The sequence below is a fragment of the Athene noctua genome, chromosome 3, assembly GCF_965140245.1.
Source record: "Athene noctua chromosome 3, bAthNoc1.hap1.1, whole genome shotgun sequence".
Lineage (NCBI taxonomy): Eukaryota > Metazoa > Chordata > Aves > Strigiformes > Strigidae > Athene > Athene noctua.
The window spans coordinates 22,917,288-23,205,645 of NC_134039.1; the positions used below are offsets into that span (position 1 = coordinate 22,917,288).

Sequence of the window (288,358 nt, forward strand, 5' to 3'; positions counted from 1 at the left end):
AGCCCTTCTCTTCCTCTTGAGGGTGCTGAACAGTTTAATAGCACTCAGTAGGAGTGGGCTAGGCCCCAGCATGTTGCAGTGAGCTGTGCCTCTCTGGAATTACCCAGATGACAATATACTTCATCCAAATATTTTACTAGTACTTCAGGATTCTGCACCAGTGCAGGAGCAAAGTCCCAATACACTGAAGGTGCCCAGTGTTCTAGGTACTTGACCACACTACTCTGTATTAATTTTTATTAATTTGTATTATGTTGTAATAAGTTATAGCAGCCAAAATAATTCACACATCACATTGTTCTTTCTTTCTGCAGGGCAGGGGCTGTTTATTTTCTTTAAATTCTCTTTTTCTCCTTAATACATACTCATACAATAATACATACTTATACTCCTATTCAAGCTCTTATGTCATAATAAGCAAATCAGCAACTAGACAATCATCAACACTCTCTCCCACAAACAGTTCCATCAACCTTAGCACAGTCTGGCAGCTTCTTAAAACATTTCTCCTTCTCCAGGACTATGCAGAGCTAACTTATATTTCTTCCAAGGTCTGTTTCTCATCAAGGCCTTGCTGCTTCTCTAGGCCTGTGCAGAGCAGAGCTGATGCTGCATTCTGAGCCAGCACAGGACTGACCAGCACTTCTCTGAGCGTGCACAAAACAGAACTCCCAAGCAGAGCTCCTGAGCAGAGCAGACCTGCTGATGCCAATTTGGCTCTTAAGTATTGAATCTCCCACAGCTGCACAGGGCTGACAAGCCAATGCTAGCTTGCCTCTTAATCATCAATCAGTAATACATTGAATCTCCAACAGCTGCGCAGAGCTGACACTCCCACACTACTCCACACCCCCAGCCACTCATAATACTCCAACCTTGGGGTACATTTCTAAGTGATACTCTTAAATAGTTGCTTAACCCTGAACAAAACCTGAATCACATTAAGGAACACACTAGCTCCTAGCACCATGGCAACCATGTTAATGTGAACAATTCAAACATATTTGCACTCTCTGAATTTCTCAAACACAATTGTAAATAGCCCCAGGGCCAATGACCGCATACTATCATAGATAAGCATCACAGAGTACAACAAAAACAAAAACTTAACCCATCTCTCAGGGAAGATGAGCAACAGCAGGGGAAACACATGTTGTAAATGAGGTGTGTGATGGTTTGACTTTGGCTAAATGCCAGGTATCCACCAAGGCGCTCTGTCACTTCCCCCCTTTTCCCCTTGTTTTCTCAACAGGGCAGAGAGGGGAAAGAAAATAAGATAGACCAAACCTTATGGGTAAAACAAAAGTAGTTTTAATATAAGCAAAGCAAAGGTCCGCGCATGGAAGCAAAAAAAAAGGAAACAGATTTATTCTCTACTTCCCATGGACAGGTGATGTCAGGCCTTCTCAGGAAGCAGGGCTCCAACACATGTAGTGGTTGCCTCGGGGGACCAAGGGTGACCCAACCCCCTTCCTCCTTTCTCTCAGCTTTATACTGAGCAAACGTCATATGGTCAGGAATATCCCTTTGGCCAGTTTGGGTCAGCTGTTCTGGCTGTGTCCCCTCCCAAGATCTTGCCCCCTCTGTCCCACTGGGGGAAAAAATGTTGTAAAGAGCCTTGGTGTTGTGTAAGCACTGCTCAGCAGTAGCCACAACAGCAGTGTGATATCAAGACCCTGCCAGCTCCCAACATAAAACACAGCATCGTGAGGGCTGCTATAGGGGAAAAACAATTCCAGCTCAGCCAGACCCAGTACAATCTCCACACCTTATTCCATACCATTTACGTCATGCCCAGGTCCCACATAATAATATTCATTTATCCATTCCATAAGCTTTCTTCACTCCTTCAGATGTTCAGTGACTTGGCCCACATCTGTCAAGATGAATGTTCAGGACAGGAGCAGTATGTTTGACTGTTGGACACCAGCACCAGCTAGGTTTGGGTCATCATTGCACGTATCTGGTTCTTTGTGAAATTCACTCTTTGTAGTTCTTACTTCCTCCATCACTTCCTGCAACATACAACTCACACCACAGATTACTTTCCCCCCAAGGTTAAATGTCCTTGAGGCACACGCTGAGTAGCCCCATCCTCCCACATTACCCACCAAGTACACCCAGGCCCCTGAGCAAAAACAATCCCATGTGTGGGCTTGCCTTTTCCCAAGGGAGGAGCAATCCACACTGCCTTCCCCAGCCATTTCCCTGTGTGTACTACAGGGACCTTATCTCCTCCCATAGTATGACGGGATTTTGTTTGGGCAGGACCAGGACGGTTAACAGATCCTCTGGTGTTAAATAGCCAAGTGGCTTCTGCTAAATTTATATCCCAGTGCTTCCATCCCCCATTGTCCAATGCTCTCAACATAGTCTTCAACAGTCCATTGTATTGTTCAATCTTTCCAGACGCTTGTGGGTAATCAGGGATGTGATACACCCACTCAATGCCGTGTTTCTTTGCCCAGGAGTTTATAAGATTATTTCAAAAATGGGTCCCATTGTCTCATTCAATTCTTTCAGGAGTACTGTGTCACCATAAAATTTGCCTTTCAAGACCTGAGATGGTATTTTGGGCAGTGGCATGATTTACAGGGTACGTTTCAAGCCAACCAGTAGTTGCTTCCACCATGGTGAGTATGTAGCGCTTGCCTTGGTGTGTTCGTGGCAGTGGTCCAATATAGTCAATTTGCCAAGCCTCACCGTATGGAAAACTCAGACATCGTCCTCTGTTCCAGGGAGACTTTACTTGTGTGGCTCACTTGATTGCAGCACATGTTTTACATTCGTTGAGTGACCTGTGTGATGGCCCCCATGGCCAGGTCCACCCTTCGATCATGAGCCCATCTGTACGTTGCATCTCTCCCGAGATGCCCTGAAGTTTCATGGGCCCATCGAGCTACAAACAGCTCACCCTTGTGCTCCCAGTCCAGATCCAGCCGAGCTACCTCAGTTTTGACAGCCTTGTCTACTCGCTCATTGTTTTGATGTTATTTGGTGGCACAGCTTTTGGGCACATGAGCATCTACATGACGTACCTTTAGAGCCACGTTTTCCACTCAGGCAGTCATGTCCTGCCACAATGCAGCAGCCCAGATGGGTTTACCTCTGCGCTGCCCATTGGTCTTCTTCCACTCCTGTAGCCACCCCCACAGGGTGTTAGCCACCATCCAGGAGTCAGTGTAGAGATACAGTACTGGCCACTTTTCCCGTTCAGCAATCTTTAACGCAAGTTGGATCACTTTTACTTCTGCAAACTGACTTGACTCACCTTCTCCTTCAATGGCCTCAACGACTTGTCTTGTGGGACTCCACACAGCAGCTTTCCACTTCCGATGGTTTCCTACCACACAACAGGATCCATCAGTAAACAGAGCATAACGCCTTTCATCTTCTGGTAACCTGTTATATGGCAGTGCTTCTTGGGCATCAGCCACCTCATCAGGCAACACTTCAAAGTCTCTACCTTCTGACCAGTCAATGATCTCTTCCAGGATCCCTGGATGGTTGGGTTTCCCCAGTCGAGCCCATTGTGTGATTACCGCTACCCATTTACTCCAGGTAGCACTGGTTGCATGGTGTGTGGAAGTGATGTTTCCTCTGAACATCCAATGTAATACAGGCAATTGTGGTGCCAAGAGGAGCTCTGCTTCTGTACCAACAACTTCTGAAGCAGCTCAAATCCCCTCATATGCTGCTAGTATCTCCTTTTCAGTCAGTGTGTAGTGGGCTTCTGATCCTCGATATCCCCGGCTTCAAAATCCTAATGGTCAACCTCGAGTTTCACCTGGTATCTTCTGCCAGAGGCTCCATGTGAGGCCATGCTCCCCAGTTGCTGTGTAAAGTGCATTTTGCACAGCTGGGCCTGTCCAAACAGGCCCAAGAGCTACTGCCCAAGCTATGTCCTGTTTGATGTGCTCAAAGGCTTGTTGTTGCTCAGGACCCCACTGAAAATTGTTCTTCTTTCAGGTCACTTGATAGAGAGGGCTCACAAGCTGACTGTAACCTGGAATATGCATCCTCCAAAATCCCACAAGTCCTAGGAAAGCTTGTGTTTCCTTCTTGATGGTTGGTGTAGACATAGTTGCTATCTTGTTGACAACATCCATAGGCACATGACAGCATCCATCTTGCCATTTTATTTCCAAGAACTGAATCTCTTGTGCTGGTCCCTTGACCTTGCTTTTCTTTATGGCAAACCCAGCTCTCAGAAGAATCTCTTTTTCCTTTCTTGAACATTTCTTCTGCCTCATTGCCCCACACAATGATGTCATCAATGTATTGTAGATGTTCAGGGGCATCACCCTTTTCCAGTGCAGTTTGAATTAGTCCATGACAAATAGTGGGGCTGTGCTTCCACCCCTGGGGCAGTCAATTCCAGGTATACCGAACACCCCTCCACGTGAAAGCAAACTGTGGCCTGCACTCTTCTGCCAAAGGAATTGAAAAGAATGCATTGGCAATATCGATTGTGGTGTACCACTTGGCTGCCTTTGACTCCAGTTCATACTGGAGCTCTAACACATCTGGTACAGCAGCACTCAGTGGTGGCGTCACTTTGTTCAGGCCATGATAGTCTACTGTTAACCTCCACCCTCCGTCAGACTTTCGCACCAGCCATACTGGGCTATTAAAAGGCGAGTGTGTCTTACTGATGACACCTTGGCTCTCCAGTTCACAAATCAGTTCTTGGCTGGGAGCCAGAGAGTCTCGGTTTGTACGATGCTGCCGTTGGTGCACGGTTCTCATAGCACTTCGCACCACTTGTTCTTCAACTTGCAACAGTCCCACAACAAAAGGATCTTCTGAGAGGCCAGGCAGATTAGACAACTGTTTGACCTTCTCTGTGTTCACACTGGCCACACCAAAAGCCCATCAGTATCCTTTTGAGTCTCTGAAGTATCCCCTCTTGAGATAGTCAACGCCCAAGATACAAGGGGCTTCTGGGACAGTTACTATGGGATGTTTTTCCCACTTGTCCCCAGTCAAGCTAACCTCAGCCTCCAGTACTGACAGTTCTTGACATCCTTCTGTCAATCCTGAGATCCAGATAGGTTCTGCCCCTCTATAACTTGATGGCATTAATGTACACTGTGCCCCAGTGTCGATTAAAGCCTGGTACTTCTGTGGATTTTATGTGCCAGGCCATCGAATCCACACTGTCCAATACACTCAATCATCCCTTTCCTCCTCCTGGCTGGAGGCAGGGGCCCTCTATTCCCATTCTTGGTCAGAGTATTCACCGTCTGACCCTTGTCGTGCCAGGAAGGAGGTTCCTTCATTGGGGTCAAGGGAGGAGATCTCAGTCTTCCTGTACCTGGGAGATCGCTGGTTACTTTCTTGTGGTTTTACACCAGCTACATTAACAACCTTCTTGGCTGTCTTCTTCTTGGCAGGGGTCTTTCCTTGCAATTCATGTACACGAGCTTCCAACTTAAAGGTGGGTTGACCATGCCACTTCCTCATGTCCCCACCCTGGTCACGCAGAAAGAAACAAAGTTTGCCACGTCACGTGCCTGGGGTTCCCTTTCCCTCTGACTGGGGTGGAAGAGAAGTGATTTCTTGGGGTGCTCCTGACACCCAGGGCACTTGCCCATAGAAATGAGGAGGTACCAAGACTCTCTTCAAAGTTCTGAAGCCAGGAAGAGACTGCCTCCACAGTTGGTGTACATCTTAGTCCTTCTCCCACATCCATTTCTGGGTAGTACATGGCAGCCAAGCTGGCAGAATATGAGGATGGTGCACCTTTAATCACCTTCCTCCACATGGCCCATGTGCACAGGACATCCTCTGGATTTTCAGGGGCTTCATCATTATCTGGATCACCACAGTTGACTTCCAACACTGCTAATTCTCTCAGGTACTGGACACCTTCCTCTGCAGTAGCCCACTTCCCTGGGCAGTTGTCCATAAGATCTTCCTTGAAAGGATATCTTGCTCTAACACTTGAAAGGAGACGTCTCCACAGACTGCAAATTGCTGTCCCTTTTCCAATTCCCCTTTCAATTCCTCAATTTCTAGCAAGGGAACCCAGCTGTTGGGCTTCCTTACCTTCCATCTGTTGATCATCTGCCCCATTATCCCAGTATCGCAGCAGCCAGGCAGCAATCCACTCACCCAGCTGGCGGCAATAGTCTTTCCGCAGATGTCACAGTTCTGATGACGTCAGGGATCGGGTAGTTTCCGCCTCCTGTTTGAGTTCTGTTATTTCCTCTTCCAATCCCTTTGCTGCAGGACCAGCTTCTTCCTGTTGATTCTCCTCCTTTATTAATAGAGAATATGGGCCTGTTGTTCTCCTTGTCCACTGTTTGTTTTTGACTACTGGGGCAATCTCTGCTGTTGCTGTTGTTTGAGTCCCCATGTCAACCACAGTCCTTTGAGAGTACTGAACTGTAGCTCGGTAAGCATAGGCCAGGCCCCAGTACAGGGCTAGAAGTTGCTGATTTTCACTGGGATAGGCAAGGCACCCTTCTATCAGGTGGTGTGTCAATTTTGTGGGGTTGCTTGCCTGTTCAGGGGTAAGGCTACAGGAGGTGATAACCGTCCTAAGAATATGCCCAATTCCTTCCACTCTCCCTGTCACCCAGGGACAGGCTGCCTCAGGGCACATTTTGGTACTGACTCACTCAAAATTTGCCTTCTCTTACACCAAAAACATACTGAGCTCCACACAACCCACAACAGGTGAACAGCATTAATAAAGAGTATCAATGAGCTAACATAAGGATGAATAAGTACCTCGGGAGCCAGCAAAATAAAACCACTCATGATGTTCCCAATTCTTTGCAGCAAGTTCCCAAGCTTATACAAAATAAAGATAAGCAGCACAATAAAGAAACCTGTGACCAGCACAAGAGCTTGTTGCTTAATAACTACTATAGCTACAGCACACTTAATATAAAACTGCCGTTGTCGTGCCCCACGTTGGGTGCCAAAATAGACTGTGGTGGTTTGACTTTGGCTAAATGCCAGGTATCCACCAAGTCGCTGTCACTTCCCCCCTTTTCCCCTTGTTTTCTCAACAGAGCAAAGAGGGGAAAGAAAATAAGATAGACCAACCCTTGTGGGTAAAACAAAATTAGTTTTAATATAAGTAAAGCGAAGCAAAGGTCCAAGCGTGGAAGCAAAAAAAGCAATCAGATTTATTCTCTACTTCCCATGGACAGGTGATGTCAGGGCTTCTCAGGAAGCAGGGCTCCAATACGTGTAGTAGTTGCCTCGGAGGACCAAGGGTGACCCCACCCCCTTCCTCCTTTCTCCCAGCTTTATACTGAGCAGATGTCATATGGTCTGGTATATCCCTTTGGTCAGTTTGGGTCAGCTGTCCTGGCTGTGTCCCCTCCCAAGATCTTGTGTCCCCCGTCCCACTGGGGGAAAAAATGTTGTAAAGAGCCTTGGTGTTGTGTAAGCACTGCTCAGCAGCAGCCACAGCACCAGTGTGATATCAAGACCCTGCCAGCTCCCAACATAAAACACAGCACCATGAGGGCTGCTATAGGGGAAAACCAATTCCAGCTCAGCCAGATCCAGTACAGGTGATAAGATCTTAAGGAGCCAAGCTATTCTGTTGTTATCTCAAAAAAAAACCCTCAGTGCCCTGCGCTGGCTGCCAAAAACTGTTGAGGTTTGAACTCAGCTGGCAGCCAGTCACCATGTGGCCAGCTGTTCACCTTCCCCTTCCCCGGTGAAATAGGGGAGGGACAAAAAGAAGAAAATTCATAGGTTGAATAAAAAGAATTTACTATATATAACAAGAGAACAACAGTAACAATAGTGAGTCTAAAAAAAATGGGTGAAATGCAGCAGTGGCTTACAGAGCACGGCAACCGCCCCCCACAGCAGCGACCTGACCGCACTGGAAAACTGAAAACAGTGTGCCAGAGAGAACCCAGGCTCACCTATATACACTGGGCATGACATCAGATGGTATGAAATACTCCATGTAGATCTTCATGAAATACTCCATGGAGATCCAGTGATTTGTGTTGCCATTGCACCAAGGAGGAGCACAAAGCAAGGTGTAGGCCATGCAGTCTTGTCCTTCCACTTTTCTCAGGGAATATTTGACATGATTATGCAGATTTATCTCCTGCTCTTCCTCTTCTCTCAAGGACTGTTTTGCACAACTCTGTGGACCTTATCTCTCATTCTTCCTCTTTTCCCACAAAAACAATGCACAACTTGCACCAACAAATGTTCTGTGCCGTTACTCAAGAAATAATGCCTTGACCACAGTTCCACCCACTCACACATACAGACTTAGATAAATCCTTACCTGAGTTTGCATCTAACTCAGAGGGATGATAATCCGATACCAAATCAGAGGGACAGATCGATGATTTTGTGCTCCTTGTCTCCCCCCTTCCCCAGAATGAACACCTTTTGGTAAGATTTGGGCCCTTGGCTATGCTGAGTGAGTACCTGGAGTTAAGTGTGTGTGATTGCAATCATTTTTTGTGTTTAGTGCTATATAGCCAACCTGCAGTTTGTGCATTTATTGCAGGCACTCTCAGAGAATCTGTAGGTGTTGCATAAGAATAAACTGAACTATTCATGAACCTGACTGCTTCTCCTGAATGCAACCAGACCTACAGCATATTGGCTGTTCGTGCATCTGGTGTAAGACCTATAATACAGACATATTTTTACACTCCTTTTTATATATGGGTTTTGTTGTTTTTTTTTTTTCTCTCTCCATATTTATATGTAGTGCCCTGATCAGAGGTTCGTTTGATGCTATATCATCTCAGCCTCCCCAGCATCAGACAGAACATAAGATTTTATAACTTGCTATTATCTTTTCTAGGTTATTAATTCTTCCTGAGAGTGTTACCTCCTTTCTTGCTGGGATCCAAAAAGAATCAGCATTCTCCTGGGGCAAAACACCCTGAATAATTTTAAAAAAATAGAAAAACTAGTTTGTATAGGGAGATGATTAAAAAGCCACTTTTGAACAGGCTAAACATGCTGTCTCCCATGTTGTTGTGCTAGGTCCGTCAACCCCACAGACCTTTGTAAGTCTAAGTAAAAGGTGGTGATATAGCACCTTGGAAATTGTGCAGAGAGGGAAGGGGGAGCAATACAAGTGCAGAGTGATTGGCAGTGTATGAGCCACAGGGGTTAGTAAATGACAACTGGGCAGTAGATGGGAAACCATTGTGGAGTCAGGACTTACGGAAGTAGAAGGCAAAAAAAATACAAGAATTCACACCTGTGGGTTGGACAAGTTGATGCTCACATCACCCACGATGTTGGGGAAGAGAGGGAGCACAATGCTGCAGCAGATCTGTCTGCTCAAATTAGGAGTGTTACTTTATCTCCTGATGCTCTGTCTCCCGGTATGCATTTCCTGATGAGGAAACCCTTGCTTAGCAGGGACATGAGAAGTCCAGACACCTTGATGTTGATGCACATATAAATGTGGCAGTGTGCAGTTTGTGCAATACTGAAAGCTAAAAAGTTACATTAGTAGCTGTTGCATTCAAGGTGATGAATTAATGTGGTAAGATATGAACCCCCTGACATTCTATCCAGTCCTCAAAGATTAGAGGGGCTAGGGACAGCTGGACTTATCTCTTAATAGGTAGGGCAGTTATTGCCAGAGAGGGCTGTGTTGGACAACCCACCCTGATATCTGATGTTTGAGATACCCTTGAGCTAAATTAAGGCGATGTGACACCAAATGATTGATTGAAAAATTTATTAACAGCAGAAGCTATTTTAAGATAAGCCAAATAAACCCTGTTAAAGCTCTGTAGACAGTTGATATTAAACTCTCTTATTTTAAAAAGGGCTGAATGGCCCATAACATATAAGAGAGGGAGAGAGAAAAAGAGAGGAAAAATAGAAGTAGAGGAGAGATTCGGATCACCACCCTGAGTTCCAGTGACATCTCCGGTCCAGCTCCTGATCTTGTCAGCAATGGTGGTGAGTGCACGCCAAGATACAGCTCACTACTCCTTAAATACTGCGGCTTATTTGCATGCGAGGTAAGGAAAAGTCGGGCTTTACTGGGCTCATTTGCATGTGAAGCAGGGGGGGTGGTGTTCAGATCTCACTTTGCACACTAATTACTTGGTATGCGCAGTCACAAGCCTTGAGAACTTTTATGGCTCCTGAACAGCTGTTCAGCTTACGTAACTCTCAATTGTCTGCGCAGGTGTCACTGTGGGGATGGTTCACGAAGCCCCTTCCTCAAATAAACGCTGAGTCGTCCTGCCTGGCAGCACAGAACTACACACCCCTTGGCGTGCCCCCCACACGCAGCATGAGCTGCCCATCTGCTGCCTGTGTCCCCCCCCAACTTGCAGCTCACTGTGCTATGCAGCCACAATGCTTGAGGCAATAGCTCTTTCAGTCTCTCACAATTGTCTTATGAGCAGATTCAGCGAGGCTCTGTTATTGGTCATACTAGACAAACAGATTATGCAGGACCTCTACCAAAAGTGCAGGGACTTCAGAACATACCAGTGATGGTAGACACATGTACCAGCTACGTTGCTGTATCCTCAGCTGCATCCTCAGCTGCATCTGTCAACCAGTGGAACACTGAAAGGCCTGTGGTTAGCTAGTGGATAGGCCCACCTGCCTGCATCCATTTGGACAACAGGTCTCAGTTTAGAGACCAAATGGTCTGACAGTGGGCAGCTGAGCATGAAGGACACAGGGTATATCACATACCTATCACCCCAGAGGAGCTGATCTAATGGAACAGACCAATGCCTTATTAAAGGAACAGATGCGTGCACAGCTCCCCTTTCACACTCTCCATAACCGCTCAACAGTGCTATTATAGGTTGTAAAAAATTTGAATAGTAAAGTATGCCTCCTATCCTAGCCTCTTCTGCTGGGACATCAGCACTATGAGGTACAGTTCAGGATGCTGACAGAGCCCAGCAACCCCTCAAGAGTCAGAGGCAAGTGCAAACAGCAGACTCTTCAAGGGAAACTCATCCCTGCAGATGGACACATGGACCAGGAGCCACATAGTTAATCCTAAAGGAACAAGCAGACATTCCTCATTACACATCTGAACTTACACTGTATGTAAAAAAAAGTCTTTGTTTTATCTCACACAGAACCGTTATGTGGATTCTCAGAGTATTGCTTTTGATCTCTGCATGCTGTACATCAATCAACATGAAGTACTGGGCATCTCCACCCTTCAGCAGCACCAAAGCTCCTCTTCATCTACTACATCACATAACTGGACTGTTTGGTGAAATGCGCACCACCGTGTCTTAGGGTACGTGGGACCTGATGGCAGGACATCTCTGATGGTCCTAGCTCCAACGTTACTGCTATCCTACACCTATTCTTACAATCAATATTTGCTTTATTACTCTTGTATTATTAATTTTAGGTTGGGGGGTTTTTTGTTGGTTTTTTTTTTTTTTTTAAATAACTCTTCTGGTAGCCAAAAAAACTTACTTGTATAATCTGCAATTTACATTATCTGTAGGAAAGGTCAACTGACTGTGGATCAAGGGGTGGAAGTTAGTCATCCTGACCGGAAGAGCATTGTATATCGAGGAGTTAGTGATCCACAGAACAGCTGACCTGGGTTGGCTGAAGCCTGTGCTGTGCTGTACAGTGCTGCACGTACAGCCTGGCCTTCAGGCTGTCCTGTGCTGCACACATCCCTTGGCCACAGAATTAACTTAGACAACTAACTGTAATGAGGATTCTGTCATCAAGCTCCCACTCACTATTGGTGATTACACCACCTGCGTGGCCTTGCCTTTATCTAAAAGTGCAGCAACAAGTTCTCATGTGAACATCACTTTTGTTTGACAGTACAAATGATGAATAGAAATATTTTCTTGTAAGAAAATCCTCTAAGAACTCAAAAGAACACAGTGCTGACTAACCTCTCTACTGACGGGATCTGTATGGTGTGCCTCGTTGGAGACCCACCCAATGCTACTCAACTCAGGACTCCCAGCGTCTGAGTGGATGTCAGATTATCTATACCGTCCTCTTTTTTGTTATCATGTTAGCTCCAATAAATGTCATTTTTATATATATACTTTACAGAGTCAGAGTGCTTTTCTTACTGGAATCATAATGAACCAGAACCTCCTGCTGCCAAAACATTCAGGTGTTTTTTCAGAAGCAAGTTGTAGATTTAAAAATCATTCAGATTAACCACAATGATAATACTGTATCTTCTGCCTTTATGTGAACCAAGTACTAACTGACAAAAAATCCTGGAATCTTTAATTCCACTCAGACTGTAAAATGTTTTGTGCTCTTTTAAGGCTTTATCGCTTCTCTGATCCCTTTTCAAAGGCCATCAAATAGTATGTAATTTTCAGTTCATCTTTATCATTCAATCAGTGGATTGGGCACCTCTTGCCTCCCTCTGCTCTCATTGTCTAAACAATCTTTCCATCTGCTTAAAGAATGGAAGACAGTGAAAGAAAAAGAATTCCTTATATATTCTATAAAGATGTTATTGTCATATTCTGTACATTAATTCATTATTCATGAGTGATATATTACTTATATTCCCAGACAAAATTTACCATTTCAGCCCAAATCAACAAAGGCCTACAGACACCTGAGGAGCCCATACACACTTGCAGGAAAGGAAGGGTGATGGAAATACCAAGTGCATCACTGCTGGCAGGCAATGTGGTTGGCTTTTCACAACAGTCATGATCTACCAGGTCTTGCTCTGCGCCAAAGCACAGTGGCCATTTAGCAGAGGATGCAGGGTAGCAGAGACCCAGTCAACCTGTATTGTGGATGTCATTCTTTCTTCCTTCATAGTAAAATGATTGTGCTTTACAGACAAGTGGATTTCTTCCAGAAGTTCTGTGAGGATTTCCCCAGGTCAATACCCGCTCCACCTGCAGCAAAGATCTGCATACTGGAGTTTGGGGTGGTTATGACAGTCACATTTATATTTAGATTTAGATTGTGACTGTCAGATAAGCAAAGTCATGCATTAAAGGTTTTGCACACAGTGATACAAGTGACATAGGCACCCTGATGGGGGCACAGTGATTTTCAGAGTTCCTCGGAGAACAATAGGAGTTCTTGTTTAATAAAGAATAAAACCTACTTAAAAACCGCCATCAACTTTCCTGGTCTCACGTCTTCTGCTACTCCTTTCCAATGCATATGCACTCAGCTTGGTAAGAAGCGTCAGGAGTGAATTTGCAATGGGTTACTGATATTAAAGAAAAGTTCACTACATCCCTTACACAAATTAAATTTTATTACTATGGAAAAGTTTTTACAGATTTGAACTTATCATCTCCTTGCTGTCAATTAAGAACTAAAAAGGTATACTGTAAAGCAACTATTTTCACAGTCTTAATTTGCCCCATTGTGTCCAAAATGGCTTTTTACATTTTTTGTGAATGAAGCCAGTAGCAAGTTTTCTTAGTTTGCACAAGCAAACACTCTAAATAAGATGAGAATTTCTCCTGTCATTTATCATATATTGCAGAATAAAATCCTTGGAATGCATTCTTACACCCAATGACGCAAGTCTATCCAATTTCTTGCACCGTTTCGGTCAGGTCATTTACTCTGGTAATTTACAATGGTATGGATGTGTTCAGAGAACAGAATTTGGTTTGTGACCAAGATAGCCAGCAATTGTCCAGACTGTGAAATTACCTTCAGTGCTAGGAAAAAAAAGTTACTTGTTAAAAAAAAAGACAAAATGAAAGTATTTATAACTAAGTACCATCAGGAAGTGACTGTTTTGAAGACTGATTGATGTCCTGATAGCTACAGGAATGCCAGAACAGGCATCGGCCATAAAACAGCATCATTTTCTGTGGCGCATGCAATTAGTAGTTTTATCTTTTATAGCTTATCCCTTCCTCCAAGAAGAAAAAAAGCATTCAGGGTCAGTGTTAGAATGAAAATCATATTAGTATTCTGAAAACTCTAAGGTAAACCAGACTGCAAAACTTGAACTCATCTCAAGCAGCTCATCTCAAACTATAGGCATTGCTGGGCAGTTTATCACATTTCCTTACTTTGACACGCTTCTCATGTTACAGTACCACACTTCTTATCTAAGTCTCAAAAAGAAATAAACCAACAAGGCCATTTGCTCCGATATCTGAAGAGAAAACAGGATTCACTACCACCCACCCAACTCTTGCAGGGCTCTGCCGGCGGTGGCCTCTGAACAGCAGGTGACACCCCGTAGGGAAGCGCCAGGTGCCTCTGTAAGGTGACACCTTCTGAAGGGAGGGTTACAGGTAGGGAGACGAGTGTCTCACAAACATCAGCTCCACGTTCATCGTCACACCATAGTCTAAACTATACTTTTAGAATTGTGTCCAAACCTGGTGGGAGGGGGGAAGCCTGGGGGAAATGCTGTTTCTCACATTTCTATCTTTATTCTTCCTGATTTCCAGTTAGGGAATGAAGAAAGGCCTGTAAGTAATCGTTTTTTCTTGAAATTTTATCATAACTATTTGCTATCTGTTCTCTTTGGTCCCTTGACAAAGTCCGTCGAAATCCTCCAGCGTTCAACCCGCGAAGTCCTCGCCCCGGCACGGAGAGAAAGTAAACTCCAAATTAAACAAAAATAAATTGGGGGAGGGGGGGGAGGGGGAAGAAAAAAAAAGAAGTCAACAGAAAAACCTGTTTGGGGGCGGGTGAGCCAAGGGTGACTCACTTGCCCCGCCCCGGCCGTGCCCTGGCCCCGCGGGAGGGGCGCGCCGCCAGCGGAGGCAGTTTGGGCGCTACCGCGCGCCGTAGACGGAGCGCCGCCATCCGCGCCCGCGGCACATCCTCCCTGTAGGGAGCAGCAATTTTTTTTTTTCCCCCTTCGGCGGCGGCGCTGCTCGGACGCGGGCGGGGCGATGGCGGCTGCCCCCGGCGTTGCGCAGAGTCGGTTCGTGGTGGTGGGCGGAGGGATCGCGGGAGTCACCTGCAGCGAGAAGGTGAGGGCTCGCGCATGCGCAGGCCCCCAGCCGGCGGAGACCCCCGCGCGGCGGCGTGAGGCGCTGTCGGCCTCCGGAGCGGGGGAGAGGAGTGGCCGCCGCTGCCGCCATGTTGCCCCCGAACGCCAGCCTAGGGCCACCTCGCTCAGCTTCGGCAGGGGCGGGGGGTTCTCTCCGCCTCTAAGGCCCCGACTTGACCCTTGGGCTGCCGGAGGAGGCTCTCCGGCCCCACGATGTTAACTGTCGTTTCAGCGGGTCAGGGCCTGTATGCAGGTGATAAGGCGTAGGGGCCCTGCCTAAGTACATGAGCGGTTTGAGCTCGGCCGGCGGTGCGCGGGGTTAAACCGGCCTCCACGGCTGTGGGGACTACTCGGGTCTTTGTGTGTGCTCAGAAACATTAATGCTTTTAGGGTCAACTTCGGAACTTCAGTAGAAACAGTTCGTTAGACTTGCATCCTTATTGCATAAGTATTCTCATTTATACGTTAATTACACAAATAGCCTGATATGAGCCTATGACAAGAGGTTTAAACGTTTGTAACTTGAGAAAGCTGGCATGTTGTATGCTAGTCAGGATGTCGGAAACTTCAAGGAGCACTGCGTGTGTTACTCCTCGTAGCCATAAAGGATTTTACCGCAACTAAGGTGAAGGCTGCTTTTTATAAAAATACTGCTCTGTTTTTATTGGATCCATATTTAGGGCTGTACACCTGTCGAGATTGTCCAATCTTTTCAGCTTTTAATGAGCTCCAACTCTAAATTCGTTTGTTTATTGGTTTCAAGGTTTTTGGTGTTTTAAAAGTAACAGGAGATAATTTTGTTCCTATAATGTGGAATAAAATGGTGTTGTAGTTCAGTGAAGAACATTTTATCTGTCAAAACTGCAAAGCAGTATAAAGACTGTTTCAGATGCATCTATTCTCTGGTGATGACGTGATAATTTCTGGCATATTGTATAAACCATATGCAAACTAAATTATGAAAAATATTGATACTGTTTTCTATCTTTATCAATTGGTTTGTTTCTACTATTTATTTGTTTGAGGGTTTTTTCCTTTTATTCTTGGTTAATGTAATATGTGGGCTCTGGTACTACAGGCACTTAAATGCTATATTAATATGAGTAATCCCTTAAAAGTTGATTAAGCTTTGCATAATTAAGGCTCTTGTGTATCCTTATATGCTTGCAAGAACAAGATTTGGATCAATATATAATATTCCCAGAGAATTTTTATTTTCCTAGAAGTGGTTTAGAATGGTATCTAATTGCTATGATCCTGTTTCACAATACAGTTATTTTCAACATATATTAGATGTCTACAGCCTTTAAATTTGTTATAAAAGGGACTAAAATATATAGTTTTCTTTAAAATGCTTTCTGCTTTTTTCAGAGTTCAGTCTTTGTTTTCTTCCAGAGCTCATAAAGAGTGCCACTTATTGCTGTAATTCACACCTCTTTTCTTAGGCTTTTTCTTTTCCCTCATTTTTTTTTTTTTTTTTTCCTGGAAAACACAGATCAGATTGATATGTGATGACGCATACTCGCATACTTGCTTCTTTTTCTCAGCTTTTACTACTGCAGGAAGCACAGTTAGCCATGAAGAGTAGTGGTCTTCTAGGATACGTTTTGATTCACAAAGTCCATTAAAAGTGGCACTGTGTGTTCTAGAAGTATCTTGTAGTTTGAACTCAGATGGTAGCCAATCACCATCTGGTAGCCAGTTGTTTACTCCCCCCCCCCCCCCCCTGGTGAAATAGGGGAGGGATTAAAAAATATATATATTCATAGGTTGGATTAAAAAAAAAATAGTAATAGTAACAAAACAACAATAAGTCCAAACGGGTAATACACAATGCAGTTGCTCACTGCCTGGTGACCGGTATGCAGCCCGCCCCCAGCAGCGATCCCGACCACACCAAAGATTCTGCTGCACCCATTGGAAAATGGAACTGAGAGGGCACATGTCTCCTTTATACACTGAGCATGACATCACATGATACGGAATACTCCAATGACTGATCCCAGCCCAGCCCTCCAGCTGTGCTCCCTCTCAGCCCAAGGAAAGCTAACTCTATCCTGGCTGGAACCAAGACAGTCTGAGCCCTTATTCCATACCACTGACATCATGCTCAGGTTTCAAATACATTCTAAGGAATCACCACCCCTCTCCTGGGTCTCACAGATACCATTCCCTTAGTCTATGGACTATCCTTCCAAAATGTTTACTGAGTTCGCTTAGTCCATAACTTTGGGTTCCATCTGTCATGACAGTCTCTAAGGCTGGAGGAATGAGGTGGAGTTGGCACAGTCTGTGGAGAAGGAGGCTTTGGATGTGTCAGGAAGATGTTGTGAGACACCAGTTGCAATAACAGGGCTATTTGACAGATCAATTCATTGTCTATTTCCACCTAAAATCAAACAACCTTGAGGCACACATCGGAGATTGTTAAAATCTCCATCCTTCTGCATTACCCATCAAGTGCACCCAGGTCCTTGGGTAAAAGTAATCCCACACATGGGTTGACCTTTTCCCAAGGCAGGAGACTGTCTTCCCCAGCATATTTTTAATAAGTGCTGCGGCGGCTTTATGTAGGAGGTTTGACTGAGCAGGGCCAGCCTGCTTGGCAGATCCCCTGGTATTGAGTAATGCACGTCCCAGTGTCTGAAAGTTCCACCACCCATTGCTCTCAGTACAGTTTTTAGCAACCCGTTGTATTGCTCAATTTTCCCAGAGGCTGGTACATGGTAGGGAATTGTCCCGATCCAGTTTTGGGAAGGGTTTTTAAATGATCCCAAGAGCGAGATTACGATGCTAACAGGGTCAGATGCTGTACAACCTTGTAAGCTTTATTTTGCAAAACAAACCGATAACAGCAACAGGACAGAAGGAAGAAAGGAAAAGTCAGAATACCTAAGCAAGTAAATAAAAAGGAGAAGCAGCAATACTAATTATCACCACTACAAGTCTAGCGGCGTCCTGTTGATCGGTTGGGGTGCAGGCGATGGGGGTGGTTCCTGCAGGCGATGGGGGATGCTGCCACCACGTATCTAGCAGCAGTCCAGTCCCAGTTCAGGGCAGGGGGGGCATCCGCAGGTGATGGAGAATCCGCTACAGGCGATGGGGGGAAATCTCCTGCTAGGCGGTGGGGAGGGATGCTGCTGGTCCAGTCCCAGTGCAGGCGATGGGGAGAAAGCCAGCAGGTGAAGGCGTTGGCAGGCAAGGGAGTTCGGCAGTGTCCTGGTTCAACTAGGACAGGGTTAGGTTTCCCCAGCAGAGAGAGAGGGGGAAGGGATCTCCAGCCGGGTTATTCATACCATGCTGGCGTCAGGTCCAGGGGCGGAACCTTTTTACTTTCTCTTTGGCTTTTTGGTGGCGGGATCCACGCGTCGGCTTTGTTCCCTGACCATTTGCAGTATTTCTCTGTATATCGTTTGTCCTGTTCACTGTTATTGCTGTTTATTGTTGTTATCATTGCTACTGTTGTTGTTCAGATTGTTTATCACACTCTTGTATTAAATTTCTTCTTATTTTACCCCGGGGTTTGTGCCTCACTGCCAGCCCGACCGGCCACGGGTGGGGGAGGGGCAACAGCAACGTGCTCTCAGGTCCCGGCAGGGCCTAAGCCACCACAGGCAGATGAAAGCTTCGGCAGGTGAAAGCAAGAAGGCGCGGCAGGCGAGAGAGCTCAGCGGGCGGCAGTGGGAAAGCTTGACAGATGAAAACTTCGGCAGGGGAAAGCGAGAAGTTTTGGCAGGCGAGAGCTTCAGAGAGTGATACAGCAAAGGCAAGCGAAAAACTACCGCAAGTGAGAAGCTTCACCAAAAAGGAGCACACAAACCCTTCTATACAGTCTCCACCACTAGTTTGCTCGTTGCCACAAAGCTCATTTGCATATTTTCCACCCCATATTCCCCCATGTGCGCATGCCCAGATGTCCACAGTCGTCCCTGCGGGGTGGGGGGGTAGCCACTGACACCTTCAGCTTCCACACATCCCCCTTGTCCCCCGACCCTGCACACACACGCAGCTTTTCTGGCTCCAGGCAGATTTTGTCCTCCTGGCAAAGGGACGTGGAGGCCTTGCCTATGAAATGGCATGGTGCTGAAACAGACAGCTGCCATCTTACACTACCCTGCAGCTGTGGAAGGGGTGTAATGGTGTGACAGCAATGCCGAGACAAAAAGGCTGACACAGTCCCTTACAGGAAAGTGATATATCCACTCAATACCGTGTTCTTTGACCTAAGTGTTTATCAGGTTGTTTTCGAAATGTGTCCCATTATCTCACTCAGTCCTTTCAGGCATGCCATGCCACCATAAGACTTTCTTCTCCAGGCCTAAAATGGTGTTCTGGGCAGTGGCAAGGGACATGGCATAAGTTTCCAGCCATCCGGTAGCTGCTTCCACCATTGTAAGTGCATAGTGTTTACCATGCCAAGTTTGTGGGGGCGTTACAATCAATCTGCCAGGCCTCCCCATATTTATATTTTAACCATTGTCCTCCATACCAAATAGGATTTAACCGTTTGGCTTACTTGATCGTAGCACGTCTCACATTCATGGATTACCTGTGTAATAACATCCATGGTTAAGTCCACATCTCGGTCACCAGCCCATCTATATGTTGCATCTCTTCCCTGATGGCCTGAGGAGTCATGGGCCCAGCGAGCCATAAATTGTTCACCCTTATGTTGCCAGTCCAGATCTACTTGAGCCACCTTGACCTTAGCAGCCTGATCTGCCTGTTGGTTGTTCACAACCAGATTCTCTACTTGAGCAGCAATATCTTGCCATAATTCAGCAGCCCAGATGTGTTTGCCTCTCACTGCCGGTTGCTCCGTTCCCACTGCTGTAACCACCCCCACAGCGCATTTGCCAACATCCATGAGTCAGTATAGAGACAGAGCACTGGCCACTTTTCTCCCTCAGTGATATCCAAGGCCAACTTTCAAGATGACTTTCACCTCTGCAAGCTGACTCAATCCACCTTCTCCTTCAGCAGCTTCAGCGACCTGTTGTGTGGGTCTCCACACAGCTGCCTTCCACCTTCGATGTTTCCCCACAACGCAACAGGACCCATCAGTAAACAGGCCACATCATTTCTCATTATCCAGTAGTTTATTATATGGTGGGGCCTCTTCTGTACATGTCACCTCTTCCTCTGGCGCCATTCCATAATCTTTGCCTTCTGGTCAATTTGTAATCACTTCCAATATTCCCAGATGGCTGGGGCTCCCTGTTCAAGCCCGTTGTGTGATTAATGCAACCCATTTACTCCACGTGGCATCAGTTGCATGGTGTGCGGAGGGGACACTCCCTTTGAACACCCAGCTCAGCACCGGAGGAGCTGTGCTTCAGTCCCCATCACGTCTGAAGCAGCTCAGACTCCTTCATATGCTGCCAATATCTCCTTTTCAGTTGATGTATAGCAGGCCTCAGATCCTCTGTATCCCTGAGTCCAAAACCCCAGGGGTCGACCCAAAGTCTCCACTGGAGCTCTCTGCCAGAGACTCCAGGTAGGGCCATTCTTCCCAGCTGCAATGTAGAGCACATTTTTGACATCTTGTCCTGTCTGAACTGGCCTGAGGGCTACTGCATGAACTGTTTCCTGTTTAATTTGTTTGAAATCTTGTCATTGCTCCGGACCCCATATAAAGTCATTCTTTTTCTGGGTCACTTGATAGAGAGGGCTTACAATCTGACAAATTTGGAATGTGCAGTCTCCAGAAACCCACATCACCCAAGAAAGCTTGCACTTCCTTTTTGTTAGCTGGTGGGGACATAGCTGTTATTTTATTAATCACCTCCATTGGAATCTGACAATATCCATCTTGCCCGTTTACTCCTAAAAACTGAACCTCTTGTGCAGGTCCCTTGACCTTACTGCACAGCTAGCTCCCTCAGGTATTGAATGCATCTTTCCATAGTGGTCCACTTACTTGGATGACATACAAAATCTTCCTTGAAGGGATACTTCTCCCTCACACTTGACAGGAGTCGCCTTCAGAGACTGAGACTTTGTGTCTTCTTTCCAATGGCTTTGTTGATGCCCCCTTCCCTAGACAGGGATCCCAGCTGCCTGGCCTCCCTACCCTCTAATTCCACGCTACCGGCCCCGCTATCCCAGCACCTCAGCAGCCAGGTAATGAGTTGCTCACCTGGATGGCAGCTGAAATCTTTTCTTGTGTCTCACAACTCACTCAGGGATAAGGATCAGGTGACTATCACTGGCTCTGCCTCCTCCTGTTCTTGTGATGGGCCTGGTTCATCGTCACCCTGCGAGGGGATTTTCTTGTGTATTCTTCTTACATATGGGAGCAACTGACACCATCAGTCATACCTAATCTAAATCTACCTCTTTCAGTTTAAAACTCTTACCCCTTGTCCTGTCACTACAGACACTGGTAAAAAGTCTCTCTCTGTCTTGTAAGCCCACTTTGAAAGGCCACAATAAGGTCTCCCTGGAGCCTTCTCCAGGCTGAACAACCCCAACTCTCTCAGCCTGTCCTCATAGGAAAGGTGCTTCAGCCCCCTCATCATCTTCATGGCCTCCTCTGGACCTGCCTGAGCAGGTCCATGTCTGTCTTGTGCTGGTGGCCTCAGAGCTGGATGCAGTACTCCAGGTGGTGTCCATCAACCTGCTGGACACACTTCTTTTTATGTAGCCCAGGACATAATTTGATATCTGGACTGCAAGTGCACATTGACAGCCCTTATCTGATTTTTCATCAACCAGTATCCCCAAGTCCTCCTCTGCAGGGCTGCTTGCAATCCGTTGATCCCCCAGTCTGTACTGAGATTATTGATTGCCCCAACCCAGCTGCAGGACCTTGCACTTTGTGTGAGGTTCACCATGAGCCCAGTCCTCAAGCCTGTGAGGGTCCCTCTGGATGGCATCCCTTCCCTCTAACTGACTGCATCACTCAGTTTGGTATTATCTGTAAACTTGCTGAGAGTGCACTCAATCCCACTATCTGTCATTAGTAAAGATACTGAACATAATCATGTGCTTTCCATAGGGTTCTGTAGTTTTTCTGAGGCTTATTAGATAGAGCAGTGTGTTACATGTCAACCTTTTTTGCTGTTGTCTGTCAATACAAAGCACACAGCTATACAATATGTGTGAAACACGTTAGGGATTCATGCTATAAAGTGTGAATTACATGAAGTTTTACATCGCCTTGTTAAATTCATTTATATTTGCCAATGGTATGACCATGTGAATCTCCTTTAAATCAGCAACAAAGTTTCACCCCTCTCACCTTCAGATTACTATGTTAGATTGCTCCTATCTGAGGTACAGGAATACATGTTAGTCTCTTTATAGCTCAGATGGTCATGTACAACATGAAATACGCTTCTTGGTGGCTTATACAACCATTCTTTTCATCTGTAGAATGCTGGTGATGTGGAACACTGTGCTTCAGAGATGAGTGGTTTGTACTTGACAGAACTTGACAGACAGAAATTTTCTGTGACAGAGCAATGTGTATTTGAAATGGGAACTCTTCACTTTGGCATGGGGACTATAAAAGTCTTGTATTGCTTAGTAGCACTCTGAAGATGACAATCCACTTATCAGTTTATTAAATAACATTTAAAATAGCCAATAGGAATCAGCATGTCTTCTGTCAAAACAAAATCTGTGAACAATTAGTCACTGCTATGCAATAAAAAAAAAGTACATCCAGTAACTGGGTGTGTCCAGAAATTACATAGTCTGTTCCTACAGCTGGCCTTCAGAATACTGTGAGAATAGTCTTTTGAGGAAGCGTTTATACCATGGCTGTAGTTCTTGAAGATATATTTATGTGTGAATGAGTGAAAATCTTGGGTCTTCAAATTCTGTTAATTTCAGTCATTATGCTTCCGTAATCTTAAATAGTGTTTGTCCAATAGAATTCTACAAGACTAAAGTAATGCAGTAACACATACTCCTTTTCAGCAATAATTTTATTGTCTTTTATTGGCTGTATTCACTCATCATGATTTCTGCTTCTTTACAAGCTGGCCATGGAATTCCCATCAGAAGACATTTTTTTAGTGACAGCTTCTCCAGTTATAAAAGCTATAACCAATTTCAAACAGGTAAGAGAGACAATTTTTCTTGTGGTAAGACCTCTTCAAAAGTTTGTACATGTACAGATTAGAACCTCATCCTGAAAATGCTTATGCCTTTGAATTTTTTTTCATGTTATTGTGTCTGTAGTGGTGTTAGTAGGACTGATGAGATAGTTTGTAGTGATTCATAATCTTTAGTAATTGTTGAATATATTCACAACATTCAAGAAGAAGTAAAACTGGGTACTTATATGGTTGAAGTGTTTCCTAAGTTACTGAAGCTTTATTTCACTGCTCTGTTAATGGGTGATCCATTTTAAGCACTGAAGTGGTATCTTTGGAAAAATTGCTCAAGAAATTTAGTCTTGCTAGTGGTTCTCATATACAGTAATGTGTTTGAGAAACTGGCAAGTAACAAAAAAAGGGATAGCTTTCTGTGAAATTGCTTTCAGCTTTTATCTGCATCTCCAGCAGCTGGTGATTCCGTGCTGGATTCATTGATTCTTTCCTGCTCATTTGAAAAAGAAAATAAAATCCATACATGAGTTCAGATTTCTGGCTCGTAGGCTCATTAAGCTAGTTTCACAGAGGTACTTGGATCTTAGAAAGTGCTGCTCTTCTTCCCACTCTGAGGGAACTTTAAACTCTACCATAGAGCATGGAAAGAGTTGAAGACTGGATTGCACAGAACTCAGGCTGCAAAGCTGCCAGCCAGTAAGAAGTTAGTTTTACGTCTCAGGGAAAGTTAAGACACTGAAAGCTGGGCTTCCACCTGGCATTTATATTCATGACTCTCTGAAACATGGTATCTAACAAGTGAGGCATATTTCATGACATATAAAAAACACTCTGTAGTTTATCAGCCCAGTTATAATTCCTCCAGGTGTATGAATGCCTAATTTAAATCACTACAGGGCGAAAACAAAGCACAGATAGATTTGAACAGTTCTTTGCATTTAGTGGCTGTAATTCGCTATCAGCATCTCTTCCTTTTTGCACTGTGGTTTTTGTCCAAGGCTAATGGGATGCTCAGAACATAGCTTGGAGTCTAAGAGCTCTGTGTGAGACTGATAGAGTAACACCCAACTAAAGAATATCTTCTGAGCTTGAGAGTGCTGACATTTACATGTTGCAGAGATGTAAAGTCTGTAATTCACATCAGCAGAATTTTCAGTATCTGAAGAATAAGGGAATCACTAAACACCATTTGAAGGTAGCAGCATCTAAATTTTGGTCATGAGCATCTTAATTTCTCTATGAATGGGAAGCATGGTGTGGCTTCTGGTTCTTAACTGTGTTCCAGACTCTTTGAATGTTCTATAAAGTAGAAGGCCTGGAGATTGCTGTGCAGCTGTTCCCTTCTGGAAGAAACCCAAAATCAACATAACACCCTTGAGTGTTTTCCAAGTTCTGAGTTGCCTTTTTCCTGCCCTCCCCTGCCTCAGTCTCTGAAATACCATATAGTGACTGTGGATGAGATGCTGAGTAAATGCTTAGAGGTGATCTTGAATCTGTTTTGCCTAGACACTTGTCTTATATGTCCTGTGTACAAGCTGAACAACAGTAAACCCTTTTCCTGACATAAGGACCAACTATCTGCAACAAGATGTCTTTGAATCATTGTTTTTGAAGAAAATGTTACCAGATTATTTTTTTAAAACAGAATAAAAATATTTATTCCATTCAAAAGTGTTTCTATAATTCTTTAAGCTATTTTGACCAAATGTTTTTTTTCCCAAAAATGCCAAGGAGAGGGCAAGAGAGAACATCAGTCAGGTATTTTATCAAAGTTAAAAGAAACAGAAAAACAGGGTCTTTATGCTGCATCAGGTAAGTTAAAAAGCAGTGTTAACTCTAATGATGTAGTCTATAGAATAAAACATTAGAGCAGCCATTGGGGTTCTCCATTTTTGCTTAACCTCTAGCTTTAGAATTAAAATTCTGTGTATTACTTTGACTCTTTACATGGAATAGACATGAAAAGATTCTGTTTTTAAAAAGGAACTTTTAGCAGTAACATGATAACATGTTGTCAGACAATATGGGCTTTATGTTGTGACTTCTTTATTGAAAATGAACTTAACACATTCTGTTAAAAGCTTTAGAAAAAGCGATGGATAAATGATTTGTATTTCTAAATACCTCTCATTGTCCTACAGGTCTCCAAAACACTTGAGGACTTTGATGTAGAAGAGCAACCAAGTTCTCTATTAGAAAAAAGATATCCCAATATTAAAGTTATACAGTCTGGAGTAAAACAACTGAAAAGTGATGAACATGTAAGTTAATGTTTTCTCTTTATGTGTTTTTTTCAAATTATTTATTAAAAAAATAAATCTAAGAGACAGGTGAATGTTTTGGGTGTGAAATTCTGTTCAAGAGCATTCTGGTTACTAAAGTGTTAAGTTAACAAAATTACAAGAAAATACTTCCTAACTTTAATTTTACTTATCACACTGTTGTTCAAGTAGGAATATATACAGGGGACAAAATTGTTGGTAAAAAATTACTTGGTAATTAAGAAACCGTATCTTTTAGATATCAATTTTTGACACCTTAGAGATACTGCATTGAATATCTGATTGGAATTGCAGGGAAAACAGTCAGTGAAACTAATACTGTATATTGAAATAAGTGTCTGAAAATTTCTGTAGCCCTTGATTGGAGATCTCTGATTCCTGAATTACTGCTTGTTGCTACAGAGATCAGAATATTTACAACTTTATGATACAAAAAACCCCCAAACCTCCTGAAAGAACCAGCATTTCCACCTTTTCTTTTTAGCAGGAAATATGTTGCAAGTATGAACAGTGTACAGCATGTACAGATTTTTGTTAGTGTCTGTGTCAGCTCAACATGTTATTTTTCACTTCAGCATTTATCAGAAAGTCACATTCAGATCCCAAACTGGTTTTGTTCATTTTAAGTCAGAGATATTCCAGGCTAGATTCTGCTAATACTCTGAATCTAATGATATTTTTGTATCATTACTATAATGGTGGTTTAGTTTAGGTATGTCTCTCTGGACACAAATATTTCATGTATATGGATTTGGAGAAACTTTTTCCAAAAACCTTTAAAAACTCTCTTTGTGCAAAACCACTGTAAACTATTTAGCTTCTAGTTTGGAAAACAAGAAACAAGGTCATAAAATTATAAAATTTAAGTATTGCTTGTTGCAGAATTTGTAGCTTGTTTAGTGCCTACCCTTCTTATTTAGCAAAGAACAGAATTTATGGTCTTTCTAAACTGTATTCTAGCCTGTGCCTAGTTAAGTTAACACAGGTCTACCGTTGCTGAAATTTTTAAATGAGATTCTTAATCGTTAATACATAGTAGTGCATAGGTCTACATCTATTACTAGGTTAGAAGGGACATTGGTCACATAGACAACCTGTTCTTTAGCACAGACAGTGAGCACAGAGTGCCACCAAGTGGTAATCTTTCTATTTTATCTTTCTTTGAGTGCACAGTGTACACTTTCCATTTCCTCAGTCATATGTGATATGCTTATGCTTGTAAGTCTATGGTGAATGAATGGAAATGAATGACACACAATCAATGAGAGTATGAAGACTTGCTCTTTAATAACATGGTTATGGTTTTTAATATCTGCAAAATACTATGACAGTATGGAGAAAATATTGATGTTCTCTTTCATGTCTACAATTGTTTTTTTTCCTAAATTTTTAACAGAAAATTTTCACTGAAGATGGAAAAGAATATATGTATGAAAAAATTTGCCTGTGTGCTGGGGCAAAACCAAAATTAATTTTTGAAGGAAACCCGTATGTTTTAGGAATACGGGATACTGACAGTGCACAGGTAAATGTTTTGGACTTATTGGTGTATAATATGTTCCTGCTTCTGATGCAAAATACTAAAAAAGATTGCAGAGTAAAACGGAGAAACATAAGATGATGTTTGTTACTATATATCCTTAAATAGGAACATTTTCAATAGGCAGAGAAATAGTCTTAAAATACCATTAAATAAATTTATTAGTCACTAAATTTATTAAGTTTATAGATAGATCATAGACAGTATTTCTAACATGATAATCTAGAATAAATGGTATTCTTTTACCCTACAGACAGAAGCCAATCTGAAAATATAAACAGGAAGTAGTCACCAGTACCAGCTTCCATGAGAAGGTGTATCTGGTACATGGTATGAAGGGCTACTTCTTACAGTGAAGTTCTACTGTAGCTTCTCCTCATTGTACAGAAAACAGTTATAGTTATAGTCAAAGATGTAGAAAAGTTTACACATGAGGACTGACTTAGTCTGCATCTTGGAAGTAGAAAGTGAGGTTTCACTGTTCTAGGTCTTTAGAATTAGAGGAGGCAGGATGAAAGTGAACACTACTTCTCCATAACATAAGAACTGTAATTCATCAAATGGAGTTTGACACTGAGAATAAAGGAGGAGTTATTTTTTTCCAGCTGACTGCAGTGAAATACAAAATTGTTGTTTGTTTTGGATATTAAAATTTACCTGAGTTTTAAAAAAAAAAAAAAAGAAAAAAGAATATAGAAGAGGTAAGGAAAACCACACAAAGACAGCCCTTGATAAATGTATCTTGTCTAAAACGAAAAGAAGGATGCCAGCTGAGTGGCACTAGTGGTGCCTGGAACCTGTGAGGGTGTTCCAGGATAGTATTGGCATGTGCTTTGTCATCTTATGATGGTCTTCGCTATACATCCACTGTTGGCCACTGTGGGAAACAGTAGACTGGGCTATCATTTGTCAAGACTGATGTTGAACTTTGAATGAGGCTGAAAATACTTGTTTCTGGTTTTTTGTTTGTTTTTTTCTAATGGTGATTGGTTGCATTCACTAATCCCCTCTGATACAACTTCAGTATCCTTTTTTGAAGGGATTGAATGACTGCAGTTTTCCTGGTCTTTTACAGTGTAGGTTCTCTGACACAAATACTCAGGTAAACTGGAAGCATGGACGGACAGATTTTCATGTAATTGCAATAGTTAGTTGGTCTGACAGTCATGATTCTTGATTGGTTTGAAAGAAGTATACTGTGATCTAAAAAATACTATCTGGGCTGTAAGATGTGATTTGGAGACTTGTTTCTTTCTGAAAGTTTTTTTCACAAATAAAATTGATTCCCAGATTTGCTACAAATTATATTTTAAATTCCTGATTTCTGATCAGGAGTTTTTAAATTTGTAAATTTCTGTAGCTTTGCCTTTTTAACGGTATGCAAATAACTGTGAAAGTTATGCAAGTTGTGATAAAACTGGATGAATAGCCATCACAATGCTAATGATCTCTAGGATAGAGAAAAATCTCCTGGATTCTATTAAGGCCTCTGTCAAATTGGCTTAAATATAATTACTTAACTGCTTCTGTCTCAATTTGAGACTTGCAAAGCTGTATCAGTAACGTCATCCCTTAATGTGATCAAACTTTACAGGTTTCATTAGCTTCTATAACAGATCTTAGCATAAGAAATGTTTATCATTAGTCTGAGAAAATCAAGATAAGAAAACTAAGCAAGAAAGTATTGACAAGGATATTGATCAGTGTGAAGGAATATACAATCTAAGTTGTAATTGATTTGTTTCCTTAATGCAGGCTTTTCAGAAGAATTTGGCTCAAGCTGAGAGAATAGTAGTGGTAGGAAATGGTGGGATTGCACTTGAATTAGTGTAAGTAAATGACTACATTTTAAAGATATATATGCAAATAAAATCTTTAACAATGCAATGGTAAATCTACTGTGCATGACTTTGGGAGAAGGTTGTCTTATAAAATTGTAGCTCTTAAAGCATTTAGAGTAAAATCAATTAAAATAATTCTTTTGCAGTATAGTGGTGCTTACTGTTATAAAATTCAGTAAGCTTCAGAAGAAGCTTAATATATAGCATTTTTCTGATTTGGCACCAACAGATTTCTGTTAAGACCATTAAGGGCAATATTTAAGTTCTAAAATTTGACATCTGGAGACAGAAGATGTAACAGGAATAAAGAGGCACCTTATCTTGCACCCAGCCTAATTTAAGTTGATGGAGCTTTTCAAGTGTCTGGCATGGCCTTTGTCACAGGTGGGATATGGAACCATGTGATCCTGCAGTCTGCTAGATTACAGAACTACCTGTATTACGTAATTATATGGTCTTGTTTTGTGTTGCAGGGAATCACTTTTTCACTTTCACTAAAATTGTCCTCTGCATGTCTCTACCTGTTCGTGTTCCAGATAGTACAAACAAGGTCCAAATCCTGCTCTTAGCAGGGAGCAGTCTGGCAAAACCACACTTTTTTTCATTGTGGGGAGCAGGAAATAACTGTTACTGTTACAATAAATTTGAACTGCCTTCCGTCACCCTGTGATCCAATTCAGTCAGGGCTGTGGTGGTATGACCTGTTAGCTTGGAAGAGAGTTGTTGGGGTTTTTTAAAATAGGTTACTTATGTAAATATTTAGAAGCATAGTGGATTTGATAGGTTTAAAAGTCTTGGATCCCTTATTTCTAGCTTCTGGAATGAAAATTGGCGTGCTTCTAGTTGTGTTGCTAAGAGTCACATCTTTTTCAGGTAGTTTGTCACTTTATCCCTTGTTTAAATGTCTACAGGTATGAAATTGAAGGCTGTGAAGTAATCTGGGCTATCAAAGACAAAGCCATTGGGAACACTTTTTTTGATGCAGGAGCAGCTGAATTTCTCATTCCAAAGCTAACTACTGAAAAACGAGAAACTCCAATTGAGTGTAAAAGAACCAAGTATACAATGGAAGGTATGGTGTTTTACTCTCCTAACACTGCAGCAGCAATATTGAATATTAAAGACCGTCCTAAGATCATTTAATTTAAGAGGCCATAAATAAGGTTTACTGTTATCATCAATGGTAATTCCTTCTTTAAAAAAGTGATGTAAAAACCCATCCAGAATTTATGTAGACACATGATAGCATGTAATAGTTACCTACAAACTATAAAAAAAGGGGCTTTATGCCAAGTTTACATTTCATCCTGTATTGCATCTGCTGAAGAGCTTCTTCTATTTTCTGTAATATTTTAATGTTTTTCCGAATTATGTCAGCATTATGTAGGAAGGAACTTTCTTGTAATAAGCCATTGGAGAATGAGATGAAACCTCACAGAACATTACTACATATGCAGTGAAACTTCAGCCTTAACAACAACAATTAACTAGAAATGCATGAACAAACATGATACAAACATGTATATGACCAGAATAATAACAAAAAGAAAAGTATGGTTGTAGACTTCAGGTTGGAAGAATAAATTGTAAAAGAGTCAGGCTAAAATTCATGAAAGGGCACCCAACATTCTTCATATGTATCATGGTATGTTAGAATTTGCACTTTTGTGCAATGTAGGGGACAGTGCACATTTGATAGCACGTGGACATTGGTTTAAATATTAGCAGTGATATTAAGCAACTAAGTCTGCAGTGGGTCTCCAGAACCCTGGTGCAGATGGGGTCTGTCTGGCTGTTAAGGGTCCATGCAGGCATCTAACAGTGGCATGGTTGTTTTGGAGATGAGTGAAGTAACGAAAGCTGTGAAGTTGAGAGTGGATCCAGAATACTGGCTTGGAGTCTGATTTGTCTGCAAATTAATGGGTTTTGGGTTTTTTCTTCCCTTTTTGCAACCAGGTCCTATTTCTCTTGATTGAGAATCCTTGTTCTGAATTCTGTGGGCAATGAAGTATGCATGCTAAATCTGATATTCTTCATCTCTTTCCTTCAGGGAGTGAGGAAAAAGAAGGCCTTATAGCAGCATCTGACATGTTGGGCAGTGCCTTAGGCCCCGACTGGCATGAAGGCTTACATCTTAAAGGAACTAAAGAGGTATGGTCATAATCTTGCTTACTCATTTGTTTATATATTGCTGTAAGTGGGTAAGGAAGAGCATGAAATGTCACATTTGGGATTATTAGAAAAATAAAATGTGCTTGAACTGATTCTCCTGTTCTGTCAGAATTAAACAGGAAAATATGTTAACACAAATAAATTAATTTTCTGCTTCAGGAAAAAGGTGGCTAATCAGATCCACTGGCACAGTTTTAGCAATTTGCCCTTCAGATTGAAACATAAATGTTGATTTGCATGTTTCTGTAGGAGCAGTGTCGATCCTAGCTTTAACCAGAAGCAGTGGTACCTCTGTTGTCCTGATTTTAGCTGCCATACATACATTTTCTTATGTGAAAAACAGGACAGGAGGATTTGTACAGAGGTACAGGAAACATCGGTCTCCTGTCACAGCAGATAATGAAATGCAAAATCAGTAGTGGACATGACCATTGTGAAGAGTTTCATGTTTGAAATAAAGTAAAAATCCTCCTATTTCATAGTTTTTTTATCAGGTTTTTATTGATTAATTTCTTAGCTGTTAGGTGTTTGCATCTGTTACATGCATTTAAAAAAAAGATCTTTCAAAGGTGATCGATCATAGATTCTAAAGAAATGGCTTTACAATACCAACTAAAGGATGTTTAGGATGTTCAGCAGATGAATGAGTGGTATTCTGGCCGTTGAATGCTGTGGAAATAAGTTTGTGCAGTGGAGAATAAAACTGTTCAAGGCCTGAATCCACAAAATTCTTTAGAGAAACAGCTAATTTTCCAACTTCTGTCTAGAGCTCAGAATAGGAGTAAGTGGTTGAAACACGGGTAGATGGAACAGGCTGTATTTTCTAATTTTTTTACAGCATTTAGAACATAAATTTATTATTGTTATCAGAATTTAATCCATGGTAGAAAAATGAAGGTTTTAAAATCCTGAAAGATAGAAAAGATGAGTTTACTTTTTTTTATGTTCTGGTAAGTCTTGAATTCTCTTACTGTAAACTCAAGGGAACTTCATGTTTTCTGGCATGCTAGAAAAATCTAATTTGTGATGAAATTTCAAGGAACATCAGATACCTGCTGAAAAAGCAGGTAAATTGCCATTTGCTATGGTTAGATCTGTGCCAAAAAAGGAAAAAGTGTGGGAACTCAGCCAACACGTCATGCTTTAGGAGGGAATATATGTTTTTTTTTTTCCAGTTTAGTAATGTCGATTTAGGTGAAGGTATACTTGCTATTAAAAATATTATTATTGCTAATTACATTTATAATTTTGTCAATCTAGTTTTCTCATAAAGTACATATTGAAATACTATGTGAAGTAAAGAAAATACACTTACAGCAAGAATTTATACAACTGAAACGGACTTCTTTGACTTTTCCTAAGAAAGAGAAACATGCAGAACCAGACAAGGGTAAGTGCCAGTGCTGATTAGAAATAACCTGTTGAAGATAAAGCAGTGCTGGAGCATGTTTGATCTTTTTTTCTGTTTTAGAGCAACTACAGATTTCAAAAATAAATCCTTTATTTCTATAAATTCAGCTCTAGCAATTTATAATAGTTGACAATATGATTTGTGGGCTACGATTAAATTACAAAATGTTATGGGTTAGACCCTTTGTCCAAAAAATCACCTAAATCCTGTATGCAGAATATTCCCTCTGTGTGACAATCCAATAAAACCATACATTAATAGTGGAGTTAAAACAGAAGCAAAAAACCCCAAAACATTTAGTGTCAAAACTGAAGTAATCCTTCAAAGAAAGTAGAAGAAAATATCACTTGTTTCATGAATAATTCTATCTATAAATTACACTCAATTTAATATTTAACATACTATTTTAATAGCCAGTTACTTTCAGCGTAACATTGTAGCAAGTTGTATCTCTGACATTCTTTTTGCTTTTGAGGCATTTCCTGTGCATTTGTAAATTTATATATAAAGAATATTTGGCAATTACATACTTCAGAGAACATCCCACAGGTCTGAAGCAGTGGCAGGACACAGTATTTTCCCCCTACACATGAGGGCTTTGATTTAGGAAAATTCTAGAGAAAGTTAATAGTAGACTTGTAGCTAAACTTCAGAATCTTTTTTTTCTAGTCCTGAGTAAAGGTAAGAAATGTTATAGGTAACCTCTGATTATTTTTTTTTCTTTTTTAATTTTTTTTTTCCTACCTAGTCGGTTAGATATCTCAAAAAGATTTTTTTTTTCTTTTTATTTTGTATCTTATTATAAGATATAATTAATAAAATAACTGTTGGTTACATTCTCAGGGCAAAATTTTCCCCTTTTTCAGTGCTATGGCCTGTATATGTGGAATTAACTAATGGAAAAATATATGGATGTGATTTCATTGTCAGTGCAACTGGAGTTGTGCCAAATGTTAAACCATTTCTAGATGGCAATAATGTAAGTATACTGATTTCTTTGGAAGTTGAAGATTATTTTTTTTAAATATGGTGAAAAGCTTTTTCATCTGGTTTATGCTTCTATTCTGACATGAAACACTGATTGCTAAAGGTTTTGTATGCTGTATAGCATTTCAAAATAACACAGGTATGTTGGTATTGGTAATACCCTACATGATAAAAATTAATTTAATTTGTGGTCTTGGCTTACTGTGTTTTTCATCACAAATCCAAAACATACAAGCCCATACAAGTTACCATGAAGAAAATTAACTCTATCCCAAGCAAAACCAGTACATTAGGGTATTTGCTGTTTTGTGGCTTCTTTTGATTAGGAAGTAAAATGCTATCCTCTGCATATAGCAAAAGAAAATTATGAAAACTTATATCTGATGTTGAGCCATGAAATATTTCAAGGCTTCTGTTATAAAGTTAGGTTAGGAATTAGATATTTGCAATCATATTTTCTGGCCTTTGTAAAAATACAAAATTAAGTCCTAAGACTTAGGTGTTCCTGTAACATATGTAGTGTGATTTGAAATCTGGCAAGTTCTGTTACTTCCCTGCATAGGTGTCAGTAATAATATTTTTAAAACTTACACTGTGTTCTAGAAATAATGCTTAATGCTTTGTATCTTACCATGGAGGTCTTGCCACTCTTCATAGTCTCACATTAAATAATTTTATTCAGTATAAGCATTTTAGCTTTTTTTTTTTTTTAAATACACAGGGTTTGAAATATGTTAAAAGATATTTGAAGGTCACTTGTAAAGTGCAACACTGATCTGTTCTTAAAGTTGGTGAGAAAAGAATGCAGAGATTGCTAGGAAATTCTGATTTTGTAGGCTAATTTTGTCTTTACTTATTTGAGGGCTTCTAGGTTTGATGATTTAGGAAAAATTCTGCAGGGGGCAGGGTTGCATTGCAATATGAAGAAATAATACTTGATATATAGACAGTTGTGAAAAATCCTTCATTATGGCACTCTTCAGGGGATCTATTTTCTTTCCTTTAAGATGGAGTCTTGAGAATGTGAGGTTTGAACAACATGTTTCTCTTGTGGTTATCAGTCTTTTCCTAATGGAGTCAGATTAGATGGCAGAATGAATAGCCATAAATTGTTTACTCCTTTTTCTCTGTTGCTACATGGCATCCAGAAGAGGATCTTGCTGGGTTCCCATACTATTTATTCATACAATTTTATATCTTCAAATGTTTTCATTAAGCAGAATAGTGAATTTATTGACCTTTTTTTAAGAGTCTGCCATTAAAAAGTAACAAATGAGATGGCTGCTTAACATGGATGAAGTTTAATTACTTAGTTTAAATTACTATTTTTCTTATTGCTGATCTGTGCAAATACTTTAGTTTGCTGTAGGTGAAGATGGAGGTCTTAAAGTAGATAAACACATGCATACATCCCTGCCAGATATATATGCAGCTGGCGATATCTGCACGGCATCGTGGGAACCTAGTCCATTGTGGCATCAGGTAAATCAAGTCACACGATTGTGTGCTCAGCAGCTGTCTAATCTACAAAGTAAATCATGGACTATTACACAGATGGGAGAAATTAAAGTTTAATTGAAGCAGAAAACAGTGAACAAGTAGATAATCCTGGGTGTGTTGATGACAGATAATTTTATCTACGTGGCTGAAAGCTAAGCTATTAAGCCTTTCCGAGTATAATGAAAATACATAGTATGCATTGATGAGAGCAGAACAGTGGGTGTTGGTCATTGCACAGTGACATGTATCTGTGTTTTTAAGTGTGTTTGGGTTTTGGTTTTTTAGATGAGACTGTGGACTCAAGCTAGGCAGATGGGATGGTATGCAGCAAAATGCATGGCAGCAGATACTTTAGGAGAATCCATTGACATGGATTTCAGCTTTGAACTATTTGCTCACATTACAAAATTTTTCAATTACAAGGTAAATACAGTCTAATAGTCTTAAACCGCTAACACATATTGCTTGCCTCTAATCACTTGCCAACAATGAGCAGATGCTTTAATATTGACAAAACAGTTTTCTCTCTATAATAATTAATCTTCATTTAGATTTTCTCCATTCATACTATGAACGCTGAAACTGAAGAGGGTAAAGATCTTTACAGATGTATTGCAAATTTCAGTTGGTGAATGACAGCTGATCTACTTCTCATTTCTGTATATATTCCATTTCATTAAGTTTCTGTTCATGGATAATTGCAACACAGTTCAGTGTAATAACTAGTTCATTATTGGGTTTTGTGTATATTTCAAGGTGAAGATTTTTAATTTTGTTGTGGGTTTCCAAGCCAATGAAGGGGGAAGGTTCCCTAGAGACAAATAATTCCCTGTTTGTATCAGTCTTTTGAAGCATAGAACTGTTTTCAGTAGAAATACTAAAAGCCACTGCATGTTCGTATGAGTGATTTTAATTTTTCCTTCTGTTAGGTGGTGGTTTTGGGAAAGTATAATGCTCAAGGCTTGGGTTTAGACCATGAACTGATGCTGAGATGTACCAAGGGACAAGAGTATGTTAAAGTAGTGATGCAGAGTGGCCGAATGATGGGAGCTGTGCTCATCGGTGAAACGGACTTGGAAGAAACCTTTGAAAACCTAATTTTAAATCAAATGGATCTTTCAGCCTATGGTGAAGATCTTCTGAATCCAGATATTGATATAGAAGATTATTTTGATTGAACAAAACCTAATTTCCATTTTATATGAAGTTTTGACAGCAAGTAATATGTCTTATAAAACTGCTTCCTCAGGATTACCAGAAATGAGGGATAAATGCAATTCTTTGTGAAGATTTTGTGCTGATCTTGTCAAAATACTGACCCGCAAGTTAAATCAATCTGCATAGAAATACAGCAACAAAAGCAAGTGGATTAGTGTTGGTAGAGTTATCATCTAGATTAGATAAGCATAAGAGAACAGGACTAGAACAGTCTTAAAACGTGGGCTTCACTGTGCTATTAGGACAGCACTGATTCACTTGAAAGCAAGGTAGCCTTCAGTTTTTAAAAGTAAATAAAACATGTTAAATCCTGGGCTTGCCTCGTAGCTCCCTTGTTCCCCAACCCATGCATAATTTGCTTGCCAGGGTTACCAGAGCCTGGTTTCCCTGTGACTCGCTGCTCGGCCTGTTTCTTCTCTCAACCAGGGTGCCTTGATATGCTGGTGCTCCTTACCCTCACCTAGGCAGCACGAGTACTGCCAGGGTGGGAAGACCCCTGCTCCTAAAGCCACTTGTGCAGGTGAATGTTTACAAGGCAGTCATGTAGCGTGTTACTGCCCCACTAGCATCCCTCCACTGCTTAGGCCTGTGAGTACTTACAACAGGTTTCAAGACTCCTGTTCCAGCTAACGGTCCCATCTCTGCTGAGCTGGCTCAGATTAACTGAGGACATCTTTAGAGCACAGCAAGAGCTCTCACTACCTGGAATGCAGTCTGAAATATATGGCAAGATGGATGCCTTCCCTCCACCCACCTCCCCCATAACTTTATTTTTGAAATTAATGTATTTTCTACTCAGGTAAGTACAGAACACACAAACTTTTCCAGGATGAGGTGTCAGTTGAGAGCAGCTTTTTTACTGCTCGTGAGTTCAGCTGTTCAGGTGCTGTGGTGGCGCTGCCCTGGTGCATCCTGTCTGGTCTCCAGCAACCTACAGTCCGCTCCAGGAAAAGATTAATGCAGCGCTGCTGGTGGATGGCACCTGCAGTGGCCTTCCCTGGCAGGAGCCTGTGCAGCAGGTTGCTATATCCAGCCCATGTGGTGGATGGTACAGGATGCCATTCTGAATGTTAGTCCCATATGCCTGTGTGAATCTTAATAGGCAGCTGTTAAAGTCACTTAATTAAAACATTCATAGGGACTGTGTGTCTTAGCCGCTTCCTGCCCTCTCCTCATTCCCACTGTCTTACTTATTGGTTCCAGGAAGGAATTTTTGCAGGTACTAAAGTCCAGTTTGATTTGTGGTAACTAGTGACAAACTACCTTACTAGTAAGTTTTAAGTGGGGGGTTACATTTGTTTTCAGTTGTAACAAACTTCAAGTGTTTTGTTACACAAGATGCAGTTTAATAATAGTGATGTGTATGTACAGGCTTGCTTCAATCAAGTTCCTTCTTTTTTAGTTGCTAGGCATAATTTAGTGCCTAGGTGATAAAGCCCAACAATTTAAGCTATTCCTTAATGTCCTCTCTATTCCACAGTATTGTAATATATCCAGAGACAGAGGTTGTTTCAGATTGGCTTTTGATTTTGTTCTATAACTGCTACTCAGGAGGTGCTGTTTATTTAGGGTCAAACTGGGAACATTTTGTTGTACTCCACTAAATGCAAAGTTGGTGGTACATATCAAGACTTCTCCCAGAAAAATTACTCTTAAAAAAATAATTAAGAGAATGACAGTTTAATTAAATCAATTAATTCCACACACTTCTGGCAAAGGTGTCAGCTGAACAATGGGTGATACACTAAGTGTTAATCACTGACAAGATTCTACCAGAAAAATAAAGATGAAGAGCATGTTCTTAATCATGTCTGGTTTATATTTAAGTTGGTATACAGCTAAATGTCTGTGGGGGAATCCAAAATGAAACCTACCAGAACCATTTATAATGAGTTTGAACTTGCCTTACTGATCAGTGGCTGCTAAGATTAAAAAAATATATATATCAAATGTAGCATTCAACCTCATGTATGCCTAAGCAATGCTTAAAGTCAGCAGTAGCTGTTGGATCTTTACCACTGTCTTCTTCTGGAAACACTGATGTTCAAAGGAAGTCAACAGGTATATATTTCTATTCATATAAATATTCTCCCTGCTGAAATGGGAGACAAAATATTATGTAGCTGAAGGTTTTCCACAGTCCATAGAGATTGCTGAGGAGAGACCATGACCTTTAGTGTAGAATGGCTGCAGTTCAGCTCGCAGGGTGTGCTGTCCTAGGTTACAGCTTCTGTTTGGCATGGAGAGAAAAAGACTTCATGCCACTTAATTACACAATGCAGAAGGTAGGACTAACCAAATAAACAATGTTAATGCACTTTAAGTAGCCAATTTCAGAGGATATTGATTATATAACCATAAGTAGTCCTCAACTGGAAAAAGTAGGAATGGAAAAAAGCTTACATAAAGCCCTCCACTGCAAAAGAACCAAAAGTTCTTAACATACCCTGACACTTCCCTGTACTGAAAAACATCAGCTGTTCTGAACTCTTCAAGCACTCCTTCAGGTTTATTTCAAAGTTTTTACAGTGAAAACAATCAATCTGATAATCTTTCTAGGCTCCCTTTCCCACAAGAGACTGGACCAGATCTTTCAAGGTCCCTTCATACCTGGGCTGTTCTGTGAGTCTGAATGTGTAACAGTGCTAGGCTGTTTGGAATAGAGTATCACCTCCCTCAAGCCTACTTACTATATGAAAGTGAGCCTTCTGTTATTAGGAAGCTCTTCCTTTTATATGATTGGTCAAATCTAAATATTAAGATGGCAGTAGTGTTCTAGCAACTTCTTGAACTACATGTGAAAGAAGGGAGGTCACATGGTTCTAGGTTGAGAGGAGTTAATAAGGGTAATTTCCTGGTTACTGAATCCACTCCAGCAGCATTTTACGGCAAGAGGAGTTCAATATACATCATCTTCTAGTTCAGAAGAAATTAGAGGGGAAATCCAGAACCCTAAAGGGCAAGGAAAGGACCGCTTGCTCTTATTTGTAACTTCCATGTGGTTCAAAGATTCTTTTTAATAACTAGCATAACCACAATATCTGCATTTATGGGATTAAGCACTGCTTAAAGGTTAAGTGTAAACAAAACCAAAGCCCAGCAGTTGTTGCTGCTCAGGAACTGAAAGCGTGGGCAGAACTGCTCTTCAGGCCTTTCCCCTCAACCCAGCTATTCTTGCTCCCAACTCTGACAAATAGAAGGGGAACTGAAAGCACCAAGTTATCAGTAGCAGCTAAAGGACTTATTGGTTACCAAACATGACAACTTCAGTAGCAGCTCATGTTTTTCTAAACTCATCAAGGCTCAAACATTCTTTTTATCATCTATCACTTTGTACCTGCTACACTGAGGTCTTCTCATGTTCAGCCTCAGGTCCTGACAGTGTTCAACTTCAAAATTAATTTTCCTGCCTTTCTAGGAAATAAAAATAGTATCAGTTTCAATCTAATTCCAAACCTCAGAATTAAAATTATACCATAATTTCTGAATGATCCAGTTCCCACTACTTGTGAAACATCTTATTAACTTCTGTCTTCTGTTCTACTCTTACTTTGTAATCCTGAGTGATTTTTATCATCTTTCTTCTCTTGACTATTATAGTTGTGACTAAGATTGCATAGAACCTGTGATATTATGGAGAAACACACTCAGTGTTCACCCAGCCAGGTATTGAATTAGTCAGCCACTCAGCTTTGTGGGATGAGTGAACATAAGAACATTTGCAGCAGTAAGCACTGGCTCTCTCTTTCCTTGACAGAACCAAGATGTTATGGGAAAGGAATCATAGGTGATTCCTCCCTAGAGACAGGTTGCTCTTTAAAATAATGGAGACACACTACTTTAAGCCACAGGCAAGCAGGAATACACTCCTACAGTTGCTTTCTCTTTTCCATTTCCACAAACAATAGGAACATAAGCAAATGGATAGGCAGAGTAGCAAAGTTTACAACACTAGAATTGAGAAACATCCCAAAGATTAAGTTTAATGTAGCTCACATTTAGGGCTTAAAGTACACAACCTTCAGTGCAGTTACGTTCTAGAGCTTATAGAGCAGAAGAGTATTTCTTGGGTCAACCAGATTCACTTCTAATTAGAATAGAGATCTGTAGTTGGAATGCAAGCCAAATCAACAGGGGAAGGGGGGGGAAAAGAAGTATTTCTTGAGTGGTGTTTTTTCTGTATTTACTAAATAAAGTATAACTTTTACAAAGGAAAGAGCTCAGATCAAGAAAAGTTGTCTTGTTTTTAAACATAAATTTAGCTACTTCTGAAAAGCACAGAAGTGGTAATTTTTTATTTGAATAACAAGCTAAACCTAGTTCTAAGAAAAACAGATGTATTTTAAAGGGATAAATACATATATTTCATAAGCCTCTACAGGTCAGAAGTAGTGCAGTGTTGTAACAATGCCCTTTTAAAATTCTTCTCTAAAGTACACTCAAGTACTCAAATACGCTGTAGCAGGTGTTAGTATTACAGAAGTGGGCCGTATCTCTGCTCAGAGCTGCAGTAACGGTGATGTCCACGTGGGCTGGAAAAGCTGCCCTGGCACAGCAGCAGCTTTGACCCATATGTGGCTCCAGAGGAAGGGTGCTGCAGCAGCCTGGGGCTCCGTGGGTCTGACAGCTCTCCCTGGGGATGGCCACAACAGTCACACCACTAGGAGCTGTGCTCTGGTTGCAGGGCCAAGCTGCTGCATGAGGAAGCTGTATTAGGAGGAACAGGAAGTGAGAGGGTCTTCACAGAGATGCTGGAGAGCTAAGGACCACCTGAGTTCTGTGATGCAAAGGAGGGGAAACCTTAAGACTACCCTCAGAGGAGCAGTGGATAGATAATCTGAAACCTCTTGCTCCTTGCAACATAAAAAACCCCTCCTTTTCTACCTGCAGCTCTGCCATTGCAGAGTAGGTACAGTGCCCTGAGAAATACGAGGATGATGAGCTCCATGAAGGGATGCATCACTGCAGCTGAACCTGAGCCAAGCATTCACACAATGAAGAAAAGGAAGATTACCAGAGAATCCCTCCTGTGAGGTCAGAGGCTTCCATTACCAGCCTGACTTGGAGACTTCGACAGGTTTGTTGCTTACTAGGTGCCCATATCCCAGACGTTGCTCAGTGACTCTGTGATTCAGAATTTTAAACTCGACAGAGAAGCAAGGAAGACATAGTAGAACCACTACTCTGGACCTCAGGAGAGTGGATTTCAGCTTGTTCTGGGATTTGCTTGTCAGGATCCCAGGGAAGCTGCTCTGGAAGGCAAAGGGACTCAAGAAGAGCTGCTTGATTTCCAAACCGAAAACCTCCTCAAAACACAAATGGTCTACTCCTACGTGCAAAAGGTTCAGCAAGCATAACAGCCAGCACAGGTGAAAAAAGAACTCCTCAGCTAGCTCAAACACAAAAAGGAGGCAGAAGGTACAAGATACTCAGAACAAGTAGACATTGCCTGAGCATGCAGGGAGGAAGTTAGAAATGTAAGAACTCAGATGGAGGTGGAGCTAGCAAAGGATGTGAAAGGCAGTATGAGGAGCTTCTGTAAGTACCTTCGCAGCAAAAGGAAGAGTAAGGAAAAATATGGTCCTGCTTGTCAAAGGGGTAGAGGAGCTAGTGACACAGTACATGGAAAAGACTGAGGTACTCACATTTTTTGCCTCATTTTCACAGGCAAGGTTTTCCCCTCAGACCTCCCAGGTCCCTGAGCCTACTGACAGTCCATGGGAGCGGAGCATGAAACATTTTTCCCTTGACTACTAGACTTTTTCTAGATTTGAGGGTTTTGAAGATGCTTGTTTGCCTGTTTATTTAAAAAAAATCTACTAAAGATATCATTACTAAAACACACACTGAACTTACACATGGCATTGTCCATGGAGAAGCAAACAATTAGATCCTAAAAGTAGCCTGTGAGACTCAGTCAAGAACAACTGGTTGGTCATCTCCACCTGCCTGAAGCTTAAGCTTCTTTGCGTTTAAGTTAGAACCACAGGTAGGCCGTCTGTGTTCCTGTGACTTCTTCACCACTGAATCTTGGACAGTCTTTGAAATAGTCTGAGCATTTTCTCTGCTTCCTTTTGGATTTGAAGATTGAGATGGTTTGTCCTGTAAGTTATAAAAAAGTCTATGAAAATTCTAACATTATTTTAATTCTTTTTCTGTGTTCCCACACAAGAGAGAAGATACTTATAAGGTCTATTTTAAATCCTGTTGATTGCATCACTATGAAAAATACACTGAGCAGATACCAAACTATTAAACTATAATGGAAAAGATATCTGTACAGCAAGTCAGTATAGATATAAATACCTTGTAAACACTTTTCTTGTTTGTTATCCCTTCTATAGTTATGACGTGTGCCTCATTTTTCAGCAGGCCTGCTTTTGGTCCTATCTTCAGGTAGGATATTGTAGCAAATGCCGTGAAGCTGAAGTCTTCCCTGCATAAATTAAATCAGTGTTATAAGGGAAAGTGGGAGACAAAGACAGGCTAGACCATGCAGAGGGGGAATGGGACACATTAACTATTCTGACTGCAACAGCAGCTTGATTCTGCTTTATCTATTCAAGTGATACTCAGTTAATTTAGAGCAAGTCTGGTCAACAACATAATTTGGTTTATGGACCTTTACACACAGACACATTTCAATCAGTTGGAATACATGGAGGAAAATGAGGAAAAACCGATGTAATAAGTCACCCTCTTAAGAGTATAAATAATCAGCTGCACAAACAGTGCAAACAAAAAAAAAATTTGAGACCAAAGCAAAGGGATTAAATATTTGATCTGTACATATTCTTGAAGTTTCTAAACCAGTATAAAAAGACAAAAAGCATACGACACAGATAGTCAGGTTACAAGAGAAGCAATGTTGTTATTTTCAGTATGCTTTCTTAAAGTTTCTGAGTACCACTTTCCACATTAGCCAGCCTGTCCTGACTTAGACTCCATCCAGGCAACCCCATTTGCTTTGTTTATCCATGGAATGTAAATGAGACTCCACATAAACAGCAGACTTCTCCAGAATGACGTCTGCTACAGATTTAAAGGTTCAATCTGAATAGAGAAGACCCCAGCTTTTTAAAATGGCAAGACACGCAGCATTTCAAATGTTCCTCTGACTTCTGTTTTAACATATTAAAGTAGAAATGTAGTAATCTTTCAAGGTTTTTTTAAATACATTAAATGCATCTGAAATAAAGGCTAAAAATGAGACTACAGAATTTATCCATTAATACTATACAGAAGTAGCACAAGAGTAAAGACAAATGACTACTAGATGTTAAAAAAAAAAGTTATCATTTTACGTACTTCAGATACTGCTGCAGTAGTAAATGGGCAATAATTCTCTCCAGTTCCTCTCGAGGATGCTTTGGTGAAGTAACTTCAGCCACCCTGAATTTTGATACACCTTTCCCAGACCATGCATCAATTAATTTCAGTGGGGTGAGTTTCTCACTCATGTTTTCAGCTTGCTCAAGTATCTTGATTAGGTCCCTGCAGTATCCTGTTATATCCACTTTCTCACATGCTACAAATAGAAGGGAAGTAATATTTAAACAGCAAGTTATTTACAGTTATTTAGATAGTATCCATATATACAATCAGGTGTATAAATATATATGCATTTTTATCTATTTACAGATATGTATATCTATCAATGTGCCATAATAGCATTTTTTGTTTGTTTTGATTTTAAACTATAACAAATAAGGCTGTAGCTTTCCCTTTGTCAAATTAGGATGTATTTGTACTCAAACTTACATTTATCTTTCTACTTCATTATTAAAACTCCAAACCTCCAAACATTTTTACATGTATTTAATGTTACAAATCACACAAATTACTTCAAAGAAGCATTTACAAAGCATAAAATTTGTAAGGTACCTAGTATGTTACTCTGCAGCTAGATTCCTTTTCCTCACCCGTAATATTTATTATTGAAAGATTAGAGAGCAAAGAGGAATCGAAGAATATAGGCAAGACATTTCTTGTCTGAATACACTTATGGACTAAATGAGACAGAAAAAAGTATTCATTTAATGATATAAATTAGTTCATCATGAATAATTATTGCAAGCACTAACACATCCATGCAGTACATAATGATCATGCTTCTGCTGCATGATCAGATCATGGCATAGCATTACCCCAAGTGCCTCCTCCAAAACCAAGAAGTACTGAAAAACTAGTACTACTGCTATGTTTCCTCAGACCTTGCCTATCAAAAGGCCCTGAGGGTAAACCAGCAGTAAACAGGATATATTTCAACTATATTTCACCACATGGCTCCATAAGTCTTGGGTACAAGCCAGCTCCATGCTCTTTCTCAACCTCTGATCCCAGTATAAATTTCAACCAAGCCCTATTTCCAACTAGAAGATAACACATTGTTACTTGCAGATTTTACAAAACAGTTTTATTATATAGATAAAATTAACTGTATAAATTAAAATAAGTTAAATATCTTTTCTTTTTCTACTTTATCCCCCCAAAATGTACAGGGAAGTAAAGTCTAGTTATGAGAACAGCTTTGAATACAGAATGGTTCCTAAGTTTTTCAAATGTTAATCACTTATATTATCCAGATACTTTGCAACATATATGTGGTACAAGATGATGATATTTTCCACTTAATACAAGAATTCACCTGGTCCTCAAAGAAATTTAAGGTGGATTTGTGTGTCCACTTAGAGATGCCCAAGACCAACTTTTTCTCAGCACTCTTTTCAGAGCTTTCTGGTTTTATATGGGGTTTCCTATGTCTAAACCACAGCTTTCACTTAGCAAGTGTAGCAACAGAAACTTTGTTCATTTTCAAAGACTTACAGCTTTCTGGATGGGCACCAAAAATTACAGTTAAAGCAGGCAATGATTGTTAAATCTAGCTACCCAACACTGCCCAGGATGTTTGTGAGCAAAGCAGCAAAAGAACTTATGCCCCAGAACCACATTCTACTGAAACCACCCTCCTTCAGCATGCAGCAGGTCTTGTTTTAGCTTACCACCCAGGTTCCCTCTGTATCTGGCCCATATGCCTTTCCTCTTACGATCCCAACTTTCTTCCAAAGGAAGAGCACACACTAGAGACATTGTGCTGTTAGAGCTAACACACAGCAAAACCCTGAATTAGTGTGCTCAGTGGTTCTGCACAACTGTCATGCACAGTCCTGACACAGGTATGTCTCATGAGCATGCATCGCTGAAATCCTTTGAGATTTTACCAAGCAAGTTGTAAGAGGACATGTGCAAACTGTGCCTTCTTAGAGCCTGAGCATTAAGTTTGGCATGCAGAGAGAAAGAGACTTCTCAAAACAAGGCTTTTGTACCCAAACAAGTCCTGAAACAAAACACGACACATACCAGAATCTTTTTAAATGAAGTAAGCCAATCTCCCCCTTGCCCCAGCTTCACTTTTGGGAATGGGTGAAGGGCTGAGCATGAAAGATACCAAAGTGTTTGGCCTCAGGCAAAAAGCCAAACTAGGAAGTATCCTGCAAAACACTCTGAACTTGGCAACACTAAGCCACTGAAAACTGATGTTTGTAACAAAATTTGCACCTTGGAAACAGGCAGTATTACCATCAAACTTTACAGAAGTTGCTCACAGTTTGTCTTTATGTTCTCTGCCCTTGGTTATAAAACCCAATTTACTTACAGTTCTCTCTACAGCAGTTATCACACATTCTGTTGCAGTTTGCAGAATCCCATACTTCATCAAAATGATGGGCTATGAGGACCCGGCGACATCTGAAATAACAGAGAGAAAAGAGGGACCATAGAACATAAGTGCATAAACCTGTGTTATAAGTCATGAGAGGGGCAAAAAGAAGGTCCCTTGGCTCAGCCCATATCTTAAAACAAGCATGAATTATCTCAGGAAAAATCAGAAAATAAATACTGCAACACAGTATTCCCTGTCAATTATGCTAAAAGGAATAACTAGTAGCTTTTAGTAACAGTAAACACTGATGTAGGAACAGTTTGGTTAAAGACGAAAAGTAAGTATCATCTACAGTTTCAATAGAATGAAAAATCATCAAAATATAAACTAATTCTTAGACTGAAGCCAACAAAGGCTATACTGAATGCATGAGTTGTCCACACACAGATAGAGGTGTTTTCCATTAAGTATTCCAAATAGTGCAGCAGATGAAGCATTAAACACATGTGGATTCCTGTATGGCCATTGAACACTGGTACCTTACAGTGAAAGACAAAGCATTCCATTTTTTGCTCTGAACAGGATTTGAAATCCAGACAGTGTTTGTTGACAGATACTTCACGTCAATGTAACTGCTTCCAGAACTTCATCCTGAAGCTGGCAAGTAACACATCAACATTCAGTTATGTGCAAGAGTACATGTCCTAAGCAGTCAAACCATGAACTCCAAACTCAAGACTGTTACAATGTTTCTATAGTGTTGTAGGTGTTTTGTTTTATTGCTGGTTTTGTGGGTAGTTTTCTTGGTTTTGTTTCAAATGCCCTCTAAAAAACCCAACAAAATTAGCTTATTTAAAAACTAAGCAACTGAGCCACTCCAGTAACTCACTTGTTCATATTTTGGCAGTAAGACACCATATCATACAGTTTCTCTTGCCCTACATTTTCCATCACTACCATAGAGCTGATTCTGAATATATCTCCAAAACCGTAATACAAAATGCAGTCAGCTTTTTGGTCATCTCTGCCTGCAATGCATAAAAACAAGCAAAAAACTGAGATGAGATTTAAGCATAGCATTTTCTGGCACAAATTCCACTCTTAACCTACATGGGCTTCTGCAGCCCCTATATAGAGAGTACATAACTGTTACAGAGTATCAAACATAACATGTTAACCAATAGAGCATGGCATGATACAGACTATAAAAGAGATTTAGAAGTCTTCTACAAGTACAGAATCAAGTAAACTTAATGTCTAACAACTAGTCAAACAGCTAAAATATTAGTGTCATACAGAAAGTCAGTTCAATTACTATTTTCTCACCCTAACACCTCTTGGAAAATCCCAGCCAAATACATCTTGAAGCCTAATTCTTATTTAAAGACACTGTGAGCTTCAAATACCTTATTAGGTATTCATGGTAATAAATTAAAAGAGAATTAGTATGATTTAACAAAATATTCCATTTAAAATCAACTGTGCCTTCTATAGCTGATCTTCCTTCATCTCTTACTTCCTGTTGCCCCCCACTCCCAGTGATGTGCTGATGGGTGCCTTCCTGCTGTTTACAAGATCCAGAGAGCAGACAAGGCCTAAAAAACCCTAAACTTTTAGAAAAGTTTAACGTATAACAGAAAGGAACTACTTCACTGATGTAAATCAGTATTTACACTTCCTGTTACCTCCAGCACTAGACATAACCAGGTTCTAGGGTAAGCAGATACAAACTCCCACAAACTTTGACGACTGTTGTATTTCTTAGGCCAGCATCAAGGCTAATTTCTATCACACAGGCGTAGTTAAAATTTCAACCAGTTGCCCCTCAAGGTCCTTAAAAGGCCTTCCTCCACATAGATTCAAATCTGTCTTTGAAAAAGTAATAATGCACAAGGTCAAAATCACCAAGCCAAACCAACACATCACAAAACCCTTTTTTAGCTATAACAGCTATTTAGTGTTGCTATATACTGATGAATCCTTGAAATTCCCCACTCCCAACTCTTAACCCTACTTGTATTTCTGTGGCCACTGAAATTCATACAGCAATTAGTTATCATCTAGAGACAATCTGAGCAAATCACACATCCCAGTTGCTATGCCAAGGGGGGGGGGGGGAAATCTTTTCTGTAACATATACGCAGTCAATGTCATGTTATTAAATTATTCTGGTAAGCTACAGATGCCACAAAAATCAAGTAATTAAAAAAAGGCTGAGTAAAGGGCTAGATATCCAGTTATTCTTTGATACACTGCAGTACAGAAGTCTGAGATTATGAACATTATTTATAATTTGCTTTAGAGCCTCTTTGAAAGGCAGAGTGCCATTATACACTTTGGAACCTATCTCAAAGACAAGACACTTTGCACAAATGGCCGAAATCAAAGTACAATTTTATTGTTTTAACGGATGGAAATGGTGACTTTGTAAAAGCCATTGCCTACAATACCTGCACGTCCACTCTCTTGGTAGTAGTTCTCCATGGATTTGCTCATAGAATGATGAATTACAAACCTCACATCAGGTTTATCAATTCCCATGCCAAAAGCAACAGTTGCCACGACAACCTGAGAAAAAGATTAAGAAACCATCAAGGTACCAAAACACAATTTGTTTAAATGAGACATGTCTATGAAAAGTATCTACATCACCTGGATTTGATTTGCTGCCCATCCTTTATGAATCTTGGTCTTATATTTAGGATCCATGTTTGCATGGTAAGTCCCTGCCTTGATTCCCAGTTTCTGCAAACTCACAGTAACTTGCTCAGAATCCTTCTGAGAAAAACAGTAAACAATCCCTGCACAAAAGTGAAAGATGCCTTATTGTAATGTCTTCACAAAAACAAACAAGCGCCAATACTTAAAAACAACTTTGAAAGTTTTATTAAATAAATAAACAGTAAATAATTTCTGTGCCTCTTCAGTCTGCAGTATTGGTAGCCATGAAAGGAACTTCAATTATCAGCTTTGACTTGTAGGCTAAAGAAAATATGGGTGCCAATCCACATAATCATGGAAGTAGTCTATTAATGTTGAAGGAGGACAATGGCTATTAATGCTGACGTAAAAGAATGCTGTTGCTTATGACATCTATGACATCTCACCCAAGGTTTCAAATAAATCTGCTTTTTGTCATTAGTCAGTCTGGGCTAAGCCAAGGATTACACACAAAGCCATGAGATCTGTGATCATCTCAGCACAGTTTGTACTCAGGTAGCTGCTTATCAGAGCCACAGAGTTCCACTGCAGAGACAGAATGCTGCTCTGGAAAATTGGGTTCTGTTGCCTTTGTAATATGGCTCTCCTCTTTATTCGCACTACATAATTTATTGATTACACAAAGCGCAACTTTTGCAGTTCTGCTTTCATCACAAAAGTGCAATTCATCCCACCACACGCTCATTCTGGGCACTGAATAACACATGAATTTTACGATCAAATATGAAAAAGAAATGTTAAAGATAGTAAGTATCCTGACAGATACTAAATGACATATATGTGATCTATGAAAATATAGAAAACCTTTTTTGAGCCTTGTTTTTACAACCTTAAAAATTGCTATTATTCTTATGTAAACATTGTTCTATATACATCAACACTGATTTCATACTTCAGAAGATATAAGTAAACTGTAAAGACATTTAAACACTAATGAATGAAAAGAGTAATTATTCAAAGTACAAATCTTGTTAAATTTTATTTCTTCTAATGCTGGATATTTAGTCTATGGTGAAGGTAGAATTTCTCTACGCATTTCAGAATCACTTGAAGCCATCCCTGTAACACTGAATATTATAAGAAATAACATGGTCTTTTTTTTTTTCTCCACACTTTTCACCTGAGAGTCCTTTGTATCTTCCATTAATGATCTTAACTATGTCCTCAATGAAATCTTCATTATTTGAAGGTTTATGTCGAACCTCAAAAACATAATAAACACATGCTAGAGAGTTTTTCAAATGGACACACAATCTGTCAAACAATCCTATTATTCTACTTCTTCCAGTACAATAAACACAACTATTCTGCCATTTGTGTAGTCAGATTACATGTCAAATATTCACAGAAAAAAAAAGACACAAGTTTTTCCATGAAGAACATTAAAAGAAACTGTGGTCAAACTGAAAATAAAATACAACACAGAATTCACAACTTTTAGCAATCATATGACTTATTTTGCAACAGTTTGGAAGCAGTCTGAGCTTGCTACCCATCTCTGCCCAGTACACAGCCCTATCTGCTAATCCTTGCTCACAGAGACAGAGCAGACCAAGTTACTCTGCAGATGACAGCAAGTTCAGTAAGATGAAGTCATGAAAGAGCACCATTCAGTTGAAAAGTTGTTTATTATTAAAATATATAATTGGAAATCTACTCTAAAATTCATCAACTGTAACCTGCTGTTTTGCCAATTATTAGGTTTAGCATAAAGGACACAGCCAGCATAAAGATGAACCAATAACCAAATTGTATTTGATACAAAAGGGTCAGTACATGGGTGAGTGCTGGGGATACAAACAAGTCAGATCATACATAATCGACATCAATCCCACTGACCCCAACAATGACACCCCACGACCAACAATGGGTGGAATAAACAGTGAAATGCAGTTTCCCATAGAAGGGACAGGAGACAACTGAGTCAACAAGCCAAATACATAAGACCAAGGAAGCCACATACTGAATCTCTACACAGCCCACGTTTACAAAAGCCAGACCTGACTGCAGCCCAGCTCCAGGGAGGCAGGAGATCCTTCCCCAACAGGGAACTCTGCAAAGTGCACCCACCTCACAGACAGACACTGCCCCTTCCTGCAAGGGGTCCCAGCTTTTATCCCCAAGTGGGACACCTGGGGCTCATTTACCCAATGGCTCTCCCTGCAAGGCCGGCAGCACCCTGGAGGGAAGCTTAAAGGTAACTCACCCCCCCTTTGTGAAGGGCTGTGGGAATCACCCACATGTCAACCTTAATTTGGGGCTTGGGGTTGAAACCCCAGCATTTCACCTGCAGAAGATAATATGACTGTGATGCAGCCAAACAAACTGGTAGTAAAACATACCTCATAGTACAGACTGGGCCGGTTGAAAGATGCAGTAAAGGTAATGCACTTCTGAACATGCAAAATTTTCTGAGCATCCTTTAAAACATGATTTGTAGCAGTTGCTGTCAATCCAATCAAGGGAGCATTGGGAAACTGTCTTTTCAAGATACCAAGAGACTTATAGTCTAAGCAAGAAAACAAAAAGGGGAAAGAGAAATATTTCTCATACTATAGATCCAAAGTTAAAAAAGATACTAATGTAGATAGCATTCAATGGGGTAATAGTGCAATAAATGTTCTTAATGACCAGTTTACTACAGAACTAATTTATACATCCAAATGAAGGAATGAAAAGGTTGTACTTATCAAAATAGATGCTTTGTCTTCTAATTACATTTTCTAAAAGCAGACATAATTCAGAAAGCAAAATATTTTGAAACAAAAGTTCCTAAAAAGTTGGAAAAATATAAGTGGCATTGTAGTAACCAACATTCAAGTTATTTTGCAGGTCTGTTTTTACAAACAGCTTGTCAGTAAACATGGCTTTGCTAATAAACAAGCAATGTAGAATTTGGATACACAGACCAGACTGTACTAAGGAAAGATTTTAAGGGCTCAGTGCTGACAATCACTTGCTGCCTTAGAACAGAAATGCAGCCAGAGGTTCATACCCAAACTCCACATTGTCAGTTTAACTGGCATGGCTCTTTGCTCAGACACTATATTTTAGCAAAACCATTGACTTCACAGTTACTACTACTTCAAATCAGGTTTTCTTTCACAGGCAAAGAAACAGTAAACAGAAAATAACAGTCTTCTACAACACTTTCCCCGGAAGTCAAGGTCATTTGTTTCAACTTGTTTTAGAAGTGATTAAAATGTATCGCATGAATTACAATATGCTCTATGTCTGTCACCCAGAGTGTTAGGGAGCAGTGTACAGAAACACCTTTTCCTGTAGTAGTAGATTAAAGATTACTTTACTGTTTATATTAAAGATAACAGCCAAAAATACTTGCTTTATTAAACTCAAATTAAACTGATTTAAGAGTCTTTCAGAATACTGATAGCAAAATCAACATTGAAATCACCCTCATTTGCATGAACTTAGCTCCTGGACAAGGATGTAGTTATGTGTGAATTAAATTTCAAGTCCTTGAGCTAACACAGGTACCCGCCATACACTAAGTATTTACCTAACACATGAAGAAAGCTCCTGGCTTTATTTCAGGGCTAACACATTATTTATTGGTGCCTGCATAACACTGCAAACTAGATTTCTAATGAGCATACCAGGCCTGAAGTCATGGCCCCATTGACTACAGCAGTGGACCTCATCTACAGCAATGCGAGCAAGACACCCTGCTTGATAAGCTTTCTCTAGCTTTGACATGAATATTTTGCTTTTTGCAATCTTCTCCGGGGTCACATAAATGAGCTTCAGTTGTGAATTTCTGTCTAGCATTTCGTTATGGACCCACTTCACATGTTCCTGTTGAAAACAAAAGGAGAAATCAGGGACTAACAAAGTAGGGCAACACACTGAAGTTGCTTAGTGCTAAGATTCTTAATAGTAAATTCATAGAGGGTAATTAACAGAGACTGGCAAACTGTTACACAGTATTTACCACTGTTGTAAGTCGTTGTGGATGATCATTCTATATAAGATGTTAATTCTAATACTTGGAAAAAAGCTCTCACTTTGAAAAAGCAAACTACTGAACTTTTGCTTCATCATGTGGTATCAGTATTTTCCCAATAAACTATAATGTGCCAAACACGCCTGTGGTACAACAAGTGTAAAAGAATTTTTCACACAGAACTTAGTCTTTATTACTGAGTTTGCAAAGTGCTCTACCTCAAAGGAGACTCCAAGTTTGGCACACTGCATCAAGCCACTAATGTATTAAATTCAGTGTCACACAGCCTCCTGGTATTCAGAAAAATATATTTTACTGTAAAAAGTAACTGACTAATAACAGACTGGGAAATAAGTTGCTTTTTAGCCTCTAGATCAAACAGCTTAGCATCCTAAAGTAAGATAATAATTAAATGTAAAAGCCTGCACTGCTCAACACGTTACTAATGGACAAAAATCACATACTCCAACCCTTTAAGTCTAGAAACTCAGTAAAAGTCTACAACACACTCCAGCCAGACATAGTTCACATCTTCTAAACAGCCCCGTGAAATCTATTTATTCCATGAAATGTGTTGCTTTACGTGTGTTCTTGTCATTAAAACAAGAATGCAAGATACTTATGCACATTATCCATATCACAGCATATAGCTGTCAAGATACTGCTGATAGAATGGCATTAGCTGATAAAACTATGTCATCCATTCCATATTCATAAACAACATACACAGGCAAGACACTGGCACATACACCACAAAACCCATGAAGAATTGGCAGTTAAACATACCTTACTGCTTGAGGCATTTAATAAAGTTGCAGAAATACCAAGCTGTTCCAAAACCATGAGCTGATCTTCCATAAGTGATATCAAAGGACATATCACAAGTGTGAAACCTGTAACAATCAACCATTGTGCAAACTGGTTTGGATGTCACAAATATCTCTTCTAATACTTTTTACTAATGTATCAGCCTTGTTCTGAAGGAACTGCCAAACAGGAGCTTAAGCTTTATACACAGTAGCAGATTCCCCCCCTAGATAGCTGGTGAGTGAGTGCTAGGTCACAAAGAGATACTTTTTATCAACTGTGACATGCACCTTCTCTTAGAATCCAGACCAAAACCGACTGAGCTGCAACAGAGTATAAGAACTAATATACAAACCAAACAAAGTTGGATTCACATCTGTGTTATGAGGTGATAATTTACCACACAACTAAGCAATCCTAGGCATTGATAAATCTGATCTTGGTAAATAAGTAAACTTCCATGCAATTGGATGGCTTAGTTCTTTAAAAAAATGCTTAAAAACTAAAACTGGATACTTACTTCTAAAAATTAACACACAAAGTCTCTCCAAAAAAATCTGAAGCTAAAACTTTGGAGTAGAACAGACAAATAACAGATATCCATACTTAAATAATTTACAGTCTGTATATCGAATTAAAAGGGAAAGAAAAAAATAGTGCCAAACTTTAAAAAATTCTTTCAGCATTTAATATATTGAAAAGAACATATTGACATATTGAAAAGAACCTAGATAAATTATTTAAATCTAAATCACATCTAACAGGCACATCTATTTTAAAGCTGCTATTGATCTTCAGAGAAAATAAAGAGAGCAAAGCAAATATTTCTAGTAAATCTTTCTCTCATATCTTTGCTCTTTTTTCCCCCCTACTGGTGAATTCTCCAAATAACTATAAAAAGGGAGAAAATAAATCCAATTGTTTATATATGACCTTTTCTTCGCTTACATACCATCAGAACAGACAGCTGGTAACTGATAGCAAAGGCTCTTTCCACCACCTGTAGGCATGACAAGAAATATGTCCTTTCCTGCCATTGCAGCATTTACTGTTTCAAGTTGCAAGGACCTAAATTTCTGGAGTTTAAACTTGTCCTGCAGTGCAATTTTTATCTTCTCATACCATGGAAAATCTGTTAAGGGAAAAAAACAAACATGTTTCATAACCAAGTTAAAATATAGGAAGGAAAGGCAATTTACATATACAGTAACTAAATCTAGAAGTAACATAATTTTAGATCTGGGAAAGTGTTCAAAGATTCAAGAATGGCACACAAAAAAGCTACACATAACCTAAGTCTTTATAAATTAAATTCCAAGGTGGACCTCTGAAAACCCTAGGAAATGTAACCATAATCCACCTCTAGACTAAAGGCTCTCATTGCACATAAATGTGAACTAATGCTAAAAACTCACAAGCAGATAAAGATCTTCAAAGTGACAATGATTAGGTTAACTGGATAGTTCAAAAATAAATGGAAATAAGAAGCACAGCCAGTCACTAAGACCTAAGATAGTCTCACTACTAAGTTGCCCAAATGCTTCCTTCACACAAATGCAGTAATTACATATAGTGTAATGAAGGCAAGACTACCATTTTTTCCATATATTTGAGAAATAATAAGCATTTTTCTAAAAAGAAAAAAGGGGCAGGGGAAGTTTAACCTTCCTCAGAATAATCACCCCAATGTACTTAGCTTTTTTTAAATAGCTTTTTCTTTTCTTCAATAAAGAGCTAAAGACTACATCATTTAAAGAGATAATACTGTAAAAATCTTAAATTTCAGATGCATCAGGAAGCATATCAACCAGTTTCCTATTATTAAAATTAGAATGCAGAAGAACTGTGGGAACTCCAGGGTACACCACACACAATGCAAGAATTAACTTTGGGACTTGAGGTGACATTGCTTCCTAATTTACAAAGATCACAGCCAGATCCAAGGCTCTCTGAAACCAAGAAAAGCCACCCACTAACTTCAGTGAGCTTTATACTGAGACCAAATTTAGCTACTGCTCTTATTCAACATGTACACAGCATCCGATTGCAAAGATGTTAGTTTTTAAAGCATAGGAAGAGAGAATTAGGCACAAAATCACCCAAAACAAATCGATGTGTTCAATAGCATCAATTTGCAATTATAAAGTATCAGTGTCCTTACATATGCATAATACTTTTCTCAAACACAAACATGGATTAGGCTACAAAACTCACAAAACTAATTTCACTTTTAAAAAAGCCAAAAAAAGAGAATACATGCAATACATATAGGCAGAAACTAACAATATATCTCCAAATTGCAAGTGAAGTAAAAGAGGAGGAGGAAAGGAAAAAAACCAAACAAACAAAAAGATGGCTAGGCATAATATGGTCAAGACCCACCAACCATCCAGGACTTCCATTAGTGTTTAACTGGAAAGACAGGGCTTCCAAAAGAACAGTAGCCCTCAAACCACCATGGGGCACTTGCCACTTGGGCTAACTCTACCATACTAATGTATTCTACGTTAACTTTGGCAGTCAGCATCCATCTAATCTGCATAATTTGGTGAGATGGTGGGGCTACATAATCCATGGCGGACACAACCAACATCCTTCCCACTCAAGCAAAAAGAAACACAAAGACAGTGAGAAGCAACTTTGAGAGTGCAAGACTGTTATTGTCAAATCCTGAAAATATACACAGCAGTTATTGTTAGAACATAAACAGGGAATATGAATATTGCAATATATCCAGATTTACTCTGGGGTTCTTACAGCAAATCAAATCAACTTGTGACTGCAACAAGAAGAGAATAAAAGTAGCTGTAACAAGCCATTGTTGTGATAATTCTGCCCTGAACAACTCAGATTAGAATTTAGGAATGTCCAGTGAGTTAAGTACAAATATTACCCTGTGTAACTAAGAGGGCAAGTCACTCAGCTGAACAAAATGAAATAAGAAAATATCGTTATCCAAATAAAACTCTATACAAACACATTTTTCCTTTACTGGATTAGTTTACGTCTATGTTAGAATATTCAAATTTTACTCTGCAAACCTTTTTTGTTCCATGCCTCGGCTGAGGTTTCAGTGTCTTTACTTCCACCTGCCTCTGAGTCTCCTGAGGACTGCTTTATCAGACTTTTTACCCTCATCTTCTTTTGAAGGAGTTCCTGCTGTTTATCCACAAGCTCCTGAATCTGCAACTCCACTGCCTGCAGCTCATTTTCAATGGAAACCAGTACATCCTCTAGCACTGAAGGAAAAAGGTGAAGACAGAATAGAGACTACAGTAAATTGCTAATCCCACTTTTAAAGAATACTTTATTTCATTTGTTGATTGAGAGCAATCAAAATTAAACACAAACCAAAAGCATCTAGACAAACAGCCTAAGATTTTAGCATCTAATATTATATATGCCATCTAAAAATGCTTAGCAATTTCTTAAATACATATACATGTGTCATATATACACAGGTATACTGTAAATTGTAATCTCCAATATGGTGTATGAGAAATATGCAATATTATAATTGTCTGAGTTGATTAATAGAGAAAAAAATGTATCACAATCCAGTTTCTCAAAAGGAGTGCCTCTCCAGAGAAACACTTGAAACTATTTTCTTTTCTGCAGATGCATGTTAAACAATGAGAAGCATACTGCATCAGCCCTGATATTAAAGCTGGAAGTGTTTCAGTGAAGACAAGTACTGCAGCCAGTTCCAAAGTGAGCACAACATTAGAACATTTTTAATGGGAAGCATTTACATGTGACAAGCAACATTAACCTCAGTAAGTAAAGCTCTTCTAAAGATGGAAATAAGGACATTAGCAAAAAACTGCATTTCATGCACACAGATCTCCCTCCTATGCAGAACCAGAGCTTCAAGGTCTGAACACAAAGAACAAAAGCTTTTGCAAGCACAAGCCATTCTTCAGACTTGAAAAAAAAATGAAGCAAATATTCCCCAGAAGCTTGGGTTACATAAGCGAATCTTTGGCAGGAATTTGCCTCTTTACATCCTAATATCCATCTGTGTGAATTTCAGATTGTGTTCTAGAACCCAATCTCCAAGGTTTAAAGGAATAATTAACACATACCGCAGCATGCCAAGTGTGTACTACTATTTCAGAGCCAGGTCATAAAGGCATAACAAGAAATGTCTTCCTCCCCCTAGCCCCAGAAAATAACAGATTTTTGTCCAAGAACACCAGATACAATAATATGCTTATGGAACACAAGTGTACAATATGGAAAAATATAATCCTCATTACAAATGGTACGAAACGGGTATATTTGTTTTCCTAAATGCCCACTGTTACTCAGCATCAAAGAGTTGAAATGTGAAGCGTATTTTCAAAATATTGAAAACCAAGTAATTTCCTTGACTAATCTGCTTTTGGTTTAGTTTTTATCTAAGAAACAAAACCTTATTGCATAAAAGAATTTTTTCTTCAAATCTGAAGTCTAATAACATAGACCCCACAAACTTATCTAAATACATTAAATTCATATAAATAATAATCAATAGCACCAGATGAGTGTGTCTGTTAGCAAAATTAACATATCAAATACTAACTTCGGATTACCTGCAACAGCTGACATCTTTGGAGATCAGAGAATGCTATCCTTAGGAGATCTTACTTAAGCAAGCAACTGTCCCTAAGAATAAAATCAAATAAATAAAAAAGAAAAATTATTTAATGAGTAATCCTTCTAAACAGAATAAATTTTCTGCAAGAAATTCTTCATTAATCTGAGGTTTTAATATAAAGTTTAAGTACTTGTTCATTTAATCTACCTATATAAATAGGCCCAACTTGATGACAACGCACTTTTTCCCCTCTGCAAAAATGACAGATACCAACTCACAACCAGTTCCTAAGGCTATAGCGTGCCAGCCTTCTTGATGAAGACAAGTGAATTTTGACCAACTCATAAATTTTCTGAGAGGTATAGTCTAATATAGACCAGTCATTCACCTACCTTTGACTTATTTTTTTTTCTTTCATCTCTTCAAAAACTATTTTATGAAAAACTCTGAGCAAATTATATTGCGCCTCTTAGAAAAGCAGCCACTATAACACCTATAGGATCTTCTAGGGGGAAGTAGAAAGGTAGTTTGGTTCAGAGAAGGGGGATTGGGTCTGATTAGATCATCAGGAAGATGAACTTAGAATTCTATTTATTGATTAATTTTCTGAACAACATTTTTTGTCATATTATATGCTAATAATACAAAACTTGGTATTCTCTCACTCTTGTTGAATTCTGAACTATTTATTGTATACATGGGAGCGTGAAAGGGAAGAAATTCAGCAGACCCTCAATATAAGCAGATCCTAACATAACAAATGTTTTACTGTGTTCCTAGAAATGGGGGAGAATATATATATATACATATATATATATATAAAGAATGTGTGAATCAAACACTGACTTTGCCAGAAGAGGTTATAATTACAAGTAAGATAAAGGTCCACACTTCAGAAAGAAGTTGATAAAGGTATGAAATAACTCAGCAGTGTCCGGGCCACCCACATAACTTGAGTTACATGGTTCTGTCTTTATACCACCTGTCGCTTGCATAGAAGTATTTGGAAATATTAGTCTCTTCAAAGTACAGAGCAACTAGAGACAGACAGAAGAATCAGTAAATGTGGAACAGACACAGTGTAAATACAATACACTTCTTCTATTCCCCACAGTAAACACAAGCCTCATATAATTAGCTTATCATTATCCAAGGAGTGAGGAGAAAATTAAAATTACCTATGAAAGTTTCCCTATATGCTGCTAAAGCTCTACAGATCTTTAGTTTAGCTCCTGTTTCTAAAACTAGTAGCTCAGCATACCTCATAACTGATTCTATACCACCACGGACAACAAATATCCCAATTTGATTCCTCAGAAACGCAGCTCCTAAGAAACTGAATAATGATGAACTCATAAGTCACAGTGGACAAAAGGCAAGTGGAAGCAGCTTGCCCATTACGCAGTTTTACCCCACTGTAAAAACAGCTGAATTCCTATGAATTCATCCCATTACAGCCTTTTCTAAATAGCCGTCTAGCGAGGGAAGAAGAGGACTCTAACCTAGCCATGCCTAAACCAGACAGATTATTAACCAGCACCACTTTCCACTCTGCACAATTTAAATCAGTGTGCCAACAGTGTAATTTTTTTTTTTACCCTACCTTCTATCCAAGCCTCCGGATTATAGCTTTTCACTAACTCTAAAACGTGGCTGATGCTACTAAAGCATTATCAAAGAACTGTTAAAATTAAGGAATAAAACTAACAATAATTGCATAAGCATGGTATGTCATCTTCGCGGTTAGTTCAACCTGGTAAAAAAACCAAAACAAAACAAAACAAAAAAAAGTTCACCCATACAACCCTGAAAAGCCACCTTAAAAAAAAATAATTAAAAAATCATTGGGAGTGGTGGGGAACCAGCCAAACCGGCAGCAGGGCCTTTACAGCGGCTGTCTCAGCATCCATCCCCGCAGGCACACCGCGAGCCGCGGGCACGAAAGGCGCGGAGTGCCCGCCTCACCGCGGGGGCCCCCACCTCCAGCGGCCCTGTCCCGACCAGGCAGGGAAGGCACCTGCTGGGCGGGCTGGGGGGGGGGCGCAGGAGGAGAGGGACGGCGGCTGCCGGGGCCGTACCGCCGGCGGCCGGCAGAGCCGTGCTGCCAGCGGCCTCAGCCCGTCCCACGCGAGAACGGCAGCCCCGGCGCCCACCGCCGCCACCCCCCTCCCCGGCGGCTCACGCCGGGGCGCGCACTCCCACCTGGCCAACCGGCCCCGCTCCCGGCCCCGGCCCCGGCCCCGGCCCCGGCCCCGGCCCCGCTCCCGGCCCCGGCCCCGCTCCCGGCCCCGCCGCTTCCGCCGCCGGCCGCGCTCAGCCAGTCTCCGAGACGGGGAACGAGCGCGACGGCGGCCACGTGCGCTCGCCCTCCCCCAATCAGCAGCAGCCCCGCGAGGCTCCCGGCCGCTGCAGCGACAGCAGAGAGGCGGGCACCGAGGCGGGAGGGGTGCGGCCGCGCGAACAACGTAGCCGCCGATTGGCTCGGTCCCGCCAATCGGCGGCCTCCTTTCACCCCGCGGCGAGGCGAAGGGGGCTGCGTGTTTCCGGAAGACGTGGCTGTCGCAGCTGCGGCTTCTCTGCCCCGCGCTCTGCCGCCACCATGATCTCCCTCTCGGACACCCAGAGTAAGCGCCGCTCCCTCGCCACTGGCGGCCCGTGGGGAGCGGGTCGCCCTCTGTGGGGCTGGGGGTGGCCGAGCTGCGGGGCGGAGGCTGGGGAGGGACCCCGGTGGCGGCCGAGCAGTGCGGGGCGGGCCTGGCCCGCCGGTCCCGGGCCCTCGCCCTTTGTTCACGTTCCCGCGGCGTGTCGGTGGTAGCCGCGGGAGTGGCTGGGGCTTAGGGCCCCGGCGTGGGCTGCTGTGGCGAAGCGCCCCTGCAAAGGGCTCTGCTCCCTCCTCGGCTCAGGCCCTCTCGAGGCTCTGGCGGAGTGCGGCGCGGAGGGGAGGCTCCCAGCGCTGGGGTGGGAGTCGCCGGAGAGTAGTTCGGCTTTTGTGGTTCAGGGGGAGCCGTCGGTGCGTCCGTCTGCCGCCCGCAGCAGGCACCGGCTGGAACCCAGCCGCGGGGTGGGAACGGGAGGGCGCAGGCGGAGCTCACTTGGCCGCGCCCGTCGGCGTGGCCACTCCGTGAGGGCTGTTAGAACTGGTCCTGGCCTCGTGTCTGGTGGTGGTACCGTGAGCTGCCAGGTGGAAGGGAAACCGAGCTGGTGTGCGAGGCTACGGAGGAGCGCTCGGCAGCGCCGAAGCCCGCTTCCGTGTAATGGTACATTCACCCGCGCCGCTGTGGCTACCTGCGTTTGTCTCGCGCTGCGAGCTCCTCCGTGCTGGCAGGTCTGCTGTGGCGTGGCGATGACGAGAATGAATGAAAGTTGAACGGTAAACAAAAGTAACAATTAGCTAAAGTCTTCTAGTATGCCTCCACGTAGACGCTAGTGGTTTGGAATCACTTAATTACATGGCTTTGCTGTGTTTCTTTTAACTTACTGCTACTGTACTACATGTTTGCAGGTGACACTGAGGGGGTTTTAAGGTGAGGACCAGACACTCAATCTGGAGAGGAAAAAGAAGTACTTGTATGTAACTGTAGTTTTCTTTTCACTGAATGGAAATATTTGGAAATACAGATGCTGAAAGGGGAATTACAAAGAAATCAAATTAAAGGAGTTCATAAGAGTTTAAACTGTGAGGTAAAGGAGAATGTTAGGTCTTTGATTTGAATTAACACCTCGCATATGATACGGTTCTGGCATGGTTGCCATGAAAGAAAATGAGCCTGCTTGATGGGTACCGAGAATAAGTGTGAAAGAACTAAGTTTAACTTGATAGCAGGATTCTGGAGAAGGAGATATTGGAGAGCCAGTCAAGGCCGAGGATGAAGACAGGCAGAAAAGCAGGCTCAAGTTAAGGTCAGTGATGCCTTGATAAGTTTTTCTGAAATTCTGAAGATATTTAGTCAGGTATTTTTAAACTCACTGCTCTCTGGAGCTCATCATAGAGTCACTAGTAGAGTAGCATGATAAATACCTGGAGAGGACCACTACATTAGTTGATGTTTGGAAATTTAAATTTGCAGCTGTAGTCTAGAACATTTTTTGGAATGCTTCACTGAACAGTGTTATAAATCACCAGTAATTGCAAAAGACTGCACTTAGTTTTTTCAAAGCAAATTATTTTTTCAATACTAAAAAATACTGCTAGCAAAATAATTAAAAAATTCAAACTTAATAAACTATAAACTGCATTAATTTTTGTGTTCTGCAAGCCTATAGTGCATGATTCCATTCTTACTTTCTATACAAAAGATAGAGAATGTGCATTGTCCTCTCTGAACTTTCACAAGCAATGTATCTTAATTTTGTCTTAATATTTACTAAACTGTTTTGATACAATACTGCGGTACTCTTGCATAGCTTACAGGATTTCTGCAGAACATTGAGAAAGCATTGCTCCTTTCTCTCAGTACATCATAACTTTTTAAAAATCCAGAGTAAATGTCACATGGCTGGTATGTGTTTCTGCATTTCTAGGTGTTGAAAATGTTGTGTTTGAGTAATATGGGAAGGGTCTTCTGGTGCAGAAGAAAGCATTTTAAAAATAGTTCACACCATCTATAAAAAATTCCTAGTCATTGTTGCAAAGATTAATTACCAAATGTCAGTGTGCTGGGTTTTTTTATTCTAACAATGCTAGTCAAATACATGTCCAAATTCTGATATGAATCACGTCAGTAATACCTTCTTCTGAGATTCTGCAACAGAGAATAGTAGCCCTGGACTACTTATCTTCTTTTAGCAGTAATTTTGGGACAATGAGAATGGTGGTTTGGTTTTTTTTCTTTTCCCTCCACTAACAGAGAACGTCTTTGCCTTCTGAAGTGAATCTGAACTTGCTGTAGGAGTAGGTGCTTACAAACATGTTTGAAGTGAGTACAGCAGTGTCAGAGTAGTAATTGCGTAGCTGTTGGGAGCTGGCCTCTGCCTTCTTGCTAGATCCCTACTTTGTGCTGTGTTTGCAGGGAGGAGTGAATACTCGCTTCCCATGACTGCATATTTATCTTATTGGCAGTTGGTAATTTCTTTGGAGTCCTGTCTCCAAGTGTTTTCCTGCCAGAATACAAATTGTTTCTGCTCTTCTAAAGAAAAGATTATTAGAGAAAAGGGCAGATTGCAATTGTTATATTGCCTTCAGTCAGCAGATTTATTGAAAATACTATTTTTTCAATTTTTCCTTGTAAACAAGTATTGAGAATGTCTGGAGTAAATAAGTTGTAGGAGGTTACTTACTAGTTTTAATTCTGGGTGGTTCAAACCCTCATAGCAAAAGCTTAAAGGGGCAGGCAATACAGGGTAGAACTACAGATTTAACACCATGTGATCTTCAGCCTTGCTGAAAGATGAGCCCTTACAAGAAGTTTGGGAAGTTGAATATTGCTCTAACAAATCTCTTTCAGCTGTTTTTAAAATTTTATGCAGTAACTAAATGGAGGTTCTGAAATAGGAATATCACTCTTGTCTTTGCTCCTGAACTCTTCAAGCAACAATGATCAACTAGCTCTACATTGCAGTCAAAAGTGCAACTAAAATACATTTAGGTAGATCTGGCTAACAGTAGCAATTACCACTGTGTTAGTGGGTGGGTTTTTTTGTTTGTGTGTTTCAGGCTTTACAAAACTGTTGGGAACTTCAAAATATATTTATATATACCCAGAGACACAAACTGGGCTGCCAGCCTGCCTATGGTATTAGGGCTGGTTTTGCTAGCTGATTTTATGTATCCTGTAGCTTTCTAAGTTCTCTGGTCACAGGGATAGCAATAAATGTTAAGGGTGAGCGCGCAGATAAATGCAAAGATTTTTGCAGCCATGTTGCTGCTCTTCCTGTGATTTCTCTCCCAATCAGTCTGTGTGAGAGTCGAAGGAAGGCCTTAGAGGTTTAATTTTGAAAGTGGGATGTATTTTTAACCACGGTCTTCAGGATAGCTTGGAGGCTATTGTCAGATGGTAGCTTTAATCATAGTTTGACATTTCTAGCCTGGTTTCTTAGACGAACCTTCCATTCTGCTCTCACCTTCCCAGTATTTCTTGAGCAACCTTTACAGACAGGCAGAACTCAAAGATATTTAGTATCTACTAGTTTTGAGAATACTGGCAACTAGCTGGAGACCCAAGCTAGTGTTTAATAGCTATCAGCACATGTGTAGCTTGGAAGGAGCCTATAGCATTAGTCTGAGTTGTGTTCAGTCCAGAAATTATGGGAAGTGGGGCTGCTATGCAAGATTATGGGAGGTGGAATGTAAGGCCTCAGGAGGATGGAAAGGCCTAGGGTGCTTGTGTTACTACGGTAAATGTTATGGGATAAGAGTTGCAAATAGTAAACAAAGTTTCATTACCTGTTCACAAAAAAGTCCTTTTCTCCATACTAGCAATAAATCAAAAGAGGTCTTTATATATATGCATGATTCTTTTTTTTTGTTGTTGTTGCATTTAGTTTCACTATATAGTTCCAAATACATACTTTTTTTGATAAGCAGCTTTCAAAGATCTTTGTCTATTTAAATAATTGGTGTCTACAAGACATACTATATTTGTACACTCAGGAGAGATTTTAAGTGGTCATAAAATAGGCTGACCTTTTTTTATAAATTTAAAATGGCTGTAGATTGGCCGTTCTGAGTTTTTTGGTCTTTATGTGTGAGTTTTTCCTGGTACTATGTTTTGTTACATACCTAAATTTGTTTCTTTTTCAGAGATTGGAATGGGACTAACAGGCTTTGGAGTGTTTTTCCTTTTCTTTGGAATGATACTCTTCTTTGACAAAGCTCTTTTGGCTATTGGAAATGTAAGTGCCTTCTGTTTAGTCCTAGATTCTGCACTGCTTAGAATTCAGTATATGATATATTAAAAATAAACTAAAAATAGGATAAATTATCAATTTGAAACTGGATCACAAGGAATACTGTGGCAATTTGGTATAAAGCAAGAGTTATACTCAGTGACAGGAGTGAATAATTTTTCCTGATTAAAGTTAGAACAGCTCACATGAATCTAAATATCATACCTCTAGGTCAAGCCTGTGATGTGTTGGTCAGACAAGAAGCAGCTTGTTATGCTGCTGCAAATACAATCTTCAGATTGGCTGCCATCACTAATGTTTTCTTTTGTCATCTTTTAAGATAACTGTCAAATTTAAGTATGCATTTGGATAAGAATAGTGAAGTGTTCTGTACACATTAGCAAATGTAGCTTTGCAGTGTTTTATTAGGAAAGAAAGAAGTATGAATTGCTGATAGTCTGGGTTTAGAAGAGCCAATCACCCTTCATAGTGGAGAGATTTAATATCTTCAGTTTTTACAAGATCAAAGCGTCATAGAAAAATAAATCCTAGTTCTGGTACACAAAATTCCCAATCCAAAGCAAATATAAAATGACAGGGTGTTTTCTGAATGTGATAATCTCTGCGCCTCTGCTGTTCTTGCCTTCACCCGCTAACCCAAGAGCACAGCCTGGTAGAGGTTTGCATTCTCTTTTGCTGATGCCTAAAAGTCTGTGGTCAAAACGATCAGTTTAATTCTGTGGCAGCAGAGTCAAATACTGAGTTTCACTGAAGGAAAATATGCACCCAAATTAAAATACACATTTTTATTAGTTGAAGCATTGTTCTGAACCATCAATAAAGCATATAGTGAAAGAGTTTAAAAAATAAAACAATGCTTATTTTTTCTTTTCCTAATGCAAGGTGGAAATAAGAGATCTGGTTTAGGGAAAATGATAGAAACGTAGGTAGGAAGAGGCAATGGCAGCCTATGTGGTAACCAAAGATTATGCAAGAAAAGGTACTGTGTCCTTACAGAAAGTTTTAAAAGAAATTATATCAGAAGGGGGAAGAGGTGTTAAAGTGGCTTATTTAAATAATATAAAAAGCTTAAATTTAATCTATAATCTTGAGTAAAATCTGAGATACTGTCCCTTTCTCAGCAAAAATGTTGTCTGGATTTATGCTTGCAAGCTGAAATAGTTATAAGTTCTGTTGCTAAAGGACACTAAAAGTAGTTCTGACTAGTTGGGGCTTGTGTGATAGTGTTCAGTCTATACTGAACTATACTATACTATGGTAGAAAGACTGTACAAGTGTAAAAAAACCCAAACCAACAAGTAAAATAACATAATACTCTTCAGCTATTTTCCTTTTTCGGCTTTGTGCTGTTCAGTAGATCAATACAAGCTATTGAAGATGCCCACAGTACAGAACAGAGTTGCTTTTGTAACATGTGTGTTCTCAGTTTTTAGGAACCTTTGCTGTAAGTAGTACTAAGCTTCAGCACTGCTTGTGGATAATGATTGTCCTTGTGTTACAGGACAGATGTGTCAAAAGACCTGGTGACAATAGTTATAATTGTGTTTGTTAGAGACCGCAAAGGTAGACTTCTTCCTTTTAAGCAGCTGAGAGAAGAGTTTTGAATGTTAGCTACAAATGCTTTAAGATGGACTTTACAAAAGAAAATCACTAGTAAATTTCTTCTTTTAATACCAAAACATAGATGGTAAGAAGTTGTGCAAGAAATGCAACCTGATTTTGTAGAAGATATATATATACATGTTTATACTTTAAACTTAGGAATACAATTAGCTGGGGTTTTTCTTTGTTTTTTTGTCTTTTCTAGGTTTTATTTGTGGCTGGCTTGTCTTTTGTTATTGGTTTAGAAAGAACATTTCGATTCTTCTTTCAAAAACACAAAATGAAAGCAACGGGCTTTTTCCTTGGTGGTGTGCTCATAGTTCTCATTGGTTGGCCTTTAATAGGAATGATCCTTGAAATTTATGGGTTCTTCCTATTATTCAGGTAAGACTTGTTTCAAAATACCTTTCTGTACTGGTGTATCTAGGAATAAATATATTTGTTTAATGTTGCTACATTGCAGCTGGCAAAGTGGCAACCTTTAAATGTTCGCTTTTGATAGATTTTATATAAAATTGTTGATTTACATTTGCAAGAGGTGGAAAGTTAGCTAAGTATTTTTCCAAGATTCAAATCTGCTAATGTTTGTGAGGCATATACAAAACTGGCTTTGGTACTGTTTATGTCTAACCAAAGAATTGTAAAGCTTCAAAATATCTGGGACCCCAAATTATTAGCAGTGCAAAGTTCAAGTATTTAATCATTAGGGATATTAGATACTTTTTTTTTTTTGTGGGGTTTGTTCATTTCTTTAGCAAATGGAGCAAAGTACTTGGTTACAAACATCCTAGGTTTATAACCTTACAATTTCATTACTGTGGTCGTCCAGTGAAAAGATGTTTTATGTCATGTTTCATTACCCTTTTGCCCTAGTATAGTCAGAACTACTGGCTTTGGTTACCATTATCTTGTCTGAGTTAAGGAAAGACGAAAAATTATTATTTTTTTAAACAGCAATCCTAATACATGTTATAGCTTTCACAATGTGTCATTTAACTTCTTCATAAATGTAGTGTAATGGTGAAATCATTTGATGTGTTATAACCTGTATATATCTACATTTTATATTTATTTTCATGGTTGAAGTTCCATACTTCATAGGGAACATATAGAACAAAGTACAAAATATGCTAATAAGAAGGGAGACTTTTAATTGTTCTTGGACTTCTGTTCCTATGAAGACTGTTTCATTATTGCTTATTAATCTAGCAACAGACACCTAAAATATTTTTGAAGTGTTCAGCTACTGGCTAAATAGTACAGTTCCTGTTAATTGGAATCAAACTGCTGTTCTCATGGCATTCTTTTTTCCACTCAATAAAATTCTACGTTAATCTTGTATTTAGTTCAAATAAAATGTTTAAATATGTCACTGAAAAAAAATCTTAACTTGGGTTCTACTGAAGACAGTGAGATTTCTGAAAATTAATTCTGCAGGTTTAATATATGCTTCTCATTGTTCTACTGCAAGTCTTTTGAAAATCACAGTATTTCACTGAATGTAGCACTTGGGTTTAATCAGCCAGTACAAAACAAGCAGAGTTGTGTCCAGCCAAACACTTCTCCTTTTGAAAGATCTTAAAAGCATTATAAATTAGTATGTTTAAGCAGGTGTGTTTATGAATTATTTATTGGTGCTAGCCAGGGCCTAGCAGAATAAAATAAAGTTAAAGGAATTATAGAAGGTCAGTAGTTATCCCTGGGTCACTGGGACTACCCCTTAGCCAGAAGAGTATCAACAAGGGATAGATAATTCCAGATGTGAACGTTTATCTGACCTGTTTTAATTTAAAACGTCTCTAGACGGTCTTTTCTAGTGCTTAATAGTTCTTAGTATCTGAATCCCTTGCTACAATGTTAGCTAGCTACTATTTCAAGCAAAGACTTTTTTCCTTCAGTCTTGTTCATTTCAACCAATATTGTGTTCCCAGTAACCTGATCCTTTCTGAAGAAGTTAAAATGATGCTTGAGGAAAGGCTCCACTTTTATATGATTCCTCAGGATCCCACTGTTTGGTTGCACAACAGAAAACTTCCCTGGTTATCATCAGTCTCTGAAGTACATAATTTTCTTAAGCCCAAGGAATACCAGATCAATTTATGCACCTTTGGATTTGTTAGGGCAGTATGTTGTAAGGATGGCTATTTCTGTGTATCCTAATGGTTCTATTTATGTGGGTTACCGGGACTTTTATACAGAAAACCTTTATATTTATCAAGAGCAATTTTAAACTTCTGGTAACTTCACTTCAACTCAGACTAAGAGTTGAATACAACCAAATCACTGAATACAGTGTTTACAAATGTAAACCACTGTATTGTACTTTTTTCAGTCTTTTTTTTTTTTTTTTTTTTTTTAGACCACTAAACCAGTTCCACTAGGTCTTCAGGTCCCTCTAGAATCTTTACTTGTAGGTTGTTTATTTGCATATCTAGCCTACTTCTACACAGTCACCTTTCATATGCCCTGTAGCAGTAATTGCAGAGCCCCTGCTGTCCACAAAGCAATGATTAGATACTAGTGAACAGGAACACTTAAATGACAGGATTGCAAAGATTGTTTTGTCTTGAGATGCATCTGACTGAAGTGAGACATACACACAATTATTAGTTTACTCTGCTTTAAATCTAAAACATCTTTCCTTTCTTGCCTTTATTTAACATGCTGCCGTAAGTTTCCTGTCAGAGGTTTAGTCTTTTGCCATACTTCCTCGTGCTCAGACTCCATTCACTGGAGAAGGCTATTATAGGACAATACCTCTAGTACTCTAAGCAGCTTTTGGAGCCTTGTTCAGGTTACAGGCATCCGGAGTTATAGATAACAATGTTATCCTAACTGTACTGACTATTTCTTATTCTTGGCTACACCAGTTGTTTTAATTCATCACAAGTGGTTTGTGTGCCCCGCATCAAAATTTACTGGACTGTTGAAATAATCTGGTCTTTAAAAGAAAATTTCCAAGAAAAACTTGCTGGTATTGATGTTGCCCAGCAAGTAGTTCTTACTGATGTAGTGAAGAGGATGATGAGACTTGTGTAACTTCACTGTTTTGCTGTGGCTGAGGTCTCATTACATGTTAATCCTTATTCTACACAGGGAATGTATAGCTCAGCAAGAGATACCTCAGGATGCCACCACCAGCTGAACTGCTGCAATTGACTGCAAACAACTGAGATAGTGCCATAGAAAAATTATTTTCCTGCTGCAGAGACAAAGTGGGCAATGCAGGGGTCTGCAACATAGCAGCTGTGCTAGGCAGCATGATTCAAATCTCTGACTTTACATAAATTTGTGAAATAAGCAAATATGCAACTCTGGCATGTTTCATTTTCTTTGGTTAATGTAAAGAGCACCATATATGGTTTCAAATGGGTTTACTCAGAATTAATTTCATTTGTTTTTACATTGGGTATTGCAAGAATGTATTTCCTATAACGTAAAAATAAATCATCTCAAAATATGTATGGTAATTTTGAGAAATGAGTTGGGAGTGTGAGTTCTGTTGACTAAGTTGAATATTCTTTCATTATTTTTTTAAGAGCTGACTGAGGTTGCCAGCTATGAAGAATATTAAGTCCCTTTAAAAATTTGTTTCTTTCCCAGTTTTCTTCTATCTCTGCTGAACGTATGTTGATACATTTGGTAAAATTAATGTGCTGCTAACAAGCTACAAGGCTTTATGTAATCTTGGTTTAAAAAATGCCTCCTATTTCTTCATTTTATAGCAATATGAGAATAGTGTGATTATAAAAAAACTAATACAATCTTCTGATACCTTACCTGAAGGGGTTTCTTTCCTGTGGTGGTTGGCTTCATTAGAAGAGTTCCAGTTCTTGGATATCTCTTGAATTTACCTGGTATAAGCTCGGTAAGTGTTTGGTACATCGTGCAAATTTTGAAGCTTGTACTGGTTTTTATTCCATTCTTACAGCAATAGTAGAAATGCATCAGAAATGAAGCAAATAGAACTGTAGAGCAGTTACTCTGCGTGTATTCCTGTATAATTCTTGCACCATACAGATCGCCTTCATTCCCAGTGAAAGAGTTCTAGATGCAAAAAGAACAAAAAGGACACCTTTGCAGAAGCTGCCCCTGCTTATGTGTTGTGAAGTGGAAAGAGCCCTGGAGTGTGACTCAGGACACTGGGTTCTGCTTCCTGCTTCACTGTTAGCCCTAGGTGACCAGATAAGCGAATCATGCCACTGTTCTGTGCCTCTTCTCCTGTCTGTACAATGTGGAGGACACTGTTCTTCTTGTGTAGTACTTGGATAAATTTATGAAAAGAGGCCTGTAAAAGCAAACAGTTTAGTTCAATGTTAAATTGCAGCTTGTATGGTGAATCCAGAAAATCTCATGATGCATAATCGTTCATCATATATATTTATTAAGGTCCAATGCACCAGACTACATCTTGCTATTTACTAAGATTTGTATTTTTTCAAATTCAGTTTTCCATTTTATTAACCAATAGCCAGAGATTTGAAGACAGTTAATAGGAGCCAGAAAGATGGTAGTCTAGGGTGTTTCAGTCAACTACTTTTACTGTGCTAATTTTGGTATGTATTCTAACACAAACATTTTTAATCCTAGTTTTGAAAGTAACCGTTTTAATAGTTATTACTAAAAAATTAATAGGGGGTATAACTTAAATGTATACAGGCTGGTTTTTAAAAAATTAAGTGTTCAAGATCATCTGTTCCAATCTTAGTTAGGCCAAGTTCTGGCTTAGAATTCATGATCAATTGGATATTTAATTTGTCAATTGATCTTACTTAGTCATATTTAGTTTGATCATAATGGGGTTAAATCTTGTTTTAGAAAGGTAATTGTTAATGTTTTATTCAAAGCCTACGTAGGCTCAGAAGAGAATCCACAGTAATGGTCAGTTGAAATATCTTACTTGGTCTACTAATGCATGTGTGGCTGATACTGTATTGTTTTGTTTTAATCATTAAGCTAGCAGTGTTATCTGCATTCTTCTGTTTCCTTTTCATTCTGTTACATCTTCATGTTGCACTGTTAATGTCTATATGAGAAAAACATGTCATGCAGAAACACAATTGTAAGATTTTTAATTTTCACAAACTTAAATCATGAGATCTCGGTGAGTACCACTTGACTCTCATTTTCAGTCGCATACTAACTGTGCAAGTAGCAAGTAATATTTGAGAGTAATTTCAATGTACGTAAATGTCATGCAGCTTAAAACCTTTTTGTCTCCTTTTCTACAGCTTGTAGATAAAGTTGGAGAAAGCAACAACATGGTATAACGACAAGAGGGCAGAAGACCAATTCTAAACTTACTGTATTATTTATGAAATCCTTTTGAAGAATACTCAGCACAAAGTTGTGTACAAAGGAAAAGCTTGTTACATTCTTTACATAACAGTTTAATTTAAAATGTATAGTCAACAATATACATTAGAAAAGAAGCTCAGCAAGCGTGCTTCTAGGAAAGTAACTCCAGAGTTCAGGAAGTAATTTGAAGAGGTGAAAGTCATGGAATAACCCATGTGACGACTGTTCAAGACTATTTTTGTTGTTTTTGGAACAAAAAGATAGAGGCAATGAATCCTTGTGGAATTAACAGTGCCTGTACTTTACCTCCTTATTTTGAAGGTGCAGTAGGGCAAACAGGCCTATGTTTTTAAGGGTGACCCAAACTTATCCCACCCTCTGCTTGTTATCAGAGTGTAACAAAAAAAAGAAAAAAAAAAAAAATCAACAGAAAACTTCTTGTGTAACAAGAGGTGCATCTTTGCATGAAGGTTAAGATGACTATTCATCTTTAAGTGTATTATGAAAAAAAGGAAACCCTACACGATTCTGTTGTAAACATTTTTGTAAATATGTGGCTGAAATAAAACATTGTTATCTTAATGTTTCAAAGCCAAATGTAAGTTGATTGTATTTGCCTTCCGTTTCGGAATATGCAAAAGGTCAATCTTTAATAACTGCGGTCTTAAATGTTGATTCTGAACATGTAGAACTCAACAGGGAACTCTGGAAACTGGCTCACACTCCCCTTCCAGTTTGTTCTCCTTGTGTCATGTTACACTTGCATCCAGTTGAGAATGTAGCCCCTTGTCACTAACACGAAACTTTGTGAAATATGCTTAGTTCACAAAAAATGCATTTGGTTAAGGTGCTGACATGAACCCTGTGAAATGTATCTTACCAAAATTTGAACCTTTGTTTTTAAATAGTTTGAAGCTAAGGTTTCTTTGTTTACTCTGGAACTACAAATTGACTTATTTTTTACAGTAATAAAATGAAAAATTAAAAGTTCTGTGTATGTGAGTCTATGGGGAGAAAAATCGAGCTAATGAGGCTAACTAAAGATCAAGTGCCAATCTCTGTATGTTTTGTAACTTGTTGCTTGAGCTATCTTCAGATAGCTTAAAACTTCTATCAGTCACAGCAACAACTTTGCTGTTACATAGATTCTTAGTTAATTTGGAATAAATGTCCCCTACTAATGCAAGGGTTAAATTTCTGCTTCTATTGGAATGTTAAACATTGTCCACTTTCAATAGATTTAGTTATGTAGTATCCTCACCTAACAAAATGTCATCATTAAGTAAACTGTATTTGTGCAGGCTTTGGGGGCTGCTGTTGTGTTTAATTTTCTTTTCCCTTAAATGTAATCCTAAAAAAATTACCAAAATGCAATGATAGTATTTCAAGTAGCTATGTATTCTTAAAGGTCTAACGACTGGGTTTTGGATTGTTTTCTTTTCCTTCATTATGCAGTTAAAATTAGTATTTTCCAAAATAAACTTTTTAACAAGAATCCTCATATACCAGCCCTTTTGGAAGTTGCTAAGTTTATTTGCATAAGACATGTTTTATTTTCATTATAACTGTATAAATAGCCACAATCTACTATTCCCAACGTTTAATTTACTTCTTTCTCAAACAGGCACAGAATGATTTAGCGGAAAAAAATGCCATTATATTTGCAATGAATAGTGTCTGAAAAATCAGTGTTTTATTTTACAAATGACAAAAAATGGCTGTGTTTGCCTGATGGCATGTATGTTGCAGTTTACAAACAGGACTGAATATGACTTGTGGCTTCTACCTCAAGAGATAAACCAATTTTAAGTGCTCCTGTAGATCTGTTGTGTGTTAAAATGACTAGAGAATAACACTACAGCAGTTTAGCAAACTCATCTTATTTGCTTTGGCAGAGCACTTGTTTGTACTGTGGGAATCAAGTACTTAAAGCAGGCAGTATTCATAATCTACATTGGAAGTCAGCTACCTGAAGACTTTTGTTCCTGTCTTTTGAAAGTAATGTGATGGGAAAGGTGGATTGTACCACATGGCTATGGAGCTCTGAAAGCAAAGTGCTTGGTAAGCTGAAGTACTTTCATCAAAAAGGAAGCTGATGATATCTTTCAGAGGTGATGAATGTGTTGCTGTATATGATTTTTTTAGCCCTCTGAAATGCCAGGATATAGGCAGTTCATCCCACTTCTATTTAATTCATTGTTTAAACTCAGAAGTCAGTTTTTGTCAGATGTGAACTATTGTGAAAAGCATCTGAGGGAACAAAATTGTATGTTGAATTTAGCATAGTCATTTTCCCTCAAGGTAATGTCTTTGAGACAGTTTTGCCAAGATAAATGTGGGTGGCAGCTAAGGTCAAAATGACTTAGCCTTAAAGTGTTTCTGTCATTGTAAAAATATCTTTAACAGAAACATGCTTAGAACATTTCCCCATTTAAATGTAATTTATAATTGCTGCTTTAAAAATCATAAGGATGGATCTTATTCTGAGAAAATGAATACTGTAAATATCCTTGTCATACCTTGAATAAATGGGTATGTTTTTCTATAATTTGTCTTTGTGTCTCTTTACATGCACACTTTAAGAAAGTATTTTGACAAGTTTTCCTTTTCAAAGGTTAGGGAGTGCATGCTGTTACTGCTTGGCTATCTTATGCTGTTGTGACTTTCATAGTAAATAGTTTCTTTTGAATAATCTTAAATGGAAAGGTTTCTTCCTTTTTTTTTTCTTTTTTTTTTTTTTATTTTTTACAATAAGTCTTTTACATAAACATCCCCCTAGTTTTTCAGGTTCAGTTTCAAACACATCACAACAAAATGTGGAAATTTTTTGTTAAAATTCTTTGTTAAACTACCTCCTTTTCATTCTCAGGAAGTAACTAAAACTTTAGGAGAAAGAGGGCACATGCCTAGAACTCAGAGCAGGTTCTAGCTCCTGTGTTTTCAGTTTAGTTCAAGGATACGAGCATGAGCTCTCTATATCCTAGAGGGTGGCCTGATAAGCAGTTTTACTAGTCTGTGGTGCTCTGTAAGCTTGCAGCCCTCTGTTGAGGTTTTTCAGGGGGAATAGAACAGCAAAGCAGGGATTTTAATTGGTTGTTGAGGTGTGTTGGTGCTCTGTGCTAGTTGATGCCCTAAAAATTTATTTTTGCAAAAGTTCTAGCCTCTCAACTAAACTTTGTAGCCAAAGTTGGTTCTGTTTTAAGAAGTCCAGAGAATTGGCGCTCCCTAATTTAAAGGGAAAAAATCCCAGCTACATCTAGTTACATTTGTTAAACTGTGAGAAGTACAATGTTAATATGTATGTAGCTCATGTCCAGTTACTGTCAGTAAACAGTTGCCATTTATTAACCAGGAATACTTCGACTCTGATACTGCTCACAGTATGGTACCACTGTAGTTGAGTCTGTATCAGAAACATTGTAAAGAAGGGTATCTTGCCCATGTGGGAATGAGGTTTTCTTGGATTACTTTAAAATTGTTTTCTTGCCAGATTTCAAGGTATAGATTCATCCAGTTGTTACATTTCTGGCTTGCTTATCGGGCTGGAAAGCAAGAGCTCATGTCCCTAAACCAAATGTAGTATGTATGTCTCCCAGCTCTCTCTTCACTTGTTGCTCCCAACCCTTGGACTCCTGTCTCTCTTTCTCTGGCTGCCGTGTCCTGACTTGCTTTGGGTGTTACTGCTGCCCTTCAGATTGCCATTACCAGCTATGATAGTGCTAGTGTGCTAGTGTACGAGACTAACTTACCTGGCAGAATTTGGCCTTTGTGGCTCATTTGTTCTAAGCTTTAGCCCTCCAGTATTGGTCCTGGCTTATTAAAGCATCTTTCAGAAGCCTTGGATTTTATGCTCAGTCCAACAAAGAGATGCTGCAGCTGCTATAATCTGTTGCCAAGTCTAATTTCATCAGAATTATTGTAAACCTTCTCACAAATATGTAGCCATTTACAGAAAAATGACAGGACTGATGTGGGGTAATTTGATATGGAATTAATTATCTTAGACTAAGTGCTATGACTTGATAATTTGGGCTATTGCTCGAGGTCTATTTATAGAAATGCATTTATGTGTTTTTTACCAGTCCTTAATGTGTCTAGTTCACCTGCTGAAGTAGCAAGCACACCTCCAGACATGTGCTAAAGAGCATGTGTGTTCCTGTATACTTTCTGGCAAATATCACTTTTCATTGAAGTAGTAGCACTGCTATGCTGGGGTATGTAATGGATCTCCTACAAAAACATACAGGTTTGAAGTATTTGCTTGCATGTGATGCCAAAAGCTCATAAAAGCATTGGGTTCCTAGCTGACATACCACATACAGGAATGTCTCCGCTGAGAGGGCAACAGCATTAAACCTGCAGTTTGGTACGGGGGTGCAGACCTCGTTGAGATCAGGAGCCGGGGTGTGTGTAACCGAGGACTGGCCTCCTGCGCCACCGAAAGGGCGGTGCGCCTGACCACGGGCAAAACGGAGGTGACCCGCAACCTCCCCATTTTCCTTTTTTTCCGGTGCCTCGCCTGAACCGGCCAGCAGGGGGAGCCGCGAGGAAGTGAAGCTCCTGGGGGCGCCCAGGGCGGCGGGAATGTCCCGGGAGGGGCGGCGGCTCCCCGTGAGCACCGCACGGCGCCCGCGGCCCCTGCGGCAGCCAGCGGGGTGACAACTGCGAAGCCGGGGCTGCGGATCGAGTGGTGATACCCCATGTGGTCGGGGCAAAATGACACTTTATTGTCGTCATCTTCTCAAATCAGACGCACAACGAGTCAACAGTTTGGAGTCCACCGGTAAGTGGGACCCGGAAAACGTCTGGGAAAATTCTGGCTGCCTTGTTGTGTACTTCTGTAGTCTTTTTAAGCTTGGTTTGATTTAGTCTGGTGAACCACAACGTGGCTTTAAAACACAAAGTGGATGCTGACCTTTTGTAGAAAGCTGTTCATACCAAAACACTGCTGCATGTCAGCCCCTCTCTTGGCTGGATGAATTTGAAACAGTCAGGTTGTCATTTGGAGATTGGGAAAGCAGGCTTGCCACTTGCTACTCTCCAGCTGCCTCACTGCCTGCTTTTCTCGAGGTACTCAAAAGCTCTTCCAGTAACATCAGAGAAATCAAGATATAAAATTGATTTCCACAATTTAATTCTACTGCTTTCAAAGAAAAGGCATTGGCCCAAGATGTTTTACATCACCCAAAAAGATCACATTAGGTCAGTCTTTAAATATCGATTTAGTTTTCATATTGAAGCCAGTTCAGCAGTGAGTCTTCCAGGTGGCCTGGCTGCTCTCATTGGCTTTTATCATTAACCATCTAATTTTGCGTGTCCAGTGAAGGGTAACAAAGCTGCTGAAGGGTCTAGAGCACAAGTCTTACGAGGAGCAACTGAGGGAACTGGGGTTGTTTTGCCTGGAGACTCAGGGGAGACCTTATCGCTCTCTACAACTACTTGAAAGGAGGTTGTATCAAGGTGGATGTCAGTCTCTTCTCCCAAGTAACAAGTGACAGGATGAGAGGAAAGAGCCTGAAGTTGTGCCAGGGGAGATTTAGATTGTATATTAAGAAAAATTTCTTCACTGAAAGGGTTGTCAAACATGGGAACAAGCTGCCTGGGGAAGTGGTAGAGTCACCATCCCTGGAGGTATTTAAAAGGTATGCAGATGTGGCACTTAGGGATGTGGTTCAGTACTTGGCAGTGTTAGGTTAATGGTTGAACTCAATGATCTTAAAGGTCTTTTCCAACCTAAATGATTCTATGATTCTATGAACTTATGTGGAGAATTATCCTCAACTTGATTACACCTCCAGAAAAAAAAATGACAGCACAAAACATCCAGTATTTCTCCTCTCTTACTTCTCTGCCAGTTTTTCAGCAGGCCTGAGTGGGGGAGAATAAAGCAACCCACCAGTTATTAAACCTTCAGAGCTATCTTAGATGGGGAAAACAGGCTGAAAAAGAATCATGGTGCTTCCTTTAATAGATGAAGGATTGGGTTGATATTAATGAGACTTCAGGATTTGTGTGGCCTGGGTGATAAAGCTTCAGATGGAGCCAGCTGAGACGGACTCTGCTGCAGACTCAGCCCCTAAGGTGCTGCTGCCACCTTCAGCATCTCCTCGAGGAGGAGAGGAGAGGAGCCGAGCCGGAAAACAGAAGTCTGGAAGAAATGTTGGAAACAAACTGTTCTTGGTTAATTCCCAAAGTGTAATGTTTTTCTTACCTCTCAGGGAATAAATAAGCAACACATTAAGAAAAGTGCTTACTTAGGAAGAATCCATAAGATGTATTGTGTTTATTTGGCTCCTATTACCCTCACACATGCAGGCCTTTTCCTTTCAGCCTTTTTCTTGGTGTTTTCCTGGTGGTCAGATGTTTTGTGGCTGCTTTCCCCTTTATTTTCTCTCATGACTTGTTTTTTAATGTTTCTTTCTGAGAGTGTGATTACGCAGTCTACTTTGTAAGGATGCCAGCTTAGATGCTTCCCACCCTTTAGCATCTACAATTACTTTCTACTCCCATGCTTTTTATCTGGGGTTTTTAAATCCAGATCACTCTGTTAATGCATTTTACTGCAGAGCCCACACACAATGGAGATGGTGTGTCCAAGGAGATGGAAAAATGTCATGAGGATGGAAATGAGGAAACAAGCACCAGGAGGAGGTGCTGCCACAAAAAGGTTTTGCTTCTCTGCAAATAGCATCCACTGAAACCTTGCATCTCACTTGAGCCCATCTGTGAGGTGACATGTGCCTGTAACTACAAAAGAGGCCACCATGCCTTTATCTTTCTGTTTCTACAAAGAATCCTAAGTTTTTCTTCTCCTTTTCCAAAATGAAGACTAGTAATTGCAACCATTCACTTTATGTTTATAAAGTTTATTATTTCAGCTTTTCCTGTCATTCTGTTGTAGCCCAAAAGGACAAGACTCCAAATGACCTGTCCTCCTCTGAAAGAAAAATAATTTTTAAAATTATCTTAACCTAATATTTTGTGCATGTATGAATACATATATATGTATAATATTTACATAATACTTTTTTTTTTTTTGTTTAGGAAATTTCTACAACACCAACCTGATTCTCATCCAAAGGTTTCTTTTTTTCCCTCGCTTGCTTCAAGACTTTAAAAACTTTCCACAACTCTATTCCCAGTTCTGCAAGGCAACTATATGGAAAACATGTCCTGCAATTACCTTCTTAATTTTTCTGAAGAGTTTTAGTTTTGGGACTAAAATCAGTCACAAGTTTTCCCTGAAGAAGATTTTAGATGAAAGTTGATATTTTTTATTTTAAATATTTGTGCCAGTGCACTTTCAAGCAGTTGCAGAACCTAAGTGTGATAGAGTTTTAGTACAAAAGCTAAGTAGAAGCAAATTATTTCAGAAAGATCAAAACATACCATTCTGATATTCTTTAGAAAGAAATTGTGTTTTTTGTTTGTGTTGTTTTTGTTGGGGTTTTTTTGAATAGCTTTGGAACATGTTTCAAAAGCACTTATATTACAAAAAGCTTTGAAAATTTAAGATCAAAATTAAACTGAAACACAAATTTTGTCGAAACAATACCTTTTGATTGAATCAAAATTGCTTTCCCCACATTTTACTACAGGAAGTTTTCATTCCATTTCAGAAGAAAAAACATCTCAGAATCCCAGCTTTCTCTTAAATGAAAAACCTGGTTTCTACCCACCTTCACCCTATCCTCTTTATATAGATCAGCATTATAAGAGGAAACCTTTGAAAGTATATTAAGCTATGGGCTTCTGCCGTCCATTCCTTGTAGAACTATGGAGTTATACAAGCTGCCTCTTTCAAAATTCCCCATTTGGCTTTATATCATAGAGCCTTTTGATTTTCCCAATGGTAGTTCCTCGTATTTATGTGGATAAAATGTGAGTTTATTCAGTTCTGGTTTGGATAATGTGCATGACTGAAACCCCTTTGGTTTTCTGCAAAAATTCCACTCACGAGCCCACAGCAAGCAGAAGGAATGCTGTGCACATCTGCATGATTTCTGTGCAGACCAGCAAAAGGAATGGAGCATACTCGTCACAGTTTTGTGGCTACTCTACAAACTTAATCTGCCCCTAGGGCCCTGGGTATCACAGCTCCTATTTGCCCTATGAATCTCTAGAATTTGTGGAAACACTTTGGACTTGAAGCATATAAATTACCTAGTTCTCTCATATCTGTGAAAAATTTATGCATTAAAAGCTCTAAAGTTTAACAGTGCTGTCAAGCATTCATGGAATACTTTGCATTAATGGAAAATCTAGCATAGAAATGAACAATGGCCTCTTTTATGAAAACAAAATATTCAGAATATAGAAAATTTATGTTCTTATTGATAGATCAATACAACTGACTGAATCAGTAAAAGTAGAGTCAGTGTCCCTTGCATTATAACTGCTGGAGTGTTACATAAGGAAGTGTAACCAGATTGAGGTAATGTAAGCCAACACTGCAAAAATAGGTCTATAGGGCACATATACTAATGGCAATTTCAGTTTTTGGGATGTTGCAGTAAGTTTTGAGGTAACTTCTGTAGCTTCTCTCAGTTTTGGTCTCCTTTTTCTGTTTTTTATTTACAAGTTCAGGTCCAGCTTGACTATCAATAAAAAAATCTCTTTTCAATATGTATCCTAGATAACCTGGTGTCCTGGCTTTGCAGAAATCTGTAGTTCAGACAACATTTCTCCTTTCCCTTTCCTTTCCTTCTCCTATTTCTTAGTTATGCCCAGGCCATGGGTTCTGCTCTGTACCTCAACAGTTGGCAGTAGTTTGAGGATAACTTGAAATGTATCTATGGTGGAGCATGATGCAGAGAAGTTAGAAGGGAAAAGGGCTCACAGCACAATGCCATTCAGACTGGCAAATTAAGGTTTGGAAACGGTAAAACTGCATTCAAACAGCTTCTGTTCTAGTGGGATTCAGGATACTGAAGTAAGTCTGTAGAAACTGTAGAATCTGTAATAAAAAATGCAAAAGGATATATGGATAAATATCACACGAGGGGCAGATTCAGCATGACTTTCCTGAAGGGAAATCCTGATCTACCTATCTAGAAACTTCTCTGAAGTATTCATTGAACATGTAGAGAGTAGAGATCCAACAGGTACGATCTACTTGGATTTCCAAAGGAATTGACAAGATCCCTTATCAGAGGCTAATAGAAAATAAGCTCCTATAAGAAAGGTGCTTTTCTGGTTGCTCTCATTAATTAGTTAAAAGAAACAGAAGAAAAGAAACATTAATTAGTTAAAAGAAACAGAAGAGGGAGAGAATCTGTGCAATTGAGAAAATGATAGGGAAATGGAGGCAAATAGAGAAAGGACAAAGTTTGCTGCTGAGATTAAAACCTTCAGGGTAATGATGTTAAACAATTCAGCCAAACCAGAGCTATCTGCAAAGAGTTGCAGAAGAACCTTATGAAATAATATATAATAATGTCTGCAAGTAGAAAATTATGCACATTGCAAAAAAATGGCTTAATTCCTGTAAACAGTGATGGGTTATGAATGACCTTTCAGAAGAGAAGTCTTGGAATTAGATATTTTTTAAGAATACCAGTTTGGTTTAGTGCTCAGAAACAGTCAAGTTAGGAAACAGAACACCAGACAATATTAGGAAAAGAAACAGAGAGAGGGAAAAAAAAAAAAAAAAAACAACACAAATGAAAAGTAATTATGGTGACCTGCATTTTGAGAGTTTTGTTCAGTTCATGTTCCCATCCTAAATCAAGGAAGATCAGGGGTATGGGACTGTTTTTATATTAAGACTAAAAAGATTAGCACTGTTCATCTGGAAATAGGAGATGGCTACCAAGGGGATTCAACAATAGTCTGTAAGACCTCAAATTACATAGAGGGAAAGAATATTTTGGTCTTTGTGTTTACAGCCTCACAATATCAGAATGGAGCATGATGTGAAATTTTCAAGTGGCAAGTTTGAAATAAAACAAAATTATGTATTTTTCCACAGAACAGATAATTGTGAAATTCATTAGCACAAGATCTTATAGATGCCAAATTTTACATGGGTTCAATGAACAAAAAAAAATAATTAATGGAACAAAAATCTGTGAAGAGCTGTTAAACCTAAAGAATCCGTCTTTCAGGAAACTGCTGTGGTACAAACGGCTTGAGGCTAAAAGAGCATATCAGGAAAGTGCCCCTACCTGCTGATTCTGTTCTTGTACCTCTTCTGTAGGCGTTGTTGTTGACTGTCAGAGACAGGATACTGAATTGAATGGACCCCTGGCCTGACTCGGTATGGTTATTCCGATGCTGCTGTTGTAATCTGAAGATAATTCATCGTGAATCAATTGCTCTCATGAAGACAGAGTAGTAGTTCACTGATGATGAATTGTATCTGTCTGATGCTTTTTTGCTGGCTTCTCTGCCTACTTTTTTTTTTTTTTTTTCTCCATCATTCTTCTCTCCTAAGTAGCCACTAGAACATCACTGCTCACATGAACTTTCATTTTGGGTAGTGTTGTTTAACTGTGTTTCTTGGAATTGAAATTTTTGTAGTTCCATTAAATAGCATTTTCTTATCCGGCTGAAGAGTGGCAGGAACAGAGAAACTTATGTTTATGTAACCAGTCTCTGGCACTATACAAGAGAGAATTTATGTACATCATGCAAAGCGGAACCTGACACTTTTGACAGTAGCATTGAGATTAAACTGCTTTCTACAACTACTCTCAAGCAGATCAGAAGGGGAAAATATTTATGAAAACAGTAGTAAAGGAAGAAATGGCTTAACTGTAAAATCAGTAAAGATGAAAGTAAGCACATTGTGAACATTACATTGTGGTTACACTGGGATTTTCTCTTAAAAAATCGTGGGGGTTTGTACTACTACTACACACTCACTGGCAGCAGCACTGGTAAAAGTAAGGGAGTAGATCTACTCAGAAATAGGAGATCCAGCTGGCTGTAGGGTGGCCAGCCAAGGTATGAAGGACTGTGGAGGTGTACGCACTGGCTAGCAGGGCAAGGACCCAGAGCCCCACTAGGAAACATCTGGCAAACCCAGCTAGCTCCAAATGAGATAGATGGGTTGTGTGTGCCCCTCCTGTGCTGGAGGACTCAGCACCTGTCGTGTGTGTAGTGGTGGAAGGTGGGAGGCCTGGAGAAAGCCTGCCGTGCAGTGAGAGAGCTGAAGGCCTTGCTAGCGATGGGAGGGATGAACTGCAAAGTGTTTGGTGTGTCAGACAACTTGGACTCAAGAAGGAGGAAATGACTCAGACGGAAAATGATGAGTTTCTTAACACTTGTTAAGGGAGAAGCCTAAGAAGAACGTGTTATATAACCACAGTATGAGTTACAGTAAAAGCCTTTGATTGCCTCTGCTTGGTAGGTGCAGTGCAGGATGCGGGGCCATTTTAGGGACGAGCCGTTGCTGCCCCTGCGGATAGGTGCGGGCCTGGGGCGGGGAGGGGGTAGCTCCCACCGGCCTCGTCCTCGGCTGAGGCGCTGCCGGTGCTTCCCCGGGGCGGTGGCGGCGGGGCGGCCGCCGGGCGGGAGGTGTGCGGGCCCGCCGGGAGGGGCGAGGCGGGGCGGCCCGCAGCCCCTCACCGCTTTCCGCGGCGGCCTGCGCGCCGCCCTCCCGCTGATGCAATCGGAGCCCGCAAGCGGCGGCGGCCACGGCGGCAGCAGCAGCAGCAGCAGCGGCGGCGGCAGCAGCCCCAGCCCCAGCCCCAGCGGCGCTCGCCCGCGGACCGGCCGGTCCTGAGCCCGCGCAGCGCGGCGCCGCCCCCGGGGGCTCGGGGACCCGCGGGACTCAGCAAGAGCGGTACCCGAGACGAGCGGCGGCCCGCCGAGAGCCCGCCCCGCTGCCGGGAGATACCCACCGATCGCCAGCATGATCGAGGTAAGCGGAGCGGGCTTCCTGCCCCAATCCCCTCGTCCATCCCTCGGGAGATGCGGGCGGCAGGGACACTTTTCCGTGGGCAACAAGGAAAGCGGTGGTTTACTGATTAGTCTTTACAGATTTTAATGCTCTTATTCGTTATTAACGCTTTGCGAAAGAGATTGCTGTCCCCAAGAGATCTCTTCTTCGAGATTCAGAAGCAGGATGTGTGTGATTCTACATCTTGCCATGTCCTTTCATTGCAGACTGCATGTGTGGAAAAGAAATGAGTCGGGGGAAGAAGGGGAGGGGGTCGGATTTCTTACTGGTTTTTATCATTTCCTCGGGGAGGGGATTTCTTACTGTTTATTTGTAATCCGAGACTCAATGATTAAAAAGAAGAAGAAGAAAAAAAAAAAAAAAAAAAAAGACCTGCAAAGGTTATGGTCTTCTGGTAGGCTTCATGTCTTTCTATGCCTGTGAGTTTATTATAGGTCTTATGTCTGCCACTGTGCAAAAATAGCCTATGGATAAGACCCAGTAACATGTATTTAGATGCTTTAAGTAATTTCAGATGTAACTTTAAATAATGGAAGAGGAGTTGTCAGTAGTGAACACTAACGTGAGAAATGAGCATCAGTGAGAACTATCCTTTTCTAAATGTAATGTTTATTCTCTTCTGCTTAGTGAGGCTGATCTGGGGATTAAAAAGAAGTCTTCCTTGTCAAGACAAAGGGCATGGAGATAGCACGGGTGCTTTTCAATTAGACTGAGAGAACATCACAGCAACTTTATACCCCGTGGAACAGCTGCACTAAGAATAATTCTTGAGTTTTGAAAATGGTCCATGCTGGGCTGTGAACTTCATAGCTGAAGCCTGATGTCAAAGTTAATAGCTGAGGTTAAACAAGATTAAGTTATTTGCTCTCTTTGGGTAACTATAACAGATGGAATATAGGCACAACAGGTATGTGACTAGCAAGTGCCCCAGCTCCTCTCTGCTGCTGATTACAAGGTTACTCTCATCCCATCCTAGGTCTCACCAGCATTGCTGTGAAACAGTGGTGCAGGTGCTACTGGTTATGTCAGGGCTAGAACGGGTGAGTGCTCCTCTCGCTAGTTCTGCAGCTGAAGGGTGGCAGACCAACCATGGCTGAAAACTCATGTGAAACTGCTCAGGAAAAATACCCAAGCAGCTGCCCTAGCCAGAATGCTTAGGGACAGAATGCAAACATGTCGAAGAGAGAGACAGAATGTCATGTTTTATATCATTTTTGATGTACCTGTTTTGTGTCTAGGAAAGAGAGAATGACCCTGATCTCCAGGGTGTTATCCAGCACCTGGCAGTAATGTTCTGGCATGCCCATGCCAAAAACAAATAGTAGGTAAGCCATAGACCTACCCGCCTGTTTGCTCAAAGCCACACTGACATCTCGATGGTTCTTTTCACCTGCACAAAACTTAACTTTGCTTTGTATTTTTACTGTAGAAAAGACAGCATGAAGCAATAGCTACAGCAGTAAAAATACACTCCTGTCACTTGCAGGTGGTGTAGTCAGTTCTGTCTGAGCCCTTTACCCGTTATTTGCCTCATGTGTTCAGACTGTGAAAGCTCTTCAGGGTGATGACTGTTGCTGTGTATTTGTAGAGCATGTACCAAAGGTGCAGAAAATTACCATTTGATTGTTGTGATACTTATGCAAAACCCAATAAATTTATGAAGGTATCAGTAAACAACCGCATTATTGCAGCTCCTTATCCCTTCATCTTGCCCTTCATCCTTTCCTGCTTTTAGTCACAACCCTCCTTTTCTCCTTGAAACATTAATAGCTCAACGTCAACCCTCTCTTTCTGGCCTGTTCAAAGGAATGTTATGCATAAGAAATGAATTATGCCTCTGGTTTCTGCAGTCCTGCTTGTCCACCTATTGCACAGATTGTTACTGACAGGCCCAACACTCCTAACACTGCGCGATCCAATGGATATTCTGATTTTTCCCACGGAAATTGAGTATTGAAATCTGCAGCAAAGACACAGGTAAAAAAGAAGATTACAAAATCAGTAGGTAGCTTTACAACTGTTGATATCTTGCTGAACCAGTTCATAGGCCATGTCCTCGGTTTAATTTGACAGATGAGAATAATTTAAATGGAATTCTTTTTTAATTTATCCCTGGGAGGGCAATACTAGGAAATGAGGTAAATAAGCTCATTAATTGTGTAAGCACTCAGTTATTCTGAATTTGTTCAGCCATTTAAAAAAAAAAAAATTATTTGGTGTGGGCATGCTAAAGAATCAGAACAAACATTCTTTTTATTACTTCCATATGTTATGCCTTTTCCTTAAATGAATAATCATAGCTGAATGTATAGCCAACTGCAGCTTATTGGTAGGTTTGAAGGCAGGACCTTCAGTGTTAGAATGGAGGAGCTAAGGGGTTAATTCTGTTTGGAAAATGTGCACAATTAGCCTTCTTAGGCCATGCACATGAGGACTGTCATCTTCGTGTCACTACACTGACATATTATGTACTCCACAGTGCAAGATAAGCTCATCAGAGACTTCAATGAGCTCAAGCCACTAAAAACTGATTGTGGCTTTTGATAATAAATTGTGGCTATCCAGCTGCCACAATGGTTGTAATGTAGAGATTAAATACATGACCTTAATTTTGAATGTCTGAATTTTGGTGATACTCAGGCATAAATCAAAGCAGTATGTGACCCTAATTTTTTATTCATAGTCACTTACTTGCTCACAACTCAATACTTCTAATTCTCACATAGGATGAAGTGAATGAGTGGTCCCATTTACCTTGGAAACAATTTCATTATTTTATGACTTTATACATTAAAGGGACAGGTAATGTTACCTCATAAAATAGAGCACCTGTTGTAGAAGGACAATTTAGCAAATATTACCATATGGTATTGCAGATGAAAATCCAGTATTGTGCTCATGGAAAGGCCTAATGTTGTCCCTTGCTGTGTATATCAAATAATCCAAAAGAGTTAACATGAACTAAATAATTAAAACTATCTTTAAAATGTTTTACCCATCTGTCTTTTCTGCATCTTGACCAATAGTCTATTACTGTTGGTAAAAACTAATGTCATAATCCTCTTCCAACAGTTACTCATTTACTTTCTTCCCTTGAGGTCTGCAGTTTTTTCCAGGTTTTATTTTAGAGCATACCTGATGCATTAATGAAGTGCAGCATAAGACTTCTCAGTAGGTACACAGCTATTGCTAATTCAGTTTGCCTATTAGCGCATTTCACATAATATTTGATAAAAACACTCTTAGCAAGCACAGAACATATATTGCTTTTCTTGTTATATGAATAGGGTTTGATTCCACAAGGATAGTATTAATTTCCACTAGCATTCAGAGAGATCAGTGCCACACAAGTCATGTCCACTTGTTTAATTTTATTTAGACTCTTGTCTTAGGGGTTATCACTTCTGTAATAAGTGCTTGCATTCGCATTACTCTTACTGAGAGTGAACTTTTTTTAAACTTTGACACTGAGAAGCTGAGGGAGCTGTGTTTGTTCAGTCTGGAGAAGAGGAGGCTTTGGAGTGATATAATAGCAGCCTTCCAAAATCCAGAGGAAAATCAAGGTGATGGGACCAGGTTCAGTGATAAACAAAACAGTATGAAGTACTCAGAAAAAAAGGAGACCTCTACTGATTTTCTGGAGTGTGAATTTTAAATTAATATATCTTAAATATAAGATATAAATATAGATACAAAATTGCATATTCTACTCTTACAACAAAATTATTGATTCACAAGTTTTTATACAACTGCATATCATCATGCAATTAATTTAAAAACCCCACATAAAGTCCACTTAAAATCAGCAGTAATAATATAATTTCTGTTGATGCATGGAGTTTCTCACCCTCCAGTAAAATAAAGAAAATTCTTAATCAAAACAATATGGAGAAGAAAACTTTATAGCAAATTTTAATACTTTCAGTATTGTCAACATATTTAGCAAGCTAGTTGTTAAGTAAGTTTCTTACCAGATGGATGATGCAGATTTTATTTTCCTGATTTTAAAGTTTGAGGAATCCGGTAGAGAGGTTGAGTTTTTGATACTGGATGAATTAAAGCACGTCATTTTAAAAATAGGATCTATAGTTTTAAAGCATTCGAAAGTAGCATAATAATTTTTGAGAACAGAACATCAAGATTTAAGATCATTGAATTGTCAAGGTCACAGTCAGTGATAGTGTTGAGAGTGAAAACTCTAAGTCCTTCTGAATCCTGCCCTATACTGTGGCAATGCCTCCTTACAAACTTGGAAAACCCCTTCCTCATTATTAAAGTATTGCCTGAAGTATAGGGGGTGAAAGCTATAAAAAATTAATAGCTGTGAACTAGTATAAAAGTGTAATGTGAGCCAAGTTTACTCCTTACATGACATGAAGTAGTTGTTTTAGCATACAATAGCTACGCAGCCACAATTTTTGTCACAGCTGTACAGCTGCATATATACATGCATGCACACAGAAAAAAAGAAACCATATTGTATTCACATGCTTGTATATTTGAGGCATTTATCCATCATGCTTATATCATTTGGTTTTTAAGCAAGAATGGTCAGATATGCTGTAGCCGATTTATATGTTCAACTAAATTGCAGACTTTACCTTAAACTGGATTAACTGTCTTCAGAAACAGAAGTGCAGTTTGGAAGACAAATGAAACAAAGTTTCACATGCCAGGAAGGGTTTTCTTTCTGTAACCATAAAGGAAGCCCATTGGGTTGTTTGACTGTGATTCAGTTCAATTTTTCTTCTTTCTATATCCTTCTAACACAGCTGTGCTTTTTTCTAGAACTGATCCTGTGCTGTGGCCCAGTCTATGGCCCAGGCTTCATCCTCAGTATTATAAGTTCTGTAGTCTATGCTTTTTTCATATTGACAAGTGTCTGTACCATTCAAATAACTTCATTTTTTTAAATATTATCCTTTGCCTTGCAACACCTTTTCAGAGATTATTTTTGACATTTACAGGTTGATTCTCTTCTTGCCACCTGGAGATAGAAGTTCAGGAATGTTGGCATTCCTTTCTGGTTTTCCATTGGGCTGAAAATGCTGCATTTACAACTGTTTCCTTTTGGATCTTCTTTTAAGTGGTTTTGCTGTGGCCAGCAATGTTTTCATCATGTCAGTTGGGCAAAATATTTATTGTGACATACATATAAAATTAATGTTCTGTCCTACCATTTCCAGGTGAACTGGACTTCAACAGTGGAAAAACTGGATCCAGTTCTAAACTGTTTTAAGATGCTTAAGGTTAACTTCACAAATTCAGAAATGACAGAGACATTTTAGTCAAGAGCACTGATATTCATGTGGGTTGAAGCTGGGCAAAACCCTTGGTTCATAGGGGTATTATAAAGAAGTAATTTGTCGATTTAGATTTATTGAGCTGAGCAGGACTGGTTGATCGTTGATACAAATGTTGAAGTGCAAGTAGACAAGCCTATGTTACTTGTCATGTGCCTGTTTAATACCTTTATTTCTAATGCTATTTCTTAGTATTTCAAAGTTATCATTTTTCTAATAGAGACTGTATTACTCTTGATTTGTGATGACCTTGTACCATGCTATAATTTTGGCAAAAGGTCTCTTTGCTTTGCATGCTTAACATGTGCTTAATGCTGACACCTCTACAAATACCTCATCTGTGACCATACGTTTTCAAGGCCACTTTTAATGTGCTGAGTGCTATTTTGCTCTCAGATTCCCTGGGCAGAATCCAGTTTGCTGTGGGCACTGTCAACAAATTATAGGGAATTTCAGATAAAGGGCTTGCTCACAGGGTACTTAGAAAGCATGCATAGGGAACTTTAATGCAACTCCAAAATTTTAGTGTTATAATGCGTGATTTTTCTGTGTCTTAAGAGTTGTTACTCAGTTGAATATATACTAAGTGGGTGGAGTATCTGGCTTTGCACTAGTTTAAAATATTTAACCTCTTCTGAGCAGACATCATCAAGAAAAGCAGCTTCTTGTGGGTGTTATATTGGTGTTTTTCCACATCGAAAGGAGTAATGTGTGACACTGCACAGTGACACTGTAGTTGTACTCTGCTTTTCTTAGCTTGTTAGTAATCTTCCATGGGATTATTTACATTTGCTTGGTGTGGTGACTTATGCTTGCTACCTTTCATTACACTCACTGAAACTCAAAGACTGTAAAGCAAGAGAAGTTCCTAGTATATTCTGAGCTGGATGTCTATCATGCAAATATGTTCCCTTTCTGTAGTTTGTTGTAGATCTGAACAAGAACACAAACATCATTGTAGGTGCTGTATTCAAACAGATTCCAAGGATTTTCCCTGTGGGTTAGCTCTGTTCCTAGTGCCCTTTACATCAAGACGAAAGCTTCAACTTCCTTTCTGCTTTGTTGAAGTGTGTCCAGTTAAATTAAGGCAGTGTTTGAACACACAGCAAAAGACACATCACAAAGATATAACCCAGGCTTTGGTAAAAGCCAGGGAGAGATCTCCCATTACCTCAAACCAATTATGCCAGGCTTAAAACCCACTTGAGCTAGTATAGGCAGGCCTTCTGCAGCCATCACCTGTGTGCTGTTATGCAAGAAACTTGCATATGGCATAGCTGTGAGTGCACAGCCAAAACCACATCAAACACCTACACTTGTTCTTCTTCCTTGAAGAGAACTGTAATGAGTCTGATGGGTATGTCTCTATAAGGAAGAGGAGCTATAGATCTAGTTCCTGGGGAGCTGTGCATGCCCTATTCTGGCACCTGTCTGCCTACCGGTGAATTCTCTGAAGCATCTGCCAACCACTGTGAGGTATGCTGATGGAACAATCTATGCCTAAATTTCCTGTCTGTAGAAAAGACAGATACAGACTACCTTCTTTCACCTAGGTGTTGTGACTGTAGAGCCAATATTACTTTTTAAGGCTTTCAGGTGTTACAATGAAAAAAGCTTAAAATAAAGCTTTAAAGCTTATAAATAATGAAGGTCTCAGTTCTTTATCTGTAACAAGCAGTAAAATAGCTGCAAGCATCATACAGACCAGCCTACCATCAGAATTCAGGAGAAAATACAGTATTTGCAACACCTCTAGACAAAGAGTGCTGATTTTCTGGTTTTCATTTGTTGTGGTTTTTTTTTCCTACCCTAGCTTGTGTCACTCATTTAAAAAGACCTACTAGATCATTCAATCCACTGTAAGCTCAAGTCTGGGTCCTTCTGTAGCATTGTGGCCAAATGACCAGGCAGAACACATGTCTAGGTATATACAGTTCTGCCTGCAAGCAAAAACCAGGGACTATGCTCAACAATTTGAGAAGATCAACATGGTAAAGGCACATTTATAAGGAGTATCCCTCTAAGTCAGGTCAAGTGTACCTGCAGTACTGAGCCCTTTCAGATCCCCAGGTTAGATAGCTGCAGCCATGCTTTATCAGCTTCATCTGTTGGACACTTAACAGCTAAACAAATGTCTTTGGGAAGCAGGAAACAGGCAATAACTGCACTAACTCAATACAGAAAGTCATGCTTCTTATGCTTTTGCACCAGTGGCATTTGATACTCGGTGATGAATTAAATAGGCCATGCAAAGTTATCAGGACTAGATGTGATATCAAGCCAGCACACGTCTGTCCTTTACAGACCAGCAACCATGCACACAGTTGCACAATGTTTTATTGCACTTAATGTTATTTGAGAGCCAGCTGTGTAAGTTACTGTTTTATTATTTCTAGTGGGACTGTGAACAGGACATGCAGTGGAAAAAGTAACTCCTTTCTCCTCCAAAAGCTTGCCCACGCCCCCCCCAGCTTTTGTTTTCAATGTGTGATTCATTATTGCTCAGTGTCTTATGTAAACCTTTATTCTAGTGCAAAATGGACTTAAATGGGACACGGTCTAAGCACTCTGAGAATAGCTACAAATGACCCCTTATACAGGCCAGTGATTCAGGCCTGACTCTGTGTTTCTTCTGGTTCCACTGTAGTTATGAGGGAGCTTGCAAAAAGGAGTATGTCCTTAAATACAGGCTTTCGTCTGCTAGCTCTTTTCTTTAAGGCTGTCAGTTCCCATTTTGGAATCTATCACTGTCTGCTGTGGTTTGGTTGGTTTTTTGTTTTTTTTTTCTTCCCCCTAGGAGTCTACAATGATTTATTTGCAAACTGCAGAAGCTTTGGTCTCCCACACTAAATTGTCTGTTTCCAGTTCTAAACCCTCAGTAACTCTTCAGACAATGAATTTATTTGTTTCTGCTGTATATGTATTCATGTTATTCACATTATCATTTGGTAATTGCATCAAGCCACTTGCCTTGATCATCAGCTGCAGGATCTGTGTGTAGTTTCCACCATCAGGGAATTTCACAAATAAATTATAAGCTATATTTTATGCATCTTTAAATTAGATCTGTACTTTACCTGTACAGCTGACTTGGGATAAAAAATATAGCCAGTATAACTAAATCCCTGAGGAAAATAAGCAGAATAATTTTTATTGTTAGGCTTATCTTTGCCGGTATAGCAGTTAAAATGCATCCCATAACTCTGGTTAACTTTACTATGAAATTTTAAAATGCTGATTTAGTACCTGGCATTATAGAATACCTGAGCAAAGAGAAATGTTAGAGAAAGTGTAATGAACATGAGCTTCCTTGTAGTTAACAGCAAAGCCCTTTTACAGTGATAGGGAAAAGTATGTAATAGCATTTATACCCCTTCTTGTTGCCAGTTTGATGTAAAAGCTCTTGTATCAAAGAGAACTGGGCGTAAACACAATAAAACCATGGCAACTTTCAGAATTTTCATTTATATTATTTGAAAATTAACCGTATCACATAGCCATGTGACACTATCAAGTTAGAAAACAGATGAGTTTATAGGTCAACTAGATCCAAATGGTTGCTTTAACATGTTTTTGTTTATGACATTCTAGCAAACAATGCACTTGTTAAAAACCTAATTAATGCTAGAGCAGACAAACAAACCAACAAAAGAGACACTTAGAGGCACTGTTCATAGGAGTTAGAGATGGAAGAGCTCCGTTAGGTCATCTGCCTATTCCCCTAATAGTACCAGTCTGTTTTCTTCAATCAGAAGGAGAGTTGGTTAACTGAGTAAGAGGGTAAAGACAGAAGAAATGGCACTGGGGAGTGACAGAGCAACAAGATGGTGATAGGAAGGAATACAAAAAAGAACCGTGTGAGCAGTGGGCTTAGAAATCAAGGTTAAAGCACGTTGCATTTGGAGGTCATTCACAAAGAGGATTTCTTTAGGGTACTTGCCTATTTCTGTAAATAAAATAGGAAGGATTGTGGGGTTGTGCAGGAAATGTATTAAGACAGAACTAACTATTGAATAAAGAGACACCATACAGAGATGTACAGCTGCTTTACATGCTGTATTGGAAGTGGCTGATGATAGGCTTTAAGTATTTTTCAGCTGGGAAGAATCACACTTTAGACTCCATGTTGTATAAGTGTAATTCACATTTCATGTTGTAAATTTTCTGCAATATCTGGCAAATTAATTTTAGCCTGAAGTTGAATAGATCCCTAGTTAGGTTCTCCTTAGAGTCAGTTACAACAAATGAATCTATTTTCTATTTCTGGTGAACTCTTTTCTTCCCTTTAGCCTTCTTGATAATCCAGTTTGTCAAGCACATGTTCTTTTTGTGTTTCAGAAGTAGTTATCCTTCACCTTGCCTAGCCTTGCCACCTTTCAGGTGAACTGATACAAGTTTTCTTGTACAACAGGTTAAGCATTACTGAACTCAAATAATAATTTAAGCACTGGGTCAAAAAATTGACATTATTTCCTAGAGACATTTCTCACCTGAGTGCTGACTGCAGTGACTTGACTTTGGCAACATTGTCCTGCATTTATTTAATCTCATGAAACCAACACTGTCTGCTTTTAGAGTTGTGTTATAGCTATAGATGTTACTAAATATGAATGTTGATGGACTAGCTGAATATTTCCATTTCTTTATGTTCTCTGTTTTAAGGTTTTTAGGTTTTTCTAATCAATTAATTGTGCTCATATGATCTGGATTGTTTTTTACTTATACATAATAAAAACAATGATACTTGTTTTAATAGGAGCATTTTTCAGTTTTATTCAAAGTATTGAAACGAGTTTAAATTAAACCAAATAAATTGCTCAAGCCAGAACATAAGTGCCTGAACAGTCTTTTGGTCTAATTTAATGATAGTGTATTTAAATTTGACCTTACTTTAGACAATGCAGCTTTCTTACATGAAGAAACTCTTGTATGTTCTAAGTCCTGATGCATTCACTCTCATGTAAAATTATCATTAAATAACATGGAAGAATTCTTTTTCTGCTATGCTAGTTGCTTTGTATTTTTCTTCATTGTATACTGTTATTACACTGCCTCACTGTTTAACCAATGTTAGCGTCAGCTCAAGGTTGAACAAGAAGCCACAGTAAGGTGATAATGCTCACCTGACAAGACATGAGGGCAGATACATGTTAGGTAAAAGTAGTCTTAAAGAAAGGCATTGAAAGCACAGAAATCAACACAAGTGAGAATTCTTGGGGAACTAAGTAAAATGCTAAGCATTGAAACGGCATATGCCAAATTGTCCTTTTTTTTATTCCCAGTGCTGATCTGTGGATACATTGAGGTATATTGATCAAGCTGTTCTGGGATTTGTGCTGTACATATTCTTCAAATTAATTATTGAAGGCTGACAAGCCAAAACATGGAGAGTGCACCAAACTAACAAACAAAGATACCTCAAAGATCTGTTTAGCTTGATTATTGGTTAGAAATACAATTTAAGAATTAGTCTTCTTGCTCCTCCTGTGTTGATTTTGAAAAGGATAGATTTAAAAGAAGTCATGTGGATAAGATGTGCCATGCTACCATATAAATGACCCAGCCCAGTGAATGTATTTGGTGACACTTGCATGGTAACACATTCATACCTGTATGTTCACGTTCACATACATACAATACAAAGACAGTATTCAAACAACTTTATAGCACGCAGCTACTCCTGTGACAGCTGTGGTAAACATGCCTGGCTGTTAGATTCCATAAATGAGCTTCCTGAGCTCTGGAAGTCTTTCATAAGTGTCACTAAATATCTTTTTAGTTGATATTAAAAATAGTATTATATGACTCAGCCCTACAGCAACATTCAGTTTCTCAGTCTGACAGTGGTTGGTTGTTTGGGGTTTTTTTAAAGCTATGAATACCATTACTGGGTTTTTTCCTGCAAATTCATGTTTTATGTGGCATGGCTGCCAAATTCTGTTAACATTTCCTAGGGGCAGATGAAAACTCTTTTGAAGTCATGGAAGTGTTTTATATGACTGTAGCAATACACAGAGTATGTGACATTTGTGCACATTGGACTCTCATTTGTTCCTGAAACAGAAAGGCAACTCTGATTTGTATGGCTTTGAATGCTGAAGTACCTGTCATCACACACCTGATTTGGCCCACCTGTAGGCAGTACCATAGTATAAGTCACATATTGAATTTATTGATCTGCTAGATTCCTGGAATCTGACAAGTATTCTAATTTCATTATCCTTACAGTGTAAATTAGAGCATGAAATATTCATTAGCCAGTAGCCAGAAGAAAGCATGTGAAAAAGCAGTAAGGCACTGTTTTAGCTTGAAGAAATGCCTCAAAGAATTTTCTTCACTGACCAACTGTTTCTCATATGACTTCTGACTGAGAGGAAACTCCCATTCCATCTTTGCTGGGGTCTGATGACTGCTACAATATAGTCTTGGGTTTAATTTTCTCTGCATAGCAGGAGATGGGCTTGCCTTGGTAAAGGGAATTACATGCAGTCGTAGCTGTGGCTTATTTGCTTCTTTAGGTTCTTGTCTCTATGAATAGCCAGTGCCTGCCAACAAAGCACTGTCTACAGTCCTTTTGTGGGCATAAGACTGAATTTTCAGATGTTCTGTATCACTGGTAGTACTCTAACCAGGGCACTGGTGCTGTTGAGGAAATTCTCACTTGGAGGGGAGACAGAGCTGTCTGTGGGCTGACTTGCATAAGCTCACAAGCACTGGCAAAAACAAAAAGATGACTAAGGATTTTGTGAAACTGCAGATCTTGAGTTGTTCCGAGAAGCGACAGATATGATTTCCTCACTGAAAGTGTGAGTTCTGTAGAAATTATTTGCAATTTCTTTACTCCTGCCTTCCACTAGGGAAATTTTTCTGTTCCTCAGTGGTGAGGAGAGTTATCAAACAGGGGAAATTATGTGAGCACAGAACAGATTAAACAATCAGATTTCTTTGAAAAAGGGTGACAAAGTACATGGCATATAGAGGTAACTGCAAATTTTTTGAGAACAGGTGCCGTTTTGTTATTATTTCATGTCATAAAATGTAGGATAAAGAAATGCAGTTTGCAGCTTACATTTACAGTGATGAGGCTTCTAATAATCTTCAGTTCCTATTTCATAACTGAGGATCAGCCTAGGGGATAATGGGGAAGCTAAAATCTAAGAACAGCATTTTGACAAAGGACCTGGTAGAATCACAGAACAGATAATCCCAAGCAAGAACAAAGACATTGATGTTACCACTGAGTCTCAAAAGTCACCAAGTGTGAGGGCACAGGAAAAACTAAGGCAGATTCATGTAGTGTAGGCAGCCTAGGGAGGAGGTGGACCTATTTTTGTAACAGAAGGTCATTTCAGCTGAAGGACAAGTGATCTGACTGCATAAAAGAGGTAGACTCTGTTTTGAAGAAGCTGTGAGATGCAGGAGGATACCCTAAAAGATGACCATAACTAGAGGGATGTCAAAATGGTAACAGTGGGTGAGTGCTCTTGCAAGTCAATACTTTGGCTACAAGATCTCATGCCTGTAACAGAATAACAGTCAGAGAAGGTGTGCCAAAGGCAGCAGAGAAAGCCAAGAACATCCTGTTGCTAAAAGATGTTGAAAATACATATGCCTAATGCAGTTTGAGGACCAAACCTATGAGTTGAATATTCAGGTTTGAGAAAGCTCTAGTAGAAGTGCAGGTGAAAGCTATTAAGTATAAAATTTTCAAAAGTGCTGGTAAGTGTATGTTCTGCTGACTGAGGATGCCAATTAAATTCAGACACTAGAGTGAAAATAGTAGGCTTATTTTACTGTGATAATTAAAGGGTATAACTAAGTACTACAAAAAATTAAGCAGTAAGAAAAATATAGAATAGTACACCTAATTATTACTACATACAGTTAAGTAAGGCAATACACCTGATTATTGCTACACAACGGGGAAGAACGGTGATTAAGAAAGACACCTCACCACTTCCACACGTTACCATCATCCAGATCTGCTGGGGAGCCCCGGTTACAGCAAGGATTTGCAGAGCCTTTCCCTGCAAGTGGGAAGACCTATGCACCCCTAGGTAAGGCTTCCAAAGTCATAGCAAGTGGGTCCAGCCTTATATACCAAAAATCATCAAGCCAGAATAACTTACACCTTTGTTTTGAGCAGAAACATCTGTTTTCATCATCCTGCTGGATTCCACAGAAAGCCTGGCTGGGGCTCGGGGCGCGGGGGGGGGGGGGGGGGGGGCGGGGAAGGGAACAAAGGGAACTTCTAACAAGACAAACACTAAGCAAGGGCAGTTGGATACACATTCTCACAGCTTTTCATCCCCACTACTAGCTACATTATTCAGGCCCTAGCATTACAGTGTTATACACACAATGGTCCTTCACATGTTGGGAGGAGACTAACCTCCCTAAGGCTTACCTTTTCTTTGTATGAGTTAGATTGGAAGTAAGTACTAGTGTGAGGGAGCACTATTATCCAACTAAGTATATTGTGATAAAACATGCTAAAAGATTTGCAATGATATTATATCGTTGAGATCTTTTATAAAATTAAAGACAGAATTACTCAACACCAGGCCTTTAGTTTAGTAGTGTTTCTCAGTGATGCAATGACATATGAATCCTATCTTTTAACAAAATTTAATCTAGCATAATTTTTACACTTTTTCTCTCATACAGGCTTTACTGTAATGACAAAATCAATGTGTAATTTCAGTATTTTTCAAGGAAAAATGTGAGATACTAACCTATTTCCAATTTAGTAAAAGCAGTTACATATACCATAAAGAAAATGTTAGCTCTGCACCACAATGTAGGAAATACTGTCATGCTTGTGTAATTGCATAGCAACTTGATACAGACTTGAGTCACTTTTGAGGAGACATTGATCCAGTGGCTCAAATGTATTTTTAGAATAACATCAATGTTTTAATGGATGTAGTTTTAAACCTACCATGCTACTAAACACAAAGGGCAAATTTATGCTTGGCTATCTCCCTTGGCAATGTTGGCACTAAACTAGGGAGTAATTTTCCCTATTACATTTAACAACATGTTTCAGATTTAAAAGCCATGGAGTCATTAAAATATGACTCCATCAATTAGAAAGTAATTGTGGTATGCCTTTCTAGTGCTGAGGGATTAACTCAATCTCAGTGCGGTTAACAAAAGCAGTTAGCTACTTGCCTTAAATATGAGTTAAATCTGTAAAACATAATGACTTCATGGAGAACAGGATTGGCCCCGTGGCACATGCCCAGAAAATAGGCTGTTGACTTCACTGAGTTCAATGGGAACCTTGAACAGAAGGGCAACAGGATCAAGCCCCTAGAGACTGTTCCTGTAGGTGTTCCACACTTCAAATTCACACACAAGTTTTGTATCATTTTAAAGATCATGAAAAAGAATATCAAACTGTATCCAGCTTCAGTCCTCTCTGTTTTGATACCAACACTTGCTTTAGGGCAACTTCACAAAGAAAAGATGGGAAGAAGCTGAAGCATAATGGTTTAATTTTGTCAGTATTTACTGTCACCAGTAATGATTATCAGAAAAATCCAACTTTGCATACTAGATATTAGACAAAAATCAGCAATGGAGCTGATTGAGAAATTCTTGCTCCACAGTTGGCAGTTACTATCCTGTTAGCTGGTAACCATCATGGTCTCCAACCTAATTCACTGCAGTCAAGAGAAACATCAGTTGTCTTAATTCACTGCAGAATACTTAACCATTATAAACTGATGGTGTCGTGAAGGCCTTCTGGGATTTTACCACTGAATTCAGAAGTATTTGAAGAATTACAGGGAAAGCAAGCACCTATATTATACAGTGCTTAGTTCAGACTGTCCCTCAGTTTGGGTAACATATTAGCCCTGCTAGAGTATGAGACTGAGTGCCACTGAACTCTACCAAAAAGGCTTGTCTTTCTGGAGTAAAAAGCCCCTAAGCTTTAACATATTTTTAATAAGGTTTTAAGGTAAAGCATATTAGCTCATTGTAAAGAGATCTGTGATTTGTCGTGGCAAATCCTCCTTTAGTTGCCAGGAAGGAGCCTGTAGCAGTGATTGCATGTCTCGCTGTAGTTAGAAAATGAGAGGAACGAAAGGGTTAAAGCTGATGGTGAGAAAAGGCTGGAGGGATGTTAAGGCCTCCTTGGGGCGTTGGAGGGGAGGGGAAGTGAGAACTGCTGTGTCTGGGAGTTTGCTTTTTCTTTTGTTGGTAGCAAGCTTACTATCTGTTAAAGGTCTACTGAAGATACCACTTCCCCCTCCTCCTCTACCATATCCTCGAGATCTGCATAAAGTAAAAAAATCAAGTAATTTGCCTTGTGTGTGTGTCATGTTTCACAGCCTGTGAGCCATGCAGCCCCAGTCCTGGCCCCACAGATTGGTGGTTGCTGCAGGACTGTGGTGGCTGGTGTCTCCCTGGCACTGCCATCCACCCTATACACAGCCCTCCTTGGAGGGTGACAGCTGCTCCCTGGTTAAGAGCTTGGGGCAGGGATCTCACAGGTCTGACCATGAAGGGTTTCCTGTGCACCCCTTTCCTTCAGGGATGTTTGATACCTTTGATCTGGGGCCTTCCCACCCAAGATGCAGCAAGTCTGAAGTGTGGCAGGGTGAGAAGCCACCGAGTGGTGGAGCAGGCAGTGCAGGCTCCTGCTAGCGCTTTTCCCTTTTAGGGTTGAAAGGCCCTTTCCTCTCAGCCCTGGCAACAACATCCCTTAGTGCCTCTGTCTTTCCTTCACCCCCTTAGACAGGTCTTCTGACCAGGCTGACTGTTCCCCCATACTCAACCATCCCTGGCCTCATCTCAGCAGCTAACCATTCCCCCTGCCATACCCTCCATCTTGCCAGTTGTACTTCCCTGAAGCCATCCTCCTAGCCATCCCCTCCATGGCCCATCCCCCAGAGAGTCTTGCTCCTGGCACCTTCTTCCTTCTCCCAAACCTCTACTCTCACTTCATCTTTCCAGCTCTCTCTTAAAGGCTGCTTGGAAACAAGAAATGCTGTCAGGGCTGTACTTGTCTCCTTCACTCTATTCCATTGGGTTTGATATACATTTACTGGCTACTGGCAAGGAAGGTCTAGCTAGTGCAGGAGGATCCACAAAGATGCTAGCCTGATGCTGTGGAAACTGGAGATCTAACTTTTAGGTGGATGGCTTACACCTCTCTGTGTTATCCCTCTGTTGCTGAACAGAAGGATGCCTAGAATTATCACTCCTTTTGGTTCCTTTTTAGCATGCTCAGTGGCAGAACCCTTAAGTTCAACATAGTAGACATTTCAAAATACTCTGATTATATATTTATATAGGTGGGCATTCCTTATTAGTGTCTTCATTTAATGAAGGATTTAACAAAAATAATTCTTTCCCTTTTACTTCCATTCTGCCTAGTCAGGTTTCTCCGAGAAAAGGCAAAAGCAAATCTGTTAGGTGGATGCTTTAGTAGAGAAACTGGGATCTGATGGAACTGAGTAGAAAACACAGTTTATTTATTCAGCCTAGAATGAAAGACTTGTGATGCTGTCCATACCATTCCACATTTCAGAGCAATGATCTAAGTCAGGATGCTGTGTCTCCTATAAAGCCCTGAAATATAGTTGTGCAGAATAATGCAACTGAAGTAAAACAGAAACCCTAGAAGGTGAAAATTTGTGTTAAGAAACTACCAAAAAGTTCTTGCTAATACATTTAGTGATGATGATCATCTACCCCTTAAAAGATTTAACTGAATGTGTATGAACTTTTCTGCAATGTGCATAGAATTTGATTTCTTCTGGTTTTACTTCTTCTAGGGCTGTCAGAATGAGTGCACAGCTGAAGGATGTTCAGGCGAAACAACAAAGCACATGACTGAATCTTTCAAGGTATGTTTGTTAAAAGATAAGTCTCTGAAGCATTTCAGTAGATGGTGCCAGACAGCATCTGTAACATGGTAGTGATTGTTGTGCAGGGGTTCATAGCTACTGACACTCTTGAACATAGTAATTCCATAAATAATTCTGTAAATTGTGTTTGCTGAAAATGTTTTCAATGTAGAAATCAAGAATGTTACAATAAGAACTTTATTATTGTTCCAGGTACTAGCTAAAACATTAGTAGCAAAAATTAAAGTGGTATAGGTGATTTTATTTTTAACTCTTACCTGTTCCAAAAGCAATAGAAATAAAGATTGGCTTCCCCCATTAAGTTTTTTTCCAAACAAAGTCTATGTAACTATTATTTGTTAAACTTCGGCGCTATGAATGGTGTTCAAAAACAGATTTTTCCATCTGGTCTCAAACTTGTAGAGCTAAGGATCTCGGGAGGTCTCCAAAGCACACCACAGCTCTGGCACATTATCAGCACTCAACAAGCAAACAGACCTATGATAATAAGGAATACCAAGCAGCTGCCAGGAACTGACATGAGATTGAATTCCTCTCTTTTTCATTTTAATCTTATGCTTAGAACTGAGCTCAGTTAAGATATCACTCTTCCTCTGCCTCCTTCCTGAATGCAGTGCTAGTAACTAAGAGCTCATTTTAAACACTGTATGGACACAGATGTCAACTTTTAATTTTCTGTTGGAATTGTAAAGCCCATCAGCATGTGCTCCTTTTGAATTTTACCTTCTATTGTCATTCCCTTTTTTTTTCTGCCTGTCTTTAGACTTCTTTTGCCTTTATTCCTTATGTCACACATCTGTAATTCTTTTTCCCCCTCTATTTCCCTGTTCTGCAATCTTTAAAAAGCCTCATCTATATTTTGCAGATGTTTAAAAATAGTACCCAGAAAAAGATGACCTCACATGTGCTTTTTCAGCAGTTCCCTTCCCGTTATTGTGGACTATTGTCAGCAGTACATGAGATGAAATTATAGTTATATACTTTGTAACTGTCACGTTCTTCCTGATGTATTTTGGGCAGTGTCATTGCTGTGCAGTCTTTTGAATTATGCTTAAGTAGTTATTTCCCTTTTAGTTGCCATGCTTTAGCCAGATAGAGGAAATAAATGGTGCTTGCCATGTAGCAACATGCCATTCTCAGCCCTTCCCAGTTCTCTTCCTCCTTTCTTTGCATTGTATCTCTGGCAATTCTGCCCAAGAAGGAATATTTAGGATGACATTTTAGCCAGAAGGTCTGATATGGAAAGTGCTGAAAAATACAGTTTTGAAACCTCAAGAATTCACAAGTATGGAGTGCAGAGTTTTTTCACTTTTAATAAATAGTCATGATAGATTTCAGTAGATTCATTCAGTAAAGTGTGCTAGTGTATATGAAAACAGAGAGAAGACTCCTGTGTAACTGCACTGTACTGTTTCATTCCACTCACTGACACAGTCCAGAAGAAAGAGAGACAGAGTGGCAACAAACTCTGTTAGTGTTTGGGTCGTAGGTGAACTGGACATAAACTAAAGCAGACTTAAGGCAGATTTAAATATACCAGCAGTCAAGCAGGTGCCTTACAAAAGCTCCAAATATTGGGTGTCACAAAATTGGATTTAATAGTTTTCTTTCTATTGATACTTGTATGTCAGCCAGAATGGCAAATTATTGTAGTGGAGAGCCTGTGTGAGGGTAAAAATATATTAGCAGGTGGGACAGATGGTCATAAAGGGAATAATACTAGAAAAAACAGCTGGCTCAGGCTGACATCTACTTCGTAAGTCCATTCCTGCCTTATGGCTCTGTTTCTGAAGATTAGCTGCAGTCACCAGTAAGGGTTACATTTCTTTTTTAGAAAATATTGTACTGTGGGGGTTGTGTGTGTGATAGTTATGATAGGAATACAGGTATTGATTGCAGTGTCATGCATTATAATAATTATTTGCGGTATCTTTAACTTCATTGTCAAAATAAAAATAAAAACTTAATAAATTAAGGAAAAAATGACACCAGACAATGACGAATAAAATAACCTGGATTCATTCTAGGGAACTTCACAAACATTTCTGTGCAATGCAGTGTTGGGTACAACTTCAGAAATTATAGCTAATAATATTTCAAAGGAATCAATTCACCCATGGGACTGACTGTGCTGAAGAAAGCTGCAATTTTGTGCCAGTAACCTAAGTAATCCAAGATTGTGGGAATGTAGAAAACGGTATGGTTTTGTTTTATGCTTACAGAAAACATGTTGTTTAAACTCTATGATGACCAATATTTAAATGCCAGATTAGCCCTCTAAAGACATTTCTTTTTAGAATGCAGTGCTATGTTTTTTATGTGGTGTGAGCTGCTTTGAATTTTACTGCAATTTCTGCCTGACTTGGAAAGATGGACTCAAAGAGTCCCTATACACCAGGACGGAAGGAAGGAGTGAATGCTACATACAGCTTTTCTAGAAAGCAGTAAGCCCCTCTGTTAGCTGCTCTCTGGTTTTGATTCTCACAGGCTGCTTTTAAGTCAGTAGGTCAGAACTGGCACTTTGTTCATTTTAACTGCTGCTGAACTACTTAATTTGACTCACATTTGCATTTAAAAATCTTATCCTGACTGGTCTCTGATTTATAAGATACTTAATGTATCCCATTTAGAGTTAATACATAACCAGAGATCTTGGAACAGATAAGAAACATGTAAGGAAATAGTGATTATGCTAGAATTTCCTGTATTGTAGAAAATGTCAAATCTCCAGGTTTTATCTACCCAGCTCCTTCCACTAGAGTGAAATCTTCCTCTCTCCCCCAACTGTTGTATACACACATATTTATTTATTTAACTAACTCGCTGTAGTTTGTGACCATAACCTAAGAAGTTATACTTGTAGTTTTTGACTGTTGCCAGCATTGGATCTCTAGGAGGGGAGTATGAAATCAGTAGTGGAAAGTGCAGTCATCCTCTGTACCACTGAACATATTTCAGAATGTTGAGTCAAGAAATGCACAGATCTGGTTTTGCTCTTACACATGGGTTTTTTTGCATTCAGTAATACCATGAAATAGCAGGCAGTTATGTCTAAGGTACTTAATGCTTCAGATTAAAAATCTGGTAATTTCTTTATTGCATTCATTCTGCTTATTGTACTGTCACAAGACAGAATGAATGTTGTCGGGATAATGTAGCAGTCTGTTTCCATATGTAACTTTAATTTGGTTTCTTTTAATGTGTGTATTAGCTCTCACTTTGGATTCATAATACTTGGCTTTAATAAACTAAAGGCATCTATGTTTGCCTTTATTTTTCCTCATGTTATCAATCCATATCCAGAAAGATGATTTTAGTTTTCATGTAACCTTTTGTCATGGAATACATTTTCTCTTTGAGACTGATACATGAACCATTTTAAGAAGGTATTGCCTATTCCTGTTGTGTTTATCTATATTTTAATGATCTGAAGCTATGTAGAATTAGTTGAGCATCTTATTGGTCCAAAATTCAGTTCTTTTGTTTTAATTTTTAATGGCTTATTTAGTGTACCAAATGGCACAAAAACTTCTAGGGAATACTGACTAGTCTCCTATGCCAAATAAAGCAGCTGGGATTTACAAGAGAATCTGGATTGACTTTCTAATATGAAGACTTGTGGTAGTGGAATGAAAAATGTTTAAGTGGAGTTTCTGTATCTGAATGGCTCCTTATGTTACTCTAAATAATTGTGAGTGTTCCTGAAGTCTTCTGCAGCAGACCTAACCTTCCCAGCCTCAGAGCCAGTGGCGTGTGAGCCCACAGCAGACTGGAAGCTATATAGGCAGGTTAGCGCAGTGCTGTGCTCAAACTAATAATCCCTGTTGAAATCTTGGACTTGCTAGACTGAATACAGTGCTATGATAATATGTTTGCATGGCTTCCAGTTTGAAGCTAGCTCACATCTAGCTGTGTGAGATTCTGGATACAGTGAATTTTCTGTAAGGCATTGTGGTTCAAACTGAGAGATTGCCAATGAAAGTTTTACAGACATTAATCTTGTTCTTGAAGGTCTCTTCATACAAATGTAATTGTTCCTTGTAACAGGACCTTTATTGCCTGTTTTAAAACATGTAGCCTTTGCATGAAATGACTGAACATGCTTGACTCTATGCAAAACATACTGTGTTGATTTCAATTCTCTGCCTTGTTTCACATTCTTAACAAATAATATAATAGCATTAAAAATAAAGAACATGTCTATATCTTACCCTGGAAACATTAAAATTATATATAAGGTAGTATTACAGGAGTAATCTATGAAGTTAAGATGTAGGTTAGATGTTACTGCAGTATGCAGTATTTCTTGTTACATAGTGTACATTAGAGTTGGAAAAATTCCTTTTTTCTGTGGAGAAAGATATACCTATTTTCAAATCAGTTTTTCAAAGGAAAACCTGACTAATTATTGCATTTTCCATGTTTACATTAATGAAATCACTGTAATTACATTACTGTAATTCATTACCATGTATATACTAATGAAACTCAAGTGCATCTATAATTTGTATCAAATATAGTAGGACATAGGATTCCTTACTCTGAGAATTGGGAGAGGGAACAATCCATTTTGAGATATTAGGCAGTTTTAAGCTTTATTTTAGAAAACTATTTTATATGTGAAAAGGTTGTTGACAGATAAAGAATAAACAAGTCTCCAATCCCATTTTTTTAAAGAAGAAAATTGTGTCTTCACCAAGTTTTCTTTATTACCCTCCAATGCAAAGATTGAAAACATATAAAATACAAAATAGTCTAATTTTTTGAAACATCTTTTTAAAGTCTGAACTAATTGACTGTATCACATTGGCACATTAGAGTGATATGGTGGAAGTTCCACTCCTTGAAGAGTTTAGGGACTACATAGCACTTCTCTTGTGTTTTCATTTTATATGAGCAGTTGGTAAAGTTTCTGACATACTCAGAGCATCTGGATCAAGGGAATACTGAAATATTTTTGGAATGAGGACATATATGAATTATAGTTACCACATTATGTACAAGGCTAAAAAATATAAAGCGCTTTACATGGTTTATATGTTTTCACATCTCTCCCTTTTCAGCTTGTTCTCAATTCATCATTTTATATTGACATCAATAAATTATTTGTCTGCCAAAGCATATGGGCACTCAGTGAGGCTTTTTGTCATGTGGCAGCTGTTGATTCTTTTGTGGTTTTGGGGTTAGGAGAGGTGTTAGAAGAATGTCCTGCATTTCCATTTTAAATTCTGTATTAGACCGCATTTTAAATTTCATTTGATCAAATAGAACATTTTCCTTTATGTTCATGTGAAGTTGTATGGGAAAAAAGTTTATTACAGAAATTTACCAATATCTTGATGTCATGATGAGCAGTAGCTCCCTAAAATGTGTATATAAGGAATCTGCTTTTATATAAACTGTCTTGAAGCAGTAAAAGAAAAACAACCAATTGGATATCTGTATGTATGTGTGTGTATAATGTTACACGATAAGGCATCTCCAAATATTTTGTGTCTCAGAACCATAAGCCATCTGGTCAATCCTCCCACTGGAAGTGGGAGTCTAATCAGCACAAGACCAGGTCACCGGTGACTTTGTCTGTTGAATGCAATGCTGAGCTACTCTCTTTCAGAAAATATTTTTTTTTCTGGTGTCCAGTCTGAACATCCTAAACTAAAACTGTGTCAGTTACCATTTGGTAGGTCATCTCCATATCATTTCCGTGGAAGTACATAGCTGTAGCCACTGTTTAATCAGGATGCTGAGGTAGAGGCTAATTCTGTTGTTGTCATAACTGTACTTAGCATTTGTGGACTGGGTATTGCTTTAAAAAAGGTCATTCTGATTTTATCTTGAATACAGCTGAATCTATTCACTCTAGATTTTCACCAATGGCAATAAAATGATATGCTTTTTGTCATATGTTGAGTCAAAAAAGTATTGGTGAGTAATAATATTATTAGATGGCAGAGCCTTCAGATCACTTTGTTATGTCCCCTAGCAGGGTATGTATAAGCTGCAGAATTACTTCAGGTGATTTGCAGTCACATCCATTCCCTCATCTTCACCTGCCAAGAGGGAAACCAGCTACAGCACAGCAAAGATTGAGTGGTTTCTGTAGTATCCTGCTTCCACACAGGCATTGCACAAACTCTTTTGAATATCACTAATAATAGCTGGACAAAACTGACTTACGTATCTGCTGCTTTCATTCCAGTTATTAGGAAAGTATGTGTCTGGGTCACAGTAATAATCAACACACAGTGAGCTGTCGTGGTTTAACCCCAGCAGCAACTAAGTGCCACACAGCCATTTGCTCACTCCCCCCACCCAGTAGGATGGGGGAGAGAATTAAAAGAAATTAAAAAGTCGAACTTGTGGGTTGAGGTAAAGGCAGTTTAATAGGACAGGAAAGGAAGAAAATAATTATTATTATTATAATTTTAAAATGACTAATAATAGAAGAATTAGAATATACAAAACAAGTGATGCACAGTGCAATTGCAAACCACTTATTGACTGATGTCCAGTCAGTTTCTGAGCTCTGTCCCTCACAGACAACTCCCCGCAGTTTATATACTGGGCATGACATCATATGGTATGGATTTGGCCACATTGTGTCAGCTGTCCTGGCCGTATCCCCTCCCAACTTCTTGTGCTTTTCCAGCCTCCCTGCTGACAGGGCATGAGAAGATGAAAAATCCTTGACTTAGTATAAACACTACTTAGTAGCATATCCTAAAACGGTCAGTGTGTTATCAACATTATTTTCATATCATAGAATGGTTTGGGTTGAAAGGGACTTTAAAGATCATCCAGTTCCAACCCCCCCTGCCATGGGCAGGGACACCTTCCACTAGCCCAGGTTGCTCAAAGTCCCATCCAACCCGGCCTTGAACACTGCCAGGGAGGGGGCAGCCACAGCTTCTCTGGGCAACCTGTTCCTGTTTCTTCCTGCCCTCACAGTAAAAAATTTCTTTCTTATATCTAATCTAAATCTACCCTCTTTCACTTTAAAACCATTACCCCTCATCCTATCCCTACACTCCCTGATCAGGAGTCCCTCCCCATCTTTTCTGTAGCCCCCTTTAAGTACTGGAAGGCCACTATAAGGTCTCCCTGGGGCCTTCTCTTCTCCAGGCTGAACAACCCCAACTCTCTCAGCCTGTCCTCACAAGGAAGGTGCTCCAGCCCCCTGATCATCTTCATGGCCTCCTCTGGACCTGCTTGAGCGGGTCCATGTCTTTTTTATGTTGGGGGCCCCAGAGCTGGACACAGTGCTCCAGGTGGAGGTTCCATGAGAGCAGAGTAGAAGGGGAGAATCATCTCCTTCGACCTGCTGGCCACACTTCTCTTGATGCAGCCCAGGATACAGTTGGCTTTCTGGGCTGTGAGCGCACATTGCTGCCTCATAGTTTTTTATCCACTTATACTCCCAAGTCCTTCTCTGTAGAGCTGCTCTCTATTCACTCATCACCCAGCCTGTATTTGTGCTTGGGATTGCCCTGACCTACGTGCAAGACCTTGCATTTGACCTTGTTGAACTTCATGAGGTTCATACTAAATCCAAAACTCAACACTATACCAGCTACTAGGAAGAAAATTAACTCTCTCCCAGCTGAAACCAGGACAGTGTTTACACCTGAGCGTCCTATTTTGATGAAAGAGAGAAAAAACAAAGCCCAGTATGTGTTAATGAGTGTTTCAGTAGTTGTTGGTTGCTAGGAGAAAGTGGCTTTCCTTAAGGAAACCATGCAAGTTGCATGCACAGGTGGAGGGTACACTAATGCAGCTTAGTATTGCTGATGGCTCTACTTAGCATATCAATGTTTCTAAATCAAACTTGTTATCACAAGGTAGCAGCAGTAGTGTCATTGCAGTAGTAGAAATGCTACTGAGCAGTGACAAGTTCTTAGTGCTCTGAAAATAATTCACCATGATTCTTCCATGGTACACTAAGGGATGATATCCCAACAGTCTGCAAGTAGGTTTCTCATGCCATCAGGAACCCATCTATAATGTAGCATTTGAGATCCATTGCAGCTCTCTTCAGTTTTACCTTGGTGGCAAGTAGTTCTGTGTTTCTCTTTAGGTAGGTAATGTTCTTCCAAATAGTTGCAGGCTTTTAGCAAATAAGTTTTCTAAGTTGTAGTTAGATAAGCTGATTGTCCCATTATCAGAAGCAGTAGGATTTGCAATTAAAGCTAATTGTCTTTGGTGAATAACAGGAGCTTTCAGCCAAGATTAAAGGAAGATGCTAGAAAACCAGGCAGGGGATAGTTTGGCTGCGTTGATTTATAGCACAAAGAAAGTGATGCTTTATCTTCTTTTTAACTAGGAGATTAAGATATAGTTGGAGTCTGTAAAAGCACAGAAATCCTACCAGAATTTTAGAAATTCCATTTGGCTTGTATAATTTTCTGGATTTATTTGTCCCAAGGTGAGGAATTACTTTTAAAATACAGGGCTTTGCCACCAGCAAATGATTCCCAAAGGAAATTATTTTATTCAAAAACTTGTAAAATCCATGGTGTCCATACCTTTTTCCAAGAATTCTTAAATTGTTATGTAATTGTGATATCAAGTCCCCAGGTTTGCTATTAAATGTTTTCTTTGGTGAACACACATGAATAGGAACTACAATTTAGGAAGATAATTTAGTCTTTTTTTTCATAGGATTCTGCTGTCTTTTCTGCTTACTTTTGAAATGAACTCTACATCCTAACTCTCACAAACTAATAGCCTAGAGAGCTGGAAGAGGTTTTATCTTAGTCCCGTATTTAGTACCCATTTCTAAGAAAGTACTGAATGGAATGTATTGACAAAATATGGCAGTGTCATTGGCAGATCAAACACTGAAGTTCATGGCAAATTGTAAGTATACCTTATGTCTACCAGTGTGAGAGGGGTGTGGGATGAGAGGAAAAGGCAGGTGTGGTTAACTGAATGTTTGAAATTATTCCTGTAACCTCTATGTAAGAGACTGTACCATGAAAGCTTTTTATATTGCTAAAAGTTTTTGAAATTCCATATGAAATTATAAATTCTGAATGCTTTCATTCCATGAATCCACTTTCCTGCATGTCTGCAAGCTTATTAAAATCACGGTAAGAAGATTTAACTGCAGCTTCTCAGGACTTGGACATGTGAGATTATGATTCTATTCTCAGCTATTCCACATAACACGTTTGTGACTAGCCAGGCTACTTAGGTGAAATATTTCCAACTTCTTTGTTTGAAATTTAGCTTTTCAATTTATTTCTTCCTTCAATATGGCTACTTTTTAAAGAAAAGCTTAGATGTAAATATCTAAATTTTTGTTTCACTTTCTATACGTGAAATAGAAATGATGTTTCCCCAACCAGGAGACAGTAGTGTCTTAAATCTTTGTGGTCCAAATTTATAAGTTTTGTTTTAATACAGCATTATTTGAACATCTAAAACACTGTGCCACTGTACAGAAGTGTGGTATCAGTGAAATGTCGCAGATCTCTCTATTCCAGTTTTGTATCACAGGCCAGTGTGATCCCTCAGCTTGTGTTAGGCTCAAACCTTCTCTCAGGCAAACTCTTTCTAAAAACGGAACATTCTGTTTATGCTACAATGCAGAAACATAGTGGTTGTGAGGCAAAGAGCAGCATCAGGAATTGCATTAACCAAGCTGTCAAATCTTCTAAGAAGCAGCACTATATACTAATAGTGAATAGTATGAATAGGGTAATTAATTAATGTTCCATTAGTGAAGAATGGTCCTAGTTTTGTATCTGTAGAAATGTTTGAGCATGACAGGACTTTCTGACAAGGAATTATGCTATTACAGAATTACAGTCTTTGAATCCCTATATGGACTTCTTTCTAATCAGAAGCCCAGGTGTATCTCCATTGCAGACATGAAGTGCAGTTGCATGGCCAAAGAGGATTTTTATATAGCTAACCTGGCCAGCAGTAACGGTGAGCTACGGCAGTGTGTTTTTCAGTCCAGTGCAATGACTGTATTAAAGCCTGCTCATGCTTCCTCCCTATTCACACTTTCTGATCATCCCACTTAGTTGACTGAATAGCTGTTAGCAAACAGAAAGTGTTTATAGGACCAGAATGCAATAATGTGTCCAGTTTCTGTTCCTATGTTTAATAGTCTTATCAGCACCTTGGTGTTTTATATAAGATGTAGCCATTTTTGAAATGTTTTATATAATTCATTGATAGATGAGATACTAGATGACTGGTTTTCACAGATCTGAAAATACCATTAGCTGGAGTAGAGGAGATAGACCCCATTAAAATCAAACAAATGCTTTCCTTCAAATTTCCTTAATATCATGTAGAAGTTTTCCTTAAGATCTGTAGGAGCCCCATTCCTCCATCTATCTTAACTTTAAAAATATATAACTTGTGTCAGTGGAGGACAGACCAATGAGTAAGGGACAAACACACACACACCAACTATTACTAGTCTATTTAATTTTCCTGAAGCAGTAGAAATGGGTGAGACATAAGGATTCAGGTAGTTTTGCATACCTTATAATCCATATTCCTACAAATCTGGAGGAAGGGTTTTTGATTAACTTAAATGGGCTTTGGATCAAATCAGTGGGAGTTGGTACAGAGCAATATTTCAACAACATATAGAAAAACTCTTGAAATTTAGTTAGTGCCATTGAAATCAATGATATGCATTACCCATGTGCTTGGGTGTTTTGTAGGGCAAGATGTTTCTTCAATGCTTTTTCTACAGTCTAGCCAGACTGTAGCTTTCCAACATCTTTATTTCCATTCTGATACGTTTTGGGAGGTTCAGAATGTATTTTCAGCTGTGATTCTGCCCTAATTGACCTTTTCATTTTCTAAGGCAAGAAGTTTATGTCAATTCCAACCACTAATCTGTTGTCTTGTCAGAGCAGGTTTACTTCCCTGCCTGCTGCTCCAAATCAAACATTCCTGCATCAGAGTTGGAGTATCCATTAGGTCAGGGGAAAGGTTAAAGAAGCCAACAGTATGTTGTGCTCTTCTTCCCATTGCTTGCAGAACATAGCAGAAGCTCATTCTTTGGTTTGACAAATATTTGATAAGTACCTGTTATGAATAGTTTAGGTTAGGTGCCTTGCAGAAGATGGACTAGACAAAGTCCTTCCAGCTGTATTTTCTGCTTTTTCCATGACTGACTCACAAATGATTCAGAACTTCAACTCCCTTTTGCTTTGTCATTTGTTCTGTGGTTTATTACACAGTGTACAGTCAACCTGATGCAAAGATTCCAGGCCCGAGTCCAATTACTTGTGCTAACAGGTTCTCAGATGAAGTCTCAGAGAAGCTCTGTGTTGAAAGATATCTGGGTATTCTCCCTGGGGTTGCAGAAGATATTTTATTATATTTTGTTTCTTTTTATTTTTTATATAGTAGGAAAATTAGGGCTTTCTTCCTGCTCAAATCTTATTATATCTTGACACACTTTCCATTCTCAAGCCTCAGGCTCTGCTGTAAATTTAAAATACTAATGATGGTAAAGGGATTGTAGGTTACCTTACATTAACATTACTTTTTATACTTACAAGCTAGTAATAGATTTCTAAGAATTTATTTAACTCTGTCTTAATCTGGTTTGAGTTGATAGAACTTTATTGTTTCTACTATAGACTTTATTATTGTGATCAGAGCCATACAGGGTTTAACCCTATACAGAAAGTAATGGTCTTTGCCCCAGAAAACTAGCAGTATTTTCTAAAGGAGGTGAGGATGGGAAAAGCAACAAAGCCACAGACTTTGGTTTACCCTAGGCCTGTAGGACATAAATCCCTTTTTGACTCAAGTAGATGCTGCTGTGATGTCAGCTAGTGATTAGCAGATAGAGCTGAGAGGTAGTAGGTCAGACAAACTAGACAAAAATAACACCTTCTAGAGGGAGGTTGCAGTTCGTCTCATCTATTGGAACAGTATTCAGCATTTCTATTTCTAAAATAGGGTTTAGGAACAGGCAGAACAGGTGATAGCTTATTTTGTCCCAATGGAGGAGAAAAGTACCAGTTGCCCTAACACCACACACAGCCTGTGTAACCTTTTTCTACTTTCTAGTTGCATAGTCTAGCACTGTTGTGGTCTGCTCTGATGTAGCTGATGGAGGAGTTGGCATGTCATCCCTGATTCCACTCAGAGTTTGGCAATAGTTTGGCACAAGCCTCTCTTTTGTGGGCATCAGTAACTGCTAAGCATGATACATGATGTCTGCCTACAGAAAGCAGATCCATGTGGTGAAGGCTCTTCCTGGATCAGGTTGCAATTCACTGTGGGCTGCTCATAGTAGCTGCCCTACAGAAGCAATTATGTGTAATATATTGTAGCCTGAACCCTGCTGTATGGGGCTGATGTGCTGGAATATTGAATGAATGAGTTTCTTCAGCCAGCTAGATCACTGCTCAGGTGACAGTGGGGACAATCCTCTGCTACCTGCAGCTCTAGGTCTGGAAAGTGATGGAGCTGAATGAGTTACAGGAGAAAGGTGATAGCTTGCTCATTGGCTGCAAGGCCAAAAAACCACTTTTTTAAGAGAAGAAAAAGTTTCAGCTTCCAAAGGTGAATTAACAAGCCACTTCTTTCAGCCTTGTTAGTATCCTCAACCTAGTTCACAGCCACTGCTTCTCTTTGGCAGTGCAAACCTCTTCTCCCCAGTCTGTCATATAGGAGGAGTCTCAGATTCAGGAGGCCAGGCAGAAGGTGTTGTGGGGTGAAAGTCTGCTCCAGCAGAAAGAATGGCTTCCTGAGACAGAGATGTGGGTGCTTGGGGAGGGCCCAAAATCAATGATGGGAGTGCCGCATCCATAAGGACTGAACAGCAGGAAAATTACATCCTCATCCCTGAAGCCCTCTTCAAAACCATTCTGTCTAGTCCCAGCCTCATTGTCTCCAACTCTCCCTGGCTATATTTTGTTACCTTTCCTCTTAATAGTAATTCCTGACGCTCTTTGTAATCTGTTTCCTTAAAATTTGCTATGCTACTGCAACCACATTTTGATGTGCAAGGGCAAAGCAAATTACTCAATTTTGCCTATGCTTCCGTGTCTGTTATTGCATCAGAAGGACCTGATCTTTCCTAGGATACGTTTACAAACTCTGCATAAGTAATAAACCCCAATAATTGCAGTTGCTTTGTGATCTTGAGTGAATTGCCTTGACTAAAAGTCAGGGAGGTTACTTACTTCATCAGAATATATTACAGTCAATCTCACTGAGCGGATGTTAATATTTTGAGGATCTCTGCTGAAACTTGCTGTTATAGTTAGGTATCTTGTAAGTTATTTTACAGCTGAGACTGCCAACTCTGTTTTTACTCAAGTAAGTGATAGAAAGACTTGGCCCAGCACAGTGCTTAGAAAAGTTTGGGTATGTCAAATGGATTAGACCTGTTACAGCTGCTCAACCTACTGCTTATGGTCTAGTAATTTCAGTGCAGCGAAAATAACCACAGCCAAGGATCATTTGGGAAGGCATTGGCAAAACTTGATGGAAAGAGTAGGACAAAATATGGAATTGCCATCTGCACCTACCTGAGACAGACCTCTAGGGTAAGAAAGGTAGGAATGTAAAAATGAGAGTAACAACTCTGCCCAGAGGCTGCTGTCAGCTCCAAATCCACTTAGGGCTATTGCAAAGGCTGGGTAGAATAAGCATTAAACTGACATCTTGGCTAGGGGCACCAGGATGTCTTGCTACAGCTTTGTTAAAATCGGCACTGACCAGCACATCACATTTAATTTGACCTAGCTCGTAACTGACAAGATCTGTTAGGATCAAATGATGAATTTTAGTTTCAGGAGGTCACGCTATACCTTCTTTTCTTGGGTTGGGTAAATCTTCTCTCTGAAGAAGTTATGTTGGAATCAGCAGGCATTTTTCAGATGAGGGGCTATTCAAAAATGTGCGTCTGGTGGAGACAGTGGCTGTTTGCAGGTATAGTGTTGCTATATTAGCCCTGAAAATCAACGGTATCCAGCTGGCTTCTCCACCACTCCATTTTGCCTACCACAGGCAGGGCCATCTGCTTCTTCCTATTTCTTACCAGAGTGCTTTGGGCTGGGACCTAGGCACATACATCTTGTATGTACTGTACTGCTGCAACATGAAGAGTTTGTGGGACTGGAACTACATCTTTTTCTTTTTACTTTAGGCAACAGGGGCCAAATAGCTGCACTCAATAGACTGTGTACTACATCATTTTCTGTCTTTATCTCCCTTATACTTTTTGTTCCTGCATTTACCAGTTTAATGGTTTTATTAGGCAGGAGCATCAGAAGGTGCTTGAGAGCACATTGATAAACAAGCAAAATACAAACCTAGTTAAAAATTGCCCTTTGTCTGACAGTACAAACAGCAGAGATCTGGATGAGTGTTAAGGGCAGTCCCTAATACATCATTCATATGCTGCTTTCAGGGCTGGGGGAATGTTGACAAAGGAAAAAATTAAATTGCAGTTTATAAAGGTCATAGGTGATACTATGGTAGCACTGTGATAATTTTAAATTATATTAATGATATTAAAGTAATAGGCATTGATACCTAATCAGTACTCCTGGTATTAGTCACCTGGCCCTGCTCTGCTCTCTTTGTGTGGGTTCTTCTGAATGGTTTCTCTCCTGCTGGTGCTGCTTGAACAGCACCACAAAATGCTGGGACAGGACTTTGAGGCAAGTTAAGATGAAAGGATCTGTGGGCCAGGTGAGATGTTGTGTAGAGGCTCTCATTACTCAGGGACCTAGAAGATGTCGAGGGTGCTGGCAATACTTCATGCTGCAGACCACACTGTGGGAGAGAGTACTCCAAGGAAGGGTTCTCCAATGCCCCACCTGCATCCCCCTTCATGGAAAAAAAAAAAAAAAAAAAGATTGAATATATTACAGCACTTGATGGTGTCTTGCATAAAAAGTATTGGGTTTCTGAAGGATTCAGGTGATTTTGCACACTGTTAACTTGCACTACTTGCTGCTTGTTAAAAAGAGGGAGACAAATACAATAGAATGAATAAGGGGGAAGACCTTTAAGAAAGGATCTTAAGAAAGTAATGGCCAAAAAAAATCTTAAATGCATCTCTTGAGAGCTTAACAGGGTTACAGGGATCTGGAAAATTGCCTTTTTTGCCTGTTTAATGATTGTTGGCCTACTGGTCTGTGCAGCTTAGCCTATATTTGAGATCTTCTGCAGGGCGTTCCTACTGTGTTTGAAGGAAGTGTTATGGGTCAGATGTTGTACCTGATATTGTTAAGTGTTTGCAGAATGCCTGAGTGAAAGCTGGTTTCCCTAAATGCTGAAAGAGGTGAGAAACAGCAGGTGGGCTACTTGTTCAGACTACACAGCTCCAGGAAGCTCTGTGGTCCATAAGCTAGTTGCTTCTTTTCTGGATAAGCATCATAGCTATCTACCCCTAGGCTTTCTGCCTTCAAGTGACTCAACCTGAAATCCAGTCCAGCGATTCCTGCTTGTGATTGCAGAAAGTCCTCAATCCTTGGGCCTGAGAGCTAAGCAGTGCGGGCTACTGCTCTGAGCTATAGTCACTGCTGTGTGACCACCATCCACATGGGAGTACCCATTTTATTGAATTTGCAGGACTGAGTGCTTGGCCCACCTCATATCTCTAACAAACCAGCACAGGAGTGACTCTATCTGGGACCCTCTTTGTATTAACCATTAAGGCATAACAGTATGCTTGTATTTGATCAGCATAGTTATATTAAATTATCACTCACATGACAGAGACTCTGTCCAAGGCTCTCCTGAACACCAGGTCTCCAAATCTAGAGAAATATCTTTGGTGGCAAAACTGGGTTAAAGAAAGCCCAAATACTTCCAAGTGGGCATGTTTCTTCACTTGTGGCTGCAGGTCACTGCTCCCTGTGCATGTGTTTGTAGGCCTGTGAGAAGAGGCATGTTAAAATCCTTCCCCATCCTTAAAGAAAAAGCTATTTGTTAATCCTGATGAGTTTGGCAAACTGTTTTATAGTGCTGCCTTTCAATTAGTTGTGCTACCACAGCTGTGGAAGTGACAAACTGAGGCATAAAAGCAGAAATCAGCACAATGATGGGAGTTCTAGGGGATGACTTCATAGGATAATTCCTCAGGCCAGTTTACTGTAAAGATCATTACCTTAATGAAATGACCTGAGACAAGACAGAAACCTTGACTTCAGGGAGAGCTGCTAATGTCACTGGCAGTAGGAATTCTTCAGAAGCTGTGATTCTGTCCAGAGGTAAAGCCAAGGATGTAACTGTGTTCTACATCCTCACTTAAGCCCCACTGACATCCTGTTCCTGCATAAGTGTTCTACTGAGCTGAGTCTTGCATTGTTGATAATTTCAAGCACTCCTTTGTGGCTTTTATTTCCATCCACGCTCTTCTGTAATAGCTTTTTTCCCGAGGCACGTGATAAGAGGTTGTCAGGTAAAATTAATTTTTATTTTCAGGACATCATTAAGTAGTGCTTTTCTCATTGGAGCATTCACTATCAGCAGGATAAAGGGTACCATAAAGAGTTAAGAAGAGTAATTGTTGGTTCATCAGATTATGTATTAGTTCAACCAGGCTAATGCACTGTAATATCTAGACAAGCCCTGTAACTGGAGATAGTATGAAACAAGCTTTTAGCTATTCATATGCTCCAGCTCTTAATTTCACATCTAAGCCATTAAGAAAAACAAAACAAAACAAAATAACCAATCAATAAAAAATAGGCCATTGTTCATTAAAGACATCTTGAAAATGAGGTTATTTATAGAGACAGGGGTGCATGTGTTCTTTTTCAAAAGCTTGGGACTAATTTTTTCTCATTTTGCAGACGGCATGCTGAGTTTGAGAAGTCGAAGTCAGTGATATCTCTTGCACTACCACCTTTTTAGGGCACGTGAAAATCATTTGAACAATAGTCTGAACTACCTGCATTGCAGTCTGTTCTGTATGTAGCCAACATAGAGAAGGATTTAATTTGAGGGTTTGTAATACGGGCCAATGCTTTCTGAGTTATGTTATGAAGGAAAATAGGGCTTTGAAAACAATTCTTTGTTGAATTCTTCCTTGCCTCTGACCAGCGCAGTTGGAATGCTCAGATGGCATAGAAAGAGAATGGAGAGGGTGGATCAAGACTCTGCCAACTTCATAGTTCTCTCTCGTTGTTTAGCCCCTATCTGTGTATAAAAGGGGAGTGAAGTGGCAAAGATCCTGCTTTCCTCCTTCTCCTGCTGTTATTTAGGATGATTCATACCGTATGAGCTACTAAAACCAGAGAAAGATTCTACAGTTAATCATGCAGAGAAACACTTAGCCTTCTTTGCTAATGGGATCTTTCTAGGAAAATATGAACATGAATGAACAAGCTAGCATAACACAAGTAATGTGCTGGCTCTGATCTCTCACACTGGTTTTATGCATTAAAGGAAAATGAGTGTAACATGTCTACTTAGTTGTGAGAGGGATTAATTTCTGAATTTCATTTTATGTTCTGAGGTACAGCAATTGGGTGTTTCTGAAACTTGTATGGATTTGTTAATCTAAATGTCCAATAAATTTTCATCTGCTAATTTTCTGGTTTTACACCTTGTACTGCTTCCTCCACTTGACAGTGCTTCAAAATATGCTAACTACTTCTGGTATAAGCAGCACAGTGTGTATATGTGCATACACAGTATGACTACTTTGCCAGCTATTCAGAGGTTAGCCGCCTTTAATCATTTTGTCATTAAATGTCTCTACAGATAAAATATTGCATTTGTCCATGTTCACTGATGCAGAACCATTTTTAAATCAGTCTAATTTAATTGTTTATACACTCTTAATTTTTGTCTTCATGTTCCTTCAGGCTTCAGACTTGATTATCACTCCAGCTACGACTTTCAAGGAAAAACCAGACCCCAGTGGTTTGGTATTTGGAACTGTGTTCACTGATAATATGCTGACAATTGAGTGGTCCTTGGCTTCAGGATGGGAGAAACCTTATATTAAGCCACTTGAGAACCTTTCATTGCATCCAGCATCCTCGTCTCTGCATTATGCTGTAGAAGTGAGTACTGAATCAATTTGGAAACTGCTATTTTGTTTCATTAGGTCTTGAAGCCATAACTTTGTAATACAAGGACTATTACTGTCTTAAATTTATTGGTATTGAGTTACATTTTATTCTGTTAAATTATCTTCTTCCAGAATAATTCCATTATTTACAACAGGGTTATGTTTATGTTAGTATAACTCAGAATCAACCTCTGGCCTGTGGATTCCAGCTCCTTAACTTTCTAGCCTAGTGAGGTGAGTCCTTTCTTGTGTGGTCACAAATTCATTTGAGAAAGCATTCTAGTTCACTGATGATGGATTGGCCCAATTACTGTCTCTGATGTAGCTTAATGAAGCACTGGAGAAGACTGTGTGAGATTGCAAGAGCAAATGTTAATTTGGGGACTGAACATGCACTTTGTGAATGTTATTTTAACCTGTTTCAGGGGTTCATAGCTTGGATTGCAGAACAGACTAGACAGATGCTTGTGTGCAACTCTGAACAAGCTGGATAGCTCCAAACTAGATCTGATGCATTCAGCATTTACAAGTGTATTTGAGCAGAGAATACACAGCAAGGGACTTCGGAAAGTGAAATGTTAAGTCGGAAACCAGCGTGGTTAACAGTTTCCGTGCTTAGCTGCTTGCTGCCTAAAGCTGCCTTTTGTCTCTCCAGAGCAGCTTTGGCTATACTCGCATCTGTGAGGGCACATATGCTGAAACAGAAGCCTGCTTCTCCTCCTACTTAAGGGTAGGTGGGAGTGTCTCCACTGAAGTTAGTGGAGTTGCTTGTGCTGCTTTTGTTATTTCTTTTTTTTTTTTTTTTTTTTTTTTTTCTAACAAGTGGTATAAGGGAAGGATCAAGCTTTTCCCTGCTTGTTGTCCCTGAGCTTCTGCCTTCACAATTTTTTGTTTTTGCTGTTTTGACCCCATCTAGTCACCAAGCCTCCAAAAGTCCTGTGTAAATTGCAACAGGCCCCTGTGACAGAGGCTCTAGCTCTTGATCTGCCCAAGAAGCAAGAAACCACGCTGGAGTCCCATATCTGTATTTCACTCTTAATAGCATATTGCTTTAATACTTGGCCTCTGGCCCAGTCTGAAATCATTGCTAATATGAATATGCTCTTTTTTTTTTTTTTTCCATTTTTTTTATTCTTTTACCCTTATTGCATTACGTTTCCTCTAGCCAAGAGGACAGACAGAGGAGAATCTGGTGCCAATGCTGTGGCTCAATGAATACACAGTGGGTATAATAAAAATGATGGATTTGGCATTCCTTCCCCTTTCTCCTTGCCCTCCATGATGCAGTTTCATAGTCTGGATCTGCTCAACTCCAGATCCAGCTCCTGTGATGTACAGATGTCAGATAATATTGTTTGCACACCACTGTAGCAACCAACCATCAAGCAACAACAGAAGTTGCTTTTATTCAAGTTGAGCATTTCTGGAACACATCACTGTCTCCCTTTTTAATGAGTGAAAGGTTTTATACTGAGCTCTGGAAGGTTAAAAATATTTCTTTTTGGAGAAAAATATCTATTCGTTTGAGAGGGCTGTGTGTTTCAGTAATGATGTGATTCTTACTTCTCTCAAACCATTAATCAAACCTTAGTAGTAACATTCCTTCCTTTTCCCTCTCATTAAAAGTTCTGTAAATGTGTTTGGGAGATGGGTGGGGGGAAACAATTGTTCTGTGATAAGAATCACCAGCTATGCCATCCTTCATTAAAGACAGAATTTTTAGGTACATTACAAAGACAGAATTAGGTACAATGTCTATCCTAGGAACAGTTCCTTTTTCAAAACCCTGTGCAAAGGTTTTAACAAGGTTGGCATTGCCGTAGGAATAAGATAAATTTTGAAGGCAAAAATTTCTGGATTCTAATTCTAGTTCTGCTACATAATTGGCATGTAGCCTAAGAAAAATTTCTGGGATTCCTGCAACCTAGTTGCAACCCAATTAAAATTTGTCATGTGGAAGGACCTAGCTCTGTCACGGGACTGCACAAAAGCTTTCTAGCATTGCATTGAACTGATCCTTATGGGAAAACGTTTTAGAATTTAATAATAATGAAACCTTAGTATTCTACTAAAATTACTTCTACACAAATACAGGATTATTTTTGTCCAAATAAAAGACCTGCATATGTAGTCTTCCAACTGCATAGAATGTGTTTCCAGCCATTTTTTGTGGAACAGTAAGGAGAAGTCTGAGGAGACTGACAGCAGTGATGCAGTTAAATTCATAGAACTTATACTGAAATTTAATATACAAAGAAATGTTTTAGAAAATCAATTCTAAAAATCTGAAGTCTTGTCTATAAGCATAAGTGATCCTTTAATACTTAATCTAAATAATACCTGTATATATGTATATATTAATATGACCTTACATAATACATGTGTTTTCTGTCTATAACTGGAAATCACCAACCTGTAACTGAAAATATTTATGGATATTTTGTGGGCATATATTTTTTGCATTGGTTAGGAGATGTTGTAGAGCATTCTGCTGGGAGGGCACTGGTGGGATAAGGGTTTCTGGTAAATCAGTTGTCAACACAGTCATACGGATTCTGCAGTATGATGGTATAGTTATGACTATTTTAAGTTTTCTGTATAGTTAAAACATTTTTATGCATTCCTCCTCTAGTGTAGGGATGATGCATCTGTCTCTCATGCCAGCTAAACCCCCTTCCACAGCTTAGGGTTATATGGGGCAAATCAATGACCAAGATTTTACTACAACTACAGGAAGAACTGCAACAGAGTTCTCTTAATTATCTTAATCTATGCTTCTTACCAAAATGCATTTTGGACAGAGCCCTAAAAATTATTAACATATATAATTAAATTCTATAGATCTTTTCTGTAAGGAAAGGTTTTGGCTCAGACTTAGGTACCAGTCAGGATGTGAGGGAATAGTTGAGTCAAACACATGCTACAAATTTTAATTACTGTAACTAAATTATGAGAAAAATATCTAACATTAAGTCCCCTGACAGAGAAAGATAGATCTGAAGCATAAGCAGGTTGTCTTTGTGATATAAACTTCATAGTACTACCTCACACAGGAGTGTGTTGCAAGGATTAGCTAGTTAGCATTTATGCTTTGAGTACTGTGAGCAGGAAAGTGCAGTTCTTTTATTTCCAAAGGGTATGTTCTGCTTTTGTAGAGATCATCATGGGATAACTTGTCTCAATTATTATTTGATTTCTTTTCCCTCCTTTTTGACTTGGTAGTTGTTTGAAGGAATGAAGGCTTATCGAGGAGTGGATGGCAAAATCCGCCTTTTCCGACCAACCCTCAACATGGACAGGATGGTGCGATCAGCAAGACGAGCAGCCCTGCCAGTATGTAGCCAAGGCATCTTATTATCCTTAAGTCAGAACATATTTTTATTTCAGAGTGCAAATTTCTGAACCTTTACAGTAATGTAACATTTTTCAAGCACTCTAACTCTTGAGCAGTTCAGTTAAACTTTGTTAAGAGATCTTATTCAGTGAAGGGAACAGCTTCAAATTCATTTTTCTTTTAAATCACAACAATGTTTTACTTTCTTTGTTGTCTCCCTACTGCCTCAGATGTATACAGTCTATTTCTAAGGGGATGATCACTATTCTGCAGTATTTGCATGCAGACAGCTGATGAAATTGTTCTGGCACTTAAGTTCTTCCTTCTTTCCACTTCAGTTAAGTTCTTCAGCCTCTGAATGACTTAATATTTTGGTCATGCTAGCAATGTAACACTGCTTTTAGTGGTTGTATATTGACCAGTGAATTTCCTCCCGTGCTTATTAGCTTTATTACTGTAAGAACTTTGCAACTTCGTAAAACTGGGAGACTTAGTGGGCCTCTTGGAGTTATAATCCAAAGTGCTCTTCTGCAGAAAAGGTGGTGCCATAGCTTGCAGCATGCCAAAGTGAAGGTGTTGGCTGCACAGGAATTCTCTCTCCATGTGCTTTGAAGACAGGAAGGGTCAACGGCTCCTTTTTGCTATTTCAGGAGGATACTTTGTAGCAGGAGCGCATTCAGGGTACTGTGTAAAAAGGCACAGTGTCAAAGACCATGGGATCTTAAAATTCTGTAAAAAACGAACTCAGAGAAGATGATGTAGTCCTATAAACCTCCATGGACTGTCATCGTTACATATTCTGATGAAGTGTGCCTCTTAGCATACGGATCTATAAAGACCTCTCATTTTTTTTCTTTCTTTTTTTTTTTTTTTTTCCTCCATTTGCTTTTCCTTCCAAGTGTTTTGACCAGAATGAGCTGTTAGAGTGCATCCGGAAGCTTGTGGAAGTGGAAAAGGAGTGGGTCCCATACTCAGCTGCTGCCAGCCTGTATATCCGTCCTACCTTAATTGGAACTGAGGTGTGAAACGCTTTTTTTCCCTGTTAACTTTAAGCATAAGGCAAAAGCCTCCATCCATAAAAGGAAATACGCAGCAGTCGCTAGACACAACAGTATTACAGTTCAGGGGCAAAATGGTTTTATGTTTTGCTTTTTAATTAGTCACATGAAGCGCTACTTCACAAATTTATGTTGACCACACCACCACCTAGTGGACACATTGATTCAGAGCACAGAAAGCGATTAATTTAAGGATTGTAATGGCAAAATTGAGATTAACTTTGGTTTTGTACTAAAAGGATAGTTATTTGTGACATGTTAATGTATGACTTTAAAATACTAATAATCCGGAGAGAACGTGAGTGAACAGAAATTTACAGTGTGGATTTTGTGATTTCATCTCATACCTCCATCTGACCTTAGTGAGATTTTGGAAGATTCTACCCAGTATATTAAGATGGTCGTTCCAAGAGACTTTTAATAGAACTAAGAACAAGTTCTTTTGTCATTTATTCTTGAAGCCAGACAAACCTGACCTTATAAGAGGCTCTGTAGCAACTAGGTGTTAGTGTGTACTGAGTTTCATGTGAGTGTGAGTCGAGCCTATAGTATTTATAAAGGGGATTAGAAAGAAGGAGTTTATGAGTTTATTTTAATTAAAACTTTAAGGGGTTGTTTTGGTTTTTTTTTTTTTGGGGGGGGGGGGTTCTCAGTGGCCAGAGAGAAACCTATAATTGTAGAGCATAGGACAAGGAAGCTAAAGAATGTATGGTTCCCAACTAGGCAAGTTACTCTTCTGCAATATCCACATCTGTAAATAGTTACCATACATGAGCATTATATGTCACATGTGTTCTAGGACTTCATTAATTTAATGCCTGTAAACTAGTTGCAGATTTTCAGATGGAAGGATCTCCACTCTGGCTGTAAAGTATTAATATTAATAATTGGAAAATTTATTCCTGTTTTCATTTTTGGAAATTCTTTTGCTGTTGAGCTTTGTTTCAGGTTTGCCATCACATCTTGCCTTACCACCATACCATATGTTATTTCTGGGTTTCATGTCCTGCTAATCATTTATGAAAAAATAGCACAATTAGGAAACCCAGTCATCCCAGTCTTTTGTATGATCATGTAAGAATCAGGAAAAATATCAAGATCTCAGTTAGTTAATCTTGTTAGAAGTTTTGCTGAAAGAGTAAGGTTGACAGAAATCAAAAGAACCCTCTAAGCACCTGAGGAAGGCTTATTTAAATTTTCCAGTAGTTCCGTTATTACACTATTATTTTCCCTCCCACCTCACAGTTTAGCTTCCCGTGTTTTGCACACAGTGTTCTCGCTTAGACCTTTGGTCCTAATGATTTAAGTTCAATAACAATTTTTCAATGGAGACATCATCTGAGACATCAAGGATGAGCTTGTTCCTTTTATGAGAGTGGTTTCTCCGAGTGGAGAGAAAGTAGTAACACATCCAGTTGTGTAGGAGATACCAAGAACCATGGGCAACCAGCTGTACATAACTCTGCTTGAGCAGGGGGGTCGGACAAGGTGATCTCCAGAGGTGCCTTCCAACTTCAATCATTCTGTGATTCTGTGCTCAGTCCTGAGCTTTGCAAAGAACCATATAGTTAAGCAGAGTCTCCTACCACAGGATTCAGACTTTGATCAGTGCCAAACTTTTCACCTCCACCTTCAAGTATTGATGGTGATGACTCGAAGTGTGAGAAGCCACCCCTGAAAGAGAAGGGGAAAAGAAAGAAAGTGATACATTCCAGGTTATTTCCTGGAATGGTGCTGTTGTGTGAACAACTTCCAGCAGGCAAATCATTTTAGCTTGTCACACAGCCATTCACAGAGCCAACACTAGACACTACTAATGCCAGTTCTAAGTGGCATTGGCTAATTCTTATCACTAATGCAGCTGACAGTGGTTCCTTAGCTGTTTTTATTGCTAGCAGTGGTCCTTGCCACTCCTTGCCCCAGAAGGCTTTGCAGGCTTCTGCTGAGGTTAATTCATATAATTATATAGTATCTTGTTAACCTAATTTCTGAATTCTCAAAAGCTTTAAACTGTTTGAGAAGATTAGGATAATATATAGACAAATTAAACACCTGTAAGTGAATAGTGACAGTATATAAAATTAGGGTTGTTATGTTGCTTGGATGGGGGGGAAGTTGTATAAATATTTTCTCTTCCTTGCAGCACTTTACATTGTCCTGGTAAAAGCACTCTTGTGCTGTAGTTCTGAAAGCAGTATTTCAAAAGCTAATTTTGCAGGATCTTATGTTTGGAGTGAAGTATACTTTTGATTTGTTTACATTCCATATTTTCAGCCTTCCCTTGGAGTGAAGAAGCCAACTAAAGCCCTACTGTATGTCATTCTGAGCCCTGTGGGCCCTTACTTTGCAAGTGGAAGCTTTAATCCAATATCCTTATGGGCAGATCCAAAATATGTAAGAGCCTGGAAAGGAGGAACAGGGGACTGCAAACTGGGAGGGTAAGAAAACATAATTTTACATCTTCTACACAGCTCAAAAGAAGATTTGTTTTTTAGTGAAGTATCTAATCCAGAAGAGGTATTAAATGTAGTGGTTAAACAACATACTATAAAAAAAAATTCAAAATTGTACTTTGCAAATACTGTTTATACAATTCAATTGCACAATTTGTTTGGATATTACAGTCAAGTGGATTATTTGCAGACTCAATTTTGCAGCATCTCAAGCTGAGGAACTGGAGCTGGATGGTGTCCATGTAATACTTTGGTCATTCCCCTTGCAGAAGTTGACACTAAAGATATCACTTCTGCGATGCAGCATTCAGTATAGCAGCCTGTTGCCAGCTGGGCAGTGAGCTGCCCTGAATGCTGACCTCCTGCCTTGGCAGACTGTCCTGACAAGCCATCTACAGTTAGCTAGGGGAGCATGGGTGTTTAAGGGGAAGCATGAGACAATTATCTTTGTTGAGTTGACCATATTCTGGCAGTTTTGTGCTGAACTAGACCAAAGCACTAGTTAGGTAGAAACATAATTTTTAATGTCCAAGTACTTCACTTGTAGAGTGAAGCTGTTTAGGACTTGACTGGAGCAAGCAACATGGATGTGGTTAAATAAATGACTTGATGATACATTCTTGGTCTTTGGTTTAAATGAAGCTGATTTACTCTACCTGGGAGTTTCTTTTCTAATCAGGAAGTTAGTAGTAGTCAAGTGCTGCTCAACTGAGCTAGCAGAATAATCAAAGGGCAAGGAAACAGCTTTCCTTTGTTCAGTGTGATATTCTGAGCCATTTACTCTGTGAGTTTTTGCTTAGTTTTAGTTATAAATAATTTAATATTAATTTCTTCCTGTGTATCCTTCATACCTCAACTGTGAAGAAAGGAATAATCTGGAGTCACTACTTATTTGATTTGTGCCCAGACATGTGAATTTAACTCCAGCATGGTCAGCACTTTTTAGCTGCTCACTTCGGGTCTTGATGGTTGTTGAATATCAGAAGTGAAAGGGTTTTTGCCCCCCTGCAAAGCAGCTACAGAGTAAACACATTCAGTCAGTTCACTCTGGAAGGCAGTATTTTAGGAAACAGTTACTCCTCAAGGATATGAAATTCATCAAGGCCCATCTGCAGATCCTGTAGCTACTAGTTCTATGAATCTTTTATTTTAAAAAAAAGAAATCACTCACCTCTGGTAATTTTTGTGTTCCAAGAGGTTCCTCTGACATACAGGAGATGAGGTAGATGGCTTTGTTGTTTTGGTTTTTTTTTTAAATCATGAGCTGGGTGAGAATTGTTGCTCTCTCTCCAGAATGCCAACTGCTAAATAAAGACAAATGCTTTCCTAAGGTATCTAATCGCAATGATTAGAATGTCCAGAGAAGGGAACAAGATGTATTTTTAAGGCAATTTGGATGGATATGTTTTAGCTGTTGATGCTGTTCAGCTCTTCAAAGTTTTTGGGTTGTAGATACAAATGATCTAGTAGAGTACTTGCAAGGGAAATATTCCAGGAACAAGTAGTGACTGTGAAGAGCACTTGCTCATAAGGTAGATGTGCACAAACCTTGCACAGAAATGAGAAAATACACAACCAGATCCTCAGAACTGTTTGCTCTTTCTTTTGTTTCTGGAAGGAATTATGGTTCTTCTATTTATGCCCAGCAAGAAGCCCTGGATTTAGGCTGCCAGCAGGTTTTGTGGCTTTACGGAGAAGATCACCAAATAACTGAAGTTGGAACAATGAATCTCTTTCTCTACTGGATAAATGAAGATGGAGGTATAGTAACATAAAACATGAAAACTCTAACAGAGTAGACATTTGGGACCATAATCCACAAAATTGTTATTAAAGTGCAGATCATAATCTTCTTAGTGAAGATGATTTAACAAAGGAAGTGTTTATGCACTTCTGAATACCCATAGGTGACTTAGTTACACCATTGTGAAAGAGAAGATTCTGGAGCAGCTGTGAGTACTGCCTACTGATAACATACTAAGTCTAGTCATACACAAAGTCACACTGCAGGTTTGGTGTCAACTCTAGCAGCATGATTGATCTTGAAGGAGGTGTTGGATCTGAAAAAGCGCAGACATACTAAAGACACCTTACAGCTGTGTAACACTTCAAGCTCTGTGGCTTTGGGCATAAGTGGCTCCCTTCATCACTCTGTGGCAAGTCAAGTTCCTGAAGCATAACCAAAAGTATTTCAGCATCCGACTGATGAAGAACTTGGTTCGTTCTTTGGAGAGTTTGAAGTGTTGTTGAGTGGAGGGAGAGAGAGATAAACATTTCAGCCGTACACATCACTAATGTTCAAATGATGCTTTCAAGATAAACCATCGTTCTTGAAGCCATTTTTGTACCCACAGTTATCTCTGAGCAATGTACATGCTGTTTAGAAAACTATCTAGTTAATGAGCATCTATTTAGGAATCTCAAAAACACCCATTGAGCATGCAAGTATTCAGTGCTTAAGAAGTGATAGCTGCGCCTCAGAACTGGTTCAGAAAACTACATGACTCTGAGTCCTTAAAGGACTGAGCCAATGTGTAGGCAAGTGAATAAAAGGACACCTCCTGACTTGCATGAGTGATGGCGCTCCATGAAAATTAAGTTACTGATCTTTTACATGGCAGCAGATGCAGGGTTCAGACTCTGATTTTGTCATAGTGCCATGGATACCCTTGAAAACTGACATTTTTCTGACACTGCTCAGGTGCAGTACAGAAGCAACATTCTGTGGGGACAACAGTGTGCTTTGAATATTGTAGGGTAATGGAAATCCAGCTACCAGTCTCCCATGTCCAGTGTCATTACTTGTTTTTTTGCAAAGTCTTCACCATTTTTGTAAGAACAAGGATGATACTCCCTCGGTGTTGAATGAGTCTGTGAAGTCTTTTGAATGAAACTATAAATTACAAGAAATCTTGTTGTTGTTATAGCAGCAGTAGACTTGTCAGTGTAGATAGATGGCCAAATTCATGCCATGTGTAACTTTGCTGGAGAGACATGAAAATAGATTTTGGCTCATTCTGCCCAGGGAATGGACACAGAAGGGAGGACATAATTAGAAATCAATGTTCTCATTGTACTTAAACCAGGGATATGCTGGAATTATCCAGCTGCAGCACCGTACTGTTCCAAAGATCTGCCAATCACTGTGTTACCAGTGCACTACTGAATAGCACTATTGTGAGGTGGCTGTAGCAAACAACTTGTAATTCATGCCACCCAAGCTAAGCGTGTACTGGCAAACCTGCCATTTCACATGATGTGGTTACTAGCATCCTTGGAGTATTTCAGTGTTTTCCAGTGTGTTGATTAATGCTTAATTTAAGATATCTTTGGTTGAGAATCACTCTTGTTGCCAGTGTATGTCATCACATATCTGCCTATGGCCTTACATTGTGATTTAAAAAGTGTTTGCCATTACGTTCTGTCACTTCACAAAGGATACTTACTTAGGCTGTGGTTTTGTTTTGTTATGCAAATTATGCAGCTGAGAGAGGGATCTAACATAAAAAGAGTGAGGCAGAAATTGCAGATCATCATCAAAAGGAAAATGCCCTTCTTTGTATGTTCAGAAGTAGTCTGAACTGTTCTCCTTGATTTATAACAAATCAAAGACCCAGCCCAGTAAAGACTAGACTAAAGGACATATATGCTTCCAATGAGAGCATGTTTTTCTTGCAAGACTTTGCTATGTATTTTCAGTTACAGCATTGTGACTAAACATGAAATGTTGTCTTGGGTGGCAGGAGGAGCCTGGAAAAATGTTTCACTTTTAACATCGAGGAGGGAGTAGGGGAGGAAACTTCTCAATTTCTGGTAAAATAGCATGACATGCTCTGTGCCAATCTTGTATGCCCACTGATGCTCTAGCTGAGGTTTATAATATGACCAAATCTGGATCTCTGCTGTTGCATAAATACAGGAGTGTGATATCTCATTCATAAATACTATTTACAGTTTATGTTCACAAAGTAAAAATTTTGGTCACCCTACAGACCCTTCCACCTCCCTCTTCAGTGCACATAACAATCCCAAGAAGCTGTTAACATTGAAAGTAATTTCCTTTAATAATGCCTGTTCTTCTGCCTAAAATATAAGCTTGGCTTTATGGAAAACCTTAAAATTTAAGCATATGTCTAACCTGAAGGTTGATAACTATGAAATCTGTGTGCACTTTCTAAAAATGCAGTTTCTTCAAAATGATTTGGAACCATCTGGGCTCTACTTCTAACTTTAAAATTAAGGCATTGTGAATAGCATTCAGGCATTACTCAGTATTCTTGTGGTGTTATTAAAATGGAGATTAATAGTGCCCACTTCAATACAGCTTACATAAATTAAAAAACAAATATGTTAAAAGATTCTCTGGAACACTCAGGTAAAATATCAGGCAAGCTTGCTTAGTGTTCTGTAGGTGGAGGGTTATTTGTGCTGCAGAAGTGTCTTGTACAAGTAGACTATTTAACAGAATAAGGATCGTACTTTCTGCTCTAGTAGAAAGCCATAGCAATAGCATGGAGCGGAGAGCAGTGGATGAATGAGATGGCAGAAAAAGAGAAGGAGGGGAAAGTGTCTGAGGAAAGTAAATTGTCAGAGATGCAAAGAGAGTGCTTGCATAAGGGGAGAGTGGAATAAAAGCCTGAGGGAAAAAAGGAGAAAGAGATAGAAAGGTCCAGAACATACTGGGAGAGGAAGTCAGCAGTTAATAATACCAAGATCAGGGCTTTCTGGGTTCTCTGTGACTCTGAAGTTCATTTGGTATCTGTTAAATATATTTTGGTGAATTTCTCGGCATTGTTATAGCATGACTAGTACTGAAGGCATCCCATGTTTGGAATCTTATCTGCTTTATGTTCATAAATACAAGTGTGTAAAAATTGAAACTGTGTAATAAGCAAGACCTCATTTTAAAAATCCCCTGTTGGAGTTTCATTGTTACAGAATGCTTATGCCATGCCTGGAGTAATAGAGCACTGGACTGATAGTGCTATTACTGTAACAGTAACAGTAGTTAACTGAAGAAAAACCCTGACATTTTCCTTCAAATGTCTTTCCCCCACTTTTTCTGCTATACATTTTAAGGCTTCTAGCCCATGAAAATAATTCTGAAGGCAAATGGAGTCTGAGCTCACAGTTTGTTTTTTTGGAGATGGACAAACTGATGTCATATGGAGCCTGGTTTGGCATAAATTCACAGAGAGGATGAGTTTTTTGGAATGCCATGTTGTATAGCATTATCATTTCTGCCGGATACCAGGGGAGCAGATGTTCCTTGGGTGGCCCCAGGCTGGTAGTCATCATATGTATGCTTGACAAAATCCTGCATAGCAGGCTGTTTGAAACATTTTGAGACTCCCATGTCCTGTCTGCTCGGTGCTGTTTGGCAGCTGGTTTGTCCTGGCACTTTTTCAAACTAGTTCACATCAATTAATATATGTTGTTGAACTTAAACAGATCCTGGCCAAGATCTGTGGCAACATAGAGAACATTATCTGGTGTGTAGTCACAATGTTTGGTATCAAGGTCCACATCATTTGAAGTTTTCTGTTAGAGAAAGGGGACCATTTGTATATGACTGGATCACAAATGCAGAATATCAGGTTTCCAGTTGTTCAGAACGAGGTGAGCCCTGTGGCTCATGCGAAGATTTTAAGTCCTCTTATTTTGATAGTTGTGCCAGAATTAGGACCAGACATGGATCAAGATAAGGAGTGTTGCTAGACAGACTCCAAAAAAGAAAATCTATTGTTCCTGACTGTATGAGAAAGAAGAGACCACTGCTGTACTTAGGAGTCTGGGATAGGTTAGGGAATGGCACTATTAGTTAGTAAAACCAGATCAGAATATATAGCCTGTTCTAGGTCAGCTTTTTTATACATTTTGTGAGGCAGTTTACATCTATTACTTATGTGTGTATGGATCCTCATAAAAGGAACATGGAAGTACAGGTAGGAAAAACTTATATTCCAAATGAGTAAATCCAGAGGTGGCTACATTAAAAAGTAACAGACATTTCCTGAGAGAATGGACAGGGAGTAGCAGATGCACTTAACAATTCCATTTATTTATCCTTCATTTTCCCCATGCCACCCCAGCTCCCAAAGCCCCCTTTTGCAGAGCAAGAGAGAGCCCATGCTGTAGTCAGTACAGAGCTGTGTATGCAGTGGCTGGCACGCAGTGTTTGTGCACAAAATTATCTAGCTGACTGTTGAAAATGGAGTATTATACAGCTGAACTCAACCTGTTCTCTCAGTCCAAGGATGAATACCCTCTTTCTCTCTTCCCAGTTGCAAGTTTTTCACAGGACTTACGGAAACATTTTTAAGACAGCTTCTCCTTTGAGACTGGTTTAAACAGGCCTGAATTCAGTGATGTTTTGTGGGTAGGGATAAGGGAGCATTATAAAACCATGAAGATACATATCTTGTTCGTTTATGTGACTAGGTAAAAATGAATCAAAAGACTTAATGGTTTATGGGTTTAATGAGCAGGATAGTATTCTTATAAGATCATGAAAAATAATGGAATCTCATTGGGAAGAGAAAACGGTTAGAAAAAAAAGAGAAGAGTGTTACTGGAAGACTGTGGATGTCTTCTCAGTGCAAATTTGAGACTGTCTTAAAAGAGCCTGGCTGTCTGAAGGAGACAGTATTCTCTGATAATACAAACCCCTGACTAAACTGTGTGATGGTTTAATGAAAGTGATGGTTTAAAATGAGAAAGACTAATTTGATGCAAAGGTCAGATGGAAGAACAAAGACTACAAACTTCAGTGTTGTAATTTAAGTATTTATCAAGTATGGATTACCATTTATCTACTGTTTCATTAGTTATGTTATGTGATTTATCTAATGTTCTTTTTCAAAAACAAACCAGAAATAGAAGCAAACAAACCAAAGTAGTTGAACAATTTGAAGTGTTGGTGCATTTGGAATTTTATTAGGGCTGCTCTTTTTGTGTAAAAAGAAAACTAGGGGAAAAAAAGGATGTCTAGACTAAGGCAAAAGGTGATCAAGGAAGTCTCCTCTCAAGATGGATTTGGCAAGGTTTCCACTGCTTTGCTTGTTCGCAAATGGGCCTCAAAATTTCTCATCAATGTTTCATATTAATGCTACGATGTAGGTATACTGAACCCTATGTTCCTGAATTAAGTAAAACAGTTCAGGGAAAGTCATGATATGCCCTGGGGTTATTAGGCATGGCTTTCCCTTGTGACTCTATTCTGATTTTGAAGACTGAGCCATTCAGTGGTTCCCAGTAGTGAATCCATAATACACTGAGGAATAAAACCTACTACTAGGCTTTAAGCCATGTATTTATCGATGTATTAAATATGTTTCTTCCCACTGAAGTGTACTCAAAAGGTTACAAACACTCAACAACAACTTATTGGAATTGAATTTGGGTAACCTGTGTTCTTATAGAACTCTGACAAATGTTGCATCTTACTGGGTAGAGAACATTTCTGACATAATTCGACTTCTTTTTAATTTTCTCGTTTGGTGTAGTATCAGTTTCTTTGTTTTTCAACCAGTGTTTCCATTTCTCTTGTTTGACAGAAAATGAATTGGCAACCCCACCTTTAGATGGCATCATCCTTCCAGGAGTGACAAGACAAAGCATTTTGGATCTGGCATGCGACTGGGTAAGTGTTTAGACCTTGGCTGTAATGGTTTCAACTACCGTGTTATAACATTGACAAAAACAAGCATTCCTGGTGCTCAGTATCTTGAAGTTCAACTTATTTGGTCAAATCCCTTAATTTAAATCTGAACTAAGAGTATGCTAATTCATAGATTCCCAACAACATCATCAAAATACCCACACCTGTTACACAGAACAATACCAAGCTTGTTAAAGTAGCTCCATGTAGTATAACATGAAAATTCTCATTAAAACCACTTGTACCAGCAACTTAAAGCAAGGAAGCAAACAATTACTGTGCATGACCACAGCTATACTTCAGTGATCAGCACACTATTTCTCCACTTAGTTCTCCTGGTTCCACCCTTATTTCTTATAACTAGCATGCAGTCTAAAATCCAGCCACAGTCTTGAAGTCATATGTCTTCTTCCAGGTTCCAGTTCTGTAGTGTAGCCATCAAAGTACTTATTTAGACACTTGGGACTACCTTATATCTTGAAATGTAGCAAAATGTTCACTCTGCCTGTACTGTATTCAAAGGTTTTATTGCATTTTGGATAAGACTACAATACAGCTAAAGGCTCATCAAGTCCAGTATCCTGTCTCCTGGTTTGGTCAGGCTTATGTTTAGGGAGGAGTAACAGGAATAACAGAGGTGCATGTTATTCTTTCCCCCTGGTATTAACTCAGCTTTCAACCACCTGTAGTTGGAAGAGTTCCTGAAATACAGTTCACATTTTTATCACTTAAATCTAACCTTCAGTGAAGAGAGCTAGGCATGTATTTCGTGGCGCACATGTGCCACTTTCTGACCCACACTGAACTCTTATGCGTCTTTATTCATATTGGAACTCCCCTAGAGTAGATATACATGCTCACTTCTCAGCACAGACAGATATTCCCAGTTTATAGGGCTTGTCTGTGAGATACCAGACTTTCACCTCAGTCCTCTTGAATAATCAGGTGTCTTCTACTCTCACAAAGGTTGTTCTCTTCTTTCTGACCTCCATTCCCTAACCTAACTGAAATTCTGCTTACATGGTATCCCTGCCTCTTTCTCCAAATACTATCCTCTCCAGACCTAATCATGTTTTCTGCTGTCGTTAAGCATCTCTGTTCCATGTTACAAAGCTTGCATATAAAACAAGGGCTAATCTTTAGTTTGGTCTGATAGGACAATAAAGTCCACATAAATCCATGAAATGAAAATTTCAAAGTTTGATGTTTATTTTTGTTCTTTAAACGCATCCCCTCAATCAGTCACTACGCATTCTTCAACACTTGCAGAACATAAAACACTTCCTATGTTAAGACTATCAAATATGAATTGCTTTACTCGTACCTGCAGTACAGTTAATTTTTGTATGTGACAGCTGTGTGCAGGCTACAGTTGAAATTTCATCAGTGATTAAAGAAATATATCACATCTTATTGTCATTGCAGGTGGAATTAACAGAATGTATTTTGTTTAGCAATTGTCTGAGGGCGGGATGCAAAGCTCTCTTAACATAAATGAGTAATTTTTGTACAAACTCTAGCATGCTAGATACCATGAGTCGTCACATCCTGTGTCTCGTAACTCATGACAAATTCTATTGTATTATTCCCTAATGCGATATTGATATTCTGTACCAAATCAGAGGGAAGTGCCACTTTACCACCAGCACTGTATCTCACAAGCCACTGGCTTCCTTGAAGGTCATTCTTTGGATTAGAATTTATCTTGTGTGATACTGGGAGGTTTGAAAAGATCACAGCCAAAACTTGACTGATAGACTAGGCTAGTAGTTGTAGTAGAAATGTTTCTACACAGAAATAAAAAAAAAAAGAAAACTATTTTTAAACTTCTTACAATTTTTGTGGATGATTCCTCTTGTGCAGGGAGAATTTAAAGTGTCTGAGCGATACATCACCATGAGTGACCTGACAGCTGCCTTGGAAAAAAACAGAGTAAAGGAGATGTTTGGTGCTGGAACTGCTTGTATTGTATGTCCTATCTCTAAAATTTTATATAAGGGCAAGGTAAGAAAATGTCTCTGTTTTTATTTCCCCCCTGCCCCTTTCCTTCTTTCTTCAGAATTTTATCATAATTAATTACGGCTGAAGCAAAACACAAGATAGAAAAGGAGTGCTGCCAGAGGCTCCTGGAAAGATGCACAGTATCAGTATGTTGTTTACCAAGTGAATTATTGCTGTGTTGTCAGAACAGAACTTTGCCTCTCATCTTCTGAGGGTTTTTTAATAGTTAAAATAATAAAATCTCCATTCTTGGGAAAAGGAAAAAGAATTCAAATACAGTTCTGAGCTCCCAGCCTGTTTGAAAATATAGAAAAATACATTCTCGCACATTTCTTTTATTTGAACATATTTTCTAAAGTTTAAGGCACCTGGGAAAGGTGAGGAAAGACTTGCAAGGAACCAAATTTCTGAGCCACTGCATTCTTTTCTTCTCAAGTTCATCTCTTCTTCACCCCTCTTTGCAGGGAATTCAGTTCTAATAGAAGAGCTGTTTCAGGAGTGTACACAGCTGCTTCCACCTACTATACACCCTATGGGAGATTTCTCCTGCACAGGTGGAACTCCACAGGCATTCAGACAGTTAAGCTAATGATGTTATTTAGCCAGCACAAACTTAGTTCAGAAAGCTGGGTTATTGCAGCTGCATTATATGGATGTGCTTTTTTCCATTAAATATAACAATTACAGTAAATGTCTGTTAGGTGATACTTCTTGAATTAATAAAATGGAATAAATGTATTGATATTGTCAGGTGCTAAAATAATAAGACATCAAGGTGCTGAGCGATAAGTACTATAAATGTATCTGTTATGTTTCTACATTATATACTTTGAAATTAAATACTGTATATAGTGTTATTACTCTTGCCTGTACAACATACCTTCCATTTTGGAAAGATCTTTTGGAAGTCTTAGACTAACCTTTGTTTAAAAACAGCATAACAGTTCAACTAATCTTAAGTTTTTGTTGCCTCAGCATGCCTTCCTATAAAAAACTTTACAACAATCCTTGCCTACTTGTAAAGAGGGCTAGAAAGCTTGATAAGTATTTATTTAAATTCTTGGTGACCCTAAGGTATTCATGTGTACAAGAAGCTATTATTTCATGTTGTTCTCTCCATTCCCCCCCCTCCCCCCTTTCAATGTCAGCATTTGCACATTCCAACTATGGAGAATGGACCTCAGTTAGCAACCCGTTTCCTCAATAAGCTGAGTGATATACAGGTAAGGTGCTTCCTCTTCTTTAAGCAGATAAAATAATAAAACGTGAACATTTGAAAACATCAGAAAAAATATTTTTAATAGTGGTGCTTTGGCACCATTATATATTCATACAGATACTTTTGTTTGGTTTGGTTGTTCTATCAATTTATTTTTTTTTCTCTTGAGAAAGCGTGATATGGATGGAGAGTGATGTATTTTTTCCTTGTTCATCTTGGAAGCTGGATGAGAGTTGTAAGATATTACTGTTATCAGTGAAATCCAGTACTGATGTTATAGGTTCCTTTTGAAGGGAAAAAATAACATTATGCAGCATCTTAATAACCACAGTCACAAATGAATATAGGCTAATCACTAAAGAGATGGGTGTAGAAGTAAGCACTCGCTGGGCACAGCCAACTGATCATTTCTGTTTCTCAGCATCTTTCCAATCACATGGTCACTTCTTGTTCTTAAAACAGTTATTTACTCTGTGATTTGCTAAATATCAAAGTCTATTTGGAATCTGTGCTGGACCTCCATGCCTGGGCATAGTAGTCAATACCATTACAGGTAAAGACAATGAGCAGCACGTGATGGCCTTTCTTATTTCAGTTGCCAGTTTTCTTTTCCTTTTTTAGTGTAGTTTACGGTGTGGGGGAATTGGGGATAGGAGTAGGTCTTGACAAATTACAAGACCGTTTATTTAAAATCTGATAGCAGCTGCTTTGCAGTATTGACATGATTTTTTTCAAATCAAGTCTGATGTTTACTGTTCTACATTTGTAGCTTTTGGCTCAAGATGTTCTCAGGTTTGGTACTAAAATTTTTATCTTCCTGCCAGTAAGCCCTGAACTAAGAATCTTCTTGAAAGATTGTGAGATGTACTGTACCACATAACAACTCTATGAATCCCATAAAATTATCAGAACTTTGTAAGGAAGAGTCCTAAAATTGATTTTTCTTCCCATTTTACAGGCCCTTTACTAGTGTGTAGAAATAATCTCACAGAGATTTCTTCTGATGAGACTCCAAACAAAAACTACTCATGAATTGCAGTCTGCTGTCATATGTTGATCCACCTAAAATCCCATGACAAGCAGGTTCACTTATGTAATGTTATTTATTTAGCATTTTGTGCTATATTGCAGTCCAAGTGTAAATCCATTTCTATTCACTGCAAGTTTTTTTCATTGCTTAATTCAGGTAGGGTGAAGCAGTCAGGCAAGGAGTAGTCAGGCTATCTCATATCATTTTGGTAGCTCTTCTGTACTCTTGTTTCTCCACATGTTTTTACCTTTCAAAGCTGCTGGTCTCCAGCACAACGGCTTCCCTGCCGTCCTAAGACTTGTAACTCAAATGGTGCAGCAAGAGCACTTAACTGCTCTCTAGGAGGATAACATGGGATCAGCATCTCTTGTTCTTTAGAATAGTATTGGACATTCTGACTGCAACTCAGGGAGGAAATCAAAATTCCTGATATTCTGGTACCTTTGTGTTGGAGACTGAGCTAACTTTCATGGGGGCAAAAAGAGACACTCACCCATCATGTTTCTGTTTTTTCAGCTGTACCAACTGTAACGGCTTGGGATCTAGGTCTTTCTCTTCAAACAGTAGGACTGATAGCTGAGAAGAAGCATAGGCATCTTTGGTTCTAGATTTTATTATTTACTGAGGGCATTTATTGCTTACTATTCCATGTTCTCAGCTCAGTTACATCTAACATTTTTATCATCTTACTATATGAGGATACACAGTTGCCTTTTTCCAGAATCCCGCTACATACCACAGTTTTATTTCATCTTCCTCATGCCAAGTGCCTGATGCACCTCTCTAAAATAACACTTGGTGTCCATCACTTTGTTTTTGTTTTCATCTGTCCAGATTTATTTATTATACACTTTTCATTGTGATACACACTGATCATTGTTTCCATAGCTCTCTGTTCTGTATTAAAGTATGTCACGTATCTATTTTTAATGTCTAAAAACAGTTGTGTAACTCCTGTGTTATCTTCTGATATCTAGGTGATGATTTTGCAGTATATGTTAGGGCCTTCAACAATTTATAATCAGTTTGAGTCTCCATCGATTCCTTCTAATTGCAGTCATGGAACAGCTCACAGAAAACTTTGAGGCCAGTTCTAGCACCTTGTTGAGTGTTATGTGTAGGAATAGATACTGCCTTAGCAATTTGTGTCATAAGACAAGCAAGTGCCTTCTCCAGAAGAATGGCTTGTGAAATCCAGAATTCTCTTTCAGAAGACAACACTGGAAGATATTTCTTTCTCCCTTGGCCAATAGACAGTGAGTGGATTATTAAGACAAATTTATCCAGCCTGCTCCCTGAGGCTTTTTCCCATGGTCTTCCTGCTCACCCTGCTTTTCCACCCCCAACCAAGGCTCAGGAGGAGGCTGAAAAGGTGTGGATTGCTTCTAACCCTTATCTTTGTTGGACTTTTTTACTTTACAACTACACATACGGACTTTTTTGTCTTTCAGCAATCATATGTTTACATGCCAAGAGTAAATCCATCACTCCTGGAAAGTGCTGGACTACTATGTATATGTTTACTTCTGTGTTTTCTTTCTTCTTTAAAAAACACAGGAGAGTTAGAATACTTCATTAATAGAAACATGATTTTAAAGAAAATGATGACTGCTTCCTCTTTAAGAATCTATCTGTGGTTGAAGGCTGTGTTTCTGTACTTTTTTATCTGTGGAGAGATGAGCTCATATCCAAATAGAGCCCAGGTTGTCACACAGAAAACAATGCTGCAACACACAAAATGGAACATGTAATATTCTTAAAATATCAGGGGAGTCTTCAGGATCTTTCACAAAGATGTTTTATGTATTCTACAGGAAGGGAAAAAAAAAAAGATCTCTTTGCAGTATCATTGGACTACTGTCATATCATTTGGACAGGATGAGGTGGTTATTCCAAAGAACATTCAATTCCTGAAGAATAAAATGCAATGGAAATACAGCCAATCACAACTTTGGTCTCTGTACCGTGCTGTTGCCTGAACTAGGGCAATGTATCCATCTTATGTGGGACAATGGACATTTGTAAAAAAGTAAAAATTCTCAGTACCAACATTGTCCTGCATTTGAAACTGTGACCAAGAGGTGCAAGGCTCCATATCCAATATCATTATACTGATTCCCTTGTGTCTTTTTTAACATTTTCGGATTATCTTCATTACTGTGTTTCCAAGTCTGTTTTCATGCTGCTCATTGTTCTTTTGCAAGTCTTCTGTGTTCAACAGGATTTCTTTTGATTTGAACAGCTGTTCAGTGGAACTAGAGCTAGAGTGTCAAATTAGAAACTCATGGGCAGAACTGATTCCATTTCTCATGCCAGTTGAGAGAGGCAGTAGCAGCAGTGAGATATACATTTCCCTTCCTATCACTGAGTGGAAACCACGATTACTAAAAACTAATAAAGATTTTAGATTAAACAATTTACATTGTATACAGTAATGGTGTGCTTATGAATGAATTAGTCATAGTACACTGTCTTCTATAACCACTTGAGTTAGAAGATTTAGAGATGAGATTTTCTCTGGGAATATGCTCACTGAAATACCACTCAGATATTTTTGTGGGTTTGCATTTCATGCTTTGAGAATAAACAAGCTTTTGCTATGCTCTTTAAAGTGTAGATCAGATGCAACTTGGAAAGGATGGATAGAAGGCAAGATATATTGTTTATACTACATTATATCAAATACATTTAAACACTGCAATCAAGACAGCAGTGAACAGACATTTAGACAAAAACCCTGTCTTTCTCATAGTTGCATAATGTAAATGAGTAGGCCAGTGGAAAACAACCAGGGAAGGAGAGTGTATGTGTTAATTTTGATAAAGCAGGACCTCTGGTGGGGGAAAAGAGGGATGGGATTGACTAGCCTGAGGTCACAAATTCTTTGACAGAATCAGTAAAGGAAGGTAAATCTGGCTTTATTTCTGGAATGAAAACATCTTGATTGTGGTACAGCATCTTCATTCCCCTTTTAATACTGGAAGCAAGTTGAAACCATAGTCAAATGGCAACTCAGACCAACTCTTGCAATTTCTGAAGTCCGTTTCAGAGCATTAGATGATACTACTACCTAAAGCCAGCAAAACTTACAAATAATTCCCTGGCCTTTGTCTGCTTTTGGATTTGGGGGAGGTAGGAGTGCCACCTTTTCTCTGAGAAGCAGTGATATGAAGGTCAAAGACATCTCTTTTTTTCCTCTCTTTGCTTCCATCCTCAGCAAAATTTCCTCACATATGAGGGCAATCCAGTGCTTTGTGGTTAAACTAATGATACATCTGCTTTTCCTTGGATAGAGTTCCCAAGGCAACCATGCTGACATCTGGGAATGTAAGCTGGAAATCCTTTGAATAAGTAAATCATTCAAGGTCAGGTGTAGCACCATACCAGTGCTTAGTCCACCACATTGCAGACTGCAGAACGGTAGCAGCAGAATTAGTAATGAAAAAAAAAAAAAAAAGTAGATGTGATACATATGGAGGTCATTTAGAGACTTTACCTGCTGAAGTAAAGAGTAAAACACAGGCACACTGAGCATCATTCCTTTGTGGATCTAGAAGTGTGTTTTTCTGGTACATCCTCATTTGGAGCTGTTGTCTTTTCCCTGTTTTAATGTCCCTTTATCTCTTTTTCTGCTGATGCAGAACCTAGATTGGAGGAACTTTCCTTTTGTCCTCTCTGGAGAAATTATCAAGTGATCTTTTCAGCCTACATAAAGACACTAAAACCAGTCTTTATTCCTTTGTGAAAAGTGTTTTCGAACTCCCTGAACATGGTACTATAAGGGAAAAGGCTACCAGCTTACATCTGCCACTAGTCTGTCCACCTCTGCTTTACTTACAGACTTGAGCCATATGTGTGGTTTTGGGGCTCACTGGAGCATTGTTTACAGCACTGGTGACAAAGAACTTTAGAACATGGAGCCAGTTTAACAATCAAAAGTACTTCCTTGGGACTGTATCCTCCCCTGGAAAGGATACAGCTCCATGTGGTAGGTTACCTTAATTTCTGCCTGGTGATCCTGTTGGTTTGCATATGGAAAGAGGGTTATGTGGGTTACAATTCTCTCTAATTGTACTCTGTGGTATTTGTGATGGTTTTTGTTTCACATTCAATCAGAATCCTGCAATAAAAAGCCACCTTGAAAATAAAAATAAATACAACCAAATGTGTTTGTTTTTTTGGAGCTTGAGCATACTTACGAATGAATTAGTGAACTGATCTCAGGGAATAATTATATTAAATTGATGGAAGTATCTAGTGAATCAGGACTATTCTGGATCATCTCTAGTGAGTATCAGTATCATCCCTTCCTAGTCTACTTATTGGAAGATGAATAAAGCTTTAAGCTGCCTCTAGGCTTTACTCAAATCAAAGACAGAAATAAAGGCATAAGAAATAATGTAAACTACTATCAGTGTTGTGTATATGAATCTTTATGAGGATAGACCTAAAAAGTTATCATAATTGTACAATGTTACTTTTAACTTTTATTCTTAAACTTCATTTTTGCTTCATTTCAGTATGGAAGAGAAGACAGTGATTGGGCAGTGCTGGTGTCGTGAAGGTGGAAGAGTTCAGACCCTCCAGACACAACAGACATGAATAAAGACAGCTTCTGTGGCCGACTGTATAGCGTAGTTTCTGTGTCAGTTTGATCCCCAGGATGATTGTTTCCACAATCCAGCAAATGTGAACACAATCATTTTGATTTCTACTATAATCTTGTTGGTAGAAGCCTGTCTTCTTGGTAGAGGTGCTAAATGTTCACAATAGAACCTTCCTAATGGTTTTCTTAGTGTCTCCTTGTGTCTTGTGTACAGTCTGAAAACCTGTAAAATGCTCTTCAACTGTTCTTCAGTCTGGTTTGTTTTAACTGCCATCACCAGCAGAGCACATTGTCACATAACACAAAGACCTTGCCTGTTAGCTGGCCATAGGGTTCTATTGCCATTTTTCTGCCTTTTGCTCTGTGTTTGGGAAACAATTAGGTTTAGTCATACGCTCTTTCCTTTCATACTCTCCTTGTATGGGATATTGCTGAGTTTGCATAGCTCTCTAGATCCCCTCATGCACGCTCTGTCAAATAACAGTTCTGTCCTTTAGGCCAAAATTATCTGAGGTGATCTAGCCTGCAAGATGCTCCCTGTTGGCCTATTGCCTTTCCTTCCATGGGGATATGCAGTGGCTGCTTGGGCAATGCATACCTCTAGTAGTTGAATACATCCTTCCGTGTATGATTTATAGGGCTTGGTCATGCCCTGATAATGCAAGAATTACCCTTTGTCTGACCTAGCACAGAGCTGGGCACTGTGGACATAGTGTTGCCTTCCAGGCGAGTGTCTAGAAAATAAGATTAGACAACTGGCTGTGAAAGTTGGACCACTCTTCACAGGAACCAAATCTTTAGACTGAGGAATTTTTTTCGTCATCCAGTCACCTAATTCAGATCAGCAAAATGTTCTTCTTCTCCCCTTCACCACTTGTTGTGAAATGTATCCAGCTTCTGTTGACACATGTACTTTAATAGGGCCTTCCTATTAAGCAACAAGCTATGTTGTCCACAGAAAATATCTAGCACAAGAAGGAAAGAATTTCATTCAAGCCTTGCTTTCCTTTTGATTAAGCACATACTTCTTCATATACTTCTACTCTCTCACATGCAGTCTTGGTACTATTTGGAAGCAATACAGAGCATGTAGCCCATAGTTAGGGAAATAACTTCTGTAAATGTTCACTAACAATCATACTGTAATATTTATTAGCTTTCTTTTTTTGCACACAGCTTTGTCAAACAGCTTTAAGATATCACTTGCCAAAAAGGATGACTATATTATGTATCAATTTTCCAAAGTGCTACTTCACTGTAAAACTGGTGGAACTTTATTGACACTAATGGAGTACTATAAGAAGTAAAAGTGGAATATTTATTGCCATAGTTTTCAATAGAGGTGCACCAGTATTAAGGGAAATATTTAGTGCTTTATTTTTTTTTAAGACTCAACAGTATCTCTCCCATGCTTTGTAAGTCCTTTATAGTTACTGGCACTTGTTAACATAGTTTAAAAAGGCAAAATATAACTTCTAATAGACCATCCATGCCTTACACAACTGCTAAAAGGTAGCTTTATGGCTTTCCTCTTCAATTTTGGTCAGATTTTAAATACAACCCTACTTAGCCATCACTTTCTTTTGCTCCCTCAAATCACAATTTTACTATCTTTCACTGCAATCTAATCTGATCTTTTAATGAAGAACAGTTGAAGGATCTCTCTGATAATGTAACCATTGTTAAAATATGTTGAATTGTTTTCTCTTTAGAATACAACTACAAGCACAAAATGTTGTAGCAATAGTATAGCGTGTCTGCTTTTTTTGGCCATTTGAATCTGTATTGTGTGCTGGTCTTTGTTCAGTATCTTGCTATGTATTATAAGCTGCTGGTAGTCTTTCTTTTTATTTAATTAGATGTGTGAAAAAATTAACATGGGAAAGATGCCAAGATGCAATGTGGGGTAGAGAGTTTTATTCAATGAGACAAGACTAAAGAGTGCCTTTAACTAGAGTGTGGCATGGAGCTCTAAAGACTATGTAATGAGCAACCACATGTGACTTCCTGTTACTGAACTATCTAATCTGCCCCATTATGTTTGTCTTAGCTTTAGCAGCAAAAGGGAAAGCGGAAATATCTAACTTCAGATACATGGCAAAGTGGTTGTATGATAAAATCTCAGGATGTTCATAGCATTGACAGGTACCATGTATCAAAAATCCCCATGAAGGTATCATAAGGACCAGTTAGAAGAATTATTTTACTACAGTGTAAACCTAAAAGTTGTGTAAAACTGTTCTTAAATTGGATGCAAGTAATTTAATGTGAAGAAACCAGGCAATTTCATTTACTGTGGTTTGCATTCTTTCCCGCACTCACCAGAGAGACACCTTTCCTTTTACTGCATGTTTTGAGTTTATGGAGACAAAGATGAAACTGGAATGACCCACAGAAATGCTTTTAGACTTTTCTAGCAGAGAAGAATGAAAACACATAGTGTGTATGTGTTAACCGTTGTCTTTAACATCTTGGTTAATTGCTTTATTCTGTCTATGTCAACTCAAAATTGTGCTTGTTTTTAAATGGTATCCAGGTGAAGAGGTTCTAGATTTTAAAATTTAAAACCTAAATAAGGGAGCTGAGGGGTCAGTATAGTACAGGAAATTCTGCTGACATTGCATGCTGTCCTACCCTGCATTCTGCCACTGCTTTTTTATCCTGTTAACCAAAGGAAAGTAATAATATGTGTAAATAAGAGTGAGTATTTGGTATTGCATTCTCCCTATTTTCGCCTCTAAAATTTAGGAGAGAACTGTGGCATTCCCTGAGCTAATAATAGATTGTAAAAGAACATCTGCACATCTTTTCTCCATGTGCCCTATTTGTTTAATTGCCACAGATTGACATAGAAAGAGTATGTTACATCATAGCTAGGCAATTATCCATTCTTCATCACTTAGTTATGGTTCCGCTAATTGATCATTTAAGACATAATATAGTCTAAAATTAGGAACATTTGAGACTGTTCAAAAAAGATCAACAAATTAATATTGTTGTGTGATATTTGCATAATTGGCTGCTATTATTTAATGTTTAATTGGGTTGATCAAATGAGATTCAGCCTTTCACATGCTTATGTTTTACAAACACTGATACTTTAAAATTATAATAATGAACTCTAATTTTTGTATGTTCTCTCTTCTCTCCTACATTCTTTTGATTATTATTTTCAGTATTGAGCATGTCCTTAATTTTCTGTTTGGTGAGCATGATTCATACATAGGAAAGAAGTCCTTCAAATAAGAAAACTTTTCATGAAACTGGCATTTCATACAAGCTGTTCTGATGCCAAGCATTATGGCTTCAGCAACTGGCATTACTTAACTAGATTCTTAACTGCAATGAGTGCAAATTCGCTCAGAATTTACAGTGACAGACTCTGATGAGAATACTAATAAAGGTTCCTGCTTGGGGTAGATAATTTGTTCAGTCTGTAGCAGTACAAAGCAAACACGATTTTTCTGGGATATAGAAGGGAAGTCTGATAAGACCAAAAGCAAGATAGCGAGAGATATCTCTACCCAGTGAGAGATATCTCTACCCAGCCATTGTTTACCTGTTCAACTATCTAAAGCCAAAAAGCAGTTGTCCTCCACTCCTCCTCTTTCTATGTAAACTGTTGTTCAGGGTTTGCCTAATTCAACAGAGATATCGTTGAGTCTCTCCTGTATACTTAATTTTATACTTATTTTTCCTCAAGCATGAAGAATGGTAATTTGGAAAAACATGATAGTTTAAAGAGTAATTTGGAATGCATGTTATTTGAAATGTTTGCCTAATACATGGTCTTCCAAGGAGGTAGACAGAAAAACAGCTGGGACTGATCTCATAGCTGCCTAATTAGAGGAGGAACCCTCTTGAATTCAGTGGCTTCTCCAGAACAATCTGCATAATCTCAACAGATTGCTTAGTGTGAACTGTCTGTTGATAGTGCCTTGCTGTCAGAATACAGAGATGGTAGCACAGCCTGCCAGACTATGGCACATTGGCTCTCTCTGCATGGGATTCACCCTACTCATGGTGAGTTTTCATGTTCTAGTGACAGGCTCATATACTGCAAAGTGTGCAGGTATAAATGATGGCTGAGCATGCCCTGAGGTGGGCTGTTCCTTGCTGTCTTTGTCTCCCTTCCACACAGATTTGCAGACCCTTTCCCCAGCCTCCTATCATGATGACACTTAGTGTCATATCTAAAAGTGACCATTTAAGCAAATTTTGCATTCTTTGTGCTTTCACAACAGCAATAGTGACAGGGTTTTTTTTTTTAAAAAAAAAAAAAGAAGTGTTTTGTTCATCTTGCAGGTGTTCAGGGATTGGAATTGCACTTTACCACCTGCCAATATAATGCCTGAACAGACTGCCACTGGCTTTGTGACCCTGGAAAAGTTATCTAACCTCTTTGTAAGTGCATAGTAGTAGTACTACCATTTATACCACTTTTCACTCTAATCCAAACTTTTGCATAACAAGTTATTTTACTACAGATCAAATAAGATTTCCAGAAAGCTTTTTAAGCAGCAGGGGAAGATGCTGTGTAAAGTCCATTATTTCAAGGATTGCTTTAGAATAGAAGTATCTTGATTACACAGGAGAAATATGTTATTTGCATGAAAAATACATTTAAGGTTTGCTGTATGAACCCATAAACAAGTAAAATATGTAGTTCAGAATATAAAGTAGCATACAGAAAGATCTTGATAATTCACTTCTACCTCTCAAACAGTACTATCTTATTTAGAAGTGATTCTTGAAGGAAGCATTGTACCCCTCAATGTAGACTCATTAGATTACAACTGTTCTAGTGGTACACGTTGTCACGTAGCACTGAGACAGACTTCCTTATCAGTCGACTACAAATTTTCTAAACTGCAATATTGAGCGATGAGAAGTGTCAGAGAGCTGTGCTTTACTCTATTTTGTCACTATCCTCAACATCTGGAAAAATAATTCATAGGTCCTAAATCATTTAAGCTAATTAACTTCTTAATAAGTATTGGTATTTGCGGTCATAACAGCAAAAGGGAGTATTGCATCAGTGAAAAATACTGTTGTAGCAATCCTGTCCATGTCTTGCTTTAAGTATGATGGTTATTAACGGGAATTCCAGGATATTTTCCCTGACCTTGCAAAATCTGCATACCATCTATATAGTACAGTTGGCAAATATATCCCAACTCCATAAAAAAACCCTAATTTTGCCATTACCTTGAGCTAGAACAGCCAAGTACATTAGGACTTAGTGGGTGTGGTACAATACTGAATTAGAATAGTCAAGCCTTATATGTGGAACAAAATTTTGGAATTATTAGCTCAGATAGAAATAAATCTTGATAAGCACATCCAAATTTACTAAAAATAATGGTGTTTAAATTTGCTACTAATAACAGTATGGCTAGATCCTCGTTCCTCTCTCAATATGAATTTACACTGTTAGTTTATCTTAAAGCTTAATTTATTGAGTCTGATTTTTAACACAATTCTGAATTCTCATGCCCTGCTTTAAAAAAAAGGCTTCTTCATAGGAAGATCTTCAGGAGTATTTAAGATTTTGATATAGAATGTTAAAGTCTTTAAAATATCTGCTGGATAAAGTTAAGGTAGAAAAAGAGAAGACAGCTTTGTGGAAGTAGTTAACTACAGCATTCTAAATGGTTTTCCAACACTGGTCATTTTTTCTTTTTACCAAAGAGGTATGCAGGGAATAGTAGATAAAATAAGAGTAGTGCTTTTATTTTCTAAGCAAGAACTGGGAAAGTTTCTAAGAGCTGGTTCTCTTAATAATGTTAGCTCTTCATAGTACTTGATTCTGGCAGGCTTAGAGCAGTCATTGAAGTGTGAGATGGTGGAGCTCAGAAGTTATCTTAGGTGGTACTATATTGTAAGAACAGATTTTCTTTCATTTTCTGATCAAAGTAATCAAGATGTGAACATGGAATCTTTTAAATTTTGAAGCTTTTATAAAAATTTTGCTTTTCATTCTAGAATTCTGATACAGTATCACTGAACTATTATCTTAAACTATCATGTCTCTGTAGCTTATGAGGAGAAATCAAACGTCTTATTCTTTGTGTAATCATCTTCCTGTATGCCAAAACTCCTCTTCATTGTGATTTGGTCACCACTAGAATTGTGACTTCTTCAGGTGAAATAACAGGGTTTTTTTCTCTACTGTACCCTGCTAGTACACTCTCGAGTTTTTAATAAGTGCATGCAGCAAATGCCAGAGCAAACAGTAAAGTGAAAAGTCTTCTGTTTCCAGAACAGTTACACTAAGGAATGAGAGTAAAATTACCCAAGTCAGTCAAGACAGGTCAGAAGAACATCTTTACCATTCTCATTCAGTCCAAAACAGTCTACCTGGGTATACCAAGTATCTACCAGGATAGTAGATTTCTATTACTATTTAAGAATGCTCGTATTCAGTTGCTTAAACACCTACATCTGTGCCTACATTTTCGTAACTTGGGCCCTAGTATCTTAAGTGAAAACTGAAACACACTGTTATATGTCATGAAACGTAAAATATTAGATTAAAATAAACAGGTAATGCTCCAGATCATCTAAAAGTGAGAAAAGGTTTCCTACAGGTCAGTGGCTTATTCTGTTCCCATAATTTATATTCATTTTCTAATGGCTCAGTAGTTAACTAGAACTGCAAGTAGGAGACAAATATATCGTTAACTCTAGTCCACAGTCAAGATTGTTGACAAAGATTGAATCTGTTCCCTCCATCTTCTGCAGAGATGGCATGGACTCTAGCTTGGCTACTGTAGTAGAGAGTGACTGAATGTAAGAGGTTCTTTGCCATGATGGAGATAAGTTTTATCTGAAGTTTTTTGCAGATAATTTCTGTTGAAGCAGTAAATTGGAAAGACAGATGTCCCAATCCACCTGACCTTCAAGGCATTTAGAAGGGTGCAGTAGTATTTATTGGAATTGTAGCATATAAACAGTGGGAAATTAACAACTTTAAGAGGGAGAAGTAAACACCTCTGAAGGGTCTCTGTTTTCTCAAATGTTAAAGTTAACTGGGTATTTTACAATGATGTGAGCATATAAAAGCACTAAAGGACAGATGTGTGGAAAAATACTGGGTAAACTAAAGGAAACCCTACCTCATTCTTCTCTAAAGGTTTTGTAGAAGCACAATTAAGCGCTCCTAATGGCATTGTTATGTACAGACCATCTGGCACGAAAGAAACACTTTATATTTGTATGTCTATAAATCCTGTAATAACCGTATTTTGCTAGCAGTGGAAACGGTCTATACTATTTGCAGTTTTTCTCATCAGATCTGTAATTATGCAACGTTTCTGTCTCCAATAAAGGAATTTAATGGGCACCTGTTTGTGACATGTTATGAAATCATCACTGTTGAGTACAGCTAACTAAACATAATTATCCCATAGATGGGAACTGTTACAAAATACATTCTTGAAGGCTGGATTAAAAGGAAGAAGTATTACTGAATGAAGTGTGGCATTTAAGAACAGCAAAGCAAGATGTTAAGTGGTGAGAGATAAGCTAACTCTATAGTCAAAATGCAATATTCTGTATTCTGCCTATATTCTGCCTTCTGGCTTCCACTGAAGTCTAAGGATATGACACTCAGAGGAGAGGGAAGAATGAGGCCTTAAAAACGGCAGACATGCATTTACCCTGCCAAGCCTGGAGGCTAAGCCAGTTGTTTCACTTACAGTAAAATGCTGCACAAATCAAGCAGCAAAACTACCTACCTGCTAACCATGTTTTCATGAAACAATTTAAACATGCCAGGACTATGTTGCAGTGATTGAACACAGCCCCCATTCTAAGGGTTTTGGGGTGATGAACTCAAGGAAGAGAAGAAAGCCAGAAAACAACTTTATACTTTTAGCGCTTACTTCACAGGGCAGTTCCGAATAGTCATTACTCTAAAGTATGTCAACCAGTGGGAAGCCCTTTGAAGATGGAAAGCACTGAAAAGTGAGTGTCATTAAAATCTTGACATTTGCCATCTGTAGTAGCTATATTTAGCAAAATACTTGACATATTCCCCCTTTTCAGTACAGGGAATACAGTGATTAAAGGTAGTACTGATCCATGCTGTGGTAAAGTACACATCAGGGTAAAAATTCCATCTGGTTTGGTTCTCAGTGACTTCAGAGAAAGCTGGCATGGGTACAGGACACTTTAAAGAAGCTGTAGACAGGTAAGTACTAAGAGTTGTTAATTACTGCTAGGAGAATGAACCTAACATGTCAGAATTAGACCTTATTCCTGTATTTTGGCATCTCCATTTTCATTCTAAGGGAACCTTTCTTAACTGTAACTGTAGCTTGAGCTTCAGTAAGACAGCTTTCAAAAGCCGCTTATTTCAAGTAGTAATAATTTAAGGACAGATCCCACAAGATGCTGACTGAGCTTCAGAGACAGACCAACCTATGTCTTTTAGCAAAACAAAAAACCCCCTTTTTTCCTCCCTTTTGAAACACCTCAGTAGCTGGCAATACTTCTGTTCACTAAAGCACTTGCAGTATCACCACCAGCACTGTGTTCTTGGAGATGGAGAGTATCAGTTCTGAGGACTCTGATCTGGGATACATAGTCCTGTAAAGTTGATGTGACCAAAAAATCAGTTTTAAAATCATACAGCGGGAGGACAAAGCAGAAGGAAAAAGCTTCATTCTGTACATATAAACAGGGCAAGGAAACAAAGTTGCGGATTCCAATATAGGCAGTCAATATCAGAATTAGAAATGTCCATTTTGAGGGTATATCAACAAAAATGTTGAATTTCAGTTTTTCTTCCTTTCCTTTTGCCCAGTGTTCTGATGTTGTAGCATTACAGTGGTGATTTTAACAGAGCTGCTAAAGAATTACCCTGTTGTCAAGAAGAGCAAAATTTTCCATAGTAGCACCTTTGTTGTTCTGGATGCTGCTTCTCCAGTGAGGAATTTATAACAGAAAATATAAGAATGTGAAAGATGTCTACTTCTCTCTCTCCTGAGGGAATGACTTTTAATGCCAGGTAAGAAAATGTTTGTCCTGCTTCACCTGCAGGTGGTACTATATTTTATCTGTAGAAATTTAGGATATTAAATTCTGAGCTTTGACAATGCCATGTTATACAAGACAAAACAGTTTATCTTAACCCACATAAGTTTTTGTGGGTCATTCAAAGAAATTGTGTTCTTCTGAAGTGATTTCAGAACAACCTCTGGTTTATGACTTCAGTATTTTTCCCCATCTTGCTGATGGAATAATTCTTTTCGAAGGTTCAACTTTGGTTAATTTATGCTATATGGTATATAGGCATTTATCTTTTACTGTGATGGCAGTGTAGGCTAACTTTTTCTTAGAGCAAGGTAAAGAAAATTCGTATACAAAGAATGTATCCTAACCAAACTCAGTATTTGGGAGGTGAATACCTAACTCGAAAGGATAAACAGAAAATGGGTGTTTAAAATGGGTGAGTTCTAACCACAGACTATGTAAAATGCACCCACACTTTATTTTTAGTAACTGTACATATTATGAAAAAGACTTAATAATTAAATATTTTAAATTTTCTTCTAATTGGGTGAAATAACAACTGCATGTCTAATGCACATATGTATACTAATAGTCTACAAAACATATGCCTTTTAAACGAAAGGCTGATCAAGTCAATATTGATTTGATATAATATCTATGAAGCAGGCATTTTGTAAATGTTCAGTAAGCAGGCCAGTCATCTTCAGTACACAGCATGTGTTTAAGGACCCCTCTGGGTCTGACCAAAGACAGATGTAGGTAAAGCCCTGGTCTAGATGGGGCCTATGCAGCTGAAGCTGTGTCATGATATAGAAGTGTGTGCTTCACATGCTTGTATGTGCAAGGTATGTGATTTTATACCCATATTTTATAGATAAACAAATTAAATACATGCTGGGAGGCTGCCCCTACCAGAAACACTATCACCGGTAAAATAGCTAGGGCTATTATGACTCTCATTTTGACAGGGTATGAAATTCATCTAGTGTACCACACCTAAGCTGAACACAAAGACTGTGACTTAGCTGCCTTTTAGGTGAAGTTTACATATACAATCACCAAGAGCCAGTGGAAACACTAATTTCAGTGGAAACTTCGGTATTAGCTCAGACCCTAACTTGAGGTGACTTTCATGCTCTGAGCGTGATGAAGAGAATTGCTTCACTCTTCTTATTTCTAGCTGCTCTATCCCTGACCTTTCCTTTGTGGCATTGCTGGCACTAGAGCCATTGCAGAGTGACTAGATCACTGCTCATCCACAGGAAGGTAGAAGCATATGCATAGGAGAATACAACTGCTCTTTTAGCCATGACAGAGTTTTTAAGGAGCTGAAGCCAGTTAAGAAGTCACACCCATATGAAATGTTAGGATTTGAATATCTCCCAGGTGCTAGCCACTTTTATTATGGCTCTTAAACTTTTATGTGCCAGACCTTGCTTAAGTCATTGCTGAATTTGGGGTTCTTTTTTTTTAACCTTCTTTTAGCTTATACAAGTATTGCACCTGAGCAAAGACTGTAATATTTGCTTTACTGTAAAGTACCAAGTTGGAAAAGAAATGAACTTCTGAAGATTTTGCATCTTCATTGTAAAGGCATGGCTGAAAACTGATTAGAACAAAGATAGTGAAAAATACTCCCATCTTTTTAGGAAATCTCAGTGCTTAAAAATTTGGTGAAATTGAAATGTTGCCTTACTAAGAGAAATTATGTTTTCTTTTGTTCTCTTTTGGTATCTTCATCTACTATTGGTGATAGTGTCAGGCTGGGAAATGCTAATACCTGCTATCAGGTGATTCATTAATCAAAAGATCTTCAGAGTTGTTGATGGCTGTGCCAAGGACTTTTCAGACCGCAGAGTTTGTAGCCTCTGTGTGTTAAGGTGTAGAGTGGAGAAAGGTAGTGTTGCTTATGCTTTTCTGAAGGAGCAAAGAAACACAATTTTAGGAATGCAGGGTTTACTTGCATGGCACACTTGAGGATTCCCGAGAGAGGAACCTCCCTTTTGCTGTTTGGTTCCGTCACATTCTGGAAATGGGGCTTCTTTTAAACAAATAAACAAGCTAAAGAAATAATATTACTTAACTTCAATGCCTGTATTTTGGCCGCAGTGGAAAGAAGTGGGTGAGACCCCAAATGCTGGTGCACTTTCTCCCTCTTGCAGTATGACCTCCAAAGAGGCAGAGCATTTTTTAAATTTTTATTATTTTTTTTACTTCAGAGAGACCAGACTACAGCCTGTCTGCCTAGACAGAAGCTTATTTAACAGTATATGTGTGAAAGCCTTAAAACTGATACTGCCATTATGCATATGAACCATAACCCATCAGCAGATGTTTTAGGTCAGATGACTGCTCTGTTTCTGAAAGATAAGTGTTATTGAGCTCCCTCATTGCCATTCCTTTCCTCTGCTAAGGTGAATCTTAAGAGCTTGATTGTACCTCTTACAGCTGCTCAACTCTGAGAGTCTCTTGGAAGGATTCCCTTTGTTAGTCTACATGCTGCTACATCAAAGTGGCACAGAGGAGTTCTCCTTAGTCCACATCTCATTTCACATTCCAACAAAAAAGATATCAACATCTTTATTGTTTCCCTATTTTTGCACATATGTAATATTGATAAGCTTTTTCAGTACTAAGATAACATCAACTCAATAGGTAAGAGAGATGTCAATAAGGCCAAAGTTCAGGCTAACAAAGGGAAATTCCCAAAATTTTACAGGATAAGATCATATTTAAACACGAACTTTATTTTCTGAACACACATATATCTCTGCCAAACCTCAAAATGTCTTTGGGGAAACCAGTTCCTATAAATTTCTCTTTCAAGAAAAAAGACTTTATTATCTGTTACTATGATCTAAGCAGCATGAGGGAGAGCCAGCAATGTTTGATTCAGTGAAACTCTTATCGTTATATATGAAGTTTAGGGCAAAATTCACCTGCTGTAAAGTTGTTTTAACCTGAATTAACAATTTTTTTTTTATTTGATAAAATATATATTGTCAGGAAAAATAACCTAGTTTTAGTGTAGAGCCTGTAGCCAGAAATGTATGGTTTTCATTAAAAAAAAATTAAAGGAATTTTTCAGAGAAAAATAAAATTATGACCCACAGATCATTAGCAGTTCACCAAGTATATTTTAACAATTACTGTTTCATTCAGTCATAAGATGATAAATTTGAGATCTTTCACAGGAAAACTGAAAATCAAACGGAAATTACAGTGAATTGCTGAAACCATGTTGGCTTGTAATGATTTATTTTTAAAAGACACTGCTTCTCTTGGTTTCCCCTGCAATCATAATATAAATTTATCAGATAAGAAGTGATTTTCATTAGGGAAAAATTATAAGCAATCCATAAAGGAAGAAAAGATTAGCAGTTACCCTTGATCAATTCCTTTCTGTGCCTTTGAGTAAGGCAGATAACTCTCCTAGCTACAATTTTCCAGCTGTAAAAGGGGAGTAATAGTTCTCAGCAAACTGAAAGACTCCTGTGAGGATAAATGCATGACAGGCTGTATGATCAATGAGCAGTGGAGGGCCATATGGACCTGAAGACAGATTCCACCATGGCTGCCTTCTCCACATTAATTTGTAATAGCATGCTTACTCTTTCAATTAAACCTCACAATCACATTTCTGCCAAGCTCAGTGTTGTTTTCAGTTTCAGTGAAACTTTGCAAGCTGGAACATTTCCTACGACTGACAGTGACATTTAAATGCAAGAAAATCAAGCTTATGCATGGCCAAGCCTTCTATAATTCCAGGACTTGTCAGTCTATGGTATTGATTCTGGTTTAAACAAATAAACACCCAGCTCATTTTCACCTAACCTTGGAAGAGTACATTGCCCAAATGTTCCACTCTGAATCCCAGGTGATACCTTCTGGGATTATGAGTGTTCAAAAGAAAATTAATTATACCAACAACAGGTACCTAGGCACAGTGCTATGTTTTTACAAAAGAGTGCCTGGCCACCTGAAATTTAAGCCCTTCTGTGTGCATGGGAATCAAACACAACTCAGACCCCAGAGGAGGGAGGCAAGTTACAAAAGGAAGAACTTTGGAGACTGCACCAGAAAGTCAAGTTTCTGTGCCTAAGTGTTTAGTGGCCATATTTTTTTCATACACAGCTTTCTTATTTGAAGACCAGTTGTTTTGCAAGTACAAGTACAAAGTACTTCTATGTTACTAACCAGCATAGAGTAAAATAATCCACACAGGTGAGACTTGAAGCATTTACTGTGTTTATTTTTGTGATTTTGACCCAAGCCCACAGAACCAGGATACCCCACAGCCTTCTGTGGAAAAAACAAACACATTGGGTTTTGCTTATGAGAGAAAAGATGGACTTTAAGTTGCAGTTCAGCAACTTAACCAAGATCTTTCTGCTCCAGAACTGCTTGGGTCATGTGCCCTTTGGTGCCTCTGTGTGTTTGTGAAGAATTGAGCACTGTGGACTCTTGCCTGGTCAGGCCAGGGCAGGATGGAGTCAGGCTGCCTTCTGCTCACTGTACCTGCAGGAGAGTCCCCTCTACAAGGAGGTTATTCTGCAGCTGCCTTCTGGCTTCTTTGTGTAGCACCACATTTGTTTAACTGACCAGATAATCTTTGGGTGGACAAGATTATGTAAGGCAGCTGACAGATAGAAAGGAAGACCCATGTTTGGCCTCTTCCTTTCTGCCCACCAGTGAACTATTGTTGCTGCTTAAATGCACTCTGTAGTGCTGGTTTAAAAGAAAAGTGAAAAAAAGTACCAAAAGGATTCTTCCATGACCTCCACTGCAGAACTAAGAGCTGTCATCCACCCTGGAGCCCCTGCAGTCAGTATCTATTACATCCATGTCTGTATCTTGTCCCTGCTTTGGCTTTTCCAGGTTAATGCAATTTTTGAATGCCTGAATTGCAGGAACATCCATTCCTTGACAAAACAGAGCTCCCAACTTTTCTTCATTTACCTTGTGCCTAAAACCTGCCTTGTGTCCAGCAGTCAGGTTGTGACCCCTCTGATTTCCACTGGCAGAATGACTCCAGGTTGTTTATCACAATTTTAACTATCCAAGAAAATTATTCTTTTAACTTGATGCCTGATTGGATCTTTCTTCCTACCTGAAGAAAGATGTCCATCGATGAATATGTGCAGTTTCCCCCATCCCTGAAAATCATAGGGAATATGAGAAGTGTTGTTGTTTTTCAGCCATAAAAGAAAAAAAAAAATCCTTGCATATTTTCAGTTCACAATAGTTTCCTCTGAGTAAACACAACACTGTAAAAGAGAACAATAAAGCCTCTATGAGGTAGCAGTGGATTTTTAGACCTGCTGTACATAATCAACCTCCAACCCTGCTTACAGCCTAAGTGTGACATACTGTGCTCTTATGTCTACGTAGGTGCATTTTGTCAGTGCAGGCATACAGCTGCAGCTCTACCAGCAAAGCTGCACTTTTTGTTTATACAGTAAGACCATACCTGGCTACGTCCCTACACAGGAAAAGTTACACCAGGAAAAGCACATTTTTGCTAGAACAACGGAGGCATTTGGGGCTTTGGTTGGCACAGCTCTGCTGGGGAAATCACAATTCACCATGCTCCTAGTTGGCATTGCTGTTAGCAGAAGTTTGGAACAGAGTCATAGTCTCACAGGACTCTCATAGCTCAGGAAGAACAGATTGCCTTTAAACTTACTGATCCCAGGCGATTCAGGTCTTTGGTGTTTTCTTGACAGCCCTGGGAGCTTGTGTGAGTTAGAACAGGCTTTTGCAGAGCTTTTGTAATGTACCATGAGTTGTTTTAAACTAGAATATCCCTCCTTCACTCGTAGCTACTTCTACCATGTTACAGGAGCAGATCTGAGTACGGCTTTCTCCAGAGGATAATTTAACCATTTTTACTTTAACCCATAACCACTTATTTACCTGATGAGAAATTTGCTAAGAGATTGGGAAACTTGATCTTCTAGTTACTTTCCCAGATTTCAATCTGGTGCAGGAAAAAAATAAGTGAACCTCCAGACTAAAAAACATCCTCCCTTTCCCCTGCCATCCAGTACCCTATCCTCAAAAAGAAGAAATCAAAAACAAATATAGAGAACAGAGGTAGAGAGTGTATTTCAACATGAAACCTTCTATATCAGTCCTGCCAAGAAACACAACAGTATTAATTAATTTTTTAGTTATTTAAAAGCTTTAGTACTATACTTCTTCCAAACCAAACAAAACCTGAAATAAAATTCCTCTTATGCTGAAGTAATGTACAAAGGGGAGCATTTAGGACAGTTTAACTAAGAATAGACCACAATCATCATCATCATCCCATAAACACTGCCTTACAAGTTTACTGTCTTATATCAAATTCTCTACTTTTCTGTTTATAAGGCCCAGATCATTAGCAGTAGTAAAGTAATATTTAATTTTTTGCTGTTTGAATTTCAGCCTGCCTTTCACTTTTCAGTCTTTACACCAGTCTGTTCAGTTACATTCTCCTGGCGGGAGGATGCCCTCGGCAGACACAGGGCAGTATTACTGCTCCTGAACCTTCTGTGCTTGTCTCCCAGAGAAGTGATGGATTGGCCAAGTGGCTTTGTACCCTTGTCTGTACCTACTGTATGCCAGAGCTGAGTGAGTGTGTAGGTGTCCTGTCAGGCACACACTCCTCTGCTTCAGTGTCTCTTCATCCTGCTGAAGGTTCTGTCTAAGGACCACTGCTGATTTGCTGAGTAGAAGTAGCAGCCACTAATAGATTTGGACAAATTTTCCCCTACTGAGTGTCTTGTCTTGTCCTTTATATTGCTCTAAATTAGATGGGCCAGATCTGGTCCATAATAAAGTTTTACTCTCCCTTTGTCTCCTTCTGGCAATGCTGGCAGGGCAACTTCAGTGCTGTCATTGCTGATGTAAGACTCTGGGGAACTGGGAAGGGTATGGGGATGAAACAGATAGTCAGAGTCAAAGTTGTCAGGACTAGCTCAGCAGTAGGGCCTTGTGACCCAGGTTCTACCTCTAAACACATAGTGGGAAATGAAAGTGGTCTCCTAAATTCTTGACAGAGGTGAGAAATTATCTGGGCTATGGTATGTTAAACTGAGGGAATGGCAGCGTCTCAAGCAGAACACACCTGAATTTGAGTTATTTAATTATCTTTTTAATTTCTTGTTCAACCCTTCTGTTTCTTTGTGAGAAAAAAAAGGTTTGATTCATTTGCAAAAAAAGCAAGAAGTCATTAACATGCTGATTACACAGTTTATGTTTACTTTTTAGAATAGTAGTATAGCCTAACCCAAAATTATGAGTCAGGTGTTCCAACCCTTCCAGACAACCTTAAAAATGCTAAGCATATTTTGCAAAATAAACCAAACATTTGGATCTCTCTTTCTTGGCTTTCTTGTTTTTAAACTGCCTGATACACATATTCCACATTTCCTCTTCATCCTATGTGCTAAAAAATTATGTTTAAGAATAATTTTTTCCTGTCTACAGCATGTAGAACTTTAAAGAAAGGAACTAGGTATTATAGAGCTTGCAATAAAACACAGACGGCTGTTTACGCTCTATCAGATATTTTTTCTAACAGTTTTAAAATGTCCAAAATTTATAGCTGCAGACAGTTGAAGTAGTGTTGCTCATCTTTTCTGTCATCTCTTACCTCTCCTTTCAGGAATCTTTGCAGCCATATCGGAGATATCACAGAGTTAGAAAACATGCTTCTGGTCTTTGCAGGTCATGTATAGCAGCACTTTGCCTTAATAAGTATTTTCAAATGTCTAATCGATCCTACTAACTTTAATTGTCATCACCACAAACAGTCTTTACCTTTTTGTAAAAAAGATTGCAATATCAGTAGTTGTTTACAGTGAGAAGCAGAGATTAACCACATTATAATCTGGTGCTAACATGTCATGCAACTAATGCACATCACTTCAGATGTATTCTAATGTTATATATGGGGCTGTGAAAAGACCCAGCTTTTGCTCATGGAAACTGATCCACCCTAGTCTCTAGCCTTTGTCTCTTTGAAGGCCTTTTTGGGGTTTTTGTCTTATTAGGGATATGCATTTGTAAATTATTTAATTCTGCACAGGTAAAAGTCCCAAAACCCTCTGACAAGAACATAACCTTCAGCTTCATTAATGTCTCTTCAGAAACAGAGTCCTCTCCACCAGCAAGCAATGCTGGCCACTTAAACTCCTTCTCAGGTTCTTGGAGTGTTTCTCGGCTGCAGCTGAGCTCGGGGAAATGCTGCTTGCCTTCAGATTACTTGCTTCTTTCATTTCACTTGCTCACAGTCAGGGAGTACAGCCAGCATTGCAAGGGCTTGGGCCTACAAACTGTGAATAAAGAGACCAGAGTTATAGTCTTTCTGTGGTAGATACACAGTTTAGGGGATTGTTACCAGTAGGGTGACAGGGAGAGAGAGATTAATGCCATAGTATTTCAAGACAAACTTTAATTCAGAAATTTTACAAATCTTACAAGAGATCTGGTTGTCACAATATTTCCAGGTTGAATAAATTTGCTAGGGTCATGCCCTAGACTTATAGATGTATTTTCTAGAAAACTGCAAGGCTTTAACCATCAGTTCAATGTAGAAGATTTTTTGGCGGCTGTGGGGATGCTTTTGCTGGATTGCAGGAATCCCACAACTAGGCGCCCGTCACAGAAGAGCCTTTCTCGCATTCTTACCAAACCCGTGTTTTATTAGTTAGCAATAGATGGCGCTAAATTTCCACCTGTCCAACGCCGTCAGCCAGAAAATGTATTTGAAGTAATTAGGCCTGCAAGATAACACTTAAAAGGGTTACTGCTGAAGTTGATGAAAGTGTGTGGGCATAGAGAGGCAGGAGCGCCAAGATGCTTCACCAGCTGGAGAAGTCTTAGGTGAGATAGTCTGGCTGCCAGAACAGGCTGCCAAGATAGTCAAAGGGAAGCAGCCAGGAACTGGAGAACGATTTGCAAGTTCTTGAGAACAGCTACTGCGATCCTCTTGCTGGCTGGGTCAGGTAATGCCTGTCATTATCAGCAATTGAGGATCCCAGGCCAGACGCGTTAAAATCCCACTAGCGATTCTCAGTCTCAGTTGGTGGTTTGTCACAAACTCTCCTCGTCCTGGGATTAACCCATTCCCCAGCACAGGGGATACATTTGATCGGTGTCATTTGGAGTGAGGCAGTGCTGACAGGACCAGAGAGAAGGGCTTCAACAACTTTCTCCTCCTCCTGCTGGCTCATCACCCCACGGCTCTTGGTGCTTACAGGTGTGGGGAGCAGACATAGTAATTTCCTACATGAAGTAGAGGGAAGAGGCTTCCCTACTGAATTCTGTGCTTGTTTCTGGCAGCAGCAGGGAGCACCTCCACAGCGTGGGGCTCAGTGCTTGCAGTTTTCATTTCACCGGCTTTTTCTTTTGTGTGATAGCCTAGCATCCCAAAAGTGGCAGGTATAGGGGAGGAAAAGGACAGGACAGCTTATTGCAACAGCGATTCGCTCTCTTGCATGCTGTGGAAATTATATTCATAAGAGGACAGGTTGTCCTGCTGGGAGCCAGAGCACAGCTGGTGCCATATGGCCTTCTCTATACTGCTTGGTTAGTTATCCTCACCTGGCCACACCGAGCAGCTGCCTGTGGCCCCCTCACGGGCTTCTTAATGCTGCGCAATCTGTCCTCATGCAGGATCAAGGCCGAGATCCCTGCTTTTTAAGGTACAGACATGATGTTACTTAGAGAGGTGTGAAGTGAGAAGAGGAGGCTGTTGTTAGTTAGTTGGGAGGAGTACATACTGCATACTGCCAGGCAATTGTGGGTACCATTCGCCCTTGAATGCTTTGCCAAAATGAGATATGTCATGAAAACCATTCACAAACTTGTTTTCCTAAACAGTTTCCACACACCCCACCCAGACATGCCTAAACGTAACTTGCAGGGCTTTTTTTTTCCCATCATGGAAAAATCACTTTCTGCATTTCTCAGAGGGCTTCTCCTCAGAGCTGTTTTGCACAATGGAGCAAGCAAATTTAAAGTTTCTTGTTGATGGCTGTATTGCACACACGCTTTGCAGTACACTAGCTTCTTTATTAGGTGGTCAGGAGCTGGCACTGCTGGAGCCAACTCCTGCCCACAGTAAGGGTGTGCAGAAAGAAAAGGAATAGCCCACAAAATAAAATCCTGACCAAGGATGTGAATCAGGCATGGAAGATACAGAAACATAGTGTCAACACAAAGAACACAGGCAAATTTTGCTCAGAGGCACACCGTTTGAAAATTAAAAGCAAAAATGGATATCTTGTATTAACTTTGCAAAATCATCAAAATTTGTCAGATCTGACCCTAAATCCTGTTGTGCATCAGGAAGAACCAGACTGTGACTTGCCCTGTGTGAGGAAAGGCATCCGGGTTTATGAGGCTCATCTGGACTCTCAGTCCTGCATCTTCCAAGACAACTGAATGTTGCAAGACCTAATAATCCTCCTCCTGAATAATGCCCGCTGGTTTAGAATATGGCCATTCACCAGTTTGGCACCATTAAAGCAAAATGTAGTGGATTTGATGCTTGAAAGGTGTAACCTAGATGTTTAAATGTGGAAGCTCTTCTACTTGCCTCTTGTCCCTCGATAGAGTCTTTTGCCAAGTTCTTTCAGTTCTCAATCCCTGTTTCTCTAGTAGTCCCTACCTTACAACTGTAGTGTGAACATGGCTGGTTGCATCTCTGTTCAAAGATCTAATTAGAGGTGTTGTTGTTGTTATTATTATTATTATTGTTTATTATTATTATTACTACTACTACAATGTTATCTCTCTGCAGTACTTTGCAAAAGAAAATACTGCCAGAGATTGAAGTTAAGGATGGTTAAAGGAGTGCCCCTACCACCAACCCATTGTTTCTTACCTCTGCTTGCAAAACTCTTGTAGCAACATGCAGAAAGAAAGGGTTGCCTGTCTTCTTTGGCAAAAACTTAAAAGCCCCAACATCAAAGGCTCTTAAAGGCTCTTCAGTGGGAGAAGTTTATGTATAAAGACACTAGGAAGGCTGTGGTGCTTATCTGAGATTGTGAGACTTTCAGCTACTCCACTGATGTTAAATGTAGGCCATTGCACTTTGGTTGCCGGTCTGTGGCTTCGGGAGCACTGCTTGCAGGCAGCAGGGTTTGGGAATGCTGGTCTTGGCACTGGTGGCTCGTGCAGTTCTGAGGGGAGAAGAGGTGACTGCTGCCGCTGAGCAGTGGGGTGCTCCTCTGCTTTTTTATATCGTCAGACAAAGGGTGTATAGAGCAGAGACAGACCCATAAATCCAGTGTAATTAAAACACTGAATGTTAACTGTTAAAAGTACTCCAAACAAAAAGACTCTGGAAGAGATATTAAAATAACACAGAGTTTTCAATTGCTGTTAAATGAAGCACTAAATGCACATACAGTTAGAGGTGTATCCTAATTATTAGTCTGAACTTCTGCCTTATTAGTAATGTACACTGGCTGGTGAGTGCAACAAGCTACAGAAGTGCAGCAAGAGGCAGAAACGATTCTCCAGTGCCTCCTTTTTTCCAGAAGGTGTTGCTATTATACAGATCTGTTAAAGACACACAGAGTCGTGTAGAAAGCAGGGTGGAATAAAGTCTAGTAAGGCTGAATAAAAAAATGTAAACTGTACTAAGTATATAGAAGGATCAGTCACAAGGATTTCTATTATGCAGGGAAAAGAGACCATTTAGTGTAGTACATATCCACAGTATAAATAGTTCGGCAAAATGTAAACACCAAATATTTCCACCAGAGATCTTTGCAACCTCACATACAGTAGCTCTACTTTTCTTTTTCATTAAGAACTTCTTTTAATAAAGGGGCTTTTGTGGACTGAATTGGGAAAAATAGCAGCCACCTGTAACTTTTTTTAAACCTAACAGTACATACAGTACATCTATCAAAAGCAGAGGAATTTGAAACCTGCAGACTTTTTAAAGAAGCAAGTTCCACACATGATATAAAACAAATGCCACGTGTGCACCAAGCCAAGCAAATTAACAAAAGGGCAGGGGCATTTCCAATATTGCTTAAATAACTTAGGCCTAATAATGTGTTCTTTTCACACAAGCTCACAAAAGCTAAAATATGTCTAAGAAGAAAAACATGCATTTCCATTGTATTGTGTGGCAAGAACTCATTTTTTCAAAAAAGCCATTAGCCTAAGCATGCAAATTCTCTATGGGTTTTTTTGGGGGGTGAATGTAGCACCTTGACGTAGAGCTGTTCTCTGTGGATAAAGGGGTAAGATAATTTTTTCTGTACCGTTATGTATTGCTTGCCTGTCAGAAGTAGTCTCCTGAGTTCCCTTCCCCACCAGATAGGCATCACAGAAGTCCCCTGGGTGTTGCTTTGTTTGCTATTGGTGTTCAGGGAGAAGCCAAGTGTTATGTGGGCACAGAGACTGATGCAGTGCAGAGGCTGTTTTTCAGAGAGGCAGAACTCACTCCATCCCTGTTAGAGCCAGGTTGGTGTCTTTGGATGCTTAACAATTCCATGTGTAAAATGGTGAAATGTTTCCAAAGGTGGCACCTTTAAGTCAGGGCAAATGTATTCAGTTAAATTATTCTTCAGAGCTAGCAAGTTCCTTATTCTTCACAGCTCCAGAAAACGTATAAACCCGTTCCTTAGTGTGACCATTCAGCTTCAGCTCTTGGTGGCTGGTGCGCTAGTGGTGAACCACAGTGGTGCTTTACAAGGATCTAGGTTCATTAGGATTTCCTTAAAAAGGAAAAAATATTTTTAACATGTTCGTGCTTATGTTTTTCAGTCAAGTGGAGAGTGACAAAGAGACAGGACAAAAAGATACCAAAAAAATGACTCATGCAGGAAATTTAAAATTATGTATTTGTTGATATAAACAGTGTTTTGTATAGAACTGTTATTCTCAATCTTCATTGGCTCTGAATAAGCAATACAACATGTCATATTTTGCTTTTCCTGTTGGCCTCCATTTAAACTTCTCAATTTCCTGTGGCCACAGCAACATTAAAAGGTCTTGTGAATAAAACATTTACTGTCCTTCCATATAAAAACCAAAGGACCTCTACCCTATATCCAGTAGAGATGAACTTGGACTACTCTGTCCCTGTGATATATTATAGAACTCTCTGCAACTACAACTAAAAATTACGGACTTTTGACTCCAGCTCTTTCTGACTGCATTCAGCCTGAGTCTAAGGACTGAGATATCGCCATGCCACTGCAATACTTGTCAGGTATCTAGAGCTCTTGGCAGCTTCTTCTGTGTCCCGGGTGTTACAAAGTTCTCTGCACCAACTGCTTGAATGCAATTGGCATTCAAGAGGTTCCAGAAATGTTCCTGAAACTCCCAGGGTGGCATGTTGTCAATGCCAGGGTCCAAAGGCATGAACAAGAGTCACCTGCAGCCACCAGAGATTGTGTCACAGTAGGGGAACCTCGAGCAGTCAGCTAGGCTTTGTTATGGTCCCTTTGTGCTTCTGCAGTGTCAACCAAGATTTTCCCTCTAGCTAAAAGGGCTTTGCAAACATTAACAAATAACCGTATGATTTAAGTTTTTCTTACCCTTTGGAAAAAACAGAAGTATGTCAGAGAAGCTAAGATGTCCAAGAATCACAAAGTTACACCAAGGATGTGAATAAAAATTATTAGTTCCCAATTCCTCTTTTCTAGCCATGGGGTTTTTCTTGTAATTTATTTTCAGTGGTGTCCTCTTGTCTTGCCATGAAATTAGATATAGCTTTTTGAGGCAGGAACATCACCTTTCTTTTTGCTTGTTATAGGCCTCAGAAACTGTTACTTCTAGGGACATAATGAGTGTCGTGAGCCTTACTTTTGGACTGGACTTTCAGCTGCTTGGATACATGATTTCAGTGCACTTGAATTAGAGCCTGAACCTTGATTTGGCTTTGAATGCAAAGGTTCAGATGTACAATCAGGTCATCCTGAAATGTGTTGTAATTGCAGAGAGTTCTATATCACAGGGACAGAGGAGTCCAAGTTCATCTCGACTGGATCTAGGGTAGAGGTCCTTTGGTTTTTATATGGAAGGATGGTAAATGTTTTATTCACAGGATCAACAAGCTCCTGTGCATCAGCTGAGTGATGTTAGATTTGATGCTGAGGCCTGATGCTATACCAGTTCCTCAGTTTTGCTGGTCATTTCAAAAAGATGTGGCACCATGTACAGGCTACTGTGGCATTTCCAGCATACCTGAAGAGCAACTGTTACTGTTATTCTCTGCTATCATACTAAAAACAGACCTCTTTTTGTTAAGTATTTTGGATGTACAAATTTCATCATAATATATTGGCCTTCATGTGTATGAAACAATTTCCTTCAGTGGATAGATTCAGAAATGTCCTGTGCTTGTGCACATGTTCTGCTTGCACTGCCCTGAAATGGCTGAGCATCAACAGCCAGTCTCCATTAGAACTTGTTGTTAAAAAGCAAGAGCTATGCTCCATGCTACCAGTTGCTGTGGAATAGTTATTGTGCACTTGATGAAGTTCCTGGATGGGTGTATATTTGTTACAGTCTTCATTAGTATTGAAATAAATAACTTAGTATAATATATATATATATATATATATATATATATAATGTTTGTACATAAACCAAGGAAGAAGCCATTACCCTTTTCCAAGATTGAAAACTTCTTCACCTTTTCCCCTTTGAATAGCATTGGGGGTTTTGGATCCAGCTGTAGTAAAGAAGGTAGACTGACACTTTATAGTTCAAGAAACAAGATACCAAACTTTGGAAAGAGGCTTCTGTCAGCTTTGAAAGAATGTACTCTTTAGCTATTATGCTGTTTCAATCGGTATCTCTGAAGAAGAGCTTTTAGAAATTTGGTTGGTTTTTCCACATTTGTTTCTTTGTAATTTTTAATTGCTTTTTCAAAGAAAGAAAAAAGAAATATTTGTCAATTCTAACTGAGAAAGAAGTGTCCCCCAGCCTCTCCATACATTCTTCTTTTTCAGTACAAAAATGAGAAAAAAAAAGTGAAGAAAATGTAAAAAAAATAAGGAAACCAAACAGCTAAGAAAATGGATTTAAACTTTAAAAATGAAGTATCTTTAAAGAGGAGAACAGTTATTTGCAAATTACTCATGTTTTTAAATGAAAAAAATGCTGGGTTTTTTAATACTAAAACAGCTTTCAGGACAAAACATTGCAAATAGTCTTACTACACTGCTATCTACATTGGTGGTGTTTTCCCTGACTTGGGTATGCATTACTTGCCTACCATAATAAACTATAAAACTGTCTTTGGTGAATGAAGAGTCCTCTCAGGTGGCTGGTTGCATTCTTGACCTGGTGTTTGGTCTGATTAAGATGAGACAGCTGAAAATAATGACTGTCAGAAAGTGACAGTAACCCCTTTCTGATCTGAGGCTGCCCCTCACCTCTCCTGGGCTGACTAGTCTATCCACAGAAACCAATAGGCTGAGTATTTCAAAGGCCTCTTCTGGGCAATTGTGTCAATGGATCAGTCGGATTTCAAAACAATCTCTGATCTACCTGTAGCAATGAAATGGGCCCTCTTGAATAGCCCAGTAATAGAGCAATCCCCGATCTCCAGTTTGACCAGCACAGGTCACTGTTGTCTGTGTGCAGCCTGTATCTGATAAGGAAGCTTGCTATGCCACCAGCTGTAGAAAACAAAAGACGACAATTGCATCATGCAGGGATTTTTTTCTCCTATGCAAGAAAGGAGAGGCTATGTAGTAGTCATCAAGCAGCAATCTGTAAGGTTTTGTTTTGTTTTTCAGTGCTGAGCAATCTAGTCAGTCATCCACACTTAGCAACTGAACTTGGTGCGTTCTAGTGCTGGCTGCTTGCTGCCTCTGTGTCTGACTACTGATCAGTCATTTGAGACTGTGTTTTATCGCTCTCCAGGCAATCTAGACTTTAACAGGTCTCCTCTGGGGCTGTCTCCCTGGCAGTTTCAAACATACCCCTCCCAGACTATAGGTCTGAGCCATATCACTCGTCTTCCCTTACCCTACACCCTTGTGGCACCTATAGCCAGGCACAGGCAGAAGCCAGCTCCTCTGTGGCTCTCCCTGTTACCAAAGAGCATCCTGGCTGTGTGAGCCTTCTTTGTGGCAGGGATGGAGGAAGGGAAAGCAGGAGGAAATCCATCTGTGATTTTCAATAAGCAGACAAATTTTGCTGGGGAAATGGCCCATACATAGTTTGCTGGCTGGATTCAGCAGCAGGGGAGCCCACAGTTAATCAGCTCTGCCTTCGCCGCTGGGTTTCACAGCAGCTGAAGCCATGTCCCAGAGGAGGCACAGATGATTCATCTGCTGGACAAACAAGGGATTAACACAATAATATTAAGCAAGAAATATCACCATGAGCTCCTACTTCTTTGTCTCCTCCCCTTCCTCCCCTTATGTAAGGCTCTACTAAAAAACAGACCTTGGCTGGTGGTTTAAAGAGGAATGTTTGACATGGTGACTGTGGCTAGTGCTGGGGCCACCAGAGCTGGGAAGGAGGCACTAGAGCACCCTTGGCTGTACTGGGTGCTCACACATGTCCAGAAGCCCTGCCCACCTCTGGCTGTTTGGCATGCCTAGCCTGAGGGAGTTTACTTCATGTAGCCTTAGCAGTGTTTTGGGGGCAGCCTGAGGAGGACTGTACATCTGCTCCTTGCCTGCTCTGAGATCCAAAGTGGACAGGTGGGGGCATGGGGGGCAGGTCATGATAGTCAGGTGTGTCACAGCATCACATCATCCCAATGGGGAGAAAGCCTTCCTGAGCCTGGGGGAGAGCCCTGTGGGAAGTGTCTCCTTCCCTTCACCAACTCAACCCTTGCCCCTTCGCAAGAAATGACTAAAGTCTGCTCAAGGCTGAAAGAGTGTTAGTGGGAAGCTGAAAAACATGCCAGTGCACCAGGGATCCATACCACTCTTTGAATTGAGTTGACCCTGATAAACATCTTTGGCTGGTAAATAAAGTGAAGAACATCTTGACCTATCTGCTTAGAAAAAAGGCACAAGAGAAACATTTGGTATTACTGCACTTCCTTGCTCAGTTCTCATCCCTAACAAGTCAATGACTGATGAAGTACACAAAGATTGTTTTCCTTTATGTGATCCAACATGCCACAGGATCTGCTTTTCACCTAAATTATGAAATGGCCACCCAAGGGAGAGAGATTTTATTGAGGGAGCAATCTAAGATGGGGATCCCACGGGCACAGACTAGGGTGACCCCCTAGAAACAGTCCCCTTACATTCAGGTCCAATGCAAAGTACCTGCATTGGCCCAAAGTCCTTCCTCATTCAGCTGACACTGACAAGTTTTAAAATAAAGATCAGAGAAATGTGCAGGATAAGCTGTAGAAAAATGGTCTCCAAAATAATCACACTATTCTTCCAGCCAACCAAGGTTGTAAAAAGAGAAGAAGATTGCTATTGTCATCCAATTACAAGTGCCTAGGCAACACTCATATGCAGTCCTATGATGGGTATGATCTGTATTTATATAGATATATATAAACCATGCCAGCCAAGAGTGAGATGTTGGGCACTTAAGGGACATGCATTGCCCTCACAGTTGAAAGGAAATTATTTGTGATTATAGTTGTCCTTCACCATTGCTTAGTATTATTTAATGCTCCCTGAGGCTTTGATTATGAACTAGAGTACAGTCCAACTGCTCTTACTCTTACTGCAGTTTGTACCCTGTCACTGGAGAAACCACCTTTCCCTTTAATACAGTTTCAAATTCTGCAGGTCTTCCTCTTGAATACAGTTCCCTGTAGGTTTCAAATTCTGCAGGTCTTCCCTTGAATACAGTTTCAAATTCAATTTCTGCAGGTCTTCCTCTGCTTTTCCCAGTCAGCATACAGGCATGTTGGCAGCTTGTCTTCTGAGCAGTGAGATGTGCTTACTGGATATTTATCCATTGCTTCTTAGATATCAGTCACAGTATTTAGTTTTTATTTGCATGTGCTTTTGGAGATGCAAAATGCTGAGTGATTGGTGGGGACTATTATTTCAGATGCAAGTTTATGTCCCTGGCACCCAGTTGTGGTTCTGGCAGTCCTAATAGGTGACCCTTCGCAATTCACTTTCCTATCTGCTTCTTCAGTTATATGCTGACTGGTATGGGTGGGATAAAGTAGATGGGGAGCATTATATTTTTCTTTACCTAGAGCTTCACAAATATTAAAAACTGCAATATATTCTTTACATTTTACTCCTGTAGTACCATTTAGAAAAAATATATATGTTATATATCTTGGTACCTAATACATTGCTTTGGTTAACTATACTTTTCACATCTGCTTTATTTATAAGGTTTTAGAGTTGTTGTGTCCATTTGTTCTGCCTAGTCACTTATCTTGAGGAATTCACCTCAAGTCCCAAACCTTGATGCTTACTGTTTACTCAGTAAGTGTCCTGGTAAGATGTGAGTAGCAATAATCCAAGTGACCTCATGCAATTTCCATAAGACAAAACTTTGCTTAATCCAATCAGTAAAAAAAACGAACAAAACCCATACAGTTAATCAGAATGTATTTTAAAAGAAGAAAAGCTTGACATAGCTTACCTGAGCTTGACAACCTCATAGAAAGTTATCAGGCAATTGCTCTTCTTCAGATGGAAAGAAATTGAAAAACTATTCTTGGTCAGTTGGTCATCTAGGCTTCAGGACTGGCAAAAACTGGCAGTATAACTTGCCTGAGCCAATAAATCAAGATAAATTCAGTTCTTCCCAAGCTGTTGACTTGTCCTTTGTCCTCCACAGCCTATTGTTAAATTAAAGCAGGATGCAAGAAATACACCAATACTTGTGTCATATCAATTACTGAACATTATTCTAGTTAAGCCTTCTGGTCTTCACACTTAAATATCCAAAAGGATAGATCTTTCTACCACTGAAGATAAACAGGTGACATTTAGTGCCCCTAGAGAGGCACATGCTATCTGTAACAAGTGGCATTAAAAATGTGAAGAAGGCAAAGCTGTTACAAAAGTATCTAAATTAAGGAAGGTATGAAATACTATGAGAAGTGCAGGGTAAAAAGTTTGAACTGAAAAACAAATAAGGAGGAGTATCAGTTTTACAATCTTCATTTATTCTAAGAAAGACTATACTGGAGGGGTATTATTCTTCACTCACTCCTATCAACAATAACTATTGCACAGAAGCCTACTTGATCTGTAAAAATGGTTTGTTTAATTTACAAGGCATTTGTGATCATTGTGGAATTATAATACTTACAAACCCCACCTTTTGAGGAAACTGTTAATATTTCCTAATTTCACAGGGAGAAATGGAGAATGAAGAGATTAGTCCCAGAGTAGAGGCTGAAAACTAAGTATTTCTGCTTCCTGTATCTTTTTCTACAGGCGTTAGCCCACGGAATGAAGATGTTCTTTCCTCTACAGAAAATATAGGATGCAAATAGAGTTCCAGAGAAGTTGTTGATGACAGCTCAAAGAAAAAAATATACAAATGCTATAAGCAGTAAATAGTTATGCATCCATTATTTTCCACATTTCGCTTTGCTCATAAATATTGATCCAACTCCATGAAAGTATGTAATGTTTCAATAAACTATGATGTCTATTTTTAGTTTCTTAACTCATGAGAAATGTTTGGGATTGTGGCAACCCAGGTACTTGGCAACCAAAGAACTCTTTTTCTTTGTTTTTCCTCTCATGTAATACACTAAAGCTAACTAAATTGTTGAAAACATTTTTAAAACTCAACAAGTCAAATAGTTAATTGAGTTATGCAGGTTAAGGAAGGGTCTGCTTCTTCCTTACGTTGCATCTTAGTTAGCAGCTTACAACTGCTGTGAGTACATGAACAGCTCTGATACAGTAATATTTAGATGCTGACTTTCTTCTGTTGTAAGTGATTGTTCAGTGTGTAGTGTGGTGAAAAATCTGGTCTTCTATCTTCTCCCAGCATTGCTAGGATGGGTGTTGTATGGTCCTCCTCTCCCCTGGTGATAATTCAGTGTCATATTTAGAGGGACTAGTTAAGCTGAGTGCATTCTAATCAAAGTTAGCATAAAAATAACTTCAGCGAGATGTCCGTGATTTTTTTTTTTAATGGTGAATGTTGGAACAAATAGTATCCCATATTGGTTCTGTAATTAAGATATGCATATGTTGGCTCCAAAGATCCCTAATTACATCTGCTTTAGGGATGCCGTTAGAGAGAAGATAATTGTATACAGTTGCTGCAGAGACAGTACAGGAGATTTATGTGAAGTATAGGGAAAGCTTAGAATAGTAGATTTGGACCACTGTTTACCTTGTGAATTCTTATCCACAGATATTACTGCAGTGTGCATTGTCCTACACATTTTATTAAAAAAAAATTAAGGACATTTGTAGTTTTGATGTAGCTTTTCAACTATGGGCTTCCTCTTCTTGAGGAGACAAAACTCCCATAGATTTTAACGGTGCAGTCTCGGGTCCCCAGATAATAGATGCTGCTCATGCTGAAAATGGCTTTCATTATATAGTTTATTTCATCCAAATATTTTTGAAACATCCCAGATTTCACAAGCCAAGTTCAGCACCATATGCTGTTCTGAAGGTTAAGTGTACAACTTTGTCAAAAAGAGAGGTGGGTGTGTCAGATGCACAGTAAAAGTCTCCCATATAAATTCTGCCTTTGTGGTTGATGGAGGTAAGTCAGAACAAAAGGATTGAGAAGCGCATGGTGTGGGGATTAAAGGCACAATGCCATGGAGCTTCAAGCTGCAGTATACTAGAGGCTTATGGCAGACTGCAAAAAAAGAGCAGTGGTGAACTGGATTAGAGATACCAATACAAAATGGCCACAGCCTGCCAGTGACTAAAAGAGTAATTTTAAAATTGTTTGTGGATGGATGCTGTCTGATGATGTAAGCAGAATTTGAAGTGATGCTTCCCGTCTGGGCACTGGCAACCTTGCAAACAGCAAGAGTTAAAAATTAACAATGTGAAGACAAAATCAAAATACTCTCTCTGTCTGTAAATCAAAAAGTACTGCTTCAAACTCAGCCAGATCTGGCTGCTCCCTTATCCCCCACAACCACCATCATAATTACAGCAGCTGATTTTCCTCACACCCACCTCAGAGATTTCTGGGGGTTTTGGCCAGGTTTGCATCCCCATATGATTCAGCCTACTTTTACTTATGTTTAGCGCATTGTGTAATAAGCAAAGCTTACATAAGCTAGGGTCTGTGGCTCCAGCTTCAAAAACCTTCATCAAAAATAGGAGATCAGAAGCAGGATAGCAACTCATGTAGCTTTTTTTCTTAAGCATGGATACAGAATTAACTGTCTTTGGGCTAAATGATCAGCTGTTTCAAATCTGTGTAGAATCACTAATTCCTACTCAGCTATGCTAATTTACACCTTGCTGAAGGTCTGGTTCTCATCAATAAGTGTCTCAGTCTTGAAACCTTGACAGTAACTAGTCAAAAACAACTAAGATGAAATTTTGATGCATTAAATTCAGGGGGAATTTTCTCATCACCACCAGATAAGACCTTACCTTAACACAGAACAGCCAGCTATTCAAAGTAAAAAACAGACTGCTGTGTATCTCTGTTTCTGTCCTGAACTGCTCCCACTAGAACAGCCAGTAGTCCCTGCTCCAACTAATTTTACCTGGAAAAGATAAATAGAAACTGCGAGTTCCTCACAAGAAGGTGTTCGATTGTCTTATTGAACTGATACAAAGTGGAATCAGTGAGCTACAGATGCATGGAACATTTTCACATGATCAGACCATAATAAAATTAACTGTATTACTTTAGCACCTTAACAGCCAAGGATGTGGGTTTCCTTGTAATAGGTATTCAAAAAATATAGAGTAGGAAATCTTACGGAAAGTGAATATTATCTACATGATATCTACTAGACTGATGCTTTCTAAAGGTTATTTTAAATCCACCGGCATCTTTTGGGGTGAAATTGCTTTGAAAGAAAATATATTTTCAGCTGTTGGGTAAGTCTACATTGATGTAGATCCAGAATTGTGCTGCTGAAGTTAATAGACCTATTGCAAAGTTATGCTGTAGTGGAGATCAGTCTGTTGTCTTGTATTTTAAAACATCTGAGTTCTTATAAATCTAGTGTTTTCTACTTTATGCAAAATAAATTGATAAAGGCATTGCTAGTAATGAACGAGTTAAAAATACAGCACCAAAAAGGGCTGAGCTACAACCCAGGCAGTTTCTGTATTTAAGGATTTATTTTTTCAGTGTCTCTGGCCCTTCAAGTTTTTGTTGGGGTGGGTTTTTTTGCTTTTACAATTTAATCTTTCACATAATGGGACAGACACAAAGCCTTGGTTGGAATTCTCCCCCTAGCCTGTTGCAATATTTATAAAGCTGTGCTTTTAAAACATGCTGCAAGATGGGTTTAGTAAAACAAAAGGCATTATAATTTATTGTTCTAAGATTATTGATTCAATAAATTAACAATAATTTCCATGGAGGGTAGGAGCCCTGGCACTATAAAAGTTTATTTATCTGTGCTTTAACTAGCATTGATTAGAGTATTCAAATTGTCCCAGTGCTATATAATTGCTCTTTGTAGGTGGAATGCCCTCTGCTGTGCAGGAGACAGTAAAATAAACATTCAGCTAAAAGTGACAATGGCTCTTTTAAAACCCACGATTTTTTAAGGTTTTGGGGTTGGTTTTTTTTTTTTAGGAAAGAAAGAGTTTGTGTAATGTTTTAAAAACATGGCCAGATTTGGCTGAACTGCCTTGTACCATTGCAAGGACAGACAAGAAAAACGTTGCTATTGCTATTGTCCTGAGAGGCACGAGACCTAAATATAGTAGCTATATCTTTATATTTGACTATATCTAAATGAGAAAGCTTTCTTCTCTTGTTGTTTTAAAGTACCATTCCATCTGGCACTAAATCACCAGGTGGAAATTTTTGTTGGACATGCTTTCCCCTTTCTCCCTTTTGTTTCTGAAGTGGCTGCTGAACCTGTTCAAGGTAACTATGAAGCTATTGAAGGTACGTTAATAACTCAAGCAAAACAAGCCATACTTACAGATTCACATTCACCATGCAGGGTTGCTCAGAAAGGAACATTTTGCCACCATGGAGAACAATAGCTGATTTAGTTCACAAGCAATTGTATTCCCCGTACATAGAACACTTAGGACAATTACATTTTTTAGACACAGAGCTATGATGGTTCTATCTTCTGATACGTATGATAATACTGCTTTTATTTTACAGCTCTGTTGATGTAAAAGATTAACAGTACCTTTTCCCTCTTTCGGTTTTAATAAAACATACAACTGTTAGAAATGTCACTTAGAACCACGAGTTTGCAATAATTAAAACAAATTATGCACCTTAGTAACCCAAGGTGGATGATTAATGCAGGCTTTAAATGATTGTTTGTGTTAAATTGTTTCTCCAAATGCAATTCAGGAATTTGAAGTTGTCAGATTAACTGCTGTATTTACTGTTCTGTTTGATTAGGTGAGCATAGTTTTATATTCCCTCTTGGAGACCTAAATAGCAACCATTTCCTACCAAAACAGCACACAAAACAAAGGCCTCATTCAGAGGGCTATTCGGAGTGGGCAGTGCTCTATAGCCCTTTGTATCCTGAAACAACATGCTTACTGAAGTGCCTCTAAAAGGTACAACAAATTTTTAAAAGAAAATAATAATAGCCATTATAATAATAGTTGGAATATTATATTTTTGTCTAATGGTAAAAACATTCCATCATCAATTAATGGATTAATTTTGTTATTGAACTTAAAGACATCTCGCAGGGGCCTTTATGATTAATACTGTAAAATAGGGTTTAGTGAATGCTGTTAAAATTGGATGGCTAATATTCATTTGAAACTGTAACCCACGCTGCCAGTTTATCCACGCTGTACTCTTTTCATGAACATCCATGGAGTTGAATTTTAATAAGCATTCATAGGAAATGAATTCTAGGCTTGAATGTGTGAATTTTTAACCAAACTGAATTTCAATTCCTTCTTCTTTGGGCCTTTTGCAACAGAAACTTAGTCATTGGAGCTAATCAGGGAACGGAAATAATGTCATGTGTCTTCTTTCTCTTTTTCCAGTCAACAAGTACATAAACACAGTTTGAACTTTGATCATCACAGTTGAAAAATCACAACAAATGTAGTGTATACAGTAGATTTGGATGACAATTGTACAGTGCCTTTCTACATCCAGATTAAATACCAAGCATTTTTCTCCTAGTTTGATGATAAATTTTTTGCATATGCATTTCTCAAGAGAAGCTAGCTAGCAGCTTTGCTGGGATAGTGGAAAACCACTGAGGAATAATAAATATTATTAATAACTTCTTGGTATTTCTGGGCAAAGCCAATCTGATTGTCACATCATTCCTAAGAAGAGAGGGAAATCGGAGGACACAACATCCTTCACCTTCTCTTGATGCAATTTCTTTCATTTCTTTTGAAAGGTAACATGGTAGTAGTGGAGGTGGGAGGACTCTGCCTTCCATCATCTCATGGTCAGTAGTGTGGCTGGAGAAAAGTCAGCATGTATGGGAAGACTTTGGTAGGGGCACACTTACAGGTAGTCTCACTTGATAGCTTTAAGAACTGGAAGGGAGGAACTGTTAGGGTCAGTGCTGGCTTTATACTGGGCAAAGAGGACAGAGAGATTGGGGTTTTTGGAAGAGGAGACATGGTTTCACCAGAGCAGGAAGTTTCTGAGTAAGAAGCTGTTGGAAGCTGAGAGAGTATTTTTGAGAATTATCACTTTCTTTCTCTATTTTTATACTCTTTCCTAGGCATTCACTTATGGCCGTATCAGGATAGTGAGCCAGATGGTCTGACCCACTGCAGGTTTTTTGTTCATATTTTCATGGGATTATCCTTTCTAGAGCATCCCTTTGGCATTCATATGGACATAGGTAGAGTAAAGCAACATGCACAACATAATCCCATGTTGGAGAAATCAGAAAATATCTTCGTTCACAATTATTTGTTTTGCTGGTTTGAGGGAGTCAAACGTCCTTGTCAGTGAAATTCAGAGAGGTTGTTATGATTTTCCATCTCAGGAAGCTATAAAGTCTTCAGCAGCACTGAATCCAAAGCATCCTTGGTGAGAAGACTTAGCTATTGCTTTTTCCTCATCCTCATGGAGAGATACATGATGCTCTGCCTGGTTAGCCCTGGGAAGTTTTTGTGGCTCTGTGCTCTGGATTGATAAAACCGTATCAAAGAGTACTGGAAAAATTATAATGATTGTGTTCCCAGCTATGAGTACACATGCTCCTTCTCCATAGATATTTGAGTTATGGAGATAGAGATCTTCAGGCAATGCTTCTGCAGTCTCCCTTCTAGGATCCCAGATGAACTATGATGCATGGCTGTCAAAAATGGGCATATTACTTCCCAGCCTGCCTCCCAGCCATTAGAAGTAAAGGGGACATAGCTGGGATGCTGGCTGCATCATTACACCAGGAGTGAGACAAGGATGGTATAACCAAGGATAGCTGTAAGAGTTGGGAAACTGCTTGTTGGAGAACATTCACAGGATTCTCAAAAATGTCCTGGACACTGGAGGAAATGAAACACTCAAAGAGAAACTCTTAGATTGAAATCAGTAACATGATTTGACACAGTGCTGCTGTAACCGTTTAGAGGACTAGATAGCTAATTGCAAAGGTATAAGCAAAGTAAGGAGCCTTCTTCATCAAGTCGGAATGTTAGAGCCCCGGGAAAAAAAACAGGAAATCTATTAATTAAATTTATTAAATTTCAATTAGGAATTTACAGCTCATAAGGGTTCATATTCCTGATGAAGAGATGAGTATACTTCAGCTAGTGGCGAACTACTCCACCTTTCTGCAGGGCTCAGGGGAAGCCACTTGTACCAGACACATACAGAAAAGCAGCCTGGGAAGCAGGACTGTGATTTTTAGTTTGAAGGGAATATGGACCATTGGAAACTGCACTGGTGATACTTTCTGCTATTTACTTTTAAATTTCAAGTAAAGTACTTCAGCTCAGGTGTGTTGCTAGAGGTGCTTCCAGTTGAGCAGCAGGACATCAGTTTCCAGGAAAGCCTGGTCCCTGTAGTTGGCCTGCTGGGTGCTCTGGGGGTGGGGTCCTTGACATACACACACTCACTCTCTGATTGGACTTGTAAAGTCTGCCTGAATTTGTCCTTAAAGATGACCCTCACCCACTTGTTTTTACTTAGCAGTTTACTAATTAGTACATTTGTTTCCCCTTCCTTCTGACTGCCAGTGAAAATGGCCATCTCCTTGACTGGTTATTACACGTAAAACATGGTCCCTGAGTGGGAACCAGATCCTAACTCTCCTTTTTGTTAAGGAACTGCCTGGTCGCAAAGCTTCAGCTTACTGAAAATGCTTTTCTCTACCAAAGCAAAATAAATCCAGTCACACAGAAGGCACTCAAACCATTTCTGAAGGCTGTTCCACAAGTGCAGCCACCTCAGAATAAAGCACTCAAATACACTGTTCAAAGGGTAGTGGGATGACTACAAATATGAAGCAGAAGTTCCACAGCCAATGTATATTATGCTATTTTGATTGTGTTAGCTGATTTTTATTTTATATTGCAGCATCCAAAGATGACATAAGGACTTCTGTTTGAAAAAAAGACCCTAAAGTGGTATGTGTTATATATCCAAGTTTTTCAGTTTTCTAGTGGACATTCATTTCTTTCACACTATCACGTATCTCTGACAGGACTAAATGCTACAAAAGATGTCAGCCTCTGGGTCACAGATGACATATACCTTTTCAGTATTAGAGCTTGAGCCTGAATGCTCAGTGACACCCACTGAAGTTAGACACTCAGCTTCTGCTGCTGAGTGTCATCATGTTTTGGAAGCTAATTTCCTTTGAAAATCCCAACACAAAGGAACATCAAAGAGCAATGACTGAACATTGTATTATTGTGAAATGAAAGGAAGGAATACATAGTGAAGGGGTTTTGAAGGGGTTTGCTTTTTTTTTTTTTTTTTTTACTGCAAGATTCCATTAGCAGTAGAGAAGGTAGGGAAAAGTGGAGAACAGTAGAGGTAATCTCAAAATATTTGTGACTAGAATACTCAAAACCTTTTTGTTTCAACAAAGTTCAGATTCTTTTTAAGAAAAGAGCATGCCATTAAAAATGGTGGCAAGCAAAAAATCAGTCTTCTAACATAGAAGTATCAACAGAAACCTTTCGGCTAGCTAAAGATGTACAATTGTATTGAGGCAAGAACAGGGGACTGAGTTGTTTCCAGCAATAAAATAGAAGAGGTGATGTCTTTCTCTGAAGACATTATTTGCACTGTCAGCTAGAAGAGAGGATCCTACAACTGGATATTGTGCCCCTTGCAAAAGCTGGTAAGTTAAGTCAGTTTATTTGTCCCTTTCACTGTGTTGGTGACAGGGCCTTGAGGGGCCCTGCACAGGCTCCCTCCCTTCTGCCCGCAGGCCAGGACCCCATTTCAGCCCCCAGGGCCATCAGTTGCTGCCCCAGTGATGCCCCAGCTCCCCACAGCTCTGCCCTGCCTGGCCGTGGGTCCACACCACTCTGGAAAATGTTATTGCTGGTAGCCACATACAGCACAGAAATAACTCAGCTACCAATACACAGGCTGCTTTGTGCAGGCTTGTATTTTTTAAAAAATCTATTATTGAGTTTTATAAAAGGAAATATTTCCATTGTCTTTAGTCTGCTTCCACTTTCTGCAGTAAGAGAATTTTCCCCCTTAATTTTCATGGGATCAAAGGTAGGTCAGTACTGAGCATTTTGAGATCTTGTCCAGTATTGTTGTAAGTTAAAAGCATTTGGTAGAGAAATCACTAAGGGTCTGTTTTCACTGAAGTATTAAAAAGAGTATTGCCCCTAACATGAATCTTACTGACACAAAAAACTCCTCAACTATTAATATGAGTTGTCTGGCTTGTTGTGGAAAAGAGAGGGAATTTGCTGTAGTTCACACACCTCACCTGTTGCTAATCCTGCAGCAACTCAAGTATCATTTTTCAGCATGGCTATTCTCACTTAAGCTTCCCTAGCTCTAGAGGTGAGTGAGCAAGTTGAGCTAATTCATTAGCAAATGTATAGCATGAGATGGTTAACTTTTTACTGAACTATTTTACAGCACAACATGTTGAATTACAGCTCATGTTGCATGAACCCAGGTTTATACACATTTACTTACAATTCTGGAGTAAGAAGACCCCTGTGCGCAGAATTATATTAGAGTTTGCAAGGGACATAAATTACCTTGAATAAAGAAATGGTATCTGTAATTGGTGATCTTATGGTAAGAGTGGCAGAGTTTGCCTGGCTACTGGAATTTTTGTAGATAACTATAAGCAATGACTGTTGACTGGATTAACATGCTGCCTTGCCTTCTGCTGATCTGTTAATCATGACTAAAAATGGTTTGCAATTGTGGAGTGCTTGCACTATATACAGTCCTGGAGCTCAGAAGCATTAAGTTCACTGGTAACGATTGAATCAGTTAGTTAATGAGTCTATGAGATCTGGCACTGGCATCCCTTAGTTCACAGCAGTCAGTAATATATAGACTCTCTGTGTATACATGCTGAAGCTTAATTTGCAATCCTATTTAGAGTGGAAAAAAATGCCACACACAAAAAAAGTGCAAACAGGGTTCTTTTCACAGTGGACAGAGAATACTGTTAAACAGAGGAAGCACAATATCCCTTTTCATAGCAAGAGATCAAATGTCTGCAGAAGAGTTTAATTTATACTTCTTCATGTGCCAGAACTGTGTCTGAGACATTGCAGCATTTCAGTACTTTCAATCAGGTCATAGTTTCCACACAGATGACTTCATCCCTTTTAAAATAGAACAAATAGAATAAATGGAATTCCACATAGTCATGGTAGGAGTGGGGATTATAGGAAATTAAAACACATATTTGAAGGCAGGGGTCTGTGCAGTAAATAATCATGACACAGAGCTTGGAAAGTAGTGTTTGGTCTCTTTTCGGTAGTTGATGGGTTACGAGGGTCTTTGACTCTGCAGCTTTCTGTAGCATGAGGGTGTGGGTGTATCCTAGAGGATGACGAGAGTGATGGTAGATAATATGCAGTGTCACATTTAATGAAGTTGCTACCTTTCCAGGCAAAATATTAAAATAACACCACTTGACTCAAAAGCAACCTAGATGAACGCTGGCTGATGTGTGAATCAGGAATGGGCTTTATAGTCTGCACACTGCCATGCAGTTTTGATTGCTTTCCCCAGTTAGGTCCTCTGTTCCCTAGCTGCTACAGAGTATTTCACATCTCCCAGCCATGGCTCTGCGTTGGCAGTCGGAGAAAAGGTGTTGATGAATTCTGTCTCAAATTTCTGCATGTCTGAAGAAAGCCCTTATAAAATACCAGCATATATTATACTGATATTTCCCAAACAGAGAAGTAGCTCACTGCAACATGGAATGCTTTGAACTAGTACTGTAAGACAAGTGTTTGCAGTATTTATTACATCAGGAGAAAATGAAACTAGAAACATGTTCCTTAATTGTAGTAACTGCCCTCATTGTGATCCATTTCTGGCATTAAAAAAAAAAAAACAAAACAAAACAAAACAAAAAACAAAACAACAACAACCAAACCACCTAATAATTAACTTGTGACAGGACAAAATTCCAGCTCACATCAGAGCTATTTCATTTGGCAATATACAAACATGCAGTGAAGACAGCCCTTGCGCCCAAAGGACTGTTTTTTCTACATAAGTGAATTAGAAACTAAGATATTATATGTGTTACCTCAAGTCACAGAAGAATTCAGCAGCAAGACTGGGAATCAAACCCTGTTTTCCTGTTACAATCCTGTGTCATTAAAGATGAGCTCACTCAGGTCATGTATGTTTTATGAATGTATATATATGTGTGAATACAATCACATTGTCTAGTTTGACGTGCAGGTATGTGAGTCTGTATCTTGCATATTTGTATTCTTTTTTGCATCATGTCTAACTATGGTAAAGATTACACTAACGGACTAATTCCGTTTGTGAAGGTTTCTGTTTAAAAGCAAGTAAAACTCTGGAAGAGAAGGCAAATTCATCACTGCTGAGTTGGCTGAATCCAGTCACATGCTGCATAATATAACTTATCCTTAGGAATTCATGCCTCCATTGGGTCTGCCTACCAGATAAGCTACACCAAGATGAAAGTGAGTTGTATCAGATTCTGGTGCCCAGAGCACACAGTACAGGCTCTGTTTCTCCTTTGTTCAGCTGGATGCTATATAAGAAACAGCATTCTCTCTCTCTGAAAAAGAAGTTAATCGAGGGGGAGATATACAGGTAAAAGTTTTATGCATGGCACTCTGTTAATATTTCTGAACATTGCAAAATGTATGTCAAAGTTATTTACATTGACTCGGCTTCTTTAAAAGTTTAAACTGGATTGCTTTAATCACAGAAAACAGAACTCTTGCTTGATTTTGGTAAATGCAGTCTCCTACTGACATCAGAAATTATAGCAACTGCAAGGCACCAGTTTGCCTTTGTAGTTCCAAGTTGCTCAAAAAACTTTTAATGTATTCTTGTAGGTGTAACCATGTGTCATAAATATACCCGCCAACAAGAGATAAACCCTAACTTGAAAACAACTGTTAATCGATTACTGCAGAAAAACTGACAAACTTGAAGTGAATAATGCTAAAAGGTGTTAATTTGTGGATTTCTGTAGGCTTTGAAAATCAAAATTGAGTCTATATGGGATCTTGGATGTGTAACATAAACTGTGGGCCATGTGCCTCACTTGTATAAATCAGCATCATTGCACTGAGAGCCAGGAGAGCTCTGCTGCACTCCAGCTGAGAAAGTGTCCAGTGACTCTGAACACATGGCGATCAACATCAGTTTTTGTTTGGTTTTATTTATTGAGGAGGGAGGAAAAAGGTTCTAATGAGGATTTGCTAGACTATTACTGAAGTCTGTAAACATTTTTCCTTTTCTGCAGAATGTTGCTGTTACTGACTCGTGCAAAATAAGGTTGCACTGAGCTCTAGACCCCTAAGCCCTGGGGACCCTGGCAATGATGCTAGGAGATTATATGATCCACAACAAAACGATTCCAGGCAGGCAGCACACAGTAGCCAACCTTGGCAATCAAGAGGGGCAGCGCTGGCAGCTCTAAGCATTGTCCTAACTTGCTAAATGGCTTCTCTTTCCATGCGAAAATGCAGGCACACACAAAAACACTTTTCTTCAGAGCTAGGCAGAATTTTTGCAGTGAAACTTCTTACCAGCTCCGTATATTTAGTTCTAGAGGAAACAAATCCACAAATCTGTCAAAAAAATTGAAATTTTGAATTTCAGAAAGAAATGTTTTGACTTTTTTATTTGAAGCGCTTTGCTTTGTTATATTTCATTTACATTCATAACTTAAAAAATAATTATCTCAGCAAAATTAAGGAAGGATTCATTCAGGTAGAATAAAATTAGAGAAAAAAAAAGATTGTAAAACTAGAGAAAAAAATTGCTTTTGATTTGGTCAGCAAAATAAAAGATCACTTTAGTCATAAACTTCACTGCTTGCTTTCCCTTGTTCCATCCTTCTCTGCATGATTTTGAAATGGGTACAGGAACATTTAATGAGGAACAAATTCAGATGAAAGGCCATTAGAATATTTGTTGAGATGGATACCAGATGACATCTGACTGTAGTGTATTGGAAAGTCAGGTGAACCATAGCTTTGCCTTTGTGGTAGAATTGATGTAGGGAAAGGCAAAGGAAGGAATAAATAAGGGAAAATCAGAACCAAGTTGTATGTGTGTATGTACATGTATATTTTTCTTGGTACTTCAAGATAGAATTGGGGAACCTTGAGCCTGCTTTTGGATTATACTGCAAAGCTTTATGTAGCTTTTTGCTTTGAGCTGGTAGAAGAGAAAATAGAGTCACCATCATGGATCATGGTACCACTGAATTTCATGCTGGATGGGCATAAAAATGTCAACTAACCAAAGGTCCCTGCTCACTTCTTGGAGCTGTGAAATGATAATGAAGCCAAACAAGCTTTAATATCCTTAACCAACCTTTTGTCCCACAGCATCATGAGTGAACCAAGCCTTGGCAGTTCTGGGACTGCACAGCTCTCGCATACAGTGAGGTGAGGCTGACGGCAAGCTGTATTGGAAAAGGGTGGGTTCACTGGCACACGCCAGGCTTGGTCGTACAGCTTGGAGGCTGCTCAGCCTCACCAGAGGGCTGGTGGCACTGTCCTGCCAGGGGGCTGTAGGAAAACTAGCACTGCCACTGCGGTTGGCTCACATTAGAGTGAGAGAGAGGGAAGCTGCCCCAGGCAGGCAGGAACTCATTCAGCCTTGCTGACCTACCTCTGGCTCAGTTTTGTGGCATGGGGTGGGACTTGGAGCTGTCAGGGATACATTTCTAGAAATTGGTGGTTTTTGAAACGGGGTCAGGTTCTTCTGGGTGCAAATAGTTTTCCTGCTTTAATTTTAGCCCTAGTAAGGTTTAGGGCAATTGGCATTTAGATTAGGGATGTAAAGAAAAGTGGAGGGCAGGCGTGACAAGCCCTTGCCTTTAGCACTTCCAACACCATCTGCGCTGATTTAGCCTGCTCTGTGTAGATGAGGCATAACCTGAAGCAACATAAAGCACCTCCATACCAAAGCACTTGCCTTCTTTAAGGGTTGTAGTCATTTCTAAAGTGGAAGAAAACTACTTATTTTGCAGATGAAATTACTCCACAGTTACACAAACTATTGAAGTAGCTATTGTGGAGTGCAGGCAATGTCTGACCCTTGTCTAATCAGTTGGTTTCTCAAAACAACAACAAAGAAGCCCAGCCCCACTCATTTTAATATTATCTGCCTGGTTTTCAGCCTTGCTGGCTATGGGCATTTCTTCCCAGAAGTGCCTGAAGTTGTCATATGAGGGAAAAAAGGCTTCTACTGCAACTGTTAGTTGATCTCAAGGTGCATTGAAAATTAAACCTTTGTAACCCAGGGTCTGTTTGGGCCCATTGTACTGAATCTCTGTCTATACTGGCATCAGTGAGACTTTTTACACCATCCTGCACCATCAGGATTCAGCGTTGCAAACAGTAAATTTACTTTTCACAAATTGACGTAAAAGACAAGGTATATGCAATGTGGCTGAGTTAATTGCGCAGGAGAAACATGAGGCCAGATGCACAGTGATTATGGATTGAACTGAAGCCAGAACGCAGCCCCTTAACTTTTCAAATCTCTGACTCCCTGATGTTGCCTCTCCCTCTATCGCACTGCATTAACTCACAGCGTAGCTGGAACGTTCCACAGTTACTTACAAAAAAGGATCTGTGTGGGAAGGTGAAGGAGGATGGTGGGGGCGACAGGCAATTCATGGGGAGGAAAAACAGGGAGCTGGAAAAATCAAGAAATAGAAAGAACATAAGGGGGAATTGCAACTTTCCCTATATTTGAGTGGGATACTCTTGGCATTTCTGCCACTATGAAGTGCTGCATGAAGTTATATGTTGGCTCACCTCTTATTCAAATAATTTAAGATGGCATTTCAGAGCAGCTGAGCATTTTGTTATCCTGTCAGTAATTATGCATTGCTCCCTCAAAAAACAGTGGTGAAATAAGTCCATTTAACTCCCTTGCAATGTTGTCTGAGAGTCCTGAAATATTCTGCAATGTGGATGGCCTGGTTTTTTTATAATCAGCATCTGCAAATGTGGTCATTCAAAAACCCCTTGGCCAATTTGCCTCAGACTTTGTTTTTTCAACAGGGGCTATAAAAACTGAAGGAAACTGCTTTTGAAGTTTCTAATTTTGGCCATTTTCTTAAAAAAAAATGACATTTGAAACTTACAGCAAAAGTGGTTTTCATCCTACTCTCACAACATAAAATGTCTAAGCAGACTTTCTCTCCAACTTCTTATAATACGTTACCTTCCATTCAGACCAGACATGGAAAATTTCAGTGCAGAAATTATTTCATAAAACTCACAATAACAAGAGATTAGAGTGGAATCTCAGGATATTTAACTAAAGCACCTGCTCTTCTCCAAAGTTATATCCCTCTGACACACACGCTCATGTGCACACACGCACAGAACTACTACAACAATGCAAAGATCACTATTTGCCAACAGATAGAGCAAATAATTGCATTTATTTCCTGTTCAAAGCAATTGAGAGGAACGAGTGGTCTATCAGACACTAGTGTGTGATAAACTATGGCTGGCAAACAGAGATTAATTTTTTTAATTATGAGTGTATGTGCATATACTTACAGAGGTGGTGTGCAGGTATGAATTTGGAAGCTGTTGGTGTACCCAGACAATACACCCACAGATACAGCCAGAAAGGTGGGCAGTTCCTAGAACGTGTGTGTTAGGGGGGAATGGCTTCAGAGACAACTGCTTTAACATCAGCTGCGGCTCTGTGTATAGGTGGTCACTGAGAGTGGGAAGTGCAACAAGGACTGAGAATTCCCAGATTTCTCTTTATAATCTCCTGAGCAGCACACGGCAAAATATCTGCCTTAGCCTGCGTTCCTCCTCTATATTATGGCTGGATTTCTTCCTCACCAGAGCCCTGTGGGTCTTAACTGATGCCTGTACAACATCGCATTCTGAGATGGCATGTGCTGCAGAAATGCAAAATATGCTGTCCAGTGGTAGAGTTCAATCCATAGCCCGCTGACTTCCCTAGATCTTGGCTCAGGTCAAATAATTTGTAAGTAAGTACTATGAGTACACTGCTAAACACTATTCTGCCTCTCTGATGTTTTGATCCTCAGTTACACAGGGGGTATAAGGAGCAGAGGGGAGAAGAAAACCTTCAGGTTTTCTTATGAATATCTCATACAAAAAATTGGTATTTGGATCAGGGCAGACTGCTATGCATATCTCCACTGAGAACTTCTGACTAGGATGAAAATCTAAGCTATATTGCAAGGAGTCTGCATACCAAAATAGATTTAAACATAACTGTTTTGAAAGAGACAGTCCTGCGAGTGAGGTAGCTGGTGTAGCACACCACACAGGACGTGTTATTTTCTAAAGAAGTAATTCAACTAAGAGTATTTTCCTGAGCCAAAGAGACGGGGGAGCTACTGCTGCATCAAACCTGTGAAAGCACCGGTCAGTGGAACCCTCCACTTTCTTTTAACATTTCCCATCTCGTTCTCTACTTAACACAGGCTCTAATGCTCCGTGACAGCACCTGAGAACATGGGCCAGCCACATGCCCTTCTGCAGAGCTCCTCGGAGCTGCTGGCAGCCAAGGCAGCCATCGCTCTGGCAGCGCTTGGCAACTGCAGGCAGCACCGGCTGGCCACGGGGTGCCTGGGTCCAACCTGCCAGGGGCAACCTCTTTGAAGTGCAGCCACTCTTCCCGGCCCAGTTCCCTCCCTTCTGCTAGGTGTGAACACAAACATCTCCCCATCCAAAAGAGTTTCATTATTTATTGGAGGCTACTTTTCTGCCAGCTGAGTCCCAGACTTTGCAGGAGCTAAACAACTGGATATGTGTCTCCAAAGATATCATAAAAACCTGGGTGAAATGGCATACGGAGCACCTTATGAAAGTAATCTCTTGTGAGTGTCAGAGTGCCACGTGCCAAGAGAAACAGTGAGCGAGCTCTCAGGAAAGAGGTGCTGACAGTGACAGGTAGCATGCTGATTACAATGGAAAGATTTGTATATTAATGGCAAACCACTCCCCCTCCCTGGTTTGCCTTTTTATTTTTCATTTAAAAAAAAAAAAAAGTATGGAGGAGGGAGGGTTTTATTATTGCTGATCAGGGGATATTACTTGCATCTTTCTCATGGCATATGTTCATACGCCTGTGGGCTCACACACAGAGCATTCTCATTTCAAAGCTGAACAGCTCTCTTACCTATTTTCTTTTCCCTGCTTCAGGACTTCAAGGAGTGAGTAGGATGTAATCTCAGAGTGAGGAGGCTTGGTTCTGTGCCAGGCACTACTGACTTACCACGTTGTCCCTGAGTAAGTCACCTCACCTCTCCTCTCCTTCATCTTGCCACCTGTAAAAAAAGGGAGTGTGATATTTTCCTTCCTTTGTTTAATTAACTAGCAGCGCTTTAAAAATTCATAGACTGAAAGCCTTCACATCACTTTTTTTAAATTCTTAATTAAAACCTAATTGACTTCAGGGCATTGTAAGAAACCTCCAGAAACATGCAGTTTGAGTCTTATCTTACATGATTACTGTAGCCTTGTTGCTTTAAATAATTTCCATAATTTTAAATGCTGGTCTGCCTGTTACAGGGGATGTGATAAGAAAGCAGTCCTGATCCAGCAAGGCCCATCAGTGGGACAACACTTATATAGACCTTTGCTGAGCACTAGGGGGGAAATCCTGCTTCACTGAGGACTACGGGAAAGAGATTTTGACCTATGTAACAAGAAATGGACATATTCCTAAAGCAGAGATTGAATTTATACCCTATTGTAAAAGAATCCAAGGTGAGGGGAAAACTGTACCACTGTCACCTGACCCAGCTTTCTGCGTGTTGCCTGTCTTACGCTTTTTAATTTGTCTGTTTTTATATCAGGAAAAGGACACCTGGGTCTCCTAAATTGTTTTTGTGCACTGCAAAGTTGCCTCCTAGAACATATCTCCTGATTTATGCATCTGCACTTAGGGCAGAAAGGAGCAGAGAGGTGATCAAAATAAGGGCAATTGCCCACTTCAGAGACCCCCATTCACACTTTTCCTGTAAGCCCTTATTTCAGGTAGCAGCTGGGATCTGATTCTGTGATTCCTGCTAATTTGAATATAAGACATTTTTGTATGCAAAGGATTGCTGACACCAGCAAGTTTCACTGTAATGATTACTATGGAAACGTTTATCTATAAATATAAAATTCTTTAAAGCTTAGCCTTTTATCTTTATAGAAAAAGGCCTGTTTATGTCACTTCTAAGCTTCCAGCTTTAATGTAGACATGAGCTGTTCTCATGCCAAACAAGATAACCTTGGAGTTAGAGCTGTATGAGCTTTGAAACATGGGAATTTGAGCTAAAACTATTATTTTTTTAATACAATATTAATAGCTGAATGGAAAATATTTTAAAATGCCTTTCTAAGCCCAAAGCTCTAGTTCATTTGCAGTCTTCTTTTCTATAGGTTTTATTGTAGGGCTGCTTGTATGGAATAGCTGCTTTCAGCTGCTAGTCAGTCCTTAAACTCTGTGTGTGTGTATGTGCTTGTGCACACACATGTGTGTGCGCTTGTGTGTATGCATGATAGTGAGGCTTGTGGAAGCAGAGCAAAAATGGAGAAGTTACTTATTCATTAACCTTTTTCCTTTGGAATGCTTTTTGATTTTGCTTTTAAAAGCCTATGTAAAAATACAGTTTCTAAGTTTAGGCCCCCAAAAGACTTTGGGTTTTTTTTTTGCTAAATAACAAAAAAGAGACATGAATTTAAGTTAATAAGATTAAGGGTTTTGTTACTTAAAACCTGCAGTGAAAAGGATGCATTAAGAAAGACAAGCACTAGTATCTTTTCATTTCTAGCTAAGAATTTTTAAAATATATTTTTCCTTAATTTCAACATTTACACTTGAGAAATATCTATATTAACATAGATTCTTTTTCAAACATACACACTAGTACCACAAACACCCACATTTGCAGATACTCTAAAGCTACTTCATTAAATTTATTCTCAAATAAGAGGGAATCACAGGGGTTAAGTAATATATATTTAGGGTCAAAACTTAAAGTGTTCCAAAATGTTTTCAGGATCAGGTCCACACTGACTTTGGGAACAGAATCCACGACATATGCAGAGTAAAATCATAGTTGATGATGATCAGAAGGTTAATTCATTATTCATTGCCAGGGAGCAATTGATAGCAGCAACCTTGTCTACAAGGGCAGAATTCATATATATGTATTAAACTTTCTCTTTGTGTAGGTTTTGATTATTAATACCGATGATTTTTTCCTTCCACTTTTGGGTGGAATGAGAAAATAGACAATTAAATATTTCATTTAAAATTCAGCACTAGCCTGATGAGCTAAACCTAAGAAGTTCGGTTCAAGGATAGAGGGGGCTTTAAGTTGCTCTCTGTTCTTCCAGTTTTATAGGAGGAATAGGGAGATCCTTGGCATAATTTAGACACTGGGGAAAGTAATTTTTTTACATTAAAATGTCTTTCCTAGTTGTTTTCAGGATTGCAGTCCCATCCATAGTGCTTCCTGCATGGGTGTTTGAGAGGGAATCCCATGTTATAGGACTGAAGGGGCTGCTGGCAGTGAGACACCGTCTCATCTTCCTGTATGATTCTCCCTTTGTTCATTTCCCTTTCTCAGTTTTTCTCACCAGTGGACTGTTACTGAAGCTCTCTGAAATCTTAAATGGAAGTGAAGCTGAAGTACAAACAAACCATTCCAGACTTCACTGGACTGTACATACTTCTGTCTGCCTTCACTCTGCTCTTCCAAGTTCACTTAGTTTCATCCTCTAAGAGTGGCAGTCAGAGGAGTCAATTGGACACTGTTAGTAATTGAACAGATTGGAAATAAAAGATCTAAGAGCCAGCATTAAAACCTTAAACAGGACATGTAGTAAAAGCACAACAGTATACTGTGGCTCCCTTAGGGCTGAGGGAAATTCAAATAGTAAAGATCTCATATTAGATTCAGAGAGATACTCCCAAATTTAGAAGCTTATTTGAATCCTATCCCAATAATTCAAACTTGTTAGATCTGTAAAATGAACCTGAAAAACTCACAGAAAGGCGTGTGGGGTATTTCATCACTTTCATTTGTGGTCCTGGCAGGAGCATTGAGTATTAGTATAAAAACATAAAAATGACCGTGAAAGTAACATTTAAAGAAGGGGCAGCTTTTTATTCTCTTTCAAATCCTACAGAAAGGATTGGAGTTATAGGAAAAGATTTAGCTTACTTTTTATTCAGTCCTAATTGGCTTGCCCAGTCTTGATATATTAAACCATACATTGTTAATGTCTTTATCATATCTTTATTTCTTGTCCCATTTCAAGGTTCAGATCGTGGTCATCAATCCTCACCAGGAAACATCCTCCTTTCCTAGAGTGTTGCACTGTAAATGGAGCAGTGATTAAACTGGGAGGACTTGGGGTATGATCTTACCGTGATAACTGGTACCTGGAAGGAGGGGTCTGGATGAAGTTCCCTGAAGACAAGAATGTCACTTAGAGGGACTTGCATCTATGGCATTCTGCTCAGCCTAACACTGTGGGATATTCCTCTATTCTCTTCACAAGCTGTATTCATTGCGGTGCCCCACAATCAGGACCATGTGGAGGGGTCTTTGTCATATGAAGTGTTTTCTACTGGACATCTCTGTGGCATGTCACATGAGGGGGCAGGGCTCCAGCAGGCAGTGGGGAAATGCATGGGTGTGTAGCAGTAAAATCAGCATCTTCTTTCCTTTAGTAAACTGGAAAGAGACTCTTCCCAACTATGCCTAGTGGCAGGAGAAGAGGCATTAGGCACAAAATACAACACAGGAAAATCCACTTAAACATAAGAAAACACTTTTTTACTGTGAGGGTGATTGAATGCTAGAAGGCAGTACCCAGAGAAGCTGCTGAATCTCCATCCTTGGAGATATTCAAAACCTGTGTAGACATGGCCCTGAGCAACATGCTGTAGGTGACCCTCCTTGAGCAAGATGGTTGAGTGAGATGATCTTCAGAGGTGTCTTCCCACCTCAGCCCTTCTGTGAGTCTGTTACTGTGGTACAGCTAACGAGTACACAGGTGAGACACTGCCTAGGAGGGACAGTTGTGTGGGGACTACCCAGAGAAAGATGAAGACTGTGACAGTAAAGAAAAACCCAACAGTTTTTGCTTTCACTGGCAGAAATATGTGATATTGCAAGGCAGTAGTATTGTAAGAGGTAAAACTGCAAGTCAGGTCTGCTCTGTTTGGTCATGCTGGGGTATTCTGGTTTTTCATTCTGAGAGGGTTCTTGTGTTTTCTGTGCACCCTGGCAATGTTCACCCCATATTTCTGTCACAACTGTAAATTTTATGCAGAACAAGGCAGATATGTATTACATGTATATCTACATGTATATGAATATTAGGCCTGAGTGTCTGGTGGAGAAATAGGTCACAGCTCAGTCACTCAGTTTAGTCAACACCATCTTTGCTGGGAGATAATGCTGTTACATGATAACAAGCATCAACCTTTATGATGTGTACGAAGCTGGAGGTTTTTAGCCTCTTTGTATAAGTACATCATAGAAATGATGATTTATCTGAGGAACTAACCCATCAGGGTGGCCAGTTTTAAAAGCCAAGGGCTAGAAAGCGCTCTTTCCAAATTAAACACGTGTTTCTTTGGGTTCTGTTTCCATACAGTTTGTGATTGAATTACCTTGTTTCTGTTCACAAAGGGATAAACACAAGAATATATTTACTCTTCCAACTCTGGGAAAAAGATTGCTAGCAGGCTGACATGGAGGGGGCCCAATGTACCTGGAATAATATGAAACACCTTTTTTGTATGTATTAGTTTACATACTCTGTTCAGGAAACAGGGTACAGAAACTTCCTTAAAACTCCAGGAACAATAGCTATTGTTGGTTGTTGATATGGCATGAGCTCATATCCAGGATACCAAGAAAGGAACTCTTGACTACAATAAATAATACACTTCTTAACTCCTGGTGTGAAGGAATGTATTTATTGTTTTCACAAAGAGAGATGGAGAAATAGGGCTGTAAAAAGAGGGTGTTTGCATGGCAGGACAAAGGCTCTGATTTTTTTTTTATTTATTCTTGTTTTCTATTAAAAATTCAATTAAGAAATTTCTTATGAAAAAAAAAAGTTTATAGTCAGGTTCCCAACAGTCTGTGTTGAAATCTATTTAGAATTTGACCGCATTATATGAAAATTATGAGATTAGTGTAACAGGTCTATAAAGCTATTCTTTCCAGCTGTTTTTTTCTGCAGTGGGGGTGGCAAACCATCGCACAGAGCTCAAAAATCTTGGTCAAAGTTATACAGGAATATGTTTCTCTGTTTTTTTACAAAGTTGATTAGGGTAGAGGAGCTTGTTTAATACTACAGTCTGTCAGTCCTTTAGGAGCACAGCCTTAAGCTGTTTGAAAAAGAAATTTACAGAACCCTGGCTGTTCTATCTCAAACTGACACTTAGACTAGATTTAGTGGATACTCATGGCTAAACTGTGCACTAGAAAAGGAAAGCCTTGAAGGGAGCCTAATCTTTAAATGGTATTCACTAGTTAAAACACAGGAGTGGGAGTTAGGGGGCTCTGCAGCATTTCTGATACTGTGGCACCAGTCACATCACTTAATAGAGAAAAAGGGAAAAGTCTCCTATCTGTCCTGTGGATCCTCCACCTCCTAGGAGCATTACCTCTTTTCATCTCTTTAATGCTTTCACAGAGAGACATCTGGAGTGCTTTGATGAAGTAAGACTTTGTCACATACATCATTTTATTGAAATGTTAGCCTCTGCAAAGCTTTGCTTGGATAAATTTTGGGTTCAGAGAGAGTGCTTGCTTGGCTTGCTGGAGGTCAGGACTGTGCAACACTGAAGCTGAACACCCACTCCCTACTCAGTCACTTGGACACTCATACCTCACTACTCCCAGCCTTGCTATAAGCACCTAGCTAGTGCCTGTGAGGTAGAGTCCCCTGGGAAACTGAGTTATCTTTCCTTCTTCCTAAGACAAAAGCAATGGACACTCAAAATTACTATCATTTTTTAAGAAATGTTTCCTGCCCTGAAGTCTACTTTTTAACTACCTAAATGGTTATTATTTCAGATGTTCTATGTGTTAATGTTGCTATACAGGTGTCTTGTAAGGGCAACTATTAAGCCTTGCAGTGACACTTCTTAAATGGTAACTTTTTAAAAGAAAAAATCAATATCAAAAGCCCAATAAATTTTAAGCACTTATGTCCAGTAGTGGGGTTTTTTAAATGCTATATATGGTCTGAGGTGCCAGTTTCCTGTAGAATTATGTATTAGTAGCTACAGTACTATATAGATGTGACAGAAATAAAAATACAGCGTTACAAGCTCCAATCTAGAGGTGAAAAAATGGAGACTAACCTTTGATAGACTATCTTTTCTTGATTTCTTTTAGTTACTTGCTCCTACTGAACAGAACAATTTGTGGAATATCAAAGTCTTTCACTAACTTTTTCAGTAAATAATTCTTGGTTAGAGACAACTCAATGTGTTTTTTTAATATGTGCACTTTACATGTGCTTCAAAGAGAACATGGCATTCTTTTGGTTCCTTGGTTGCAACGGTTTAAAAATAAACTTAGTGCAACATTGCAAATGAGATAAGATGCATACTTTGACATTTACTTTTGTTTCTCCAAATTTTAATGAGAAATTTAAATAACTTACTACGAAACATGCCTAGGAAGTGGTAAAGCTGTTAAGTGCGTGGCTTTAAGGCAAAAAGGGTCCATTTCAAGTTGGTCTCTACAAATAGGCCAGTATTTGCTCAACCTGGAGCTGCTGACACACTTAGGTCTAGCTCTTGATTTTACAGGTGAAAAGCAAGGAATTTTGGATGAAGATTGTTCTGTGGTTTTTTGACTTTCTTGTTTTAAGTGCACACAGGAAAAGACTGAATAGCAAACCTAAATCCCTGTAGCGTAAAGTTGTGAAACTTCTTCATAGATCTTAGGTCCCAAGGCTGTGATCCTGCAGGCATGTTGGGCAGATGCTCTGTACCTGTCCAAAGCTCTCTACGAACACAGAGCAGCCGACCTCCACTCTGTCAGTAGCAAGGTCGAATCCCACTCTTACAAGCATTAAAATTTGTTCCCAAATGAACCCCAGACAGCATTTCTCCTGTAAAAATTAATCCATATAGGGTTAAAACCATTTACCAGAGGAACAACATTCCCCCCAAATCTCCCCAAATGTGCTGGCAGAGATGCATAAAACTCATAATCCAGCAGAAACAGGGCTGTGAAAGACTTTTAAATTTATCTTGGTTTTAAACTGAGTGCTACCGTATTTAAAGAATAAGAGTAGTTTTCTTCTGTTGGCTAATCAATAGCCAATTCCCTATGGGATTTTCTTCCAGAAAATTAGGACCAGTTTGTCTTTCGATGGTTAAAGATCATACCAGTTAGTGCTGAAATTATGAAGACTGCATCTAGTCTTATAACATTCATCACCATTATTGATGATTTCTTAAACCAATGTTTGTAACTCATGTACGATGGTGAGAAAAGTTGTCTAGTTTAAAAAAAAAAAAATCTCACTTGACAGTCATAATTAAATTAAATAATTTTTAAGTATGTGGAGATTTTGCTTATATTTGAGAACCATTTTCTGAATGTTCATATTCCAAGGCAGCGAATTGGACAGCTCAGCTAGTATAAATCTGAGCAAGGAGAGAAGCAGGTTTAGAACTAATTTCGTATGACTATTTTTTGTTACCTTGGAAAATTACAGGGATGTTAGTTTAGCAAGTTGCAGCTTTGACTAGAAGGTTATATACTCTACACTTTCCACAGCTACAAAAGCTGCTATAAAGGCTGACTTTTAAATGTTCAAGTTCAACCTTGCCAAATTAGAATAACAAAACATTCCTTCCTAATGGGATAAGCCTTGTTCTCATACCTTCTGATGTGTCTGTATCTCCTCTGATTATTTTACAACAAAAAACAGACGCTGCTGCACCAAAAGCACTGAAAATACTTAATCCTCCCATGCCAGCTTTTTCCTGTTGATCCTGTTGCCAGTTCTGTATCAATGTTCATAGACATTTTTCTTCCCTCCTCTCCTGCTTATATTCTCATTAAAGAAGCACAGGGAATGTAGTTGTTCAAGTACTCAAAGGCTGGCTGTTGTGGGATGACATTGAGACAAACATCTTACAGATTTTATTTTATTTTTTAAACAAATAGATTAAGCACTTCTGCTAGTACAAATAGCATCACAATAACTGGGACTGAAAGAGAAGGACTCCATGCTTCTCTGCAGGGGACACAACATCTGGGCTTGACTCAGTCTCTTCAGTATTAGGACAAAGGTGGTATGAAGTGCATCACGGGAAGCTTTTTTCTTCTTCGCATGTACCAAATAGTAGCTTTTGTTACAAGCACAACACTAGTAATATATGGTACTTACCCATTTTGTGTTTGCAAGTCTTAAAATAATTGTTGTTCTCATGATCTAGCAACTCTCACACTAAAGGGAAAAAATATTTTCCTTACCTTTACCACCACCCTTTATCTATTTCAGTAAGTTTAAACGAGGTTGAAAATTATTTCACACTGGTTCTGTAGTAGACTCGGGTATTGTTTTGTAAAGTTCAGAGACTAAAGAAAGATGGGAAAGAAATATGTAAAAAGTTAAGTCTTCCGGGTTATGGTCCAAAGATAGGGCTTAAGGAGTTCTCCCAAAAGAAATAAAAGAAGTCATGAAGGGTGCTGTGATACTAAAACACAGTCGCACAGGTTGTCCACAGTTCCCAGTCCCCCTTCACCATGTCATCTATACTAACACTTGCAGAGAATTGGCCACGTAGAGCCCTTTATGTTTGTTCTAATCTGTTTTGTACAATTAGGGGCTATATGCCACAGCTGTCATGTGAAGCAGCTAGAACCATTCCCTCTGATACTAGTTAAAATAGCTACATTTTTAGGTATGTGCTTAGGATGTGTGTTAGAAAAACAGGTTTGTTTTTTCAGAGGTCACTTTGAAAAGTAGTCTAAGTGTCCTGGAGTCGTTAAAACATTCCCTTTTACCCACAACGGGAGAGACCCTTTTTAATTCACTTTCCCTTTTGGTCATCTGATGGCTTCATTCCTGTGACTACCAAGATAGTTTTAACAGACCTTGGATCTCTACTGGGATGAGCAATTTTTTATGCAAGCAGAATTTAGCTTTTCAGACTATCTGAAGGCAAATTTATCTGTGCTATATTGCAGAATTTGGAGTAGATTTTGGTTTACCTTTCTTTGCTTTTTCAAAAAATACAATAGTTCAGGTCAGGAAGAATCCCTCTGGCCAACCTGGTGTACTCCAGAATAATTCAGCTGCTATGGTTATGAGCTTCAGCCTATGTAAAGACAGTAAACATATAATAAGAAGATAAGCATCATAGATAATAGAGATAAACATATCTCCATTATGTGGTTTACAAGAACGTCAGCATTACAATGGCATAATCATGATGGAATTGCAGGACACCACAGAAAGTATCTGGATATCAGATAACAAGGAAACATATAATCCAAAACTTCTTTGTCACAGCCTTATATATAAGGAAATGGAAAACTGATACTAGAGGGGAGACCTCTTCCAGGTTGTTCTGTATCTTTTTAGTGTCTAACATTCAGAGTCATCACCAAAAGTAATTCAATGGCTTCATTTTCATCAAAGCATTGCAATTCCTTCCTGGAAGTGTTCAAGGGCAGGTTGGACGGGGCTTTGAGCAAATTGATCTAGTGGAAGGTGTCCCTGCCTGTGGCAGGGGGGGTGGAACTAGATGATCTTTAAGGTTCTTTCCAACCCAAATAATTCTATAATTCTATGAATTCCTCCACAAAGCTGATGTAGACAATCCAGCAAGGGGAGTTGGATCCAGAGAGCTCTTTAGAAACCAGATCCATCTGTGGCAGCTGCCCTTCTCAAAGCCATCCCACAAAAATGGCATGATCTTGCTAGGACTGACCTATCCACTTTCCTCCAGTACTCTTAGCTTTTAGCTTTAGCTTTATAGTTGCAAGCAAGTTTGAAAAAAAATGTATTCCTGACTTAGAGAGAGGAGGTTTTATATTGATGTGCCATGTGGCTATTTTTTTTTTTTTTAATGCCAAGCATTTGGAAGTTCTCCAGTATTTCCAATATTTGCACTCTCTGCATCCCTCCTTACTGCTGTTATTTGGAGCTGCTGTATTTCAATCCATTAAATTATAACTCCTTTTCTCAGAGACTAACTGACTACATTTCAGCAATGAGGTGCACTTCAGACATGTGAGACCAAGTCTCTAATGATATGAATGACTTTTGAATTATGGGGGGAAAAAAAGCAACCATTTCAAAAGGAAAACCAAGTATCCCTTTCCTCAGCCTTCCTCCCACCTGTACCACAACAGACATGACCATGGTCTATTAGGAGGTAGCTTTTTAAAACAGCCCTCTAGAATGGGAGAGATAGAAATTAAAATGCCTGGATTTAATCATACAGAGGAAGGATAAAAAGTCCAAAACTCTTCAAATCCCAGTTGATCGCTCTAACTCAGAAGCTACTGAGCTTTTGTACAGCTGAGTTTATTTCTGGTTTTCAGAAGGAAGTCGAGATTCAGAAGTACTTGAAAAAACCTTCAAGATTGTTTTAGGGAAGAGGCAGATTCTGTATGCTCTGTGACTTTACTGAAAGATTTAGTAAGGCATCTGATTCAGTGCGCTTGGTGAGCCAATAATCTCCAGCCTTCATGTCCATTTTATATGATAGACACCTCTTAAAAACAGGAACTAGACAAGAACAGGATGGGCGATAAGCTGTTAGTGAGGTGAGAGGGTGCTCCCTGATTTCTGGTGGTAGTTTCTGGCATGGAGGAGGGAAACTACACTTCACAGCTTAGCTACATTGTTGAGTACCCAAGAGGAAGCTATAGTCAGTGCTTTTTTTATTAGTGTTTGTCAAGGCAAATGCAACTTCTGCAAATGGAAGCAAAGACATTCAGCAGACAAATAAAGCACTAACTCAAAGGCAGAAACCAATCCAAAGTATTTCCTTTACAGTGCTTTGCACCAGGAGCATGTCAGAGGAATGATCTCATGTCTGGTGAACACTCATGTCCATGTAAGTGGCTACGTGTGTTGAGTGTGGGACAAGGCCAACTGTTACAGTGGCAGAAAGATGTTTTAAGAGTGTAGAAGCAAGACTTAATAGGCAATATCTGGCACTTTTTTCATCCAGCTGTCATTTTTATCCTTTAAGCTAAAAGCAGTTCAGGTGGGGCTGCTCCTTTTAGAGTGAGCAGCTGAGTGTGGGAGGAGGGAAGAAGTTTCCAGTCCACAGTAATCAGGTGGAAGCAAGATGAGTGTGAGCAGTAGGAGCTAGACTGATGCTTACAGGGCAAAGAAGTTGCAGGGTGTAAAACCCACAGCCAGGTCCCTGGTGACAGGAATGAATGGTTCCTAGGGAGCAGAGGGGACCTATGTAGTTAGCTGCAAAGCAGAGCCATTAATTTGTTTGAATTCATGCTTGGTAGCAATGACCTACTTGCAAGAATGTAGTTAACAGGGGAAGACTTGGGTATAAACCTTTTTTATTTCTGTTCTGCTTTACCTACCCTCTTTTGAGTTTTCTCCATTTAGAGCCAGCTAATTAGTTTATAATCTAATTAAATTTGGCTTTATTTTTGAGTTTGTTCATCTTTAGGGAGCTCACTATAAGGAAAAGCTCTGGGAAGATGTAGTTCAAAGCTCTGACTGATGAATCCCATCAGGCTTTCTTCTGCCTTGTGCAGGGGAGACCGAACTTACAAGGTTTGCTGGCAGTTAACATTTTGCAATGGTGCAGCCCACTCCCTACCCCAATTAAGATAAAGGAAAAGAAGAAGCTGATAGAGGCTAGAAGCTCCAAGCCTGCTGAGCCAAGCCATGCTCCTGTTTCTGCCCCAAGCACAAATGGTGGCCCCTGCAGTAAGATCTGCCACTCGCTTTGGTTGTTCTCATGGGTGGAACGTTTTTGTGGCAAAGCTGAAGCCTGTCCTTTTCTGATGTGAGATTGTTACATATAATACCACTATAGAACTAACTATAATCTTCAGATGAATTGATAATTATTAAAGAATAGCCAAAGCATCTGCAATACAGCTGGGCACAGGAGCACCTGGCAGACATCTTAGAAAATGAAAAGGGGATTTTGGAGAAACATTTCCTATTAGTTCATGCTGCCGGTTGGTACTGGAATTCCTGTGGATATTACTGGGAATCAGTTATCTAATTATAAAGGGTCTTCAGTGACCCATTTGATTCTCTTATACAATGATGGTTAGAGTCACAAGTTTTTTCAGTTTTGCCTCCCTGAAAACTTACTGCTGTCCACCCACCTTTTAGAAGGGACCATTTTATATTAAACAAAGACATTCATAGAAACATAGAATCACTTAAGTTGGAAAAGACCATTAAGATTATTGAGTCCAATCTATCCAGAGCTTTTTTTTTTTTTTTTGGACTTGCTATTATCTATTTATTTCTAAAGTAAACTCAAGGTTAGAACTGACTGCAGGCATTAATGTGGCGATTTCTTACAATAACTAGTATCTATGCAAAAATCTCCTTTCCATCTGCTTTTGAAAAATCTTGGCCTTCAGATTTTATTGTGAAGTTCTTACTAGGTCAGCCAATTAATAGATTGACCTATATTTATTCTGTTTTTCTTGCTACAGGTTAATTTTGACCTCTGGAACTCAGCAGAGAAATGAAGCACAAAATAATGCTGCATGAGATAAAAGAAACTATTGCAACATAAGTTGAAAAGCCAAAACTGAAGGGCAAAGGTGGCAGGAAAGAAGGCACAGTATATGATTTCTGATGGCAATATTCATGGCATCTCACAGTAAGTGCATTCAAATCCATTTCTGGCAACTAACAGATGCTTCTTTTAGACTGGGAGGATTAGCAGTAACAGGAGGTAGGACTTTTAAGTGAAAAACATATTAAAATAGTCTACTTACAGAAGAGCATGGCTCCTATGATCTTCTTTTTGAGGATTACATCTTCATTGCTATCTAATGTGTTTGCATCAATATAGCAAATTGTATTTGCAGCTTGTAGAAATTGAACTTAACAACTGCTACCACCTTATTTAGAGGACTGTATGTTTTATTGATTGTTTGTTTTTTAAAAAAGTAGGTGCAGGTCTTGAGCATATTTTCTGCCTAGTGTCCAGAAGGTCTTAGGCTAATACTTTACTAAGAGGAATCAGCTTCTTTTGCGTAGTCCACACACAGGACTAGTTAGGTATGCGGACTAGATTGCATTGGACCTCATTTGGGCACTGCAGGATTTAGAGCTGTAGCCATTCAGAAAGCATTAGCATTTTGAAAGGTTTAACCTACAAAAGCACACTTGTGGCTTGGGGAACACAGATGCTGAGAAAATGTTTAAATTCATGTAACGATTTGGATCTTGAGGACTGCTTGATTCACCCTTACAACCTTGTCTCCAGACAGTGCCACAGGCTTAACTCACCTGCCAAGAAGTGTGAGCATTCCTTCGAGTCTCTGTAAAATGCATCTGCGTGCAACTTTGATAGCTTTTACAAGGCATAAAATTACTGTTTAGAGTAACTCCCTTCAGCTACTTTTAAGTCAAGTGAAGAAAGAGTAAATATTTCTCAGCAGGTTGGAATTCCAAATGTCAGTTTTCTTTCTGTCTTTGGAGTGTCTTTATATTTTTGTATGCATATATTTCATGCAGGTTCAAGCTGAGACATTTACAGGTCAAGGGAAAATGAGTCTGGAAAAATCACAGAACATTCTTGATAAATATGCACCAATATGGTAAATTCCATGGAAGTGTGGAGTTTTTTAAAGAAATATGAATACAAGAAGTGATAAATCCCTATGTAGAACTTTTTGTGTGATGATAAAATTTACCTTGAGATTTTGTCGATACTCTTAGTATATAAATTGTTAATTAAACATATCCATTACTATTTTTCTATGTTGATGAATATGGACTTTTACAAGAACGAAATTATATGCTGAAGTGACAGGCATTGCATTAATGTGGAGTCTTATTGCTAACGTGATGAGGGCGTGGAAACTATGCATGGTGAAAACAGCCTTGCAGAGAGTTATGTGTCTGGAGTAGAGCTCCTGTCATTGATCAGTAGAGGGTTGGCTCGCAAAAGCATGCCAATAGGTGGTGGAGAGGGCTCCCACTGTGCTTCTCCAAACTTTCAAAAAGGAAACCCCACAGAGCACTGTGAATGAATTCTTGTCCTGACCAGGAGTAGATGTAGCCTTGCTCTAAATAGTGCATAAGTTTTGCCGTGTTGCATGGGACTTTGTGCTATGCTGACTACTGCTAGAGCCTCAGTACCTCTGTGGTACACACCTCAAGTACTTGGATATGGATATAGCTATGTATGTCTGCTTTGGCAAAAACTTAGGTTTAAGCCTTCTCTTCCTTCTGGGACCAAGCTGTTCAATGTGTAAAAATTTACACCTCCTTTTCTTGCTCCTTCTTTCTTGTATTAACAGGTTCCACATGTCTGATAAATACTGGTTAGTTGTGGTTTTTCCACTTTTGTGGAATGGATTTTAATAGTGTCTAGTCCTCTTTATCTTGATTCTGCATGTGTGCTGGTGCGCTGGGGAATGTTGCTCTAGTCTGGGTCAGCTCTGCTCCACAATGAATAAGCAAGACTTGCTCCTTCTCTGGCCCAGTGGTGTTGATTCACAGCCCTGAAAGACTTATGATAAGCTCAAAGCAAGACTCAATTTTTCAGTCCAAATCTACCTTCCAGTAAGGCAGATAAGACCTTCTGCTCCAATTTCATTAGTTAGACCATGAAACCAGTGGTTTATTTTCCCATTTTCAGTCCCAGGGCTGAATCAAAGGGTTGAGTCTGGACTCTCCAAATTCTAAACAGGCTCTTTTGTAGTATCTGTGAGCTTAGTGCAGGTAAGATAACTCTCAGGACAACTTCAGACAGCTTAGGCTTCTTGCATGTCCCCAGCAAAAACCTTATTTGGAATCAACATGAGCAAGGTCATGAAAGATGAATTTGTTGTTCTTTGTTCAGAAGGTGCTGGCTTTGCCTCCTTACCCCTGTCTTAAAAGGAACCTTCATGATCTCATTATGCATGCTCTATTCTGGTTCACATTTCAGATTCTGCTTACTTCCTTACAGTTCCTTAGGTTTTGTTTTCATTTTTTCTAAAGTCATGTTATCACCTTGTGTTAACTGATTAACGCAAAAAAAGGGCTGTATGAATAATTCATTATGTATGATTTAATCAAAGAATTTATGTTTCCTTTTGTTTCATAAAATGTCTGCAAATATATCAAAGCTTTCTTTCAGCTATTTGTTTTTGCAAAGTTATTTTGCCAAATAATTGCAATAAATATTCCTTTGTGCTGAAAGTGAAGCATTCTTTGTGCAAGAATTTGACATGGGTATCTAACACCTTTACAATGCCAGTAGAGACAAAGGAGAAAGTTGTTACAGGTTGCTTTGGTTGGGTCTTTTGAGCTCCACTCCCATAATTTTTGCTCACACCTCACTTGAAGAATCAGAGGATAGGTCTGCTTTGGAAGTAGGTAGGGAGCCAGATTGCTTCCTCTCTAATTCTGTGTCTGAAGAGTTAGGCAGGTGATCCTGTACTAATTACACTTCAGTTTCTTCTTTAGAGCTAAAAGGACTAGAAATGAGATTTACACATTATCTTCAATATTTACCTTCCTAAATTGTGCTGCTCATCTGTCTGAGTCAGGTTATTAGGCATGCACCTAATAATGTGTATGGAGCAGCACAGACAGCTTCTCCCCAGGGAGACAGTCCTGTTATTTGTTTTGTCCTGTCATGGATCTCTTGCATTTTGTCTAACAAAGTTAGAGAAGGAAATGGCATTTGTTAGTTGCAATGTTTCAATCACTCTTTGAAATCCACAGACAAGTACTTCAGCAGGTCGAAGTAGATTTAAAATGACAGAAGCTTATTTGGTGGAGGAAAGATTTACTAGCTGTGCAGAAAAGGCCTGGAATTTGGGGCCAGTGCACGGGCTATGAGCACTTCTTTCTCTGTAAATGGCTAAACTGATAAGAAAGTATCTGGCGGTGCCTGTTAGCTGAAGACCAAAGCAACTTTACCAACAATTTCCCACTGGAGGTTTGGGGTCTTACAGGCATTCTTTTTTTTAACGTGTGTGTATATATATATATTATTCCTTTTTCTTTTTTTGTCTTGCACACATAGGTGTGTGTGTATGCATGTGTGTGTTATTTTGTTTTCATAACCATTCCTAAGGAGACAGAGGGATGATTTGCCCTCTTAAAATAATGGCAAAAATAGCAAATCAGATGGTAGTGGGGGGAGGACCAGCCTTGAGGAGACTTTATGAAGGGTTTCATTCCATCATGTACCTTGGGCATAGCTCAAGTGAGGGAGAATCTGCTATGCCAAATCTAAACTTGGCCCTGGTAGAGGCAGATAAGGACCTGTGCCTAGTGCAAGCCATGGGAAGAATCATATTTACAGACAGGCACAACTGATTGAATCAAAGATAGTGATAATCTGTGGATCAGACTATGCATCTTTTTGACAAGCATCAGCTGTTTGTTCCCAGCCTCTGGGTGACTCCTTTATACCAGATGCAGTATTTCCAAAAACAATTGCTAGTGATGTGGATTGTGGGGAAAAAAATGTAAATTGGAAGTGACCCAAGTTCCGACTATGCATGGGTGTCCCATGGGTCAGATGAGAGAGACTGCTTCCCAGGAATCACAGGCCAGATGACATTTGCAGAAAATGTGGAGGCAAAGGCTATTTGAAATGGAATTATCTGAAGCGGGGGGCGGGGCAGCACATAGCAGAAATTAAAATTTTCTAATGGAGTAAGGTCACCATTAGCAACAATTAGTATCCCTAGTGTGGGTAGCCACCCCTAAGCTGATGCTCTTATGTGTCTGGAGACATCAACAGATAAAAGGTTACAGTGGACCAAGGATCCAAATTTGGTGATCCCTAGAAAATTACAAATGTGGAGAACAAGTACATTTTTGACTGCAGGAGTTAAATAGGTGGCCACTGCTCATCAGCTACTGCATACAAGCAAGAGAAATCCAGCTGTTTATCCAATCAAGACTGCTGCATAGCCACATGCTGTTTCAAGCTGGATGAAGCAAAAGTAAAAGCAAATGGAATTACTTTGTGGTGCAGTGAGTGGAAAAATCAGATGTCTAGAAAAGAGTTTCAAAGCCTCTCGAAGAGAAAGACTCTGCTCAAATAAGGGAGTGCTCAGACAGCTTTCATATCCCATTCCTCAGGAACAGCAGGTACCAAGGAGAGCCCAGGTGTCTACCTTAATCCTCAGGTGGGTTTTACAATCTTAGACATGCTCTGTGCTTCTGCATCCATACCACCAACATCTGTTTAGTAAGTTCAGAGAAAGCCTGAGTATATTTTTGTGTTCCACATAACATATTTACCAAAGTCCAGCAAGATTGGTTCTTTCTCCCATTCTCTACCTCCTGCTCAAATTGATATTCATCTAACTGACTTTCTCTTCAAGATGACTTCTCACTGAGAAGTGTCAATTCCATGTGAGTTAGTGCAGGGGCAGTGGCAAGATCCTCCTACAGTCAAATATAAAGACTCATGAAGGAGCTGAGCATTAGATCTGAGACCCAAGGACTCCTTTCAAGAAAGATGAAGGAAAAACTATGACATGAAAAGCAGAGAAAAGGTGGGGAATGATGTGTCATGCAAGAAAAGAAAGCATAGCAATGATCTGAAGAAAAAGCTTTAAAAGTTCCTTTCTTGTGGGATATCATAACTAGTCACATGACTTGCAGTCAGAGCACTAGAGAAACCTGTGGTGGACTGCTGTTACTTGGGTTTGGAGGGACTGTAGTAGTAGATGAACTTCTCGTTATTGCCATTTCACACTGGAAATTTTACTTTTGTTGTTGTTGTCCCTGGGAAGGAGGGAGAGGAAAGGAGAAAATTAAGTCCCATGTGTGCCAGAACAGAACTGGTAAAAAAGTTCAATTCAACTGGACTACTTTTTCCTGAAACAAATGGTTTTTATGCTTTAATCTGCCCCAAAGTGTGTATGGTTGGATTTCACTTTTGGCATTGTGCTGTTTATTATAAACCGTTACGGAGACCTTGATGTGAATCAAGCTCAACTTCAACTGCAGCCAAGTACAACTTCTGCAGTAATGGCATAAGCATAAGACCTCTTTTGCCAAGCCAACTCATAAGTCACAAATCCTTTCTCACAGTGTTCAGTTTGGAAGGACAAAAAGCAAGTTGCAAGATGACAAAGATTCAGAATGATACAGGAAGATTAACAGGTGACTTTTTTTCCCTAACATTCTGAGCAGATCTACTACATTTTTTAAAATACATTAAAAAGGAGAAGGGGAAAGGCTAGTTTAAACATAACATAGCCAACTGATGGGAGTCATTGCTGTGGGATAACAATGAGCCTTGAATTTTAATGGATTTGAAAAAGAGAAGTGGGCATATTTAAAGGGATGGGAAGATTAAAAGGTTTAAAACAGAACCACGGAGAGTTGCACTCAGAGTTGTGAAGATGAAATCTAAGCACAAATTGACAGAAACAGGCAGATGTTTCTTTCTTGGGTGAATCTTTCTATAATTGTCCACAAGGGTTTCCTTGCCCTTCCCTCTGAAGCTTTAAAGTAGGACTGTTGTCAAAGGCAGCAGAAGTAGCACTGCTATAAACTCTGTTGTGAAGCTAAAAACCCAGTAGAATGCTTGAAAACAGTAGCTTGTAATGCAAGCATCAGAAAGCAAAAGTTCCCAACCATGAAGGGTAAGTAGTGGTAGTTGTTTAAAGAGTAAAGTAAACCAGTTTTATCCAGAGGGTCTACTTAAGGCCTCCGTTAGATGGATTGATCTTTTCTTCTTCATCAGAGTTTATTCTCAGCTTCTACATCAGTCTGCCAGCAACATAAGACTAAAACTGTTGATCTGAGTCAACTGAATCCACTTTGGCATGGGAGGCGAGGGCTTGCTGTTTGGAGGACTATTTTCGAGCTCTAGCATCTTAACCCAAAATACTTCAAAGTAATGAGAAGTACACTACGTTTTAAGAAGAGGGATTAGCAAGAACCAGGTAAAGACACTTCCCAGAGTGTCAAGTGTTTCGTTTCAGAACTGTGACAAGGCAAATGAATAAAGTTATAAACTTTCATCATGTGAGGATAAGTGTGTGTATACATACATGTGTGTATAAAGTAAACTGAACTGTAGATGAATTCTGAAGATACCAGGCCAAATAACTCCACAAAGTACCAGGTTCAAAGCAAAATAATACAGATTCTTTTCTTTCGTTTTGTTTTCTTAGCATAGAAATAGCTGGTTTGAAACCAGCAAGCAGTTTTATGTCCATAAGTATTAAGAGAGAAGTTTTGATATGAAATCATTATCTTCACTCTTCTAAATCCAAATACTAATTGCAACCTTGCTGTGAGCCTACAATATTAAGTCTATCATAGCCATGGCAACCGAAAGCAACATTAAACGGAATACATATCTGCTGCACAAGATTGGTTGGAGTTTTTTTTGTTTGGCTGGATGGCACACATTTCTTTTCAGCAGCCATGATATACAGGTCAAAGAACTTCCAGTTCTTCAAACCTCTGAGCTATTTTGCCTCTGCTACAACTTAATATCTTGTGTATCTGTATAATTAATTTCAGCTCAGGATGGTCTGTTAATCCACAGACACAAATAAAAACAGAAATTAAAATTTCAGCATGGATTTTACAAGGGTCCATTTACACTTCAGGATTAAATGCATAATAAAAACTTTTGTGTAGTTATAATTGGGCTGATTTTTTCTTAAAACCAGGAGATAAACATCTATGTAAATAGCCTCAAAAAGATATTGTGTTTAAGAAAAGAATACTTCAAATGGGCTGCTTAAAGTCACCTTCTATGCTTTGCATGATAATTGTTATGCAAAATAATAAACAACACAAGGCACCTATCACAGCACTTCAAGAATGATATTGTGCCATCTATACAAAGATAATTAGGCATTTAAAAACAACTAATATCACTTTAAAATTTACAATTTAAATTTTTTTAAAAAGGGGGGGAGAGTGCAAGATAAGATTATTGAAATAAGTTTTCATTTCCTTGATTTTCCTGAGGGTATGTGTCCATAATGATCTGTCTGACTCCAAAGCATCTGAGTACACAGTGAAATTAATTGCTGGAGACATTGCTGTGCACCGCAGTTCAAGTTGGATATACTTTATCTCATTGTGAGTATATATGAAGGTTAGTTTTACCTGGAAAAGTTGCAGCTGTGCATAGACAGTCATGTAGCACAGAGGAAAACTTATATTAGCATTTCTTGAATTGCTTATTCCAGTTTTCAGAGAGAAAACGTGTGAGAGAAAGCTGCATTAACACAAACATCTTTATGCAGGTACAATTGTATCCATGCTAACGAGATTTCTCTACCAGAAAAAGCTCTAAAACATTGCACCTTAATTCAACACTACTTTATGAGTAAAAATTATGCTATAATGTAATATTTATGTAGTTTATAAATAGTTAAGAAAGGGCTAATATAGTCAGACATCATTAGCATGGGCAGAAACTACTGGGAAGTGTTAGAGATTGGCTTCTTATACTCATGATTTACAGCAATTGTCCTGCTGGAACCAGTAATTATCTAGCAATTGATTATTAAAACACCCTTTAGCAAATTATTTATACAGATGCTTTTCATGTAAATTACGGCAAAAATTGTTCAGAAGAGAGCTTTACATTGATAAATAAATATTTTAATACAGACTATTGAAGAAGAATTTTCCCCAAGTCTTGAAGTGTTACTTTTCATAGTAGAAATGTGTTCGGGTAGTTCCTGCACATAACAAGACAACCAATGTGAGCCCATTCTGTGTGAAGGACTCTCTCGTGCCCTGCCACTCTGGGGCTGGGATTGCAGAGGGCAGCACTGGAGGTGGTGCCAGCGGGTTGTGGCCACTCAGCTCTGCACCTTGCACATGGTGCTGTGTCTGAGCCTGACGTCCCCCAGGCACCAGTGGGTCTTGTCTGAGGGATTCCTGTAGAGCACCTGAAGTTGTAACCCTTTCCCCAGAATGGGATTGATCATGTATTGTTCTAGATTCTGTCCCACAGGCAACTCCTATGGTGGTTAGGTGTAAATGTCACTTCAGGCCTTCATTTCCCACTTGTAGAAAGAAGTATTCCTCTGTGTCTCCGTGGACATTGTGGGGATGAAGGCACTGAGGATGGTCCTGCAGTGACATGGCATGAATTCCAGTGGGAATTTTTGAGAAGACTGTTTGCTGCTAGTGAGATAACCTAAACCAGAAATCTTTGCAGTGCTCAGTGTACTCTTGGCCATTAGCAAACAGAAGTGAAGCAATGTCTCTGAGCTTTGCATGGGTTCTTGATTCTATGTTTCTTTTCATGGGTGGAAATGTTCATCTTTTCAGCTCTGCACAGCCACTTTTTTGATGAAAATTCAAAAAAGGATTTTTTGTGATGAGTCTGAACTGTGATGTCCACTGAGCTAAACAAAAGCTTGTAGACTTGAGAGTGCTATTAGCTGATCTAAAAAGACATATTATCTCATCCTGCAAACTGTATTTGCTTGGGTGCTTGGACTATCATGTCTACAACTACACCATAGTTAATACTCAGAGATCAGCTTATTTAGGGAGAAGGGGTGCCATTTTAATTAACTCTATAAGGGCTCAGTGTAGTGTTCAACTAAGTTACTACAGGTATTTTGTTGACTCTGGGCATGCTCAGAACCTTAACATGGAATTTTGTGTAGCTACTCATTGTTCTATCAATGCTGGCTCGGTCAATTTTTCCCATGTTAATAGCATGACACCTGACTTTGTGTCATTGTTGTAGGAGGAAGAGTAAAGGTAACCCTCATAAATTCAAATATGCTTAAACCATTTTGACACAACTTGTAAAAATTAAAGCTGACTGCACTTTTAATAGCAATCTTGTCAGTAATGTTCAAAGTGATAAGTCTCTAGTACTCTAAAGGCAAGATTACCTTAAGTGACTGAAAGAGACTTCAAAGAATCTATAATTAAAATCAGTAATATGTACTGTGTGTTTTAAAATCCTGAACTCTATTTGAGAGATTATTTTCTTTATATAGTACCTAAGAACATATTCAGATATATCGATAGAACTATTGTCTTATTTAATGACCATTCCTGATGAAGACTAGACTCTGTGTCTGTAAGTTGTGTCCTGCATGGGAGACGATATGCCTTTGTACTGTCCCAGGAGGCATGCTGACAAAGAAACATGTCTCAGACACAATACTGTCCCATTCTCTCTTGATCCAGATAAAGCATAAAAAAGATGCAGTTTACTTCCCCCTGCCTGTCTATGGTTCCCCTGGCAAGCATGGTATGAGCAAATTCCTCTTAGTCTCTATTCATGTGCAAAGGCACAAAAGGAGAGAACAATATCTGCATTTTCCACTGTAACCCATATAATATCTGGGTAGGCAGTGTGGCTAGACAGGGATTTGCAGAATTGTTCTCCTGCTTGGGACTGAATGACAAACTGTTCTTGCAAGAGCAGAGTCTGCTGGTGTCATTATACTGAACTATCACTGACACATCTGGAGGATGAAAGGTACTTTATAACCAAAATCTGTGCCCTTCAGAAGGATTTACAAACCGTTTGTACAACAGCGTAAATTTAACAGTGCTGCTAATAAGTTTTTGGTGATTTCACTGTGAGTTGTATATGCAGATGAACTGAGGATTAAGGTCTCCTTAAAGGTTTTGAGGTTTATAAAATTGAAAGAGGCAGGGGGCTGGCCTTTTTCAACCATCTGGGACTCCTTTCTTCCCATCCTCCACAATCTCTCAAAGGTAGACACTACCACAGTAGGACCCTTAGGAGTGTCACAGCAAACTTCACCCGAAGAACTGACTTAAATACCTCTAGCTTACCTAAATGTTCCTTAACTCTTTCTTCCTTAGTCTGATCTTTATCTTTATTCTATTATTAATGTTATTTTTTTTGGCACATCTTGTTATAACTAACATTTTGTGTGAAGATGGAAGCAAGAAAAGACATGAGAATGGGTCAGCCTTTCATCATCCACTGTTTGTTGTTCTCATTAAATAATTGAATTATTCTTTTCTTTGCCTTCACCTTATATTGTTGAACATAGTAGTAGTAATGAGAAATATATGACTTTCCTCTTACTTGGGAAGTTGACTTGTTAAAAGTTGAATGATAGTGTTCATTGTGGAGCCAGGTTTTTGATTTTAATTTAGTTTTTTTTTAAACTTGAATAAAACTAATTTTTAGACCTCATCATCATCTGTTCTCAGTGAGCTTTTAGAAGCTCCCCTTTAGAAGGGCATTGAATATAAAAGGTCTGAAGGCAAAATGGGTTATCTCTTAAACTGTTAGCACTGAGTTGTTTGAAATACAGATTAGAGTAGAGACAAAATAGTTCTGTTAGCCTGCTAGCCATTTATTTAGAAAATTATTTCTTCCTTTCTCCTAAGTGTCCAAGTCCAGAGCTGGGACTAGCAGGTCTGTTAGCAATAAGAAGTAAAAGAGTAAAGCTGAATTGTTTCTTTTTTTTTTTTTTTTTTTTTTTTTTTTTTCCCGTTGTCAGCAATAGGAAGATAATTCATTATTGTTAGCTGGAGGTAGAAGGGAAGACTATGTAAAGAGAGTGGTAAGAAAGAAGATTTGGATTTAAATATTCATGTTTTGGGGACTATTCAATGATATTAGGAATAAATTACCAGCTAAGGACACACTTGATTGATTCTGTCTGAATTTGTTTTATAATATTTTCACATAATTTCATTTATTATTTCCTTTAACATGCATTAGAGGAAAATAGAAAAAATATACAGCATATGAAAAGAATATGGGGAAGTTTTTAATATAATGTTAATAATAGCTGATATTTAATTGAGATTGTATCTTTAATCTTTTCTTCTTTTCCCCTGCCAGTGTTTCATCTCTATTCTTATTATCTTGTTTTCCATACAGAATTATCACCCACTGGTTTTCAATTACAGCGATGCCCATATTGATTCTCCCCTTGATTTTTAACTCGAAGCTGAAAAATTACTCACTTAAACCAATAAAGTAGATGATGTGGTTAGTTTTGAGTTCCTTTTTAAAAATAATAAATGAATAAAGAAGAAGAATTACAAGCTTATAATGATTCTGAGTTACAACAAACTGGTATGGAAATGCAATTTAAATCAGAACTCAGAACAGTGTTATAAATCTATATTCATCTCTTCACACTGAGGTAAGTGGTCCCTAAGGACACAAAACCTATGTCTACAATTCTAAGTTGCATTTGTCTGCTAGCATTTGGGTGCCGAGACCACCTGGCAGATAATAGATTCTGTCTATGTTTCTCTTAGCTTCCAAAAACAGGCTGGCTCTATGCAAAGCACCTGTTGGGAATGGTCCATGGTCCATGCTAGCTCCTAGACTGTGGCCAGGAATTGTCTGGGAGAGTGCCAGCTGGCATGGGCTGAAATCACTGGTCTTTTGGTTTAATAGCAGAGATGATCACATTCCCAGGCTTGGGAAAGTTCCCAGGCACCGCTAAATGTACTAACACAGATGTAGCCAGAGAACACTGTCCCTTCTAGAAGAAGTTATGTCGCTTCTCCAAATGCTTCTGTGCATATCTATCTTCTTAACACACAAATAGTCCCATGATGTAATGATAAATTACAATCTTAAAAGCAAGATTTGGTGCAAAGTTTGACCTTTCACAGAGGCAAATGTCAAGAGTTGTCATGGTATGGTTTTGGCGGGCATGTGCAATTAAGAATCAGTCTTATCTGATCCTTAAAAAGTCTGATCCAAACAAATTCAGGAGCAGAAGCTGAACAGAAGCTTTCCTGAGTGGTATGCTAAAGGATTTAATTGGGCATCCATTGATGTTGATGGAAAACCCTCTTACTAGATTCTGTTAGAGCAGAGCTAGATGCAGGTAAAAATCACTTAAAGCTGTCAATTTCATATACAATGCAAAATATAGATAGAAAATGTTCAAAGTTACCTGATAGCAAAAATGAAGATCTTTCAGAACCTTTATCTTAAATACCACAGGTAAGTAATCTCAGATACTTTTGACAGAATTAGTGGTTTGTAGGGGAATCCACACAAATGCACACATCAAAGTAGGTGTGTGTAGGAGGGATTTCTCTGCAGAAGGAGGAAGGAAAGGTATTATGTCTCAACTTCAGGAAGATGATGAATATCTATAGAAGAAAATTGCCTTAACTATCTGCAGACAGTGATCTGAGTTTGATATTCCCAGCAGCATCCAACACCTCCTATGTAGACATAGTATAAAACCAAGACATATTAGCCTGACCAGGAAACACTGAGAAGCCCAATTGCATATGATTTTCTGCTGTTACATAGATTACTACATGTAATCTCTCATTTTCTTTGTGTGTGTTCAGTATTCTTGCTCACGTTTTATTGTGAATCTAACTTTTAAATCCAAGGCCACTAATCTTCAATGATACTTACAAATGTTTGAGTTGAGACTTTCAGACATGTCCTTGTAGTCCTGGAAACTCCAGAGGACCCCTCATCCAAGAGGCCTTTTTTGAAGAGCAGAGCCATCATGACACTTTTGGTGCCATCCAGGTGCTAGGCAACTGTCCTGCCTGTCTGTCCCCGGTTGTCCTCTCCTAGTTTCAGAAAGACAGACAGTCCTACTTTCTCAGGCGCCCCAGGTATGTTTGCCTCATTTCCACATCCATCTCTCATGCTTAAAATCAAATATTTGCTTTAACAAAGGCAAAGTTTTTCCTAGACTTGGCAAAGCACAGGTTCTTTTTACATGTCTAATTTCTCCACCTTTTATGTATTGTAGCAGCGTACCCCTCTTTGGAAATGTTCCAGAAAGCACCTGCACGCACTTGCTCATTTGTGAAATGCCAGTGTGGTAGGTTGTAATTTGCCAGTCCATTTCTTCCCCGAGAGTAAATTAATTGAGTTGATAGCAGCAGAATTTATAGTGTTATACAGGCTACATATACATGCTATGGTAATATTTTAGCATTAGGATGGGGTAAATGAGTCATAACTGATTATGGAGCAATTCCTGTCTAGGTAGCAATAGGAAACAAAGGCTTCTCTTTCCATTCTTTCTGGAATGCCTGCCCTGCAAGTAAGGTACCTTAAACAGTTGCCTGTCTATCTCCTCTCCCTTTTCTTTCGCACTTCGTGTCACACAGTCTAGGGTTGGGCCTTTTAAAGGGCTTGTGAAACTACAGAAACACAATTTTCTGGGGTGACTCACCACTACGTGACATTGGTTTACTGCCTTTTGTATTTAAGGCAGGCATATTGATGAGGGCTTTAGACTTGCTGGGTACTCCTGTTCAATATACATACTCTAATTTTTACCCCTCATCTGCCAAATCGTTATATGGAATTTATTTTTCTTTCTTTAGCGTTAGGCCAGCAGGTCTGTGGTTCTTTCTGAACCTGCACAGAGGCTCTTCTGCCACAGTCACACCTCCCTCCCACACCCCCATTATATTAAAATATTTATTTAGACTGTAGTACCGTCTATACCATCAAAAACTGTTGTAGTTTCCCGTGAAACACCTCAGGTGCCAAACACAACCCCAGTGCAGCCTGCAGAAATGGAGTCTCCCAAAGGGGGATGCTGAGTGTGCATAAAAGCGCGGTCTATTTTTTCCAAGGCACCTGCCAGAACCTTGCTGACATTTTCAGCATAGGAAAATATTTGGCGTTGGACAAGTGTTCAGAAACTTTTCCCCTTGTAGGTAGTATAAAATCTTCTTTTTTTAAAACATATTTATATAGTTGTTCTTGGGCCTATACATATGTGAAAGGCTTAATTTTTTCCCCACTGGGATCTTCAGGGAATTTACCTCCTCAGTTCTTCCTATTTGGTCTATCATACCTCACAGTGAACATATCCAGCTCTTCTTTTTAGTCTCTGTCTTTCCCAGCACTCTGAGCTGCAGGATGGTTAATTGCTTTTACTCTGTCTTCCAACATGTCACCTTAGAAGTCTGACTCTACCATCTATTTATTAGTTTTAGGTTCCTCTAATAAGTACACATTGTTGAATGCTTAGTGTGTTTGTTTTTAACAATTCCTCCCCCAGTAGTACTGCAAATTGTTTCTCTTTCAGTTTAGTCACTCATAAAATTCATGGGGATAAGATTGTATCTGCAAAAGCACCAAGATTTACTACTTTCTACTTTTCTGTCAGTCAGCTTTTCCAGATCATAATGTGCAATTGGCTTGTGTTCCTGTACTCAGTGTAAAATTATTGAGCATCCCATTTGCTTGTAATTGAAATTTTAGCAAAGGGTAAGTTGATGTTTTAGCTATTGCTTATATAAGGAATTCATAAGAGATAGTGGCCCTTTGTCATCTTTGTGTCCTGCACAGTTTGCTGGCTTTGGTGGAGAGACAGTCCAAAATGGCAGGCACTGTTTTGACTTGTGGTGGTAGCTCTGAAGTGTTTAGCTGTATGTTGCATTGTCCTTTCCCACACCTCACCTTGCTTTCCTTTTTCTTTTAAATCCCAGCGAAGAGTTTTGCATGCCTTTCTACCCAGGTCTTTTTTTCTTTCAGTATTTTGGATTTTCCATAAACTCTACTGAACAGATCATATAAATTAGACCAGGCTTGGACCTGGTCACAATAGGCCCTCTCAGTTTCTTGACATCACTTGTCCCTTTGCATTTGGGAGAAAAAAAAAAAAAAAAACAAACAACCTGCAAACGGCAAACCTACTCTTCAGCCTTGAATCATATACAGACTTATCTGTTACTTCTCCTGTTTTATACCTTGTTCTAAGACACCATAGGTAGAAGTAGAATGTAATATTCAAATGTCTCTAATGCATTGTTTTTCAGAACTAGAAATTGTCAGGTATACAGTAGCCTTGGAAGTTAATTATTTTCTTTTTAATTTTTAATGTGCTTGCTTGGTGGATGCAACAGATACTGTGCAGGGAGAAATTCTGATATAGACCTTCATCACCCTTAATTTTTCTGGACAATTTCAACAAAAAAGAGTTGTTTATCTGTTATTAAGCAATTGATCAGAGCCCAAAATTTGCTTTTCCTCACTGCTGAATTTTCATTGATTAGCATTATGGAACCTGAGTCTTTGTCCAGCACAAAAGACAGCCTATTTTAATTGTGCTGGGTTGCAAATGGGAATGACAGACTAGTAAACAGCTGTGAACTCTGTTGTTAGGACATGCTCCTTCATTTTATTCTATAAACAAATACAGATAGAATATAACTAAAATATAGGCTGCATTCCAGGGAGAAGTATATGTTAAAGTGTTAGACCATGGGTAAGCTAATATGCAGTTAATTTAGTGCATCATAATTGAAGAATAAAGTCAGACACATTGAGAAAATTTCCTGAAAACCCTCTCCAAAGTACTTTAGGATAGCGTGTTCTTAAATGTGTGTGTGGGAATGGTGTTGAATAAATAAATAAATACTATGGACTGAAAGAACAACAACAAAGTAAGCTTTAGTCATAACTATTTCTTCTGCATTCATATTCACTAATTCTGCAACCTCACTTACACTTTTTGTAGGCAGAAAATAACTGTATCTCTAGTCTGATAAAACTGAAGATAATGTAAAATAAAACTGTGCAGTTTCCCCACTATTCATCAAAAATAGGACTTGAAACGTCTGCAAGGGGTGCGCAGTGCAGTGCACACCACCAGTACCAGTTTCAACCTACTGTCCTTAGGAAAGAAACAAATAACTAGACTCTGATAGATGTTTTTTAAAGGGTTCAGACATTTGTCTACAAAACACAAATTGGAAATCAAATATGAAGAGAGACCAATAAAACCATCAGGCAACATGAAATTTCTTTTTAAAGAGGTGGCTGGAAAATGGACACACAGAGGGGTTATTTATAAAGAAAGTCTTTCCCCATAAACTAGATTAGTGGTAGGCTGTGCTTTAAATCAGTGAGATGAACTAGCTGTAAATCTGTTGCTCCTCAAAGTTTTGAATTATTAGTACTCTGTTTTACAAACTGACTGGGGGAGGGGGGGAGGGGGGAAGGGGGGGGAGCAGGGAGCTATCCCTTTAAAATGGGGTAGTGTGGAGTGTGTGCGAGCAAGAATTACTGAATAAAGGTTTCTTTTAATTTATTCACTAAAGATTCCTGGCAGGTAAAACTCGTTTAAAGGAAACTCATTTTTTTCATGATATTCCCATCTGTACTCAGACAGTTGTATTTACACTTATATTCTTCAGGAGCAAAAATTCTCTGACATGAAACTCTAAAGGAGTTGTACATGAATGTTACTGAAAAACATCTATGTGCAGAGTATTTCTTCAAAATGACAGTGGTCTTCACCATGACAGCCTCATGTAAGCAAACTCCAAGGGTACTGATATGTACTGATCTAATAAGTTGTTGCAGCCCTAGCTAAGGAGACAGGGATCTTTTCATTAAGTTGTAACAGCTCTTGGTTTAAATTCAGAAGGTTCTCAGCTTGTTCCCTGATCTGTCAAGCTCTTGGTAGCTAAAATAGCTGTGCTAAAGATATTTTATGTCTGAGATACTTAAATACAAGTATACCAAAAATAAAGCAAGCAAAGGGGGGAACTGACAGCAAGAGATATGTCCAGTAAGTGCAATCAATAGAAATTACTTTAAATTGTTTACATGGCTTTATAAAACCCAAAACAAACCAAACTCAAACCCTAGCTCCCACCCTTTTATTTGCTGGCACTTTTATACTTAAAATGTCTCACAGTTGTCTTGTTCAGATCCTGGGAAAGTTCAAACAGTTTTGGATTTGCCAGGTTTAAAGCTTTATTTACTGTTCATTCATCTTGGACCTAACAAACCTTTTCTGTCCATGATCTTTGCCCTGGTCCTGAATTTTGCAGCATATTTAGGCACTGACTTCAATGCTGCAGTAGAGTTTTCTCACTTCAGAGTCTCCAATCACCTTCACGAGCCAACATATCTACGTGGTATTTGGTATCTGAAATCCAAAGGAACAAACTATTTTGAAATATCAGTAAGAGAAGCAAACTTTCATTATGATGCTAACAGCAGTAGCATTACAACAAAGCAATCTGCTTACAACAGTGATATCTTCTACAAGATGCTAAAATTGTGCTGGAATAGAAAACCTATATAACTGTTTTCCAGGCATGGATTTTGACTTCTTGGATGGTACTGAGTGCAGGTTGTCAAGATTTCAAACTCAGTTTATTGTCAGTATCTTTATGTTGCAGTTTCTGAAAAACCAGAAAGTAAGAAGCTGTCACTGTTTATAGTACCTGTAGAGTGTAAAACAGTGACTTCACCATCCCTTGCTTGAAATTGTCAGCATATGCTGTGTTCTTATGATCCTTAGTAGATTAACAAATAAGGATTTCTTTGTGGGAGTTTTATACCAGTGTGGGGAATCCCTGGACTTCAAATACATAAAACAGGGTATCAACAAATGAATGAAGGGTTAAAATATGTGCATGGCTATTTGGTAGTGGAGAGTGGATAGAACAACAGTACTTTGTAGAAAGCATCAGAATAATTGAAGATATGAAGCTTGATGCATTTCAAAGCAAACTCAGGAACCATGGATGGATGTTTATGCAAAGCTTTCTGTGTAGACATACAGAAGCAATGTAGTATAAGGGTTCACATTCACAAGCCTAGGAAATTTCTACAATAAATTCCCAGCCAGGCAACAAAGGAGACCCATGATACATAAAATGTCTTGCTGTCCCTGAGTCAGGTTGGGTATTTGCTTGTTTACAAGCACTGACAAGAAACCACGTGGTGTCTGACTCCCGTTGGGGTGACTGGTAAACAGATCCCTCACATGCAACAGCAACCACTCTCATTGAGAGCTCATTTGCCTGGCATGGAATTCCAGAGACTGTAATTAGAGATAATGTAACTCAATTTTCCTGTCAGGAATCTGCTATTTGTAATACCAGCAGAACCAGAGTGTGTCATATCCCTGCCACACTCCAGCCAAAGCAGAAGCAGCTGTTGGGGTTGCCAAGCATACTGGGTAAGAGGGATGCAGAGGAACTATTTTAGAACGTTATATGGTGATCAGCAACCCTCCAGGATCATCCTGTGCCATACAATGCATTGACACTGTGGTGCACAAATACTGCAACTCAGTTAAGGTAGAAAAGCACTTTATCTGCTGTGGACTAATTTGTAAAGTAAGGCTATAAAAACAGAAACAAATAGCCCTTCCTGAGTGAGAAACTCTTATGCTCAATATGGTATGTCCCATACCGCAGAATAAGAGGACATATTTGAATAAGGATGGATGTATTTTATAGTCAGGCTCTCAGAATCAAAGCTATATGCAAACTCAAAACCAAGGCTGTTATATTTAAGGATGTTGTATTTGTTCTAGTTCATGCATTTAGCAAACTAGGCCTCTGGCTTTTTCCTCTGTTTGCAGTAAAATGTTGCCTTCTTACCATTAGGGCCCACAAGAAAAGACACAATATGAAATTCTGGGGAGGTACTGAACTTTCATTGCCTGGGACTAAATGCTGAAGCTTAGAAATAAAATGTCATCATTAAAGCAAGTGGAAATGACAGTAGGATTTCTGTTTTAAAAGCTAGCATCAAGACACCTGCTGTTAGTGAATAACAGGTATTGAAGATTTTTTCAACAAACAAAGGTCATCCTTTCTCTTCAGCTGACTCTTTGTATTTGTAAAAGTAAAATTGACTTGATTCAATCAAGACAGGCTTTTTTCCCTGTATGCATAGAGGAATTTAACTTACATGAGAAAATGAAGGACATTTCCTTTCCTCAAGTTCCAGAAATCCAATAGCTATTTGTGACTCCCTTTTAGTTTGATTCAGGTTGGATTAACTGGTTGCTGAATCTAGCTGACTATCCCTCACGCTTACATGCTTTGACTATGCATTCTACAGTTATTTAAAGCAGAGACAGCTTTACCTGCTGATTTCAGGAAAGAGAATCTCCATTCTCCTATTCCTGTCTTCCATCTTACCCATAATTTTATTCTAACAAAGATTAAAATCATTTTACAGGAACACGGGAGTTATATTTCAATGCATGCAGATGCAGTGACCCTGAAACAGCACTAATAATGCCGTGACAAGTACCTTGTAATTTCTAGAGATGTTACAGTTCATTTGATGTCATTCATATGCTACATACTAGGAAGACAGAAAGAGCAGGGCCTAGGATGTAGAAACTGTTGCATGCTGGTAGGGTGGAAATTGGGACAGATTTTCTTGGGGCAGATCAGAAAATCAGAGGATCTGAACAATTCAGGTCATAAGGACCTCTGGAGGTAATTTAGTCTAAACTCCTGCTCAGTGCAAGGCCAACTTGATCAGGAATTCAGGGCTGTATTTAAATTTTTAAAATCTCCAAGGATGGAGCTGTTTCAGCCCCTCTGCACTTTTTCTAGTTCTGCACAACAGTCTTCAGAAAGGACATTTTTCGTTTAGTCCAGTCAGAGTTTCCTTTGCTGCAACTTGTTATCTGTTGCTTCCAGTTCTTTTTCTGTGCATCCCTGCAACAAATCTGGCCCAGTCTTCTTTGTAACCTCTCTGTAGGACTGGGCAGGCTGCTGTTAGGACCCCTGAAGCCATCTCCTCCCCAGACTGAACCATCCCAGCTCCCTCAGTCTCCCCTCACAGGGCAGGTGCTCTAGCCCCTGATCATCATGGTGACCCTCTGTTGATTCCCTCCAGTTTGTTGGTATCCAAAATTAGACACCACACTCCAGCCATCTCACAAATACCAAGCAGAAGGGAATAACCCTTCCTTTGAGTTACTGGCTGCAAGTCTTGCTAATGCAGCTCATGATGCAGTTAACCTGTGTTGTCAATTGATCCATTTTGCCCTCCTACTGGGCTGTGAAGCATGTGAGGGCAATATGGATAGATGCCAGCTTTACGGAGTCAAGGATGCAAAAAGAATTGTTCCTATGGCTAACTGAGCAGCATATCTCTTCCAGCAAATTGACCATGATGCAAGACTTTGAGGATAAAAAAGAAGGAAAGGGGAAGTGATATAAACAGAAAAAATGAGTGAGGACAAGACAGCTCTTAGGACTAGCACAAAAAAAGGCTTACAAACAGCAACCTCTTGTTCCCAAATATATCCAGACAGGGATCTGAATGTTTCTATAGACTTTTAAGAGACATTTATTGTAGGTTTGCAAAAATACCTGTGGATTCTGGCTCATTTTGTTTTCTTCTTTTTTTTTTTTTTTTTAAATGCCTCAAACCTACATATGACTTGTCCATAATGATGGGTTATATTCCAAATCGGTGAGTACAAACAATTCATTTTCACAAACTATGCATCAAGTTTACCATAGGTCAGTCATGCTTTGGTCACCAGTCATGCACATTGATTGTCTAGGATAATTAATTGCCCAGCAATCCCAGCATCTCAGTGTCTAGAGAACTGGTACATTACTGCTCAAAACTGCAGTCTCCTTCTTAAATGAGGAGAATGGGGATTGCAGCTTTTACTAGCAAGATAGATTAAAGCTTGTCCTCCAGCTAAGAGAACACTGCAAGATATAAATAAATGTGATTTTAGATGCTGGTGTTTAAAGTTTTCATTTTTCCAAGATGCCATAAGTAGTTGTATAGAAAGGTTATACAGAAAAGGCTAGCTTATTCACAGTGACATCATACTATAACACTTTAATATCACTGTATTATTTTGATTTTTTTCCTCTTTAGCAATGTCTGTCTCTTTTGCAGTATTTATGTCATGGAACTAATGGCATAAATGAAATAATTAGGTAACATATTAGTAGACATACTTTATGCTTCAATTTATGAGTATAAAATCCAGTCAGATTTGGTAGTAAAGTTTTAGATTTGTGTCCCCTGGAAGAAAGTACTGGCAAGGAGAATCAACATGTTGAGAACATATAGCAGCATTGAGTTAAATGTGAGGACTTCTTAATGGAATTAAGTGGGGAAAACTTTGCAATCTTTAGTCACACCTGTTAATCTTTAAAAATTGAAAGTCCGACTGCATTGCTGTCAAAATGTATTTATTTTTAAAAGACAGTCTTCCTGGTGTAGCTTACTTTGTATTGTGATGCTGCCTGGAGCCTTTGCCAGGGGTAAAGACTTATTCCTCTAGATGCTGTGCAACTGCAGTCAGAAGACAGCACTTTTCCCAGCACAACGCACCTGAATTTATTAGCAGCTGTGCCTGGATGTACCTGCAAGATCTGACACTAGAAAATAAAAAGTGAATGATCCTAGCTCTGCTTTTGAGATTGGGTGAATGAATGTCCACTAAAATATTATAGTGGAGGCTATTGCAAATAGGGCTGGTGTGAAACAGGAGTGAGGGCTCGAGCACACCCCATGGTAACGCATGTGAGGGGAGGTTGGTGCTGTGCAGAGCCTTGGTGCAGCAGCATCAGCATGGTGTTACACCAGCCTCTACCCTAGCTCTGCATGTCCTGCTTGGGAATCTGCATACCATGGTCGCTGGGCCCCTGTGTGAATTTGCCTGGCATGTTTCAAACAATGACTGCATCCATTTCACAACTTTTTAAAACAGGAGTATCATTGCACGTGAAATGCACTGTTTGCATCTAGAATTAACAGCCTGAATTAGCAGGGGAAGACAGGAAAAGACAGAAGGATAGTTCTCTCTGTTTTCTCACAATTTCTATTTACGTGAGGAAAATGTTAGCATTCTTCATCTCCTCGAGGTACCCGTCACTGCCCCAGTTCCAGCATTTCCTATATCGTTCCTTAGGGAAACCCTTGAGGCCATATGGTTCACTTGCTGTTCCTGCATTTTTGTGTGCCTAAGGAGTTGGTGGTGGTAGTGGTCCCTATTCTTTCTGCTACATCGTTCCCCATCTCATATGCTTTCTATGCTTTTTCCAAATGAAAATGGGGCTGTTGCACTCTCTAGCTTTCCCCTAGCTCAACACTAGCAGCATATAAATATGCTTCTGCCAGTGCATGTGTTCCTTTTCCCATATTAGAGCAGCCAAAGAGATACAAGCTTTCTGTGTGGTGAAGGTATTAGAAAAATCAAGCTTATTAATGTTTTAGGTATAGTTGATCCTCTCTTAGGTAAATTGATGGACTAGATTTTGCTTTGAGTTTATTCATACATATCTCTCCAGGCCTTTTTTTCTGGGACTCTAACCACACAAGGGAGAGTTGTGTTTTACAAAGGCCAAAACCGAAGAGGTTGTTTTAGGAGGGTGCATGCATGTGTGTGTGCAGCGTGACATAACTGGCAAATAATTTCTGAGGAGACTGTTACAGGAAAGGCCTTTTTATGGTGTACACAGTGAAAGAGACTACACTATGATATATGAAACCACCACGTAAGTGTTCTCACCAAGTAGGGATCCCCAACGTGTTTCCAAGGGACAAAGATTTAAATGGTGCATAGCGGCCAGCTAAATTTTGTCCTGTTGTCAGAGCTTGCTGGGACTCATGTTTAGACACAATGAATGAAGAAATTCCACTTACCTTCTGTGGACTAGCAGTATGGTTATTTCAAAATACATAAGATTTGGTATAGAGCTTGGATGACATTTAGTCTCCGCAGGCATGGTCAGTGGAAAATAACATGAAATACTCTCTCAGCCACAATTTTCCATAGCTACATGTAAAGGAATTACATACAAATGCCACAGTAAGTACTGCACAATGTGAAAGTCAGTGTTGCATGCTAGAACTATGGTTCTGTCCTCCAGGATGCAATTGCTTTTACTCAGAACACTGCATGTTCAGCAGAAGAACAGGAATTCACAGGATTGTTGCAGGACAGAATATTGTCCAAGGTGTTTGTCAAAAGCTCTCAAAAACAGAGCTTGCATAAAGAGCTGGCAGAGTACTCATGAGAGTCTACTTCAGCCTGAACCAGTGAACCAGTTCACATTTTTTCCAAGTAATTCAGTCTATGACAAGAGCTTAAAAGAACCATCTGAAGGCTAACAAATACACTGAACCTGAAGAATTAGCACTTCTAGAATAATTAAAAAGAATAAACTAATTCATGTATCCAGAGATGTGACCATGTATCTCTCAAAGAGAAGGTATTTGTGACAGTATGTCTTTGCAGCCAAGAGGAGAATGGTAATTCAAACAGCAAAAGAAAAAAAGAGTTGTATTCATCTTCTGTAATGCATTATTTTGGATATTTACACCTGAAACCTACTTTAATATTGACATATTTTTCTCCAAGTTCAGACTTGTACTTTAAAATTATACTGCTCATCAATAGTAAATAATTTAACATTTAACTATTTTTTTTTAAATTTAATTTTACTTAAGTCATTTGAGAGAAAAAGATGCAGAGGTAAACAGAGGTTCTGCAAACACAAATAGAGCAGTGCACCTATTCATCAGTAATCCTTATCCTATGACAGGTGATGGATACTAAGGCACCATATCCTGTATTTCAAGGGCTTGGGCACGTTATACCTCATATTTGAAAAAATGGCTGTCTCATTATTTGCGTTGTACAGAACAAAGAAGTGTTTCAGAAAATTTCAAGGAAGCAGGGAAAAAATGGATTCCATTCCCCATATTGCCACTAAGTTTCTCGGTGTCCTCATACAAGTTTCATCTTGCAAGTGTTAAGCACATGCTTTCTGATGATTTAACTCACTTCAGTGAGAGTAGTCCAATATGTACAAGTATTATACATTCAATACATGTAAAAGTTTTCAGAAAGAAAGAAGGCCTTCAATTTTGCATGTCTCATTTCCCATATCCTTAACATCAGGAGGATATATTTATTAATATTGTGGGATTGTAAGGACATATTATTGTTTGAGATGTCAAAAGGAAGGTTTTAGCAAGTAAGATGAATATAGAGATAGCAAAAATGCCAGCATACATATTACAATGGCAGCTCAAATAAAAAAAAATCTACCCTTTTCAGGGAGGTAATATATCCACTCTCCCAGATGTTTATCTAAATGTTTCATCATTAAATGATTTTAAGCTCTGAAACAAGAGTCCTTTAAATAAGACTGCCTGTTAGAAGAAAACGACAACAGAAGAAAAATATTTATACAAATCGGAATTATAGGCTTTTAAGGTTTTTAGTTCAGCATTTACCTAAAATTAGCCCATCCTTAACCATATCTGTAGATAAAAATAAATTATTTAGTGTGACACTTTGGTGTCATTCAGAATTCTTATTTGATTTGATTGGCAGTGTTTGTTCAGTGGATACACAACTATGATGGTTGTAGCTGACTCCTACGGAGACATCCTTTGTCACATAAAATAGGTACAAGCTGATTGTAAAGCAAATAGCAGGTTCACTTCACCTTGTTCCTTAAAATGAAATTTAGTCTTTTGAGTGTTACAGTGTTTGGAATTTTTTTCTTTTTTAGTGGTTTAGCATTTCTGTGAGGTGTCAGCTTAACAGTTCTCCAGATAGTGGTCATGGTATGGGTAACAGTACAGTACAACAAGAGCAAAGAGAGCAGAAGTTTTATTTGGAGATGGACACTATCGTAAACTGTGTTTTGTTGGTTTAAAGAACTGGGACTTTGCTTGTTAGTTTGCTTACCTTTCCTCGTAGTTCTGTACATTAGTGATTCTACAACAAAAGAAAAACCCCCAAAACACCCTCAAGACATTTTTAGATGCAATAACCTATATGAGTGTATTTGTTGGTTTACCACAAAAAGGAAAACAAAATTTTCAAGCAATGGAGATGAACCTTACATATATAGTAAAAAGTAAAACAAGTGTCTGTCCACGAATGAGAAAGAGTTTTTCTTCAATCCTAGGATTACTTTTCTTTGTAGCAGTATTCATGGTATGTCTTGAGATCCATAATGAAATCCTTATATTTACTTCATGCTGCTCAGAAGAGGCAGGTACAAATGGATGGGTACAATTTAGTCACTTGGGCTCACTGCTAACTTTTCATTGAAACTGATGTAAGTTAAAGTCTAAGTACTTTTGAGGATCTAGGCCTCATCTAGTCAGCATTACTAACCCAAAGGCAAGAAACCCTGTATCTTGCTACAGCTTTAACACTCTTGCTCTCAGAAAATGTTCCATTTAGACCTATTTTACTGTGAAAAGTTATGTCCAACAGTCACCTTGCAATCGGACATGTACTGGGACACCGTAGGAACTTCCTGATGTCTCGGTTATTAAACTGCTGAAATATGCAGTGCCATCAGTATTTTGGGATTCAAAAAAACTTTTCAGAATACTTTTGCCTCTGAAATGTTAGGATATTCTTATCCATCTGGGCCTTAATTTCAAGAAAATATGAAGATACTAATATATACCTGCTGAAGATTATTTTATTCATCCTTAGGAGTCCTCTCCTTTTCTGGCCACCAAGTTGTATTGATTTTAGATCAGATTTCACCAAATAGAAGCAGGTGTGAGGCGTACCAGCTTTTGTTAACAGGTCAGAGCCTTACTGCATGAGGACCCCCTGCCCTTCATACAGAAGAGCCACTGGTCTCTGGTGCCAGTCCATGGCAGGAAAACAAAGGCTTGAGTAATCTCTTTTCTATCTTTCCTGAAGCACTAAAACTTCTCCCTGAAGGTGTGATTTCCTTCTACTTGGTCCCTTTTACTTTATAATGAAGCAGAATTAGAAGAGTAAAAAAACTTCAGTTTATATACTGCTTACTATATTGTGCTTAATGTATATTATTCCCGATGAATGGACCCTTTGAAGGTCTCTGGAATGAGTGCTGCATTAAGGTGAACATCTGCTTGAAGGCTTCAGGAAGTTTCTTCCTTCTCAGTCCCCCATGACAGTTTTCAAAATAATTTTGTCTGTGTAACCTTTAGCTATACTGTTAAAATGCACCTGAAAATCCTCAATCTTTTGAAAAAATTTGTCTTACTAGGGTTGATTTTCTTTAACTTATCAACACCAAATGGGTATCTCATACATGTTTGTTGCTCAAGACCATGCATAAAATCTACAAGAATAAGTGGAAAAAGGCAGAATCCCTACCATTTTTATATACACAGTCTTGGAGTCTGGAACTTAATTTGCAGTTACCTGTCTGAAGGCAGGCAAGATCACATAAAATGAATAACCTGGCTGTTGTACTACTGTGTCATGGAGCAGGCGCAGCAGCTCCAAATTCTGCTGTTTGCCAGCTAGGACCTCCTTATAGATAGGCTCATCAGTCCTGACAGCAGAACTACAGGTTAAGGGGTAAGTAGGTCAGTTCTGTGGAGGTGAACTCTTGAGGAAAAGGAGGAGTAGAATTAGTCACGGATACATTTTCTTCAGTATACCTTTCATAGAGAGTAAATGCTCTGTGTCATAGATAGGGTGGGATTTCAGGCATGTCACAGCATAGAGCCAGGAGCAGCTGCTGTCATTTTTAGTGGCAATTCCAGAGCAAACTAAATTCGAACTCCCTTATGGTAAGGGAATCTTTATGAATTTCATCCTTATGAAATTATGGGCTACGTAGATAAGACAATGAGCGAGAGGAATGTATATGAAAAGCATGTACTGAACAAAACACATATCTTGTAAATGCAATATAGATAAATAATATAATATAGATTATATAATTATAAATAATGGAATGTACGAACAAAAATTGTGCTTTGCCTAAAGCATGTGGGAAATTGGTGGTAGAGCTACAGATTTGTACAACACCTCATGTGTTAGGCAGGAGATCATTCTGTAACTGCAGCAAAAAGCTGCAGGAAGGTTTATTCCTATATTAACTTTCATTTTTCAGGCAGCATTGCCCTTCTAAAGATATCCCTTCAAAAGATGGACCTTTTAAGAATGTCTGCAGATCTGGACTCCCTCAGATTAAATGGGGGCACACATTTCAAAGGGAATTGGTGTTCATGGGGAATTCTCTGCCAGCCACCCAGATCTCAGCTGCACAAGGATAAGTAGTAAAGGAGTTTAAATTTCCTCAAGCTGCCTTCTGTTGTGCTTCAGCTTTGATCTGCCGGGATTACCTCAAGAGGTGGGAAAAGTAGTTAATTTTCCACTTTCACTTGACACTTCCCCTTTCTCTAGGGGCTGCTGAGTTAGTGCCCACTACCTACTAGGTGAGCTGAATGTAATACCAGAACTTGCATTTCTTGGTATTGACTGACTTCACAGACTGTCAGATATGGAGGCATTTGATGATTTTCATTGGTTTCAGTGTAGCTGCCAGCCAACTACAACTGAGGTGGACTTTCTACTCTGGTCAGACCATGAGGCCGCAATCTTTACCTTGTTTTCTCCCATGTTTCCCCTGTGGTCCCACAGAACCTTGTCCCCAGGGAACATTCTTTGATATATTTATTCTCCAGCTCCAGATTAAAATCATTCTTTGTGGTGATGCCTACAAAAAGAGTTGACTGTGCTTGGGTGACTTCTGCTACGCTTATAAAGTTAAATATATTGTCTTATTACGTTCTTTTATTCCCTCATCTTTTGTCTTTGGAGTTATATTTAGACTTTTTGTTTTATTATTAATGAGACACCATCCTTTTGTTCTGCTCTTGTAGCACCTCAAATAATGGATTCTCAGCCATGGACAAGGCTCCTGACTTCTTCAGTAATACAAATATTTGGCAACAGAGTGGGTGTTTGTTTTTAAACATCCATCACATGGAAGCTCTGATGCCCTTGCATCGTTGTCAGCTGTTGCAAAGGACAGAACAGCAGATGGTAAAATGGACTAGAAAAAATAACAAACAGTGACTTGAGCTCTACTTCTGCACTAAGAGTAACTGGGATCAGAAGTAATGCTGTCCTTGCCTCCAGGCTCCATGTTTTTGCAAACTTTTTTCACCGGTATCCTGTTAGCGTTCATACTCTGCATCGGATGAGGCTGGTCCCTGTGCTGTGGCTGGCTGACCAGCCTGCCTGACAGAGGCTGTCGTGGAAGAGAGAGGTGGTGGTGGAGCATGATGGCTGGGTGCCTGTCACCTGGTGACTCCTCACTCTCAGAAGTGCCTTGCTGTAAAATATACTCCTTAACTGCAGAGTACTGTGACAGCCTTTCAGGTACTATTTGCTAGTATTGTCTACCATGTATCTATAGCCTGTCATATAGCTCAGATGTTTATTGCGGAGTCTGCCACACATAGCGAAAACAATAAAACCTGATATATACTTGTTTGTTTCCTCTGTGACAGGAAGCAGAGGGGAGACCTCTGTCATCTAAACACTCTGACCCAAGCCACCTGGATGGTCACAACTATCCTTGAACTGATATTGGTATTAGTAGTCTCCAGGACTTTCAATATGTCTGAGCTCTCATGGTAATATGTGTTCAGATCAAGGACAATTTTAAACTAGGTATGCAAAAAGCCAAATACAGCTTCTTCACTGGAACCATGTCACATTACAAGGGACCAGCCAGACCTGCCACTGTGGTCTATGCTTGGAGTAAGCTTCTTCTGGCCTTCTCAGCTCTTCTCCCAAGACACAAATGGCAGATTAAATAGCATCATGGCAATTTCTAATGGATGCAATGAGTCAGTTCCTGTTAATGATTAGACCCCTGTGAGTCAGATCATTAGCACTGATCTCCATTTCCATTGCTCTTGCTGTTGTTGGTTTTGTGGTTTTGGTCTTTTATTTTTAAGAAAGGGGAATATTTTCATTTTATAACTGTTTTTTAAGCTGCTTTCCTAAGGAAATATGTCTTACACAGTGATGATCTCTACCCATCCTTCTTTCCTTTCTCAGGAGCTTTTGTGTCCATCAACAAGAATTAGTAGAAAGATTTCAAAGTTGCTAAGTCTCTTCAATCTTCCTGATGATAACTGGCTGGATAGAATAAAAAGACTCTATTAGTGCTGTGGTGAGAGAGAGGCTACAATGGCAACTCACTCTATTAGTCACCAGAGAATCCACAACTCTAGATGGCAGGAAAAGCTTCAGAGTTTGTATGTTATTAGACCTCAAACAGAGACACATCTATTAGAAACTAAAAATAATTTGCACTGCTGCTCCCAGGAAAAACTATTTTTAATTATATAAAATCGATTTTATAAAATAAGTGTCTGTATCTTGCTCTGTAGATTCATATGCTTCCCTCTCTCCATATGCATTAAGATTTAAGGCACTCATCAGAGGGAAATATGTGTAATCTCCCTCAGGATTGCAGTCTCTCCTTCAGTACTAACATATTAAAACCAGGTTTCTTAAACATTCATATTAAATAGTCTGTAAGGAACCATTATCAAAATATGGTGTGAATACATAATTATGAGGGTGTGTTGTCTGGCAGGAAAATGAGGGTCTGATCCTGCCTCCTCCAAAGTAAATGGCAGTTTCACCACTACTTTTCATACAAGCAATAGTAAGCCCTAAGGCAGCAGAAACAGGAGACAATTTTCACCTTCCTGTCTCACTGGAAGAACTGTCCCACCCTTGCTGAGAAAGCACTTCACCCCTCCTGGGAGGGGAGGTAGCAAGAAGAGCATTTCGTGGGTGTTATCAATATTCATGTACAGCTGCAATTTGCAGGCCTTATTCTTTGCTAAAATGTGCTATTAGCTTCAGTAGGGCTCGACCCGCAGGGAGTGGGACAGACCCCTGTTAGCAGCAGCCAGGCATGCTCGGCTGTCCCTTAAGTGCATCTACTGTCCTGCTCCAGGAGATGACAGCCTGGGTCTTCTCCAGTGTCAGGGCTGCCTTTATCACCTAGTCCTGGGCCTTATGACAAAGCGGCAGCAAACTGCCCTGCATGTTATGATGCTTCAGCATAGACTGGAGGCTTCAGACATTTGCAGAAGTTTGAATTCTGCCACTTCACTGGGCTTAGAACTAGGCAAAACCTTTGTTTGTCCCACATAAATGCAGTTCCAGAACATACAAGGTATGACAAGCTGTGTGTTAGTTTTCAAATATCAGGCCTGCAGTTCGTCTCAAATTAGGGTATCATTTTTTTGTTGTTTTGTTGTTTGGTTGATTTTGCCTTAAATAAAAACTAGCATGGTCTAGGAAATGTAGAATGGGACTGGAAAACTGGAAAGAGACCTTAGATCTTGTTTTACTGCCACTGATTTTTTTGCAGCCCTGGGAGAACATGAGGATATTATTTCTTCAGCCCCAATTACCATCTTGTTCATAATTTGGTGGAAGAGCTTTCCCTGCTGTTTCCCATATCCAAGTTTCCCTTCTTCTCGGCTTAGCCGTATGCAAAACCAGTGGTTTCTGCTAGCACTAGGACATTTCCCCTCTCTTAGCCAGCATTTCTTCCTCTCCTGCTGTTTCCGTCTCTCTCATTCACTCCAGCAAAGTTGTACTGCTTTGGGAAGAGCAAGTGTAGAATATGGGTTTGCTCCCAGCTGCCACCTTGCTGCCCTCCCCACCTGAGTGCTGGGGGGAGGGGCACTGTCCTGACAGAGAGTCCTCAACATGTCCAAAAGTCTGGGTGCTCCACCACCCAACACAGCTGCTCTCCTGTTTTAGGGTATGATGCTCTGGCAAGACAACCGCAAAGGGATTACATTTCACTTACACTCTATACTGGTATAACTGGACTGGCATGCTTAAAAACACCCTCATGAGATTTTCAGTCTTGAGGCTTTATTGACTCTTATTGCAAGACAGGCAGCCTTAGATGTGAAAACCTCTTAATAAGGCACATAACCTTGACAGTGGATGTACGGACCTCCCCTTAGCGTCTTGCTGTAAAAAGTTCCCACCCTGGTGGTGGTCGGACACTAAAGGCCACATTGAAATGCCTACTTAATTTTTCCGAACAACCATTACATATCAGTAATGGTGAAGGTCAGTTATTGTTTTGAGAAAACTGGATGTATAACAGGGTTTTCAGAAGGGCAGACATTCAGTGGGAATTTCTCTGTATACACAATGGAGAATTTCAGAAGTCCCTTCTAGGTGCATAACTTACCTTTTTTGCATCTAGCTATCTCTCAAAATCTGGCCTCCGGTCACCAATCACTTGAACTGAAATGTTGTTTGTGAGCAAGCGGAGAGGAAGAAAGAACCTATATCAAGGTAGCAGCCTCTTAACGCTTGAATATCACCCTTTTTTATTAGAATTCCCCCACTTGAACATTCTTTTGACTTTTAGGAGAACAAGATGTTGAAATATGTCAGGAGCTGAGAGAAAAGCTTATTCTCACCCTCTGTCCAAACATTATATATCCTTGGGATTTTAAAATTGTCCTGAGACTCCCAGTGCCAAAAGCTTGAATTTGGTTGAGATATACTTAGCCAGAAACAAATGCCCAAACCTTGGTTATTTTCACCAACTTTCACCTCTAAGCAGTATCTTTTCTGTAAAATTAAACAGCTAATAATCCCTGCAAAATGAACATTTGCTAATTGGATTTAGCAATGTCAGGACTGCATGTTGATGATGTGCTCAATAACATACTTTAACCTGGGACCTTAAGCACAGAATTTGACTATGGCAGTGATTGTTTAACTACAAAATGCCATCAAAACAGCAAGAAAAGCAGGCTGCTCTACTGACTGTACCTAGCCACTAGAGAGAGACATTATCCCATGTAGTAGACTAAAATGTTACACTTATGCATGTCCAGGGACCTCCCTTCAGATCATATGGAGCGGTTGATAGAACTGACTCACTGACTAAACCTTGGGGAGCTGTGGCCATGAGGACACCATGTGCCACATGTACAAGGAGGCCATTCCAAAATGCTGTAGTGATGACATGGGGGAAGGCGTTAAACTTACATTTATATATTTTCAATCAAATCAGCGCCTCTATGACTAGACAAGAGAAGATGCAAGTTAACTGTTGTTCTTTGATGGAGCAGGGCAAATGCTAATCAAGCCCATGCAGCTAGCTTCTTGCAGCATGACACTGGGGCATACACAGACTTCTTGGGTTTTAAAGACAGACCAAGAGCCAGATCTTATAAAATGTGCACTGCACTGCACAAACATATATTTTTGTCCATGTTGCAGAACCTTCAGCACAGGAGGGCCTCTGGTGTTTGCTGAAAATAAGTAATGCCGTCCCCATTTTGACCAGTTTTGTTATAATCCCCGTTTGCTCTTAAGTGCTCCTTTACAGATGTTACCTGCCCCCTTTCAGATGTAAGTGGGGCGGTTGGTGGCTGGCTGAGCACAGTGCCTTTTGCACTTGTAGACCTGCTTTTTCAGCTTTTCAGTGTTGATACAAGCCTTGCATGACTAGAAGATTTGTAACCCGAACGTGAGAGTACAAAGGCTAGCTGTGCTGGTGGTGATCTTGGAGGCTGCACTACTGTCTGAACTGGGCTACCCAGTGCTGAGACTAACGGGTGCTCATCTGATCAGAAAGGAGAACTGGGCAGAGTAGAAACTGTCATTAATTGATAGTGGAAATGTCCATAAAACTAACACTACACTCAGGCTGATAAATGTTGGTGTGGGCTTGGATAATGCCTGGAGTTCAAAAGCTGGGCTTCTATTTGTAATGCCTGCCAAAATATTCAAGCTTCCAAGCACAGGAAAATCTAGTTAAAGTGACAGTGGTGGGAAATGTAGGAAGTCTGATTGTGCTAAAACTGCATCTGGATACAAAAACTGGCTTGGACTGTGAATAAGCAGGATAGTGCCTGATGTGTAAGAGGGGCTGGGTATTTAATCTCTGGGATTTTCTGCAGCCAGGTGCCAGCTCTGAGTCCCAGAAGGAATTCCTTGACAGGGGAGTAATCACTGCCTTGCTGTTTTGATCTTTCACAGAGTACTGAGCAGGGATCTGCTAGTAGGATCAAGTGGTCATTTCCTGCATGATTCCTTTTCTTTTAATGCAGGCAATGAATGACACTACCATAGCATGAGTTCTTGTGTGTGCTGGTTAAGTTATTCAGGAAGTCATACAGTTCTCCTTTTCGCTAACAAGTAAGCACTAGATAACAAGCATTTGATTTATGACTTCTACTTAATTATTTTATATTGGTTCTTTAACTTCAAGTTAGAATTTATATTAGTATCTTTGTCTGAACCTGCACTTACTCTCAGTTTCTCAAAATAGAGACTCATATGTGAAAATCCCACTAAATTTCACAGATTGCTTTGAGAATCTCAGTAGTAGCACTTTAATGCTCTGAAGGTACAGGTTCAGCTGTATTCAAACATGCAAAGAGAAGTCTCAGATGTCGGTTTCCACTAGGACCTAACTAGGTGCATGTTGAAAGTGAGCATTCATTTTTTGTCTTGCAAATTAGCAAGCACTCAACTGAGGGGAGTCCTCAATCATTATGCAAATAGTAAACGGGTAAAATCCCCTGTTCTCTTATTTTTATATAACAGTACACCCTTTTGCGCATCCTCAGAATTAATCAGTTTTAAGGACTAGTAACTGTAAGGCACGGAAATCTGCTGTGACACTGAAATATTAAACCGAACCCTCTTAAAAACCCCTTTCTGAAAAGCTGGCCAAATGTGGGTTGCAGGCAGGGGTATTTCCTGGCCAGCTGTGTTGATTCTGAGAAGCCTTTCTAGAATCTGTCATGACACTTTCTAGCATCTTATGACTGTTTCACACTTCTACTTTTACAGTGTTTTCTGAATATGGAAAATTACCTGTAAACGTGAATGTTTAAATGAAAAAAACGTGCGTAGTACATACTCATGTATCACAGGGTGGTGCAAACAGCACTTGAAAAGTCTGTAAATCAATAAAGAGTCTTTTAATCTTCTAAGATGAGAAAGCAATTTTTAAAAAATGAAAAGGAAAATGCTACCCGCAGTTTTCATGAGGAAAAAAAAAAAAAAAAGTGCAAGATAGATTCACAGAAAGGAGAATTCCACAGAAAGGAGAATTCCACAGAAAGGAGAATTGTTTTCTGCTTTTTCTTCAGCTTTCCAAAAATGGACAAGGACAGGTCCCTCTGCTCCTCCTATCTAACCAGTTGTCCAGCTCCAGGGCAACATAGCATATTGCTATTTGCATTTGTAATATAGATCCATCATCCCACCCTAAAATTCAGCAAGTCCATACTGATGTGCAGACAGAATAGGAGGTTCAGGAACCTTCTGGAGACGAGCTCAGCTGTGAGGGGGGCTTCAGTTTTCTCCTGAAAGAAACTTCCTGTGGCAAACTTGTGGCATTCCCTGTCTACCATTTAAATCTAAATTAATTAGAGTTCTGCATAGGCACAACACAATTAACCTGACTTTGCAGAGTAGTTTATTAAAGCTTTTCTTTCACAATTATAATTTTGCCTAACAAAAAAAAAAAAAAAAATTTGTTCTCTCAAATACTAATGACCTCTTTTGGAGGTTCAGGGATCTTTCTGTAATGTGTCTAAAAGGTTATTGTCTGTTTTCATTTAGATATGCAGGTGAAATAGTGTTGAAAGAGTGGCTGTCTTTGCAGTACAAGGATTCCTGACCAGGACAAGGAGCACACAACTAAGATGTCATTGCTTAGTGTACCCAGGCCCATGCTCATCTGCATGGAAAGGTGGGGCTCTGGGAACTCAGGTGGCCACTCATGCTGTGTATATATATTTAATAACTTTCCTTTGCTGCAGAGTATACACTTCATCTTTGAGGAACTCCGAGGGTAAAGTATTTTCACTAGTTTGAAGGGGAAACTAAGATGGGAGAAAGCCAATGGCCTGTATAAGGACGGAAGTCCTGGCTAGCTCAGGACTCTGAGGCTCATAGTTCTGTGTTCACACCATGCAACCACAGCACTATGCAACAATAACATGTTTCAGTTCATTCCAATCTGTGGAGGAAAATGAGACCACTCAAATAACTAAGTAGTTATTCCTGGAATGGGAATGCATCCCATTAGAACATGTCATAAGAAGTAAAGGTAGGCTAAGGTTATACCTGTTGTCTTTTTTCCTCTTTTTCTCCATTAATTGCATTGTTTCAGTATCCATGTTCTACAGGACTTTGTAACTGAAGTGACTGTTTATTAAAAGGAAACTTCTTAGGGTGGCTCAGCTTAATTGTGTTCTCATTGGAATGAAACAGGATGCTTGGCCCAAACCCTATTTCCTTAATTTCACTCTGTTCTATTACAAGCACTTTCCTACATCCTGCAGTAAAATATTGGTGGCGCTGCATCTTTTTGAGAGCGGGGCATTTGAGGGGATGCACGATCACGGAAATTTTAATTTATCAATCGCAGAGGCAATAGGGATGCCTGCGCCCTACAGTGGGCAATTTAGAACCACTTTTCCACTTTTTCCTTTTTCCACTAGAGGGGGTTACATGTTTTAGTTCAGAGCGCTACAACAGCCCAGGATAAAATGGAGTTGTCTCTTGTCCACCTGTATTTTTAACAGATAGCGTTAACTCTTAAACACAATAATGAGCTGACAGTACTAGGACTTGAGGCCTTAATAACCATTACAAAAAATCATTAATTACAAGGAAATTAGAGAGTTGTCTGTTAAGTGCTTAAACTTGCAACCTTATGTCCACAAACAAGAAATCCAAATGCTTGCCTGAATCATAGCTAACTTCCCACACATTGGTTATAAACTATATCTTGTTTATTTCTGCATATATTACTCTCAGTAAATGATTAGATTTGTCACCCATGACCCAGTATGCTGTTCGCAATTATTTCTTAAATTAATCACTACATATTTACTTTGAGAAATTATGTATGATATATCAATGCACGTATGTGTATATGTATGTGAGCACATGAACCTTCCTGATTGCCTTTCCTCTTGGATGGCAAATTAGAAATAATGGGCATTAAAGCTGGCAGAGTTATACTGACAGGGAAACTAGCAGAGAGGGGGAAAATTGCTATACAAACTTTTCTTTCTTTTGTATTTTAAGTATTTCCACTTATTTACTGAATTCTAAGGATATGAATGCTCTAGTCTTCATTAGCAGATACATGAACACTTGTGGCTATAAGTTTTAAGGCTGCTGGTGTGGACTGCGCCCAGCCTCGCTTTTTCCACCTCCCACGTCTTGCAGTTGCGCCTGGGTGGGGTGATCTGCATACATATGGACTCTCACCATATTTTTGGCACTTTTGTAGTAGTAATACTACCCAGATAACTATTTTGCAGAATCAGATCCTTTGTCAATTACTTACTGGGTGAAAGTAATTCACGTGGCTTGTAACTTTTTCCTGGGTAACATAAAGCCTCTCCTTTATACAATGATAATTAGTTTGTAGCAGGTCGTTTTCTAGGAAAACTAAAGCTTATGCTATAGATAGAAACAGGACTTCCAGCAATTTGGGCTCCCGGGTTTTTTTGGGGGGGTTTTTTTGGTTGGTTTTTGTTGTTGGGGTTTTTTTGTTTGCTTGTTTGTTTGGCGTTTTTTTTAAATAAAAGGCTTTCTATCTCTCTTTAGTTTCCACCTAATCTTTTAGATTTTTCATTTTCTCAGACTTCTGCATTGTGTTTTATTTTTCATTCTAATGCTTTCTTTCTCTGTCTTCTCTGAACATAGTTTCTTCTCAGCAGAATTCACACCCAACAATCTGATCTGAATTTACAGATCCATTGTGTTTGAGTGGGTTCAAAATGAGACAGAAATATTCACTTTTAATCTGTTATATTTCTGAAGTGCTAATTACTTTGCCACCTCTTATTTGGCACCCAGTTCAAACTGGCAACCTGAATGCTATGAGAAAGTCTTTTAATAATCTTTTAAGAAAATTATATGGAGTAATTTACTTCTACAACAAGTAACTTGCTTCAGGAAGGGGATCACTGGGACTCAGACAGTTGTGCAGTTGTGATAATGTGGATCTAAAATTATAAACACTTCAACTTGAAAAGAAATGAGAATTATATCTACAAAAAACAATGCTTAAACAACCTTGGTTTCATCACTTTTGTCTGTAAACACATAGTCTTCTTTATTCACACATAAGGGGTGGACTGGAGCCTCCAGTATGTATACATACAAAGATCTTAGTTGACTTTTCAACTGTTTCTTGCTTAACTAATACTAATGATGAATTCAGGGACACTGGATTTTACATCACTTCAGCAGATGATCTTCTCAATTACACCTTGTTGCAAGCAAGTCAGAGATGGGAAGGAAGTGATATTGCTTTGAAAGAAAATGCCTCATACCCTCACTGGGTATGTGCATGAACCCTTATTGACAAGCAAATGAACTGTGTTTTTTTAAGTATTACAATGTTTTGTCTTCTGGGCTGCCTGGAGTTCTTCCAAGTGCAACTAAAAAAGGCTTGAAGAAAGGACTCAAAACATCGCGGGGGTGGGGGTGGTGGGGGTGGTGGAGAGGAATCTTTGCTGAAGACTAGAATGGTGTTTTGGTCTATTGCCAGGTGTGCTGGGGAGGGTACAGGGAGCTCAGGCAGAGACAGGGAGCTGGGGCAGCTACTCAGCCAGACAGCTGCCTCTGCTGCCTCTGCTCCAGCTACGGGGGAGGCTGAGTGGGGTGTGGCAGAACAACAGGTTTGGGGGGCAAAAAGGCAGGGGGAATCCCTTCTGGGAAACGCTTATGTCTGCACCATCTGCACCATCTGAGATGTACTCTTAGGCTTTTTCTTGGTTATCTGCTTGCCTCTCTCCTCTCTGCTCCCAATCAAAAAATACGGTTCATCACAAATGAAAGAACCATTGGTCTAGTTAGACATTAGCAAACTGTATGGATTATAGACAGGCAGACAGAGTACTGAGTAGAAATTATTTTCTCTCTTTATATAAGCAGAAGAACCTCTAGTAGTGAACTGTCTTGCCTTCAGAAATTAAACCAACAGAAGAACCCTGCTAGCCATAGAGCTGGGTTTGCTATTCAATTCAAACATTCAGCTCAGATTCTGTAAGACATTGTTTTCTCTTTTGGACTTAATAAAGACTGCTACGGGCAGTTTTGATAGTAGGTTTGATTGTACAAACTGAAATATCCAGCATCTGCTTGCAAACAGAAGCATATAGTTTCGTGGAAAATTATTTTACCAGTACCTGAACTTAAAAGCCTCATAGTTTCATTTGCATATAGACATTTCAGCTGGTTTTGTCAAAAAGAGTCTGCTAATGGTAAAGCAAAATATCACATGACTGTGGGTGTACTTACTTACTTTGTAACCCTGAAATTTAGGAGTCTTTCATTAAAAAAGAAATCCCAAACCAATTAACATTGGCCCTCAGTCTGCAGTACAAGGATTTGGCTTATGGATTTGGTCCATAGTGGGTGCAATTTATCTATGTACTGTGTCAGTGAAAGATACTGTCCATCCTGTCTAGAAGCCTCCCAGTTGCAGAAAGCATGTGGGATGGGTTATTAGATGCAGGAGCATGTGGAAACTCCAGCTATCACTCTGCCAGGTAGCCCCATCACTAGCTGTGGAAATGCAGCTCTTAAAATGTCCACAGCACCTTCCTACAGGGGCATCTCTGGAGAACTGCCCTTTTAGAATTAAGAATACCAGTGGCTAGCAGTATACCTGAGGAAGGCCCAGTTAGTGCCTTTTAGCTGTTTTGCCTGCACGATCACAGATCCCATTGAACACAGCTGCCAAGATGATAATCACTTCCAGCCAGTTACATTTTTCATGAATGCTACAGTTTGAGGGGAGCATATTTTTTGATCTCCTATACTTCCCTTCCCTATCTGTCAGAAGTCAGTTATAATCAATTGGCACTCATACAACACTTTTTCTAACCAGCCAAGCGTCTTTAAAATAGCTTCACCTACTTCTGTTCTCGTTTTTCAAAGAAGGGATTTTGAAGCCAGAGAAGCTGGCATACCTCACTCCAGGTCAGACAGGAATCCGTGATAGAGATGCAGCTGAAAGCAGGCATGAATCCTGTTGGTTACTTTCCTACACTGGATTTTCCTATGTGCTTACCTTAAACATTTTTACTCCTCCCATTTCTGTCTGACATCTTTTACTAGAAATTTGCTAATCTCAGGATTATGCAAGGGAGCATATTTCCAGTCATAGGATGCTCACATGCTTCATGGACTAGGGTGAACTTGAGCTCTCTATTGCACACTTGCTGCCTGATACACATGCAGGCACGCATGCATACACAAGCACTGGCTGGGCATTGATCATCGGGGAACTGATTACGCCAAGAGGGGTGAAGATGTGAGCTTGTGAATTACCGTAACAAGCGGGATCGTGCTTACCACCTCTGTAGAATAAATCTGTCCAAAAAGTCATTCCTTTTGCTACAAATAACATTCATCCATGTGCATTCTTCTCTGATGAGCAGTGTCACCACAGAAATGGTAACCCTGCCACTTATCAGTAAGCTGCTTTTTAGGAAAACAGCAGCTGAGGAGGGTAAACCGGTAGTAGAGGAAGGTAAATAAGAGTAGGATGGATGGTGATTAGTTTTCAATGCCATTCCAACTATTCAACAACTAAATAGATTGTAACGCTGAACAAAGGAAGCTGAACTAGGAAAAGACAGGTTTTCCAGCTCCTGAGCATTTCAAGAGATTCTTTTTCTGAGTAAAACAGGCTATAAACCAAATACAAGTAAAACCTGCTATAAACAAAAACTAATTATTTAGTTATCCTGAATGTGGTGAGCCTTTCAAAGTCCCAAAAGGCTGGGAGTGGCTGAACTGCCATAAGCAGTGCGCAAGCTTGCTGCTTCATGACTGATGGTGTTCAGGGCTCCCGTGAGTCTTCCTTGTTGTCTCTTCCTCTTGTCCCATGCCTGTTGTTGACCCTTTCCCTCTGCCATTATGATTCAGTCTCTGCTTCCTTATGGCTACTAGTTATCTCAGTCACTTTTGTCTTTGAAAACCTCCTTGCCTGAAAAGGATATTTAATAAATCAGCTGCATGAAGGCCTTTACTATTAATCAGTATGCATCTAAGGAAGAGAATATTCCAGATATAAACAGCTGATATCTGGGTGAGAAGGACTTCAGCTATATTATAGTTGGACACTCCTTGCTGTGAACTCTTGGATATGCTCTTTGTCTGCAAGCCTGGTTTCTAATCCCTGCTCTGGGTTTACAAAGACCAGCCCTCCTTCTGGCTTGGAGAATGAATACAATGGAGTTTTACTGTAGATTTTTTCTGAACAATAGTCTACACTAGAGGTCTTCTGTTTCAGGTTTTTTTGAAGTCAGCAGATAAAAACCAAACAGAACCCCTCAACAAATTTGGAGTCCCCTAATTATTCTGACAAGAGTTCTGTGTGAGGGTTTTTTTGATACGCCTAATATATCCATTTCTGCAGCCACTGGACTTGCTTCTATCTTGATTTCATCCTTATGGATGGCTATCTTCTCTTCTGGACTTCTTTCCTGATTTTACTTTTTTGCACAGTGCCCTGAAACTGGTACCAGTGGGTGGCTAAGACTCAGGTTTCCCTGCCCTGGAGCACTGCCCAAAGGCTCATCCTTCCTCCCAGAAAATCCTGGGACAGTCCCATGCTCAGCCATAATGCAGGCCCTGAGCTCTTCACCTGCAGCAGAAGATAAGGCAGAGGTGATTCAATTACATGATCAGGAGAGAAAATAAGCCAATTTAAACCCATCCAAAACAAAACCTATATTTTTTACTAGTGAAATTTCAAGTTTACCAATAACAGTTCTTCACATAAACAGTTTCAGAAATAGATCATTGGTTTACTCATCTCTTCATTTTGTCTGGAGGGAAGTAGTTCTGTGGGAATCAAAAAAGATAAAAAAAGACTTTCCTGAATGACCTTCAGTTTTTGGCAAAAGATTTGCAATCAAGTCTTATGTGTCAGAATGACTAAGGGAATGGGTGGTGGGACGCATGTTCTTCTTGAAAGCTTTTATGTGCTGTGATGTGAACTAGGGAAGCCGGATCACCAGTCATATGGCATATGTTTAAAAACATTGTTGAAATGAAACTCTTTTAAAGAATAGTACACAAACCAGTAGTGTAAAAGAGGGGGTTTGTGCCTGTATGCACATATGTTTTCTTTGTGTTTTTTTCTGATGCCTGAAACTGAGCTCCAGAGAAGCTATTTAGGGACATGTGTAAGTGCCATTGACTTTCAGTCAGATAGCAGGTATGTAATTGCTTTTGAATAGTTGTATCCATTATGTGACAATTAGGATCAATGCATTCAACATGTGCACTGTAAGTTTTACTTTTCTGTGGAGAGAGGGCTTTGGATTTTTTGGATGCTGAAATCAGCATTTGAAATGCTTTAGGAATATCTGTGCCTTTGACTTGATTAGCTGTGATCAGATTCTCACTGAGGTTCAGCATATGAAACTTGTGACAGATTTAGACAGTTTTGTGTGTTTATATATTTTTGCTACTTCATGTTGCTGGTATCAGGCATTTCCTATAGCTGGATGATATTTGCATACTGTATATAATTATTGTTTATGTAATATTAAGTTACATTTCTGACTCAAATGGAAAATTATATAAAGTTGTAAAGTTCCACAAAATAGCTCTGCAGTATAAAATACCATGATGTAAATTATGGTATACTTATGTGTTTCTTATATTGTGGACTATTTTCTTGTACTACAGAAGCATATGAAAACTGTAAGAAAATAATGTGTTTGGGGTTTGTTTTGTGCTCATGCTATTATTTATAATTTCTAATGCCATGTCTTACATCCCGTTTTACAACAAGGGTCAGATACTCTTCTTTAACCATTAAGGAATTCTGAACGATGTGATCACAAATAAGGACAGTTCTGATTAGACACACTAAGAAAATAAAAGACAAACCCCACTCTCCTCTCCTGGATGCAACCTGACTGCCAGAGTAGTTCCCTCAGTACTACACAGATAGTAGGGTTCATTTTGGAGCATCCAGCTGTGAGGTGACACACTTAATGCACCAGTGATCTGATCCGGTACAGAAAATCTTTGGGGCCTGATTCTCCAGTGCCTCTCACCTTGTGCAGTCATTTGTAGTGAACAGCCTGAATGCCTACACACTGTAAAAGCAGAAAATAGAATATTTTGCACTACTTATCCTTCACTGAATACCTGTAACCACACAAGCAGGTGTGTGAGGTGAAACAGGCTTTAAATTCCTAAGAGAATTTTATTTGTATGGAATTGTAAGACTCTTTGTTTTCTTTAAATATAAAATATGAAGATATATGTGCCTTCTAGACAGTGAGCTGATGAGCATTACTATAGGATACTTGCAGAGCAACAGAAGGTGCACACATTTAAAAATGCACAGGTCTAATAGTCAAAACACAGACTAGGACAAGTGCGAAACCTTTCTTCAGAAATTCAGATGTCGCTAGTTGGCTTGAAGTGTTGTTTTCCTAACCTAGCAATCATTTCAGAAAAGGAGTTCCAATGCCAATTTTAAATCAGTGATTGCCCTGTTACAAATACAAACGACATCTCATTGCATTGCAACCTCCTCTCCTCTTTGTTTTTATAATAGTAATTTAGTGAGATTAGGAGCTGCGTTACTCCACAAAAGATGGTAGTGCAAGAAAACAGCTTTACGTGAAAAATGTAGCAAAAACTGTACAGGCTCTATGATTTTTCAAACAACGATCACAAATTAACAGAACATTCTTGTAAGGAACAGTATCTTTGGCTGAGGATTTGACCACTTCTTTACTTATTTTTTGTTTGGTTTTGATATGTTTGTTTGCTTTTCTTGAGGGTATAATTTACTGCATACCTGCTGGATGATAAACCTACAGCAACAGTGCCAAATTTTAAACAGGGTCACACCATTTTTTTCAGGTTCATTTTAATATTAAATAATGCACATTAGTATTAAAAAAATACTCTATCTTTTGGCACAAAGGTTGATTATATTCAAAATTAGAGGTTTTTGGCAATGATGGGAAATTAAGTCATCTTTTCTGTCCTTTTACAGCATTTTTTTTTCTTTTGTTTTCATTTAAGGAGCACTGTAGAGATACTAATCTTAATAAAACAGTATATAAAAATCCCTGTTCCTGTGCTACTGATAATATACTAAGTGCTCAGTCCTGCTGAAACTTACTCACAGGAACTGGCCTCTATTTTCAGAAGTCACAGATGATTTTGATTACCTCCCTTTTTCAGTCAATAACCAGTTTTAGAAATTGGGGCTAAGTTTAAAAACCGAGACACCTGCTTTTAGAAAACTCTGTGCCACCTGAGACATCACAATTTCTTCAACTCGTAGAGTGCCCAAAATTTCTAATTGCTTTGAAAACTTTATGTTGCAGTCCTTGCTTGAATTTAATGTGCATACTCTGCACAATGCTGCACCATGCTGACATACCTGGATTACTTGGGGGTCTGGAAGTACCACACTTGCATGATCCTGATGGTTTGCCTTAACAAATTAGTCCTAAGTGACCCCACTGAGCCACGCAAAACACATTCCTAGTGGTCTCCATACATAAATAAGCATCACCCTATAGTTTCTCACCCTGCAAGTGCTTCCTCTACCTCCAGTGGAGGCTCCATAGAAAACACTATTAATTAATTTGGTGGTGGGGTAAACAGCCAAGAAAGAAAGGGGACATCTAGAATATATGCATGAGACCACCAGCTGTGATCCTTGACTGGTCTTCTGGCTTTTGGTAGGCATGTAAGTAAAGATAGGGTTTGGGTCTCTTTCTGCCTTAGGCTACATTAATCCTCTCCTTCTGTGTCATGGCATATAAACTATGGTCTTGTGATGCTCTCACTTGATCAGGTATTCTGGTGTCAAGAAAAGTATATTCTTCTACCAGGGTATTATTGGGGGAGGCATAAAATATTTTCACAGCCTTTGTAGCACCATGAAGTCATGGGCAGGCTGAAAAATTGGATTTGGAAATGGAATATATTAGACTATACATATTTATTCATCTGTTGGAATTTATGGAAAAAATTAGATAATGTTCAGTGTGGACTAAGGCTGAAATTCAAAAGAGACATGGAATTTTGCAGTTGGGTTTGTGCCTAGGAAAGAAGCAAACCTAAGTGAAGTGTTGTGGGACCTAAGGTCCTCCTTTTTCTTGGGGGAGAGTTGAGGGGTGGGCTTCAGATGTGAGCTCGTTCTAAGAGAAAGATTAGGGAGGATCTGCCCTAAATTGTAGTTTTGTAATCCCTGCACTAGGCCCACTTAACTGCTTGACATGTGAAAATATTGTGTTAATGAAGTTCCAGACTGCTTCTTAAATCCATCCTTGTGACTGTCTTTATTAATCTGTGTGTCCTGATAGATTATGCTTATTTTTATATATGTGAGTAATCTCATTGAAATCTAAGAGTTACTAATGGTAGCATGATAGATGAGTGTTGCTTGGGCCTTTAATCCATTAGTGAAACTGAAAGCTGTTTACAGATTCCTTTAATATTTAATTTTTGATTATCATGGACAACTAAAAGCAAGTATCTTAACTTTTTCAGCTGGCTTCCTTTCTTCTTATCATTCTGTATGCTTGCAATGGTTTAAATTACAGAACACCTAATCAACACTTATCAACGTTTCCTGTTTCTTTCAGATTTTGTACCCACCTTCTACTGAAGATAAATTTATTCCTTATTTAGTTAATAGGACCTAAATGTGAGATCTAAACTGCATTAAGACCATCAGTCACTCTGCTGAAACAAGACTATATCATTTAGTTTGAGGAACCAGCTAACAAGAAACTGGATAGAGCGCCCTATTCAGGAACACAACAGCAGCATGTTTTATGTTCCCTAGGAAGTTATTTGGATGTCTTTTTGAAAAATCATGGCTGGGATTCTCTGTTGCCTCTGGGTGAAAGGAGACAGGACCTGCATAGAAGCAGATAGCTCCAATTTAAGTAACAGAAGCTTTTCCTGCTAACAGAAATCAGTGCAAGTATCACCCTGATTTTATTATGGAGAAGCAGATAAGCCATGCTGAATGTAAAAGACAAGAGCAATACTTTGACTGATTAGGACCACATAAGGGTGTTCTTGTGCTGATGCACTCTGATACAAAAACAGATGTTTCTAAGTTCTTAAGTGGTTTCTTCATTTTAATATGGCTTTAAGGTTATCACAGTACCTCAATAATTGGATTACTTTGGCACAAAGCTAATGTGGTTTCATAGGACTTGGGCTTTGTTCTTCAATGCTGTCATTTATACCTCTAAAACATAGCAGTAAACCATTTCCATATGAGAAAGGTAGCATTTTACACCAGCTCTTGTGAAAATAAGTGTACTAAGAATGTAGTAAAAAACTGTAGCACTCTGAATTTTCTAGGAGGATGAGGCAAGAAGGCACATGCAGCAGCTTGTTAAGAGTGGTAGCAAAGGGACGAAGTCAGGGAGAACTGAACATGGATCAGCTCTGTGCAAGCAGAAAGATCTACGCATATGTTTTTTCCTGATGGAATTATACCTAAAAATGTAGTTGTTGAACAGAGAGGTACAGGGGTGGGGGCAATTTAGTGGAAGTGAACCTGTGTATAAACCACCTTCACTATGTATGCACAAATTGATTTCTAGGTGCATGTTGCTCCCTGTAAAGGTGGGTGATACCTTTCATTTAAACACAGTCATGCTCCATGAATGCTAGAGCAGAACCACGCTCAAGCCATGCTTCCCTGCTATTGGGAAACTGAAAGTTAGCCAGGGCTTTGCAAATTTCAGATCTAGGATAGATAGCAATTTTTGCATGGTATCCTACCTTTCATTGGGTAAGTCGCGCTGAAAATTTTCTCTTGTGCTTTCTCTAGTTATTCCGGGTGGACAAGGGGCTTGAAGCTGTGCTCCCAGCTGTGTCCAGCCTGTGTGTACTAACATTCAACATCCTGTGCTCTCAAATATGCAGAGCTAAATAAGGAGATGTCTTTAGCTTCTACTAAAAAAGCATTTGGGTGACTGAAAATTTTGAAATGAGTCAATGAAGAAATGGCAACATCCTTCCTTTAAATAAAAACCAAACTAGAATGAATCCTCGGCAATAAATAGTAAAAATTCAATTATTACTGGCATTCACAATTATTGTTTTAAAAAGTGTTTGGAAATAGGCTGATACAGTCCTTGAGGGATGAAATGTTCTCATTATTTAAGAGAAACTCAAATGCAGCTAGTACCGGTCCAATGGGGCTTTTTTTTTTTAAAAAAAAAATCTCTTTTCCACTGAACACCTTAATCCTATTGTAGAAGTAGAAAAACACAGCTCCTGTGGAGAGAATAATACAATCTCACACCACTGAGCTTTTGATCTTAAATAAAATGCACCTGCATTTGGCTTTGTCTCTTTGGTCCAGATTAGTTTTGGACCCAACCACCCTAATTCTTTGCTTATGTTGAACTGCAAGGAATTTAGTTGTGATTGTAAGGAGGAGTTGGCATAAAGCAAGATGTGAAGTGGGGTGGAGGCAGTCCTTATGGAGAAAAATGAGTGGGAATTGTATCACCAGTAAAGAGCTCTGAAATATGTGGGGAGGACACACATGCCCCTGTCAGCCTAACCCCAAGAAGTCTGGCTTTAAGTCCCTAGGCTTGAGATTACCTGAGGTAGAGAGGATCTACATGCCCAACATATTTCATTATCCATGTCAGTACTGGGGACTGCTCGCCATGAGAAGGGGGGTTTGCATGAGCGGGTGGGGACTGTGGACTTGTGACTTTGATGACCAGTTTGAGAACTTGTGCAGAAATTGGTGGCTGGGGCAGTGTAGGGTGACACTTTGCCATTCAGCATGTGGGCACTTTTCTCAAATGTCTGAATTTGAGCCAGATGAGGCAAGTTTGGGTTTTTTTTTTTTTTTTGGATACAACTGGGCCATGGGCCACTGACTGTCCAGCCTGCTTGGCTCACTGCAGCTGGGCAGCAAATAGGTCCTGACAGCTGCACTGCAGAGCTCAGGAGCCCCATTCCTCTCCCCCTCTGGATTTTCCTCTGGTAAGAGGAATTAGGGGGCTGGCTGGGAGGGCTGATGTTCCCACCGAGGCAGCCCCATTCTAGGCAGTGGTGCATTAGATCTGCACTGCTCCCATCCCACCCACAGGACTCCCGTGGGAGTTCATGCCACAGAGGTAGGGAGGAAGCCAAGAAAGAAACATTCCTCTTTTTAATATTTTTTTTTTTATTTTTCCCATCAGGGTTACCACCCTCTCTCCCCACTCCTACAGAGAGGTCTGAAGTCTCACTGAATCAGCAGTTGTGCATATTATCTGTGCTGTTAATGGTTTGCATCTTTTTGCATCAAAGGGTAAAATCACTTAGGGACACACACACACTGAAAAGATCATATACAATAACGCATCCAAGCAGGAAAAAAAAAAAAAAAAAAAAGGTTGTAATGCTCATGAATTCCAGATGATGACTTTTTAAATCCCCAAGAAGGCAGTGAAACTGTTTGATTGTTCTTGTTAATTACTGGACTTGTCCCAGTATCAAATATTTGTAGAAGATAAGACTCCCCTCGTGGAGATGAATAATAACCGAACTTGCTCTTCTCTGAACAATTTGGCTCGGGGTGCGTAGCTCTGCGCTTCCCCCTCTCAGGCTCAAGCCCTTCTAGCCGGCTTCACCGCTCCGTAAAAGCACGTGTACAAAGCGCTCGATTAAAAATAAAAGACCCCGTAAATAAACAAGAGAGCGCGAGCGAGAGACCGACCGCTTACTTGCGGAGCCTGACTCTACCGGCAGCGGGCTCCCCCCGCCGGCCCCGGGCTGCGGCCGCCGGTCGCGCCGCTCCTCGCCCCCCGCGCCGGGGCACCGCGGGCGCGCACAGGGGCGCGTCGCGCCCCGCCGGCCCACTGGCGTGCTCCGGAACAGCTGGCTGAAGTGCAGCCACAGAGAGGAAAACACAGCTCCCCCCCGCACCCACTCACCCACACCCCCAGCCACTCGCGAAGCCCCGGGAGCGGCCTGCCGGGTCCCCGCGGGATGGCGGCGGGGCCAGCCCGGGACACGGCTGAGCTCACCCGAGGAGCGGAGGAGGGGGTGCTGGCGGAGAGGAAGAGGAGGAGGAGGAGGAGGAGGTGGTAACCGGGGGGTCCGGGGCAGAGGCGGGCTGCGGAGCCAGGCGCAACGGCTCGCTCCCCGCCTGCCTGGGGGAGCGGTGTCACGGCGGGGGCTGCCCCGGCCCCTCCGCCCCCGGGACGGGTTTCAGGCCGCCGGGCGGAGAGCGGAGAGCTGCAGCCCAGCCGGCCCCGCGGCGGCCACCCCGGGCGCGGGGGGAGCCCGCAGGCCGCCCGCCCGCCGCTGAGGTAACCCCGCCGCTGCGCGCCCCACACGCGGGACCCCACTGGCGGCGCGGGCCGCGGGGATGGCAGAGGCGATCTTCAAAGCCGCCGCGGCTTTCTGAGGAGCGCGGGGCGGCGTCTCGTCGCCGGCCCCCTCCCCCGGGAGAGCGCGGAGGGGAAGGGCGCGGGGGGGACCCCAAACTTCTGCACCTCCCTCGGGTTCCTGCGCAGGCGTGGGGGCTGCGCCCGTCCGGGGGTCCCGGAAATTGAGGGAGCTGAGTAGAGGGGCTGGGGCGGGCTTCCCCACGGCCGGCCGTGCGTGTGGTTGCACCGGTGTGACAGGGCTGCCGGGGCAGGGGGTGCCAGCAGACACGCACACGGAACTCCCAGGTGTTTACTCTTTGCAAAGAGCGGGAGGGGGGATTCCTCCTCGGAAGGAACCCGGTAGCGGCGTCCCCGGGACCCGCGACAGCCCCGCTCGATGAAGAAGTTCCCGGGCGTGGGGGGGGGGGGACGACGGACGGGACGCGGGACACGAAAGGCGGGAAGGGCTCGGTGCCCCCCGCCACTTTGAACCACTCGTTCAACCGGCGGACAGCCGCCCGTCCCCCTCCCCCCACCCCGGGGACGGTGCCGAGGATGACGAGGCTGGTGGCGGCGATGGCCGTTAGCGGGCTCTGCGGGGGCGACGGGCGTGTCACTTACCGTTGGCCGCCCCGCCGCCGCGTAGGGCCGCCCCGGTGCGCGGCGGGGCGGGCGGCGGCAGCGGGCGGGGAGGAGGCTCAGGGCTCGTCTGAGGGAGCCCCGGCGCGCCGGGGGGGCTCCCCGCACAGCCCCCTCCCCACTGCCGCCACCTCGCCTTCCTCCTCCTCCTCCTGCCTGCCGGGGAGCCGGCGGCGGCGGCCAGGCGAGGCGAGACTCTCCTCCCCCATTGTTCCCGGTCTCCCTCTCCTGTTTTGTTTTTTTTTTTCTTTTTTTCGCCTTTTGTTATTTGCACTCGCATTGTGTTGTTTGTCTCTGAAGCCGCCTCATGACCAGCAAAGGGATTTCACCTCGTCCTTGAGAGACAGAAAGAGAAGGGGGAAGGGGGGGAAGGAGGGGGGAGAGAAAGGAAGAGATCACCAAACACCCATCTCCCGGTCCCTCCCCGCACCTCTGCCTCTCCCCACCCCGCCAGTGTCTCACTTAGCACCCCGAGCCCGGAGGAGACAGTGCAGACAGCGGGTAGGTGCGCGACCGCCGCCGTTTTAACTTTCTTCCTCGCTGTGGCCGCCGGCGGCTGCTCCGCGCCCCGCGGGGCTTCCCGGGCGGCCGGCGGGCAGCGCGGGGGGTGGGCGCCCCGGGCGGGGCGGGGGAGGTGGCGGGGCCACCTGTCAGCGCGGCCGGCTTGGTGCCGGGCGCTCGCACACCTCCCGAAGTTTGGCACAACTTGTCACGCCCCCCCCTTCCTCCCTCCTCCTCCTCCTCCTCCTCCTGCTGCTGCTGCCGCCGCCGCTGCCGGGACTGGGGGCGGGCGGGGGCGGGCCGGCCGAGGTGCCCACGCGTGTGTGGCGGGGAAGCCGCTGCTCCGCGCCCTGCCCGGGCATGGCTCAGCCCTCGGGATGCCAGCGGACAGGAAGCTTTAAATTATTATAATTGCCTCTCCGTGCGTGCGTGCGTGAGTGCCAAAGCGGCGGTGGCCGCCGCGCCGCTGCCGGGGAGGCGCGCAGGGGCGAGCCGGGGCGCAGCGCTGCGGGCGCGGGGGGCACCGGGGGAGCGAGCGAGGGGGGCAGCGGCGTGAGGCTCTTTACATCTGTCTGCCAGCCAGCCATGTTCCTCGCTTCTGTCGGAGCAGGAGGGAGGCTCTGTGGAAAGGGCTGAAGGCTCTCGGTTCGCTCTTTTCGGCTGCTTCCCTCTGGAAAAGGAAAGGGGGCATGGGGGTGGCTGTGAAGAACGATCGTCTGGTCAGGGTGCGGGGCGCGGCCGCGCTCATCCCAGCCGGCCTCCAGTGGGGCTGGCCCAGGCACGGTGGCGGGAGCCAGCTCTGCCCTCTCAGAAAAGTTAAGGGACTTTTTTCCAGCCCGACTGCGATCCTAGAATAACCGGAGCCGCTCGCCGGGAGGAACGTGATCGGCTTTTCCCTGGGGATGGCATGCTGCCTTAGCTCTCTACTTTGGTCAAGGGTAGAACCAATAGCAAGCTGTGGGATTTTGGGTAATAAGTGTGGGAATCTGCAAGAGGAGTAGGTCTAAGAGTGATTTGTTTTCTTACTGCTCATGAATAATAGCCTGTAGCATTTTATTTTTTTTTAAAACCAGCAGGCCAACGAAATAGGCACGTGGGAGATTTGTAGGCGTTCAACATCGCGATCATCAACAGTACAGTAGGGGCATCCAGGAGGACTCTTTTCTTTGAGAGGCCAGTATTGCATGCTGGTAGCTTTTGTTGTCGTTGCTATCTCTTAACTCTTGTAAAAGGAAAGCCAGCAATATCCTAAAATTAGAGAGGAAATGTTTTGGGGTTTTTTTAATAGAGCTGCATTTTGCTCCATCTCTGTCAATGAATGAAACATTAGTTCAAATTAAAAAAGGATTCCAGCTGTAGAACTGTAAGATAATGTGTCCTGGCTTTCCTCCTCCTAGTTCAAATACAGCTGGCTGTCTGCAGCCTTGCTGAAGTGAGCCACTCAGATTAAAAAGCAACTTCTTATAAATGAGGAGCTAGTGCAAAGTTCTTGATCAAAATATTTTATCACCTGAAACTTACCTGAGAACAGCCACTTGTATCTGTTTGTATTTTTATATCCTCTTCATCTTTCCCAGCACTGGAAAATACATTATTGCCTCAGAAACTAATTCTTCATGCTGCAAAATGCACTACTTACAACTATTAAACTGGGATCACAAGGAGAGATTTTTTATTTTTTTTTTAATTTAGCTATAGTATCTGTCCAAGTTAGAGCCAGCTTTGTTTTATGAAGCTTCTCCAGCTGAAGAGGGAGAGGCTGGCATTGATGCGTTGCATCTTGCGAATGGATAGCATGTCTATTCTGACATGATTTGAAGACGAGAACCCAATAAACACATGGCCATTATGCATGGAAATCTCACAGCAGAGCTTTCTGGTTGAACTTAAACTGTTTTTAAGGAGTACAAAACTTGAAAGCTGCAAGTGTCTTATGTAAACAGATGGACATTTGAGATGTATTGACTGTTTCAAGTTAATTCAGTTAACATGTGGGTGCACATGTATTTAATTTAGCCTAGTATAAGTTTTTGCAAGCAATGGAAGCTAATGCATGCTTTTTAGAAAGAAAATAAAAGCCTGTGAATTTTGTCTATATGTGTTGGCACTCTAGCTGTAGGTTCTTGGGGACTGTGATTGTCCTGTTGTGATCTGGTAGTACCAGGTGAGACTCAACAGAGAGCTTACTGTTTTTCACTAAAGTATGCAGGTAGCTTGCTAATGAATTTTGAAATGGTAAGGTACCCTTCTGAGGTCTCTGTGCTGAGAAAACATAGAAGTGCTTAAACATTTATCTTGCTGCACTTTTATCGTACGTGCTGCTTGCCAAAACCAGTTAGGTTGAGCAATATCATTAAACTGTCAGATGTATTGTTTACAATGGGATAGTTCCTCAATGTTCAGGATGAAGAAACAGCAGTTTTCTGTTACTCATCATAAAAACGTACCACTGTGTTCCAAGAAGGTTTGTAAGTGGTGTAGCTAACTATCACTGCATAAAGCATGGGAGGAGATTGAGACTTGGTGTCTCTGACAGTGCTGCTGTAATGCAATGTGTGTACAGGAGCTTTGTGTCTGCCTGCAGTTCATACTTACGCTGGTATAAAACACTCTGATGTTTGCATATGGATACACCAAAAACCAGAGTGTTTGTTGAAAAATAAGAATTCTGCATTTAGGAGAAAGTAAATGAACAGTCCTTCTAAAAATACAACAGTATGCTAAAATATTGCCAAAGCACTGCTGTGACGCTGTTGTAAGCTGTCATATTTTTTGACCATTATAAATAGATTAGTATTATTATAAGGATTTTTCTCCTGTTAGCAAAGAAGTGTTTTTCCCGTTTACATAAGGATCCTTGCGTGTCTCCTGAACTGGCAAAGCCATGCTCACACTGAAGGCGGAGGGAATGTTGCTGGTGAGAAAGTGGGCAACTGAGCCTTACACCTTGGCAATGGCCCTTGTAGTCTCGTGTCCTGTAAACTCATTTTTTTATGATCTGTTTTGCTTATATTCTCCATTTCTTCAAGACATTAGAGAAGGTCCAATTAATCACTTACATTATATAGTCAAGTTCAAATTTAGTTTAGACAGTGTACGAGTTGAAGCCTGAAACAAGAATGCGGTCTTCTTTGGTGGCACTGAAGTATTGGTGGCTTTTGGGAGTTTTCTTTTTCATGGTGTGCTAAGACCCAATTAGGAAAATTTCCTTTCAGGTTTGTGACCAAACTGTAAGACTAGTGGAATTTGAAGCCAAATCTGTTTCCCTTTGTAAAATTCAATAACGGAGAAAAACATGCAGGTTAAGACCAAAACACTAGATTTGCATCCTACAGCCAGTCATGCTACAGTTACACCTTTTCTGGGCATTGTGTGGAGAGCAGAGGCTACAAGATTTCCAATGACTTGTGTACAGTCTGTTAAAGCAGCTCAAGTCCACGTGCTGCTTAGTCCAAGTGCTGCTTGGTCCACTGATGGGCATCCTAGATAAGTGTAAGGTGATCCGTCTTGCAGTACCTTTCCCCGTGTTTCTGTCCTCTTCAAACACATGATGAACACACACGGGCACACACACAGCACATTCTGTATATGTAAAGCACATTGTCTGAACAAGTTTTTGTTGCTTACAGAGCACTCATCCTTTATAGTTGCACACGTTTATAGATGAGGAGACCATACACTTCATGACAGCTTGAGGAGGGTGTCCTCTCATATTTCTGCCAGCTTTATTTTCCGTCTTCTCCAGCCTCTCTTTTTTCTTTTGAGCTGCAAGCATATATTGAAACTCAGGTAATACATCAGAGGATCCTTTAATATTGGCTATTTTCAGAGGCACAAAGGACAATTACTTTCTCTTCCCACTAACCTCCTGCTGGTTTACTAGCTGCTTGGGAGGCTGGTGATTTTAAGAATGCCACTTTACCCAGTGCATCAAATACATAGCAGATCTTTGCTCACCAAGATCCCAGTTCTTACATGCCATGGTAACACCAAAAATTGAACTTGAGTGGCCCAGGGCTCCAGCTCCTACTGTGATGACTCATACAACCATCAGCACTTTTTAGAGTTAAATTTGATCTATTGGCCCTAAGCAGTGCTGACAATTGCCAGCTAAAAGACCCTTCAGTCAATTGTCCTTTAAAAGAAGCCTCCCCCGCCCCCCCCCCTTTCCTGTTGTTCTTTTAAATAAAAAGAAATCCTGGTGACAAAACTAATGTGTATTCTGTGATTATTGTTTAAACAAAGAGTATTTACCTGCACTTCAAGGAAATTAATTGCCTGAAAATTGCAGGTCAAAGTGACTTTATAAGCATAGTATTCTTCACTACTGCAAAATCTCAAGAAAAAATTTCACACTATTTAAATTATATATTTATGTATTTGATCCTTTGAATAGTTAAAATACATGGGAGAGTCTATACTGTATTATTACTGTAGTAGTCTGATAAAGGACACTGAACACTTAAACCCATCTTTTTTTGTTTGTGAGCTTGTCCTGAGAGAAACTGAGTAGGCTCAACTGGTGAAATGCTGGGGTTTCAACCCCAAGCCCCAAATTAAGGACGACATAGGGGTGATTCCCACAGCCCTTCACAAAGGGGGGGTGAGTTACCTTTAGGCTTCCCTCCAGGGTGGTGCCAGCCTTGCAGACAGAGCCATTGGGTAAATGACCCCCAGGTGTCCCACATGAAGTAAACAAAGGTCAGGTGTCCCACTTGGGGATAAAAGCTGGGACCCCTTGCAGGAAGGGGCAGTGTCTGTCTGTGAGGTGGGTGCACTTTGCAGATTTTCCTGTTGGGGAAGGATCTCCTGACTCCCTGGAACTGGGTTCCAGTCAGGTCTGGCTTTTGTAAACGTGGGCTGTGTAGAGATTCAGTATGTGGCTTCCTTGGTCTTATGTATTTGGCTTGTAGACCTGGTTGTCTCCTGTCCCTTCTATGGGAAACTGCATTTCACCATTTATTCCACTCATTGTTGGTTGTGTGGTGTTATTGTTGGGGTCAGTGGGATTGATGTCAATTATCTATAATCTGACTTGTTTGTACCCCTAGTGCTCACCCATGTACTGACCCTTTTGTATCCAATACAATTTGGTTATTGGTTCATCTTTATGCTGGCTGTGTCCTTTATGCTAGGCCTAATAATTGGCAAAACAATTGGCCAGTGCAGTTTGGTGATACTTTGTACCTTCTGCAAGGAGCATAGTTTCACAGAACGCAATCCAACCAAAATGACATCTCATAGAGGAGTGATTTCCATTATAGTTCCCTGGTCCCTAGCAGTTTTTGCTTGGTACAGATTTTACTTTAACTGAGCCTAAAAGGTTTTGGGAAAGCTGATGTCTTGTTCAGTAGGCTTAGATTTGCTACATGGGGTACTTGCATTTGCTAGCCAAAGCCTAGGGAGATGTTTAAGGTATACTGGAGTATTAGTAAAATTGTTTTTAAGGTCCTGCTCTTAGTGGCAGTGATATTAATGTATTTAATTGGATTTAAAGCCAGATTTTCAGCACTGGCTTTTGGTTTAGGCAGGGTAGAAGGTTGGCTAGTACAGCAATGAAGGGGTGGGATAGGGTGAGGTTGCCTACTCATAGCTGGGCATTAAGGGCTCCTCCTGCACAAAGAAGTTACTTTGCCCATGTTTTTGAGGAGAAGGGGCAACATTCAGTTAACCTTGCTCTGCTCAGAAGCATTGAGCTGGCTCTGAAATGGATGTAAATATGGTTTGCAGTATCTTCAGTTTCTATAGTGGGTGAGTGAATACAACAGGATTAAATTAGACTGAGTGCCACACTGTGTTTTGTAGCAGTCAGTCTAAAGACATGTCTAATTGAACTGGTTCAATTTCCAAACTAGGATTATGGACTCTACCTTTTACACTGCTACAAAATTCTTGTGTATGAGTAAGACTTCACTATAGTGAAAAGGGCTGGGCGACACAGTTGTAATCCTCAGCTAACCAATTAAATATTTAATTTACTTAATAAGGATCTAAAAGTTAATTTTACAGTCCGTTTTAGAAAAAGTAAGCAAAATGCCTGTTACAGGTCTAAGTGACTGCCTTTGGTCAGTGAATTTAAGGGTTGCTTTTTGTAGCTGGGAACATCATTTTAATGTTACAACTGACCTTCTAGTGGGAGATTGTAGTCCAGGTTTATACTGAGAAAAATTCAGAAACCATTAGAGAAGGAAATTAGAAAATGAATGGTTTTCAGGTGATTTCAGAGCAGACTGAATTAAAGGCAAATACTGACTTCTATATTCAAGAATTCTTTGCAAACACAGAGAAAATACCTATTCTCTAACAGTGATTCATCCACCAAATCACACTCCAGTGGAATCTCTCCTTCTCCACTGACTCTAGAAGGAGCCTGGGGACATTGAGGTTCCCAGGGAAAGGCAGCCATTGTGGCTCTTCGTGTGATGTCCTTATATGTGCATCCAGTAACTTATATCTATTTTCATTAGAATGAGATTGCTCCTTATGCCATGGTATTAAAGATCATGCTTCTCATGCTAGAGTATAGGCAAATGCATAAAGAATAACAAGAAATGCAATATATGTGTCAATTACACTTCTGTTTAATACTAAATTTAATGCATCTGCTACAAAACCTATGCAAAATATATAAGAAGCATATACAGTAATGGAAAAGTGAATGTGTTAATGCAATATTCTGCTTTATGAGTTCAAATTTGTAAGAAGAGTGTTTTTAGTAAGAGATTCTGTGCTCTTCGATGTGCTTCAGATTGATTTTATGTTTGTAACTATATGCAGGTGGCTGCCAGAAGCAGGACGGTCTGATTCTGAGAAAATGAAATTATATGTTCTGAGTCCTGGGAATGCGAGTTTGTTTAGCGGCACCGTCATGCATTAAGTGCACTGTGGTTGAGATTAACAAATGTAGGACAGTTAATTACTTCAGGTTTACAAGTCATGCTTAGATTATTCGGTCAGTGTGCACACATGTGGGGTGAGCTTTTCAGTTCTCACTGAAACTTGTTGCTGAGATCAGTTTTGTGCCTCCTGTTGATAGTCAGAAAAAACAGAGCTGGAGCAGAAATACACAAGTACTTGTCACTTTTGTAAAACAGTTTCCATCTGAAACCTGGAATTATATATAATGAGTTATTCCTAAAAACAGGGTTGCCATAGGTAAGTAGCAGTTTGCATGGGCTGATGGAAGTTTTGCAACTGTAGAGGAATAATATTAATTCTCATGAGAGATTACAAATGAGTAAATGCTGATGAATATGTGCAAATACGTATGCATGAATTTAGTGCTTCTGAAAGACAATTGACAGTTCTAGAAACTGAAGGCCTCTCTCTGCAGAAAAAGTGCTGTAGAGGAAAGTAGCACTGTAAGAATGTGTGTGGTGCACCCCTGGTGTGGGCCAGGCTGTGCTCTGTGGGCAGCTTCTCCTGAGCTGGGGAGGGGTGCCGGGTCTCCATGTGTTTGGGGCCCACACCGTAAAACCCTTGCAGATGTGATTCTCAAAGCATGCATGTGGTAGATTACTAACATGTTTAAAATGCATGCTTGGGAACACTACATGGATGCTTACCTCTTCCTCCAGTCACAGAATGCCATTAGGCCAATATCTCACTTTATATAAGATGTTATCTTTGAATGATAGCAATATGTGTGTTTTCATGAGAAATAATGGTGGGGAGGGAAGGAAGACAGTCTTGCACCTTCTACTACATGTCCTGCTGTTCTTTTAATAACTAATGCACTCTGTTGGTACAGAGAGTGGCACCTAGTAAGAAGTAACAAGCTGAAATGGGGTAGAAAATGGAGAAACCAAGAGATTCTTATTCTTAAAGGTATACTGGAGGTAAAGGTGTGGGTTCAGCAGTGTGAATAGCAGCAGTAGTTACATTCCCAAACACCACTTCAATGCTCACAAATATAGCATAAAGAATTAGCAGTAAAAGGCTACATAGAAGAAAAATGCTGTTGTGCAATAATGTGAAGTTTTAAGAATGCAAGGTTTTTCTTCTTGCTTTGCTTAGTTTTAAATTCTGTGTTTCTACATATGAGAAAAAAAGAAAATATTTACTTGTATAACTATACAGCTTTATATAATTATTTTTATCTTGACATCTGAAGTGTTGCTCCTTCTAAGTCTAAAGTGCTTAGAAATGTTTCTGTCTCTTCACTGTACAGTTGTAATTAACCAGAATATGGCATGTGAGTTGTAGAGGTGTGGTTTGTGGCCCTGATTAAGAACGGTATTTGATTTTTAGGCTTAATAGGAAGGTGACTTCATTTAAATTCAGCAAAATGTGAGTGTTTGCACAAGTGCAGTGTTCAGTTAGAAAAGTGAGATTTCCATGCAGCTAAAGTCCCATTTTTGAATGTAGCACAGACAGTGACCTGTTGACCTTTAGGGTGATTTAGGTGCCTCAGCCACTCTAATGAAGGGAAAAAAAGAAAAAAGTTGGTTTCCTAATTTACCTGTGTTTAACATTGCAGGAACTGTGATGAGTGCAAGAGGTATCTTCCAGGAGCTTCAGAGACTGCTGGATTTACGTGGATTCCAGTTTTAAGGAATGATATCAAGGAAATTTTAAATGGTTAATAGTAGCAGAGATTGGCTTCTCTAAGTCCTTATACAGTTTAGTTTTCTTTCATAGCACTGGGTATGTTGGTCAGGTTGGACCCTAGGAGGCCACCTGCATGGGCAGGATCAGTGCTAGCAGCAGGTCAGTTCAGATGTAGTTTTGTCTAGTTGAGGCTTGAAAACCTTCATGGTTGGAGGTGCCAAAACCTATCTGTGCAGCTTTTGGTTTGTGTTAGTGTGCTGTCTTCTCCTGATTATATTTCAGTTTGTGTTATGTTGCTATTATCGTGTTCGTTTTATGATATTTTCTGGTCTTTCTTCCTGGTTTGATATACTGGATTGATAATGTGAATATATATGGGGTCTTTGTTTAAAGTTTACGTTAAAAGGGTTGCTGTAACCTAGTGAAGCCGATCGATCCTTCATGGTTCCCTCTGTCAATAGAGAGGGAGTCTCCTGCAGAAAGTATTGCAGAGAAAGAACTTCCATCTGTCCATTGGCTGTAGTAGGGATGACTCATCTCATGGGGCCAAAGTTGCCTATGTGAGAATTCAACTTAAGACATGGGAGGTAAGGATTATGGGCTTGGTTTTGTACCTGCTGCTGTGAGGGCAGACTTTGCTATTTATTTTAGTCTGTTGATGATAAAATCCTGAGGTGATGAGCCTTCAAAAGCTATAACTGCTTCAGTGTGCATCCACATGTCTTTTCCAAAATTGCAGGGAAAAGTTCAGCAGTTAGTGTTCACTGGTGTTTGATGGGCTTGGGAACACAGCTGTTTCCAAATCCAGCTGTTTAAAAAAACCCAAAACCCTTTCAAAAAATTATGTGAGCAAAACACTGAGAGTTTTGCAGTTAGTTTCCTTTATTTAATGGGACTAGATTTTTGTTCTCTTTTTGCTGTTCAAAAAGTGTAGAGTCTTTTCAGTGTCTTAATAGGGTTTGGTTCAGCTCATGATATAGTTTCCCGTGTAGAGCTTTTGTTTGTTACAGCTCCAGCTTTGGAGAGCAACGAGTGGGGTGTTTCTTTGGAGCTGTGGACTTTTTATTGACTCAAACACACAGTTTAAAGAAAATGGGGATGTGTGGAGGGGGGCAAATGTAAGAATATTGTTTTTTACAAAGTGTTACCTGCAACATGCTTTTGAGTAAACCCCTATACAACCATGTATGGGGGTTTTTTCACTTGAAAGACACTATCTCCTTCTAAACATTTGCACAGCAAAGTAATGCATTATTGCATTTTCATAAATAATTGAAAAGCAACTTAAAAGAAAGTAGGTCAACATAAAAAAAGTGTCGGTTTCAAATTTGAGAGAAGAAAAATATGTTTCCTTCTTGATAGCAAGTCAGTTAAATGTTATTAAATCCCATTCTCCCATGCCAACATGACCAAAGACAAATCTAACAATTGACAGTTTCATTTAAAAGAGAGAGAAACAGGGGAAAAGGTTTTGGAATGCCGAGTCTGGTTTATTTTGTTTCTTTTGGTTTTTTTCCTCCTTGGTAAGGAATTGTGACCCCTTATCACTTTGCAAGTGACTGGGGAGGAAATCTCTAGAGGTCTGCATGTTGGCTTTTCAGCACTGTTCTCCGTGCTGGGCTGTAATAATGCAAGCTATTTTTGAACTGTGCATACGTTAGTGTTCTGGCGCGGCATGATACAATAATGTGTGAAAAAGCATAAGATCACACCTTGGTGAAACTTGCAGATTTCCTGCATAATCCGACAGTGAGCTCTTGTCAGGTTTTGACTATATGTAAAGTGAGAATAAAGTTTCCAGAAGCAAAGCGCAAGCCTTGGATGCATTTTGAATGGCTGTGCAGGGATTTTGGCCCTGACGTAGTGAGGAATGTGCCTGACTTTAAGCACTTTAGACCCACTGTAGCCAGCAGGCCTCCTTCAGCACTTAAAATTTGGCAAATTCTTTAAGCCCTTCACCAAATTAGAGCTTTACTTTTGCTAGTGCTGAGAAAAATAAGAGCCAGTGTAAATAACTTCTTAAAAAACAATCAGTAACGTGAACAGTTTTCATGTAACATACAGTGAGATGTATCTGGTGACAGAACCAGGTGTCATCTGTGGGAATGGTTTATGGCCATGGGTCTCTTCACAGGGCTTCTGGCATGGCTGAGAGAAGCAAAATGTATTCAGTTACAAATTCTCTGAATGCAAGATGAGGACCCAGGCCTTTATTCCATCAGGGCCTGTGCGTGGGCTCTGGCCATTGATTTGTGCTGTTCCAGAAGCTACAGGCATGTTGTCGGAATTGCTGGGTGAGTTCTTATGTCAGACAGGAGGCCTGACCAGCAGCTCCTAACAGTCCTTTCTGCCGTGGTGATCAAGAGATCAGTGATTGCTGGTATTAATGTGTTACTTAATGTGCTTTAAGATAAGAATTACTCAAAGAGTAGACCCCAGTGAGGGGAAGCTTTACACAACTGATCTGTCCTCCAGAGGAAAAAATGCCAGCATGTGCCTTCTCTCCTGTTTTCCTCCCAGATTTACTCCTCCTCCTTTTATTTTTTATAACCAGTGAGGCTGTATTTTAAGTCACTGCTCACCATTTCCAAAATGTGTGATACATTTGTTAAGGATTTGGAATTTGGGGTACTTTGATATAACTTCATGTAGGTTTTATAGAAGCACCTGATGTGTAAGTTTAGTTCATAAACACCTTCTGTGCTTGATTTATCCTCACAGGTTGTCAAGGTATTCAGATGACCCAAAACTGAGGAAGTGAGAGGGAGCTCAGCTGGCAAAAGTCCGACATTGAGTCTGACTGCGGCTCAAATTTGTTTTGCAGAGTTGAGCCCAGGCTGTGTAGGCAGTGAAGAAAGCCTTCTTCATCTTCACCATTGTATCCAAAAAGCTCTGAGTAGCATTATTTTTTGCAAGTGATGAATAACCTAGTTAGCTCACATTGTTTCAATCCAGTGACAGTTCTTCTCTGAGAAGGCATGGTGGTAACTCGTGATAGCATACTCATGTTCAGGCTCAATGGTGGAGAGGGTGTGGTGGTTCTTCAGTAGGTTTTCTCAGTCAGAGAAACCATGCTGTCAGCCATCTGCAGCAGATCGCCATGCACTAGTTACTTCTTTACATTAGACACTACTGTTTAATATGGCTCAGCAGGTTGGCTTCTAGTGAATCAGGCTTACAACTTTTAAGCTAGATGCATATTTTCAAGGTCCTGCAGCAGTTTTGATCACCAAAGGCATGCAGATTTTGAGATTAAATATGTGGAGGGTGCTCATAAAGCTCTGTCATTTTCTGTGGTCACAGAATTTACTTTCCCTTTGGTTGTCTTGGCCAGTGTCTCTTTGGGTGCAAGGCCAGACCTGTCTGTCTTGGGAGGTTTCTTGAATGTGAAGGAAGACTTTCTGGGCAGAAGACTGACCCAGAACAGTGTGCATCATTGTTTGTGTTATTATTGTTTTGCTTTTTTTGTATTTGTAAGAAGAGCATATTGATGACTGCATATTAAAACTCTGTCTTCTAGTGGCTTGTTTTCTTTCTGAAAAAGGAAGCAAGCTACATTCTTTCTGAGAACCCCAGAATTATATTGGAACAAGTACTAGTGCTGTGTTCATACATGATCAAATTCAGGAAGATCAGGGCACTGTGTATAAATTGCCTCCATATTCGTTGGGTTAGCAGCTGTCAAATAAGTGATTACAGACGTTGGCATAGCTTTTCTTTCCATAATCCCTGTGAAACAGGGATGGAAATGTAACAGATGCCATTTAATATGGACCAGCACCTAGGTTCTGTTTCTGGGTCTGGCTCTTTATTGCCTTGTGGCCAAAGTTTCTTAACATCTTTTTTGCTTTAATTCCTCGCTACTTATAAATGGAGATAATAGTACTCCCTCACTTTACAGGAGATTTTTGAGGCTGTTTGTTAAACCATTTGAAATCCTTTGATGAAGGACACAAAGTATATGCAATAGCATTAATGATAAGATTAAATAGAATGATTCTGTTGAGATTGAGGAAAATTATTGCTCCTAGATGAGTTTTGCTTTGTTGGGTAGTGTTAACCTTCTGCAGGAAATAATTTGATCTGAGACTGTGTTGGGGTTTTATTCCTGGGATTTTTTTTGTTTGTTAACAGACAAGGGTTTTTGATATCAGGCACTACACTTGAAGTCCTGTTGAAGAGCAAATGAAGCGTTGTGATGCTTTTTTTTGCAGCATAGGAGTCTATGATGACTCATTTAGTGTTTGTAATGCCTGTGACAGATTTTAAAAAATCAAATCAGTTCCTCCCAGTGAGACGGATACACTCAGCCAGACCCTATTTGAGAATTATTTGCTGCACTGTTAAGACCAAAGTACACATCTTCCCCATCCCTGCTGAAAGAATCCAACTTATCATGAAATGTTTATCAGAGCCATATAAACATTTCTCGACTGCTGAATTTTGAAGGGAAATTCTTTTGGTCTAACATATGCATTGCAAGCAAAACTCTTCACAGATTAAAAAAAAAAAAATTAGCTTGGTTACAGCCCTACTTATTACCAAGCATGCCAGCATCTGACAAGGGTATAGGGATCTGGGAATTCACTGCTTGAAGCCATGGAACAAAGTGTTCTGATCCGACCCCAGGCAGCAAGTCCAGGACTTGAACTGGAATATTCAGGAGCAGAGAAGTCTTAAGTGGCTGGAAAATAGGCCTGTTGAGTCACCACACAGGCACTAAAACAAAACTAATTTTAAGCAGGTCAGAGTTCAGTGGTTCCCTCTGGAATCTATTTTTTTTCCCTTAAAAAAAAAAAGTCTCATGTTTTAAGTGAAAAGGGTCAAAGTTGATGCACTGCTACGATTTTTGAATGCTTTCCCTTAAGAACAGCCACCCAGGCTAGGATTAGCATGAAGGGCTGCTAGGCTGGCACTTCAGTGTCTGGGTTAAAAATATTTTAAAGCAGTAAATGCAGTCAGAACGGAGCGAGAGATCCCTGGGAGCCTTCCTATTCAAAAATGTGCGAGCTCAGGGCAGCAACTGCAATGTAATTTAGGGCAGTATATGCTTCATAGCTTTGGAGAATATTGCCTCTTGTTAACGTTACATTGGGGGACAGTGGGATAGTAGTAATTTTAGAAAGGTGGTATTCCTGTTTGTTTTACATTGGAAACTTCAAAATAAATAAAAAGAAGCATCAATTGAGGAAGAAATGTAACTGCCGAGACCCAGCAATGAATTCATCTCTGAGCAGACTATAGAAACGACAGGGGAGAGTGGGTATAGAAACATTTTCGTGGGAATGCAGCTGCAAAAGGAACTTAGCAAACAAAGGCAAAATCAGGTATGTACTTTAAAAGGCATGTGGGCAAACTTTTTGTCTGAAAGCCCAGTGAGGAGCCTGCTCACAGTAAATGACAAAATGTTTGGGGGGATCAAATGACAAAAAGCTTGTGTTGCTTTTCCATTGCTGAAGAAGTTGGACTGTCTATAAGCAGAGATGATTCAAATAGCTGTTAAAAAAACTTGCGAGTGAGGGAGATTTTTCTTTCCTATTCCTTTATTAAGATTTCCTTCTTTTTCCTTTTGAATCTTGCAGAGTTCCCTTTACATTTGCAAGTGAAAAGGACGGGGTCTAGGCTACCTAGGGAAGCTTGTATCTGAACTCTGGGTCAGGCATTGTGGGCTTGGTGATCTCTGTTTATCTCTTAGGAAATAGTCATGCTTGCACAACAGGGCAAATGCAATGCGCAGATGTCAGAGGGCTGTCTAGGAAGAGCAATGCCAAAACTAATGGCTGGAGCAGAAAAGTCGCAGCTAGTACTTCTGGCTGCTTTTCTTCTCCATGCCTCTGAATGTCTGTAGGCAAATCTCTAGGCCAAACGGAAAGCTCCTTTTTCTTGGTGGTGAGTTGTAGCTCATGAGAACTGTACTGTTGATAGGAGGATGTCTATGGGAATGGTTGCCCACATATGGGTGCAAAGATTTGTGCTCTGGTCATTGGTGCAGTAGTCAGGTGGGTCTGTGAAGTAATACCTATTCCACAGGACTTCCCCTTCAGTGTGTTACAATTGATAAGTATGTGGCTTTTTGAATGAAGGAGCTATAAAGATGAAATTTGTTAAGAGAAGATCATTCTGCCTTGCTAGTACCCAAAATTACTGGAATGCTTCTCCTTTGTATTCCTGTAGGAGATTTGAATGGGAGGATGTGTGAGGCTCTGAGATTCAATTTGTCCAGGTTACGGCAAGGATCCATTCTTCCCAGGCTTAACAAGTAGCTACCATAGTTTACTAAAATGTTTATTTAAGTTTAGGGAAAACTTACTGACATGCAGTTGCTTTGGCATTTAAGATCACAGTTTATAGTCCTTTGAAGTGTGCATGTTTGAAGGAAAAAATAAGTGCTTAGAATAAGCTGAATTTGAATTAAATCATGCAGGCAGATACCAGATTGAATTTGCACTATGGCTCGTTTTGCTAAGGAAGTAAATCAAGCAATGCGTAATGCTGGGCCAACTTGTATCACAACAGGAGGTGGTGTAACTTTAGTGAAAGGTAGTGTGGTTCACTGAATCTGAATTATGGACCAGTTCTCCTAAGTTCAGGGTTGGTGGTGGTTCTGAAGAAGAAAAGTTCATTTATGATTTATATAACTTTATGATTCACGATTGTAAATCTGGGATAAATCACACAGATTTCTGGTCCTGATACTTTCATTTGCAGTGATTTGAAACTTGAAAGCTACAAATTGTTTAAAGGCTTGTTCTTTTCACGAATATGTGACCCAGTGGAAACTTTGCAATAAGGAAGAATTTTAGGGAGCTAAGAGGCAGAATGTGTTTTGAGTAATTCCAAAATATAGTACTGGTTTTTTATTTGATCTCTTCATTAGTAATTTCACAGTTGTCCTTGTATCCAGCCCCTTTTAAATCTTCTCTTAGCTCAAGAAGGTTGGACCATATTCATGCTGTGGTGATCCTTTTTGTTTAACTAGCAATGCTTTTGCACTCAACCTAGCTATCAGAATATGATGGGTCAACAGGATCGTTCTCTTTATCATGAAGTACACCTGAAATATCTGCTCAGGTAGTGCCTGTGATTTCTCAGCAAATATTCAACCCAGTGGGGAGCTGCAGGACTCACCTCCATCTCCTAAGGGTTAACAGTAACCTATAATAATAATCTTGTGGCACAAAAATGCTTCTCTTTATGCATTACCTATTTCCAGAGGCCTAATTTAGGTTTTGTATCAAAATGGATATCACAAACACTTAAGCTTCCTGCTGAGAAGGAAAGTGCTACTGAAAGACTTCATTCTCTGTTATTCTCATGGTGTCCAGGAGGGGTGAGGAGGCAAGGAAACAATTGCTGATATCTGTAGCAATAAGTATAAATGTAGCAGGATGGGTTGCAAAGGTAAAATAGTTTGTCAGTATTACTCCTGTGAAAGCCTGGCCTTTGCTCTTGGTTAGAATATGTATGTGTGTGTGTAAATATATGTTTTTTCATATATGGGACAAATTTACATATCAACAAGCCAAAAAAGTTAGCTTTATTTTGTAACTGCACAAAAATTTCACCTGTCATTAAAAGAAAACAATAGTGTCATGGAGTAAAATAAGGCTGTGTATTCATGCTTAAATACACAGCTACACTCAAAAGATCAGCACATGTGTGTCCCTGCTCTCTCTGTGTGTTTCATGCCAGATTATGCTGTAGATCCAGTGGAACTGTTTTCATCAGTTACTTTCCTCAAGGATCTGTTTGTTGAATATTTTCACATACAAAAAATCATGTTTAGATTTGTTGTTGTTGTATGAAGTAGAAACAAGGAAAACAAAAGCTGGATTTTAAAAAATAATTTTTTTTTAGATCAGAAATGCTTACTGAACACCCAGAGAGTTTCTTCCCAATACTGATTTTCCATTGGAGGAGATGGAAGATTTTAACAAAACCTAAAAAATACTGTGTTTCTGAATTTCCTGGCATTTGCTATTTTCCTGCTCTTTTGTACAAATCTTAGGTATATCGAATTTATCCCAAAGCAGTCCTCCTCCTTTTGCTCATGCAGGTGCCCTCAGGGATGGAGGAGCTCTTGCCTTGCAGCCTGTCTCCTGCCCAGCCTGCCGGCACATGTTCCCTTCTCCTTCCCAGACCCCTGCCTTGGGTGAGAGGGCAGTTCCTGTTGGGAGAAGCCCTTGTCTTTGCTTGGTCTCTGAAAAGAAGGGGTTTCCTGGGGTTCCCTGTTGCTTTAGTCTGACAGGTTCAGGTGCTGAAATGTGGATGTGGTGAGAAGTGCTCACCTGCTCTGTGAGCTCCAGTGAGTGTAGACACAGTGTTTCCCATGTGAGGTCTAACTGGGCACAGCAGTGGGGTTTGGTGAGGAGAGGACAAGAGTCCTGTCCAGTCCCTGGTGCAAGCCTGCCTTGGCATGCTGGCCAGTCAGTAGGCTGCCCATGCTGGATGTACAGTGAGTGCGCTCGTGGGGATGCATGTGTGTGTATTAGCGTACATGCTGTGGGAATAGAGGGGGCAGAGCCAAGTCAGGTCTGGTGGGATTTGTTCAGTTGGTTTCAGCCCTGCATATGTAGGGTTGCATTGGCTCTGGCCTGCAGTTGCCTGGCTGAGCTTAAAAGTGGTCTTTAAACAGACTGACATGCGCCATCCCGAGTGTAGTGGATGAGTGTATGGCAGAGTGCATGGAGAGCATGAGCTGCGGCTCTGCTCTGCAGCTAAAGTGCTCTGGTGTGCTGGGTGAATCTCTTGACCTTATGTTCCTCAGTTTTCATATGTTTAAGGATGTACAGACTTACCATCACACATGGGTGCTGCAAGAATTAATTAATTACCATTTGTACAGTTTTGAAGACTTATAACCCTAAATAAACAAGAACTTAATCAGTTATTTTTCTTCATATTTATACTATAGGAAAAATATACTAATTTATTTCCAAGCGCATGACACACAAAAACTATCTTCACACTTCTAAGTGGAGCTGGAGCTCGATGCCAACAATTTTTTTTTTCTAGTGAATATGGTATACTTGTACACTCAGAATGGTACAACCTTACAGTTTCACTCAGGAGGTGGAAATTTTTTTCTGACTGTTTTTGTACTTACAAGACGTAAATACCAGGCGCTTCTCTTTGGCCAGATTCTTTTTCCTCATGACTGCACCCACTGCCAGTGTCCGTTTAGCATGTGAACTTATTTCTTTGGAGTAGCTCTGACTAACTAGTAAACTATATGTCTTTTTTTCCCATATGTTCTGCCATCTCCTTATATATTAATTATTGCACTTAAAGAATCTGGGGATTAGAGAAGGAGAATGGAGACAAAATGTAATAGGGATGCTTGTCACTTCATATCCTCTTTCCTCTGTGTGTGGAGAAGCTCTTTAGTATATTGATTTGGAAAGGAGTACTCATGTCCCACACCTGCTGCAGCCCTACAGAAATGCCAGCCAGTGCCTTTGCTTAATGTGGAACATCTAGGCACAATGGGGTGAAGGAAGTAGGAGTTTGTGACTGTCACTGCGTTTTCCGTCATATGGGAGTTAAATCAGAGCTAAGGGTTTTTTATTTTGTTTTAATTTCCCTTGTTTTAAGAAAGTTTTGTTGTCTTTTTTTTTTTCAAATGAAGTTGGGGAGGAGAGTAATATGCCACTGACATGCTTTGGGATCTGAGGCTCCTGTGGACCCCATAGGATGTCAATGGACTCATTAAGATTTAGCCAAGTTTAGTGCATTATTCATAAAATACATTCACAGCATGCACCCTAAAGACTGTCTCTTGTGAATGCTTAGTCAGAATCATTTGCATTCTGTATTATGGATCCATAATATAGAATACATTTAGCTACATTTTGTGTTATCCTTTACACATATTTCCAGCCTTTACTGTTCTGGCATATGCAGCAAATGCATTTAAACAACAGCATGCAGTTGTGTTTTGTCACTCCATAAAAACTAATGCATAATAAAGACCCTGATGAAAATTAATTATTGCATAAGAACAATGGACAGGCTTTTTCCTCTTCCTAGCTTCAGTGACAATTTAAATTTTACTCTCCTAACATGTTTGGGAAGTGTTTTAAGTTCTGGGCTGATAGTTTGTAAATTTTTTGTTTCAAATACACACAAAAATAATTTTTGATGTGGAAGGTTGGCAGGTGATGAAACATCAAATTGAAGCTGAGAAGCTTAATAATCATAGGAGTCCTTTGCTGTGAGTTTAATCCTATGAACATTATTTCTGCAGTACATGAGAAGACAAAAGAGTCAACAAAATACCACATCAGAAAATTAATTCTCTTGTCATCTGAAGTGTTGAAGCTCCTGTTTTCTCTTTTCCTCAGCTGCCATTATGTCATGGCGGTTGGTCTGATCTCAGCTTGACACTGATCCACAGAGTGGCCCAGACATGTTTCTTAGCATGCCTCTGCCTTAGTTTCCCTATGGGAAATGGTTCTCCTTAAAATCCTCCATAGTAGCTGTCTACTTAGATTTACTCCTTTAGCACCCTGCCACTGCCAGTAGAGAACATCCCTGTGGGAAATACTGCTTTTACAAGAAAATGGGATTTCTTTGGGTGCCAAATTGCAGTAGAGTTAAGTCAGAGAGGTATGAGGATTATCTTCCTTGTGCAGAACCTGTTAAGGGATCAATTTTATAAAATGTCTTACAATTTGTGGACCATAAGAGTATTTCTAGTTGCCAGTCCTTGCACATGAAAAGAGCAGACAGGCAAAATCCAGGATCCTGCAAAAGATGCAGATACATTTTCTTTGGGGAGCAGCCCCTGAATATCTGCAGGAATATGTAGGGAATGTCAGCCTTTTATCTGTTTCCTTGTTCAGGAATTTGTACAATGTTGTACAGGTTACAAAAAAGCTGTTAATGTGGTGATGTCTTTGTCTCCGGAGTCTGGCTTCATGGTGGGCAACAGTGGTTCCTTGAGCCTAAATATACACAATATACTCGAAGGATATCAAGTGACTTACTATGTCACAATTTCTGCAAGTGTTGTAATAGTCAATTAAAAGCCAATGCTTATCAAAGTACTTAAAACGAAAAAAAAGGTCTTGATATTACATAAGATTGAAATGTTTTTTCCCATCGTAGGCTTAACGCAGGAGAATGTTTTGGCAGTCAGGAGGCAAACAGTTGGTATAAAATGAGTTAATAATCATAAGGATTATTTACTTTTCTCCACTAGTTATTAAAGTTTACCTTTAGGCAGCATTCATACATACATGCCCTGAAGATACAATAGATTTAGGAAGGATTTTGCTGTGGCCTAAGCAAAGTAGAAACATGCTATCCTTTGGTACAAAACTGACTGTTGACCTGTCAGTAGAGTAACATAAATACAAACATTTTATTGCCTTTCTAATCAAAAGAGATGACCAGTTTTTTATGAGCATTTTACAAGTGAATTGAGAATTGTAAATTTGTAAATAAATTTATTTTGTAGTATGCCACTGATGTTACTTGTTCCTTTTGCTTACATAGCAATTGTCAGTTCATGATGTTTAAGTCCGATGCACAGAGGCAAAATGTTTCTTTTTTCTTTTATATAAGATGTAGTGCAGTGGAGTCCTCATCTATGTTGTGTAGTAAGAGTCTATGTAGAGTGTCGTAATGTAAAGTTAGAGTAATCATTGTAGAGGGAGTACTGGCTTTGAGAGCAGACAGTATTGGATGTGTTGCATGGTGGCTTTATGAGTGGAGCAAAGCTACCTTTCTGTCTTAGTTGCTTGTGTTACTGTTGTATACAGGGGACAGGGAAAAAAAAGACAGCAGGTATGAGGCTGAGATCCAGGTCTCCCCTCAGCTCTGTGCTGAAGTTTTTCTTATCTCCCTTGAATGTTGAGCTTTCCTTCCTTGTCCTCTCCTATTCCCTCTCATCCCCAGCTCTTGTTACAGCCCTGGCACTTCTCTGCATCACCCCTTCCTCCTTGTTGTACCCTGAAAACTTCAGCATAAAACCCAAACTAATACATGCATCACAGATTATTAGCTTGGTCTCTGCCACATGCTTAGAAGCACTTACATTGTTAGTCCACCTCACTAGTTGGACATCAGCATCTGGGACCAGTGAGAACATATTTTTTCCCATTGCAAATGGGAACAAGAAGAGGGAACAGGAACACAAACAAGCTCAAAAAACCAAGATGTCAAAATACCCTTTTCAGGTTCATGAATATGCTATATATAAGACTACATTCTGATATTTTCTTTTATTCTCATGAACACCATTTACATTTGAGAAAACGCAAATTCATTTCCACTTTTGATATGATGGAAGCTGCTTCTGTAAAGTGAGTAGAACATGCCACTTAGTTCATCCCGGTTCAAGCCCCAGTGCTGCCAGTACAACACCTGGATCTCCAGAGCATTTGACAGTTCTGGTCCATCTGTTTTTCAGCAATCTAAATTCATATTGTAAAATGTGCAGTAGTGCAGCACTGAGCATGCTTTTTGTTAGTGCTATTAGGCATATGATGTGGAAAATAAAGAACTTGCTTCCTACTGTTTAGCAAAATTTCTGGGAAATTCCTAGCATTTTTATTTAATATTTGCAATAGGTAGCTTTATCTTTCTAAATTTTAAACAGTCTTTCTTCAATTAGCAGCTGTTTAAACAGGAGCTAGGGTACATATAGAAAAGGAGCATTCATTGTACATTAGCTGGACTCACAAGGGATGGTAAGAGAAGGAGAGTTTTCTTTTCCTGTACTAATCTCTGTACCTTCATGGTAGTATCTGGCTTAAAACAGTACCTCTATACCAGATTTCAATTTAAGACTCCTCAGGTACTGTGTTACCATTATTAATAGTTATACTATAGAAGCAGTGGTTTAAATGGATAGATTTTAAAAGGTTTCGCTGGGTTGCCTCAAGTATTGTTATTCCATTTTACAGATGTGTGTTGTGGGTTTTGTCTTCTGACTCAGTTCATCAGAGGAAAGCCAGACTTTCCAGTTAGTTGATACTGTTGTACAACTTGTTCTCTTGGTGTTCTCTCCATCCTTTGTCCAAAATAATCTGCATAGTATTTTTGTCCATCTGTAGTGTTAAAAAGTCTACTGTCAGAACCCTCATGCATTGTGGGGTTTTAAAAGTAGTAGATTCTGATGTCCTTTTTACAGTTCTCAGACTTTATAGTTCAGGGTCTTTAACTCTGCAACAGTAAAATTTAGCACTTTAAAAAAAGAAGCAAAAAATTTCATATCATCATAAGTGTTGAGGCTTTAAGGAAAGCACCAAGTATTCCAAGACAACAGAAAAAGTTCATGGTATCTGCAACCCTGGAACTTCCTGGAATGCATGATTAAAAGGGGCCACAAAGACACTCAGTTTGTGTGTTCCTCCCACACAGAAGATCTTGCACCTTGTGGTTCTTCATGGGGTGCATAATATCCAAAGGAAAAAAGTGAGACTGTGCTTCTCTCATCCCCATTGTCCATACAGTAGAGTTGGGAGCAGAGGGATACTGAGAACGATGAACTGCATGTAGTGAAGGTAACATAATTCTTTCTGCTTAGGTAAAATTATCAGAGGAATAATTTTCTCCAAAATTTAATTGAAGGAGAAGTGCAGATTTGCACAAATTTCTGTATTGGGCATTGCTCAGCTGCTTTGACAGACTCTAAAGACTTGTGTCTTTGAAGGGAGCATTCCTCATCAGTGCTCTAAATCTGGACCCTTCCACTCATCCTTGCTTCATTGCCTGTATCATCAGGAGACCCTTCTCTCCTACTTCCCTATCTTCTTCCTTACAAGAGGCACAGAAATCAGCCATGCTCAGCCAGCAGGACTTTTTGCCTTCCAGTGTGGACAAGGCATCATCTATAATCTGGCTTTTGTTACCTATCTAAAGTACTCACGTCTTTGATGTGAGTCTATTCAGAATAGTTTCTTTGCTGTTTTTCTGTAACATTTTTTGTGCACATAAAAGTTTTTCTTAGAAATAACACCAAAATTCCCCCCACCCCTTTTCTGGTGATTGCTAGTAAAGCTTGAAGTCATGCTGGGGCTTGCTGTCCTTGCCAAGCTATTCCTTCTCACCTCTGTTGTGTCTTAGCCCAGTTAGCAAGATGTGCAGTAGCCTGCCTGTTATTTGTTCCCAAGTTTAAAAACCTAAACTTCCTTTTCACCTTTTTTTCACTCTTGCCGATTTTGCAACAGTGGGACTGCTGTGATCTTACTGATTTGTCTTAGCACTTGAGACCATTTTGTACTGATAGACAAAAATGGAAAGATGAGGGTTTAGAACTACATTCAGCTCTGTGTTCTTTTAATGCTAAATATCAATGATAAATATTATTGTTATATTACTGCTGATTAAAATGTACAAGAAAAGAGCCCTGTTTTGAAGATCTGACTATTTTACTGAGTAGAGGGATGAGAGCCTTGTTGAAAAGGGTAAAAGCTGAGGAGCCTGGTAGGTATGTCCATTTTAAATGTGTGCTGTGAGTGACTTGGTTCACACAGAATAGTTGCAGTCAAGTCAAAAATAGAACTCATAACTTGCATGCTTGTGCTTCCTCAGTCCAATCCCTTCAGAAACAAATCTTCACATTACTTAAAACCAACAGAACTGAAACATGACCTCTGGAGTTTGCATCAGTTGCCTGGTGATCTAGAGTGAGAGTGAGGAGGAAGGCAAGGAACAAAAATTGGGACAATGTATTGGGAGGCTTATGCAGATGTTATGGGTGCTGTACCTGCCCTGCTGTGTGTACTTTGGTCTTCATGGGTGTCAGTCCAGCATGTCATTTAAGTACTGGATTAATACAACTTTCAAAACTAGTGCTGGTACAGTGATGATTTATTACTCCAGTTTGCCAGGACTAGGGATTATATGTAGTAAATAAACTGCAGACAATTGCAGTCTTGGTTGCAGCTGGCTTTTTTCCTGAATGTTAATACTAATACTACACTGAAAATAATTTAAAAGAACTGGTTGGAAAATCTGTACAGGTGTAAAAGGTAAGCATACGACAGAGCAGAGTTTGCCAATGAAAACGACAGATGATTAACATTCATTAAAAGTTTCAATTAACACCTTGAAAAATTCCATAAAATAATACTGCATGTAAATAATGTGTGATCTCTCCAAGCATTCTTCTACCTGTTTTCCTGTTTTTAAGGGAAGGGAGGGGAGACAAGAGGGGAAGTGTGTTCCAAAAGTACTTACTAAGATTTTTTTATTTTTTTTTTTAGCCATTGGTTTCTTTTGGAGGTCAATGATCTAGTGATGAATAAACTGAGTTTGGGCTGTCAGTATGGGAAAAGATTTGGTATGGATAAAAGTTAGTAATTTATATTCCCAAAGATGAGCAAATATTTTCTTTTTCTTTTATTTTATAATATTTGTATTGTGACTGAAAGAGAACCCATGAGAAACTGAAGGGCAATGTGAAAGATGCTCTGATCAGTTAGCTAATTACAGAGATGAGTACATGACAGTAGTTGCAGTCCTCTCTGTTATTCCACATTGCTCTCTGCTTCAGCAGGATCTCTCAGCATTAAGGAGAATTCTAGGTCTGTGCCTTTATTTGTTGGTACATACACATGAACTAAGGAAGAAAGATTTGTCTCAGATCTAAGTAAGCTTTGTAACAATAAATTAGAAGTCAACATTAAGACCTGATTTAGATGTCAGTTCTTAATGTCAGCTGTTAATTATGCTGAAAAAGGCTTCCAAAATCAGGCATGCCCTGGCTGCTTTGACCCAAAGAACTGTGTTTCTGGAGGGAAAGAAGCTTGTCTTGTAAAAGCAGATGTGTAGTTTAAACGGTACAATTCATGTGAGTATTACCTATGGATTCTTTGACCCCTGGGATCTGACTTGTTTATTTCAGAAAGCATCCACTGACACTGGCACTTGAAATCTTTTTTCTCTTTTTTATTTTGGAGTACTTCGGCTGTCCTGGCTAGACTGAAGAGCCACCAAGGCTCTGGAGTTCAGGGAATCCAGACTTCAGGCTTAGTTTCCTCTACTCTGCTCATGTTTGAAGTTCTTGCGTTTGTTCTTTCATCATCTCCTCTTCATAATTGGGTCCAATCAAGGCATGAATGTGGCATTTTAACATATAACCCCCCCTTCCTTCTTAAAATGCTGTTTTGTAGGTTTAGAGTGTGTGTCTATATGTTGTTATGTTTTCACAATGCTAGAGCACAATGTCTTAGAGCTACCATTTGTTTGAGGTAGCTGAGGACTCATGAAGAGGACATGATGGTTAGTGAAAAATACTAAGAAATAGCTTTGTTTGTTAAGCTCTGCCTTTGTGGTTGTGGGAGGGATGGAGGGATAAATAAGAAGTCCTCTATCTAAAATACCAATTGAAACGCTCAGTACCTACTTGGGCCACTATTTTATACATGTGGTTAAGAACTATTTTTTCCAGTTTAAAACTTGGCTGTCACTGTGTTCTTCTTACCACCACCTGTAATTATTGGCTAGATTTTGCTGTATCAAGACAGCAGCTCCTTCCCCACCTGACTGCATCTGCACTCCAGCAAGGGCTGCACCAGGCAGAGAGCTCTGGTCCTGGTACCAGTTTTGTGGATTGGTGTAGATCCATTACTTCCTCTGCATTGAACTAACCACCTCCATATTGCAAAGGTCTGGGCCTGTATTTTTTTCTTGGTCCTTGTGGTGTCCCTGGGATGGTTTTGCGGCACATCTTGAATTCTGGCAATTCAAAATGCCAGAAATACTGAGCAGATAGCATAGCAGAGTGGTGGTGGGGAGTGATTTTTCTATTAACATACCATTGGGTTGTGTGTTTCATGTTCTGAGTTGTTGGTTTGTGGGTGTTAGAGGATGAGACGCCTTCCAGAAAGGTTGAAGGAGCCAAATTTGGCCTTACATAGAGACATACTTTTTGTGTAGCATGCATGCTGGGATGACCTGTCCTGTCAGACCGTTTGCCCTTGGAGGGTCCTCACAGTTTGTTCCAGAAGGAAGCCAGGGAGAAAAACAGGGTTTTTTTTTCCAGTGTGGATGATCAGGGCACCTCAGTACAGGAGTAAAATAGGAAGCGAACTAAATAAACCATGTGCACACACCCACCCTTACAGTTCAAGGCTAAATGAGGAAGTTGGGTAGGAGAGACAGCATCAATTTAAACATATTTGCAAAGGGCCTTGACATCTCCATTTGATCCTGGGGACCCCTCCCTGAAATAGCATGCAGATGATGGGGTACAGTTAAATAAAACCATAATTAGAAGCAACAGCAGGGAAAAGAAAAAACTGTCAGTCTGCTATCTTTTTGCATTTGACTGCTCTTGGATTGCTATTTTCAAAAATGATCTGCGGTGGCATCTTTTGGCTTCCAGAAAGGCAATGGGAATTTTACAGCTGACATAAGTGGGAGCAGAATGAGACTGATGTTAAGTGCTTTTTTAATAACCCCATTCCTAGTACAGTTTCACTGTTTTGTCCAATATTTGTGTAGGTGTTACGTAGATCAAGGAGAAAATAGTACTTAAAGACAAGTTGTGATTGTGAAACCACAAAACTGTCAAGAGAGGCTCTGGGGGGCAGCTGTGGGGCTTGGGACTACTGTTAATTAATATTACAGATTTAACTAGATTTTAGTATAACACTATTACTTTGAGCACCTTTCTTTCCCAGAGGACATCATCAGTAAAGTCCACACTCTCTGACACAAAAAATCCAGAGCAGTTCTAATCATGAGTTTATGATTTGCTGTAAATGAGAAGAGTTTGGCCCTTTGGTTTCCAGTTTGTGTTGTCCACCTGAAGCCTGGCACCACTCAGAAGTTCATACGTTTGGCATGGGATGTAGAAAGAATATATATTTTCCTACGGCATTTTGACAGGCTGATAAGTGGTGAGACCTTTACACTGTGCCTACTCTCCCTTGTTCTGTGCCTGACATTCACTAACATGAATGGCCAATACATGTGTGTGTAGAAGGGCTATTTAGACCTAAGACTTGCTTATCCTAGCACTGAAGCTAATCTCTCTCACTCTGCTAAGGTCAGGGTTGAGAGATGACTCTGAAGAGCAAAGAAAGGGAAGACAGGTTTGAAAATGGGATACAGGGAGAACACACAAAATATGCCACTGTAAATGCTGATTTATAATCTCTCCCTTCCTCTCTTGCCATCCTTTTTCCTGTTACTGTCACAAGTTATTCATTAAGTATTTATTGAAATACATGGTAAAGAATTTGTATAAGAGCTGAAGTGCCAATTTTGGATTAGGCAATAGGTGGTGGATTGAAATTTGGAGAAATCATTTTCAGACAGATAGCTGAGAGTGGGGTCAGAAGTTACCTCCTCAAACTTTGTCCACCTGACAGTATGTATTCTCACATGCTGCAATAGAGTGGTGTTCTCGTGGTACGCGGGACAAAAAACTGATTACATCGATCAGCCTTTGCCCCATCTCCAGGGGATTGCTTTTTAGGTCAATCAAGAGAAATCTCCGTGGAATGTATGGCATTTGTTGAGCAATCAAAAACTTACCCCTGAGCCTACAAACTGCTCTTGTGGTATTTAATAGGACAAAAAAAAAAAGAGGAAAAGATAACCTGTGTTGCTTTTTTCCCCTCTCTTTAAGCAAGGAATAATAGATGTTTCACACTGGAAGAAGTCTGTCATTTTGTAGTTATGTTACTGGTTTTAATTGAATAGTTAAATTGTGTGATGGATAGTCAGTTCAGGTAAGTTAGAGGATGCAGTAAGCCTATTTTTCAGTAGTCATGTACCATAATATGTAATATAGTATTTTTTAAATTTTAAATGCGTTGTAACATATGGGAAGAAGCCAAGCCTCGTACCAAAAGCATTAATTTAATTGATATATGTTCTGTATTGTTCTTTGGGTTTTATTCTTTTAACAATACTAGCCGAAACAAACTCTCCCTTTTCCTCAGTTTCTTCTAGTAGAAGGAAATAAAGCTGATAAACCTACACAAAGAAGCCTTATATCTACTCTAAAAACCTTAAAAGAGCACTAATATTAAATGCAGTAGATTTGTAAAAGTGGACCCTTAAACATAGCATTTAAATATGTAAGATAACTTCCTGCTCCAGAGCTCATTTAATCATACATATGAACTCCTAAAATAAGAAGTGGCAGAAGTCTGACTGCTGTACAGCAAAGAAGGTAGTTATTTCAAAACTCTGCAGCCCCTCAGAGGAGTGCTTCTGTCTGTGTGGTGGGTTTTTCTTCAAAGTGAAATATGTGTTCATTAAACCCCTGGTTGTGCAAGTTGTTTTGCACAAGGAGGACCTTTACTGGTACTCTTATAGGAGCATGGAAGTCTGAGGCTTCATCTGCAGCCATCCACCCAGGTGTCTGGCAAGCTTTTGGCCTAAATTCTCTGGCTAGTGGTCTGAGAAGAAAGAGTTCACCCTTCAGTTGCAAGGAGGCTGTTTTTTCTGCTGTTGTGTGTGTATATATATGAGGTTGTCTTTGTTTGAAAATAATTTTGGTATTTCTTTTGTTTGGAATGTACCATGTCATAGCATCATCTAAGTTTAGCACAGCATTTGCTTTCAATGTTGGAAAGCCAAAGCTCTTGTAAAGATTTTAAATTGTCTGATAATATTTAATCAGTTCATAGACTGTGCATACTTGAATAATAAGCACTCCTGAAGAGCTTGCACCTTTAAAAAAAGTGAAGTACACTGATAATATTGCAGAGTATAGAGAGGTTTAAAATTATTGGAGCACTTAATTTTTTCTATAATTGCTTCAATTTGAAGGGAACTAGGCAAAATACCAAGCTGAAAATGAGTTGCATTAATTGAAAAATTCATCAGTCAGAAAGTGGGATTTAAACCAAAACACCCAATTAGAACAAAAACCCACACTAAAAATGTTGACGTGAAATCCTTAAAGTGATGTGGCTCATTCTTCTGTGTTGGCTGTTGACTTCAGAGGATATTAAAATAGCTTCACACATTCATTTCACTGAAAACAGCAGAGGAGCTAAGGTGGAGTCTGAGACGCATTGCTCAGAAAGGAAAGCAGCGCACAGGGAAATCCTGGGTTCTTGCGATGCCCCACAGCGGATAACAATCAAATGTGAGGATAGATCAGCTAAAGGTTAAAATCTTTTTACAATAAGCTGACAATATGATAAAATATTTAGCAGTACTGTAGATACCTTATAGTTGGTAGAGAGCTTTTTGGTACTGTGTAATTATTTCATAATGATTTAATAAACCTTACTGAAAAAAAAAAAACCCTTGTCTCTTGAAAGGTACTACACAAACCAAAGGAAAAGTGAGGCATCTTGCTGCATTTTAAGGCTCTTTTTAAATTTTCAAGTCAGCAAGTTTACCACTAAAAGTCAGATTTGGCTGATAAATAGTCTGTTTTTCTGGTCTGACTTAAATTTAGCATAAGCACTGATTGTTACAAAACAAGGGAAAGCTAAAGAATTTATTTTCAAAAGATGACAAAATACTAAATATGCATATTATGTCACGAACTTAGTAGGTCCTAACTAGTCTTGAGTACATATGGTTTCAGTACACCACATGGTAGATTTTTATATACCAGGTTTCACTGGGTTGTTGGCACTGATATAGTCAAGTGGAGATAGACACCAAACTTTCAGTATGTAAGTAGTCATCTTTTGAATCCATGGGACAGGTCATGGACTGGAACTTCATTATGGACTTGCATATCTTTCTGAACCTTGTTCACCCTTTCTTTGCCATCTTGCAGAATATTTCATGATACTGTACTTTGGCAGAATGTGGAGAACTGCTGTAATTTTCTATCGCACCTCTTACTGTGCACCACATAGATGGGACCTGCAGAGGCATTCCAAGTGAATGGTGGCAAATGTCTGGGTGAAGGCACTTGGTGCACACTCTGTTCTCTGTGGATCTGGAGGACGTTTAGTGTGGTGGTCACCACTGGCTTGCTATGAAGGCATCAGTGCTGGCATTTTGTCCAAATGCCTGTCTGGTGATGGCAGCTGGCTTCACAATAATGCTGGCAACAATTCCCTTGTCTCGATCACCACTTGCATAGCCGCAGAATTGCGTGCTAGTTGTTCCTAAACCACATACAAAGAGAAGGTAACTGGGAAGGTCTGCTGCTGTTGATCTTATTGTCAATTCTCACACAAAAATGTGTTTGGGCCAGAATGTGTCACCAGTGCATGTGGTATACAAATTCATTTTTTAGTAAATCACAAGTGGAGAAAAACAATGCACTTCCTTTTTATTTAAAGTCTAATAACTTATTGACTACTTTCAAAGGTTCATACTCCTTTTGGTCATACAGGAAAATGCTGTGTTTTGTGTTTGGCCCTGTTGACAGGACTGGGCTGGACCCACAGCTCTTTCCAAAATGGCAAAAAGTGTTTGACGGAAGGAAACCTGCATCCAAACCCCTGTGTTTCTTAGCTAGGGAACAATAATCTGACCTGCAGTAAAAGTACTGTTATTTGGCTTGAATGAAGAGTGATGTCTGCCTCAGAATTTAATATGGTGAACAGAATATTTGTAACCATGGCCTCCACACATGCCTCACTGGGAGGTGCCAGGGGGTGCCCAGCGTTGCCTGTGGTGATAGTAAGAGCAGTGGGGCTGGAAGCAAGCAGCATGTGGGGCACTCATGTCAGAGCAGCAGGTGAAGGGAACATCTCTTGGTGGATAAAACCAAGGGGCCTGGAGGAGTCTGTAGCCTTCTCCTCACAGCTGCTTTGCTCCTCATCCTTGTAGTCATGGGAAGATTTGAGCCGTGTGCCTCATGCAGAGCTCAGTGAAGCTGGAGTAAGGTGGATAGATTGGAGGTATGCGGTGATGGAGCCTGTGGGGAAGATGAGTGCTCAACTTTTTGGCCAGTTTTTACTTCTGCTCTTTCAAAGGGATGTGTTGCTTTACAATTGATGCCAATATGTTCAGATGAGTTCAATATGGGCTCTCAGACCAAGGGCCCAATTTGTGAGGCAAATTAAAGGTAAACACTTGGTAGCTGTGAAAACAGTTTGTGGTCAGGCCTATTACTATTTTCTAAATAGCTCGCCCTATTTACTTAGAGATGATGACAGGTAATCAAAATTTTGTAGCATTTCTCCAAAGGAAGGAACGAAGGATCGGATTTGTGAAGGAACTTGAGCATTATTCCAGTCAGGACTGGAAAAACATCTCTGGGCATTGACATTTTGTGTGATTTTTCTCTCACTCCAGTTTTGATGTATCAGCATCCTCACCTAACCAGCCCACACCTCATGTCTTCGCCTGTGGTGTCCTCTTCTTGTGCCACATATACCTCAAATTTTCCTCATTCTGATCTTTCAGCTGATGTCTAGCCTGCTACAGATAGTAGGTAGCTATTAATCTGAGCTAATACTCTGAGAAATTACTTTTACTACTTTCATGGGCTTTTCCTCCAAAAATGTGCACAATAAATATTGATAATTTAAAATTCTAAAGTAGTTGATCACCACTTCAGATGACCCAGTTGCATGCCAGGTTTTTACTTCTGATACTCTGCTTCCATTCTTTCCCCTGCTTTTTCATCCCCCCTCTTGCTGGTGGTAATATAAATCATGCTCAGGAGCACAGATATTCTGCAAGTGGTTGTGCTGGAAGTTAATACTTTAAATAGTCACTGCTTTGGGTTTTTTCCCAGTTTCTCACCTGCACTTAATCCTATCTTCGGTGCAGAATGAAAAGAAGTGAGAGGAACACTAGTGATAGCTGTATTGCAATTCCACTGCATTTTGATTAGCCTTAGGCTCAGTTTCCTTGGGCTTGTAATCCACTCATCAAGGTGAATACAAACTCAGAGAAATAAAACGCCAACTGTGGTTTTGAAGGGATTTTGATCTTCTTTTTTTGCATTGGAAACCAAATTCACACCATTAAGCAGTGGTGATGGGTCAGGGGAGAAGAGAAGCTGCTCCCCTTTGAAAACGCGTGCATATTTTTAGGTTAGTTTTTATTATTCTGTGTCTGGTAGTATTGAAAAGAATTGTTGTCCAATATGCTTATTTAAACAATAAAGATTATTCTTTTTTACTTCTCAGTGAATGCTACTTGTTTTTAAGAGCTACAAAGCTGGCCTGTGTGATCTCTTACTGTCTCTCCTGTGTTACGTCTCTGTGACATATCTGTGAATACCTGTGAACATTTTCTCAGATTATACCTCTTCTGGAAACAAGTATTTTGGTTGACATACAATAGTGAGTCAGACATTTCAGTCATTAATCCTCTATTACCCTGCTCTGACATGTACAGTGCATTCTGTTTCTTGGTTTTGTTAATCCTTTTTTGTTGGCTTCTTGATGCTCACAGAATCACTGAATGTTTTAGGGACATGTGGAGGGTGTGTGGCTCAACCCCACCCTAAAAACAAAGACAGCTTTGAAGTTAGATTATATTCTAAAGTTAAATCAGGTTGCTTGGGTTACCAGTCATGCCAAGCACTGCTGATGATTAGGCAACAGATAAAAGTATGGGTGTACAGATTTTCTCCACACAGCCTGGTTGTGTGAACTCCAGCACCCACATCTCAAACAGGCACCGTGAAGGAGAGTTCCTCAGTTGCCAGAGACAGGCTGACATGCTCTCTCTCTCTGCTTCCTGCAAGGGCTGTGAGGGCTCAGGGGCCAAGGGCTTTTCCATCAGGTCTTACAAGTGCTCTGCAGCTGATGGCAAGTGGTACCAGGCTCTTCAGTAGCAACTTTGTGGAGTAGAGACTCCACAGCTGAAGTGTATGGTCTAACTTGTGGGAGGAGACTTTATTTTGACCAGATAGGAATGTTTTCATCCGCATGCATCAATCTTTTTGATGCCTGCCAAGGTCTTTTAGCTAGTTTCTCAACTTAATTATATGTGAGGGTGTCTGGATATTTTTAAATGTGTTATAATTTTAAATATATTGTATGCTATTCAACTGTGTATCTCATGTTAAGAAAAAACATAAATATGAGCAAATGATCTCTGCACCATTTACTCTTTCGCCTTAATGCTCTCTATGAACTGCAGAGTTTTTTTCAGTATGTCATGTAAACATATCCCGTACTTCTGAGTATTAGAGTAAGAGGAAAGGGGTTCTTTCCAATTTGTCCATTTTAAAACAGAATAATCAAAACTAGAGAACAGTGTTTTTAAAATAGGGGGCTCAAGTTCTGCCAGTCCTTATATTTCAGCAAGGTGTGATCTTGTTATAGGAGTCCTTTTCCCATCCTTTTCAATGAATGTTGAATGATTGTGGACTACTTCAAAGCACCTGTGAATGGTAGCTGGGAAAAGCAAGTAGTTCTCAATAGGCTTGAATTTGTTGTCCAGGGGCCCGAGTTTTTACTGGAAAGTTGTAATGTTTCTAAAGTAATGAAATTCAGAATATATTTTGCTAACTACTAATCTATCTTAATCAATGGACTAGATGTGAAAGACTCAAACTGTACCTGTATAACCACTTTAAGGTGTCACCAGAATGGGAGTCACAGGATAGGGCAGTCATGCATCCTTTCTAGAGCTTGGCAGTTGTGTGGGGAGCCAGAGTAAGGGACTAATCTGTCTCCAGACTAATGTTTAGTTAGTTTTTAATGACACACCCTGTCACATAAGTGTCAGCAGCTGTCCTAATGATGTAACAGGAACATCAGGCTGAGAGGTGAGGGGAGAAAGAGAAAACTCTATTTTAGCAGATGCTGGATTTTGCATTGGCTCCTGGCTGACCACAGCTGATCCTCCTTTGAGCAGAAGGTTAGACCAGAGGCGTGCTGAGGTCGGTCCAAACCTGAATTTTTCAATGATCCTATGGAAATGACTGTGGAACTGCAGCATCTCTTTTAAATACCTCAGTTTATTTTTTTTCCAAACTGCAACATCTAAACTATCTTGAGGAGAGAATTTTCTGTTTGGAAGTCAGTTGGATAAAAATATGGATTCTGCTTGTAGAATCTGCTTCTTGGAGAAGGCAGCATCCTGCATATATGAACTGGCTTCATGTGTGTTATGTTTACTGCCCTCACTGCAGCTTAGTGGTATATGGGGAATATACCAAGACTGTAGCTAGTGATGGTGTTTGCAGCTGCCCAGCAGCAGCTGTGAATGCCTGCTTTGCATTGACATACAAGGCAAAGACATTGGGGGAACCCCATTGTGGGGGTGTATTCTGTCTCGAATGGCACAGGTACAGTTGGATCTACTTTGGCACCAAGTATGAAGTGATATTTTTTTATACAACTGTGAAACTCTACCACAGGAGGTTATGGGTGGTCTAAAGTATAACTGTTAGAAAACAATCAGAAAAGTGGATGGAAGAAAAGTCCATCGGGGTGTTGAATACAAAGATACAGCCTGGAAGCTCTATCTTGGGGTACTTGGGAAGTCTACAGGTTGCAAGGAGTTGGGAAGATATACAGGAGGAAGAAGCACTCTCTATCTGACTATCTTCTGTAGTCTCTCTCTGGGTATATGTTCCTGATTGTTGCCAGAGAAGGGAATGGATGGGCCTTTTTTCTGACTGCATATGACTATTTGTACAACCTCTTGAAGTTCCTTTTGAAATATGTTTTATGTGGTTGTAGGAATCAGGGAATGTAGCTGAACTGCTTACACTCTTCATGGTGAGAATTTGCTACTTGGAGTTGAAATAGCTTTGAATGACTTGATGACTTGTACCATGATTTAAAAAAAAACCAACCCAACAATATGCTAAATATCATTGTTATATTTTATTATTAGACTTAGATTTGCAGAACCAGCTGTCCTGCAAAGCGAATCAAAATCTTGACTGCTTAAGTTAGAGCCCATTAAAATGGGCTAAACACTGAATATCCTACATCAGCCTGCTTACTGTTGTACTGAAGTATGCTTGGGTATGAGACCTGTTCTTCTGAGACCTTAGCAAAAAGCTAGGTGAGACTTTATAAGACTCTTCTAGTCTGTAAAACTGACCCACATAACTGACTGTGCAGCATGGAAATACTGATAAGGGATTAATGTGTGTTTAGATGCCATTTGTAAACAGGAGAAAAAAGCTAAACTAAATATTTTTATAAATTCTCCTTCATGATCCTCACTTTAAAATAGCTCTTACAGTATTTCTTAGGAATTAAGGTCTTGCAGTTAGGTCTCTGTGCTTTTGCATGACTAAAATCAGCAGGGCTCCACAGCAGCACGGGGGTTTGTCCGCTAGGATCCAACTGCAAGCCTGGAAGCAGACTTTGTGAATTGGTCTTAGTTGCTCTGGACTGGAGCCAGAGTTTTGCCTCTGCTTAAGGGCAAAATTGTACTCTGACAGGCCTTCTGCTGGTGCAAAGAGCTGCTGGACTGTATGCTGATCTACATGCTTAAAACCTACTGGAGCAAATTAAATTAATATCCCTAACTTAATGTCAGCACCTTGACTTTTCCTCCTGAAGCCTGGTCATACTCATATCAAAATTCATACTCACATTGAAGTTAGTGACAAAGCCCTTCTTCACTGCGAGCAAGACCTGGTTTTAAGAGGCATCATTAGGATTGTGTGTGCCTGTGTGCTTTTTTATGGGCTGTAGGATTTGCATAGCCTCATTTGTTTAATCTTGTAGACTAGTTATGGGCTTATGTTCTTTTTCAATGTCTGTCTGGTTGGTTTTCTTAAAGTGAATGGCAGGCCTTTCCCAAACAGCTCTGATCCTCTAATTGATCTGGTTTTGGAGCTTCCATTGAATTCAATAGATGTTCTGAGCATGGAATAATTACAGGATCAGAACAATGGCTATTTAAGTTCAGTCAAGTCATAAAAGTGTCCTTTTTCCCTCCTTTCCAGTGGGGAATTGATTTCATGCTTTTCAGTCTCTCAGTATATTTATTAAACTATTATTTATTCATTTAGATACTTTATTTAATTTTATACCAAAATGTAGCTTTTGTCTCTTGAAGGAAGAGTGGGAAACATTTTGATTTTTTTTTTCCTCAAAGTGCTTATGTTCTTGCCTCTTTTTTTAAAGTACAACACTACTGTGCACCTTGGAACAACAGTGGCTAACAGATCTTAACAATAGGAGTGTGAATAATGGCAGGGATAGCAAAGACATGAAGAATATTGAAAAGCAATATTCTTCAATGTTGGAAAAGTAATGAAAGGTCAGAATGAAGCTTGGTAGAATAGTCATTATGAAGGGAATGGGCAGAATTCTGATTTTTATGTTGATGTCAAGGCTCTGAATTTGTTTTCTTTCCATTCTGACAAGTTTTATTTAGTTTAATTCAGATTATTGTTATCAGGTTATTTGCTTTAACTCATGCAGATGTGATTTGCTAGGTGTGATTTTAACAATGCACAACTGTAAATGGCTATGTTTTAGAGACTTCTTTCTCTTTCCCTTTTTTATTTGGAACCTTCTGTATAATAAATTCTTAACCAAGAATTACTGTTTAGTATTATTTACTCAGAGCCAGGCTGTGCTACAGAAATACAGACTGAGTAGCACCATACTCTGCTGTTAGCTCCATTAACTGCTGTAGGACTGCTTATGAAGGAAGGTGAGTGCTATTGAATGTATTTCATGTACTGTTCAAAAGTCCTTGCCATTAATTGAGCCTGTAGTCAGTGTTGAAGTCTTCACTGACTTCCATGCCAGCGAAGCTAAACTGCCTGTGACTGCTTTTGATAACATCACCCTAGAATTTACTTTCTTACTTCTAATTAATTAAAAAGACATTCTGACCCATTAGTTATGGCAGAAGTATGTTTTGAAAATAGGACTGTTAGAAGAAAATATGTATGTCTTGGAGATACATAATAGGTATTGATGCTGGAATCTATTCTTATTTCCTTTTGGTTTTGACCTAGGGAAACAATTCTGTATGACAGGATGCTCATGTAAAGCACAGTCTTTCTCTTCCCTTCCCTATATGTAGGAACAGCAAAGTTGGCCAGCGCAATTTAAAATCAGCGTCCTTTAGACAAATCTTTCCTCCAGATGTATTGTTGGTTGTTCAGCAGATGCTCAGTCAATATGTCCAGATAGCCAGTAATCTGTTCTATTTCAAACCTAAATAATGTGTAGTGACTACATGTGGGGAGAGCCTGTGTAACTCATGTTTATTTCCTCTCTATTGCATTTCATATTTTTTTCATTATTTTAATTTCTCCCAATCATGTCTGATAAGATCCCACTGTAAATAGTGCTGGAAGTCTGAAAGGTCTATAGATACGTCCTCCCAGGGCCGTTAAAGACAGATCAGACATCCATTTCAGCAAAGAAATAGTCCGAACCCTGGACCAGCCCCTCTGGGTGGCTTTATGCAGATGTCTTTTTTTTTTCTGCATTTTTTTAGAGCAGTTATCAGAGGCTGTTTCTGGTCTTGTTTTGTAGCAGGAGTTGGTGATTTGAAAGTGCTCATGATTTCTCTCTGCTGCTATGGAATTAAATACTAAAGCTCTCGTTTACCTCAGAGGCAGATGAACTGTGCCACAGGCTGAATGCCTGGAAATCCCCAGCCTAGAAGTCTAATGGTGAGTCCCATGTGCAATATGCCACTGCCACAGTAGAGGTTAGTCTCCAATATAAGCGGTGAGCACAACAGCTGCCAGATTGCTGCTCAAAAGACGTGGGTCCCCAAATAAGCAACTTAGTCCTTCACCATTTCCTCTTCCATTATGCACAGGGAGGAGTATTCTGTTTTCTTTTATGTGTCTTCATTTGTCTTTGCCAAGTGCACTTAGCAGATGAGCGAGTACGCTTCCTTGCCTTTTCTGGATATCAGTGTTCTGAAAAATGAGCATAAAATGCATTCGAACTCCCTCTCAGGTCCAGAGGTTAGAATTTCAAATCGTTGTAACTGAAAATCTTGCTTACACTTTGAATTAAGTTTATCTTTTTCCTCCTGCATTTTTTAATTAAAAATTGTTAGACTAATATGTTTCTTGAAAATTGTTTTGTCACTGGGAAAAGGAAATGTTTTCAATATTTCAATCTAATTGCAGACTGGCTTATCCTTTTTCTTTCCTTTTTTTAACCTCTCCAAACATGTACTTTTCAGATTCCTTCTTAGCTGTCTAAATTTCCCCTATGCCCTTTCTGGTTGACTTTGTTAGCATGATACTTTCCTTTTATGGAGTTGTACGTCTTTTATTTTTTGTCCCTTCAGTGGATTCTTCAGATGGGATTCTTGGCCGCCTACGTCTGTCTCACTTCTGGGTACCGGTGTGTACTATCATCTCTTTCATGGGAAATTGGGCTTGTGTTCTTCTTCCCCTAGAGAATCTTCTTCCCTGGAGAATTGAGGTACGAAGTTGTCCCTTGCCTTAACCAGGGCTGCTGCTGAAAGCATGCTAGTGGAGACCTCTTTATATGTTGTGGTACTTGACAGTGCTGAGGATTTGTTTGAATTTCTCAGGTGAGTGGGTGATGTACCGAGTTCCTGGGATTCTGCATCTGTCACATATTTTAGGCTCTCAAAAGTTCTGTCTGCAGTAGTCCTTCTGTATGCACTTCTTACCTTTAAGGAAAGTGAAAGCATCCAAACTACCAGGTTGAGCAACACTTGCTTTAAAATATTGGATGAACTTCACAGGCAGAACATGTCCTTTTAAACTAATGGATCTGTGGGTAACATACTTAATTAGAAAACTGGAAACCAAGCTACCAGCAAAAAGGGTGAAACAATAAAATAAACCTCTGGATTGTATTCACAGCCACTTTTTGTTGCAATATGTCAGGGGAAGTTCAGATTGGACATTAGGAAAAGGGTGGTCAGTCACTAGAACAGGCTCCCCAGGGAAGCGGTCACAGCACCAAGCTGGTCAGAGTTCAAGGAGCATCTGGACAATGCTCTTAGTCATATGATTTCATTTTAGGTAGTCCTGTGAGGAGAAGGGAGTTGGAAGGGACCCATAAGGATCATCAAGTTCAACTCAAGGTACTCTATGATTCTACGAATAGTCCCTAAGCTGCTGTGGGTACTAAAACCCCCACCTATACCACTAGTCCTGAAAAATTCTCTTGCACTACATCTTTGCTCTGCCTTCACATGAGATGGGATTGCCTTTCTCTGATCTTTCTGCAGAGGGTTCTGCGTGAATCATACCGCTGTTTGGTGCAGATGAAGTGAGTGGGATCTCTGCTTTCCCCATCCTGAAGGCTGCTTTGAGTTTATGGTCCCTCTGTGGTCTTTAACCAGCACACTGATCCCAGCTGGAAGAGTTTACTTGCTGTTTACAGCATGTTCCGGAAGAAGTATTCTTTGCACATACACATTAGATCTCCTTAAGGATCGTGTATTTCCTAATAAGATACAGTGATAGACTTGATACTCATAGCATTTTGCCCCTCTGCCTTTCTTCAATCCATCCTCCTTCCACATGCCTTTTTTCCTTTCATTTCATTGCTATCATGTGTCAACTGCATACTCTAATCATTGCTGTCTGTAATGCATTGTTTTAAAGTAATTAACTTGTTAGGGAGAGTAGGATAAAAAGCAATAAACAAATTCCAAGCATGTGGCCACTTGCTTGGTCAGGTTTAAATGCAGTCCTACCAATATCATGAAAGTGCAGGTCCCACAAAATACCACAACAGCAGAGTCTACATTGCCAATCTATATGAAACATAGCTGTTTCGATGTTTTAGATGAAATTAACAGGCCAAGGTTGGAAACCTAATTCTGTGTTGCCAACATTTTTCATGGCAATGTCAATTATGAATCATTCTTTCTAATCTAGTCGTGAGCACTTTCAATACAGCATGATTCACTACAATCTATACAGAAGCCAAAAGCATAGATGAAATTGTAGAGCCATCACTGAAAGCTAGAGTTCCTTAATTTACACTTTTGTGTGTTTGTGGTGTCTGTCGCCCTTCCCCCCCCAGCTGAGATAATTCTGTTTTATGTCTTTGTCTCTCTCTTACAGGTTTACTTTTACATTTAAGTAAATTGTTATTCTGCCCTG

General features: G+C 39.7%; 4 protein-coding genes across 13 annotated transcripts; 3 read left to right on the forward strand and 1 right to left on the reverse strand.

Moving 5' to 3' along the window:
* The first annotated feature begins 14,749 nt into the window (after positions 1-14,749).
* On the forward strand, positions 14,750-36,717 carry PYROXD1 (pyridine nucleotide-disulphide oxidoreductase domain 1). Of its 5 annotated transcripts, none has more exons than XM_074902266.1 (12): positions 14,750-14,918; positions 22,927-23,007; positions 25,140-25,259; positions 26,677-26,805; positions 28,576-28,649; positions 29,573-29,738; positions 30,720-30,812; positions 32,094-32,223; positions 33,111-33,223; positions 34,591-34,713; positions 35,017-35,154; positions 35,661-36,717. In XM_074902266.1, exons 1-12 carry the CDS (start codon positions 14,838-14,840, stop codon positions 35,907-35,909), a joined length of 1,497 nt encoding a protein of 498 aa, XP_074758367.1. In that variant the 5' UTR covers positions 14,750-14,837; the 3' UTR covers positions 35,910-36,717. The 5 variants fall into 5 exon arrangements, with proteins under 5 accessions (XP_074758367.1, XP_074758366.1, XP_074758368.1 ...); XM_074902265.1 differs by having other exon boundaries at positions 29,573-29,733; positions 30,712-30,812; XM_074902267.1 differs by having other exon boundaries at positions 29,573-29,733; positions 30,727-30,812.
* Positions 36,718-36,844: 127 nt separating this feature from the next.
* On the reverse strand, positions 36,845-59,938 carry RECQL (RecQ like helicase). 4 transcript variants are annotated; one of them, XM_074902260.1, is made up of 16 exons: positions 59,884-59,908; positions 59,285-59,434; positions 57,677-57,749; positions 56,144-56,341; positions 54,055-54,234; positions 53,082-53,188; positions 51,949-52,147; positions 50,674-50,840; positions 49,452-49,533; positions 48,263-48,411; positions 48,061-48,178; positions 46,500-46,638; positions 45,605-45,696; positions 43,258-43,477; positions 42,256-42,385; positions 36,845-42,051 (listed from the first exon to the last, which is right to left on the reverse strand). In XM_074902260.1, exons 3-16 carry the CDS (start codon positions 57,690-57,692, stop codon positions 41,863-41,865), a joined length of 1,986 nt encoding a protein of 661 aa, XP_074758361.1. In that variant the 5' UTR covers positions 57,693-57,749; positions 59,285-59,434; positions 59,884-59,908; the 3' UTR covers positions 36,845-41,862. The 4 variants fall into 4 exon arrangements, with proteins under 4 accessions (XP_074758361.1, XP_074758362.1, XP_074758360.1 ...); XM_074902261.1 differs by lacking the exon at positions 59,285-59,434 and having other exon boundaries at positions 59,884-59,938; XM_074902259.1 differs by lacking the exon at positions 59,884-59,908 and having other exon boundaries at positions 59,285-59,868.
* A 257-nt stretch (positions 59,939-60,195) lies between these two features.
* Positions 60,196-73,984, forward strand: GOLT1B (golgi transport 1B). 2 transcript variants are annotated; one of them, XM_074902270.1, is made up of 6 exons: positions 60,234-60,305; positions 61,184-61,248; positions 64,421-64,512; positions 66,335-66,513; positions 69,916-69,997; positions 71,361-73,984. In XM_074902270.1, the coding sequence occupies exons 3-6, from the start codon at positions 64,429-64,431 to the stop codon at positions 71,397-71,399; spliced, it is 384 nt and encodes a 127-aa protein (XP_074758371.1). In that variant the 5' UTR covers positions 60,234-60,305; positions 61,184-61,248; positions 64,421-64,428; the 3' UTR covers positions 71,400-73,984. The 2 variants fall into 2 exon arrangements, with proteins under 2 accessions (XP_074758370.1, XP_074758371.1); XM_074902269.1 differs by lacking the exon at positions 61,184-61,248 and having other exon boundaries at positions 60,196-60,305.
* Positions 73,985-82,924: 8,940 nt separating this feature from the next.
* Positions 82,925-149,248, forward strand: BCAT1 (branched chain amino acid transaminase 1). Of its 2 annotated transcripts, XM_074902271.1 has the most exons (12): positions 82,925-83,293; positions 100,425-100,496; positions 118,334-118,534; positions 119,708-119,764; positions 121,765-121,875; positions 122,776-122,895; positions 125,209-125,372; positions 127,006-127,148; positions 132,944-133,029; positions 134,911-135,051; positions 136,197-136,271; positions 141,818-149,248. In XM_074902271.1, exons 1-12 carry the CDS (start codon positions 83,285-83,287, stop codon positions 141,857-141,859), a joined length of 1,221 nt encoding a protein of 406 aa, XP_074758372.1. In that variant the 5' UTR covers positions 82,925-83,284; the 3' UTR covers positions 141,860-149,248. The 2 variants fall into 2 exon arrangements, with proteins under 2 accessions (XP_074758372.1, XP_074758374.1); XM_074902273.1 differs by lacking the exon at positions 119,708-119,764 and having other exon boundaries at positions 82,927-83,293.
* The last annotated feature ends 139,110 nt before the right edge of the window (positions 149,249-288,358 follow it).

What these genes read in the sequence shown, in the direction of transcription:
- RECQL (XM_074902261.1), bottom strand. An exon ending in CCAAGAGAGTGGACGTGCAG is followed by an intron (nt 46,639 to 48,060) that starts GTATTGTAGGCA and finishes TATGCATTGCAG; the next exon opens with GCAGAGATGACCAAAAAGCT. An exon ending in TACTGCCAAAATATGAACAA is followed by an intron (nt 45,697 to 46,499) that starts GTGAGTTACTGG and finishes CTGTTATTTCAG; the next exon opens with ATGTCGCCGGGTCCTCATAG.
- PYROXD1 (XM_074902264.1), top strand. Translation starts at nt 18,636, where the DNA reads ATGAAAACTTCGGCAGGGGAAAGCGAGAAGTTTTGGCAGGCGAGAGCT. An exon ending in GGGATTGCACTTGAATTAGT is followed by an intron (nt 28,650 to 29,572) that starts GTAAGTAAATGA and finishes AAATGTCTACAG; the next exon opens with GTATGAAATTGAAGGCTGTG. An exon ending in CTAGTCCATTGTGGCATCAG is followed by an intron (nt 34,714 to 35,016) that starts GTAAATCAAGTC and finishes TTGGTTTTTTAG; the next exon opens with ATGAGACTGTGGACTCAAGC.
- GOLT1B (XM_074902269.1), top strand. Translation starts at nt 60,281, where the DNA reads ATGATCTCCCTCTCGGACACCCAGA. An exon ending in CTCCCTCTCGGACACCCAGA is followed by an intron (nt 60,306 to 64,420) that starts GTAAGCGCCGCT and finishes TTTCTTTTTCAG; the next exon opens with AGATTGGAATGGGACTAACA. An exon ending in GGGTTCTTCCTATTATTCAG is followed by an intron (nt 66,514 to 69,915) that starts GTAAGACTTGTT and finishes CCTTACCTGAAG; the next exon opens with GGGTTTCTTTCCTGTGGTGG.
- BCAT1 (XM_074902271.1), top strand. An exon ending in ACATGACTGAATCTTTCAAG is followed by an intron (nt 100,497 to 118,333) that starts GTATGTTTGTTA and finishes ATGTTCCTTCAG; the next exon opens with GCTTCAGACTTGATTATCAC. An exon ending in ATAAGCTGAGTGATATACAG is followed by an intron (nt 136,272 to 141,817) that starts GTAAGGTGCTTC and finishes GCTTCATTTCAG; the next exon opens with TATGGAAGAGAAGACAGTGA.